Consider the following 286686-nt stretch of genomic DNA (forward strand, 5'->3'; position numbering starts at 1 on the left):
CATTATCAAGCATGAAACTATTAAATTACCCAAAAATAACCTAAAAACCTTTGAAAAGAAATAAATTTACAAAAAATACAAAGAAAACTAAAAAATTTAAAAAATATATCCATTTTTTTTATCTTCCAAAAAATGTGTTAATATTTAATGCATCAACAATGCATATGTGCTATACGCTCTCAATCAACCATACTATCATTAAGCTCTCCTATGTAAGAACTTCCTATCTTGTTCTGATGTGCAACATCTAGTCCCACCAAGTTGGTTTAAGATACAATCGATCATGTCATTGAACCGCAAAAGCCAAACATGTTGGAGAATTATTATTATTATTGTATGTATAAAACAAATAGTCACATTAAGAAAGCAACATAAATGGAGCTTAGAATATCACCATGAATTGCCTGGGACTTTATTATTGTTTGCCAATATAATATGGGTACCCACCCATTCCCATGGGTGTTGTTGGTGGGATTCCTTGTGGATCCTTTTTTGCAGCAATTGGTGCATATGGAATTGGTGGTTGGGTTGGGTATGGTGCAGGTGCTGCAACAGGACTAGAGTATGCAGGTGCTGGATATGATGCTACAGTTTGAGGATAAGTGTAGCCAGCAGGGGCAGCAGTGGGATATGCTTTCCCAGACTGTGGATAGCCGGGTGCCATAGGCAGGGCAAGAGGAACCACAGCTGTTGCAGGTAACTGTGTTTGTACAGGTTTGCCCTTGTGGGTATCAGCAAGCTTCACAATGATAGTTCTCCCCTGCAAAGAAACGCAAACTATCAAAGCAAATTTTCTACAGATCTTAAAGACAGCAATAGTCATATTAAAATCATTTTATTATATAATCCAAATTGTATGAATTATAATAATTTTGGGAGGATCACTCCCCACTATATCAACCTCCATGCGTAAACATCCTCTTTACGTTCTATCACTTTTATCATGGTGGTTAATGGATTTAGATGCAACACTTGATGTTCTAGCGGCATCTTTGGCTAATATGCCATCTTTAACCAGCAGACTTGGTCAACAAAAAGAAAAAAAATGATTTTTCAAGCCAAGGCACCATGAGTATTGGAATTGTCCACTTACCCCAAGGATCTTTTGTGGATCATCTATGGCCTTCTTTGCAGCCTCCACTGTCTTGTATGTAACAAAACCAAACCCACTGCACGTGAAAGGAAAATGATAGCAATTCTTGAAATGTACCAAGTACGTCCAAAAATAAATGAATTAATATAACTACAAAGATACATCCACAAAGATAGGGAGGGTATGCACCGTGATTCATTTGTATCTTTGTCATATGCAACCGAGCCTTCCTCAATCTCACCATGCCTTCCAAAATAATTCAGAAGCATCTCACTTGTGATATTTGGTGCTAGGCCCCCAATGTAAAGCTTCCTTTGAGCTAGATCAGGTGTGGTACTCGCCCCACTTAACCCCTCACAAGCTAGATTACAAACAGCCATACGACCCTGAATTCAAACCATTCAAGAAAATAAAAAATTAATGACAAAAAATGTAAATAAACAGTACTGTGTGTATCAAAGGACAGAATGCATTTGAAGCAAGTATACATTAATACATCATCCAGTTCCTTCATTTTATGGTACGTGAATAATCCAGAGTTTCACGTGTGCATGACACTAAATATGCTTTACATTCAATATAGACAATATTAACACAGAGAGAGAGAGACTCTTGATATCGATACGACAACAACAACAACAACAAATTAAGCCTTATATCCCATAACTTTGTTGATGTTGATAATAATGATATTTGATATAGGATCATCTGGATTATCTTACAACCATGTTACCATGGGAAAGTATGTAATGTAGCAACCCAGGAAATATAATCAAAATTGCATGATAATGATCAATAAAGATCTCAATGTCAACATAAGATTACAGAATTCAATTCCAAATGCATGCTGCGTAAACTATGTTCTTCATTGATGCCAGTGCTTTTTAACTATTACTGCGGATGTTCCACCTCTCAAGTCATGTTCTGTTATTGATCCAGAATGCCTTTTTTGTCCTTCTCTTTTCCCTCTCTCAATATTTAGCTACACATTGGACTAATATATAACTCCGGATGCCAAAACCATCATGGCAACACATATCTTTCTGACTCCACAGATTAGAAATAGGGATGTTTACTAAACTATACGTTCTGATAGTAGCCAAACTGAGGCTATTTTATGCACATGCATTTAGGTGAATTGAAATTCCACATCACATTCGTCATCACTTATAATACATGTCCTAGCAGTAGTCTTTGATCAGATTCATGATAATAGAAAAGTCAGATCAAATTGATTCTATTAATGGGTGATTCCTGGTGTCCATCCTGTTTATTGAATGAATGATTGTATGGAGAAAAAGAGAGAGAGAGAGAGAGAAGTAGCAAATCCCAAAAGGATAAAAGGATTGAGATGGCATGTACATCTCATCCTACGAAATTACAAAGATAAAGAAAAAGAAAAAAAGATAAGATGAGATGCATGTCTTTATGAAGAAGAGACTAGCATGCAAAAGACTGAAAAGTAGCTATCGCTTACATCAATAAGTTTGCTGGGTGCTCTAAGTGCACTATCTGCTGACTCCATGTGTTTGTAAGTAATGAAACCATAGCCACGAGATTTTCCTGTGGCTTTGTCATAGATGACAGCCCCTTCTTCTATTTCTCCATGCATTCGAAAGGCCTAGACCAAAAACATAGGCTCAATCCTTTCAGTTAAAATGCCTCTGAGTACAGGTCTTCCAAAAGTTCATAATAATAATAATATAATTAGAAAAATTAACCCAGAACTCTATATCATGTGGGACAATGACCACAATTTCACAGTAAACACAAACAGCAATCGGCAATGCACTCACAGCACACAAGGTTTCTGAAGTGGTATTCCAGGCTAAGCCACGAACAAAAAGCTTTCGGTGTACAGGATCTGAACTGGCAATACTTTTAATTTCTTCAGCAACTGAAGGATATTGGGACCCTCTTTATGTGTCAACATGCAAATAAACACACAATCACAGAGTCAATCACACAGCATACAATATCAAGCAATGGTCATATAGCACCCATTCATTTAACACAAGCATCACACACTCACACACAAGATGAATTACATAGACAGAGGAGATTCTAAGCCACAATGCCTTTAATTCTTTAAATACCACCACTATTGTTTCATAGTTTAAAACTATTATTTCAGGATGTTATTCACAGCTTTAAACATTTAACCATCTTGTTGGTGTATATTTGTTGGCATTAAAGCTAGATGACTACAATGTAACAAAATTAGAAAACTTTTCTTGACATGATTAGTGAAGTAAACAAAACACTCCTGCCCCCCCTTAATTATTTTATTCTTTTATGAAAGCAAAATCACACTTCAATTGTGACATATCCATTAAACAATTCCTCTTTAAGATTTTAGAGCTTTACACAATCAACATCATTTCACTCATTGAATAAAGAACCCACTATTAATCTACTATTTTCTACAGCATTCACAGCAGGGTTGGCACAGTTTGTTAGATATATATATAGTAGGTTTCACTTTCTTTTTTATCCTCTCTAGAACTTCCAACATTAAGGATTAGTCACTAAAAATTTGGTCTAAAATCTACTCGGATTCAAGATGTAAACGAATATATATCAAGACCCTTCTCCAACAAAAATCATGACATTAAGTTCTTTGTAAGAAGGTCATCTTTTCTTACTAAGAGGCAAAAGCATCTACAATAGGAGCCAAACCAAGGAAAAAAGAATAACAAAACAAGGCTCTTGATTTCAAAAACCAATACAGAAACATGCTAGAATTAAAGTTTTGCTTGGTAGGAAGGACGGAAAGGGGTGAGGATGGAAAGCTTGTTAATCCAATGATTAAAATTCATAACCACTTTCCTACTTTGCAGCTTGACCATTGGATTAACAAGTTTTCCATCATCCTTCCTATCAAGCAAAGCCTAAGAGACAAACTAAGTATGGAAAAATGGTCAATTTATGGCTACGAAAATGCATAAAGCAGAAGTCAAAAGCATACTCACAAATTATTCTTTATAAATAGACAAAAGCCTGTGCTTCTGCAAATTTTGCTTAAAAAAATAAGCATTTTATTCATTCATGGATTGACCAAAACCAAAATTGAACTTTTCAAAAGTTCTACAAGGTCAAGCTCATTATAGCAGAAATTAAAATCACTACAATCTGACACTCTTCATTCGTAAAAGTCAAGAGGTTCAAGCTGAACAACAAAAATTTTGAATTTACAGGAAATAACTTCCTGAAACATTCGAAAATGCTTTTAAAAAAAATAACATCAAGGTTTCTTTCACCATATTTGAAATAATTATATAACTAATTATTGCATATTATTACAATATTCCATATCCAATTATTCTTAAAAAAAAAAAAAAACAACAATCTACTAACACTCCCCACCAAAATCCAGAAATGGCCAACAGACAGCTATGTAGTATTTGTTTTTTTCTATATTTCAAGTAAAAGAAAAAAAATCAAAATTTCATTCTGCAGCTGTTTTAGCTTCACTTGGGGACTCTGGTAAAAAAAAATACACTTAAACAACCATTAAATTACAACCAAATGTACCAAAACCAAAACCTTGAACTGACCAAACCAACTCTCGAGAAACCCATCAAAAAATTACCCTTTAAAAGAACACAAAAGTGAAGAAAACCCAGAAATCTTCATTCATTAATATTCAAATACTTGGGTTTTTGGTAAGAAAACAAAAGAAATTGAGGTATTAAAAAAAAAGTGAACATACAGTCTAGAGAGAAGATCGACGAGTTGGGATTTAGCAAGAGGGTCAAGCAAGGATCGTAGCTCTTCTTGAGTGGAGAACTCTCTATTGTTTCCCATCTCTTCCATCTTTCTCTTCTTCAAATCCTCCATTTTATTTTGCTTTCCTTGTCGGCCTTCTTTCCCTCTGCAAATATGGGTTCTTTCGTTTACGACTGTACGACGTTTTTCGCGATAGATATCGGTTTTATTTTGGTTTGGGTAATATTAACACATGAAACCCTGTAGTTTGAATTTTGTTAGAATATCCACCTTCCATAATTTGATTATTTCAATTAAAGGCTCTGTTTTTTAGCAAAAAATTATTTTTAAAAAATATTTATATTTTCGAAATTGAAAGAGATTTTTATTATTTAGATAAGTTAAAAAAAATGTTTTTCGTTGTTTAGTTATTTTATGAAAATTTTTTTTCAAATAATATTAATATAATTATTAAAATATATTAAAATTATTTATTATTAAAATTATTAATATTAAAATAATTATATTTTAATAATAATATTTAATATTAAAATATTATGTTAATATAAAAATACTTAAAATAAAACAATTTATTATTTTTATATTATTTATTAATATATTATTTATTAATATAAATATATTATAATATTAATTAATTAATATAATAATATTTATTAATATAATAATTATAAATAAAATTATACTCAAAAGTATCGATAAATAGTTTTACTTATAAGCAATTTTTTTTGAAAAATATCTTCTTTTTCTCAAATTCATAAGATAATTTTTTAAAAAATAATTTTATTTTTTATTGATCAATAAGTTATTTTTCATTAATTAGTTTATTTTCTGTCAAATAAATATTTGAAAATACAAATTTCATTTTTCAAAAGCCATTTTTCATGGAGCCAAGTTTTGCTTAGAAATGTAAATGGGTTGAGCCAATGCTTTTTTTTTACCTCGTGCATAAACCTTGCAGGAAAAATAATCAAATTAGGCTCAACTTGATTGAGCTCCGTTAAACCAACTTGAGTAAAAAAGTGCCACCATTGTTATATTGATTTAGTTCAGCTCCCTTACTTTTCAATACAATTATCATTATGATTTTTACTTACTGAACTCAATTATGAGTTATTGATTCTACATATGTGAAGGATGATAATGAAAAGAGAAAAGTAACGAGTTTCTTTAGATTGATCATAATTTTTTTTTATCTATTTATCAAATGTAAAAAAACTAGCAAATGAGCACAAATAGTCTCCAACTTTCTCACATACAGGGTATTGAATTTTATTGCAAGCAAACTATCAAAAAGAAGGAAAAGAAAAATAAAGGAGGATTCTATGGCCCAGTCTATGGCAATTAAAACATTTCATGGTTGTTTATAAGAGCTTGATGTGCATTAATAGTTCAACACACATTCACATGTCCAAGCTCTTAAGGGCACGACTCATGATTGAAACTCATTTATATTTCTATGGTTTAGTAACGGTCATCTGTTTGACAGTCTTGTTCTTGGGCTTTTTTGACGAGCCATGAACGCTTGTTTTTTTGTAAATGGCCATTTTATGACTTGAATTTTCAGGCTCTAACTTATCTTGGATGGGAAGTGAACATTTTCTGAATTTTCTGCAATTGAGGCTTCAATGTCTTCGAGGCTAAATGATGGATCAAAGGTTGTGATGTCGAAATCTTGGTTTTTTAGAAGACTTTCTTTTGTTTTTGTTTGCTGATCAATCATCATCTTAAGTTGCCTTCCTTGTTCTTCAATTTGCAACTGCAAATTTCGCTGAATCTGAGCAGGAAAATAAAAGATATGTCAACCATGTAAAACAAGTTCAAGTTTAAGGTTCAGAAACAGGATGCCACGAAAATTTTTTACTTATCAATTAAGCTGGTTTAGTGATCAGAAGCTCTCTGCCACAGTTCTGCCTGGGTATGAGTTAGTTCATTCAGGGCAAGACACAAATCATGGCAAGATATACCATGAAAATGGGATAGAATCATACCTCTAATTGTTCGTGAAGACGCCTCTGGAAATCTAACTGAAGTTGCAATGCTTCTGTGAGGTGCAAACCACTGCCAGACAGATTGGAAATTGCGATTATATTGAGGTGTAAAAGATGTAGCATTGAAATAGGAAAACTTGGTGGAAAAGCAAAACAATTTTGATGGTAAATTTCAGGAAAAAAAAAAAAAAGAGAGAATGTATTTGGATAGAATAAGGGGGGAGTGAAGTAAGAAGTTTACGTTTTGACATCGATCTGAGTTACATCAGTTGTACGAATTATTTTCTCTAATTTTCCTGCAACAAGTAAAGTTATTGATGAGCTTCTGGTAATCTCATACAGTTAACCAAAGCAAAAATAGCTTGCCTATGAACATTCTATGGCTCCCTACAGAAATAATCAAACAAAGAACAGTCAAAATTTCCTTGTGAAAACAGTAAAATGATTTGTTCTTAAACACAAGGTTGCCATGTCCTGAAAACTCACATTCAATGAAATATATACCAACAATTCAGGTCAACATGCATCCATGGCAGGCAGCATTAAACAGATAATTGGAATTATCAGAGTAAGTATATATGATCAGATTCGGAAAAGTTGCTTACAATAAAACAGATGAAAGCCAAGCAATATTTCTATTGCAGAGATTGTATAATAAATGTGTCATATGAATGGCCTTTCAAAGGGAGAGGCAAAGGCACAAAGGGTCAGAGTTATAGTTCTGCAGCTAAGGACAGGAAGGACTGTCCCTTGTTGTCTAGGAAAGAGGCAGATAAAATACAGAAGAGAAAAGAAAAGCAGTCGTAGGAGCAAGGTATACCTTCAGCAGAGTCTGGCATGTGTTTTGCAAAACGATATTTCTGTAAGACAGAAATCAGAATGGAACAAAATTCAGATATTAGCATTTTGCCAGCATAATATAAATCATTAATCAACAGCCAAAGTACTCAAAATTGCATTTATACCTGCAAATGGCTTTTCACATGAAAGATGGTCAATCCTTCAGTGTCCATCAGTTTCAGAATTGCCTTTGGAGTTGCCTCTGTTAGATCCAAGTACAATAAAAATAACTAAAATGATTGCAGAATGAATTTCTCAAGATTTGACAAAGTTAACATCATATTGTTCCTTACTCTCAGCACCACCAAGGCATTTAACACACTCCACAAACTTCTCATGAAGATCCTGTGTCCACCTTATTCGAGTTTTACTAGCTACCACTGCCCCGGTTGAAACAGAGTTACCAGAAGAAACAGAAAAGCCCCCGGAAGAATAGTTTGAAGACTGCTTCTCTTGCTGAAAGAAGCTTAGTTGTTCCAGTGGAGAACTATAAGAATTACAATAAGCCTGAAAGGATACAGCCGGTCACAGTCAAGACAACTTCTTCCATGAAGAAAAAAAAGAACAAGAAAGTTAATTGCAGAACTCAAAAATGAAAATAAAACTTACTCTTTGATCCTGATTTCCTCGGAAAGGAACCGAAAAGTGATTCCCAACAGTAGCAGCATTGTTTCCAAGCAAGTTACATTGATCATGTGAGGGAACCTGGCTTCCCTGTAAATTGGTGCATGGAATTTTGTAGGACTTTTCCGAGGACTTCTGGTATTGATTGCTGCAAATTTGGGATTTCACCAGTGGCTGAAATGTATTTCTCAATTCATAGTTGGGTTCATCTTGAACAACTGATTCAATGGAAAAGTTCTCCCCTGAATCATGAAATGAATGAAACTGAGAATTGCAGTTATTGTTGTACTGGGAGCAGGAAGAAGAACTACCCTTTTGGGACCCGTATAGGGGAAACCCCATGCATATTTCAGTTGCATAACAAGCAGATGATGGAGACTGAATACCACTCATAATTGTATTGGATAATTTAGCAGCTCCAGGATTTTGCTGCAGTGACCCTCCCTCCATAGCAGGTGCCTGAATCCTGATTCCCCTGTTCCAAGGCTGTTGAAAACCAACATGATTAACATATTCAAAATTGCAGTCCCTAATGAATCCAAGGTTCTGTTCTACATATTCCTGGCAATCAATCTTCTGAGTGTTCATTTACAAATGAACTAATCTAACAATCCTAACAAAAACAGCTATCAGATGCAAAATTCTGAATTTGCCGTTTAATTTTCTTGGCTAGAATCAGAAAGTGTATCTAATTTCATTCAATTATGAATCACTCAAAAGATTAAAGGCCACGCAGTATACGCGCAAAAATCAAAGAAAAGGAGATGCAGATAAGATGGAGACCCATAGCAGTGTTGAATTCAGATTTATGGTAGCAAAATTCTCATATATATTCCTCAAGGCGTGAGGTTTAAGATATGAATATAACTATACATTAAATTAGTATGACATATGCAAAGTCTTTAATTATTCCTAAAATGGATTTAAATGAACATTGATCTTGACACGACCAAAGCCCACAACTGTTAAATATTTTAAATAGTAAATGGGATCCAACCAAAAATTAATAGACAATAGATGAATTAACCTTGTTATGTTTATGTGTTCATGTTGCCTCTAACTCGACGTTGGATTTTTACTTTCTCACCACTTTAATACCATTCCCACATGCAAAGATAACATACGTACCGCGTGATATGAATTTTATGTGTAAGCATAATAGTCTTACACTACAGCATGAATTTTATATGATAAATATAAATGTAATACACCTATCATGAATAGCAGGTGTAATTTTAGATAAATATCTGACTTAAAACTAATTAACAATAAACAAAATGAAATTAAAAAAAAAAATGACCCTTATTATATATATTTTTATTTATTTATATGCTCAGAATAGACAATACGTTTCAATCACCAAAAGAACAAATGGGATAAAAGCCAAGAAAACAGGTCTTAAAAGATCAAAGTGAACATGAAAAGGATTATGGGGTTTTAACTGAGGCATCTCATCTAGGCCTAATAATTCAAAAATAAGATACTGGCATAAATCCAAAATTAGCAGACCTGTAATTATTCCTGCTATGGATACGATGAAAACCTTTTAGCCACCAACAAATATTGTACAAAATAAAATAGTATTTCTTCACCCTTCAAAGAGCATTATTCTTCTTCTTCCTTCCCACAACAATGCATGCAAAGTGGGGTATCTGAAATTACCAGAAAAAGTTCATAGAGTACTGTTATACCAACACCTAAATGCACAATGGATTCGCAACTGTAAGATTCGAAAAAGACATGTTCAAAATACCATGTCCACATAAGATAAACTGATTTTCACAAAATCATACTTTGGATGATACGGAAGCGATTAATATATATATATATATATCGATTAAGATTTAATTTCAAATGTTAAAAGGGAGAAATCTTAGCCGAATTATAAAAATGGAAGATTAACCCAAACCTTATATGGTGTTGTACTAGATATATACATTCTCCACTATGTTAGAACACTGTTCTATCTGATTACATGCCATATTGTCTTTAATTTTAGAATCATTCTCAACATTTCGTGTACAAGAATATTTTCTCATTTTGACTTTCTATATCTTGATTATATAACTCAAGGATTTAAAACAAGTTGACAATATCTTGTCACAACCGCAAGTAGGATTTTGAGGTCTTAAATTCAAGTTGAGTTTTTTTTTTTTTTTCAATTTTATGATGGATTTTCTCTAACGATGTATAATTTATTTGGTTCATTACACTATTAAATTTAATCTATAATTTGTCATATATATTAAAGACTATTTACTTGAAATTATAAAATTTACTTGTAATACTATATTGATGTGAGAGAGTATATTTTTAAGATCATTTAAAGAAGCAATTCAATTCAAATTAAGCTTGGAAATACTGTGATGATATTATAAAAAAAAAGTTATTCGTAATCTCATAAAGGAAAAAAAGAAATCTAAAAAGAAAAGAAAAGAAAAGACACAACAACTAATCCCTCATCAAGTTTTAAGAAATTAAAAATAAAATTATTCATCTGAACAACTAAATGAATACAAGAAAAAGGCAAGCAGCTGGCATTTTCAATAGAGTGCATATATATCCAAGGCATGAAGGCACTACGAACGATGATAAAACCATAATTTTTGCATGGGAAGTTCCGTACAACTCTTCTGCCAATATTCCAGATTAGAATGGAATTATTAACAATCATATTAATTAATTTTAAAATTTTGTTTTTGATTATTCTTGTATTTTCTTCTATGTCGTTATCAGGTTACGTGCTAAAAATCCGATGCTAGCTGATGGCAAAAACCTGAATTCCTCTGTTATTTGTAAGTTTCTTGATGATGACAAAAGAATAATAATATGTACACTTGACATGACAATCTAGCAAGAGAGTGCACAAGTTTTGTCATGTTCCAAGAACATTTCTTCTTCTTTCCTTTTTTTTTTTTTTCCCCACGCCACAAATGACCAAAATTTGATCTTTAAGAAAAAAATTTCAGGAATCAAGCTTTGTTTTTTTTAACTTTAAATAAAATTTTCATAAGGATTAAAACTAGAGATTCCAATTTAAAATTATTAAGCAAATTTAAGATGAAAATAATAAAATTTATGAATTGAAAGATCATGATTCTTTTCCGTTACATGATCTAAAATTATTTGTACAAAAAAATAAATTTTCCTACGTATTTGTAATTTTAAATGGGATGTAAAAGGGCTATAAGAAAAAAAGAAGAAAAAAAAAAGAAAAATCAAAATGGAAATTCCATGGTGATAATTAGAATTCAACTTTGTTGTACATTGCTTGATGGAAACAGGGATTAATGCAAACAGAACATAAGCAATGCCATTTGAGAGTTAAGAACATGTTCCATGTCTTAATCATATGGAAATTCAAACGCATTTAACAGCTTCAACACTTTTTGAGGATCTTTGCGGACGTTGTTACATATGCTCAGATAAAAATATTATTGTTCTCTCAATACTAAAAATTTGTTACATATGCTCAATTTGCCTGACATTTCTCTTCGTTTCAAAATTCAAAGGCTGTTCACTACAGATCCCCAGTATCATATTCGTATTCAATTCTTCTGTTTGTGTGTGTGTGTGAGTTTTTTTTTAAAAGGAGTCCTCAATCCTATAAATGTTGATGGATTCACACTATAAATCTTTTATTTAAACAATTGCTTTGAAAGCCTGGTATTTTTTTAGCTGTTAATAAATACTCATTTGTGAAATTGAAAAGCGCAATGTTTGGTCTAAATTAAGCTATATTAAAGTAAAGGTTAATCCGATTTTAATAACAAATCACGTGAAATATTTAAAACAACGTTATTTCTTATCGCAAATAAAATATAATAAAACCATTAGATCCAATGGCATGAAGGATGGGATCGATGCACTCAAACCATTCATATCATATAATCAAATTAAATGAAAAAATTTTCTAAGAGTTATTAATTATTAGGTAATAAACAGATAAGCATTATATATAAAAACTAAAAAAAAACCAAAACGGCATTGTTTCTTTTCGCTTTATCTTAGCTGTACATCAGCTACGAAAATTGGCCCTCAAAGCTTTGGAGGGACGTCATACCGATTTAGCGCCCCCATCAGTCGACTGCCATTTCTTCTCCTCATTTCCTTAATTTACAAATGGCTTTGCCTATGATCTTCCCTAGTATTCTTCTCGAATTTTGGCCGAAAGGTTCGTTGTCCAAAATTTCCATTCATCATTTGATTGTAGCCGTTTTATTTATTATTTTACATACGATGTTAGTTACATGTTAAGAGATAACCCTTTTTTTTTTTTTTTCTCATAAATCATGTATTTTCTATCTAAAATTAAAATTCAAGACAATAGATAAATTAAAAATTAAAAACTATCATTGAAATTAATAATAAATTGAGTTAATAATAATTAACAAGGATAGTATCATAATAGTATCCAAATATTTAAATTACGACTTGAATTTTGAAAAAAAATAATATGGTACTTGAATTTTTTTGGGTTCATAGGAGGGCATGAAAATCACTATTACGTGTGAAAGGGGAAGACGTGGTTTGGTTCAGACCCAAACCCGCATGTCTTTTTAAATGTCACTAGATCAATAAATAGAAGATAGTACGATATTATTTTGCAACCTTTAAAAAATTTCATCATTGGAACTAGGAAGATTCAAAATTTGATTTTAAGAATGCAATCAAAAATTAAATATGATGCACATGATTAAAATTTTCAATTTATTTAATCATTTTTAAAAATCATGATTTCGTAATTATTTTTATCTCATTCTTAAAAATCTTCTATTATTTTGACATGATTTTATTAATCAAATTCACTGAGAAAATTTAAAGAATTAATCTTTCAACTTTTTTCAAAAATAATTTACAAACTTATTTCTAAAATTTATTTTCAAATAATTTACAAAAGATTTTTTATTTTTTTACAACTTTTTTCCAAGAAGCATTCACCTTCTTTTTTTTTTTTTTAATCTAAAGCATAAGCCTAACAAAGACAACAATCAATTAAATACTAGAGCAAGCTTTCTTTGGCTAACTTTCGATTTACACAAGGGATAGAACTATACGGAATGAACTTGAAGCAATTAAGCTTTGATTTAAATACTAATGTTGATATATTTTAGAGCCTTCAGAAGCGATTATTTCATGATAAAATACTATTAACATCAATGTAGCCAGCAACAAATATAAAAGTTTAAAATAATCCTATTCTGAGTAGAAAATTCTTTCAGTCCACTTGTCTGATATTTCAAATTGAGAATATAAGCACAATAAATGCCGTATTTATGGTTGCTTTAAGATTTCAATGTTCAGAAAGTGATATAAGCTAATTCAAATATAATATATGCTTACTGTCAGAATCTGAGTTGCCAGCTGCTCCCTTGCCAAAGGATTGTGCAAAAGAACTACCAAGCATGCAACGCAAACCGCTCTTGAATTTCTATGTAGGATGGAAGAGATTTACTTTCACGTAGTAGACAACAAAAGCAAACTAATAAGATATCACATGGATAAGCACAAATTTCCTCAGGATATGGAATGCTGCTACCATGAGCTTTACAGTCACCATACATATTATTGTTATAAGAAGCTCTTTCTCTGCATACCTATATCTGAGTGGCAGCATACACGAAAACAAGTCATTAAAAATCATTATATTTAGTGCACTATAACGTAAAATTAAAAGGTGTGCACAAAACAATAAAATCGAGGAAACAGGATAATTGAAGGTGGCGATAAAGCAAAAACAACAAAAAAGCCATAATATTTCCTTTCCAGTCAGAAACAAAATGAAAACAACATTCAACCATAATTTCTCCAGAAATCCATAATTTAAAGACAATTGGAAAACCAAAAGAACTACAGATGTGTCAATTCATAGATATAGTAAGTAGAAGAAACGTTGTACTCCACGACACAAAATATAAAAATTATGATGTTAAAAAAAAAGGGAACCAAATAGCAAGTAGAAGAAACAGAACTTGTCGTGTTCAAGTAACAAACACCATTAGCAAAAGGAGGCCTGCATTGTGTAATCATACCTTCAGTTGCATAGAAACATCAGACAGGGAAGAGTATTATTGATAATATAAATGTGAGCTCTTGAAAAAGACAACATGAAATACCCATCAAGAAAAAATGCTGCGAATAAAGCAGATACAAGAAAATGGTTGAACAGAAAAAGGAAAGAAAAACAGGAGAGGTGGAGTGGCAACAAAGAAGTGAAAGAAAGGACGCAACAAATAATCATCCATTCCTCTTCATCTTAGTCATTGGGGAAAATCTAAAACAAGGAGAACAATAAATAAGTGCATAGCAACATTTCCTTTGTTTGCAAGTAATAAAGATTCTTAACAAGCACTAACTGATGATAAGCATGATCAAGAAAAGATAAATACAGAATAATAACTCCTAAAGTCATCCTATGTCCATACAAAAGGATCTTGAAGAAACTTGTTGGTGTAAAGGAAATTCAATAACCAGTGATATTCCCTGCTACAATCAAATCAACAACTGAGCAAACAAACAACAAATGCAACATTATACAATGTAGGCTATCATACAATGTTAAGCTATCCAATCTAAAAGTAATCGACCACCACCCCAAATTAAACCAATTTCAGATAATACCACTTAACACCTTTAAAATTTTCTCCTTTTTTTAAAATAATATAAGAGATTTCATTCTTTAATAAAAGCATTTTGAATAACAGCTGAAAGGAAGAAGGGTGAGCAACATCCAGAAAAAGGTCTAACAATGGTAGAAAAACATTGACTAATCCTCGTTACATTAAACAGATTTCATTATCTTTGAACGTGCCTCTTGGGCACTTACAAGTCTCTGTTTCGCTAGCATCAATGTTCATCACCGAGCAAGAATAATGAAAGCTAAAAATGTAGTTAAAAATTTTCTAAAGACATTCCATTGATTGTGCCAGACATAACAATTGCTTGTAGGAAAAAACTGACTTATGACTTCATAATCTATTTAACAAACATAAATTTTGAAGTTCTTCCACCATATCTCAGAAGAATTATGATGTTACACTAGAAAGCATTGAAATTTTTTGCACGAGAAAGCACTAAGTAAAGATAAATTGCAATGAGAAAATATGAATGCAAGTAAATACAAGTAAAACAGAAGTGTGATAAGGGCTTTACCTCAAAATAAAGAAAGAAGGGCCTGTTTCTGAAAGTAAGGAAGCATTTAGGAGATTATAGAGAATATAAGTTTTATACATGATTAAAAGAAAAAAGTAAAAGACATTATTATAGTCCATGTTAATCTCCTTGTTTAAAAATATATGAGGTCTGTTTGCTTGTATTCTGCTAGTGAATGTGTGCAAAATATACATGTCTAATAGCAACTACAAAGTACTACACTATCTAACACAAATATACATCATACGTACAGACTAAAACAATATAATTTGTAGTTTGAGAAGCATTGAGGACTGAATTTTAATCTTACAACTCCAATATAGTTGGGACAAGTCTTGATAAAGCTGCCTTTAATTGTGTGCAGGTGATAAGACCAACCATCTTACATAATGCTTCAAGAAGATATTCAAACCTGGTTCAAATAAGAATCTAGTCAACATTGAGCAACAAATTCAATTTAGAACCTAAAAACAGGGTACAACATAATAGGATATTGAGATATCATTAACTAACAAAATTAAAAGTAATTTATCAGAGAAAGGCATATTTTTCATACACAGGCATTTATCTTCTTCTTTTCCTTTTTCTTAAACAAATAACTTGATTTAGTACCAAACCCTAAAATCTCGAGAAGCAATCCATACTCTCAATAAAAGTACAAAAGCAGAATTGAGAAATGACATGTAATAAATACAACATTTATTTTTAGGCATTACATTATCAGAATATGATAAAAGGCATCAGCAAAAAGGCCACAACAAAATGCGTATCATGGTATCTCACATGACATCACAATCAATAGGGAGATCTGAAGGGAAATCAAGATTATATTGCCAGAGAGCTTGACACCAGCACTTCCAAGCTAGGAGGGTAAAAGGAGCATATCATCATGGGTTTGCCAACTGTCAACAGAAGAAATACATAACGAATGTGAAACATATGTCTACAACAAAATCATTTAAGGAAAAAAATGGGGTGAAGAAATGCATTGACCTTTACATGCCTGAGCCCTAAACCCAAAAACAAACACCATTTAAAATCCCATGCATTGAGCTATAGATGCCTCTATAACCTTTTCATGTATGTTAGACCAGAAAAACTGCTTAAAACACACAGTGCTTACAAGTTACAAGTCACATAAACTGGAGGTCCGATTGTGCAAAAGAACTGAGATACAAGTGCTAACTGTCAGAATCTGAGTTGCAAGCTGCTACCTGGCCATAGGATTGTGCAAAAGAACTACCAAACAGCTCCTGAATTTCTATGTACCATAACTGTAGGCTATAAAACTATATGACAACATACCTCAGAGAGAGCCTTTCAGATGCCTAAATTTTACTCATCTAGCAAGGACTTCACAGCATCCACTAGCAAAGGCCTCTTATTGTGCCAACCTTCTAAAGACCTTAACGGAAATGCAAGTCATGTAAGATGAATGATAAACAGAATTACAAAATTAAAGAAGGAAATAAACCTAGCAAAAGATGCTTCAAAACACAGAATGCACCAAAAGTTTAAGGCCCTTCCTTTAATCTACATTTCTGGTAACGAAAAGAAATAGAAAAAGAAAAGGCACGTCAAACCATATCTATGACCACTATTCAGAAAACAAAACTAGATCTTTTTACTTATCTAACAATAAAATATAAACAGTAAACTCATCATCGATGCCGTATCAATAAGAAATGGCACTTTCCTGATGATTCAAACATTCTAGACCAAAAATGAAGCACGTTGCCTTGTAATGTGTATACTCATATTCAGAAGAAAAGAAAATAAATCTTTAGGGTATACAGAGCCAACCGTCAACAAGCAAAACTGTACTTCATTGTATGTCTGCAACATAATATAAAAATTATGCTGTCCAAAAAGAAAAGGAACCTAATATCAAGTAGATGAAACAGAACCTGTCATGTTCAAGTAATAAACATCATTAGCAAAAGATGGCCTTGCAGTGTGTAATCATACCTTCAGTCCCACAAAAAGATATGAATGCTCTTTGCTTTCATTATTCATGCAGGTGACGAGGAGGAGTGTTGATAGTATAACTGTGACCTCCTGCAAAAGACAACATGAAATATCCATCAAGAAAAGAAAACGCTGCTTATAAAGTACGTACAAAAGATTAGATGAACAGAAAAAAAAGAAAGGAACAGGATAATATAAGTAGAGTAAATGGGACTGTTAAAAAAAACACCAAAGCTAAAGGTAACAAGAAAATTAAATGCATTCAGGCTTGAAAACTGAAGGCAGGAAGCTGGATTCCTTGGTTAATTTTAAGTTTTTTTAACGAAAACATTAAAATTTAACGAAATAATGGTGTTCAAATGGATTAGCTCCTTTCATTTTTACTGGCTAAAGTTAAAGGATTCATGAATTTGGGCCAACGTCAGTGTTATCATTGGACGTTAAATTTAATCTGGGCCCAAGTACTATGATAGTTGTCTTCTATTTGTACATGTGGCTTTATAGGCCCATTACTGAAGCAGGCTTGTGTGGTAACCCAGGCAATCCAAACAGGATCGGTTTCTTGAAGCCCTTATAACCTTGAAAGAGAAAAGAAAAAATAAAAGGGGAATAAGGTATTGTCTTTGTTTTGGGTATTTTTCCTAAAAAATTCTGGTTAAATTCCCGTCATTTCAACTTTCAACATGTATAATTAAACCTAAGCGGTTGTATGCACCGGTAGACTAACTATTAGATGTGAGATCATTGTGATTCCTTTGAAAAGGGTTAAGAAATAATTAAGCTTAAAAAAAAAAAAGAAACAATCTATTATTTTTGAAAATATTGAGCCCATTAATTTAATTTGTGTATGCATTTGCGTGTATACCTGAGCATATACATGCGTAAGCGGGTGTGTATGCACATGTACATATATTATTGCTCTATTAAATGTTATTTAAGTGTTCATCTTTCTGTTACTGGTCACATTCTCCGGTTGCTTAATCAAGTAACTTTGCTATTAGTATGGCATGCAAATATTTTGAGTGGCTGCATGCACTCAAAAATGATCATTGATGTGCAAGCATGATCGTTTCTAATTGACCTACATTCATATGAACGAAAACCAACCAAATTCATAGATGAAAACGCTGGGATTTGTAGAGTTATTGAAACTTCCCATGTGCAAAAGATTGTTAAAATTGATGTCATGGAAAGCTGTCAATGATTAAGGTTTTTTTCTTCATCAGTATCTCTTCCATACGCATTAAAAGAATGAAATTGCTTATGTATGAAACTTGTGGCCATGAAAACAGCTTCATACTTCTGAATTCCACCTTATATTGCATGAAAAAGGTTGATTTGAAGGATCTAAAACACCTCAGCAGAAGAAAAGAGGTGTAATCCTGTTTTATTAGTAAATACAATGTTTTGCAACCAGTCACTCTGTTCACTTTTGCATTGGACGCCATTGTTTTTTCTCTAGTTTTTCTCTAGCCAAAATTAGAAAGTTGCCAATCAATGAGACTATATAGCTTTTTCAAGTTAATTTGAAAAGAGAAGACCGAAAGATGTAGGTGCAGCTAATCGATCAATCTGGGTTTCTCTAAGGATTTAATATATGTTATGCAGCTCAATGGACATGATAACTTGAGAAGTGTCATCATGTTGCTTGCATGTTTTTATCGTAGATGTTGGAATAAAACCTTGCATTAAACAAAGAATATAGAAAAGTAGAAGATATTGCCATGATCTTTCGGGGGCCATGATTGGGTATAATGCAGGAAACATTACCCATAAATTCAAACCATGAGAAAAGGTAAGTCACAATCATAATCACTAAGGACTATTATCAGAAATTCATGGCAATACACAAAGTTGAGTACTAGGTACCATCATGCAGATTGCAGAAGCTGAAAGTTAAAGTAGTACAGGGTACTGTTTTGTGGCTGGTTTTCCTCCTTTTTTTTTTTTTTAACGAATAAGTCAATTAATTATCCAAAAAATAGATAAAGAATCCTTAAAAATTACATGGGATGACAAAAACTGAAAATTTGAAAAAGTCTACATTTCCTTCCAAAATATTCATGGCTTCAGTCACAACAGACACCTAGTCTTGATACAAGTTCAATCGGGCCACCAGGATTATAGCCTAATTTGAATTTCATGGAGGGGGGTTGGTGAACATTTCTTATTTTTTTACAAGATTATAAGCATTAAAAATTAAAAATCAAATTATTTTTATGACTATGACCTTAACCAATTAGGTGTGGTGTTACTTACTTGCATCTGCCTTCCAATTTAGCCATTTTTATACAAGAATGATGTAGATCTTTCTATTAAAATAACTGATAGATTCTGGCCTAGAGGGTCTTAATTATATTTGAGGTGCCATAGGAAGTCATTGTTTTTTTTTGTTTTTTCTGTTGGCCAGGAAAAGTCATTGGTTGATGTAGGTCATAATTATTTATTACAACAGGAATAACTATGAAATTTCTCCCAACTACCACAGAAAAACCAAAGCAAAAACAGAAACTCAAAACAGGACAGGGCTCGGGAAGTTGAAATGTTGAATTACATGTGATTTTCTCTGATTGTGACAAGTGATTCCGAAGGAATTTATATATATTAAAGGAAAGGTGATGTATTCCAATCTTCCAATGTCACTGAATGTATCTTTATGTAACAGCTTAAAGTTGGCCTGGGGGTGTTTTTCTCCCCTGTTACCTTTCCCTTTGCTTTATTTCACTGTGTTTCTGTAGATTCTCTTACCACCTTCTAATGTCAGGAGAAAAACACTACAATCTTACCTAGTACTACTTCACAATTCATTGGCAGAGACGTTGGTTTAACAGCCATGTGATAATAGGACAAATAATACTTATTTTTTTAATTTTATCTATAGATGTTTTGTTTTGTTAGGAAGCCTGTAGCGATTTAATCTCCAAATATTTGTTGTTTTTGATATGCAAATCCTCATCACTACCTATATTATGCTCTACTTGAACATGTGCACAAATGTTTAATGTGAAAGGTAGCTGCAATGTTCCAATGGATGCCCTTCGCATTGCATCTCAGTTAGTTATTTATGGATTAGATTCCCCAAAAGAAATAATTGAAGTCCAGATTAATGGCCAGTGAGATCCTCCTGTTTTGTATGTTGTTGCTCCTGCAACAAACAGAAACAACATTAAATCATTTACAGGAGGGAAGGGGGTGCTTAGTTTTTACTTGCATATATTAAGCTTTTACAAGCTAGGTTAATCAAGAGGTTCAACACAACATCAAATGACAAAAACACATGGCACGTGCCATTGGATCCTGACTTTACTGAAAGATCAAGCTGACGAATTAGTAAAATATACAAGGCAGTAGCTGTTGTATCATATTTATAATTCAGGGACAAGATAGATTTCCCTGCGCTGAAAAGGAGTAGTCAATGATGAGATTTCCAGATCCTTGATTCCTTGAACATTTATCATTGTGATTTGTAGGTTGGTGATAAATTATCTACAAATTGGAAAGTAATTTAATGCCTACTGCTTGGATGCCTTTCAAAGAAATTATAGAAAACATGGTTGTCCATTTCATCACTAGCAAAGTAAACTTCCCAGTCTCATTCGGATACAATTTCAAGGGTATAAGTTACTTCCTCTCCTTTAGTGCAAATCACAAGGAAGGTGAATACCATTGGTGGTTAGGCACAGACTACTTCAAAAAGTCTATGGAAACTGTTTCAATCTGGGTCTGTCTGGAAAATGACCTTCGTTTTCTATGATAATTATTGGTCAATCTGCTCTTTTTTCCACAATAAGTCTGCAAAACTCCATTTCAGTATTGGTTTTCTTTTCCTTTTCAAAATTTTGGTGGATAGACTCGAGATTTGATTTCTCACTTGATTACTAGTATCATCATCAAAGTTTTTGTTTAGTTCAGGCTTGTCAGAAGCCCTATCATCTTCAAGAATAGCCAATCCAATTTTAGCCCAAAGTCTACGACAACTCCCTCGTATTAGACAATATATTGGTTTCCAATATCTACAACAGTAAGAGCAGACTTTCCAAGCAAAATTGAGATTTATTTCGGCTTGAAGTAATGAAAGTCATAAGCAAAGTTGCGAGGAAATTATGCATTGCTAACACAATAGAAAAAGACTAATTATATATTCTTATACTACTTTCAACGCTTAGTTTAGCTGAAGCATAGTGGAATTTTCAATGCTTTTCTTTTCTTATCTTTTCATTTTGGCCAAATAAGTGATTCCAAATTATGTCAACACACAAAGATTTCTTAAAGAAATGACATTAGCATCACAATAAAAACCTGAAAATATTGAAAGAGATAAGCAGACTTAATAGCCGAAGATCTGAGATAGTAAAGGTTTGATTGCAAACTAATGAATTCCAGTTCCAAATACTGATAAAAGGCCAGATTATATTATTCATCGGAGTGGTAATTTTAGCACATATTTAGCCCCAATAGCCGTTCTCGAGTTGCATTTTTTCTGTTTTTAAAGATTTACGAGTGTTAACCTACCATAGACATCATACCCAATTGACTTTTCTACTCTGCGTTTAATGCCAAAATGGCCCCAGTTACACTTTTTAATAGTGAAAAAAGTGCCAAATTTTGAAAAAATGTAAGCGGGTCTCGAGGGAGAAAAGCCTTGAGATTTGCTTGCTACCAAAATCCAAAAATTTCCCTGCATGGCCTAGGACTCCAAGCCTTATGAAGCAAATGAAAGAAAATTACTCAGCTGATTAATGTTGAGCATCAGAGAAACATGCAGTTGGGCCATTCAATTAACTTCATCTTAAAATTGCAGATAGTTTTATAGTGGATGGTAATTATGATCTTACTAAGATAATACAGTCTAATAATTAAAAGGGTATTCTGTTTTATTATTATTATTATTTTGAAGGGGTTGTTTTCTATGGTTCTATGCAAGAAAGCATAGTTTTGAACAGAGTGAACTTCTATCAGTTTGGTAATTTATTTAAGAAAGAGTGATTCATCACTTATCAGTCACATTGATTGCAGCAACCGAGCAAGGTATAACTTTTTTTTTATGTTCATGTCCTTATCAAGTTCTAAATCCATAGAAAAGGCAAAAGGCAAGAGCACTCCTAAATCTGCAAAGTAGATGGCAATGCTTTGAATAAATCAAAAGTCAAGTGGCAAATTAGTAATCGAGACCCTTTATAAAATCCATGTGAACGTGGCTCAGGATTCCCATATACCAAAAAAGATTAAAAATGGTTGGCCCCTGTTACCCGAAAACCTTGCTCCCTTTTCATGCCTTCTCACCGAAATCATCATCTTCTACCTTAAGCTCCAAGAAGATCAAAACTCTAATTCACAGCCTCATCTATGCTCAGGTTTGTCGTCTCATTCGAGCATTTTCCAAAGCAAAATCCATGGTCATTCAAATTTATAAAGAAAACAAGCCTATACAATATTTCATTTCCAACTCAAAGACCACAAAAAAGAACCACAAGCACAAGAAGCTATTATTTGGTTCGTTTAGGCTACACTATAATTGGTGCTCTTCTCATGTTACACCAGTTCCAGCTCCAGTTCTAGAAGGGTGTACTGCAACTCATTTATGCTACTATGATTCAACCTGGAATTCAGTTATTTCAACTGAGCAGTGTGATCAGGACACGGTGGAGTCTGAGCTTTCAGGTTACCTTGAATGGCTAGAAGAAATGAAAGTTAAAGGCAATTCTACTGCTGAGACAGATATCAATGAGATTGATAGGCTAGCAGAAATATTTATAGCCAATTGTCATGAAAAGTTTAGGTTGGAGAAGCAGGAGTCTGACAGGAGATTTCAGGAAATGATGGCTAGAAGTGTATGAAGGTTTTCTTAATTATTAGCTTTTTTTTTTTCCTTCCAAGCTTTTGTATGTGACATACATTGGTGGGGGTAAGGAGTGTGTAGTCATTGAGAGACTGGAGGGGTTTTTATCCTTGTAACTTTTCATCTCTTATTATCTCTTTGGAGAATTGTACATGATAGATTGTGGGGTATTTTGCGCAATTCTTCTCTTAAATTTGTGATGGTTTGGTTTCCAATTGCAAGGCCATATATAATTGGTGAGAGAACTGGATCAACCTCAAAAGTCCTTTAATTGAACTTTTGGGACTTCCTTATTTTCTTTCTCTTAAGTGTATCAAAAACATCTTTAGGGGAAGAAAATCAATGAGTTTTTCCAGAATTGTATGCTCTCCCCTTTCTTTAGAGACGTGTGATAGTTGAATGTTCTATGCTGTCAGGCTCAGGTAGGAGAAATATACCAACGTAGCTAGGTTTCAGGGCCAAAAAGTCCAACTAATAGATATTTTTATTATATGTGATGGAAAGTTCTGTGTAGATGCACATCCACTTTAATTGATATATCACGTTAATTTGGGATCAGTAACTTAATCATTTTTTAAAGTCATCAACTTGTTACACTTCTACCAATGTAATTAAGCCAACTTTCAATCCAAAATATTTGTTTGGCTGATTTGTGCAAGAAATCTGAACACCTGCAAGCAAACGATTAACCAGAATCCAGTCAGGTCATCCAATTCTCCAATTATTAAGTTCACCATTTTGTCCTGGAAAGTACTAGATTCAAGTTTTCCTAGTCATGAAAACTAGGTTTTCTAAGTGCTCTATCTCGTGCTGATTGCATAGATCAGTAGTACATATCACTTTCTTGACTCATAATACTTAAGCATCGTCATCATCTCGGTATTTTTGCTAATCATTTTGTTGGTCGATAAAAGAAGTCTCTACACAGAGCAAAGGAGACAAAGTCAATCCTCAACTTACCTTATTTCCTAGATGAATGTGATTCATTTGATGTTTAAATGAGGTTGTCATAGAAAATTATCATATTGTTAAAGTTGTAAATGTAACGTCCCCAATTCCACATTAGGAGGATGTGTAGATAAAAAATGATATATATGTAGAGACTTAACCCAAACTTGTGAGGTGCCTTTTGTGGGATAAAACCGTGAGACCTTTGGATCAAAGCGGACAATACCTTGCAGGTTGGGTGTGGGTCTCTACAAATGGTATCAGAGCTAACCCTAAACCGTTCGATCCATGCCAAGCACCTCGAGGGAGGTAGGCAGGGTGGCCAGCCTCCGTGACGAAGGCGTCACGAGGTTAGGTGCAGGAGAATGTCACGGATCTAAAGGAGAGTCCTGAATCCCACATCGAACATAATAGGAGGGTCACTGGGGTATAAAAGGGTTCACACCATCTCCGCCTTGTGAGGCGCCTTTTATAGGACAAAACCGTGAGGCCAGGGAGGGCCAGAGCGGACAATACCTCACAGGGGTGTGAACCGTGACAGGTAGGCTGATCCGGAACGTCGGAAGGGTGAATGCCCGGGTCCCGGAGTCGCACGGGTTCGGAGCTTAAGTCTTGACCTGTGACTATTGGTATCAGAGCGATCACCAGTCCGCAGTCGTGGGAGTCACTGAGTGTTACACGGTGGAGCCGTGGGAGTCACTGAGTGTTACACGATGATCTGGTGTGATCTTGGTCCTGTGGATGGACTCGGCTTGATAAGGACGTCAAGCATTAAAGGTGGGGAGATTGTAACGCCCCCAATCCCACATCAGGAGGATGTGTGAATAAGGAATGATATATATGTAGAGACTTAATCCCAGATCAGTCTGACCGTCACGGTTCACACCCTTGTGAGGTATTGTCCGCTCTGACCCCTTGGCCTCACGGTTTTGTCCCACAAAAGGCGTCTCACAAGTTTGGGATTAAGTCTCTACATATATATCATTCCTTATCCACACATCCTCCTGATGTGGGATTGAGGGCATTACAGTAAACAAAGAATCGAAAGAAACCTTTCCATGTGTCGGGCCTTAAGCAATAATCACAACAACATAGAAGCAATATATCGCAATAAACCTATAGCAATAAACAATAATCAATAATAAAAAACGTAGAAAAAATAAAACACATTAAGTTTTACGTGAAAAATCCTTCGGTCTAGAGGAAAAAATCACAGACCACTAAAAAAATCTCAACTATCAAATAATGAATATACAAAATTCTTCTCTAGCTAAAACTAGAGCTAATCAACAATTAGAGAGACAATTGGAGAAATCTCACTAAATAGGTGACTCAACAAATACACAATGGATTTGTTCTTAGAGAGTTTCAAACCCGATCTTCACCTTTCAGAATGTAGAACTCTGAATCATAAATCTGCTGATAAAGTTTCAGCTCAATCGGACTACGGATCGACTTCCGTTCAACCAACTCTCCATTATCTTTTTTCTCTCTATTTTTCTAACTTTTCTTCTTTCTTTTCTTGGTTTTGCGACACCACCTTAAAACAACCCCATCTATTTTTATTAAGTAGCTAGAGCTCTATGTAAAAAGAAAGATCAAGGCCTATGGCTTTTGATTGGTCCAAAACTAATTACATGGGGTTGGACCCCATTTTTCTAACAATCTCCCTTTTTAGCCCCATTAAGAGGAGATTCATCACCATAGCAGTTTCATTTGAAGCTTATCTTAGCCAAGAAACTTATTCCAACCAAGTTACTATAGAGCTTAAGCTTTTTTTTTAGAAGTATCTTAGTTAACATATATGCTATGCTACATTCTTATTAGTCTGGACTTTCTTCAACAGCATCTGTTATTCCTCAATTACTGAACGTAACCAATGATATCTAATATCAATGTGCTTTGTTCTAGCATGGTACATGATATTCTTACTCAAATCTAAAGCATTCTGGCTATCACAAAATATCATATATCAATGCACTTTATTTTAGCATGATACATGACATTCTTACTCAAATCTAAAGCACTCTGGCTATCACAAAATATCATATACTCTTTTTGATTCAACCTCAATTCAAGAAGAAAACGTTTCATCTAAAACATTTCTTTATCTGCTTCGATTGCTGCAATATACTTAGCCTCTGTAGTTGACAAAGCAACACACTTTTGTAACTTAAACTGTCAAGACATAACTCTTTCTGCAAAAGTGAACAAATACCCTAAAGTAGATTTTCTACCATTAAGATCACCATCATACAGCACTAGTAAACCTTTCTAAACTGGTTCTGAAACTTCATAACTGAAGTACATTTTTTAGGTGCCTCTCAAATATCTAAAAATCTATTTTATTACTTCTCAATGAACCTTTTTCGGATTAGAAAGAAATTTGTTCACTACACCAATTGCATGAGCAATGTCAGATCGTGTACAAACCATAAGATACATTAAAAAATTGATTGCAAAAGAATAAGTAATGTTAGACATAATTAGTTGCTTTTCCTTAGACACCAGACAAGAATTCTTACTCAGATGAAAATGGTTGACAAGTGGATTGCTAATTGATTTAGTATGTTGCACGTTGAATATACTAAGCACCCGTTCAACATACTTTTTCTATGACAACCATAACTTTTTAACTTTCTTATCTTAGATAATGCCCATACCGAGAATCTGTTTTGCTGGACTTAAATTTTTCATGTCAAAGGACTTAGAAAATTGTTCTTTCAACTTACAAACTATACTAGCATTTTGTCTCACAATTAACATATCATCATATAATAAAAGAATAATAAAGTTACTATCATGAAATTTTTTGACATATACACAAGAATTTGTTGCTATTCTTTTATAACTATGACTCACCATAAAAGAATCAAACTTCTTGTACAACTATTGCAGAGCTTATTTCAAGTCATATAAGCTTTTCTTCAATTTGTAAACTAAGTGCTCTTTTTCTTTTACTTCAAAACCCTCAGACTGATTCATATAAATGTCTTTCTGCAAGTCATCATGCAAGAATACAGTTTTAACATCAAGTTACTTAAGCTTAAGATTCAAACTACCTGTTAATCTTAGTACCACTTAAACGGAACTCATCTTCACAATTGAAGAGAAGATCTCATCAAAATCAATGCTTGATTTTTAAGAAAAATCTTTCACCTCTAATTGAGCTTTGTACCTCACTAGCTTGTCACCATCTTTTTTCAACTTGAACTGTAGACATCGATTTTGTCCGGGTCTACTGTTTTATTTTTAATAATAATATTTTTAATAAAGAAATTATTATTAATAAACAAAACAAAAAAAAACAAAAAAAGTAAACAATTAAAAAAGACAAATAAGACAGAAGTCAAAGGGTTGATACGGCGTCGAATTGGTCCAACCAACCCCCGACCAAACTACCTGACCAGCCACCCTCCAGCCACCCTACAGCCACCAACTAACCACCCTACAGTCAATCAAATCCCACCCAATTGAAACTCTATAAAATCAACACATAAACTCAAAGGAAAAGAAAAAAGAAAAATTTTTTTATGAGGGTTCTGGAACGAAAAAAATTTTCAGCTAGAGTTTTGATTCTGAAATGAAAAAATTCGATCTACCCACAAACCCAAACACCTAAACAAAAACAAAACCAACCAAAAAAAAAAAAATAAAACCGCACAAAAAAAAATCAACACAGTCCTTCCCGTAGGGAGGAACCCAGCGCCGAGCTTCCTGCACGAAAAAAAAAAGGTCAGCTTAAAAAAAAAAAATTTACCGAAACTTCACTAGCAAATCTAAGAATTTTGAGACTCATTTTGGTGAAAAGGAAGTCAGATCTGAGCTCAGGGGGCGAGAAGAGTTTGTACGAGAATTTTAAGATTTTTCGACCACCGGATACGACGATCGGTGATGGGCGAATGGCGGCGACGGCACCGGCGAACGGCGGCGGCCGACCGACGAGCGGCTGAGGAAGAAAGCAAAAAAAAGAGAGAAGGTTTTTTTTTTTTCTGAAATGAAAAACTGACCAAAAAAAAATTTGAACCTTTTATATAAACTGCCAAAATCAAAACGACGTCATTTCATTAGAGGCCCAAAACGACGTCGTTTTAAGCTTGAGGATCCGCGCGTCAACCCGCGACCCGACCCAGGGTTCGCGCACCTGACCCGCGACCCACTTCTTTCATCAGTTCTGATCGGTCTGACTAGATCGAACTGAACCGTCGGACCAAACCAACCAGATCGAACCGAACCGGTACTGAACCAACCAGATCGAGCTGAACCATCGGACCGAACCATCGAACCAAATCGGGTGTTGATCGGACCGTTGATAGGTCCGGTTCAAGTAAAAAAAAAATTTTTTTTGAATTTTTCTTATTTTTTATATATTATTTTATTAATATTATGTATGTTAAAATATTTATATTTGTTAGATTAAATGATGAAATTATGATTAAATTTTTTTTATGTAATTATGTTAATAAACTTTAAAAACAATAATATAAAAATAAATCTAATAATAATACTAAACTAATAAAAATAAGAGAAAAGGAAATTTTTATCCGATGATGAGATTCAAAGGTATTTCGAGTAGTGATGCCTACGAAATCTCTAAGTGAGAAAATTTTTTAAGTACTACCAGCGTATTGGAGTATTTATAAAAAATTTTCAATACAGTAAATATTTTTTTTTTAAATAATAAATAAAAATTGATTAATAAATTAAAAATATAAGTAATAAAAATAGGAAGAAAAGAAATTTAATCCAATGATGGGATTCTAAAAGTATTCCGAATAGAGATGCTTTAAGAAATCTCTAGGTGAGAAGATTTTTTAAAATATTACCAGCGTATTGAAATATTTATAGAAAATCTTCAATATGATTAAAATTTTTTTTTCTTCAAAATTTCAATTAAAATTAAAAATTAATAAAACAATTAATAAAATTTTCAAAAAAAGAATAAAATGTGTGCATCAACATGTTATTATTTGCATTGCATACATGACATAATTTTTTACGAAAAGTAAATTTAGACCTCCCAAAGATGAGATTCTAAAAGTATTCCGAGTAGAGATGCTTTAAGAAATCTCTAGGTGAGAAAGAGTTCTTTTAATGTTACCAATGTACTGGAACATTTTAAGAATTATTTTAATAAAAAGTTTTAATTTATTTTTCTTGAGAATAAATTTTTTTTAACATGACATTTTCTTACGAAAAATAAATTCGAACCTCCAAAGATGAGATTCTAAAAGTATTTCGAGTAGAGATACTTTAAGAAATCTCTATGTGAGAGAGAGTTCTTTTAATGTTACCAACGTACTGAAACATTTTAAGAATTATTTCAATAAAAAAGTTTTGATTTATTTTTCTCGAGAATAATTTAAAAAAAAATAAATAAAAAAAATCAAGAAAATTATTTTTTGAATACTGAAAATAAGGCTGTTTTTATCAAAATCAAAGGATAACACGTTGTTAATTGGTACCGTTTTTAACGGGCGCTGTGGGGGTGCTAATCCTTCCCCACACGTAACCGACTCCCGAACTCAGACTGTTTCGTAGACCGTAAAATTATCTTTTTAATAAATTTTAATTAATTTTAAGATTTCATTAAAAGGATATGTTTTAATAGGTGGCCAATCGCACCTAGCCAAAAAAGATTGATGGCGACTCCGTTATTTTTTATTTCGTTTCCAAATTCGTCGGACGGACGTAAAATCGTTACGACATGAACACCTATTTATTTTTCAACGACCTCTTTCTTTTTAAAAATTTAACAAGATCATAAGTATCATTTTTTTGTAATGACTTTATCTCTTTTTTTATTGCTTTTAATTAATATTTTTTATCTGAAGTAGTCTGCACATTTTGAAAGCTTTTTAACTCTCTCTCACTAGTAACTAAAATAAAATATGAACTTGGATACCTAGTAGATGACTAGTGCTCTCTAGTAGATCTCTTAAGCTAAGACTTTACATCACCTGATATCAAAGGTAGCTCCCTCTACTCAACACTCTTAGGTAGAGAGGATTGCTCCCTTTGTTCAAAACTAATTACATCTGGCTCATCACTAACTATGGCTGACTCATTTATATCTCAAAGTTCTGTTTCTTGCTTATTTTCACCATTTGTGGCTCTTTCCTATGAAATCTTTGTCGATATTGAAACATTACACTCAACAGTAATATGTGTAGTCTTCTCATTTTTTTCAAGGTCTGCTATAGTTTTTTTTTTATGAAAGATTATATCTCTGCTTCTGACTGTCTTTCTCTCCACTGGATTTCATACTTTGTAACCAAATTCCTCATTACCATATCCTACAAATACATATTGTGTGACTTTACTGTTAAGCTTTGACCTCTACTCTTTCGACACATGCATGAATGCTTTACACCCAAAAACTTTTAAGTGAAAGTATAAAGCATCTTTTCTTATCCACACTCTTTCTGGATTGTCAAAGCCTAAAAAAATTGATGGTGATCTATTAAGTAAATAACAAGCTGTGTTGATTACTTCATCGTAGAATAGCTTTGGTAATTTTGTCATCCTCAACATGCATCTGATTTTTTTCATAATAGTGCGATTCATCTTTTTAGTTACACCATTATGCTACAATGTTTCAGGTTCTGTCATCTCATACCTTATCTCATGTTTTGAATAGTACCATTCAAAGTCTTTGAATGTGTATTCGTCATCATTATCAATTCAAATACACTTTAAAGGTAACCTTGTTATTCTTTCCACCATGGCATGAAATTTTAAAAATACTGTAATACCTAACTTTTATTTTTCAACATATACACCCAAGTATTACATAAAGCATCATTAATAAAAATAACAAAATACCTATTATCATCTAATAACTCAATCTCAATGAGACCACATACATTAGAATAAATTAATTTTAATCTATTTTCTTTTCTCTAAGAACTCTTATGAAAAAAAACTCTACGATCTTATCAAACAAACAATAATTACATGAATCGAGAGACATACCTTTAGTCAAGAGAATGAGAGACTGTCTTACCAAAACCTGTAAACCCTTATCGCTTATGTGTGTCAACCTTTTGTGTCACAAGTTTACTAAAGCATCATCCTCAACGGTATTTACCTGGTTGCCATTCAATTGCAATCATGTCTTATATATTATGCAGCATAGTTTTTTCTTTGCAACTATCATAGATCTTTTGAGAAGCTTTCACTGTCCATTATTTTGTTAACTCTCATATCCCTTTTTATCAAAGACATTAATAGCAAGCAAGTTCATTCTAATATCTGAAATGTATCTGACATCCCTCAAAGTTAACATGTAGCCTATACTAGTTTGTACAATAATATCATCAATCCTAACAATCTGTGACATACTTTTGTTTCTTATCTTGGTGCAACCAAAGTTTATTCCTTTATAAGTTGTAAACAACTTTATTTTATGAACAAAACGATATGTCGCTCTTGTGTCAACTATCCACTTAATATCAGGATCACCAACATGATCACAATCACCACATGTACAAATCAAAGTAATTGAATCACTATCTGAATTCACTACTGTAATATTATCATTATCCGAACTCTTGCCTTTCTCATCTTTTTACTCTTACTTTAAGATTTTACAGTGTTGTTTTATATTTCTAGACTTGGATCTATATTTAAACCTACTATGACCTTTTGAGTTCTGACTTCTGTCGATATTTCTACCTTTATTTTCTATGACCAGAGTTTGATTCTCAAGGTCTACATCTTTTCGTCTTACTTCTTTATTAAGCTTACTATCATTTACAATCTCCAATATTACCTTATAATAAGGAGTTGAATTAAGAATAGTCACAACTAGAGTATTCTAGCTATCTGACAATGAACCTAAAAAAATAATGCCTTTATTTCATTATCCATCTTAAGCTCTATAGTAGTCATCCGATTAAATATATCTTGAAAATCACTCAAGTGCTCTGTAATAGATCATTTATCCTTATACTGTAAAGTTACAAACTTTTTAACAAGCATAACTTTATTCATATCTATTTTTCTTTCATATAATGCTGTCAATTTTTCTCAAATAATGTGAGCATCTGCCTTCTGTGCTATATGATGAAACACGTTAATATCAACTCATTTTTTGATTGTAGTCAGTATCGTTTTGCCTAACTTCTTCTAGTTTTTATTTTTCATATCTGCTAGTTTAGTCAATCACCCAATATTAGTTTATACAAATCTTTGCAGTATAAATGATCTTTCATCATAGGTTTCTAAATTGAATAATTTGATGATGTTAATTTTATCATAGAACCTGTATCATCATCTATGATCTCAAATAGAATTTATTTCTGTCTTGGGTTACTTCTGTATCATTGTCTCAAAATAACTCTCGCTTTGATACCACTTGTTGGGCTTAAAGCAATAATCATAACAATACAGAAGCAATATATCACAATAAACCCATAATAATAGACAACAATCAATAATTAAAAATGTAAAAAAAATAAAGCACACCAAGATTTATATGAAAAACCTCCAGTATAGAAGAAAAAATTATGAACCACTAGAAAAATTTTCACTATCAAATAATGGATATATAAAGTTCTTCTCTAGCTAAAACTAGAGCTAATCAACAACTAGATAGACAATTGAAGAAATTTCACCAAATAAGTGACTGAACAAATACATCCTGAATTTGTTCTTAGGTAGTTTCAAATCTAATCTTCACCGTTTAGAATATAGAACTCTGAATCATAAACATGATGACAAAGTTTCAGCTTAATCGGATCACGAATCGACTTCTGTTCAACCAACTCTTTCTTTTCTTTTCTCTCTTTCTTTTAACTTTTCTTCTTTCATTTTTTGATTTTGTGACACCACCTTAAAATAACCCCATATTTTTTTATTAAGTAATTAGGGCTCTATGTAAAAAAAGACTAATGCTCATGACCTTTGATTGATCCAAAACCAATTACATGGAGTTTGACCCCATTTTTTTAACATCATGCTTAGCTCGAATAGACATACCTACAAAAGATCAAATTACACTGTACCCACTTGACAAGCATTTCAAATGGTACTAATTTTTCCCGATTCTGAAGTTTTATAAAAGGCCTTCTAAATTTCATATGAAGTTTTGAAGTTTGGAAAACATCGATTTTTTAAATATAAGAAAGTGAAAGCGATTGAGAAAGCCCTTTCCCCCAAAGAATAACTCACCATTGTAGCTCCCTTAATCTTTCAAGCGTATATATGCTAGATAATGTTCCTTGTTGTAAATACTTTACACTTAATTTTTACAAAGTCATAGCAATTCCTGGATCTTGCCTCTTCAAAACAATAATATGAAGCCCCCCGAAAGAAAGGAGAGGTAATGGAAAACATTTTGTTGAACCTCCTCCAATTCAGAAAAAAGGAGTGAAGATCTTGATGAATCTCACATGATCTAAGGCACATGTACATGGCCATGGCATGAAGCTGCCATAAGGTACCAATTGACATAATCAAAGACACAACAACCTCTGTACCTTCAATCAAAGTCATCTCAGAAATTCTTTATGAAAACTTGCTCCTAATTAGTAGTATACTCTATGTATGTTCCAAGATATTAATCAAAGCTGCAAGCTAACAAAATCTAGATGACTGAAATCTAAATGAAACTAAATAATTAATCAATCAGATAAAAGTTCCACTAACCTGAAAGTTTGGTGGTGAGACTGGAAGGTTTAAGTACATCCGTGGTTTAAGAAGGTGACTCTAAATTTACTAGTAGATTTGTACATCTACAGGTTAATCCCCGTTTGTCTTAGCCAAATTTGTCTACATTATTTGAAACTCTTTTCTTTGAAAACTTGCATACATTGGAGACCGAGCCCCATCGAGCAGTATGTAACTATGTATGTTGGCCTTGTTATTTAGTATTTAGATTGGATTCTCACTGGAGAGTAGAAGCAGATAAGCCAAGAGTAGCTCAAGAATAGCCAAGCATGCTTTTGTACAGAATTCTTCTCAAGACTGTAAAATGACGGAGGCAAGGCATCAATCAATGATAGGTTCTTTTATCTCCTGGTGTGTTTTTTTTTATTCCAAAACTCCCTTTATTGCTTTTACATGTAAAATAAAAAGAGAGAAAAACGGGAGGGAAAGACCTTTATCAGAGTCAATTGGTTCCTTTGGTCACGTTGTTTCGTATGACTTTTACATAGAAAAGTGGATGCTTAGTACTTCTTGGGATTTTATTCTTTGACAGAGAAATTCTAGCTATCTCTACATGTCATTAACTCAAAAAGTTATGTCCTTGATTTTGTGATTTTAAATTTTCAAAATGGAATGACAAAGTTACAAAATCAAGGAATGAATTCTCTTTTCATTCTTTTCCAACTATAATGTAATTTTTTTTCATTGTCACCCCCAGTTCAACTATCCACACATGTGGATAGATAAAATTGCCTACAATTTTTATCACCTATTGAGCAATATTATTGATTGAAAAAGTGTTGAAGGCTTCAAAAGTAACACCCGAATTATTTGATCTTTAAAATTTTCGAATTCGAATTCAAATATAAGAAAGGAATTGAAAAATGTTAAGAAGATAGAACTGAAATTTGACAGCCTTTATAGCTTCAACATTTGCTGCTCCCAAAATAAAACTGCAGGAAGCTTTGGAAAAGGGTAGTTGAGAAATGGGGCAAATTTCACCTTTGAATTTTTGTTTGGGCATTTAAAAACCCAACGCAGTAATACTTTTGTAGAATTTCAATATGGCTAATATGTCCCCCTCTCACAGAAACAGTGGCTGCCAGACTTTTGGTTTTAAAATTCTTTTTCCTCGAGTAGTCAAGAATTTAGTAGAATGGTTTACCTGTTGTCCTGAATCAGTGAGCTTTTCGCTTTTTTCTTTTTATCTCATATTCGAAATGGATTACAAAAACTTATTAAGATTTCATTTGTTCAAATCTTCAACTAAAAAATAAATAATAGAAAACTGTAAAGTAAAAAAAAAAAAAAAAGCTTTTATCATTGATCGTGAAAAAAATGTTCTTAATCTTATAGAGATTTTAAATTTCAGTGATAGTAAATGATATATTTTTTTATCAATAATTATATTTATTTTGGAATTCAAGGTAATTTATAAACTTCTTTAGAAGGTCAAAATCATCTCATTTACTTAAATAAGTCCAATTTTATTATTAAGCATGAATAATTCAAAAAAAAGTTGGTAAGATTTCAATTAAAGGTGTTCAATTTATGAGCACTTGAACTTGGTTGGGCTTCTGGAAAAAAAAAAAGCCTTCGTTGATCCGTAGCTCGAGACAGTAATTACTACAATCAGCCTTTTATTCAGATCCCTGTTGGGCTTCGGCCATTCTTTCAGAAAAAAGGAAGCCTCAGTTGGCCCATTTTCTATAATCTTTTTCTTATTTCTTTTTTATTGGATTTACATTTTATTTATAATCTTCCTTCTATTCTTCTACTTATTGTTAAGCTTTTTATATTTGACTACTAAAATTAATAATTCGGATCCACATTTCCATCAGCAATTCTCAAAGAGAGTGTTTCAACTTTTCTGATTTTTCTTTTTTTTTTTTTTTTTACCTTTTGAGTTGTAAAGACTATTTTATTATATCTAAAATTAAGAACATTCATAATTCGGTTTTTATTAAATTAATTAATTGAATCAATTTAATTTGATTAATTGATTGATTATTAAATTAATTTTGATCGATTATCGAAAATGATCTTAAAAACATTTTAGTTTTCAATTAATTCAGTTCGAAAATCGAATTAATCGAAATTTTAATCAAAATATAATAAAACCTATATATATAATTAAAAATATATAAAATTATTCATTTTATTTCAAGATATTAAAGGTTTTAATTTAATATTTTGATATTTAAATATTTTTGTTGGATGATTTTATTTAATTTATTTTTAATATAAGAAATTAAGAATTTAAAATATAATTAGTTTAAAATATTTTCTTATTTTGTTAATTGAAAAAATTAACCGATTGATCAAATTAATTTCAATCGATTAATTTTTAAAATTAAAAAAATTACTTCGATTAATAAAAATGTAATAATATAATTTTAAATAATTCAATTCAAAATATACCAAATCAATTTAATAAACACATAGCAGAGAAGCTGACAACCCAAAGTGCGTTTCTTGATTTTACATCTAATTCTTTGGTTCGGGGGCTTATATTCTCATGAACAGACAGAAAGTCATGGTTCAATCTTGAATGAGCCCCGTCTAGGTACACTCATCATCAGTCTCCTAAAATCATGACCAAAGATCCAAAGGCTTGAATTAATTAAAATTAAGGAGCATGAGGTCTGATGTGTTTGGTAGTCCCTGCACAGGGAAGAAAGAAATACTACTACTTATCTCGATCACTTTTTTCTTCCTCCTTGAAGGGAAACACATCATTCATGAAGAATTATTGGAGCAATTATCTTTACTTCACCCATTCCAATTTTATTGGGTCTCTTGGCTCCAAAATTTTTGATTCAATGTAAAGTTTTTCATGGCTGATACACAAGGAAGTACCGGCTTAAAAATTTAGAAACCTTCTTAAAGGAAACAATATAAAAATAGTAAATATTCTTTATATTAATATATATATATATATCATCATCTTAATTTCATTTGGTATGAAACGTGGAATTTAACAACTTCCACAATTTCTATAACAAAGCCATTGATGTAACGACCAAAACTCTTGACTGACATATTACTGCATGCTTCACTATTGTTAATAGAACTAGTGTAGTATACATGCATATGCCTTTCACGTGAGGATTGATGTTTGTGGTTTTTTTTCATTGCTTAGAGTGGTGGTGGAAGCTTGTTTCCTGTATTGCTACTAATATTATTTGTAGTACTACTAATTATGACAATCACATAATTAATGATAAAATAAACCCTAAAACTATTATGAAATTCTCACTTAAGTTTTTATTTATTTGTTTTGTGTCAATCAGGCCCTTTAACTTATTATGATTGGTGTCAAATGAACCCAATTTGGATGAAAATTAAAAAAAAAGAAAAAAGAAAGAGAATTTAAATGCTATTTATATTGATTTACAGCCACAAGTCTACAACTGATTTATGATGATCAGAAATCTATGGTTAAGAGAAAATAAATGGCAGTGCTACAATATGAAAGTCCATTAATTTTCAAAATTTATTCTGTAGCAATTCGGTTAAAAAAAATGTATATCGATTAACATATAAATATTTCAAATCAACCTTATAACTTTGAAATCAAAACCATTGTTAAGACTAGTAATCGCAGAAAAGAACAAAATTTACCATTCAAAGAGAGAATTAAAATATTCTATATCCTTCAACAAAAAGTAGTAATCCAACAAACAATAACCAAATTGAAAAGTAGATATGATCACCGCCATGAACAAGAAAAGTAATTTGAGACAACAAAAAAAAAAAAAGATAGTATTTACGAGATTAAGAGAGTAACTTTCAATTGGATACCATATATTTTTTTGTAGTTTTCATCTTTTTAAAGAATAAGAAAAAAAAATTATTTTAACTATTTTTTAATTACTTTAACCATTTTTTGGCCAACAAATAACTAAAATTTCATTTTCTTAAAGAAAAAGAAAAAAAAAATTCTGGAGTATTCACATAATCACAATCATAAACCACAACTATATTTTTTTTTAAGAAATTAAAGTATGCAAGTGGTCCACATTCAAGTATTAGAGCCCCAAAGGCCAAAACCACAATGAGTAAATGTCCAATCAATGACTACAAGTTACATGTATTAGAGCTCCAAAGGCCCAAAAGACCCAAAAGGCCTAAATCATAAACTTGTCTTACAGATTTAAGCCTATAAAAAGCACAGACAACAGCCCGATACAAAGATTTTGGACCAAAACTTGTCGGAACTGGACAGGAACTGAAAAAAAAAAGAAAAAAGAAAAAAGAAAAAGCCAACCTTAAAAGAAACAAAATAAATAAATAATTAGACACGACGGTAACTGAAGTTTCAAGTCCAAAGTCCCTCCCTTCTCTCCCTCTCTTAACAGATCTTTGTCTCTTTTCTCCCTATAAAACCAATCAAATCTCTTTCAAAAGAAGAGACAAAAAGGCTTTCAACTTTCTCTTTAGATCTCTCTACTTTAAGTTGGCTTTGCATTGCATTGAAGCGCATCGTCAGCAGCTTCTTCCTTGAATCTCTCTCTCGGGCCAACTTCTCGTTAGGGTTTTTTGGTGGTGTTTTTCTTCAACGAAGAGAAGACCTTTTCTCACTTTTTTTCTTGGTATGGACTATGAAGTTTGCGATAGTAGTGGTATGTCGTATTTATTAGTGTCATATTATTGCATTGAACAATGTCGGTGTTTCTGGGTTTCTTTTTTGTCGAGCTTTTTTATCTTGTTCGGGGTTGTGGGCTTTGTTTGTATTTGGAAATTGGATAATGGGTGCATTGATTTTTGGGGGTTTTGTTGGGGGGACATGAGAATTGAGGTTTAGGGTTTAATCGGGGTCAATGAATTTTTGATGATTCGATTCGGGCAATGATGTTGTATGGTTTTCTTTGACTTTTGCTTTCTAGTTATTGATTTGTTTCCAACTTTTAGGGGCAATTTGCGTTTTATTCTTTGAGTTCTAATTGGGATTCAAATGTAGAGAAATCCATGGTCAAAAGTTGAAAAAAGTTTTTTTATTCAATTATTTGTTCATAATTTGCTAGATTTTGGTTACTTGATACTTGAAAAATAAACAAATACCTATTCTTGTTAGAATCCTGGCAATAAACTATGTTATTTTCTTATAATTGTTTCAAAAGATTTTCCTCTGTGAATTATTAGTGTTTAATTGTTCACTTGACTTCACAATGTTGAGCTTTGATTCGGGTTTCCTACCAGACTAGCATCAGTCAACACAGTATGTTCGCATTTCTTTTCTAATTTAATCTTACTGTTTCTTTTCCCTTTACCTTTTTACTTTGTGACGGGGAAACCCAGTGAAATCGGGTTTGTTTAACTTTCTTTTACCCCTAATAAGTTTGTTACTTATCAAAGAGATTAACAGTAATAAACCTTTCAAACAAGAGCATCAGAAGACTGGTTATTGTCCTTGGGTGCTCTATGCAGCATGGTCATGCATGTTTTTATCTGAAATAACTACAGGTACTGATGATGATCTACCTCCATCACATCCAACTAGAGTTTCAATAGGGGGTAATTTTGCTAGTAATGGAAGATCTATCGTAGGTTCTGCCTCATATTCCAAGATGCATTTTGACATGGAGGCCCAAATACATCTACTTGAGCAAGAAGCTTACTGTTCTGTCCTGCGCGCTTTTAAAGCTCAATCCGATGCCATTACCTGGGTACTTACTTTGTTGTATTTGCACATATTGGTTTTAACAAGCATTCCTATTTATTTCATGCTGATTGGGTTTGCATTCTCCGTCATATGCTGTGTCTTCAGGAAAAAGAAGGCTTGATAACAGAACTTAGGAAAGAACTGAGAGTGTCAGATGATGAGCATAGAGAGCTTCTGACCAAGGTTAATGCTGATGAGATTATCAGAAAGATAAGGTTTGAATGCTTCATGAATTAGTCTGACTTTCAGGGGCCAGTAATTGATTCAATGGGCTTTTTATATCTTATTCTGTTTAATGGGTTTTATGTGGGCAACGCTAGCAGGGACTGGAGACAAGCTGGTGGGAACCAGTCTGCAAGACTTAGTGCATCTCATCCTGTTCACAGTCTTTTACCTAGTCCAACTGTGTCAGCATCCCGCAAGAAACAGAAGACATCTCAGTTGGTAACTTCTCTTACCATTGCTGGTGCAACCACAGGTTTTAGAACTTCTCATATTTGTAGTTCTATACGTTAAGCTTTCTTCTTTGGATGCTAGCTAGCAAGCTGCTTTAGAAACATGGACCAAATTCTTGAAGCAACGATCTTATTCATGATAGAAATGCAAAAGAGTACATTGACCTCCATTTGGCATGCTTTGTTTTACTCACTTTTTCCCTAACAGGGTCAGTCATTGCCTGGCTTATCCTCAGCAAAGGCTATGCAATATCCTTCTGCAGTTTCTGCTGGAAATAGGCAATTCAATAACCGTGGCTCAGTTGCTGGCCTTCCTGCAAATGAACCTGCTGAAGGAGCAACTTTTGATCCTATAATTGGAAGGAAAGTGTGGACGAGATGGCCTGAAGACAACAACTTCTATGAGGCTGTAATCACTGATTACAATCCCTCTGAGGTATGTTCAAGGCATACAAAGACATTTTCTGTCTCTCACTCTAAGACTTGTCTTAGCCAGAGTTTTTAGGTGATGATGAAAGTTTTAAAAATAAGTAACATTGACAGCGTATGCATGAAATCTAAGGCTTAGTCATAGTTGCACATTCTGGACCTGTTTATGCTGTCACTTGACTTGTGAATCAAATGGTTTATATTATGCATTTTTATTTCCCAATGCTGCAACTCTTTTATTTGTCTCTGTTTTGCTAATCTATCTACAATCTGTCAATAATTTGGGCTGTGACAAAATATCAACTTTTTTTAATTCACATTATCTTAGGATTTTTTTTATTAGATATTAAAGGCTCCATAATCGTATTCTGATTATTCTAAAGGATCGTACTTTATGCCTCAAAGTTTACGTGCCTGCCAACAGTTGTAAAACTCCTTTTGGAACTATTTTAATAATTTTGTGGATTGCTAAGTGATCATCAGCATATTTTATTTTTTTCCACAGGGGCGACATGCTCTGGTTTATGATATAAATACAGCAAATGAGACCTGGGAATGGGTTGACCTCAAAGAGGTAAGTGGATATGATTTATTAGCATGAAGTGAATCATTTGTGTCTGCTAGTCATTACTTTGTGCAGCAACAATGTTAGAATTTTTGACAAATATAATTTTAATATAACTATTATTTGCATAATTATTTTAACTACTTGCTGGAAAAAGAAAAACTTTATTATAGGTTTTTATGTGTCCACTTTCTCTTCTCGCATACAATTAGAATTTGGTGGTTAGCTAGGATTTGGCTGAGGCTGAGCTGAGGTTTGTTGGTTTTGGCAGTCTGTCTGATGCCAGGTACATAAATTGGTTGGACACAACAGGTTGAAAACAGGATGCAGTATGAGTGGTACGATGATAACTTGATAGAGTTTTATAGGGAGTAACCATGATTACTGAAAACTTCATATCAAGGAGTATAATAAATCAATTTATACTCTTTACACCAGATCTGAATCCAAAACTTGCTTTAGTCTCTATGTTCTCAGTTACCTAAATCATGTTGCAAAGGTGATGAACTTATCTATTAGGAGGTTCTGAGTGGACTCCTTAATACCAAATATATTTTTCCAGTCTTTGTCCCAGACAATGGAGATTTATTATTATTTTTCACTCTGAAGTCAACTGAAGCTAAAGTGGACTCAGAAGCGCATTTGATCTTGAATCAAACGGGGAAATTGGGAGGGAGAGAAAAGTGAAGAATTGTTGTTAGAACGGCTGGGTGTAGAGTAGGAGCATGTTGGTATATATATTTGTTTGCTTTCTTACATTAAAAGAGCTGATTTTGATTATGTAAGCCTGCCAAGTGTTTTGCTGCTTTATCAAATTGGAATACTTCTTACCGGTGAATAGTTTTCTCTATACATTTTATTGAAAACAATACTGATCTCCTAATTATTTCAGATATCTCCAGACGATATCAGATGGGATGGTGAGGATCCAGGCATATCTTATCGAGGAGGCCATGGTTTCCATGGAGCTAAGAAATCCTTCAGTCGTGGTGGTCCTGCTCCAGGTCCTGGAAGGGGCCGAGGTTCAATGAAGGGCCAGTCTAGAAAAGAATTTTTGCCATCACAGAATGGTAATGCAAAGAAAGTTTCTGATGATATTGAGTTGCTTAACACAGATACTCTGGTAAAGGAGGTATTTATGGAGAACCAGCTCAACTGATATCATTACATGTCTAATTGAGATAATTCACATTATAAATCAGCTAATTTTATTTTGATCCCTTAAACAGGTGGAGAGGGTTTTTGATACAAGTCATCCTGATCCTCTCGAGCTTGAGAAGGCAAAGAAGAAGCTGAAGGTAAGCTTATTAGTGATTCATACAGCCTAAAATATATCTTTCTTTTCATTGCTTAATACTACAAGCTTAACCACTAAATGTGATACAGGAGCATGAACAAGCGCTCATTGATGCTATTGCGAGGCTTGCTGATGCATCTGATGGTGAAAGTGGTAATCAATATATGTATACATAGTGATCTTTTGCATTCTTCTGTATACCGCAGATTGCCCTGTATTGACACATTTTCTTATTACTGAAAAACATTTTCGTTTATTCCATTTGATTTGGGAAAAAGCTAGCTGCATTTTCTTTGTTCAACATGCACATATTGGTATTTTGCTTTTAATAATCTAGAGTATTGTTGTCTATTGATCGGGGTAGAAAAAAATCCATTTCACTCTAATCCTCTCTTGCATTTTTTTTGGCAATATGTAAGTGACACGGGATTATTAGGGAGATGAATTACTTCTATAAGAGTATGTACCACAAATGTAATATAATGGAGAATGTAAGGCTGGACATGCACAACTTGGTGTTGATTCAGAGTGCATAAACTGTATGATGGCCTCCACATAAATACAACAAGTTTTACATTCTAAATAATGCAATTTCCACTATGGTGCACATAAAGCACTTTGTCTGAATTATGTACACGCTAGAGACTAAATCTTTTTTTCTCTTTTTTAACTTTCAGATGGAGAAAAACCAGTCTCTCATCAGCAACCAATGGACCAGCTGTGAGTATGTTGCAAGCAATGATATTGTGGACACCATCAGAGTACCAACTCAAAGGCTAGGTTGTAGTAAGTCCAAAAGATTCAGAAGTTTGCATCAAATGGTGGTAGGATGTGAATTGCAATAGATGACTTTGATTTTTCTGTTCATTTTTTTTTTAGATTTTTGCATCTGGTCCTCGAACAGAGAAGTTGCCAAAATCTTGTAAGAGAATCAGTGCCCTAACTTAATCCATTTGGAAAATAGCTCCTTGATCATCTGGATGAAAGGGCGTAGGTGTTAGAGAACTTGGAGTGGAATGGAAAATTATTCAATATTGTTTTCAATGTAAAAATTTTGATTTGGGGCTAAAATGGCTGCAGTCTGTCGTGCATCACTTGGGAAAATCATACATTAACAGAAACCAAGACTTCAACGATCTTTTTCCAACATATGCTATTCCTGCAAGCCACAGTACAATAAGATACTTGATATAAAAATCTGGAATGCATCAGCATCATGATAGTTTTGTCTGCGCAACAAATTATTGTGACATTTCATGAGAGTGAATGATTCAAGCTAAAGGCCAATTAAATCATCATGACTACATGCATGACAAATAATCGGTACGAGTTTTGGGTTTGAAGGGGTAGAGATGAGAGGACAACCGTCCTATGGTTCCAGACTGGTTAATAAAGTTAGGTCGGTGGTGGGAGAATTGGCCTGGCAACAGCTAGCAGACGGCACGAGTTCCCATTACCAAATGTAGGACTTCAATATTTGCCTCTCCTTTAGGTGTCGATTTGGTAGTTGAGTCAATCAATTTGTCGGTTTTTAACATGGCCGATAGGCAAAATTCAGCTTGTTCACATTAGATGGAAGTTTCTACCCATCTAAATCATCAAGGGACTTTAATGGCTTTAACAGTATCTCTAAAAGAGAGGATACAGCGTCTACCAGACTCACAAAAGCTAGAATTTCATACAAAAAGGTCCTAGTTAAATTGCCATGAATAAACAGAAGAAGATGGGGGAGATTCCTAGTCTTTCAGAGCATTCTAAAGAAGGACGACTCTTGCAAGGAAGACAGCCTCAGAACTAAACCAAGAAGGTAAACTACAATGGCGGAAAACTGGCAATTCACAACTCCTATTAATAAGACACCTGCTCAAATTCTAACAGCTTGACTATTTCCTATGGTGGTATTCAAGAGGACCTCCCTGGCGAACTATTGGTTCAACTGATTTGAGGGAATCCTGCGAAATAAGAAAACATGCTCTGCCTGCAAATGATGATAGCACCAAAAAGCTTGAACTAACTCATTGCTTACATACCTCCGCAATCTGCCACTGATCTTCCTACACAAGAAAAATAATCTGCCAATCATGGAGAGATAATCACCCATCTAACATGTAGGAATTGTATAAATTGTTCCATGAATTCTGTGAGGTCCTTCAGAAGAGATCTGGCCGTGATGAAAGAAAAGTAGGAAATAGCAACAGATAAGAGATGAGGATATTGAGCTGGTCAAATTTTCTGAAATAGCCAAATTAAGTTTTAGCTCAACTGCAAAAACAGAACATTGACTTCCACTATATGATTCTCTTATCAAAAACGAAATCATCAGACATTGATGGGAATCACAGGATCAGTCATATGGTAATCCTGTGACTCCAGTTAGCAAGGAAAAGAGAAGAGAGTCAAGAAACTGATAACTAGACACATATATTTAGCATCACTCCAAATAAACAATTCCAGAAACTCTAATCAGGCAGACCCATCAATGATCACCAATAAAACACGCACACACAAACACACAAAGTATCACAAACAGAAGAACTGCATAAATAATTCCAGAAACGTAGCAGTTCAGGCTAAGCACATAAATCCCATGATCACCAATCAAAATCAAGCAAAAGAACTTTTATAAACACAAAGATCCCAACCATGAACCACCATAATAAAAACTTGACCAATGCAACCGTACCTGCTAGGGGAATCCACCAAAAGAATCATATTAGAGGATTGAGGAAACCATTTAGATATAGCAACAACAAAACAAAAAATAATCTTTAAGATCTGTCCATGTCCTCACATGTCAAAATTTGATTGTTTTACCATCTACAAAAGAGAATTATTCCACTGGATTTTAAGATTGTTGGCAGGTTCAATTGAAAATCTATTTGTCATGAAATGGGAGTTAGGGAGAGATAGAGGAAATGAAGGGTATTGGAGGAAAAATGTAGCAGAAATTGAGGTTGTTATGTTAGGAGAAGAAAGGGATGAATTATGGGAGAATTGGTGAATGTCCAAATGATTATTTTTGAGGAAAAAGAAAAATGATAGTTTTAAGGAGAAATGATGTTTGCCAAATCATTTGAGTGTTTCTAAAGTTTTGGATTTCCCCAAAACCATTTTGACAAGCAAAACTTGCTGCCATTCATTCACTTTTCTCTTTAATACAAGGAATTCACACAACATTTTTACCATCCACAAATTTTATGTCAAAATTCTCTGAAGACAGTATTATTACATGCAAATTATCCATCCAGACTCCAAACCCTTTTTAGTTTTTAGCATTAATTTTACTCTGAGCAAAAATTAAAACCTTTTTATGCTCATCCTGCCTGCCCTCTGGGCTTGGCCCACAACAAGAATAGCATTCAGGCTCATTGGATAGTCATCACAGTGATTGGGCAATCCTAGAGCCTAGACATGGAGCCATTTCACCATTTGCAGCAACTTCAGCTCTATAGGATGATGAAAATGTCTCGTTTGTTGCAACAACTGCTGTGATTTCCATTGCCAACACAGAAAAATTTCAAAAGAAAGGAAAATGGAGCTGAGGAGAGAGCTTGAGGAGTTTGTACATTATGCAAATCTATTACCATAGATAAAGGTAGGGTTTTTAAAGGTCTTTAATTGGTTGACAAGCGTCAGCAAGTTCTCGCCTGAGATCCTCAACACCTCTCTTCAATAATCCATTCTTAGCTTGCAAAGCTTCAAGCTAACGTTTCACTGTGTAAAATTCTTAAAGGCATTTTCGCTCCCAACACTGCCCTTTTCTCTCCACGAAATTTCAATTAAGTGTTCATGTTTTTCACTCAAAACCCTAACTTGAAATTTAAAAAAAGAGATCTTTTCGGCCTGGCATTGATGATCAAGGCGAAGGGGGTTTTGAGTTTATAGAATTTTTTTTTTTTTAAAAAAAAAAAAACCTCAAACCCCTCCATTTCATTTCAGGAAACAAATAATGTTGAAATGAAAATTCAACTGTTCATCTACAGATGTAATTACCCTTCCATTGAAAGGGGAAACGATAAACATGTTTGCCTTCTTTCACAATGTGGTAATTGTAAATGGATTTGGAAAAAAAAGATCTACTTTTGCTAAATAAAAATTTTCATGAACATTTCCTCGTCTTAAAACACCAGCTTCAGTTATCTTTGGGAATGTCAAGGTTCACAAATATTGGACTGTCAACTCCCACTCCCATTGCATTTAGACCATTGTCAACATAGACAACAGCTCCTGTGATAGCTGATGACAACGGGGACGCCAGAAAGGCAGCAGCATTTCCCACCTCCTCTGTCCAGTTATAATTCAGACTTCATAAATACAAAGATAAATAGATAGCAAGGCATAACGTTTAAGCAACATATATTTGTCCTCCAATCATTATCTATTAACCGGAAAATTATAGTATAAAACAATTCAGTTTTAAGTTTCTGATATAATTAAATTCACTTTCTTGTTTAAGAGAAAGTTTGATTGGCAGTTCTTCATATTTATTGCTAAGTTGTAGTTTGTGACTCACCTGCTGATAGTTCTTTCTGTAGGGGTGCATTAGCCAGTGAGTAATCGATCATCATATCAATAAATCCAATTGCTTTTGCAGCTCTACTCCTCAATGGGCCTGATACATTTTTTGGCACAACAATGTGAGGGAATTGACATACACAGAGCATTAAGTGTGTTTAACAATGACGCAGCTCAATGTATCTCTACATAGACCAAATCAACGAAACATTGGCATGTAATTGAAATTGCATGTACTTAAATGGACATTCTAAAAGTATCTTCAGGCTTTCATTAAGTGATGCACTTACTGACTTTCAGATTAATGAAATTCTATGGAATATAAGCATGCTTTTCTAACATTATTCCTCCTAATGGTATACTAAAGCTTTCATTAAGTGATGCACTTACTGACTTTCAGATTAATGAAATTCTATGGAATAAAAGCATGTTTTTCTAACATTATTCCTCCTAATGGTATACTAGAGGTGCAAAAGCAAAATAAAATCCAAACTAGACAATTGAAAGCTCAATTAAATTACCATCTATACAAACAGAATGTGAACTTTTACTTGCTTGTGCAATCCAAAGGCAAGATATTTTCAAGAAAGCCTCACGCCAGCACCAGACTCTTCAAATAGAAATATGCAGACAATGGGTTTTTGATTCATGATTACCTAAAAATGCAGTTTTATCCTCCAAAATTCACAGTGGATACATTTACTCCTTATTTTGCCAAAATTTGCAATTATCTTACACATAGGATTCTTTTCAAATTTCCTCCCGTGCAAGTGCTTTTGCACAACAACAGGGGAAATATTTGGAAATAATTATTTCTGGCATAAGCCCAAAGGGTTTTTTTTTCTATTAAGAAAGTATTTATCCTTTTTCAGTGTGTGTGTTTGGGGGGGAGGGGGGTTACAAACCTGCAGATATTGTGTTGACTCTGACTTTGTGCTTTCTACCAGCTTCAAAAGCCAGCACCTGTATCAAGCAAACACTAAGTTACCAATAGTTGGACAAAACTGAAGGAGATGCTAAAATATAGCAAGCAGGTGAGACAGAAACAGAAAGCAAGCCCAGACAATACGCAAAAAGAAGAAAGAAAAACCCACACGTGTATCACTCTCCAAGGCAGCCTTCGCTGAACTCATGCCTCCACCATATCTGCCCATAGAATGACATGATAAAATGTAACAAAATATTTATAAGAAAGATGCCTTAAATAGAAAAATATAAATGGCAACATACCCAGGGATTATTCTTTCAGAAGCAATGTATGTCAGAGAAATTGAAGCACCTCCTGCAGCATCAATAGACAAGCTTAAATTCAAGCAACAATTGCATGTTCAATTCCATGGATTGTTAAGAAGGAAAATAGGGTGAGATTCAATGAGAAACATGCCTGGATTCATTATTGGAAGAAAATGCTTGAGTAGAGAAACAAAGGAGTAACTTGAAGCAGATATAGCAGCAAGATATCCTTTTCTCGATGTCTCTAAAAGTGGTTTGCTTACCTGCCAATATATGTTAAAAACAGATAAGTACCTTGACAATATTTGAGAAAAACAGCACTGGTGTATGAAAGTGACGAACACCACACCTCTGGTCCATTTGCAAGTGAGTGAACAAGAATGTCAATGCTGCCAAAATCCTTTTTCACAGATTCAACAAGCTCCTGTGAGACATTAACACAATATGGTCAGCTATGATACCATTCCTTAAATAGATTGAGTGTGATTATGGCCAAGTAGGACACTCTGCTTTGTGAAAACCAAATGATTTTGAGACCTAATTAACAGGTGAAGCGATGGATCTGTAGTAATTCATGATCCATCCATAAATTTAATTTAACTAAACAAACTCAAAATTCCAACTTTTTGGGGCAAATATAGCATGACATGAGGAAAAGGAAAAGCTGCACAAATCTGAACATTGTGATTTACACTGCTCTATGTCTAACTATTTAGGAAAGAAAAATGCAGTTCATTAAATCATGCAAAAGGTATTTTTGCTCCTTGGTTTGATATCAAAATATATATACCTAAATCAAGAGAAGATTTTATCTGCCCTACGAGATGCAAAGGCAACTTAAAAAGTTACATATTATGAGGTTTGAGTTTGACTGAACACTGTTTTACCTGAACTGTCCAATTTGAAGACCCTGAATAGCGTTTATTTGTTTTCACCTGCAAGAACCAAAAATTAGGATACCACAAATTAATATTTGACTTCTTCTTTAAACTATGTGAAGAAAAAGCTTACATCTTCAGGAACATCCTCAGGACAGTCATAAACAGCATCCATGGGATAAACTTTGGTGATCTCCATTAATGACCCATCTGGCAATCTGTAAAAGTAAAATTCCAATTAGCATAGGGTAAGGGAGAGTTCAACAAATACCAAAATCTATACAATCAATCGGGAAGGCCATTTTGTTCTTACATGCGTGATTCATCAAATTTCCCACGCCTTAGACTGCTCTCAAATATGTTGAGTGCCTGCACAAAGAAATGCATGCAATTGTGAGAAAAAATGAAATAATACACAACTTTGACATTAAATGAGAATCTCTGTTTCTAAATGACCAATACATTAGATCAAGATACATACAGGCACCCATGTTCCAACAAGAATTTCAGCTCCAGCAGCAGCAAGGGATTTTGCTATTGCCCAACCATATCCATTGTCATCAGCAACACCAGCTATAAATGCTCTTTTACCTGCGAACAGATGCCTCATGTTAGATGTTCAAGTGGTTATGTTCGTAACTCACAGACAAGTTTCATGCCTTAAGAGATTTTGAGTCAGGACACGACACGTTGAGGTAAAAATAATTTTCAGGTTCAATAAGCATGAGCATATGGTGAAATGCTACTCATAATCATGTAGTCTATCTGTGTTCAATGTTGATTCATCTAGGAACAATACAAGTGGGCTTTTGAATTAATGCTTAGAAGATGGTGGTGAAACATGCTTGGTACTAGAATAAGTATACCAGATTGTCATACTTTTTCTGTGAATAGAAAGACACGTAAAGAGTGAATGGAGTGAAGAGAAACTATCATTGATGGGAAAGGTAAAATCTATGAAGAAGATGAAAAACATTAAATCAAGCTTTAGAAAAGAAGGGCGGGGGGAGATAAGGATAGGTAACCTCTCAAATCAATAGGCAGTCCCGACAAAGGCTTGTTGTCATTTGCCTCAGACATTGCTCTTGTAACAAACTTTTCAAATTTCACAGGTCCCGAAGTGATGCTAAGCTGGAAAGGCTGCCTTGATGAGATGTGAGAGAAGCTTGCAAGCCTTGTCCAAGATGCCTCTTTATGCCCAGTGCCGATGAACACCACCCTTGAGAGAAGCATTTTAGGATAAGAAGAAGAAATACAAGGCTTAATAGTTGCCATGTATGACCCAGGAGATGCAGCCATTCCCATCTTGTTTTAGTTGAATCACCCGAAATCAAACAATTCTGCAAGACCGAGAAGGACAGTTATATAATCAAATGAAACAGATAACAATATGGTTCATAGAAAGACAAAGCTTTTAAGCAGCATCATTAGCTAGGAAGTTTACTTAATAGAAAAAAAACAACTACATTACCTCTTCAAAAGTTTGGGCATGCAAAAATACCATAAGTTAAAAACTTTTCTTAATCAATAGTGGGTCTCAAACACCCAATTCGAATTAGTTTGCACAATGTATAAATCAACACAACATATCATTACTTTCTAAAAAGGCTCAGTTTTCCTTTCCCATATTGTGGTTTCTACTTCTAGGAATAGTGTGACCATTGTCTGCTGCAATGGTCTGACATGTAACACATCATTAATTATTTTCATCAGATTTCTCAGCAATCAAATAAGAAAAGAAAATTTCTAACATTAGTTTCTCTAGATGGTCAAGCAATATGTAGATAAAACAGAAGATCAAGTTCAAACTTCCAAACCAGACACAAGAAAAAATGAAACCCATTATTAAAGTTTCAATAGTAAACCACATTTCACAGTGATTATAGAAGAAGAAATAATGAGACCCAAGAAAACTGAAGATCAGTATAACATTGAAAGATCCGTGAACTCACCCAAGTGAAGAAGAAGAAGGGTTGAGATGGAGAGAAATTTTGGGTTTTGCTTTAAATGTTAAAAGCGTACAAACTTGTTCTGTTATATAAATGTGGTTTGTGTGTTGTGTTGTTTTGTTTGATTTTCGATGAAATCGAAGTGGTTTGATGGAGTTTTGGTTTCGAACAGTTGGGAGGAGAAGGGCAGCTTTGGCGTTGTCGTCTGTCGAGGAGTGTTTTGAGCGTGGGCTCCCACGGTTGACCCTGGGACCTGGGTGGTCTTGGCTGGCTTGCAATTTTGGGCGCTTGGTTCACCGGCCTGAAACATGAGTCACTTGGGTTAATGTAATTATGGACCCATTTTAAACCCATTGAGTTCCTAATTATAGCCCAAAGGAACCTAAAATGGCTAGATTCTTTCTGACGTCAAACAAAATCCAGCCCTTTCCATTATGGATCACGTGACAGAAGCGTGACTACAGGGCCCCGATTATTCGGTCAAAAAGTCGGCCAACTCGCGGAATCCAACCCTAGCAATTAACTACATTTAAACCCTAATAACAAAATCCGCCAAATTGTTATTATACGCTTTTAAAAAAAATTAAACAAATCTATAAATATAAATAGTCGCTCTTAAATATCTTCATCGTATCAACCTTTTTTCCCACTCTCTTAGGTCCTCGGCTCTTGCTTGTAGTTTCCTTTTCCTCCCCAAAACCCTTCCAAAGCTAGGTTTAGGGTTTTTCTCTCTAAGGTTTTAATCTTTCTCTTTCTAGGGTTTTTAGGTTGACTGAAATACATAATATCATTTGGTTTTCCGTTTAATCGGAAAATTGATTTATTTGTTCGTTTTATTTCTCTTTGGATCTGGATCTGTGATTTTCTTATCGTTAAAAGAAATTTTTTGAATGGATACTCGTAAAAGAGGAAGGAATGAAGCTGGCTTCAACTTTAATGGCGGCATCAAGAAATCTAAGCCAGGTTTGCCCCCTTTCTTTTCTACAAAAAAAAAAGTACTTGTTTTTTTGTTCTCGTTAATATTTACAAGCATGGATATAAATACGGATTGTTTATTTAATTATTAGTAATGAAATTTCATTATTAGGTCATATGAAGAATTAATAACGTGGAATTTATGGGGGGTTAATTTGGTTAAAAAGTATAGAAAAACAATTGTAACTGAGAAAAAGTAATTAATTAATGTTTTGCAACAGAATTGGAATCTTTATCAACTGGTGTAGGAAGCAAATCGAAGCCATGCACCAAGTTTTTCAGGTTAAAATTCTTTAACCCACATAAATAAATATTAGTAGTATTTATAATTTAAATTATTCTTAATTATCTTTTTATCTGTTCTGTCTAATGCTTATAATGTGAAAATATTTTAAATTTAGAATTTCTTAATGGTTAAAAATGCACGATTTTGCTAATGAAATGTGGGTATTGAGTTATTACAGGTACGTTACTGTTGTTTGATCATAATCAAGTTAAAGAATAACAGAGATTGGCATCATTTCTAACAATTTTGCTGGAGTTAGTTGGTGATAAAGGCAAATTATATCAAAGATCTCTCATTTGTTATTAACTTATGAACTGTACCTAAGAATGAATTAAATGGTTATTGAATCTTAAAATATTCAGAATTGGTACGGTTATTGAATCCATTGGTAAGTTACTCACTTTATAAGTTAAGTGAAAGTGTCACGGAATTCAGGTACGCGCATGTGAAAATTATGTGATTGGAACACTTTTTTTTATTATTTCTGTGTACCCTGTTATTGAAATATAGCGAAGCATGGCATTATCTTTAATTGGTCATTATTGATACCAATAGCTTTTCAACTTTGTTATTAATTTATTATTTTTTATTTGGATTAAGATTTTATGGTTTGATTTGTTGTTTGTGCACATAAATACGTAATAGATAACCTGTAGCCAATATAGGAGGAAGCTTTGGTCTTATTACTTGGCCTTTTAAGTATCCACCTTGAAATAAAAAAGACATGTTCCATTGTTTCTGGTGTAATGCCACTAAACTCTAATAAACATGACAGGAAACTTTTTTACACAGGTTCTGTGCACCCGTCTGCTTTTAAGTTTAGATATTTTCTGTGTGCTCACTTTAGCTAGGTTTCTGGTCTATTGGAATATCTGGGTTTTCTGCTGGTTTGAATCCAAAGTTACAACGTCTAATGCAAGTGAAGCTTGTATATTTTATCTACATTTGATAGATCTATACTTAGCTGCTGATCTCATGGATTCTTCTAAGCATTATCTGACCCTATTTCGTGCTTTTATTGCAGCACTGCTGGTTGTCCATTTGGTGAGAGCTGCCACTTCTTGCACTATGTTCCAGGAGGTTACAATGCAGTGGCGCAGATAATGAACCTTGCACCAGCTGTTCCTGCAGCTTCTAGAAGCATGGCAGCATCTGCTGCCATCCCTAATGGATCTGCCCCTGCAGTCAAAACTCGCTTGTGCAACAAATTTAGTAGTGCTGAAGGTTGCAAGTATGGTGACAAGTGTCATTTTGCACATGGAGACTGGGAACTTGGCAAGCCTATTGCTCCATCTCATGATGATCCCCGTACCATGGCACCTATTCCTGGTCGTATGGGCAGCCGGATGGAGCCCCCACCCCCATCAGGTCCTGCTGCTAGCTTTGGTGCCTCAGCCACTGCAAAAATTAGTGTGGATGCTTCCCTTGCTGGGGCCATAATTGGCAAGGGTGGTGTGCACTCCAAGCAGATATGTCGTCGAACAGGAGCAAAACTTTCTATTCGGGAGCATGAGTCTGATCCCACCCTTAGGAATATTGAGCTTGAAGGATCATTTGAGCAAATTAAACAAGCCAGTGCAATGGTTAGAGAGCTTATCAGCAGCCTTGGTCCTGTCCCAGGTCCTGCAAAACCGCCTGGTGTCACTGGTGGTCAAGGGCATTCCGGAAGCAACTACAAGACAAAGTTGTGTGACAATTTTGCAAAGGGAAGTTGCACTTTTGGAGAAAGATGTCACTTTGCACATGGTGCAGCTGAGTTGCGAAAGACAGTAGTGTGAGGGCTACTAGTTCTGTCCAAGTAGTTGATAGCATGAGATATTATGCAGTCTTGTATGAGTGAGAGCCTTTTTTAACATGCTAGATGTGCAATACTATCTAGTGGAAGTGATACGAGTAAGGGTTTCTTGACCTTCTTTAGTCTCGGTACTTTTTTATTTGTAACTTCCAGATTTAGTATCTGCAATTTTCCCTGTCTCTGAGTTTCCTTTAATCTTTAATGTGATTTTGTAAACTTAGGGCAGATAATAATTTTTTTTTCTTTTGGTTGGTAGGGAAGATAATCATGTTGTTAGGCTTAAACATTGCAAACGTTGGAGTATTTTATGTCTTTTATCTCTTCCTAGACATGATTACATCTATATTTTGATAGTTTGAGAATATATTGGTTTGTTGTGTATCTAGAACTTAGTAATTGACCCTGGAAGAAGCAAATTAAAGAGCGAACATCATGCTTACAGTCATCACTCCCGGGATGGGTTGTTGGCCAAGATTTTTATTTTCATAACGGATTCCATCGTCTTCTATTGGTGCTATTACTGGACATAAATAAAGTAAAATCTAACTCAATTTCAATGGCGGGCAATAATTTATGTTTTATATCACGGTACGTCAAAGCTGTTGGCATGCACGTTTATATAGGCTCGCAATCAAAATTTCAATATTGTAAGTTCATCAAATTCGCCACTTGATGCTACACGACACAAGGGAGTAGTCGAACTTTCCTGTAACACTTCTGAATTGATATTTATCAATCTGGGCCTCTTTAGAGGCCTTCTGGGTTTAGTTTAGGGCTTAATATATGTGCTGGTTTCGTTACGGTCTCAGCATTTCTTTTCACATGCTTGTTGAGTTTTACCTTATAGTTACTTATTAAGATACTATCATTTTTTAAATTATTTTCAGATTAAATGAAGCTTTGACAATTAATATGGTGTTTTCCTTGTTGAACGATTTTGCAGAATAATATTAAAATAGACGGGATCATTATAAGATATGGAAATAATTTCTTATCATCTCCTTTTTAAAGATAATATGTGCAGAAGATTTTTTTTTATATATATAAAATAGACCGTAATTTTAAAATATGAAAAAATTTATCAACGTTAAGATTTAAATTCTAAACCTAGTAGATGTTAACTTTTAAAAACTATTACATAAACTAAGCTATGGATCCTATGTGCAGAAGGTTTAACCCCCAAATCTTTAATTGTTTCTATTTAGACTCGACATAAATTTTTTTTAATGAAGATTTAACATGTTTAATAATTGGTCTTCAAACACCTCAATGATTTATCATTTCGTTAATCATATATTATGGTTATAATTACTTTTCCTTTCATAATATATATGATTCATGTAGTAGCACTATCATATACTAATAATAAAAGAAACTTTTGCTTTTCCCAATTTTTTTTCCTTTCTGTCAAACGGAGCGTATTAGTAATAATATAACTCATCTGCCACCTTTCTTTTTCCAATTTTCAATTAGTCTGCATTTGAATGAATGAAACCAATGTAAACCTACACAGCACAAACTCTTGCAATTATTTTATGTGAGAGTAGTTAATCCTTGACTCTTCGATATTTAAATTAAGGTCCTTCCACCCATGAATTTGCTAGCTATACATACCGATATGTAAAAATTTGTTTAAAATATAACAATGTACTTCCTACATTTGGTAATTATACACAAAAATTAATAAGAAAACTGTGAAATAGATATGATATATATTTACTCGTATAGTTTTTTACTAAAAGATATTTCGTGGAAAAATAAGTAATAATATTCTAGATGAATTAATTGCATTTTTTTTATATTTAAATTTTAAGGAAATATACAAATTAACACTTGAAAAATAAAATGTACAATTTGCTCGTTGAACTTTCAAATAATATATTATTTTAATTTAAAATTTAATATTATTAATTTAACTTGCTTATACGATATCTAATCAGCATAATTTTATTATAAAAAAAATATTAAAAAATATTTTGTAAAAATATTCATATAGATATCACATGACAAAAAAATAATTAATCATAAATATTTTTTATGATTCATATAAAAAGAATATATTTATTTTATATTAAAAAATATTGATAATATGTGTGATGCATATATAATTTGATAATATTTATCAAATGCTGTATATATAAATTAATATGATTAAATGAATTAAAATTTAAATTAGTATGATACATAATTTAAAAGTTTAGGATATAAATTGTATATTATTTAAAAATTTATGATGTAAATTATATATTTTATTATATATTTTCATAAAATTCAAGTATAAAATATGTAATTAAATCATTCTAGAAGTTCATGAACATCTCGAGCAAAATACAAAGTGTGAACATGATTCGATTATCCGAAAATAAAAAAATTAGTATGAACACATATTTAATCCAGAACGACTTATCTTGTGGAGTAGGTAGTGTGTAAACAGTTCTACGCCAGTATAATCAAATAATTACATGTAATTAATTAAGAAATTAAAAAAAAATCCGGATTAAGCTTTGACAAAAATCCGGATTGTATTATAAAAACAAATAAAAATTAAGAACTATAAGTTGTAGATTTAAACATCTTAATGCTAAACTCAAACCAGTCCATATGATGTTGAATTTGAGGTTATTGTTTGAATACAAACTATAACTTTATTAAAAAAGTTTTGAATGGTTTGTGTAAATAATAATAATAATAACAATAATAATAATAATAATAATAATAATAATAATAATACAGTTAAAGTCGACGTGAAATATTGTTCACTACATCAATCAATCCGAGTCTTTGCTAAAAGTAAAATTTCTATTGAACTTATTACGAGAAAATCATGTCATATCAAGCAGAAAATTTTTTTTTCTTTTCTAGAAAAGGGTTGTGGAAATTAGGTTGCAATGTCTGCTTGTAATTAGATTTGGTGCACTATTAATTAATTTATATGTATACATCAAAATCAAATTAATCATGTCATTATATAGTTGGTCCAAAAATCTAACATCAGAGCACGTTGGTGAAACTGAAAGGAAAGTAGAATCCAGCTCAGCAAAGTGAGCGAGCCAGCCAAGAAGGAAGATATAAGGAAGGAAAGACCGGGAACCATGTCAACCAGTGGGCCCTCACTCACACGGTTTTTGTTGTTTTTGGTTTTGGGTACAATTCATTTTTTATTAAAAAAAGAAAGAAAAGATATTTGGGTACACGTGGCAATCAGAGGCCGATGCGTAATTTACTTACGGTAAATAGGGGTGGGCCGGCCTAGCCGGCACGAGACTCGTGTCCACTGCTGCAGCTCCTCCCCTTTTGGTGACGCAAACCACTCTGGCCCTCAAATCTCATCGAATCTCCCTCTTCACGTGCACATCCAACGGCCATTTTTACTCTCTCTCGCTCTATCTTTATTATTTTCTCTTTGGAAAAATAATGTGGTCTCTTCTTTAATATACTATCTCCAAATTTTTGGAACCGAAAAGGGTACAAGATTTTTTACAAATCTTCTCCGCCGGCTATCATGCGCTCCACGCTTCCATCATCTTGCGATTATAGGACCTAAACCCAATGCTAGCTAGCTAGCTAGCTAGTTAATTAGGGTTTTAAGAAAATTAACTTGGGGTATTGCTGTAGTCATGGAGAATATATATGTATATAATTGGTGGGGTTGGAAAGCTTCGTGAGTGTGAGAGTGACAGGGAAAATGAATATTGAAACCGGCTATGGTTTTTTCTCATTAGCTAGCTAGAAGATGAAAATGAACTTAGAGACAAATGAAAGCATTGTTCAAGTGAATTATAATATATATATAGAGCAAAGTGAGATATATACGGTAAATGTCCGTACGAGAGCGTCCAAGTTTTGGCGAGTACACCGACTGAAATAAGATTCATACATAAATTAATTTTCTTTTCTATACGGCTTTGCCTGTTAGTCCTTTGAAGAGGTAAACAGGATGCAACAAAAACATCATTTTTACTCACTCACATTCAGTTAAATATGTATGACATTTTGAGAATTTTTTGTCAATCTTATCAATATTTAACGAGAAATTTAGTTTTTATTTAAACGAGAATTAATATGAGTATTATTTTATAAGTATGGAGACGAATATGATTTTAGATTTTTATTTTATATCTATATCCTATGCTTTATATATATTTAATAAATAATTTTTTATTAAATAATATAAATTATTATTTTAATTAATTAGAATTAATATACTTATATTTTAAATATATATTAATATATATATTTAAAAAATTTATATAAATGTGCAAGATAAAAATTAGAAACAAACTAAACAAATAATTTAAAAAAAAAAAGCTACAAGAAAAAGAATTATTAGTACGTATTAAATATTCACAAAATAAAAATGAGAATAGATTTAAAATATTTATTAAATACTGTGTATAAAAATAAATATAATATAAAATTTTGATGATGAAAAATGATTAACCCATCACATACCTTATTCATTGACATCTTTATTTTTGCTTGAGTCTGATCAGCTTCAAGTCTTTGTGACATTTTTGCACACTTTTGTTTTCATATTTTCAATTTACCCTTGTCTAATATATAGCCCTAAGCCAACTAATGTTTTATGTTTTTTTTTTTTAATTAAGATGGGATTATATATATTAATTCCAATTTAAATTTAGGATTCTTAATTATAAAATATTTAGATGTCTAAATAGCTAATGCTATATATCTCTGTAACCTTTCAATTAAAATCCCATTTTTTGTACATAATTGTAAAATCCCTATAAGCAATTTGAAATATAAGATTTAGGGCTTTTTATTTCTTTGGCACTCAAATTACATATGAAAATCCACTTGACAATTAACGAGTAACGATTTTATAATAACCCAAAAAGAGAATTGGAGAAAGACATGGATCTTGAAATTCGATAATATTTTTTTTTAAACATTGCCAAAGTTTTTAGTCAACTTATACAGTTGGAAGCAATTATGTACCCAATTAATGATTGATATTGCTGCAAGTAATTTTACTAAATGATTGTTATTAATTGCTAATTATGTGCCCAAACTACCAACCATACCTAAATCATTTTGAGCATTCTTATGAATTTTTTGTAACTTTGACCTTTTTTTTTTCAATTACTTGTTAATGGGTGAATATTTTTCTCCTAAATTTCGAATTCCACTAGTTTTGTTTGGTCAATTTCGAGTTCCGCTAGCTTAAAGTTTAATTAATCTGTTAAAAATATCAAGAACAATTGAATTAATTGAAGTAGTTGTGATCAAAATTGAAGAATCAAAAAGATCGTGGAGGGGAAATACGAAATTAAAAAATGTTGGGAGGCACAAAAAGATTATAAAAGAAAAAAAACGCATTTCAAAATGGATTAATAAAAAGTTATACATAATCATTGAAACGCGGATACATACGGCTGTCGTTTATGCAAAGCCATGACATGTCCTATTCCAAACAATATAAGCCGATTATTCGTTTATAAAGCAGTAACCTTGTGGAATCATGTTAATAGAACGTTGGTTTTTTATGAGATTATTAAAAAATAAAAATATAAAGATTATAACGTTTTTAATTTTACGTTAAAAAAATATATAAATAAAAAATAATATATATGTAAAAATTTAATTTTAAATTTGTAAAACATCTTTCAAAAAATAAAACTATAAAAATTTTGAATTAAAATAAATAATACTTTATATATTAATATATTAAATACAAATCTTCATGTATATATATATATATATATATGTATATATATTCACATATCTCATTTTTACTATCACTTGAATTAAACTCAGGAACAAAAAATTAGTTAGACATAGTTTTTCTAATCATCGTTCCATCAATCAAATCTACTTGATATTTGAAAAGTTTTCAACTATCTAAATGAATCATACTTAGTTGTTTACAATTTGACGTCGCCAATTTTAAGGAAAAAAAAAATTCCCGTTGAATATTCTACTTTGAGTTATGAATATTATTTTCAACCGGTGGAGGAAAGTGGAAACCAACCTTTCTTGTATGTGTGGTAAATCAAGCCAATTCACATATAAATGTTTAAAAAATAGAGAGGATAGTTTGGTCATTGCAATAAGATAAAAGAAGCAATATGTTAAAAAATTATGCATATTTTGACACTAATAAAACATATAATAAATTAATCCAATTTTGAGAATTGGGGGACCATCTGTATTACTTTATTGAATCTATTCCAGTTTGTCAGACTAGGATTCATCCAGTCCTTAGTCCCAACAGACAGCTTTGTATTTTTTTTTTCTCCATTAAACAAAATCTTTCCTATCACCATCGCTTCCTATATAAGCCTTCCTCCTTTCATTTCTCTAAACAAATACACCAACTCCCCCACCTCTTTCTCTCTCTTTTTTTTTTTGCTTTCTGTCAAACATTTTTCATGGAGAATTCCATGATCAGGAATCAAACCAGAATGCCTCCTTCAACGCCATCGGCAGCACTATCCATTCACAAGGATTCAAAAACAATATCAAAGCCAAAGCCAAAGATCCGCATAATTCATATATTTGCACCAGAAATCATCAAAACTGACGTAGCGAACTTCAGAGAACTGGTGCAAAGACTCACAGGGAAAGCAGCTCAAGAAAAGGGTTTCAAAAAGAAAGCTAGAATTGCTAGAAGAGATCATGTTCAAGAGCATAGGACCACCAGTTTTTGTGACAAGCCTGTGGCAGCAGCTATGGCAAAGAAAATGGAGCTGAGAACGGGGTTCCTTGCAGGCTTGGAAACAAGAGAAAGGGTTAAGGAAGAAGAAGGTTTGTGGAATCATTTTGGTGAGAATTCAGGTGGTTTCTTAAGTGGTTTTGGAGATTTGGATGGATTTATTCAAGAGCTTGGTGAATTTCCATTGCTCCCTTTGGATGCTTCTCACATGCATGGATTTGAAGAAGCTCAACTTGCATAATTGATTCTTTACTTTGGGTTTTTATTTTTCTTCCTTCCTTTAATTTTATAGAATTAATTGAATATTTGATCATTGAAGATGATGTTTTTGGGTGGGGATTTTAGATATAGTTTTAACTAAATTTTATGCATCTGTTTGTCTCTCTTTAATCTTATTATTATCTTCTCTCTGTAAATATAAAAGATTAACCTAATTTCATGTGACTTTGAGATTTCTACTTTTGCAAACAAATTTGTTCTTTCTTAAATTTTCTTTAATTATGCCCCATTTGGATGCAACAGAAACCATAGCTTCAATTCTATAATTGTTTTAGCCCTTTCTTTTCTATCTTCAATGGCTTAATTTTTGTCTTATCTAAAATGGGTGTTTTCTTCTTACTTTGGGAAGAATATATAGCAGTTTGGCAGACCAAACAAGAATGTGCAAAACTATGTATCATGTTATTTGATTTGATTAATATGTTACTTTTCTTGCAAGGCTCTGATGTCTATTTTATTTATAATAATGACTAGACCCTTCAAATAGTCCACTAATATGATGTTAGCAAGCATGTTGGTGAATACCTCATAAGCATCACACAATTGAGAAATCCTATCTTTTGAATTTTTTTTTTAATTTTAATTTTAACCTAATATGGAAACTTATATAACGGTTGATGGATGTAGCCTCACCCATGTTTAACCATTTGAATACTATATAGTAAAGCTAGGTTTTTAAATTATTAACCAATGTAAAACTTGGATACTTTTAATTTCTTGATTTCCCTCAAATTTGATGTATAAATTCCCTTTTTTATTCTATATTATAAGTTGATTTTTCCTCCAATGTTTACCTTTTCGAAATTGAAATTAAAATGAAGTGCAAATAAAATCTCTTTGATAGTAAATGAAATTATTATATAATTTTTTACTATAATTAATTTTTAAATTCGGGCTAACCTGACTCAAATCAATTCTTTAATCAAATTATTTGTGCAATTAGTTAAAGGAAATTTGAGTTGACTTGTTGAATTTATGAAAAAATTGATAACCCGTTGGGTTTGTTAATGACCCAATTCAATTAAAATTTTACTTTTTGAAATAATTTTAAAATCAAACCTACCTTAATTTTTGCATATTTATTAATAATTCTTTCACCATTTTCATTAAAACAATTATTTTTCATGAAAAAAGGTTTAAAATAAAAAAATAAAAATATTATAAAAAAAAACTTTGCAAAATTTGTTTTTATCTAAAATCTCAAATGATAATGAATATTTATAATTTTTATATTATAAGTTTTAATTTATACAATTATGTAAAATATTTATATAATTTAGAATTTTATTTATAATATATTAAAATATTTTTTTAATTTCAATAAATCAACAATTGAATAATTGACCCAAAATCTAAAGTTTTAAATGAGTTATTATCCGATCCGATTGTGATGATATTTATTTTTACATAAAATTATGTATGAATAGATAAAATGCTCAAGATCCAACAATTAGACATGATGCATTATACGCTATGGAAATGAGAGATTTGAAATAACCATCAACAAATTAGTAAAATTCTATCACTTACTATAATGGATGAACTCCCCGGCTAAAAAAAAAAAAGAAAGACAAAATTCCATGAATTTTTTCTTTTAGTAAGGTCACAAGAATCAAAGAGTCGGAACTGTTTAGTAAGAAGGCTCCATAAGAAGGCAGATCTTTTTTTTTTTTTTTTTTCAGATTGATTATCCAAGAATATGGGTAAATTTAATTATGTGATCAACAAATAGAGAATGGTTGTTTTCCTAGGAGGATATCACGTACATTTGTTACATTATAATTAATTAATTATATTTTATAATTATGTATGATTAATCAAAATATTATATGAAATTTACGCTTATAATCAAATCAACTATAATTCTTAAAAATGACATGAAAGTTTCTTGAGATAGAAATCACCTAGGAAAATAGAAACAATATTGAAGTCCTAGTCTTTTCCATTTCTAACATTTAACCCTAAACCTATAACTAATTACTAACCTAATTGCCATTATCCAGAAATCCTAACTTGTTAACTAAAATCCTCGGATTTCCCTAATCAAATCTCACCTATAATAAACCCAGTTCAAATTAATCTCAAAATCTACACAATTTTCCCTACCAACTCTAAAAACTTTTTTTTTTTTTTTTCATTACCAAACTCAAGGATTCTTTCCACTTTCATATGCTAGTTCAAGAGGCTGACAGCATGGGCTTTTTTTTTTTTTTTTTTTCCTTATGAAGGATACTTTGTGATAATTATATATATATATATATATATATATATATTCAAAGGGAGAAAGTAAGAAAAAAAAATCATTTGCAACATAGAATTAGTCTTTCAACCAATCTCCTTCTAAGTATTGCACCAATATTATGAGTATAATTGATTGAGTTCGAGTCAATATAGTATTAAGTTTGAACTCGAACTTGATTTCAAATTTGAGGCTTGAAATTTGGCTCAAACTCGATTAAGTTTTATTTTTTTAGTTTGAGGTCAACTTGAGATAGAAATCAAGTTATTTAAACTCACTCGATTAGATTCAATTAACATGTAAAAATAAATTTGATTCTTATTTGATAAAAACTCAATTATTTGTACTTGAACTCAAATTCGAATTTGAGATATTTTATCAATTAAAATAATTAAAATATATTAAAATATAAAAACTCGATTAGGCTCACGAGTTACTTGAATCAGATATAAGAATTTTCAAACTTGACTCGTTCGATAAGTTGAACTATTCAAACTCGAGTTAATAATAATCAAGCCGAATTTAAATTTTATTCGAATCGAATTCGAATAGCTTACAAGTACTAATATATTATTTTTACTTTAAAACTAACATAGGGAGTATTACTTTATACAATTGCAAATTTATTTCAAGAGCAATAAAAAAAACTCCAAAAAAAAAGGACCTAAACAGTAAATTTTATTTAAAAAAAATGAAAAGTAAGTAGAGATAGAAAGAAATACTTTGACGGTTCCATCTGGGGACACAATTGCTAGGAAATCATCTTCTAGAGTAAAACATGTAAGGAGAGGTTTCACATTTTGCTTTCCCATTTTGCTTTCCCATTCTTAGATTTAAACCAAAGCTTTGTTTTTCCTTGTCTAGTCATGAAGTTGTAGAAGCTTCTTTTATAATAATTCAACTAACGACACTCTTTCCGTAATTAACCTCGCCAACTAATGTTACTTCCACCGTTAACCTTCAAATCATAATTAAACCTAAATTTGAATTGTCTGAAAATTGCAGTCAAGGGACTGTTTTAATATATTGTCATAGATATGTTGAAATTTCAGTTCTAATCATGTTTATGTGAGCTCTTGGAGCCAAAGGTTAGCATTACTTGACTTTGGGCACCTTATATATATTTAAGTCAACATTTTTGGTAAACTTTATTATCAAATTGCAATATTAATTTTCTTTGGACGGTACATAGAACCGACTAATTTGCCTAATAGAAAATTGGAAAACTAAGCATCTGGATGAAAATTGAGGTCTTAACCACTAGCTTCTTGTCTGAAACTATATATGGAATAACATAGTTGTTTTTTTTTTTTTTTATCCATTTTCTTCAATTTATTTCAAACAAATAGCCATTGGATTGTTGATAAAAGATATGTACATACTAAATCTTTGTGTTGACATCAATAAGGTTAGGATATTTAGCTTTAAAAGGACAAGAAAGATTAGGGCATTTTGATGACATTTCGAAATCATGAAATTAGGGTTTTTAATCTTTCCATTGATGTTCATGCTGACGTAGATGAATGGTGTCGTGATGACAATGAGATTTTTTTATTTTAATTTAAATTGATTGTTAGAATATTAAAATGATACCATATGTGTGATCATGTACTAATTTGTCTTTAAGCCTCTTGTTTTGGATCTTAATAAAATAAATAAATATGTCAATTTTACTCATATTTAATGGAGAAACTGATTTTACTCGTATTTAATGGATATTATATTGTGGGCGTAAAGATGAAAATGTATATAATTTTAAATTTTTATTAGACATAGAAATGAGGATGAGTAATATAATATCCATAATGTACCCTACATATATATATTTATATATTTAATAAATAAAATTTTTATTAAATAATTTAAATTATTATTTTAAATGAATTAAAATTAATATATTTTTATTAAAAATATATTAATATATATTTATAAAAATTATCTAAACATACAAGTTAAAAATAAAAAAGGTTTTAAAAAATAAACTTTTATTTTTATTTTTTTTAAATAATAGATATAAGGATTATTTATACGCATTAAATATTAATAAAATAAAAATAAATTTAAAATATTTATTAAATATAAATAAAAAATAAATATAATTTAAAAATTTAAAAATAAAAAATGCTAAACTTTACCCATACTTTATCCATCCACATCGACAAAAGAAAAAACCTCACCTTGTATGCCCAAGTGTACCACTTGTCATGTTTATATATAAATAAAATAGCCACATAGATGAAGATGAGAACCACCGCTCAAACAGAGTTCTCTTTTTCCACGCAATGATCAAGCCAATGGATTTCCAAGAATTGAAGCAGCTGTCTACAAACATCATTTTCAATTGAGGTTTAAATTGCTAAATGCTAGTCTTTGAGGTTAAGGGTCAATTGATGCATGATTAGATGATTTTCATATATATATATATATATATAAATAGATAAAAAGATTTCTATTTTTTTAAGGAAACTAAAAGGAGGGCCAAATTTATTTATTTAAAGTTAATTTAAACAATGAAAGTAAATTTTATAAATATAAAAAGGCTGCTCGATGAAAATGTGCGCCGCCATATCTTTTTGTTAAATATTTTTATTTTATTAATACCAAATATCCCACTAACTGGGGACACATTTTCCCCAAAGACCTAGCAATCCCCTTCTCTGCTTTTCCATGATGATTATTCGTTTCAATAATTTTAGATACAATGTAGTAAAACAATAAGCGAGTTTAAATTTTATATAATTAATAATATTAATGTATTAATTTTGTTACATTTAATAATTTATAATGAATATATCATATAAAAGATTTTGACACATTGCATTCAATCAATCTATATAACACGATCATGATCAGCTAAAATAAACCTAGGACAGCCAATCTCATCCCCACGACAAAACAACATATAGAAAGCATAAGGCAACCAGGAAGAATTGCAGCCATAAAGTAATAAAAGTGTGTTTCCAACTATATGTGACGACGGGAGACTTGACCCAACATGACAGCACAGCAACAACTCTTATTATTACAACAATTAGTTAAGCAAGCAAGCTTTTGGTTTTTGTCAAACATGTTCACACTTTTCAACAACCTCTACAACTTTATACATTGCTATTTAAATTCAACCCAAAAGTCTTGTTGATTATTTCTAGAATCTAAGTGGGAAAATTATTCGTGATAAAAATCCAGTGTGAATTGGATGGGATCGTCAAATTACGCCCACATTACTTGAAACTGGAAATATATTGACTCTGAAAACCCAAACCCCGAAAACCTTGAACCTATGGAAGCAAAGCCAAGGAGCATGAAAATCTCTAACAAGAGAACACTATCCGACAAGCATATTGTATCAAAACCATCATGGAGTTTCATGAAAGTCTCCCTAATTGTTTGCATGATCTGAGTTTTATTGTATATCATTATAATATTGATTGAACAATTAAATATTCATTTTGTTAGTTTTGATTTCAATTAGATTTATTATTCGTTAGGTAAAAAGAACTCCAAGTAAATTAATTTGTCTTTATTACCAGAAATTACTACTATATATGTTTGGATAAAAAAAATTTTCTTTGAAACTTTAGTAATTAACATTAAAATCAAATTTATGACTTGACTGTCGTAACTGAATTTGATTACCGGCATACATGTCTAGCTCTGATGGTCGGGGTTAGCTTCCGCCATGGTAGATGAGAGTGCATCCAACCTAGTAAGAACTTCAGGTATTCCAGCAGTATCCCTACTTATCTGCATCAAGCAACAGAAGAATTCAAACTCGATACTGGATTTCACTCAGTTACCTCTGAAAGTGGTGATGACTTACGCTATAACTATTGCTTTCTAGGGCCTAAAACATTTCAAGATCCCTAAATCATTTATATGAGTTAGGAAAATCATCCGCAAACTTAGGCACTTGCTACTTATGTTAAATTGTCACATACGCATTCTGTATTACAGATTTGATATCAAGGAAAGCAGAAATAATCAATGGTTTTCATTGTTATTGTTAATTCTGCAATCTTATCCAACAATGAAACTAGGTTTTTGCTTTCTTTTTGCATCTTGCCTTTTCAGATTCATGTTTTACTGCTATTTTAAATCTTGTGTTTTAACATTGAGTAGTAGCTAATCTTGTAACATCAATTCATCATATACAAAAGCTATTAACAGCAGAGTCCTCATTGTCTAGACCATAAATCTATGGCAGACTTTTAATCTTAAGAATTGCTTCTACTCTACAAAAAGAAACCAAATACAAAGGTTCTTGGGGCAAACTTAACCTTCTCAGTCTAGCACTTTAAGCTCGGACAACAAGAATGGGAGTTTTGCAAACTAATGTTAAGTTATGACGTTGTAATATGATCAGCATACCTATCCCAATGTCCGAAAGATTGAGAGACCTTTTGCTAAGGCATGAACAAAAACAGTGACCACAAAGATATTAAGTGGAGTAATATAGTTCATATGAACTTTACCAAAACAAGCCAAGATCAGTTGGGAAAGTGAACGAAGATGATGAAGAAAAAGTCATAATAAGAGGTGGCAACTGACAAAACTAAGATACAAAAGGTGAATCACATGGCTAATCTAAAGTAGGGATATGCTACACTTGGGTTACAACAAACCCATTTTCTTATTAAGTAGCTCCACGTTGGTTCCTGAAAGCAAAAGAAATCAACTAATTACATCCATGTGGTGAACTCATTATATCTTATGTTATTGTCAACTTTAACAATGAATAATATAGAAAACAACCAGAAGGCCAAAAAGTGTAAAGATAATTCCAAAATAAAAAGAAACAAAGACTAAAACATACAGATATAAACTTACAAGTATCTCTTCATCAAGATAAGAAATCATGAACAGTCTCTGGAATGTCCCACCTTCAATCGCAAATAAACTTCAGCTCAGATTCATCACATATCAAACAGAAAAGCTATATGATTTACCCTTAATCATGAAATTTATTGCTCCCATCTCTGTGCTATTTTACCCTTGACACCTTAATCATCCAGGATGGAGCAACTGGCAAAATTGCTGCCAAAGTCAAGAGGGATGACAAAATTGGAACAGCATCCTTTTATGGAACTGATTCTCTAACATCATCAATTAAGGCAATGATTTCATTGCAAATGCATTGGTTCTTCTCTTTGCTCATAAGTAACAATTTTATTAATTAGTAGATATTGCCTGTTTGTTGAAGTATACACAGAAGCAGGAGGCTTTGCTCCGGAGGAGGGGGGGGGGGGGTGAGCTAACAAAATCCTTTATTTGGCTTTGGAAATTGCAAAATTAGAAAACTAGTGTGCCTCAAGGGAAAAAGCATTTAAACAATCAGCTTGCGAAATTTGTATTACATTAATTTTAAAACAGAAACCTGAAACAAACATGTCACCAAAGTGGAAAGAAAACATATGAAAAACAAATTGAGATCCAGAAAAAAATTTTGTTGAAATCTCAACCTCTGTTGTGTTTGCCCACCTTTTGATGTTCTCACACAACTAACTTCGCTACAAGTAAACTCCAAGAATTTATTCCATATAAAAAATGGATGGACATGTCCGAGACAACATCTTTTCCTAGCCAAAAGTTCAACGGCTGGAGTGGGCAATATCCAAAGGATTGTAAAATAAGGGGTGGTAACTCTATATTATCCAAGGGATTTCTTTAAAAGAAAAGAAAAGAAAAGAAAAGAGATGATAACTCATGACAGAAGGTTATTACATGACCAGTAGCCATCACAATTACCTGGTAACTTTTTCCACTACATGAAACGAATTAACCAATTAAATTCACTATTTCTTTTTTTTAAATTCCAAAATAAAACCATTTAAGCATGTATGCATCATCAGCATATCTGTCCTTATGCTGCTGCAGAAACAGAGCCAAACTATCTTCCTGATAACCTTGTTAGAGTTTTAAAAAAAGGCGGGCTTATACATCCATAACCGTCCTCTAGTAAGAAGTGCACTGGTAATATTGAGATGCAGTACAGTATTTTTAAATTCTCATGCTCTTTGCTCTCAAAAGAAAGAAACCTATTTCATATAGAAATGTCTAAAAAGATTTCCATATAATCAACAGCTCTCTTCGCCAAAAAAATGCATCATAACAATAACAACTCTAGTTCGCACCTTCAAAGCCTATTTACACACATTAAGTTTCTATCTACAATTTAAATATTAAGAGCTGAGCCATAAGAAAATGGCAAAAAAGAATGGACATTTCCAATATTTTTCAGAGACTACAGAGCACGTCTATGGTGCTATTACTGAGAATGTCATCTCATAGGTGACAAAGGTGACGTTAATAACTAGCATCCGTGAAGACCTATAGCCAGGGGCTACAATATCCACTCAGAAGAACATAAGCAAGCATACGGTTTCTCACAATGTCGGCCTTGATTAGATTTCAACTACGTTTTTTTGTTGATTAGATTTCAACTAGGTTTTTTTGTTGTTATTTCAGCTTGGTCTTGTGCAATTATGTACATTAACGGTCTAGGTTGCTCTAAGCTATATCATCTTAAGAGAAAATTGGAAACATTGAAATGCTTACTCAAAGGAACTCTCAGTCCACCGGCCACTGCATCCCTAAGAGGAACTGGAAGTTGCTGGACATTAGTAAGAGCCTGACTATATGGACCTTTTAACTGTTTTGGTATTGTTTCTTCAACAACAGTTGGTGATTCGAACATCCCCTCAACATATTTTTCCTTCATCCGTAGTGGTCCCTCCACAGACACCCCGGAGTAAAGATTACATTTGTTTTCTATCTGCATTGCACCAGATGTAACCTTAAATCACTTGAAAATTCTGTAATAAGAAGAGCTTTTCCTAGCACTCGGATAAAATAAAATTAGCAAAGTAGAAAAAGTTGGCTATTCTAATTAACTCTAATCCTTGAGAAAGTTGTTTAATCAAAGCTAGCATAGCTCTCAATCAAAATTCAAACAGCAGTTTAAAAACCAAAGACTCAAATGCTAAATGAGTAATAACACTTGTTCCACTTTTCAGTTAGAGAATTGTAAAGTCATAAGCAATACAAGCCTATGACAGAATACATAATGAGAAACTAGCAGAAGGAATACTTCCATTGGGCAGCCATCGCATAGGCTCATATAATGTACGGGGAAGTGTCCAAGCTTACCCTGCTTTCCACATCTTTGAATCATGATCTACAAATCTTAATGGATCAATCTTACCAAGCACCAATGTTGGGATGCTCACAAAACACAAAGAAATAGAGGCAATGATTATAAAATCCTTGCCAGTTATTTAAATTTGATGGTACCGGGAATAAAAGAGAAAAACTTTTAAAGAGGTGTCATCTGTATACATCGTTATTCTAATATTGTTTAATTAGTGGCCACAATACTAATACTAACGGTGCCAAATCTCACACAAATAAAAGCCCACGCTGCCTTTCTAAACAGCAACTTTCGACCATAAACAATGAAGCTGAGTGGAAACCAATTTTACTAGTCGACAAGCTCAAGCAAAACCGGTTAATACAAGTACTTTTAAGTGGCAGGAAAATAGTGCTGTCTCAAATTATTTCATCTCATTCCCCAATAATGGCATTAATGAAGGTTTAAGATGTTCATCCATCCAGTTAAAACTAGGGACAATGTCCTTCAGTTGGTTAATATGACTATTTAATTAGCAACAGTATCCAGGATACAGGATGGTTTCTCCACGTGGATTTAATATATCATTTTTGAAGCAAATGGTGGTCAACACCACTTCCATTGCACAACAAATTAGCAAAACTTTTTCCTGTTTTGCTTAATACTCAAGATCTATCAAGAACTAGGAGCACATAGTAGATGTCGTACATAAAACAACAAGAACTGAGACCACAAAGTAATGTGGTTGGCTAAAAAGTTTTTTTACTGGAATTAATTTAAAGTAATTTGATTTAATTCACATCTGACTTATACACGCAAGCAATAATACCGTGCTATGTGTGATTAAATAAAGGAAGATGATAGCTGAACATCACTATAAAGTTGATGGCAAGCACTTCATATAGAAGACCATGCTGATGCTCTATGACAAGCAACATTCTTCGTGCAGGTGAGCATATAAAGTTGCTAAGGAAATATTTACCGAGTTAAGCAGTTTCAAATATGCTGTAACCTTTGCATATCCATCCTCAAGAAGCAAATCCACTTTTGACAATTTTGACAATATTGAATGGAATCTCCTGCAAAATACAAAGGGTCACCAAGAAGATCAGCTGCCAGTTATTCAGAAAAATTGGAGATCATCAGCAATCAAAGAACACTCACTCAAATATGATTCTAGCAGCAAAAAGTCCTGGGCTTCCAGATCCAAACCATTCAAAGTACATTGACCTTCCAGAAAGGGAGACCTGGAAAGCTATATATACAAATAAAACTCTGATGCAAAAGATGAATATGCAAAAATTTGTTCTTTGACTAAGCACCTATGTTGTTGGCCTTAGTGTTGGATTGAGCCTCTCAAGACCAATTTGTGGAAAAACTAAGAATAAAACTGAATGTATATTGAAAAACTACTCATTAAGAATTATACAAGAACCTTAAGTTTATATACAACTAACTAAGGGTTAAACTAGGAAACTAAGTCTTCCTAAAAACTGATCTTATAATTGAGAGATTGTTTATCCTAATTTTTTGTCCTTAATTCTAGGGATACAAATACTTAATTCTAGAGATACAAATATAAATATACAGATTACAAAATTACAACCAGCTGAAAATAAGTGTTTTCCCACACTCTTCCTCAAGCTGGTGGATAGGTGTTTTCCATTCTCAGCTTGAAAATAATTTCTTGAAATGTTGCACTGTTGAGACCTTTAGTCAACACATTTGCAAGTTGACCCTTGGTTGATACATAAGGTGTGCAAATTAACTCACTGTCTAGTTTTTTCTTTATGAAATACCGGTCTACTTCAATGTGTTTTGTTCTGTCATGTTGCACATGATTGCTTGCAATACTTATTGTAGACTTGTTATCATAGTAGAGTCTCATTGGTCCATCCCACTTGATCTTTAAGTTTTCTAGGATAATCTTTAACCATAGTAGTTCACAAATTCCTTAAGCCATTATTCTGAACTCTGCTTCAACACTTAATCTTGCCATCACATTCTGTTTTTTACTCCTCCAAGTCACAAAATTACCACCTAAGAAAGTGTAATATCCTGAAGTGGATCTTTTATCAGTTACTGAACCTGCATAATCAGCATATGTATATGCTTCTAGAACTAGCCCCGAATTTTTTTTGAAAAAGATATCTCTCTCAAGATTGGTCTTCAAATAATGCAATATACGGTAGACAGCTTGTAGATGCACTTCTTTAGGACTATGTATAAATTGACTTACCACATTCACAGCATATGCTATATCAAGTCTAGTATGTGAAAGATAAATGAGTCTTCCAACTAATCTTTGGTACATTTCTCTATCTATAGCAGCATCTTCATTAACTTCTTCAATTTTATGATTAGAATCTATACAGATATTTACAGGTTTACATGCGAGCTTCTTAGTTTCCTTCAGAAGTTCTATCACATATTTCTGTTGTGAGATGAAAATATCATACCGTGAGTGAGCTACTTCAATTCGTAGGAAGTACTTCAATCTCCCTAGCTTTTTTATCTCAAATTTTTTAACCAAATACTATTTTAGATATTTTTTCTGTTTTTCATCATCTCCAGTTACAATTATATCATCAACATACACTAATAGAACTGTGACTCTCCCTGAATCAAAGTGCTTGTAAATAATGTGTGATCTCCTTGACTTTGTTTATATCCCATTGCTAACATCACTTTGGCAAATCCCTCGAACCAAGCCTTAGGAGACTGTTTAAAGCCATATAAAACTTTTTTCAGCTTGCATACTTTGTTTGCTTCTAGATGACCTCCAAATCCTTGTGGAACCTTCATATATATTTCTTCTTCCAAATCATCATGTAGAAAAGTAGTCTTTACATTAAATTGTTAAAGCTGTCAATTATAATTTACAGCTAATGATAACAAAATTCTAACTGTATTCTTCTTGACAATTGGAGCAAAAGTTTCCTGATAATCCACTCCATAGGTTTGAGTATAGCCCTTAGCCACTAACCTGACTTTATACCTTTCAATAGTACCATCCGCTTTGTATTTTACAGTGAAAATCCATTTACACCCCATTAGATTTTTTTAAGCAATTTTATTAGTTCTCATGTCTTATTTTTCTCTAAGGCCTTCATTTCTATTTTCATGGCTTGCCTCAATTTCTCACCGGATAAGACCTCGAATAATGTAGTTGGAGGTTCACAAGAAAATTTTTGTAGGATGGTGATAATTTTTCAAATAACACAAAATTAGAGATTGGGTATAGTGGATGCTTAGTACATTTTCTGATTTTTTTTTAATGGTAATAGGTAGATCATAATCACTAGTTATAGTTTTAAGAGATTCATGCTCATTTTGAGAAACAGAGTTAAAAATTATAGTTACCTCATTTTCAGAGTTAAGATCAGGTTCTTGGACTAGTACTGGTTCAGGTCTGAAACTTTTCTTCTTGAGTACACCTGTAATTCCTTTATAGAATCAAGAATAATATTATTCTTTGTCACATCTTCTGTATTTGGAATGGGTTCAAACTCAAATTCAATGTTTGACTTGGGCTCAGCAGAAACAGGTTTCGACTAAGAAGAATTAATGGGTGAAAATGTTGAAAAAAAGAATAAATCAAGTAAAAAGAAGTCTTTATCCTTATCTTTCATGAATGAAATCTCCCATTGAAGATAAGATTGAGTAAAAAATGATTTATTTTTTAAAAAAGTGACATCTATAGACATATAAATTTTTTTGGTGGGAGGATAATAGCACTTATACCCTTTTTGAGTTGATGAATACCCTACAAAGATATATTTAATCACTCTTGAATCCAACTTTCCTCTATTATGACTGTAAACATGAGTAAATAATGTACAATAAATATCTTAGGTGTAAGATTGTTTATGGTATTAAGGTTGGGATAGAATTGTGAGAGTAGTTCCATAGGAGTTTTAAATCCTAAAATCCTTGAAGGTAACCTATTTATTATGTGTGTGACAGTGTGAATAAGTTTTTCCTAGTAAGATTTAGGTACATTTGCTTGAAAAAAAAAGGGTCGAGTTGTGGCTAGTAAATGGTTATTATTTCTCTCTGTCACTCTATTCTGCTGTGGAGTATTAACATAAGATGACTCATGGATAATCCATTCCTTTTGAAAATAGGTGGATAGACTCTAGTTGAAATAGTCTCTTATATTATCAAACCTAAATCTCTTGATTCTCACTTCAAATTAATTTTGGATCATGTTTTGAAAGCTTAAAAATATACTATTCACATTTGCTTTGGATTTAAGTAAAAAAACCCAAGAGACTCTGATACAATCATCTATGAATGAAACAAACCATCTTACACCAAAAATATTAAGAATTGTAGAGGGACCCCAAACGTCATTATGAATCAAGTAAAATGGAGTAGAACTTCTTTTGTTACTAATTGGAAAAGACACATGTCTATGCTTTGCAAGTTCACAAATATCACAATAAAAATTTTCAACACTTAACCCTTTGAACAAAGAAGAAACCATGTTTCTCAAAGTTTCAAAATAAGGATGTCCAAGACAAAAATGGTAAAGCCATATTTTATCTTTATTGAAAGATTTTTTAGAAAGAAATGACAAAGGTAAACTATTTTTTATATTACTTTTGTTATTTGATGTCTCAATATAGTATAGTCCATCATTCTCCTTAGCAAGTCCAATCCTTTTTCTCGAACTTCAGTCTTAAAATTCACAAAAAAAGGATAAAAAGTTACTTTGCAATTCATATCTCTGGTAAATTTTTATATAGATGTCATATTAGTAAATAATCCAAGAACATGAAGAACATTTTTAGAACAAACAAGGGATTAACTTGAACATCTCATAATCTCTCCACTGTAGTAAGTGAACCATTTGCAACAATAATTTTTTATTAGTAGGACACAAGAAATATGTACTAAACTTCTATGAGAAATATGTCGTATGGTCTGTGGCTCTTAAGTTATTGAACCAAGAACTCGTAATAGGCTTAACCGAGACATTTAATCCATGAAAACCAGAAGCTTTACTTGAACTAGAGATCTTACCCAAGGAACATACCATAATAGGCTTTTCAAGGGTTTTTAATAGGTTTCTTTACTTTTCAATCTCTTCTCTATCGAACTCTCCTTGTTTCTGAGACATTTGTAGTACTCCGATAATTTTTTTAGTTGACATTTTCTCAAATTGGGTGGTAGTGATAACTTTTTTTGAACTGAAATAAGTTTTAAGATATGTCATAACGTCTAGATTTAGGTATCTATCGCTAGACATTGACTTGATGAATCTCCACCAATCTTTTTTGTTTAAGTGCGATTGGCCACATAAAAAATTTATCCTTTCAAGGAACACTTAAGTTTAAGGGTCCTTAAAAGAATAGGTTCAGGTCTATTAACTAGAACAAAGTTTGAGAGTTCGGTTACGAGTTAAAAAGGTTATAGCACCCTCACAACGCCCATCAAAAGATGGTACCAGCTTAATTTCATGTTATCCGATAAGCTTTAAAAAAATTTACTAATTAATTAATTATTAAAAATTATTCTTAATTGACTCTAATACTTTTGACAGAAAATTAAGAAAGCTTCATCACATCAAGAGTATGCAAAAAAACTATTGTTCTACTTGCAAAGGCTTCATCGTCGAAATATCTAACGTTAAAAAAATTTTCAAAAAAAGAAAGTAAAAAATAAAATAAAATAAAATAAAAGGAATAATGATTTGACTTTTGATATAAATCCTTTTCTTTTTGTTTTATAAAAAAAAACTCATTGCTTTTTATATAAGAAAAATTGATACTTTCAACTTTTCCTAAAAAATGTTTTTCTTGATAATTTTTATTTTTTAAGCAAAATTAGTACTTCCAACTTTTTTCTTTAAAAATATATTTTTTTAATTATTATGTTCAAAGGAAATTGATACATTCAACTTTCCTTCAAAAAATATTTTTTTTCAAATTGTCATTTTAAAGAGGTCATTGAAAATTAAATGATGTTTAATTAAATAAATAACTCGTTTTAATTTAGTCATTAAATCAATAAAGGAAAAAATAATCAATAAATAAACAATAAAACTAAATGAAAAAGAAAAAAAAAACATTTGGCGCGGTTCAGCTCAACGACTGAAATGGCTCGACTTGAGACACAAATATCGGCTCAGAGGTGTGGCTTGGCAACTCGATTTACTGCTCGGCTCTACTGAAGCCTAAGTAAAGACACTGGTTACTAGTTCGGGTCGCGCTACGGGTCGAGTAGCCTGCTTGAAAACGAATGGATCCTCTGAGATTAGTACGACCAAAATGACATCATTTTCAATGGGTATATAAAGCTAATCCTCAGCCTTTTCAGCAGAATTCTTCTTTTTCATCTCTCTCTTCTTTTTTTTTCTCTTCCCTCTCTCTAGAAACATGATGAACTCCGGTTGAATCTCCGTCAGATTTTAAAAAATGTCATCGAAATTTGGGTTAGTTCATCGAAGATTCACTGAAAAATTCAATTGGTTTTAGAATCTTAGTCGAATTCTAAGAAACTTATCAAAAAATTCAATCAATGTTAAAAAATTAGTCAAAAAATTCAATCGGCATCGAAAAATTTTGTCATAATCTAAAAATTTTTTGAAAAATTTCCAGAAATTTTTTTTCTTTAACAAAACTCCAAAATTTTTCTTCTCTCTACTTGTTGTGTTTCTGATCTATTTGTTCTCTTTTTTACTTCTGATTTTTTTTATTTGTGCTTCTGATTTATCTATTCTTTTTTTCCTCCCCTTTTCTGTGTTTTTTTTTTTGTTTTGTGTGTTAGGTGATTTATAAGACCAGATCAGAAGAGCTTCTGATAAGATAGAAGTCCTCGTTCGACTGAGTTTTCATATTATCAAAAACTTCAAGATTTATCCCACTTTAAATTGAAACCCACAGGAACTCTACAATCACCGGCCACAGATATTTTTTTTATTTTTTATTTTTTTATTATTAAAATATATTAAAAACTAATGATAAATCCAATAAAAAAAGATAAATCAATTTAAAAAAATCAAAAATAGATAAAAAAACCAAAAAAATCATAAAATAAAATAAAAATAAAAAAGGCTAATTGGGCCTACTAACTGAATCCTATTGAGTCAAGCTTCATTAATCCAGGCTTAGACTCAGATCCTATTGAGCCAGACCCAAATAGGCTTGGGCTCAGATCGATTAGAGTGTCTATAGCTGCTCTGTGAAATGAAAATTATGCAAAGACGTAGACACTCAAGCAAGACTTAACTCGACACTTCTTTTTTTTTTTAAACAAAGCTTTTCTAAATAGAGGCTCAACGACTTTCGAAAATAAACAAAGCTCTTCTAAATAGATGCACAATGACTTTACAAAAAATAAATGCTCCTTTAAATAGATACACAACAACTTTGAAAAATAAAAGCTCCTCTACTCTGAAAAATAAAACTTTTTAACAATCATGTCCAGATGAGTCATAGATCAGACCTGATAAAATTTGTAATGAAAACTCAAAGATTCATATCTAAGCTTAAAAGTCAAAAGTTCAGATTCATAAGAACCTTTCAATTTCACAAAAAATCATTGAAATTTGATTCTCAAAACTTCAGTTTCACAAGAATTCAAACTTGCAAGATTTTAGGTACACAAGAATTCAAATTTGCAAGATTCGCATTTACAAATTGCAAAACTTGCATCTAACATTTCTCATTCAAATTTTGAAGATTCACATCCAAAAGTTTAGAGCTTCTTATTTGAGTTCAAAGGTTCACATTCAAGAAATCTTAGAGTTTCACATCTAAGTTTAAAGGTTCTTATTTAAAAATTTAAAGATTCGCATCCAAAAGTTGAGTTCAAAGCTTTTCGCTTGAATTTTAGAGAATCACATCCAAAAACTTTTCATTTTAGTTCAAAGATTCCAATCTGACAAACTTTAGGATTTTACATCTCAAAGATTCTCATTTAAAAATATCTTAAAGTTTCTCATTTAAAACTCAAAGATTCTTATTTGAAAATATCTTAAAGATTCTCATTTAAGACTCAAAGATTCTCACTTGGAAACGTCTTAAAGATTTTCATTTAAGACTCAAAGATTTTCATTTGAAAATGTCTTAAAAATTCTCATTTAAGACTCAAAGATTCTCATTTGAAAACGTTTTAAAGATTCTCATTTAAAAACATCTTAAAGATTCTCATTTAAGACTCAAAGATTCTCATTTGAAAATTTATGACTTCATCAAAATATTCAAAGTTTCTTTTTTAAATGGGCTTCAAACTTTTACCAAAGTCAAAATTTTGGTATGTACTGAATGACATGATCAATGTGCAAATGCTTTCTTAATGATGCAAATGCAACAATCTAGATTCTCACAATGCCCTATTTTAAGTCATAATTCAAATGCTTGCTAGTGATGCATGTTTAAATAAAGTTTTAATCCATCAAGTTATGTACATGTATTGTTCAAACAACAATGCTAACATAATGCATGGAATGTGGATGTTAATAATGTCATGAAATCTTAAATAATTGTGGTAATATGGTTCTCAAAACTTCACCATTTAATATTTTCCCATTTTAGCTTCTCAGCACTTTAAAACGAGTTTCGTCAACTGATCCTTATCATTTTTATCACTTGATCATCATTCACAAGTTTCTCAGCATTACCAATTTCAAAACAAGTTTTTATCTTTCATTATTGGCTCACCACTCACAAGCTTATTAGACTAGCCATTTTATCGACTGATCCATATTTTTTTCATCACTTAACTCATAGGCTCATCAGCACTAGCCACCCCAGAATGAATTTCATCCACTGATTATCATCATTTGATTACAATTCATGTCGATCAATCCATCAACATATTCATTTCTTAATGTCATCATCTTTTCAGATTTTTACCTTCACTTCATTTTGTTGAGCAATCCATCATTATATTTATCATTTAGCCATCCTATGTGGCATCTTTCAAGTTACTGCCATCTCTTTTTTTTGCCCCTTATCATCCTTGATTTTTTTAAAGGAATGCAAGCCTTTTTTATGCATATTGTCATTCATTCATCATCATTTCAAATCATGACGAATACAATGCAATCATACATTTCTTTGATTCATTCTAGGGATGTGAAAAAAGATTACAAGGTACATTGAAAAAAAAAGTAATTAATGAGGAATGAGTTTGGTACAAAATAATTAGGGAAAGAAACAAATTAGATGTATATCATTGGGATGAATGGTATATCCAAACAATGAATATTCAGACAATTCTAAACATTAATCCAGGATTTTTTTTTAAAAACTCATTCCATTAACTTTTCAAAATCACATTGAGCTCATTAAACTTTGCCTCTAGCTCTGAGGGATCTTCAAATGTTCTTGATCTTTCATACATGTAAACCGTCTATCCAATGCTCAACTCAGAGATTTTCTATCTAAATCGCCTTTTTAATTTTTCAGTTTGAGTATTTTTTTCTCTTTTCATCTCTTTTTTCATTTTCATTTTTTTCTCTTATTTTTTTTATTTTTTCATTTTTCTCTTATTTTTTTCATTCATTTTTGCTTTTTTATCTTTTTCATCCATTGTTGATATCTCTCACACATTAAACTCTAGAGCAATATAGCGTGATTCCATTATTTTATCATGAGCATGCCTTCATCCAACATATGATCATTCAATTCAAGCATTCACACTTGATCCAAATAGACTTTTTATGGTTGTAATGTAGGTCATGGTGAAGGATCATAAAAAATGGATAAAATAGGCTCAAAACATGTGTTTAAAAGTTTCAGAACCAAAGGATCATTTATTATTTGATGCAACTTGGCATTTTATCCCATTCCACATTATTTCACTATTTTTCTTTTTTCATTGATCTCATTCTTCACAAAAAATATTTTCCTTATTTTACCCCAAATCATGTGTGGTATTCATTTCTTTTTTTTCGTTTTGTTTTTATAAAAATTTCTTTTCTTTTCTATCTTTGAGACTTTTTATGATTCTTTTTTTTGTCTCTTTTTTTTTAAATGTCCTATAGTATAGAGGATGATCCTTAGTCAGGGTTATTTAGAAAAAAATCATAATAGGTTCAAAGAGGTAGCAATGAATGATTTTTCTAATGGTAAAAGAAATATGGCCATTTTTCATTTCAAATGTGAATGCTTTCTTTAAAAATTATCTGTTGAACAAAAACAAGCTCATAAATCTTTATAAAAGATTGCATCATCAAGATATATCCATCTCATATCTGTCAATAACTTTCTTTTGCTCAAATAATCTCCTCAGATTAATATGAATGAGTTTTCAAAATTAAATCCTAAAATTATTGTTAGCATCATTATCTAAACACTCATCGTTTGGAGTTCAAAAATAAGAATAAAAAATTATGAAAGGTGACAAAGAATGGAACAGTGATTGAATGAAAAAGAAAATGTAATGAAATGCATTATCATTGCCTTTTATTAAAATGATAACAAATGAAATCACATTGCATAAAAGAAATCCTAATATTACTTTAAAAGAAATCCTAAAATGACACGTATCTTCCAACCAACTTTGACATCCTTCTCTAAAATCATGCCCCTATGCAATCAAGTGAATGATTTTTATTAACATCTTGCCCCTCTAATTCATCGAAACTCACTAAGCCTTTCTAGATCAAACTTTGCATTTGATGTTTAAAAATAGGGTAAGTTTCAATAGAATGACCCACATTCTTATTATGATAATCACACGTCGCATTAGCATCATATAACTTTGGATAAGGTAGCTTCAATGGTTCTAGCATAACTGGAGATACCAAATTATTTTTGATCAATTCTGAGAATAACTCAGTGTAAGTCATGAGGATGGGGTCAATATGTGCCCTTTATTGATTATCCCAAAATCTCTTTAAACCACTTGCTTGGTTGTTAAGTATTGAAGTTGATGCAGTGATATGACTAGAATCATATACAGGTATTTGAAAGGTTGATTGGTAAGTTGGTGAGTAAGTCGGTTATAGCTATAGTTGATATGGGTAAGGTGAGATATTGTTCCTGGCAAGATATAATAGGGGATAACCTTATGGTAAATAAGGTTGATATATTTTGAATTATCTATCAAGGCTCACGACTTGAGCTTCAGTCTCTTTTTTTTTACACCTTTTTGGTTTTCCCTTCTTTCAACATACCATTTTTAATGGCATTCTTAATTATTTCACCTGAGATCACCATGTCAGCGAAATTCTTTGTGGTATTCCCTATTATCTTTTTACAATAGAAAATTTTCATAGTGCTGATAAATAATATTGTGATCTCTTTCTCAATTAATGGAGGCTACCCTTAAGAGGCTATATCCCTCCATTTCTGGGCATATTCATTAAATGATTCAGTCACTTTCTTTTTCATATTCTGTAAAGACAGGCGATCAAGGGTCAAGTCTATAATGTGTCGATACTAACTAATGAAGGCATGGGCCATATCACTTCAAGAATGAATACGAATCCTGTCTAATTGGATATACCATCTAACAATAGAGCCTGTGAGGTTATTTTAGAATGCATGCTTTAATAGCTTCTCATTATTAGCATGGGTAGTCATTTATTGACAATACATGGTAATATGGGTCTTCAAACATTTTATACCATCGTATTTCTCAAAATTTGATATTTTAAACTTTGAAATAATAACAACATCCGAGATCAAACAGAGCCCAGTAGCATCCACTGAACCATAAGAACCAATGCCTTCTACGGCTCATAACCTCTCATTTAACAAGTTCATCTTCTGTTCAGCTTTTGAGGCTTTTAAAGTCTCTTTTTCTTTGGGCCTCAGCTTCTTTTTTTCTTCTGGATCATCCAAATTAGGGACTAGTATTGGTTCTACTATCTTTTCAATAAAGATAAGATTTATATAACTCTGATACTGCCTCAAATTTAAAGTTGATGACATTTCAGGGTATGTGTACCTTACAGGATAGATAAACTACTATGGTGGTGGACATTATGTGGTTGGGCTTGATGTGGCCCAAAATTAAGAGGGTACAGTAGGTTATCCTCCTCTTATGAGGGATGGTCTTGTTGGCTGGTATTTTCCTCTACATTCTTTCCCTTATTTAACTTGTTCAAAGCCTCTAAAATTCTATTTAACTTTTCTTCTAGCTTCTCTTGAGCTTTCTCTATCCTCTTGAGATGATTAAAATTTTTTTATTCTATTTGTCTGGTTTGAGCTCTTGTATTGTATTGATGAGTAAGGTTACTTGGTGGAGTTATCATTGAACCTTTAGCACCATAATTATGGTTAGAAATATCATGTTATGATTTATGTATGATATGTTGATGCACGAATAAAATGTACATTTTTATGGATGAAATTTAATATGAAAATAATGCAGATGCAAAATGTTACATATGACAATAAAAATGATGCATGACAAGATAATGTAAATGCATAAAGTCAAACAATCAAAATGATTAGATCAACACAACTTATTCTTTCTTGTATCCTAATTTTGAGGTATATCTATCATTGGGTAGGAATGGCTCTATCTTAGGGTTAAGAACTTCTAAAGTTCACTATATGTGGTTCAAGGCTAAAATTTAAAGGTTTTCAAATTACTTTTTACATCATTGTCCATCACATACTAGTAAGGTACCCCAATCCTCACTTATTACATGTTACAAGCGAAAAAGATTCAATTTGAATGGGAGTATTTCGCTAGCCACTACGGAGGTATTAAAACCTCACAAAAGTATAGTTACTTTACTCTTTCCTAGAGGGATGGAGTTCGGGTATAGAACTCATGTCATGCATATACATATGAATGACATAATTATCAAACAAATAAACAAAATGAATGCATACAAATCTTTTAAAAAAAAATAATTTTATTAGGTTTTGGATAACACAAATTTATTTGCTGGCTTTACTCTCGACTGTCTCAAGTGGAGTCGTCAAACTGTCATAATGTCTAAATCTGAAGATCATTGCTAGACATTGACTTGAGGAATTACCACCAGTCTTTTTTGTTTAGGTGTGATTGACCACCTAAAGAATCTATCCTTTCAAGGAACACCTAAGCTTAAGGGTTCCTAAAAGAATAGGTTCAGGTCTATTAACCAGAATAAGGTTTGAGAGTTTTGTTACGAGTGATAAAGGTTATAGCACTCTCATAATACCCACCGAAAGATGGTACCAGCTCAATTTCGTGTTATCTGATAAGCCTTAAAAAAATTTACTAAGTAATTAATTAATTATTAAAAATTATTTTTAATTGACTCCAATACTTTTAGTAAAAAATTAAAAAAGTTTTTTCACCTCAAGAGTATGCAAGAAAACTATTGTTTTACTTACAAAGATTCCATCATCGGATTATTTGACGTTAAAAAAATTTTCAAGAAAAGAAAGAAAAAAATAAAATAAAATAAAATAAAGAATAATGATTCGACTTTTGATATAAATCTTTTTCTTTTTATTTTATAAAAAAAAAACTCATTGTTTTTATACAAAAAAAATTGATACTTTCAATTTTTCATAAAAAATGTTTTTCTTGATAATTTTTATTTTTTAAGAAAAATTGATACTTTCAATTTTTTCTTTAAATATATATATTTTAATTTTAATATTAAAAAAAATTGATACATTCAACTTTCCTTCAAAAAATATTTTTTTCAAATTGTCATTTTAAAGAGATCATTGAAAATTAAAGGATGTTTAATTAAATAAATAACTTCTTTTAATTTACTCATTAAATAAATAAGGAAACAAAATAATCAATAAATAAATAATAAAACTAAATGAAAAAAAAAAAACCTTTGGCGCGGCTCGGTTTGTGACTCAATTCGGCTGAAGCCTAGGCAAGGACGCGAGTTACTGGTTCGAGTCACTCTATGGGTCAGGTCGCCTGCCTGAAAACGCGCAGATCTTCTGGGATTAGTAAAGCTAAAATGACGTCATTTTCAATGAGTATATAAGGTTAATCCTTAGCCTTTTCAGTAGAATTCTTCTTTCCCATCTCTCTCTTCCCTTTATTTTCTCTCTTCTTTCTCTAAAAATTGGATGAACTCTTGTTGAATCTCTATCGGATTCTAGAAAATGTCGTCAAAATTTGGGTTAGTTCACTGAAGGTTCGTCGAAATCAATCGGTGCTAGAATCTAAGACGAATTTTAGGAAATCTATTGGAAAATTTAACTGGCACCAAAAAACTGGTTGAAAAATTCAATCGACGTTGAAAATTTTTGTTGAAATTTAGAAATTTTCTAGAAAATTTTAAAATTTTTTTTTCTCTTTAACAAAACTCCAAAATTTTTCTTCTCTCTTCTTGTTGTATTTTTGATCTATCTGTTCTCTTTTTTGCTTCTAATTTTCTCTTTATATGTGCTTCTGATCTATCTGTTCTTTTTTTTCTTCTCTTTTTTTGTGTTTTTTTTTGTTCTGTGTGTTTGGTGATTTATAGGACTAGATCATAAAAGTTTCTAATCAGATATAAATCCTCATTCGACTGGGTTTTCATAGTATCAAAAACTTCAAGATTTATCCCATTTCAAATTAAAACCCACAAAACTCTACAACCACCGACCAAAGATATTTATTTATTTATTTTATTATTAAATATGTTAAAAACTAATGATAAATCCAATAAAAAAAGATAAATCAACTAAAAAAAATCAAAGATAGATAAAAAACCAAAAAAATCATAAAATAAAATAAAATAAAAATAAAAAAGGTCAATTGGGCCTACAAACTAGATCCTGTTGAGTCAAGCTTTATTAATCTGGGCTTAGGCCTAGACCCTATCGAACCAGACCCAAATGGGCTTGGGCTCGGACCAATTAAGGTGTCTACAAGATATAATCAGAAATGACTTTTAGCAATGAAGGTTAAAAGTTGGGATAAAATTGTGAGAGTAGTTCCATAGGAGTTTTAAATCTTAAAACCCTTGAAGGTAATCTATTTATAATATGTGTAATAGTGAGACCAGCTTCCTCTAGTAGGATCTGAGTATGTTTGCTTGAAAAAGTAAAGCTCGGGTTATGGCTAGTAAATGACTATTTTTCTTTCTTGCTACTCTATTTTGCTGTGAAGTATTAATACAAGATAACTCATGAATAATCTCTTCCTTTTAAAAATAGGTAGATAAACTTTAGTTGAAATAGTCTCTTGCATTATCAAATTGAAATCTCTTGATTTTCACTCCAAATTGATTATGAATCATATTTTGGAAACTTAAAACATACTATTCACATCTGATTTGAATTTAAGTAAAAATATCTAAGAGACTTTGGTGCAATCATCTATGAAAGAAGCAAACCACCTTGCACCCAAAATATTAAGAATTATAGAGGAACACCATATGTCACTATGAATCAAGTAAAAAAGATTAGAACTTCTTTTATTGCTAACTGAAAAAGATACACGTCTATGCTTTGCAAGTTCACAAACATCACAATGGAAATTTTTGACATTTAATCCTTTGAACAAATAAAGAAACATGTTTTTCAAAGTTCCAAAAAAATGATATTCAAAACGAAAATGATAAAGCTAGATTTTATCTTTATTGAGAGATTTTTCATAAAGAAATGACAAAGGTAAACTATTCTTGATATTACTTGTGTTGTTTGATGTCTCAAGATAGTATAGTCCATCCTTCTCCTTATCAAGTCCAATCCTCTTTCTCGAACTCTGATCTTAAAATTCACAATAAGAGAGATAAAAAGTTATTTTACAATTCATGTCTCTGGTAAGTTTTTGTATAGATATCAGATTAGTAGATAATTCAGGGACATGAAGAACATTTTTAAGAACAAACAAGGGATTAATTTGAACATCTCATAATCTTAACACTATAGTAAGTGAACCATTTGTAACAACAATTTTTTTATTACTAGGACACAAGGTATATGTACTAAACTTCTGTGAAGAATGTATTATATGGTCCGTGGCTCCTAAATCAATAACCCAAAAACTCGTAATAGGCTTAACCGAGACATTTAATCCATGAAAACTAAAAGCTTTACCTAAACTAGAGACCTTACCCAATGAACATACCCTAGTAGGCTTTTTAAGGGTTTTCAATAGGCTTTTCAACTTTTCAATCTCTTCTCTGTCCAACTCTTCTTGTTTTCGAGACATCTGTAGTATTCCAGTAATTTTTTCAATTGATACTTCCTCAAATTGAGTGGTAGTAATATCTTTTTTTAAATTGAAACAAGTTTTAAGATATAACTAGAAATAACTCTTAGCAATAAACGCTAAAGAAGGAAAAAATAAAATGGCTATGAAGGCTTTAATAAGGTTCGGCAATAAAGGCCTAAAATAGAAGTCAATAATGAAGGCTGAAAATTTTGCTTCCCAAGAAGAGCCTAAAGCTTTGATATCATGTGAAAAAACTAAGAATAAAACTGAATGTATATTAAAAAATTACTTATTAAGAATTATACAAGAACCTTAGGTTTATTTACAACTAACTAGGAGTTAAACTAGGAAACTAAATCTTCCTAAAAACTAATCCTATAATTGAGGGATTATATATTCTAATTTTTTTGTCATTAATTTTAAGGATACAAATACTTAATTTTAGAGATACATATATAAATATACAGATTATAAGATTACAATCAACTGTAAATAAGTGTTTTCCCACATAATTATCCTCTTATTCACATCAATTTGTTGCATATCTGTTGTCTTTCCTGTGGCCAAAGCCTCAAAATCCCCAGCATCCTTAAATTGAAAGAACATTTAACAAAGTAAAGATGAAATAGCCAAGCTTGAAGGTGAACAAAAATACATGTATATAATTCATGGAACACTCACCAAATCAATGAATAAATTACATTAGTCAATCTTTAAGTGAAATAGTTGGCCAAAAAAATCTTTAAGAGACATGAATTCATTACATATATCTAGCTTCATATGCTGAATTTTTTTTCTCAAGCTAGTACTACTGGCTTCAAGTTTGAATAGACAATGAAACTATGTTTGATTGAGAACAGGACAAAACTTATTATTGTTTTGCATTCTAAGTGAATGATAACTGATAGATATGCAGACAGAACATTGTGAAATTAAAGAAACAGATAGGATAGAATTAATTACACATAATACTCCATGACATTTCATATGCGTGTTAATTTCATCTTTTCATTGTTCAGACTTTAGAAAATTGATAGAAATAGTCACATAAGTAACAAGTAGTGTACTGTCGCAATTATGGGAAGTGAAAAATAGGTGAATTGCTATTGCACCCATGATCCATGACCTTTTTAAGCAATTGTATTGTCATCAATTTACCATAATTAATTGTGACCTTTCATAAGTGGTTTGACGTTATCCATCACTTGGTTGTTGGAAAAAGGATGGAACTTTTCATATAAATGCCCAAATAAGTATTTATGTGGCAGCCATATAAGCACCATATTAGCCACATTATTTTATCTTTCATTTTTCATTTGCTTCTTCCTTTCTTTTTCTTTCTCTTTTCTTGCATTTCTTCTCCCTTTCCCTGCACTTTCACAAATATAAACCCCTGTACTTCTCATTATCCACCATATCAGTCACTGACATCAACCAGTTGACTCCAACACTTCACTGCTGGCACTAGTGCAGGCCCAAATTTACTTTGTTTTCCCTTTGTTTATTTTTCAACCAATCCATTATTCTCGTTTCTCTTACCAGACTCAAAATCATTTCAACAAATTTCAAGAAATACCTTCCCAAACTAAAAATTTAATTGTCTTATAAACTCATACCACCATACCATGAGTTCATGCCCGGTAGGTTTTTGTATTTATGGGAAATTGTGCAAAAGATCCAGATTGTTAAAAAAATAATATGGAAATATCATGGATGACAGGCATGATTTACCTTTTTTTTTCCTAACTCAAACTTGCCACTTGTTGCTTAAGGGACCATTTCTGTCAAAACCTTAGTGCCTATTTGAAGAAATGATGGCATTGATACACTTCCAATAAAGCCCCAAGGTATTACAATTCAATTTTGAAATTGAAATGTCACATATGAAAATGAAACTAAATTAAAAAGGTCTGGGAAGATCAGTTCCAATTTTCACCATATATAATAACTTCAAAACTATCCTGCTGATTCATGTTCTCCCTTCTAGTAACTACTATAGTCATTTAACTAAAGTGCTAAACCAAATAATTACCCTAATCACATGAAAAGCCAAGATTAACATTTTTACAGATCCTGAAAATAGAAAAGATGAAAACTTTTACCAACTATTTGGTATAAAGATAATAACAATTCGAGTCGAATTGAATTGAATTTAATTTTTTCAAATATCGCATAATATTAAAAAATTTTACAATTCGATCTAAATCCAAATTTGAACTTTCATTCGTTCGGTTCGTTCGAATTGAACCGCACTAAATTTTATTAATTCTGTTTGGTTTATCAGTTTTTAAATTTTTTAATTTGTATGTATTATTTTAATATAAAATTTTAATATATTTAAGTAAATTTTGATATAAAATTATTATTTTTATTTTGTAAAAATTTAAAATATATATTAAAAAAATAATTCGATTCAATTTAATTTTTTTTTATTTTTCATCTCCCCATTTGAAATTCAATTTAAATATAATATATATATTTAATATCTAAATTTAATTTAAATAATAATAAAAAAATCCAAACCAAATGTGACACTACAATTTCAAATCGATTTTCGATTTTCTTGATTTATTTTCTCACCCTAGTTTAGCACATAGCAAAGGTAATTCCCCAGGCAGAATCTAAGCACCTAAACCGAAACAGCCTTGACTTATTCCAAAAAATTGCCAAGTATGGTAATGGGGCAATTACTTGTAATTTGTTTCTTCCAATTAAAATTTAGCCTGAAAATGAACTCAAAATTTTTAAATCGCTTCTTTTTTCTTTGGGCAATTTCTATAACTGCAACATTATTAAAAATTAATTAAATTAGAGAAAATGTCCAATAATAAGGCGAAACTAACAGCAAGAAGCAGAGGTTTCTTAGCAGAAAGTCGTTCCATCTCTTTAGCATAGATGGCCGGAGCTCCTCCCTGCACTGCTTGCTGAACCATTGCACTACAGGCCACTCCACGATGGTTTCTCCGGTTGCCGGAGTACCTCCGGTAACACTCCGGCTATATAACTAAAGAAACTCCCGTCGAAGACGACGAAGACAGGGGAAGAGAAGCTCGAGCTAATTGCCGAAATTGCAGGAAACGATTCTGCAGAGAAGCCATTGAAGAAATGGAATTATCTATTTATTTGGTGAAGTGAAGAGTGAATTTTGGTCTCCGTCGTAAAAGAGAGATTTATTACGACAAATATTTGGTGCCTCTGATGACGGTTGGGGAAACCCAGCTTTTTTTTTTTTTTCTTTGCTTCAAAATAAAATTTAAAAAAAAAAGGAAAAAATTTTACAGAAGTGAACCAAAAAAAAAAGTATATATTTTTAAATTTCTCAAAATTATATTTTCTTTTTTATTTAAACACTTTACACTTTTACTCATTTTATATTCATATTCATTGTTAAAACTGTTTTTTTTTTTATTAAATAGGAAAGTGAAAAATTAAAAAAGATGGAAAATGGAGATGCGGGGTATCGAACCCCGTACCTCTCGCATGCAAAGCGAGCGCTCTACCGTTTGAGCTACATCCCCCTCTGTGGGGTATGTGTTTATATTTAGTAATATTCAATAACTGAAAATGACTTTGAGTTCTATAATAGCTCTTCGCTGAAGAGAGAAGCAAAGAAATTTCAGTCTCCTCCATCTCTATTTTTCCCGCCATGGAAGTCGACTCGCAAAAACAGCTGCAGAGAAAACAATCTACTTACCTCTCTTTAGTAAGTTATTTTCCTTTCTTCTACCCATCACTACCTTTTTAGCTCTTTTTTTTGTCTGTAATATCCTAAAATCTCCTAACATTTGGAAGAAAGTTAATCCCTATTCTTTGGGTTGTAGGATGAGAATTTCGGGATTCAGAAGGAAGTCTACAGAGGCCAACAGTACAGTCAAATTTACTTTGCTCGTCTCCACATGATGAGAACTTTGCTTTATTCCCTTGTTCCCAACTGGAAATCCCATCTCCCCGGTAACCTATCTTTTTTTTTTTTGTTTAATTAAACTTTTTGAATTTTATCAATTTTGGGGTCAAATTTGGGTTTTTTTTTTGGGGGGGGGGGGGGTTTAATTAGTTATAGTCACTCTACTTTATGGGTTTTGGGTTTTGAAATAGGCAGCAGCTTTGGCGAGGTCATCAGTTGAAAGTATTTGTCCAATAGTTTTTATTCTTCGTTTGAGTCATTTTGGATGCTTTGTTGCCTGCTATGGTCGTTAAGGAAATTTGGTAGTTTGCAGTATCTTAGTGTTTTGGGCTTTTGACAGTTAATATAAGAAAACTTTTTGGCTTTGGCTTTTAATTGGCTTTGAGCTTGCTTTGTGATTATTCGGAATATTTTAGAGGTTTTGAGTGATTAGCATGGAAGGTTATATTTGAATTACTTGCATTGTGGCTAAGGGTTACTATTGATACTCATACTCATTTGGGGGGTAGTTTGATAAGAGTATTTCTACTTTTTATGGGTGGATTTCTCATTCAAAAGCTTTTTCAAGGTGACTGCTTGTATTTTGAGAAAATTGGGTTTTCGTAATGCTCTAGGTTTTATTTGCTTATATTTTTCTGGCGTTTTGTTATTAATATCATTTTTGTGTGTATTTGGAATTTTGTTGCCTCCATGGATTCTTTTCACGGAGAATTTTGAAGTACCAAGAACAAGCCAGTTCTCACAATGTTTGTGGATAAAAGATAATGCCATTTTAAATAAATTAGTACTTTTCAGGTTTTAATTTTCAAGGAGTAATTTGAAAGTAATTTCTTTTCTCTTTTGACAGTTTGTACAGTTTTAGGGCTAGAAGAAGGCAAAGAATGCATCATTGTTGGGACCCTTTACAAGCACATGAAACTCAAACCTTGCATTCTTGATGAATACTCTAAGGAGGTATTGTGGTTGTAAATGGTTCTATTTCATTTTGTATGTTGAACTTTAGATGGGAAATTCAATGTTATTTGACTTAAAAAATTCTTTGTATAATTTACAGAGATCTGCTACCCCTCTTGTAAAACCTCATAATTTTATTCATCAAGATGATTATTTGGTTTTGGAAGATGAAAGTGGAAGAGTTAAACTTGGTGGCACCATGCTTTCACCCTCAGTTTATGTAACAGGTCTGTGTTACAATTTATTGACTATATTTTAGAATTTTCTATTTGCATTGACTTGCTTTTGTAAATCCACTGGAAATGAGTGCCTTCGTTGCAAGTGATTGCTTCTAAGTCTTATTTCTAAATTGCCTTTTAAGGCAGTATCAAACTATTAATTGCACTCAAATGCTTCTAAGCCTTGTTTACACGTTACCCTTTAAGGTGGTATCAACCTGTTAATTGCACTCATATGCTCTGGTATCAAACTACGAATTGTTCTTCAGCTTCAATATTTTTATCATAGTATCATGTTTAGAGCTAGAATTATTTGGCTTATCCCATCCTTTGGCCTCTTAAATGCATTCAGTTTTACTCACGTTTTTGCACATTCGTTTTCTTCTGCTTCTTTTAAAATAAAGCTTCTAGCATCTAGAAAATTTCATGTGATTGAGTGATTTCCAACAACCTAGTGTTTATGCATTATGAAGGTCTCATTAGTGGAATTTATGGGTTCAAACAGTATTCTTTTGAAGTATCTTGATTTTGCACTTATATAATACATTTGATAGGTGTTGTTGTTGCGTTGCATGGAAAGGAAACCACAGCGGGAGACTTCTTTGTTGAAGATATTCTGGAAGCTGGGTTACCACCTCAGATTGAGCGGCCGCTCAAATCAAGTATGATCTGAATCCTCCAACCTCCGAAATTTTAAGTTCTTAGCATTTCAAGTTGCATCAGAACTCTGTAAAGGAGCCACTTGTCTGTAGGCTCTAGTCATTACTTATCTTAGATTGGCTGGGTAAAGTGTTTGTCCCTGTTTAAATTAATACTACTGCATGTCTAATTTGCTAAGAAAGTTACAGATGGTTTTTTGAACTGATTTTTGCTTTGTTCGTGCTAAAATAGAGAAAGTTTTAGAACAAGTTGTCAGTTCACCTGTATAAAATAAAAGGTGTAGTCACTTTGACTGTGAGGAAAAGGAGTGACACAATGATCATGAAAATGATTCATCCATAAAAGCTGCAAATATTCTGCTGATTCATGATGTGATTTTCAGTCATCAAATGTCGACAAGCAGGGCTTTCTTTCTCTCTCAACTCTGTATCTGTCTTTGCCATAATCTTTCAGGACATGAGATGTTTTATGTATGTCAAAGCAATCCCAACAAATTCTTCCTTGTTTTGTCTCATATTCACTGCTATGGCTTTTTGTTTACATTTTGAAAGGATTACAAGGAATCATGCCTGCTAGTTGTCTATTGTTTGGTTGCTCCATTTATACATCAGGATAATGGGTTTGAATATTGAGAATGGTAGGAAGAAAATTATCTTGATCATATATTGTTGGACCTTTTCTTAACTTGGATATTTGGATTTAATTTGGCTAATGAACTCAAGGCCGTGTCATTTTATCTCAATAGAATAGGCTGTGTCTTAAAATCTGGCCTTTCTCTGTCCTTAAACAGTGCCTCAAATTCCTCATATTTTGACTGTGGCCAGGAGAAGACAAGTATGTTGTTTTTGTCTCTGGGCTTAGTATTGGGAGCAGCTCTTCTAATCCCCTTCAATTTCAGCTTCTTGTTGACCACATAACAGGGCATCTGGGAGATGAGGAGGTTCTTGCCGATTCTATTATATTCTTTTTTTAAGCCATTTTACTGCATACCTTGTGAATTGTTACAATTTGCTTACTTTAATTTTTGATTGAATAGGAGCAAGGCCTTGCAGCAGAGATAGTTTATCTTGTAATCGCTGGGAACTCTGTTGATATTTCTCACAGACTTCTTAATGGACAGGTAAAAAATTTCCTTATTTTTCTTTAGTCTATTAGTATGGTAAGTCTGTCAACACTATCCTTTTCTGTTATAAATTTTGATCCTTTTTGTTACTTTTTTTTTTTTTCTAAAAATATCATTGGCTTCTTTTCAGGATCTCTCTTCTGATTTATCTGACAGTAATAATAGTCTTATTGTGGATTGTGGATATAGTACTGATCTCCTTTCAAAATTCTCTAATTAAACAATAACCATAATCTGTATCTGTCCTCTCTCCAACCCCAACAAAAAATAATAATGAACTTTGTGTTTAACTAATATTTCAAGGCAAAGGTTTTGACAATAAAATATCACCACTCAATGATTTTATAAACTCCTGAAGGAATCTTATGCTGATAGTTGGATGATAATTTCCTGGGCAGAATTTAACTTCAAAGGACCAGTCAAGGTTGTCTGAGCCAATTAAAGAGCTGGATATTTTGTTGACTCAGGTTTTTTCCTTTCACCATTGTTATGGTCAGCAACTTGAGGTTAGCTTCTTTTAGTTTCCATGCTATTCTTTTTGCTTATTTATTTTTACCTATATTCAGATTGCTGCAAGTTTGCCATTGGATATAATGCCTGGATCTAGTGACCCTGCAAACTTTTCCTTACCTCAGCAGGTTTGCTTTATATGTTGAGAGTATGTTAAATTACAACTTACCTTGTATCCTTTCTAATATCCCACTTCTTTCAGCCTTTGAACAGGTGCCTTTTTCCAGGGTCAGCAACCTATAACACTTTTAGGTCCTGCACAAATCCTCATTGTTTTGAGCTTGATAGCATCAGGTAATACATGGATATGACCAAATTTAAATATTCAGCCTAATTAGATATATGCTGATTGCCGACATTTTGCTCCTTTATTTTCAAGATTTCTTGGAACATCAGGTCAGAATATAGATGATCTCACTAAGTATTCAGAGGCAGAGGATAAACTTGACTTTTTGGAAAGGACATTAAAATGGAGGCATCTGGCACCAACAGCACCTAATACTCTTGGTAAAACTTTAATATGTTATATTTTCAGTCTTAAACTAGTGCAATTTTCATCTTTATGCCTTTTAGTTTGTTAGCTTGGAAATTTTGAGAGGTTGAGCAGATCAGTGAATCATATAGTCTTCAAAAATAAGATGAAGGACTTAATTTATTGAAGAATGTCCCTGATATTATAATTGTAAAATATTGATCCTGAATAATAATATGACATTAACATGTTTCAGATCTTGAGTTTAAAATTAATTAAATAACTATTTTATTTTGCTAAATTAACTTAAATGTAACTGTTTAAAAAACTTTTTTTTTTGTAGTAATTCATTCTGCTTGTCACCCTTAATATATTTTCTGGTTCTGTTACTGCCCCACAGGCTGCTAGCCTGTATTGTTGCGACATATTCACTCAAGAAATCAAGAAACTGATAGATTTATGTCCTCCTTGTGAGCTTTTGTCAATTGTTTAATGCTTTTGTTATCTGACAGGATGTTATCCTTTCACTGATCGGGATCCCTTCCTAATTGATAGCTGTCCTCATGTTTACTTTGTTGGTAAACAGGAAAAATATGAAACTCGCTTGTTAAAAGGTGATTACACCTAAACTTGCACTTATCAATTGAAAGTTACCTTTCAAGAAAAGGCAAAAACAAAAGCAGCATCCTTATTTCATAACCTTTCCAATGAAACACAACTTACTGTTAACTGATGCAGGATTGGAAGGGCAATTGGTAAGACTTATTTGCATTCCTAGATTCTGCGAAACTGGAGTTGCTGTTGTGGTAAGCATTTGTCTCCTTCCAAGATGTTGAAACTAGGAATAAAGTTACCATATTAATTTGCAGATATGCATGCCTGTGTTATGCATTGCCCAGGAAATGAAGATTAACATGTTTGTATTACTTTCTTTATCAATGATGAGTAAATGGAAATAATACAATTTCGTAAATTTTTTCTCATAAACTTTATCAGTTGCGCCCAGAGAAGTAAAAGTTAATACTATAGTTTTTGCAGGTTTAAGGACACAAGCTTTTGTCTTTATTTCTTTCAATTACATGATACTAAGCTTTCTCTGGTAACATGCACCATCCATGCTAATTTTTGTTTTTCTATTTGCAGCTCAACATGAGAAATCTTGAATGTCACACTATAACTTTTGGGACCCAATTCAGCTCATAGCATGGTATGGAGTTATATGACCAATTAGCATTATGTATCTGCTGAACTTTACTAATGAACTATTTATGATCGATTACAATTTGTATGGCCAAAAAGAAGGGAAAAAAAAAGGATCTGTGCAACCTGCGTCGAACAAAGAAAACAATGGTTGTTTTTCTCTCTGTTAATTAAATTACACGAGTGATGAGTAAAACAGAATATGATGGTTTATGTAGGATCTGCCTCCATGTCTCTTCTCGTTGAACATAGATTTTCTTAGAAAGGACATACGGATAGCATAACTCCATTATTAACAAAGAAAGATGTGATATAATGGAGGGTATGTACGGATATGAATGTAAAAGTGGAGAGAAAAGCCATTGATGAAAACAATGGAAAGGAAAAACCTCAAATATAGCGGAGGAAGGAGGTTTGAAGTTTGATCTTCAAGCATTTACTGGGTTTTGTTTGTCCACGAGAATGCTCTACCAGTCTCGTCTGCCTCGCCAATAGTATGAAAATAATTGCGTTTTGACCATGCACTGATAGTTGGGCCGTAAAATGCTAAAATCTGTTCTTAACCATAAATCTGTATTTATCTTGTATAATCTTAGTGATTTTATAAAATGAAATTTTTAATTAAGTGAGAATAATGTGTTGGATAAAAGAAAATTTTGAAACAATAAAATCTTGTTCAGTCCTAATAAAATCTTCACTTGAATCTCCATCAATCCCTTTACTTTCAATCAGATCCCATGCTTTCTGAGCCACCAACAATGTTTTGTCAGGTAAACATGGAGGAGAGCACACTTTACGCACAGACCCCCGACCGAAGTGGAAATTTTAGTTCTATGTGATAATAATCTTTACGTACATTTTAGTCTTTATCAAAAAATCACTATTGTTGTGCTACAAAATCATTCACCCATATATTCATTGTTCAAATAATTCACTTACCCCAACGGTCCATTTCCATTTCCAACATAATATTTTGCCCACACCCCCACCACTTATTTCCCTTCGTGGCAGACATTTCTCTCCCTCTTTCTGCTCTAAACCAAAATCCTTCTTTTTTTAAACAATGGAAGCTGCTGCTAAGTGCTAATGCTAATCCTAGTAATATTCGAGTTCAACATGTGACTAAAAAATCATCTGATGAACTGCTGAGGATGTTTGCTGAACTGGAAGACGATGGTGATAAGGGTTCAACCAAAAGGGAGTTAAGGGTGGTGATTAAACGTTGGAAAAACAATGGTGGCTGAGCGAGCATGAGAAGGGAATCAGGCGGTTATAGTCAGTGTGAGAGTCCTTCAGGCAATGGAAGCAGCAACGTAGTGGAGAGGAAATGGCTTCTTCCTCCTGCGGCGGCCCACATTGCTTAGGCACTTGGGATTGGGAGGTCGCCAGCTAAGAGCTGAGGAAATCAGGAACATCTCCCTCTTTGGCACCATTGAAAAGGAGGTAAGTGTCAAAACACTCGAGTAGTTTGAGCACTCTTATTTCGTGGATTTTCATTTTTTTTTAATAAAAATAAATCTCAAATTGTAGAGGTAATACATAGATGATTAAATGAACAGTTGAAAATTTTAATTATAATATAATAATAATACTTTAATATTGACTATAAGTGATAACCTAATAGCTGCTCTTTGAAGCTATACAATTGGACATATAAGAGGGACTTGAAAATGACCCAAACCAAAATCTTTCATCTCAATTGTTGCAAGTTGATATAAACTATTTTCTTGTGCTAATCAAATTGAAATTATTGACTTCACCACTACAATCATTTTTAAAATACTTAGATCCATATAGTATAATGTAATGAATTAAAGTGACTAATTCCAGTTTTTAATTGTATAAGATAAGAAGAATGTGGTTCATAATTTATCCTTGTTTTAAAAACAACCTAATTAGTATAGGTACCAAACATTTTCAACATCTTCTTATTGGTTTTTTTTTTCCGTTTTTTGGATTGGTATTTCTGTCTTCTTTTATTCTTTATTTATATTGATTCTGTCATATGTCACTAGGCAGGACAAAAAAAAAAGACAAATTATTATTATTATTTTTTATGCAGACATGGCGTAAAACTATTGAAGGAGCTGAAAAAATTTTCATGGAGAAACACTATAACACGTATAGGCGTTTGATTAATAATGTTGTCTGATTAGAGGTCAGAGCTGCCTAGCAAAAGGGAATTTAATTCAGGCCATGCAACACTGGGAGAACAATTTGTATCAATTTGTATATTGGCATCAAAGCATACGTAGTAGTTTTAACCATTCATTTTTTTTTTTTTTTTGTTATCAACAAAATAATTATTCTATGGAAGTCTTAAGTATTTTTTGGTGTGAAAGATATAAATATTTACTTATAGATTTAAAGAACGTTTTAAAAAAAAAAATTCTATGCATTAATCACCGAATTAAATGTTCAAATTTAATATTTTTTTGTGCATTTTACAAAAAATAAAAGAGTGACATGTAAAATGCAGCGTTGGATAAAACTTTATGTGAGTGGCTGTAGGTAAATGGAGTTCAACAGTCAACATTGAACCAGAGAAGAAAAAGATGACCAGTCCATTTCTTTCCTGAACTGGTTTTCATGACTCTGAACTAAACAGACAAATACACATTGCTGCACCTTCAGAATAAAAAAAGAAAATCATATAAGCTCCAAAATTTTCAGGATGTGAAATCAGGTTACTGCTAAAGTTCCAAGCCATCACATCAATGGAGAAAAACACACAGCACTAATATTTACCCACACAAAGATTTTGGAAGTTCCATTAATTGTGGACACTTTAAACACACCCCACGCTCTCCCCGATTCACTTGTCGATTTCATATTGACAAAAGCTACAGAAATCAGCATCCTCTGATTGAATGTCTATAATTTATTGCAAACTGTTTAATTGATTGGTGGCCTTTTAGATTAAGATTGAGATGATTTTATAGGTAAGCTAAAACACATTGACAAGCTTGTGATACAAAAGAAAAGCCTCGGTTTCACATGCCACAATGTCACGTGATTTTGGGTCTTTTTTAGTTTTGGAAAATAACATAACTCTACCACCACCGTCACAACGACATCCTATTTCCTTTCCCCCAATATTTATAAAAACAAGTAGTAACTGTTGACCCACCTAATCCTTCACACCTGTTTTCCTTCAATCTGTTTTCCCCTACTAAAATTATGTTTTCTTTGGTTTGTGTTCAATTTAGATTTTGTAATTTATGTCATCGAATCATATAAAATATTTTATTTATATCATATTTTATATAAAAATAATATATTTTAATTTATATTGATATAAAAATATAAAATATAATTTTTTTATTTTATTAAATTTATTTATAATTTTTTTAAAATTTTAAATAATATTTTTTTTATCTTTTATTTATTTTATTTTCATATTATATTATCATATCATATTTCAAATTATCATATCTAATTTAATTTTTAAAACTCGTTTGCATTATTTTGTGCCAATAGTAAGAACTTTCATAAACCTCGTATGTTAATGAGAAAATTGGGATTTTATTTGCAATAAAAAAAGAATAGAAGGAAATTATCTCAAACAAATGTACGTATATTAGTTCATTGACTCTCAAAAATAAATTGTTTATGTTTTAAGTACGTGTAAGTATCACGAATTTAAGGAAGAGTTATGAATCTCACATTGGATATAAAAGTAAAGTCACTGAGGTATAAAAGAGTTCACACCATTTTTTTCTTGTGAGTCACTTTTTGTATGATAAAATCGTGAAGTCATAGAGGTCAAAACGGACAATATCTTATAAAAGTATGAATCATTGTAGGTAGGTTGATCCGGGACATCGAAAGAGTAGATGCTTGGGTTCTGAAGTTGCATGGGTCTGAAACTTAAGTCTCGACCTCTGATAAGTGATATCAGAGCTAACCCTAAACTGTTCAATCCACCCCAAGCGTCTCGAGGAAAATAGACAAGGTGGTCAACCTCCGTAATGAAAGCGTTATAAGATTGGATGGGAAAAAATATTACGGACTTAAAAGAAGTAGGCACGGTGACCAGCCTTTGTGATGAAGGCGTCACGAGGTTGGGTGGAGGAGAATGTTACGGACTTAAAGATGAGGTTGGATGATGGAGAATATCACGGACTTAAAGAAGAGTCTTGAATCCCACATCGAACGTAAAATGAAGGTTATTGGGATATAAAAAGGTTCATACCATTTTTTTTTTGTGATATGTCTTTTAATATCAAAAAGACAAAAAGCAGACAATACCTCATAAAGTTATGAATCGTGATAGATAGGTTGATCCGAAACATCAAAATACTTCACAAGATTATGAACCGTAACAAATAAGTTGATCTGAAACATCAAAAAAATAAATGCTCAAATCTTAAAATCACACGAATCTAAAATTTTAATCTCGATCCGTGACACAGGTTCATCTCTTTGACGAATTTCTTAACATTTGTACAATATAATTGTTTTTATGCACAGTATTAAAACTCAATTTTTAGATTTTACAATTTTTGAAAGACATTAAATTTATTGGTTCTATAAATTACAACTTAAAAAACTCATTGATAAATCACACCTCAAGTCCATATCAACATGATATAAACACTAGCACAAAAAAATTTAAGTCCACTTTTATTAGAATTCGATGATAATTGATGAAATAAATAATTTAAAAATTTAATGTAAAATTTAAATTTTAAAAATCAAACACAAAAACAAAATATTATCCAAAAATTTCTATCTAACATCTATAAAAGCTCCCAAAAGAGAAATGATAGAAAAAAGATTTAAACATGAGTTGTTCTTCTTCTTCTGTTTAGCTGAGGTGTGCAATTTAATTTGTTTCTACAAAAGGAAAATGCACATACTCTGGGTTTGGATGTTGTAACTTATGTTGCATTAGATTCAAAATTTGGTAATTTTTTATATTAATTTTGAACATTCAAGCATCATGTTCATGTAAATAAATATAAAAGTAACGAAGTATTCAAGAAAAAAATTTTGATTTACCGTTAAAATATTAAAACTTTAATTTAATTTGTATCAGATTCAACGTTCGATAACATTTAAAAAAAAAAAAAAAAGAAACAAAGGAAATAAAGAGGTCCCAGATCTGGGGTCATCGTCTGATGGCTTCATCGTAAGAACAGAAAAGAAATGAAAAGGGCAAACTTTCTGTTTTAGAAAAAGAAAGAAAAAACAACGAAAAGTATTGCTATTTGCTCATAGGTGTTGTCAACTTTTCTTTCCCTCTGCAAGCAAAGCTCTCTTCCTTTTTACAATACAAGAAAAAAAAAGGAAAAATGTCCATTTTTTTTCTCTACTATTCTCTCTAAAATACACCCACTTTCTCTTTGTCTCCCTGATCCATCAAATTCTTCATCTTTTCTTTCTTGTATTTTTACATTTCTTCTTCTTCTTCTTCAAATTGTCCTCACTTTCCAAGAAACCCAAACCAGAATTCACTTACTTTGATTAAAAAAACTTGTGGGTTCTCAGAAATTTTCACTATCCAAACCTTAAAAACCCATCTTTTATTATAATTGTTATTTTATTTTCAACCCATTTTTTGCTTTCAAAGTGAAAAGTTCAAAAAAGGGTATTGTTTTTAAGGGAAATGAGGGATGTTTTCATGGTTGGCAAGGATAGCTCTCGCCTGTTGGAGACCAGTGAGTCGATATGCCCGTATGAACAAGGATAATAATAATAGTAATAATGATGAACTTGAAGAAGATTCTTCTTCCTTACGTGATTCACTTCTTTGGTGTAAAGACCTTGAAAAACACGCTTATGGTGATTTCTCCTTTGCTGTTGTTCAAGCCAATGAGATTATTGAAGATCATAGTCAAGTTGAAACTGGAAAAGATGCTACTTTTGTTGGTGTCTATGATGGACATGGTGGCCCTGATGCTTCTCGCTTTATCTCTGATCATCTCTTTCAAAATTTGATTAGTAAGTTCTCTTCTTTTTTTTTTATTATTATGAATGCTTTCTGTTTTGGTGGATTGTTGGTTGAGATGTTTAGGAATTTCTTCCATGTGGATTTTTTTGCTTTTCTTTCTGTTGGTTTTGTTAGTTTGTGCTAATCATGTGTTTCTTGGATGAATTTTCGGGTAATGAGTTGAGTTCTTGGGAGTTTTTTTATCCTTGGTGTTTTGTCTTCGTTGTAATTTTTCTGTACATATGGCGGTAATGTTATCAATTTTGTGACTCTGATGCGATGGATGTTTGTGGTTTGTCTTTTTTTTAACTTTCTTCAGTCTTAATTTTTGGCAATCTTCTGCTAATATAAACAACTTGTATGTATTTTTGACTTTTTGAGCCATCTTAGAAGCATTATTTGCTTAGATTTTTCTGGATTCTTATGTGTCTGTTGGAAACATATTTGTCTATTTATTTACTTATTTATTTATTTCCTTTTTCATATTTGTTTGAATGACATTATTGTTGATATCCGCACTAGTTTTCATATTGGAGTAGGCTGTGCCTGTGATAGATGTTGGTTTGGAGCAACCTTATGTGAATTTTTATTTGTCTGTTTGTCTATTTTCTTGGACCTTACTGATAAAATGATGTGATGTCACACTGAGTTGGATTTTATTTGGAATTCTAACTATGGTAAATGAAAATTTTGTTTTTTAATATAAAACTATTATGGTTTAAATATAATGTCAAGTTGTCAACAAACAAAGTATCTTACAGTTGACTTTGGAATCTCAACATTTGCTTAAAAAAGTAAGATCATCAAAAATTGAGAACATTTGGAGCTTTAGTTCCACATTAATATGGTTAAAGATATGTACGAAGGAGTTGTAATGAATGTGAGAACATTTAAGGGTTTGACTGATAGCTTTTCTATTATCTCAAGATTGCATCAACGCTCAACAGTAAGTCTTTTTCTTTTTGCATTAGTTATGGATGAGTTCACTGGACATATTCAAGATAAGGTAACATGGTGTATGTTATTTGTCGATGATATAGTCTTACTTGCTGAAACTAATGATGATCTTAACGCAAAATTAGAATTATAGAGACATACGCTAGAGTTTTCAAAGCTTTAAATTGAGTAGATATAAAAGTGAATATATGGAATGTAAGTTTAATAGTCATAGGGAAGCAGGTGCTAATGTGATTAAGTTGTTGGGTAAGGTAGTACCAAAGAGTGGTCATTTTCGATATTTGGGATCAATTATTCAAAGTGATGTTGAAATAGAAAGGGATGTAAATCATAGGATTCAAGTAGGATGAGTGAGAGGGTGAAGTGCATCGGGTATGTTATGTGATTGCAACATACTTTTAAAGTTAAAGTGGAAGTTGTATAAAACAACTCTAAGGCCTGCATTGTTATATAAGACTGAGCGTTGGCCCGTTAAGAAACAACGAGAAGAAAATGAACGTAGTTGAGATGAGAATGCTTAGATGGATGAGTGGTAAGACTAGAAAAGACAAAATCAGAAATGAAGAGATTTGAGGAAAATTAAGGGTAGTCTAAATTGAGAAAAAGATGAGATAGGACCATTTGAGATGGTTTTGACATGTGAAACGTAGGCCTATTTGTGCACCAGTTAGGAGAAATGAGCTTCTAGATTTGGAAGAGACCAAACCTTATAGAGACAGACTATGAAAGACGTGGATGCAAGTAATAAGAAATGATATAAGGGTTAAGGAGGTAGATGAAAAAGTTGTTTTCTATAGAAATGAGTGGCGCAAGAAGATTCAAAACTACCATCTAACATGATTCTTTTTTTTTTGGCCTTTCATATAGCCGACCTTAGAGTTATGGGATATAAAGCTTTATTTGTTGTTATAGTTGTTATTTTAAAATGCATCTTACATATCATTCAACAGGACTCGCTCAAGCAAATGGAACCATTTCTGAAGATATTCTTAGAAGTGCTTTCTCCGCAACTGAAGATGGGTTTCTTACTCTTGTACGTAGGACATGTGGAATAAAACCCTTAATTGCAGCCATTGGATCTTGTTGTCTGGTTGGAGTTATATGGAGGGGGACATTATACGTTGCTAATTTGGGCGATTCTCGAGCTGTAATTGGCTATTTAGGTAGATCAAATAAGATAGTTGCTGAGCAGTTGACTAGAGATCACAATGCAAGTATGGAGGAGGTCAGACAGGAACTCAGGTCACTGCATCCGGATGATTCTCATATTGTTGTTATGAAGCATGGAGTATGGCGTATTAAAGGCATCATTCAGGTATGAGCCCTTCATTGTCATCTGCTTTCCATGTCTTACGCTATGATGCATGTGTGTTGTTATTTATGGGGACCAGCAACAGGACAAAAAAAGAATGGCTTACTTTTTTAATTGAATCTCGATACAAAAGCAATAATTGAGCATAATTTGCTTGCATATGTTTTTAAGATTGTTTGGAATAGTTACACCCCTGAATAAATCAATTCAAGCTAGTCTTGTTTAGTTTAGTTTACTGGTCTATGATTATCAGGGGATTGGATGAATGTTTTGGTCCTATGGCTATGGAATCATCAAATATCAGATTATTAGTTGAAATGTTGATGTTTGGCTTAGGTTGCAGGGGAAACCATTCCCCCCCCCCCCCCCCTTTTTTTTTTTTTTTTTAATTTCCTTTCATTGGTTATGAAATCCTGTCATCAGACTTCATTACTTGGATTACAGTCTATGTTATTCAGTCAATTTCTCTCTCTCTCTCTCTCTCTCACTTAAATGGATTCAGGGGCTTATTGATGCCATATGCACATTACTCATAGGTCTTTGTAGCATGGGTTCCCATGGTTTAGCCTTTCTGTTTATTCATAACAAAGTTGTAGCCCTGTCAAGGAGTTCATAATAAAGGTTTTAAAGCAAAATTGGAATGTCAAGGAGTTGATTATGTGGTTTGCAGAAACCATCTCAAAATCTAGTACTTCTTGTTGTGCAATATCGATTGCATCCCTAGGAAATTTCTTTTGCTGATGGTTACTGAAGTTTTAAGCTATATCTAGTTATCTGTTCCTCTAGAAAAGTGTCCTCTCAAGGTACACCGTTTGGCATTTTCCTGCTCCAGATCTCTTGATGATGGCAGCCTGCTTTTGTTTGAGATGCTAGCAGTTATATAATTGATGGCCATAACCATCTTTGTAAATCAAAGGTGTAATAGGGTCCATTTAGGAAATACTCCAACTTTTCTTGATCAACTCATTGCTTTTACTGATATGGTACAATAAGCATATTCAGCAGCTTTGCATCAGAGTTGGTTCTTAATATTAAAGTATATCTTCAAAACTCAGAGGTCAATATGATGTTGATTTGCTTGCGAAACATTTTAGTGGAATCCACTTGTGTTTTGACTTGTCTATCTTTTTTGATGTTTGCCTATGAACTGGTATCAGGTATCTAGATCTATTGGAGATGCATACTTGAAGCGACCAGAGTTTTCTGTTGATCCTTCTTTCCCACGATTTCACCTCTCTGAACCCATTTGTCGACCTGTGCTAACAGCAGAACCATCCTTGTGCTCCAGAGTTTTACGGCCTAATGATAAGTTTCTCATTTTTGCATCCGATGGACTCTGGGAACATTTGACAAATCAGCAGGCTGTCGAGATTGTGTACAACTATCCACGAGCAGTAAGTGCTATTTTTAGTGTAACTTCTTTTTATCATTCAACTTTGATTCTCTTATTGAACACACACTCCTCCAATGTTAGGGAATTGCAAGAAGGCTTATTAAAGCAGCTTTAAATGAGGCAGCTAGGAAAAGGGAGATGAGATATGATGATCTTAAGAAGGTTGATAAAGGGATTAGGCGGTTTTTCCATGATGATATCACAGTTGTTGTCGTCTTCATCGACCATGAGTCGCTGGCTACAAAGATATCTGTTCCAGGGCTGTCTGTACGAGGGTTTGTTGACACCATTGGACCCTCAAACTTCAACATTTTTTAAGGATTGATGTAAATCAGCAAATGCATGGTGTCTATCGTCTGAATTAATTAATAGCTTGTCCCTTGAAATAATCAGTGGGGTTGTGGTGAAGTTAAGCAAGTTTCTGTATGAATTTTATTCTCTTTTTTTTTTTTCCAACATGTAGTTGTTTCTGAATTACAGATGTTGAGATTTTAATTTAAATCTTGAGATGAGATTAGGCTATTTTTAAACTTCCAAGGCAGTTTCTATACAATTCCAAACACGTCAAGACCATCAAGAACTTCTTAGTTGGCAATGGCATACAAGAAATAAAAAATTTAAGATAATATTGATTATATAGAAAACATTATAGAAAAAGAGTACAAGAATTGGTCTTGTATTACATTAAATAAAGGCTTGTGAAATAATAATGAAAATAATTCCTGATTCAATCCAAAACCAAATCAGTAACAAAACACAACTCCTCTACAATCAAATAGTAGTGTAAAAGAAAAAAAAAATTGAATCGCTCCTTGTTTATCTTCTGGACATCAACAGTGGAAAACATAGGAAACCAAAAAAAAGGAACGGAGGAAACAAAAAAAAAAAAAGATAAGATAGCAACCACTTGATTTATAAGCCTTGCCGTGATACAAAATATGTACCGTATATCTCTTCATCCCAACCCTTGCCTTGCGTGCGTAACTAGAAGCATTTCCTGTGGACAATTGATGGCCCAGACTCGTCATACTCTGCCTTTGCAATCCACATCTGCAAAGAAAATGTCCACATTCAAATTTATTTTTTCTTTAATATATAAAAATCTGGATTTTTTCGAGTACTATCAAAAGAAAATGCCAGGAATGAACATTGTCTAAACTATTCTCCATCAGCCATCAGTTCAAAACATGACGGTTTATTGCTATCCAGAGCAAGCAGTTCTATCATATATTATGTAGTAAACACAATAAATTGTAAGTAGATAGTCATTTTACCATATGGTTTGTAACAAAGAATGACCAAAGTTGTTTATAAGTATATGTATTAAACTAAACTGTTATGAGAAATTAAAGAGTAGTAAAGTGATACCGAAGCATGTTTATGTAAAACACAAGATTCTAAAGAACCATAAAGGTATCAACCAAGATGGAATTTGTTTTTCAAAGATAAAAAGAGACAATACCTGCTGGAAGGTGCTGAGGGATGCCAAAATGGAGCCTCCAATCCAAACACTATACTTCCTCTCGGGTGGTGCAACCACTTTAATCTTCATGCTGCTTGGAGCTAATGCTGTGATTTCTTTGCTCATCCTGTCAGCAATTCCGGGGAACATAGTGGAGCCACCACTGAGGACAATATTTCCGTAGAGATCCTTCCTAATATCAACATCACACTTCATGATAGAGTTGTATGTGGTTTCATGAATGCCAGCAGCTTCCATCCCAATCATGGATGGCTGGAAGAGGACTTCTGGACAGCGGAATCGTTCAGCTCCAATGGTAATAACCTGTCCATCTGGTAGCTCATAGCTTTTCTCCACAGCAGGGCTGGTTTTTGCTGTCTCCAGCTCTTGTTCATAGTCAAGAGCGATGTAAGCTAGTTTCTCCTTCACGTCCCTCACAATTTCCCGCTCAGCAGTAGTTGTGAAAGAATAACCACGCTCCGTTAAAATTTTCATGAGGGCATCTGTGAGATCACGACCAGCTAGGTCGAGACGCAAGATGGCATGTGGGAGAGCATAGCCTTCATAGATAGGAACTGTGTGGCTTACACCATCCCCAGAGTCCAAAACAATACCTAAACAATAACCGTGCAGATTAGGGCAAGAGTGACCATGAAACATGCTTGTTCAGAAAAACAATCACTTCTAAAACAAGTCAAAAAAATATACTTAGTGGTTAGACCATGGTTAATTCTTTAACATTAGGAATAAAGGAATGCTAGAGATAATTTATTGTGTTCATGGAAACGGGAATTTCAAGACACCTGACATTCATGTAAGCAAGCTATTACAAGAGCTATATGCATATATGAAATGTCAAGTGATATGTTTATATAGGCTTCCATGGATCTTGATTTACCATGCTTGATCATGACTGATGAAGTCAACAAACTTGTGTTTCTAACAAGATCTAGGCAAGAAGATTACCAATTTCAAACATTACCTAAATTTTCTATTAACCATTTTCGGATATAAATCTTGACCTATGATCAGATGGATATAATTTCCCATGCATAAAGTTGAAAATCAAGAAGCAAATGGTGGAAGTGCTTACCTGTTGTACGACCACTGGCATACAAGGAAAGAACAGCCTGGATAGCAACATACATAGCAGGGGTGTTGAATGTCTCGAACATAATTTGAGTCATTTTCTCACGATTGGCCTTGGGGTTAAGAGGTGCTTCTGTGAGGAGAACTGGATGTTCCTCAGGGGCAACTCGAAGCTCATTGTAGAAGGTATGATGCCAGATTTTCTCCATGTCATCCCAATTGCTAACAATACCATGCTCAATTGGGTACTTCAATGTCAAAATACCTCTTTTCGATTGAGCTTCATCTCCCACATAAGCATCTTTTTGGCCCATACCCACCATCACACCTGTGTGACGTGGGCGACCGACAATGCTAGGGAACACAGCTCTTGGAGCATCATCTCCAGCAAATCCAGCCTGAAAAGTTTGACATCAATCAGCATCTAAAACACCGGTCAAGCAAACTAATATGATACTATCACCATATTTGCAATAAAAGGAAGTGGAGATCGGATGAATGTTTACCTTGACCATTCCAGTCCCATTGTCACAAACAAGAGGCTGAATATCCTCGTTTTCTGCCATTTTCTATCGCCTGTCTCACACAAATAGGAGACCAACATCAATAACCATATATAATATAAAATGATCCCATATCAGAATTTTATACATCCCATCACTACAAGCTACTTGTAAGATGCGGCACAATTAATCCGCTGAGACTATACAATTTAAAACGCGTAGCCGAAAATGACATCATATTTAATCAAAAACAAGGAATAACACTAGCATTATTCCTCCATCGTCAACTGAAAAAAAACTCCAATTGAGGAATCCAACATGCAAATGTTCAATCCAACTGTTGATCTAACTCCTCAAACCAATAGACTTGTTTTTTCTTTTTCAAAAATCAGAAAATATGAGGATGAAAATTCACATTCTGTAACATGATAATGCAGCAAAATCATCAATAACTAAACGCAAAATTGGGTAAAAATTCGGAAGTTTACATTAAAAGGAGCCTGAAGTTGAAGATCTAAGAATCGAAATCCAATCTAATTAGTACCAAAAATTGATAGAATAAAATCAGATGAAACAAACAAAAAATTAAATTCAAAAATAAAGAAAAAAAGAAGTACCTTTTCTCTCTCTCTCTCTTGCTGTTTTAACGGACTGTTGAGCTATGCGGGATTATGCAGTTAAGGTGCCCGCCCTCTTTGTTTTAAGAAAGGAAGGTGGTGCAAATGAAACTCCGCTTCAAATGTAAATTCACCTCAAATTCGATTTCGTCAAATCTTGGCCGTCCGTTTACCCTGTCCCATCTAACGACCCCATTTCTCGTCACGTTCATGGTGGAAACAGCTGGCTCCCTTTCGGTTTACCAATCTGTGTGGACGGATCTACCTCTCTCTTTAAATAGATTGCCCTTTTTGTAGTACTAAGAGAAAAATATTAAACTCAACTAGGACTTAGATGTCAACTGGGAATTCCTTTAGGGGCAAATTAGTCCTTCAAAGGGCCTACTAAATAAAGAAAAATTTCTAAATTAAATTCCTTTTTGATCACTTTATTGTCTGATTAATTATACACAGGAACATGAAAAAGAAAAAAAGAAAAAGCAGGCAATCTGCCAACTCAGCATTCAGTTCCCAACCGTTCAGAGTTGATGTCCCAACTCTGCCTTTGTCCGTCATTCACCTGCGGTCACTTCCACCTACACTTGTCTGATCCTCCTCTATTCTCTCGACTATAAAGCGGGTTAACGTTGACCGTCAAAAATGTTATTGAACGGAAGATTTGGAGTTTGAATATATGCAGCATATTCAACGAAAACGTGCGATACATTACCGTCAAATAGAAACGCACAACGTGGTCGCGAATCTCGGACACCGGGGTTTAGAAGTTTGACCAAGTCAAAATTTCTTTTCTAAAAGGATTGGAAATTTGATTTATAGAAAATATAATTATACATTTAAAAAAAAAAAGAGCTTATTGGATTTTTTTCGTTCACCCTTTAAGATGTCTTTGTATTCAAATTTTAACTATTAATTTTTAATATTCTCATAAAAAATTTTCAATATAATAATTTGTATGTGATTCTTTAGTTATAAAGATATTTTTTCTCCAATTAATTCTCATATTTTGTTGTTTAATTGATCGAAATATATAGGTAGAAATAATTTTTTTTATTTTTAAAAAGTTATTTTGTTTATTTGAACAATAAAAAATTTGAATTATACACGTTAAATGAAAAATCATATATCAATAAAAGGAATAAAATATTTTAGCGCATGATAAAACTCAAGTTTAAACCTCTTTCATAAAAATAGAGTTAAAATACTAATATTTATTTCGTTGATATTTTTAATTTTAATTAATATAAGAGAAATTATTTAATAGTGACAATAAAGTTTTTTAATTTTAAAAATAAAGTTAAGATGATAACATATATTTTATTTTTTTGAAATTAAATTTTTATTATTTAAATATATATTAAAAAATATATATTATTATCTTAATCTTATTTATAAAATTAAAAAATTTTACTAACAATATATTTTATAATTTCTCTTAATGTAATTACCTCAGTTCTTTCGTGCCGTAATTGTTGTAGTTGGAAACGGACCAAAACACATTTCTACTATAATCATGCTTCTTCCCATGGAAAAAACGTAATTATTGGATCAAATTAGAGTTTCCTTTGGCATACGTTTATATGATAAAATTTTATACGGAGGTATTGTGGGTGAAATTCATAAAATTTTTTACTAAACGCAAATCAATAAAAATTAAAATTAAAAATTAAAACAAAAATTTAATAAATTTTAATAAAAATTTAATAATATGTCAAAAAAATATTTATAATTTAAATTTAATAAATATTTATTTAACGGTAAAAAATTTATCAAAAAAATATCAAATTTTATTAATTTTTTTCCAAATTTATATATTTAATTAATGTAATAAATTTTTTTATTAAATTTTTATTAAATTATTTTTAATAAAAAACTTCAGCCACGTCTTTTTCACGTTTATTCATGTAAACCGTTTCTTACTTTTAGTTTATCGGCAGCTAACACCTCATGATTGGCCCCACACAATTGCAAAGAGAAACCTTCTTCTGTTATTTTATTACCAGGTGGGGTGCTGCATGTCGTTATAGGTTAAATTTTTATTGTTTTGTTATTTTTATTCATTATTTTAATTTCTTTTTGTAATTTAAAAAAAAAGGAAAAAGTTAAAAAAATAAATGGAGATGAATGTGAATGCCTAAATTGGCTTCTCATTCTTGCAAAATATAAATTATAATTTTTTTAAATTTTTTTGTGTGCAACTCACTTATTATCAAATTTTAAATTAAAAATAATAAATACATATATAAATATAAAATTAAATAAATAATAAATATATATATTATAGAATGGCTTAGGATAAAAGACTAAATATACTTTTGATTTATCCCCAATTTTTATTAATTTTTTTAGTCAAATTGATTCAATATCAATTTTTTACAAAATGCTCGTATTGACTTATCGACTTAGGAGAGGTAAAAGCTTATCAAATACTAATTATTTGGTCATTTATATTAATAGTCTCATTTTATTATAAAATTGATCTAATGAATAAATAAAAATAAATTAAAAATTAAAAATTAAATAAACAAACTATGATACTACATGAGCACCTCTATTAATATTATGAAATTGGTCTAATTAAAAAAATAATAAATAAAAAAATAAAAACCAAAAAAGGAGATAAAAGCCAGCTATTGCATCGAATCAAATTGAATCATATCATATAAATTGTTTTGCTTATTTATCAGCTCTTTTTATTACAAATTTTATGTAATTAAAAAATAAAACAACGCAATGGAACAAAAATCAAATTATGGTGTTGCGTTGACGCCTCAATCATAATTTTGTACATAAATTTATCTAAATAAAAAATATATAAATATAAAAAAAAGAGTAAAAGGTTTTTTAAAAAATAAATATAAGATATCACGCCAATATATTGAAGGAGGCTTAAACAACAATAATTAATAATAACAATAAACTAAGTTTTATATGTTATAACTTAATGGTCCACTATCAAATACTAATAAAATTGAGTAAACTTTATATAATGGATGGATGACTTAATTATGTATAAATATAATATTTTATTAAATTAAGATATTAAATAATAATTTCATTAATATAGTATGTATAATAAAAATAAGTAATTATCAAATTAAAAAGAGAAAAATAACAAAACAAAGAAAATAATATAAAATTTTAATAATTAAATCATATAGGTCCCGTTTTAAAAATTAAAATATCAAATAAAACAAGAAAATATAAATAATGAAAAAATAAAATCACTTGACACATGACATACTTTTGATATCAAGTGAGTCATTAAAAGATAAAATCTAAATAATTATTTATTAATAAATAAAAAATAAACAAGTGGCATACCTCGGTATTAAGTGGGATAACACACACAAATTTAAAAATATTTAAAATATTAGTACATTTTGTGTTTAAAATTTATGTAATTAAAAAACAAAAGAAAAAAACCAAGATTAGGGTGCTATATGGACAAATTGATTAGTTTTTTTTTTTTTTCACAAATTTATTTAAATTAAAAATAAAAAAAGTTGGCAAAAAAGAAATAAGAAGAAAAAACCAAAAAAAAAAAGAGAAAAAAAATAAGATGTCACATTGACACCTTTAATGAAAGTGAAACAAAATTCAATATAAATAAAATTTATATATTTGGTAGATGAATGCATAAATTATATATTAAATATTTATTAATTAATATTTTATCCCTAAAAAGGGAAGAAAAAAAAAACTTGGTGTAAAATGGATCCCACTTTTCAAACATATTTTTTTTAAAAAAAATTGTTGAATATAAAAAATTTAATAAATAGAAAAAATTAAAAAAAGTATTACATGATACCTTTTAATCATATACTATTCATCCGTAGGAAAAGCCTAATATGAAGTTTCAGAAGTGAAATTCATAAAGTTTCAATACAAATTAAAATAAAAAATCAAAATTAATAAATTAAAAATTTTCATCACATAAATCAAGTATGCAAATTTTTTTAAAAAAATTATATATTTATTAAATAGGTATTTTTAGTAAAAAAATTAATAGAATTTTTATCATCGAATAAGTATCGATCAAAGTTGAATTATAAATAATATTTTTAATAAATTTTTTTTACATATTATTAATTTTTACATTAAATTTTATCAATTTATCGATTTAAATTTTTTATTAAAGTTTTATTTACTCATTTCTAAGATGAAACTTTACAACTTTACCTATAAAATTTAATATAAGTTTTATCCTTCATATGCAACCACAATTTATTCTTTAGACATTTTATTGAGGTCACTAGTCACTTTATCTTCTCAATTCCCCAAAAATTATCCAGCTAAGTAATGGAGGAAGGGAAGCTTTCCTTGTTCTAATTAATATTGAAGTCATGAGCTACAATTTATTTGCTTTTCATTCAATTTAGTTATCTGTCAATTGCATTTGGTTGGTTAAGTTTGGTAGGAGCTTATAAATATATACTTGATGTTGGTAGGAGCTTACAAATATATATATATATATATATTTGATGTTATAAAAATTTTAATTTGAATTTAAAAATTTAACATTTGTATATTCTGCAAATAGATTATACTACTGATAAGTTGATTAAAGGTTTTAAACCCATGAACTTTACTCGAATTTTAGTTTGTTATTACAGATTTTATTTATTACATATGTCTTAACTCTCAGTTATTACCTCTAAGGTAAAAGCATATTTGAAAATGATCATAATTGTTTGCTTTAGATATCAAATCCATATACCCTTATATATAAAAAACAAAGTCTCTTAAGTCATTTTATTAAGACGTGTTTTTTTTTTCTTTCTATAATGCTGTGTCGTTTAAGTTAGGGAGGGGGTTTCTGTTGGTTGGAGACAATTTGGTTGGGGGAAAGTTTCGACTGTTTAGAGTGTATGGTAGAAGTTTTTTTCTGCTTCTTACATGTGTTTCTTTTTCTTCTTACAGGTATCTATGGTGTTATTTTTTGTTTAACAATTGTCTTTGACTGCAATAGGTTTGTTTAAAGTTAAGTTTTGAAGTTGTTACATTTGGTTTGGCTATTGATTTTTGTTTTTTATCTTTCCATCTTTTTTTTTTTCTCTCATTTTTTTTGCTAAAATTTGTTCTTTGTTTTGTTGATTTTGATGTTATATATTTTTATGTTGATCGAGATTTAGGTTTTGTGATTCTTGAGGTTGTATGTTGTTCTTAATGTGTTTTTTTTTTTTTAGTTATTTATCTTTGCATGCTCTGATCTTGGTTGAAACTTGGATTATTTTTTTATTTTTGGGTTTTCATTGTTATTTTAGATTTTTACTGTTTTTGAGTAAAATATGTATTTTGGATAAAATGTAAAGCTTGAATTGTTTGTATTTATAATCAGAAGATCATGGTAGTATATGAATAATGTTAATATTTGGATATCTCTGTTTTGCTTGTCATGATATCAAATAAAAAAAAAATTGCTTTTACAAAAAGAGGTCAAAAGAAATTCCTTCCCTTGATATCATAAAAAATGCTGTCACTATCTTCTCCATTATTTGTTATCTATGCAGTTATTATAACACAAAAAGTGACAAAGACTCTACTACTATCTTTCCTATTGTTTGCTATTTTTATAACATAAAAAGTAATTACAACCAAGACATTTGAAGTCGAATAAACCCAAACATCCACAGCCCATAAAATAGTCTTAAACATCATTGGCTCAAAAACAAAAACAGATGTTAAATTAATAAACAGTTTGGGATTGTTTTCATTTTCTTATTAGATAATCTATTTTGGTTTTGTCTGCAAGATTAGTGGATTGCCATAATATTTCATATATGTGAGACTAACAAGTTTTAAAAAATAATCATGTTTAATGTAAATAGTATAGATGGTTAGTGAATAATGATTGCAAAATAAATTTTCAAGTTTAAGGAGGAAAACAATGCCTACAATGCCAGGTTTCGACTTCATTTTCAATGCATAAAAACTTACAATTTTGTCAATGGATTTGTTTATAGTTTGAAGGTTTTGATCTAGATATATGATTGTATGTGTATTCATTTGTTAATAGTTTTGGTGGTTTAATATGAGAATTTGTCACTTTCATGATTAAGATTTAAGATGTATGTTGATCTTGATTAAGACAAACCATGTTACTTTAATCATATAAAATATTTGTATTACTACTTACTGTTATTTTTTTTTCTTCCACATCTCATTATTGTTACTATGTGAATTTATAGTATTGAATTTCTTTTAAAGGTTATTTAAAATCTGATGAGTTATTACGAAGATCGTTAATATCTCAATCATTAGATTGTAGGTGTAGTGGATTTTTTTAATATTATGAACAATATATATAAACTATTTTATATGAATAATTTTTTATTAAAATTAACAGTTTATTTACTATACATTTTTTTAACATATATTACTATTGAATTATGTTGTTCATTAATCATTCAATTTATTTATTTTTTGTTTGGTTAATGGCTATTGATAAGAATTTTTATTTTTTTGTAGGTTCTATTATAATTGAGAGGTTGTTTTCATGTGAGGTGAATTTTAGGATTTGGTTTTGTTATTTGTAATGTTGTTTGTTATGCTTAATAACAGAAGATGTGCATTTATAATTAGGTTACATGTAGCGTTAAATTTCTTTTTAGAGTTATTTAAAATTTGATGAGATATTATAGAGATTGTTTATATCTTTATTAGATTATAGGTTTATTGGATTCTTTTTATATTATAAATGGTATATATAGACTAATTTGTATAAATAACTTTTGGTTAAAATTAAAAGGTTACTTAATATTCATTTTTTTTATATTAATTTTTGTTAAATTATGTTGTTCATTGATCATTTTATTTATTTTCTGTGTTTAGTCAATGGCTGTTGATAGAGTTTTCTATTTTTTTGCAGGATATGGGCAACGCTGCAGTTAATTCATCATCACCCAACTTGGACTTTGCAAGCCATCATCAAGTTGAGCTCGACAGTTCTAAAACAATCAGTCAGTTCCCACCATGTGATATATCATTCAGCGACTACACCCCCTGCCAAGATAAAGTGAGGGGAAGGAAATTTGATCATAACATGATGAAATATAGAGAGCGGCATTGTCCCACGAAGGAAGAACTCTTCCTCTGTCGTATACTTGCTCCTCCAAAATATAAGACCCCTTCTAAATGGCTTCAGAGCCGAGATAATGCCTGGTATGACAACATCCCTCATAGAGAACTTAGCATTGAGAAGGCCATTCAGAATTGGATTCACGTGGAGGGTGATCGTTTCGGATTCCCTGGGGGAGGCACCATGTTCCCTCAGGGAGCTGATGCATATAGCGATGACATTGGCAAGCTCATTCCCCTTGCTGATGGAACCATCAAAACAACAGTTGATACCGACTGTGGGGTAAGTAATGAACATTATCTTCAATTTATTTGCTCGTATCTTTTCGCATCTTTTAGGATTTGTTGCTATCTAATTGGCTTATAAACTTTTTGAAGTCATGAATTCTTTGTCTCCTGTGCCATTACAAAGACCGTATCAACTTTTGGTCTATGATAATAACTGGTATTCCTATGGTCTACTAATTGCCTTCGATAATTCTTTTCTTCTTTTCTCTGGTGTTAGGTTGCAAGTTTCGGTGCTTACCTCTTAAAGAGGAATGTCTTGACAATATCTTTTGCTCCAAGAGATACATATGAAGCATAGGTCCAGTTTGCGCTGGAACATGGAGTTCCTGCAATGATTGGAATCATGGGTTCAAAGAGGCTTCCTTACCCAGCAAGGGCTTTTGACTTGGCTCATTGTTCTCGTTGTTTGATCCCTTGGCAAAACCATGGTAAGGCATCTTTACCATTTCACTCCATTTAAATTACAATTATTATATTTTGTATTCCAAGTTACAACACTCAATTTAACTGTACAAAATATGAAGAAGATGGCTACTCTAATAGTCCTACTTTTCATTGCTCGATGATCAATGCAAACATCAATGGTCATCCTATCTTGATAAACAATTATACAAATATTATAACAATATTACATAACGAAGCATATATTCAAAATATCTATTAACAAATTTTCATTACATTTTTTCTACAGCATATTCTTAAGAGTTTTCACAAACATCTATAAGACAAAAATTATTTTATCACTTTGTTAATTCTTCATATAAATAAATCTTGGACCATTCAATATAATAGCAAAAACAAATCATTCTTAGGAGGATGTAAAAAATTCATTACTGATAATCACTTGAAAATTAATGACTACTGCTTATTTACTATGATAGCACATAATACTTTTTGAATAATTATCTATCTTAATTATGAATAAATTATTTAATTATACATTTTCTCTTAAATTGATTACCTTTATATTTGCTATAACAATAAACATTAGTATTCAATTTTATATTAAATTTCAGTTACTAAATTTAGAATAAATTATTTCAGACAAATAAAATATAAAAAATTAACTTAACACATTAAGGGAAGCCAAGTTCGCTCACTAGTTAATATTAACAAGTATCATTTTTGGGATAATTTTTGAATGGATGGTCTAAAATCTTGGCATCAAGATTAATTCATTTATTTATATTATGTTCAAATAAATATATAATTAATATAATTATTATTGTGTCAATGGCTTCCGATCTAAAATTTTATTTTCAAGCTAGATATGATCCAATTGAATAATTCTACTCAAAAATATAAATGTTTACAAGTTAAATCGAATCAAATTTAGATCGAACTCATATTTGATATTAATAATTTATATATTTATTTATGTTCGATTGAATTTTATATTTTTGACATCAAAATTTTTTAAAATTTAATCTAAATTAAAAAAATAAATTTTAAACATATCTATTAAATTTAATTTATATAATAAAAAATTAAAATATAAAAATAAAAATTTATATATACACACTTATATAATTATAATATTTTAATTATATATTTTATTTTAATTATGCTCAAATTTTAATTATTTTATTCAAGCTCAAAATTTAAATGAATCTAAAAATTATATATAAATTTATTTAATAAATTTTAAATTTTTATTCAAATTCTTAAAAATATTAAACGAACCTTTAAATTTGTATGGATAACTTAATCCTTAAATTAATATAGTCATGAACATCATGAGCAGTAACAATTACAAAGAAGAATGCCATTAGCGCTGTAAAAGTAAAAAGAGTGTAGTAAAATAGAAAATTTATCAACCACTTTGAATCCCGAAAAAAGCGGAGTCTCCGACTCACCTGGTGGTGCCGTTGCTCTAAAGTTGTCTTGTCTCCAGGCGGCGAGTTTCGAACCTCACCCTTAAAAAAATCTCTACGAAAACGTATGACTGTTTTGTTTTTCTTTTGTTAGGTCGAAATAGATGAATAGGGCAATAAAAGCAGCCGTTTTGAACCCGCAAAGCAACTATCTTTTCCAAAGGGCTTCCTTCTTCCATTCCACTCCCGTCCTTGAATACAAAAGACGAAAGCATTGGCAATTTGTAAGCTTTCTTTTTTTTTTTTTTTTGGTTGATTGAAACAGATTTTTGTACTTTTGAACATGTTTCCTTCCATGGGTTTTGTTTGCTTTGTGAAAATTTGCTGTATTTTTATGATTTATGGTGTCTTAGATTAGATAATTTGGAAAAAATAATGTTTATCAAAAAAAATTTTGAAGCTGTTTCTCTCCTCATTTTGGAGCCTTTTTGCTATCTGGGGTTGCATATAATATGTAAATGAAGACATTGGAGTCTTGGTGCACTTTTTTTTTTTTTTTGTATCTATGATTTTTTTAGTGATTGAATATATTAGAAATTGGAATGGTAAAGAATGTTAATATTATGAAAAATACAGGCAGCCTGTGAATTTGATTCCATATTTAATTGATTAGTTTTTAATTTGAGATTATTAAGTTCAAAATGCTTAATTTTCATTTAGTGCAAATGGCAAGTTCTGAATTTGGGTTGAATTTCGAATGGTTAGATGTCTCGGTACTCATTGATGACATTTATTTGACTTTAATTGCTAGATTTTTTGTTTATGTTTTTTTTTTTCTAGAAAGTATTTAGTATGCCAATTTCTTATGTTTATAATGCTCTCTTGATTAAATGTATGAATATGTATCTAGAAAGTGAAAACTAGCAGTCATAGGTTTTTTATCTGCAGTGGAAAAACAGTTGTAATTCAAGATCTATTAGGAGAATGAGTTGAGGTTTTAAGAAAAACTTCTTTTGCCTAAGATATGATACTGGATGAAGCTATTGAAAGAAGCTAGGTATAATGGGATTGTTGTTGGTTGCTTTCTGCCAATTCTTGTACTCCGTTAGGAGTATTTATTTTCTTTTGGTTAATTATTCCACCCACCTAGGCAGAAAATTCATGTGAAATTCGTTTTTGTTAGTTTTTATACTTATCATCTAACTTGCAATACTTTAAAATTTCTTTTATTCTTTGCAAATTTTGAATGATAATTCATGTAGTTCTTGTAATTTTTTTGTTTGCAGGTTAAGAGACCCAGAAGGCTTCATGCAGAGCAAGAATTATTGCGCAATATCGGTGCTTACGCAGACTACATATTTGAGGTTTCTGTTCATGTTGATTACTTGTTTATCTAGTTTAGGGTGAAATTCAAATAAAACCTGTACGCTTATGGTAAAGCATACATAATCTTGTGGGTTCAAAAGTTGCATTATGGAGAATTTGTATTGAGTGGCCTGTATCATGATCTTAGTAGCCCTATGATAGTCAGTCACGTGCCATTCCATTCCTGAGGGGACCTATCCTACATTTTGGGATTCCCATGCACATATATGGGTGCAGATCCTGCAGGACCTGCCAATCACATATAATGCACGGGATCAACACACGCTGTGGTGACCTTCACCTGACTCCTATATTTCTCTTAGAACTGTGTCAAAGTTATCCATTCACACATTTGAATTGGAACTACTACTTAATGTAGTCAAGACCTATATCTATGAACTTAATAGTTGGTCAAAATCTGGTAATTTAAGATGATGATATTGCTACTTTCCGAATGATGAGCATTTTGGATAGCTTTGAATGAGGATGCTATGTTACTGAAAAGGGAAATAAAGTCTGGCATGTTGAATCAAATTTTAGTTGATTTTTTTTTATGGAATCAATCAAAGTTGGTTTTGTCCTTTTTCAACTAAAAATCAGCATAAGAATTCTTGTTAAGCTTTGTAGGAAAGGTTGAAGGTCAGATTTTTTAAAATTGTCATAAGATGTTTAATTCTAAATGCAAAAGCTGGAAAAAATGATTTTTAATGCTCTAGGTTGTGCTAGTAATACATATTGCCAAAAATTTTCTTCAAACATTAGAAATATTTGTACATTTAACTTTTTAGTATATTATTGCTTTTATTATATCTTTGATTGAAAGGATTTCAACTGTGCTTTGGTCATTCTGTTTTCAGAACTGGAAAGATGAGTTTCATGACGATGATGCAACATCAAATGGAGGCCCCTCATGGTTCAAAAAGCAGAACAGTAGGGGATCCAGAAGAGATTGGCCTGGCTATAGAGGATTTCAGTACAGGGGTAGAAGTAAGGATGTGAAGTACCTGGGTTTATGATATGTTAATCTTTTAAAACTTGTCATTTTCACACCTCTAAATTTATTACACAAATATGAAATCATGCCCATCTAAAGGGGCCTTTAGATTGAATTTTGTTCATATTTTTCCAGGGAGTGGCCTTTTGAAACCTTAGTTCTTGGGCTGCATTACTTTAATAATGGTCATTCAGTGTTGGATGTGACGCTCATTGCTCCATTCTGAGCATCTCATAAACCTTCAATAACTGCACAACAATTTATGCCCTTATTCTGAAAGTTTTTTGAAATTTCATTAGGGGGTTATAGCATATTGCATGTTCTAGCATGTTATTCTCCTGGATTAAGGGCCAAAACTTCTCGTTTTAAACACTTGATCAGGACCTTTTGAGTTTTGTGAAGACAGTGATGATAACATTGAGAACATGTTTAGGTCTGCATTTCGTGGAAGCCAGTTCTTTTATTGGTCCTTCATTAATGAGGAGAATCCTCAATGGAGGAGCTCATCCAGATACTCAAATAACTATGAGAAATCTTGGAACTGGAGATATAGATTTGATGAGGATTCTGATTCTGACTCGTCAACCAAATCAGATACTTCAGAGAGTTCAGACCAAGATATGGTTGCAGACAGGCAGGCCCTTGGCCTAAGTGCATCTGGTTCTCTAACACTTGAAGACGTTAAAAATGCGTGAGTTCTTTGTTGTGTTTCTCAAATACTCTTTTATTTTTTTGTTATTTCTTTTTGGGTGCATACAGTAACCTTGTAAATTGTTTCTGTTGTTAAAAGCACCATGGCTGCTTTTAAAGGATATTTCTTTATGTTGACTAATTGATTTCATTCTCTAATTTTTAGATATAGGGCCTGTGCACTGAAATGGCATCCAGATCATCATCATGGCTCTTCGAAGGTATCAACATACCCCATTCATCAGGGTACTTTATTGTTCTGCTTAGAATACTGGACTGATTTGATTGTTTTGCGGAAGATTCAGGATTGTCCTTTTATAAGGAAAAAACTGTTATAATATTTGATATCTAAATTCTAAAATAATGACTGTTAATTTAACCAAACTTGTGCCGGTTTTTATGGCTACATTTTAAATACCAGACTGGTAGATAATTGCTTGTTGACTTCAAACACTTATGTTCTTTTTGATTGTTCTATTATCATTGTTATTTAACTTAGTTTAATGAACTATTCAATGAATGCATATTGAGCAGGCTGTTGCAGAGGAGAAATTCAAGCATTGTAACTCAGCGTATCAGTCTTTATGTGATAAGTTGGCTGTGAACTGAGGATTCTTTGAAGCATGTGCTCTAGATTTCTTCAAGCTACCACATTTCGTCGGAGGTCAGGAAATCTGTCATGTTTAACAGTGACTTTTGTAGTTTATATTGAGATAATGGTGCTGTGGTGCGAGTTATGTGAATATAGTTCCATTCCCCCCCATGCGTACTGTGGCATAAACACACCAGCTGTGATTCAAGATTTAAATGCACCATAAGAAAGAGCCTTTGTTTCTCATCTGGGTTGCTTGCCAGAGTTGACAGGGAGAATGAATAACTGATGACCCTTTCCTAGTCTCGCAGCTGAGATTGTTATTAGAATTAGTTCAACTTTTCTCAAGGTGGGATTATTGTGAAATTAATGGAAGGATCTTTTGCCTGCTCATTCATGTATGATCTGTGCTTGGTGAAAAACATGTATAATGGAACATATATTAAAATTGGAAGAAGGAAAATATGTGCTGGAAATGGTGATAATTATGGAACTTTTGTCTCTATTGTTTGGTTTACAAAGAAAACAACAACAGTGAACTAAAAGATACGAGTTCAATTTCTTTTCTTTTTTCAAATTTTATTACTGATAGCTGTAAGATTCCAATTTCATTCTACTCAATTCGAATTATATTTTGGAGTTTGTGAATTTGGATTTTGAGGTTTATTTAAACCTGTTCTAATAGCCAAAGTTGACTTTTGATGGGTAATTAGATAACTAATTCAGTGATTTACTTTTATGTAGTTTTATTCTGTATATGTGATTGTTGTTACAAATTTAATTTAAAAAAATTAAGTTTTTTTTTGGGGGGCTCAAATGCTTGAATGGTGAATTTGGCTTAAGCAACTTTATAGGGAACATTGATTATGGGTTTGCATTAATTAATTGTCTTGAGAATTATCATTTTGGAAAATGCAGATTATAATAATGTGATCAACCTTCATAGAAATTTATGATATAAATTGGATGATTCCTTTTATAAGGCAATCATCTTTTGTTTTGGTTTGGTTTTACAGTGACTTCAGAGCTTGGTGGAGTTGTAGGCCTAGAGTTTGGTTTTCAACATAAATAAAGAAATTACGTTAGCTGTTCGTTTGTCTCAACCCTTAGGCAGTTATTGTCAGGTTCAATGAAATATGGTTCATATTGACTACTAATAAAATGGATTTTATTTTGCTTTCAAAGTTTATATATATATAGACTTGAGTCAAAGAATTTATTAGATAGATGATGTATGTATGTTGCAAATATTCCATTTTGTTTCCCTGCAAACTTTCATAGTTGTTTGACAATCAATTTTATCATATATTTAGACAGTACAATCTCCATATCATGATTGACAATGGACGTGTGATGCGGATACTTAAGGTTTGTTTAGTAAAAAGGATAAAAAAATTTTTAAATTAAAAATTTATTAATCATCAAATTAATAAATTTTTTATTTTCACTTTTTTCGACTCATCTTACTAAGAAGCAAAGCTTTAATGAAACTGTAGAGTCAATAGCAACAAATACCAACTTAACTAGATGCTACTCTTGCCCTGTTCCATTTGTTGTTAAGCGTCCACAGTCCACACATACGACACACCAAAGTGAAATGACAAGCAGAAGCACTGAAATTTCAGCAGCAATGGACAATACATGAGATTTATTGAAGCAACTTATCCAAAATGCCTGTCTGTTATAGACAATCTTCATGATTAACAAGGTTTTTGTAATACCCGAAAAAAAAAAAAAAGAGATTATTTCTTTAATAAAGAATGAGAAGTGCAGATGACTTATTGATAAATAACCTAAATTTTTTTATTAATAGAGTTAACTTTTCAGTTTTCAGTCGACGATTAGTCGTAATAAAAACAGAAACTTATTTCTCATATGTTTCTTATACAGAATAGATCATTTGAAGGATTCCATGTGAAGGGAAGAACAAATCTACAAGGAGAAATTATCTGTTAGAGGTGAGTAAATAATTTTTTTTAATTTTTGGAGTATTGATGGTTAAGTCTTAAAGTGTAAATTATAATCGAGAAAGCCTAAAATTTTAGGGTTTCCATTATCCCTCTTTAGGCAGATGATTTAGACTTTAATTAGAGTCAAGTTAAGTGTTGAGAAAGTTGGTAATGTGAATTTATTGCTGAAACATAAATTTGATGGGAATAGAAAGGAAAATCTTTGTTTTGTATAAATCCTGATATAAATCATATGTTTGTAGTGATGAATTAAGATTATATTCTGTATTAAAGGGTTAAATACTACTATGATTACTATATATGGTTGGAAAGCATGTTGAATCTAATTTTTTAATGAAACAAACAGGAGTCGAATTCGAGTTCTCTATGAAGAGTTATCCAATTTTTACCTAAGGAGGTACAGGCTGCCTAGTAACAGCAGTAAGGGGGAATTACGAAATTTCCCTAAATTTTTATACAAGGATTTACAGTTTAAGCCATATATGTTTGGAAAGCTTATCGAGTCTACTTTCCAATGAAATAAGCGAAATTGAATTTGGAGTTACCTATGAATAAATACGTAATTTTTATGAAAAGGTACATAGGCTGTCTGGCAGCAGCATATGACGTGGATTACAAAAATTGTTATAATTAATCCACAAAGAATCACGAGATGAGCCATATATGGTTAGAAAGCTTGTCAAGTCTAATTTCTAACACATTAATAAGATTTTAATTCCGAATTGGATATCTTGAGTTATGATCGTTTTAGTGAAAGTAGCGCTGAAAGCCAGAATTAATTACTCGAGTTATTACTTGTTTAACTTAATTGTTTTGGTATAAGTGGCCTCAAATGGGTTGATTAATTATTGTTATGTTGGAATTATCTTGAATAGGCCACTAAATTTTGAGGGAGAAAAATTAGGTGGTGGAATCAGAAGAAGGTAAGTAGAATCTCACATACTTTGTTTGTTTTCGAAACTATGTATATATATGTTTTTAAATGAAAGAATGTTTTATTTCATTATTTTCAGTGTATGAAAATATGATCAAGCATATGATTATTTTGTGTTTCTCTATATAAATGATGGATCATGCTTATGAATGAAATGAGAAAATGATTTATGTTTAAAGAATGATTTTATGATAGCTACGTTTTTATATCCCTGGGAAGTGGGATCATCGACACCAGAACTAGTTCTACGACCCTAGCTAACGGGTAATAGTAGTTAGTAAAGACATGATCATACAACCCTGGCTAACGGGTAATAGTAGTTAGCGTAAACCTTGGCTAACAGGTTATAATAGTTAGCAATGATCATGAGAATGAAATTATCGATACGGCCAATGTCACAGGTTATAGCAGTGACCGTAGCTAACGATTTGAATGATGATGATGATTTACGATGATTTTTAATGATTGATCCATGATTTGGTTTGACTACGATATTTGAATGATAGCATATTTTGACATTGATTTATGAATTTATGAAGTGACATATTTTGACATTATGATTTGACAAATGTTTTGAATGATCTATATGACATGTATGAAAATGATGTTTGATCTGGTAAGGTGTGTAAGCCTTTACTTACTGAGCTGTGGTTTGCTTATTCCTTATTTTCTTTTCTTTTACAGATGTTATGAATGATAAGTATGATTAGCTTGAGAAAAGCTAGAAGAACCGAGCATTGGAGAACTACTTAGAAATATAGGATTTTATGAAGTATTGTTTATTTTAGTTGTAATACTCTACTTTGAACCTTTGGAGACTTGTTATCTAGCTATGTTACTTAATGAGAACATTTTATATTTGAGAGTTGTTTAATGGTTATGGATTAGGCTTCGTATTGCTTTGGGGTTTTACTTCAAGGTAATATGGCAGTGTTATGCCTCGATTCGAGGCGTGACAAAATTGATATCAGAGCCAGGTTTAAGATCCAGGAAAGGAAAGAATTGAGTTATAGATAGTGTAGAACTTAAGTATTCTTAGCATTTACACTGATAAGATTCGATTATTTTATTTTGATCACTTACGAATTTTTTTTCTTTGTTGGTATTAAATTAGGTAAGAATGAGTGGTAGAAATGAGACATTAGCAGACCTTGTGGGTCGAAGGAAAAGAACTGACAGGAGAAGGGATGAATCTGAAACCATCAATGTTTAAGATGAGCAAATTGATATTGAAAATGCTCTTAATGCTCCGGTGACGCGGGATGATTTAGTTGGAGTGTGTCAGGTGGTGTCTAATTTGATACAACAATAGCAGCAAACATAAGAGAATATGCAACAACGCGAGACAACTTATGAACGATTTCGAAAGGTTAACCCACCTCAGTTTGAAGGCGGCCCTAATCCTTTGGTTATAGAAGCTTGGGTTAAAGAGTTAGAAAAACTCTTTAAGGCAATGCGTATCTCTGAAGATTTGAAATTGAGCTTGGCTGTCATTCAACTAAGAGAAAATGCTGAGTACTGGTGGGATACCATAAATCCCACATTTGAAGATTCAGATGAGCCTCTGACTTGGAAAAAGTTTAAAGAGATTTTCTTTGACCAATATTTTCCAGAATCAGTGAAAGTAAAGAAGGAGAATGAGTTTCTGCAATTACAGCAAAAGCATGATATGTCTATGCTGAAGTATGCCAACAAGTTTAATGAGCTGGGACGTTTTTGTACTCACATCATTGACTCAGATAAGAATAAGGCAATACGATTCGAGCATGGGTTGAAGCCAAGTATTCGATCTCGTTTATCTTCTCACATAATTGATAGTTATAAAGATGTGTTATAGCGAGCACTGAAGATTGAGTCAGACATGAAAAGATTTGAGCAAGAGAGGGGTGATAAGAAATGCTCGAGGTTTGAGGGAGATTAGAGTAATCATCAAAAGAATGTCAGAGGAAACATAAGTAAGAAGTGGGAGACGAAATCTGGTATTAAGCTCGAGAAATGTGATTTTTGTAAGCGATTTCATTCTGGACCATGTTTTAGAAAAGCAAGAATTTACTTTAAATGTGGAAAATATGGACATATTGCTCAAAATTGCCTAAACAAGAAGAATAATGCTGTTAAAGCTAAACCGATGGAATAACCACAAAAGGAAAATGCTCGAGTTTTCACTTTAACCCGCCAAGATGCTAATGCAAATGATAATGTGGTGACAGGTATTGTTCTTATTAATCGTGTCCATGCTAATGTTCTATTTGATTCTGAGGCCTCTCATAGTTTTATTTCTGTCAAATTTTCTACATCTTTGAGTATTGAACCTGAAAAGTTGAATGAGCCTTTATATGTTGCTACTCCTGTGGGAAAAATTATGTGTGTTGATACTATTTATAAGAATTATGTTGTACACATAGGGAGTTGTGAACTATTAACAGATTTGGTACAGTTAAAGATGCTAGAGTTTGATGTGATTTTAGGGATGAATTGGTTATCTATACATCATGCAGTTATTGATTGTTACAGAAAAAGAATAGTGTTTCAGTGTTCAAGATAATTAGAACTTGTATATGAAGGTCATCATTTAAGCCTTTCGTGTCAGATTATGTCAATTTCAAGTGCCATGCAATCTCTAAAGAAAGGGTGTCCAGGCTACCTCGCCTATGTGAAAGACACTCAAATGAATGTAGGCTCATGATTAAAAGATATTTCGATTGTTAAAGATTTTTTTGATGTTTTTCCTGAGGATTTACTTGGCTTACCTCCTTATCGAGAAATTGAATTTAAAATCGATCTTATCCCTTGAACTGGACCAATATCTAAGCCTTCTTATCGCATGGCTCCATCTGAGTTACGTGAATTAAAGGTGCAACTCCAAGAACTATTAGAGAAAAAGTTTATTCGTCTTAGTTTGTCACCTTGGGGAGCTCTTGTATTGTTTGTTAAAAAGAAAGATGGGAGTCTGCGCTTATGCATTGATTATAGGGAGTTAAATAAAGTGACTGTGAAGAACAAATATCCTCTTCCTCGAATTGATGACTTGTTTGATCAATTACAAGAAGCAAAGGTCTTTTCAAAGATTGATTTACGGTCTGGATATCATCAGTTAAAGATTAAGGCAGGTGATGTATCCAAGACTGCTTTTCGAACTAGGTATGGCCATTATGAATTTTTGGTTATGCCTTTTGGATTAACAAATGCACCTACTGCCTTCATGGACTTGATGAATAGAATTTTTAAACAGTATCTGGATCAATTTGTTGTTGTTTTTATTGATGACATTTTGGTTTATTCTAAGAGTGATGAGGAACATGAGAAGCATTTGAGGATTGTATTACAGATCTTGCGGGATAAACAACTCTTCGTAAAGTTTAGCAAATGTGAATTTTGGTTGACAAGTATTAGTTTTCTTGGTCATGTTATTTTTTAAGATGGGATTTCAGTTGATCCGAAAAAGATTGAGGCAGTGGTGAATTGGCCTCGCCCGATAAATGTGACAGAAGTAAGAAGTTTTATAGGCTTGGCAGGTTATTATAGAAGATTTGTTGAGGGGTTTTCTCAAATTGCTGTGCCATTGACTCATTTAACTCAAAAACAAGCAAAATTTGAATGGACTAAGGAATGTGAACAGAGTTTTCAAGAGCTAAAGCAACGATTGGTGTCAGCACCTATCCTTACCTTACCTTCTGATATTGGTAGTTTTACAATTTATAGTGATGCTTCCAAGAAGGGGTTAGGTTGTGTGTTAATGCAGAATGATAAGGTAATTGCTTATGCTTCTAGGCAATTAAAAACCTACGAGCAGAATTATTCGACTCATGACTTAGAGTTAGCTGCCATTGTGTTTGCTTTGAAAATATGGAGACATTATTTGTATGGGGAGCCTTGTGCAATTTATACAGACTATAAGAGTTTAAAGTATCTGTTTACGCAGAAAGAGTTGAACATGAGACAGAGAAGATGATTGGAATTAATCAAAGATTATGATTTGACCATCAATTATCATCCGGGCAAAGTTAATGTAGTTATTGATGCTCTTAGTAGAAAGTCCATTGGAAGTATGGCTGCTTTGCTTACTTTGCAACCAAAATTATTGGAGGAACTTGATACGCAGCAAATCGAGGTGATTATACAGGAAAAAGGTGTTGTTATGGCTAGTTTGGTGGTTTAACCAACTTTGATCGAAAAGATAAAATTTGCATAAAAAGAAGATAGTGAGTTAGACAGAATTAAAACAGAAGTGCAGAATGGTTTACGGTCAGAGTTTAATCTTCACGATGATGGCACATTACGTTTTAAAAATAGATTATGTGTACCAAATGATCTTGATCTAAAATGAGAGATCTTGAAAGAAGCACATGGGTCTCGATTCACTATACATCCTGGAGGCACTAAGATGTATAAAGATTTGAAAGGAAGTTTTTGGTGGAATAATATGAAACGTGACATAGCTCAGTTTGTGTCCCAATGTCTAGTGTGTCAGCAAGTTAAGGCTGAACACCAAAGACCATCAAGGTTGTTACAACTTTTGAAGATACCGGAATGGAAGTGGGAGCACATCTCTATGGATTTCGTGATGGGGTTGCCTAGGTCATCTAAAGGGAATAATGCAGTGTGGGTAATTGTTGATAGACTCACTAAATCAGCTCATTTTTACCTATCAAGTCGACTACTCCACTTGATAAACTAGCACAATTGTACACGGGTGAAATTATCCAATTGCATGGAGTTCCAGTGAGTATTGTGTCAGATAGAGATTCTAGATTTGTTTCTAAGTTTTGGGTAAGCTTACAGCGAGCTATGGAGATAAATTTGAAATTAAGTACAGCCTTTCACCCTCAGACAAATGGGCAAACAGAGAGAATAAATCAAATTTTAGAAGATATGCTTCGAGCATGTGTGATTGATCTAAAAGGTAGTTGGGATGATTACTTACCTTTAGCGGAGTTTGCTTATAATAATAGTTATCAATCTAGTATTGGGATGGCTCCTTTTGAGGCCTTGTATGGTAGAAAGTGTAGATCCCTTTTATGTTAGGATGATGTTGGGGAAAGAAAACTCCTAGGGCCAGAAATGGTGCAACTGACTGTAAAAAAGATCAAGGTGATTAAGGAGAGACTTAAAGCAGCTCAAGATCGTCAGAAGAGTTGGGTAGATAAAAAGAGAATGGAGTTAGAATTTTAACAAGGGGTTTTTATTTTTTTAAAGGTGTCACCCACAAAAGGTGTTATGCGATTTGGGAAGCGAGGAAAGCTAAGCCCACGTTATATAGGTCCATTTGAAATTCTTGATAAGGTGGGAGAAGTTGCATATAGGATAACCTTGCCACCTCAGCTATCTGACGTGCACAATGTTTTTCATGTGTCCATGTTGAGAAAGTATGTCTCTAACCCAAGCCATGTGATAGAGTATGAACCTTTAGAAGTTCAAGAAGATTTAACATACTTGGAATATTTTATTCGAATAATTGATCAAAAAGAGCAAGTCTTAAGGCATAGAACTATTCCCTTTATAAAAGTCCAATGGAGCAATCATACACCAAGAGAAGCAACTTGGGAAATGAAAGATGATATGAAGAAACGACATCTTCAGTTATTCGAAAATGAAGGTAAATCAAGTTTCGAGGATGAAACTTTTTATAAGTTGGGGAGATTGTAATACCCGAAAAAAAAAGAGATTATTTTAAGTATTTTTATAAGTGGGGGACTCTTTAATAAAGAATGAGAAGTACAGAGGACTTATTGATAAATAACCTAAATTTTTTTATTAATAGAGTTAACTTTTTAGTTTTCAGTCGACGATTAGTCGTAATAAAAACAGAAACTTATTTCTCATATGTTTCTTATACAGAATAGATCAATTGAAGGATTCCATGTGAAGGGAAGAACAAATCTACAAGGAGAAATTATCTGTTAGAGGTGAGTAAATAATCTTTTTCAATTTTTGGAGTATTGATGGTTAAGTCTTAAGGTGTAAATTATAATCGAGAAACCCTAAAATTTTAGGGTTTCCATTATCCCTCTTTGGGCAGATGATTTAGACTTTAATTAGAGTCAAGTTAAGTGTTGAGAAAGTTGGTAATATGAATTTATTGCTGAAACAGAAATTTGATGGGAATAGAAAGGAAAATCTTTGTTTCGTATAAATCCTTATATGAATCATATGTTTGTAGTGATGAATTAAGGTTATATTCTGTATTAAAGGGTTAAATACTATTATGATTACTATATATGGTTGGAAAGCATGTTGAATCTAATTTTTTAATGAAACAAACGGGAGTCGAATTCGAGTTCTCTATGAAGAGTTATCCAATTTTTACCTAAGGAGGTGCAGGCTGCATAGTAACAGCAGTAAGGGGAAATTTCGAAATTTCCCTAAATTTTTATACAAGGATTTACAGTTTAAGCCATATATGTTTGGAAAGCTTATCGAGTCTACTTTCCAATGAAATAAGTGAAATTGAATTTGGAGTTACCTATGAATAAATACGTAATTTTTATGAAAAGGTACACAGGCTGTCTGGTAGCAGCATATGACGTGGATTACAAAAATTGTTATAATTAATCCACAAAGAATCACGAGATGAGCCATATATGGTTAGAAAGCTTGTCAAGTCTAGTTTCTAACACATTAATAAGATTTTAATTCCGAATTGGATATCTTGAGTTATGGTTGTTTTAGTGAAAGTAGCGCTGACTGCCAGAATTAAATACTCGAGTTATTACTTGTTTAACTTAATTGTTTTGGTATAAGTGGCCTCAAATGAGTTGATTAATTATTATTATGTTGGAATTATCTTGAATAGGCCACTAAATTTTGAGGGAGAAAAATGAGGTGGTGGAATCAGAAGAAGGTAAGTAGAATCTCACACACTTTGCTTGTTTTCGAAACTATGTATATATATATGTTTCTAAATGAAAGAATGTTTTATTTCATTATTTTCAGTGTATGAAAATATGATCAAGCATATGATTATTTTGTATTTCTCTATATAAATGATGGATCATGCTTATGAATGAAATGAGAAAATGATTTATGTTTAAAGAATAATTTTATGATAGCTACGTTTTTATATCCCTGGAAAGTGGGATCATCGACACCAGAACTAGTTCTACGACCTTGGCTAATGGGTAATAGTAGTTAGCAAAGACATGATCATACAACCCTGGCTAACGGGTAATAGTAGTTAGCGTAAACCTTGGCTAACGGGTTATAATAGTTAGCAATGATCATGAGAATGAAATTATCGATACGGTCAATGTCACGGGTTATAGCAGTGACCGTAGCTAACGATTTGAATGATAATGATGATTTACGATGATTTTTAATGATTGATTCATGATTTGGTTTGACTACGATATTTGAATGATAACATATTTTGACATTGATTTATGAATTTATGAAGTGACATATTTTGACATTATGATTTGACAAATATTTTGAATGATCTATATGACATGTATGAAAATGATGTTTGATCCGGTAAGATGTGTGAGCCTTTACTTACTGAGCTGTGGTTTACTCATTCTTTATTTTCTTTTTTTTTACAGATGTTATGAATGATAAATATGATTAACTTGAGAAAAGCTAGAAAAATCGAGCATTGAAGAACTACTTAAAAATATAAGATTTTATGAAGTATTATTTATTTTGGTTGTAATACACTACTTTGAATCTTTTGAGACTTGTTATCTAGTTATGTTACTTAATGAAAATATTTTATATTTGAGAGTTGTTTAATGATTATAAATTAAACTTCGTATTGCTTTAAAATTTTACTTTAAGATAATATGATCGTATTATACCTCGATTCGGAACATCACAGTTTTCATCCCAAAAGCAGCTCTAGAACGATAACAAGCCAACATTTTGTCCGCAGTGGCTATGCCCAGCAGTCAATCAAGCCTGCATATCCATTATCGCATGCAGCACACGGATAGATTCACGGGCTTTGGCAGTGATGTCCTCAACCTAATCATTCTAAACACAGCCATATATATTGCTGCAAGTCTAGCTTGACACCAATCAGTAACTCAAATGCTCCTTTCTAAATCCTAAATATAGAAACCACTGCAAATGGAATTACCTCAAAATGTAAAAACAACGTAGGAGAAGAAACATAAACTAATGATACATTAAACCAAAAAAATATCAAATAAAAAAGCAAAACTTTTTATCACTTTCTGCACGTCATGAGCCTTTCATTGAATCAACAAAACCACTGCTGAGAAGTCTCTCTACGTACTTCCCAAGAATATCCACCTCCAAATTCACCTTTTGCCCAACTTCCTTCAAAGGAATCACCACTTTTTGTTGAGTATAAGCTACTAACATAAAATTAAAAGAAAGTTCCTCTTCAAACACATCCACCACAGTCAAACTAGTTCCATCCACGGCCATAAACCCTTTCGGCACCACATACTTCAACAAACTCTTATCAACCTTAACTTTAATCCACAGTGAATCCCCTTCCACCTCTTTCCCCACTATCTCCCCTGTCCCATCCACGTGTCCCTGCACGAAATGACCCCCCATCCGCCCTGTGGGCTGGATAGCCCGCTCCAAATTCACCAATGACCCGGGTTCCAACTCACTCAATGAAGTTTTCCTTAGGGTTTCAGGAGCCAACCCGACCGTGAATTCTCCCAAACGGGTATCAAAATCTGTGACCGTTAGGCAAGTTCCATTAACGGCAATGCTGTCACCAAGGTGGATATCTTCTGTAACGGTTTTCGCGTGTATTTTGAGATCGAATCCGCCGTGATCGGCCATACCCAGTTGCTTGATTTCACCCATTTCTTCGACGATGCCGGTGAAGAGAGAGCGGATAGTGGGTCTTCGAAAATATTGAATTTTGGATCTAAGTTTGGATGGTTGAGTGAAAAGAGAAAGAGAAGAGGGTTTCGAAATGGGGTTGAGTTTGAGGTAGGTTTTCAATGATGGATTAGTTTTGAGAAGATTCAAGGTTATAGGGTTATTCGTAAGAGAGGCTTTGGTGATTATGGAGACCGAATTCAGTGATGTAGAAAGCGCCATCTTTTTTCCTTGTTTAATTCTGCTCTGTTTGTTTCTGGGGAAAAAAGAAAAAAGCAAAGAGCAAGTTCACTTTCTCCAAATATGAAAGTGGTCAAAACCCTCAACAACCCCAGTTGCAGACGATTTTAGAATTAAAAATATTATTTTTTCTAAATTTTTTATTTTTATGTTGACCTGATAATGGACCGTCATTGTACCGTATTTTAACTCTGATGGTCCATCATTTGATCATCCGACCAACTGTAAAACTTCCTATGGTCGCAAAATTAATATCTGGCACCCACCTAAACTCACCTTAGCTACTCTAGGCATCGTTGTACCCTATTTTAACTCCCTCCTTTGTTGACTTCGACCGGCGCTCCCCTGTCTTCTTTTGAACAAATCAAACAGAGACTTTCCCTTTCTCTTTTATTCAATCACAAAGAAATTCATTACCCAAAATTTTCATATCCTTTCAAAATCTCAATTTCCCAATTTACAGGAAAAATTGTCTTTAAATCGCACCAAAATTCCTTTTTTTTTTTTACTTATTTCCATTTTTCAATCATGAAAATTTCGCTTTTATATATTTGGTTCAAATCCAATGGCGTCTAATTTGTTCCCATTTAAAGATTGATCGTCAATTAATTAGGGTTTTTGAAGAAAAGAATAAATTGTTTTTATTTTTATTTTTTTTAAATATGGAGAAAAACAAATCTTTCAAATACTACTCTCAAGAGCCCGATTCACCTCATCCATGGAACACCGATTTCGGATTCGCCAACGCAAGCGATCGGCGTTACGCATTTTCGAGGCAACCGTCGTTTCACCAACCGCAGAGAGATCCCATAACACCGATGACTCCGAACTTTTCCAACGATTGCATGAAGCCTTTTCTATCGAGGAATGTTTCAAGCATCGATATACCCCCAGGGTTTTATTCTTATGACCAAGTAAAGGAAGGATCCTTCGAAGCCAAAGGATCCGCAGCGGAGGATAAATTCTCGGTTTTGGAATCGGTTTTGCGGGTTTTTCGGGTTTTGAGAACCGGTAACCGGCAAATGAAGAGGTTGCTGATTATGATTTCGCTTAATGTGGCGTATTCTACTGCTGAGTTGGTGATTGGGCTCTTTACTGGCCGTATTGGTGAGATTCTAATCTGTTTTAGGCTTGTTTTTTGGATTTATATGCATGAATTTGCTTTTCTTTTTTATTATAGTGATTGTAGTTTTAGCAGTTGGTAATTAAATTAGGATATATGTTTGTAAAAGATTGGGGTGAGACTCTTTTCTGGATGTATGTGTTTGAAAAAATTTTGTTAAATAAATTTGGACATACAAAAGCTAGCCTATAAAAATTTTGGTAAATAATATTAGTTGCTTGCAGATTAACTGCTTTTATCATTCTCAGCTATGATTGTTGTTTGTAGTTCTGATATTTCGCAATTGAACTAGGTTTCTACTTGTAAGAGTTGGTACACTTTTTTTTTTTTAAAGTTAAATTTTGTGGCTGATTGTATGCTTAAATGCTCGTCTTTGCAGTGGTATTATGGACAGTATGTTTTTCTTTTTGACTATGAAAGTTGTTCTTTTGACAATTTTGTAACCCTATTTATCAGTGTTCAATCGTTCTTTATGCTTTTGAACAATTTTATTGAGCTTTGAGCTTTGAATTTTGATTTCTTTTTTAATTCTTTTCATGAAAGGGAATGCATCACTTTAAAATATCACCCTGGGTTGAATGAAATTCCTTGTTGATTTTGGTTTGCATCAAGTTTTTTGGTTTCCTGGTTTATAGTTAAAATTTTCTCTGTTCCTTATTTGTTGTTATGCTTGTCTTTTCAGGTTTGGTATCCGATGCATTTCATTTGACGTTTGGCTGTGGTCTCTTGACGTTTTCATTGTTTGCGATGGCTGCTTCTCGAAGAAAGCCTGATCATATTTATACTTATGGGTGAGATTATACAATTTCAATTATGTCTATGAGATAAAGATGGTGCAATTTATTGTTATTGCTTGGAGTTGTCAAATTGGGTGTTTCTTTTTCCAGTCGGTATTTATTTTTCTGGATAGTATTTTAACTTTAATTATTTGCCAACATATGTCTTACATGAAATTATGCCTCTTATTGAGTTTATTTATTTGATTTTTTTCTCTTGACAATCTTAACTTATATGCACCCACAGATTCATTTGCTGTTTTACAGTTGTGTTACCTTTTTTTTTTTTGTTTCCTTTTCTCCTATGTTATTTTGTGGCAAAGGCATTGTATACTTGGTAGTCATTATCTCTCCTCTAAAAAGGAGGTCTCAATTGCACATCCTCCCTTCCCCAAATCAATTATGGAATGACCAAGAGAGTTTTTTTCTTTTTCAAGTTATCTTGTGGACACTAGATGTATGGTTGTACATCATTGAGCTCTAAAAGTTTTAAGTTTTCCCATTATCAGGTACCAAAGACTTGAAGTATTGTCTGCTTTCACCAATGCTGTAAGTATTTGTATTTGCAACATTCTTTCTGTCAAAATGTCGTGTTCCAGTTGTAGCCTCTCAATTTGTACCATGTTCATGTTATGATTTCATTTTAGTGATGTTTGAATTACAATGAACTTAGGACAGGATAAAAAATATTGTCCCTTAAAATGTCAGCTGCTGAACGTTCCTGGGGTTTGGTTTTGTTAGGAGTCACTTGGTATTAGTCATGTTAGAAGCAACTTCTGAATTCTGATGGATTTCTGTGGCAGTTGAATTTATAAGTTTAAAATGCTGATGGGACTAGATTTTTGTTGCCTTTAGTTTAGATAATCCATATAAAGCGAGATATAATGTACTGTATTTTACTAAAAGCTTCAACATTTAAGATGTCTGCAATTACAAAATAAGCTCATTGCTGAATGCTCAAGAAGTAAGCTTAGCAGATGAATGATTTTCATGTGAATCATATTGGATATATATAATATGAAAATATATAGAAAATTTGTTATTTATTTGTGATCGAAAATAATACTATTTTCTGCATTTATTCATTTCAAAGAAAAGTGAAATAGGTCGAATTATTGCAAAGCAATGCAAATTTGTTACCGTAGTACAACATTTTCTTTAAATTAATGCTGTTAATATTGTCTCATGCACTCAATAAATATCAATAACTTTAATATAAAAAAAGTGAAAAATAAAGAAGAATGAATCATGTAAAATTAAGAGTCAATGTGTAAAATTAGAAAACTATCTTAAAACGATAACTCACAATCAAATTGTATATGAAATGATAAATTTAATAAAAATATGTGAAATTTATAAATTGATATATACATATAACTATATATTTATATATATATATATATTTATGTTATAGTTCTATTTCTTTTTTCCTCCCTTCGGCTTCAAATGTGTTTTATGGTTGTATTGAACTTAATTATTTTGATGATTTTAGAATATTTTGGGAAACAAGTAATGATATATCAGTGTAATAATTCTCTATTAGAAAGTGATATATGAGCATTATAACTCTCTATTAGGAAGTGTATAGACTCTCCTTAATCTGGGGGTTCAGTTCTGTGAGTATTTGATGCTGACTGTTTATAGAGTAAAATGGTAAGCAAATAGAAAATCCTTGAAAGAATTTGTAAGGGATGCCAATTATATCTTAAAAAGTAATTGTTGGCTTGCTTTGTTTTGTTTATCTTCTATCAAGGGAATGTAGATCTCATATGAACTTGTGTTGTGTGTTCTCTTATGCTTTGAGTGTACTCCTAGTCCTTTGAAATATTTCAGCTATTATGTTTTGTTGCTTTTTTTTTTTAATTACATAAAATAGGTTAACATCTTGATATTCTTGATTTTGCTGTTTGTTTAGACAGCTGTTTCTATTATTCATGTCATTCTCCTTAGCTGTGGAAGCACTTCATGCTTTCATCCAAGATGAATCGGAGCACAAGTAAGTCAGTCATCTTGTTTTTGATTGGCAGCACAGTAGTCAATATTAATTAGTTGTCAGTTATTTAATCTTTTTTATTAGTACATGATAAAACATAATTTAACATATTTACTAATTTTTTGCTTCTTCTAGGCATTATTTGATTGTTTCGGCAGTGACAAACCTATTGGTGAATCTTATTGGCGTTTGGTTCTTTAGAAATTATGCTCGAATCTTTTTTGGTAAGTGAGATGCTGTGGTTCTTGATATTTGGGATGTTATATTTCAACTTAAAATGAGAATGCTTATGAGGTTCAATGATGGAGCCAGGGGGTCAATACCCTTATAGTTTTCTTTGGAAAGACTGATTGAATAATATCTAATTGCTTTTAAAATATATTTAAGTGATAATTTTAGAAAAACTGCCCTCTGCGAGGCTAGTGCTTGTACTCTTTTAAGTACGGGGTTCAAGGAGGGCTCTTTGTTTTGGAGTTGATGAATGTTTTGACTGTTGACTTTCAGCTGGCGATAAATGGTTTGCTCTATTTGAAATTAATTCATGAACATCATATTAAGAAAGTATTTTGGCAGTTTGTGATGATAGCTGCTGCTTCTAACTGCCTATTTTTGTACTATCTTTTTCATTCACTTACTTATTTTCGTAGCTAATGTTGTGGGCCTTCATACTGTGATCATTGATGTTTGATATGTCTAGATCTTTTAGGTTCCCTTGATGATTTTTTTTTTCATGCTAGGATTTTATTATTGGTGTGTTTACTTACATGTTGTCAGTGGTGTGCCATCTGATGCAGAAATATTATGTTTGAAGCATGGCAGTCTTTTTTATTATGACAACCTAAAGCTTACCAAGTTATAGATGCCATAATTTTGGACATAAGCTTGAGATTTGTGCTATTCTTACATGCATATTTTTCTTGCAGTATACAGGAAACCTGAAGATATGAATTTTCATTCAGTTTGTTTGCACGTTCTTGCAGATTCCATTCGCAGGTGTGACATGTGTTCTCTCTCTCTATCTATGCATGACTGTTCCTTTCTTTCATTGTTTCCGTCTGTCTTAAGCTGCTGTACATTTGTTTTTTCTCAGTGCAGGTTTGATTTTGGCATCCTGGTTTCTGTCTCTTGGGTAATTTCTCACTTCAGTTTTAAACCAAGGCTTTGTTTGGTAGGCAGGATGGAAAGAACTGAGGATGGAAAACTTATTAATCCAATGGTTAAAATTTATAACCACTTTCCAGCTTTGTAGCTTAACCATTAGATTAAGAGGATTTCCGTCCTCACCCCTTTCCATCCTTCCTACCAAACAAGCCAAATGTCAACAGTCCAGCTCCTTCCCCCAAAAACTTGTCCTGTTCCTCTATTTTCCCCCTTGTTCTTTCTCCATTTTGTCTTGTAATTTTTGTTCCCCCCTTCTTGTAGGGTTAACAATGCTGAAGTTTTGTGTTTGGGATTAGTTTCTGGTGCAGTCTTCATGCTTGTCATGCCACTATTTAAAGCAACTGGTGGTGTCTTGCTTCAGATGGCGCCACCTAATATTCCATCTTCTGCTTTGAGCAAATGCTGGCGGCAGGTGTTTACCTTTGCCTTTGATATTGTAATGCAAAATTTTGTCAAATTTATGCATTTTCTTTTGTGAATTATAATTTTTTTTCTATCCTGTTTAGGTTACTTCTCATGAAGATGTTATAGAAGTTTCTCAAGCTCGGTTTTGGGAACTAGTTCCTGGTCATGTTGTTGGATCCCTTTCACTTCAGGTATTTTACTGTCATATTCATCTCACCTGTGATTCTTAAGGCAGCAAATAGTTACCCTTGTAGGTGTTTTAAAATGTTTTTATCCATTGCTGCTTGCTTAATGTTGCATTTTTGTTGACATTTGAGCAGGTGAAGAAAGAGATGGATGATCGCCCAATACTAGAGTATGTGCATAGTTTGTACCATGAATTGGGAATACATGATTTGACAGTGCAATCTGATCATGTTTGAACCTCAGGCCTTTTTCTTTTTCCCTATTTTCATTGGATTTACGAGATTGTTATGGGGGAAAAGAACCTAATATTGGAGTCACTTTGTCATCCCAAATGGATAGGCTACGAGTAGCGGAAATTTTGAGTCTGCTTCTTGGGTTTAAATTGCCCATTTAGAGAATAACATTTTATAGTAGTTTGTATTATTTCTAAATTTCATGGGGTTTCATCTGCTGGATTTTTTTTTTTTTCATCCTCATATATGGAATTTTATATTAGGTAATTTACAACAATCCTTCAATCATAGTTCATTGAAGTTTACTTGTTTTTGCTTGTTTTGGATCTTCCCCTGTTTACATGCTTGCAAATTGCAATGTGTTTTATCATATATATATGTATATATGTATACATATATACATATATACATATATATATATATATGTGTGTGTGTGTGTGTATTTACAACAATCCTTCAATCATAGTTCATTGAAGTTTACTTGTTTTTGCTTGTTTTGGATCTTCCCCTGTTTACATGCTTGCAAATTGCAATGTGTTTTATCATATATATATATATATGTATATATGTATACATATATACATATATACATATATATATATATGTGTGTGTGTGTGTGTGTGTGTGTGTGTGGCATATGCAAAGCGTTATACCTCTACGGACTTGGCGTCCTCTGTCCAGAAGCATAGATGTAAGACTTGGTGCAGTCGTCCGTTGGAGGGTTCTATTCACAAATTATTATTACACCCTTTAATTTTTTGAAGTAAAATTATTTAATTATTTTTAATTATAACACTTTTTGAAAATGTATTTTTAAAAATGTTGAGAGTTAAATTTTATGAAAACCTATAAAAAAGGGAATTTGGTTAAATTTTTTTTTATAAATTAGTGTAAAAAAATTATTAAAAAAATATATAAATTTTAAAATTAATAAAAAAATTTTACTTTTACTAATTTTATTTTAGAGAAAAAAAAATTCTTATGAGGTTTTAATTAAATATTTAATCTTTTGATGATATGAAGAGTAATGATAAAATTATCATGTCTATTCAACATATAAACTCTACATATAAGAGTTAAAAGTTCTTTAAAATTATACAATTAATATTATTGAATATTATATAATTTCGTTAAAATATAATATGTTAATTGAAGAAATTTATTAAAATAAGTAGATGGAAAAATTTTTCTAAAAAGTTTGGTTTAATTAGAGTTATTAAAAAATTTTAATAATCAATAAAAAATATTTTTTAAAAAAATAAAATTTAAATTTATAAAAAATTATATTTATTATTTTATTTTTAATTTAATTAGAGTCTCATAAATTTTTTTTAAAGAACAAAATAGTAAAAGTAATTTTTTATTAATTTTAAAATTTATGAATTTTTTATTATATTAATTTGAAAAAAAATTTAAAACAATATTTGTTCGTAATTTTTCATAAAATTTGACTCTTAACACATTTAAAAATACATTTTCAAAAAATTATAAAATTTATCTTAAATGAATACCTAAAAACTTATGAAAATGATATTTAAATAATTTTATTTATATAAAAAAAGTAGAGTATAAAGACTAAAACTTGGAGCGCATTTAGAACCCCTCCGTTCATAATTTCCAAAGTTTCAACGTCCAATCCAATCCACCATCTAAAATAACGAAAAAATACAGGGAGTATAAAAGTAAACCTTTCATATAGAATTTAAAAATTTTCAAATATGCAGCAAAGAGTAGTAACTTTTTTCTCCAATCCGTAACCAGTCGTGGAGAATTGACGTCATGACCACCTCAAACCATAGAAATACACAGATGATGGTTTCTCAGAAGCTTCAAGCACAGTAACACAAGACGCAAAACATTAGACTCTGAAAAGTAGTTGCTGAAGAAATCCCTTGTGCGCACGGGTTTTTTTGTCTCTTCATTATATGTTTGAATTGACCCTTAATCAAAATCTTTTATTTATTTATAAAAACAGCGGAATCAACGGAAATTTCATTGATAAAAAGACATTTTGCCAACTTAGGCAGGCAAAAAACAAATATGACCAGCATTAAACAAACATAGAATATTCCGTACAAAATTGAGCTTCCTCCAAATAGCTTTAGATTCAAGCATTCCGTACAATAATTGACTTTGTGCTAGTGCTATATATGCATAGACCATCAGAAAGTGAAAAAATGGAGAAGATATTGTTTCTATCTGTATGTTAGGTGGCATGTGGATTGTGTAACTGAAAAGAATGGCCGACTGAATTTTAAAATTCAAATTAAAATTTTAAGGAAAGTAGCAAGAATGTTACAAGACAAAGATATTCCAAGGATAAATCAATATTCCTAGCTAGGATAGAAGAATAATAAAATTCAACAATGTTTACATTGGACAAACAAAGCAAGTAGTTGGTGAATTACATTAATTACATGTATGCATGTTAATGTTTGACTTTGAAGGAGATCTACACAAATTCATTAATGATACTGAAGTTATAAATATATATATATATATATATAACTAAAACTTCTTTGTAATTTCTAATCTATTATGTAGGTTACGGTTGGGAGAAATTTGGCTTCTTTTCAAACTTGGAATTCGGAAGAGTTTACATAGTGACAAAAAGAGAAAAAAAAAATGTCATTATTTTCAATACCAAAAATGTCAAAGGCTGGAGTGGACATCATATTTTGAGCAGAAAAGAGCAAGAAGTTACCATCTGCAGAAAAAAGGATCATAAATTTATGTCAACCTAAGTAATAAAATGACAATAGAATTTTATAATTTATCTCAACTTGTAAATTATGGTTTATCAGAATTTATAAATTTTGTTATGCAAGTACTTCAGTTTTCCTTCTTTTGATTGTGTTTTTCATTGGAGCTTGCTCTAAGGAATGGCTAATCCATTGTTTATGTCATCAGTTTTCCTTGTAGAAAAGGGTTTTTTTTTTTTCTTCAAGTTAGTTGTTGACCCACGTGACCTGTCCTCTGTGAAACTATCAAATTATGGTATCCAGAAAATGAAGTGAGAGTTAAAAAAAGAAAAGACAATAGGTAGTACAATTTGATATTTCGCAAATGAAAAACTACAAATGTAGCATTTTCAAAGGAGGAATAGTAAGGGGGAAAATAAGTAACAAAATGGCAATAAATAGGTCAAATAGTCTGAATAGAATGGAAACATTGTTTTTGAATTACTCCATGATGAACCTTGAATTAATTAAAGAGTGGGCCAATGAAAGAGTTCTCAAAATAAAAACAAAATCCGACAATGACTGACTGCTTAGGATAAGAATGTCTAGCACCGCTTAAGACTGCCATCAAGGTTTTCTTTTATTTATTTATTTAAATAACACGGTTTGCCGTCCTTTTCGGTACAACTCCGATTCACGGGGTTGAGATTTCCACACTTTTCAACACATTATATGCTCCTAATTAATAATAAATCTCTTCCAACTTTGAAAATAATTTAAATCTTTTCTTAAATCATAATTGCATCTTTTTAATAGGGGAGTAATTGCTTGAAACAACGAATTTTGTTCTTGAAATATTTTTGGAGCTACTTCCCTCCATGTAAAAGTGGTAAATAAACTAGTCCCTGTAAGATAACAGAAAAGATTTGTCCCTCCATTGATTTAACAGCTTCATGGATGTCATGACATCTCTAGTTTATTGAAGCAATAGTGTTTCCGCTTCCAGAATTCTAGTATTAATGCAGCCAAAGAAACCTTTTGAAGGTGGATCAGTGCATTTATATATATTATTAGTGAAGTTCATATTCTGGCGGGCGGTTTTCTGGTTTTTGTTTCATTTTGATCCACTTTATTGTCTATCTTTGCTAATCATTTGCTGCTTATTGGCCTGCGTTTGTCTCTTCAGGACTTAATGCTTTTGTTTGGTAGTTAGTGTTTGGTCAGCCATATGTGTTTGGTAATTGGTAATTAGTGTTTGGTCAGCCATATGCTGCAGTTATAGACATTTTCAAAGTTGTTATATACTGATAACACTGTGTAGAAAATAAATATAATCATTAACACTGCTAACACAATATTCAATACTTGATCAGACGTCACAGAGCGTCTGACGAATAACAAATGATAAAGATAGTAGAGATATTGGCACAATTACAGTATGTACAAGCACACAATCTGCTACATACTAACAGACAGAGAAAAAAGCACAATGAATCAATGATGGAATGATTATCATTGTTTAACTTCCTGGGCAGATTGCGGTTGGCTTATGATTTTACCGACCAGTTAACTCGGTAAATGAAGTGATTTGGCCTCCTGTAAGAGAGTAATCCGTTTGACAGAAAGAAGGAGGCATAGCTGGCCACACAAATGAAGGCCTTTCTTGGGGTACCTCTGGTGGATCTGCTTCCCCTGAAAGAACCTGCAAAACAGTTCTCATAGAAGGCCTGTAGTGTGGGTTTGGATGGCAACAGGCTAATCCCAGAATGAGCACACACTCCACTTCTTTTTCAATAAAGTTCCCATCCATCCTGGAATCTGCAGTGTCAGTGATCTTTCCCTTCCTATAGTAATCCCATAGCCAATTAACAATGCTATTGTTGTAATTGTTCTTCTCACACTGGTTTCCAGGCTTTCTCCCACAAACAACTTCCAGGACAAGAATGCCAAAGGAATAAACATCCGTTTCAACTGTGGCCCTGCTAATAAGAAAGGTCTCTGGAGCCATGTAACCAGGGGTGCCAGCGATCTCTATTGTCGAGTGGTGTGTCTTCTCTTTTTCTTGAATGGTTCTAGCCAACCCAAAATCTCCTAGCCTGGCGTTGAACTCTGAATCCAACATTATGTTGCTGGATTTTATGTCGCGGTGAAGCACTCTCTTCTGACAACCATTGTGGAGATACTCTAGTGCTTGTGCCACTCCTTGTATTATGGTTAGCCTTTGCTCCCAGTTCAGTGTTAATTCCTCCATGCTTGCCTTGTCATCGCAAAAGATGTACTTATCCAGGCTTCCATTTGGCATGTACTCGTACACAAGAAGGAGCTCGCGCCTTTCATAGCACCATCCAATTAACTTGACAAGATTTTTGTGATTAAGGTTGCCAATTGTTGTTACTTCTGCTATGAATCCCTGCTTGCGTTGATGTGACTTCTGGGACACTCTTTTAACAGCCACCTCCTTGTTTCTCCAGGATCCCTTGTAGACTGTTCCAAATCCACCTTTCCCAAGCTTGTACTTTGAGCTAAAGTGGCCAGTTGCTTTTTTAAGTTCTTTCAATCGGAACTTGCGAGGAGCCAAATTGGAACGTGTAATCTCATCTTCTATGTTCCCTTGTGCACCCTCCAAATCCTCCTCTATAGTTAACCTCCTCCAGAACAAGTAAATGGCTACCCCGATTAACAGAGTCAGAGTCGCTACGGAAACTGCGATCCATACCCACAACAAATTTGAATCTCCTTCAATATCTGTACCAGAAAATGCCCACGATTTGACACAGTTTAGCTCTGTGTCATTGCTTGTTGAAGCAGAGAATCCAACAAAAACCTTGCGCGGAAGATAGGTAGAGAGATCAAGAGGATGAGAAAGCACAAGAGTCTTGTTGTCCCCCACAAAAACTGTCAAGTCTTTGCCATCATATTGAATATGTACCCTTAAATCCGAACCTCCTGAAATATTAACACCGTGGCTGGTTAAAGACACTTGCGTGATTGAGTTGATGCTGTTTATATTTAAGCCAATATGATTGTTATCCAAGTCGTCAGCGTAGCTCTTCCTTGTGTCAAATTCCACAGCCACCACCCTGGCTTGAGAAGAACCATTTGAATTTGCATTTACAATACCAAGCCACTTTCCTGCGCTGTTCTCTGGAAGACTAGAATTCTCGGTTATTATAAAGGCCAGGCCTTCACCGCCACGAGATGTTTGATTGAGGATATTGAGGACGAAAGTTGTATTAAAGGAAGCAATGTTGCCATTGCCTTTCTGCAGCCTAAATGGTTTCTTATACAAGGCTCGTCCTGAAAAATTTTCCATAGAACCTCCATTAATATCCGGGGTAACTTGGATGGCTCCACGGACTATGTAAGAATCCCTGCTCAAGATAAGCTGCCTGTCATCTTCTTTCTCGAATGTTGAAAAATTAAATTCCAGGCAGCTTACCTGAATAAGAGCCTGATTCAGGAACACTGCTAGGATTAAAAAGTAGGCCAGTGAAGAAGAGCACATCCTGCTAGTGAAATTAACACTGGAATAGCCTCAGCGGTTAGGTTTCTGGTTATATGATGAATAAAATTGAATTGGAGGTGATGATAAGTTTCAAATTCAAAGGTGGCTGTGATTTTATAAAGGAAAAAAAATGTAAAACAAGTTTGGTCAACCAATGAATTGTACTTTATATGCAACTTCCATGTAATTTCTTGGACGTCTTGTCCTATTGTATTTAACATCTTTCAACTCTTAAGAATATTGGCACTTTCAAGAATAGTTGGAGTGTGAAACTTTCCCCAAAATTTCTCTAAATTATGAGAAAATTTTTATATTTAAAGAAGTAAACAACTATTGATTTTCTTAAATGAATAATTATATATTTATAATTAAATGTAATTAAGCAGTAATTTTTTAAGTTTCTTTCTTTCTGTAATTTTTTTGAAATATTCTCTCATCATGATTCATGTATTTCATATTTTTTCTACCATGTGTGTATAAATAGAGATTCTTTATTAGAATTTATCAAGAATTCAACTGTATTTTATGTTCTTTAGGGCTGGAACGCATTGTATTTTATTTAGTACTAATCAACATAGGGTTTTCTTTTTCTTTTTTTCTTTTTATGACAACATCAAACATGGTGTCTTATATATATATATATATATATATATATATATATATATTTAAAACATGATGATGATGAATTGAAGTTACCATTGAATCTTATCTTCTATATATTACTAGTTTATTGATGTACTGAACAAGAAAGAAGGAAACAATATTATTTTATTTCCACCCTTTTTCTTCTTGTCCTTTTCGCTTCCTATCAATCAGAGCGTTGGAAAAGCTGTCTTTGGTATTAGATCATCAAAGCTTAAATCAAATTTAAATGCTTAGTACAAAGAATAAATTGATTGTCTTCAAATGTTGAATATTCAAAGCTTATTTAAAAGCAAAAGAGAATAAAGGAATTAAAGCTGATGCATGGAGTTTAATTAGATCGGATTAACTGTTATATGAGTTGTATGTGTCATCCTTCTTAATACTTTGTTCAGATATATCAAAAAATGTCATGATAATATGTTAAAACTATTAAAATTATATATATATTATATATGTCAAATGGGAAATTAAAGATAAACATTTCTTTTTAAAAATCAAACCAAATTTAATGTATTTAAGTTTAGTGTACGTGTTATAGCATAGGGTTGACAATCCAACTTAAAATTGATAGATTTCGATTCGATTTGATCTTATAAAATTTTTTTTTTTAAATCAAGTTTCTAATCAGATCAAGTATTATTAAAAAAATATCGATGTCGGGTTGAGTTCGAATTTTAGATAAATTCGATTCAATTCGATATTATATAAAAAATTATTTTTTAATTTTATATATTTATATTTAAAAAAAATAATATTTTATTAATTTCGAATGAGATCAGATACTGTTTATATAATATCGTATTCAAATTTAAATATGATTCGAATATAAAAAATAAAAAAATTTTAAATCAAATACAAATTTTATAATTATAAAATCAAATAAAATTTAAAACGAATAAAAATCCATCTCAATCTCACCCATTATCAAACTTTAATATATATATATTTCAAATAATTAAATTTGAATTTTTTATTTTGAATATGAAAAATAAAATAATAATAACCTTAACGCGGAGAGTAGGGCTAATAATCAACGAAGGCTGCTACAATGACATCATCTCATATTGTATTATTATTATTATTATTATTATTCATAATGTGACCTCATTTTATACTTGCTTGGTACGATTTTAACAATAGGTTTAGGAATTGTACTTTAATTTGTTGACTCTGCAAAATTGACCTAATAAAAAATTATTAACATACTAATTTCGTTGGGGTGGACGTAGGAAATTAATTAAGTTTGGTAAAAGCCGGCACCCCATAAGAGGGGTGGTGAACCGTTGAAGCCAAAAGCCTCAAAGATGTTGATATTTCATGATCATGTTCTTCCCCAAGGTTTTCTTTCTTCATTTTAAGTGTGAATTATTTCTATTTAGTTAATTAGTAATAATCCAACGAAGGGGACTTGTTGAACAGGAAAAATCTTCCTGCAAAATTAGTAACCAAGTATTTTCCATTTGGTGTGGTAAAAGTTTGGATATGCTCATCATTTTTAATGAACACAGGTTAACAGGTCCATAGATCGGATTATTCGTTTGATTTAAACTAGATGTTGGACAAAATTTTTTTGAGTTTAAATTTAATACGGTGTAAAATATTAAATTATTAATAAATAATTTAAGTTTAAATTAAAAATATATTTAAAATAATAAATACTCATATTTTAATAATTTTTAAAAATTTTGAATTTTTTAAAATTAATAAATAACACTTGATCTAACTCATGAACACCTTAATTAATGGAATTTCCCTTAAAATTGTTTGTTGAATTTTTTTTTTTGAGATATAATTTACTTCATACAAAAATTTAAATTTAAAAGAAAAAGACTTTTTAAGTATAAGATAAATTAGAGAAAATAAACTAAAAAAATATCTAAAAGACGAAGGTTAATAACTAAAATTAATTGATAAATTCATAAAAATAAAACTCTCTGCATCCGTGTCAGCTGCACCATTTGACTTGTCCGAGGAAAACATTAAGTCAGCTTCATAGGTAGAAAAAAATTATCTTAAAAAAAAATTAAGAGAGATTGTCTTGTGCTGATGAATCATTTTTGAAAGGATTTATGTAAAAAAAATCATGAGTTATATCAATTTTTTATTTGTGTGAGATGTAAGATTTTGACGTGTAAAACTTGAACTTGATTTTGATTTTAAAAATTAAGAAAATAGTTGTTAATTTATTTTTAAATTTATTTAACTAAAAAATATATTATTTATATAAAATCTTTTAAATTCGTAATCGTTAAAAATAAATTTTAGTGCCGCGTTAACTAATCAAAAGTCAGTCAGCTTTGGATATGATATTTTTTCAACCGTGTCGATAATAGATTAGATGGTGTAGGCCAATAGGGTTCCTCAATTTCCGCCGAGAACAAGTCTAGTCTAGCTATCTTATCTCATCATAATCATCTCTATTCAAAAATCAACTTTTCTAGTAATATTTAGTTGGTCTATTAAGATAATTATGTTAATTAATAGGGTTAACAAATACAAAATGACCATCAATTTGGTCTTACAGTTAACAACCACCATTTTTATTGTTTATTTCAACTTGATTAGTAATTTTTTTTCTAATATGTAAGGAATCAATGATTAAAATTTCTTCATATCATCGATGGAAGGAACAGTGTTTGGAATTTTAAAAGATTCAAAACAAAACTAAGAACGTTTTGCATATATATATATATATAATTAGGTTAGATTTGGACTTTAATTGGATTTTAGAACAGAAAAAAAAACACGTGTTTCACGTTCCTCTTTAATTGTGGAACCCTGTTCACGCATCGGGTCTCCATCGAAAAGAAAATGAGAATCTTTCATTTAATTAAGACGACTATTGCTTTTAATATTTTATCGATATAGATCGATTGCGACTTGTTTGACTATATTAGTTATAACGCTCTTTCGTTTTATAAGTATTATTTTAATTTGGTTTTTTTAATTTAGTATTTATTATTTAAATATTTCCAATATTCTATATATTTGACAAATTTTTCATTAATTTCTTCTAGAAAGTAGTTTCCTTTTCAAGATTAATGAATTATAAATTTAAACTAAAAGGCATTATTATAAATTTAAAAATATATATTTCTTATTCTACTTGAATTAAAATTTTTTAATTTTTTAAATTAGAGTAAATTTATCATTATACTTCTAATTTTCAAGCAAATTTAATAAAAATATAACAGTAGAAAAATATTAAAAAATAATTTAAAAAACGACATGATATGAAAAAATAACAATGAAGCTAAAATTCGAAATTCTTTTTATTCTATTTTTTTCTTCTTTGATTATGGCATTTTTTTTATTTAATACAATACCATATCATATTTTTTTAAGTTGACATTTCTTGCAGTTTGACCTTTTTTCCATTGCTATGTCATTTTTAAAATTCTTTTTTTCTGAATTATAAAACATATACCCTAAAAAATATTTTTTAACTGTTCCATTTTTACTAAATTTGATCCAAAATTAGAAGTCCTAAATTTTACTCTAAAATTATAAATATGATAATAAAATTACACCAATTAAAAAGTTAATAATAAATTTAAACTACTTTATCTCAAAATTTATGAAAAGAGACCCTGGCTGGCATAACTCCTTGCAGGAGCTGTCTCTTTTGTTTTTTTGGGGTGCTGCAGCTACTAAATCTATGGCTACAATTGTGAGCCTAGAGGCTGAGTTCCTCTTCAGCCTTTAGGGCTTTAAAGTGTCTTTTGGGGCCTGAGGCCCTCGTTTTCTTTCCTTTTTTTTTCTTTTTATGTCCAATTTTCTTTGAAGTTTGCAACAGTGAAGAATAGTAAACAAATTAATTATAGGTTCCATCAAAAACCAACTTAATTATATTTATAGGTTAAATGAAAGATGAAAACAGTGACTATGCTTCCAAGACACTCAAAACAAGTCAAATTTGGCCAACATTAACCATTGCTAGCCACTGTTTAATAAGATTATCCATCATGAATCATGATATGGCACTTCTTACACTAATAGAGACAGCTAACTGCAAAGAAAGGTGAGTGCCTACACCATTGGTGCAAAATTGCCTCACTTGTGTCTCATAATCCTAAACATCTTGATTGAGCAAGATACTACACTCAAACAGCGAAATGCATAGATAACATCTTTATCTCATGTTACCTTCCCGCAAGACGTCAATCATATTGTATATTCGCTTGTCTGCCTTTGACTTAACCTGCAAGTGAACAACATCCATAATCAAACAGTAATAATAAGAGTATAAAACTATGGCAATGTTGCTATTAAGGCTCCCCTAGTCCCATCAAGACATTTGCAATCAGCATAACGAACTCTACAGAATACCAATTTTTCATTAGCTGGAACCCGTAAAGGAAAACTCTCCATACCCTTGAGCAGTATTTGCAATATAATCCCAACTTTTATTGGCTAAGAATGTGGCAGTTATCCCCCAAAGGCTATCTCATTATAAACAGTAAAAACATTCTGTTAAGCACTAGAATAGACTCAAACGGCAAGGGAAATATAAATAAAAGCACCTTCTTAGCCAGGAAAAGTACAGCATCAACAGTACCCTCAGCATATATCGATCTGCCACAAACATTATGCTGAAACTCAAATGACACTCTGCAGAAGTATTTGCAAAACGAGATCAACAAAAAATCATTAGATGTTTGCAAGTTTACCAAGATGTAGGTTATAGTTGAGAATGTCAGTCATTACGTTTGATCAGGTGATGTTAGATGATATAAATGAAAAGCATGACCATACAAATGCTCTTCTGGAACTCCTACCATCTCAATCTGCTGCTTGGGATCCCGGATCATTCGTATCTGAAAAAAGAAAAAGGAAACAAGAAAAAGCCTTAGGAATTTATGATGACAATTAAAAAGTGTGGCAGATGTATCATTATATGTCACTCTTACGAGCAATATCCGCCAACCTTCTCCTATTGCCCCTCTCTGCTTCTAACCAAATGAAAGAAAGGAACTTGGTCTCTCTGTCAGTCAATATTAAGAATATGTGAGAACAACGCACCTGATCCATGTCAAATGACACCCCCAATTTCTGAAAGCAAGAAATTACAGCCTTAGCAGTCCCAGAGGTGTCCAATTTGCTTGCTTGATGGGACTCCATCACCTAATGAAGATTAATGAAGATAAACAATGTAAAACCAATAGGGCTAATGATGCTATTGCTGACAAAAAAACTTATTACAAGCCAATATGCAAGAAAAAGGAAAGAAGACCAAAGAAAATTGGAAGCATATCACCTGCAATTCTTTTTACTACAACACTACAATTGACCAATCGCAATAAAAATTTTTGTAGGGGTTCACCACTTATAAGTCTAGAATCCACATCAAAATTTGATGGACCCAACATAATTCTAAATTGTGATTGGTTAATTGTACTACAGTCATTGTAGGTGAAATGGTCCCAAGAAAATTACTAACAGATTACGAGCCCAAGATAAGATTTTAAACTCCCTATTCTATGTACACACTAATGGATGTGAAATTCATATGCAACTATAAACTCCAAAAGTTACCAGATATGTTTTCATTGCTGCTTACAATGGTTCTTCAAAATATATCAAATATGATACTGCTTCAAATAGTTTCATTTTACAGCCTCAATTGTTTATAAATTATTATGCCATTGGTTATACCTTATCGACCTTGTTTAAAATATTGTTCTTTCAGGCAATTATAACACTCTCAGAACATTCTTTCAAAGCAACCTTACATAAAAAGTACCTGCAGAGAATATCCAGAGAAGGCCCCCGGAAATTGCTCAGCCATGACCTCCATGGCTGCAAGAAAGGCAACAACCTAATAAAAATGTCAGTATTAAGCAACAAAAAAAATCTATATTTCCAACTGTTAAAAGAAGAAATTCAACTAATTACGGGTTAGATGACCTGTTTCCCCATTTGTGGCGAGATCACAGCATAAACCTTGGACTCTTCAACAGTCTTATAGAGTTGATCCCTGTCTCCACCAGTGGTTCCCATCACAAAAGGCACTCCAACTTTGCAATATAGCTCAGCATTATCTATATTTTTCAAACACCCCCAACCCCCGAAAAATTTTAAAAAGTTAATAAATAGAGAGATCAAATCATAATGTTGAACTTGAATAGTTTGCATAAATTTATTTAACGAGGAATCATAACTTTTTTTAATGACGTAATTTAGAAAAAAGCAATCCAGTCATAGTGATTGATTATCACCACAGTATGGCTTCAGCTTCTAGAGGCATCATTCCTTGGACTATCAAAAATTTCTCACTCAAGTTTAGTTTGCTTTCTTTGTTCATTAAATATGAAATACGATAAAGGTTTATATGCATGGTCCTGAATAGGTTACCATTAACTGTGGCAGGCACAGTGAAGTCTACTACAACCAGGTTTGGATACTCCTGAAAGACGGAAGCAAGGATGCTTTCTCTTTCAGAAGGCCCATGACCCAGAATCTCTTTCCCACACATTTCAACAGTCAGCCCAGACTCCTTCTCTGCACCAAAAGAAACAGGAACAATATGAAGTCCAGCAGAATTTGCAGCTTTGATAATAGCCTTTCCCATTTTGCCAGTACAACCATTTACCTGTGACAGGCATAGGAACACCAAAAAAATGGATTGAAAGTTAAGCCATATTATCTGGTTACCTATCTTCCCATAAAAGGAATGTTCACAACTATTTACAAGAGTAACAAGGTAAAATTCAGAAAAGCGACCAAGCTGAGGAAGAAACATATAGAAACAAGAAATGATAATTGTCATTGACAAAAAGGTTGACAGCATATGTAGGATCAAACTGAGACTTAAACTGATATTAGTTATACACAGTTACACACTTACAGTTGAACCATAATACTCACCTTTAAGAACACAGCTAACAGATTAAACACCAATTAATATGATATCCTAGGAATGTTTGGTCACATTCTACTCGTAAGAAGACTCCTAATCACCAGAATCCAAAGAATAGCTAAAAAATTAACAAGAAAAAAGGGTAATAAACTTGATGTCGTTCCCAGTCCCTTCCCCTTAGCAAATGGTCATATTAAAATCGCTCAGCAAAGGGTGATTGAAGTAGATATGATCTTGCAAAATGTTACATGGACTCTTCACTTTGCACTAGCGTAACAAAATTTAACACTTCTTAAACACTTTGAATTCATACGAGTCTGATGCTTAGATCCTCAAAATTGATATTTACAAATTGTCAAAAAAAAAATTCCGGTGTCGGACAGCATAAAACAGTACAGGCGACAAAGATGTTGTACGGTTAAAGTTTGTTGATTAAATGCACACAAGATCAAAATGTCTACACAGAAGAAGACCCTCCTTTGCCCTTGATAAATTTATTTCCCAGAAAAAGAAAAATTCATGAATCAATTCTAGTGACAATTTACTCTAACTAAACTCCGGATTATGATTAAAAAAAAAAATAGCAACATATACCTCACAGAATCAATCCAACTCGAGCATTTACGGAAAAAATAAAAACTATTTCTTTTTAACATAAAAAAGAAAAATGGGTACCATGATTGGGATGGCGATGTCTGGTGAATTAGATTTCTGGTCATGTTCAACGGCTCCGGTTGACATAGATGAGGAAAATGCGACTGGGACCAAACGAAAAGCTGCTCTCTTTGGAAGAATACATTGTCTTGTCTTGCCTCTACACAAGAACGGTAGCTTCTCAGACCGAAATACATTGGAAGAGGCTTTAAGAAGGGAAGCCATTTTTGAACTATAAAAAAATTAAGGAAAAGTAGAAAATGAAGCTTATTTGATTACATAAGATGTTAAAGTTTCTTAACTCAGCAGAAGCAAGACGGGAGGAAGGGTTTAGGGTTTATGATGAACCAGAAATTAAAACTTTAATTAGTAAGGTTGGGTTACCCAGTGTCAGAAAATAAAATTAATTTATATACTTTTAATATTTACAAAAAAGTAATAAATAAATAAATGACCCTCTTAATCACATATAGAATGAATGAAATTAAAAAAAAAAAAAAAAAAAAAAACTATTGAATAAAAGATAATATATTTTATAACCCTTTCTAGTGTGAGATACATAAATTTCTTTTCTTTGTTTATAATTACTTATTTTTTCTATTTAATTATTTTTTAATATATATTAAGAATAATAAATCTATCCCAAAACTCGTAAAAAATGAGAAAAGCCTTCAAAATTACTAGTAGAAGTCATAACATTTGTAAGGGTCAATACAAAAGGTAAGAATTCCCCACGTAACCCATCAGATGTTGAGTTTTGATTAAGCATAAAAAAATTGGTTTGATAATCTAAATGCTTACCTTTGTCTATTTTAACATGAAATTTATGTATTTGTGTTGTATATAAAAACTGTCCTGTTCATAAAAGAAAAACACTCAAGAGGACTAAAACTTTTGCTATGAAATGATGAGCTGCCACTGGGTTCCATTGTTGTGGTAAGTTGACCTCCGGTGAAGGAAATGACTGGAGCCATGGCTGGCCAAATGAAAGCGGGCTTCTCAGTAGGCACAGCTGGTGCAGCTACTTAACCTGTAAGAACCTGCAAAGCAGTTCTCGTAGAGGGCCTCTCATTCGGGTTTGGATGGCAACAGGCCAGCCCCTATGTATACACTGTGCTTCATCCTCATCGAAATCCTTGTTTATTCGAAGATCTATGGCATCAGTTAGTAGTTGTTTTGCTCATTTTGATGTCCTGGTTTTCTCCACAGACAACTTCCAGTATTATGCATAGATATCAGTTTCAACAGTTGCCTTACCGGTATGGAAACTCTCTGGAGCCATATACCCTGGTATTCCTGCAATCCACAAAAACGTCCTCCGGAAGATTTTTAGAAAGATGAAGCTCCACAGTGAAAATAAGATTTCTCAAGTTCTGTTCACTTGGTCTAGTTAACGAGACAAAAACAGTCATTTTATCAGATTTTCCATCATACAGGATGCTGGCTGTGATATCTTCACTACGTGAAAGATTAACATAATGGCCTGCTAATGGTTCTTGCTTGAAGGAATAGAATTTTTCACATCTACTCCAGAACGGTTATCATCTACATCCTCTGAATCACTCTTTCTGGTATCCAATTCCCGAGCCATTGACCTGCACCGTTGGTTGCGACCATTAATATGAAGGCTGACAACTTGATGCCTCTAAGCTTGTCCCATAGTTTAAGTGGTTCCTTATACAGTATCCTTCCCGATGCATCCATGATAACATAACTCACTTGAATGAGGAATTAAGACTAACAAAATCTTTGCTGGATGATGGATACGTGAAATTCAAGAATTGAACCTGTATAAGGTTCTGCTACAATCACTATTACTTGCACTAGCAGCTTAGCAGCTGGGAAGAAATGCATAAATTTGGGGTGAGAGAACAGGTCACGAATTGGCAATAGATTTTTGAACTGTTGCTTGTAGTACAATCTGAACATTGAAATATCTGCAGTCATGGAAAGAAAAGATTTATTTTAATAAATATTCAGATTAAACATAAACAATTAAAAATAAGGACAAGTGGAGTATTTGTAATTCCTTGTATCTTGGTCAAAACTTCTGTGTATACAAGGTCCGCTTCAGATGCAGTGGTGCACATTGAAGAAATCCAGGTCAACATCACATAATAAATTATAAAAAATTAAAAAGAAAAAAGCTCGCTTCTACTGTTTTATTGCTATTCCAGCAGCCAAGACTGACTGGAATGTTGTTTTTTGGTTCACAAATCACAATTTTTCCACTCCTTTTCTCCTATCAAATACCAGTCAAATCCCAACTCATGATTGAAGGATAGGCGATTAAGGCCAAAGGCCATGTAAATAGCGCTAGTCAATAACTATGTGTAAGAAAAAAGTCATGCTTCGTTTTACCTTTTTGAATATAACTTATGAGTTGTGTCTGATCTTATTTATTTAATGAATCTTTGCTGCATCATTCAACATGTCATAAATTTCTTTTCACTTTTATTTCATAGTGCCTACTGACTATGACAAGATAGTTTGATACTCTCAGCTGGATGACCTTAAGGAAATCAAAAGAAAAAAAATAAAAACAATACACTATAAATATAATGTTAGTATCAAATTTTTGAAATGTAATGGTAGACACCCTAATCGATTCGGATTTAAGTCCATTTGGACCTGGTTTAATAAGGTTCAGGCCTAAACCTAGATTAATGAAGTTTGACTCAATAAGATTTTGTTAATAGACCCAATTAACTTTTTATTTTATTTTATGATTTTATGATTTTTTATCTATCTTTGATTTTTTTTAGTTGATTTATTTTTTCTTTTATTGGATTTATCATTAGTTTTTAACATATTTAATAAAATAAATAAAAAATATCTTTGGCCGGTGATTGTAGAGTTCCTATGGGTTTTAATTTGAAGTGGGATAAATCTTGAAGCTTTTGATAATATGAAAACCCAATCGAATGAGGATTTTTATCTGATTAGAAACTCTTATGATCTGATCTTATAAATCACCAAACACACGAGACAAAAAGATCACAGAGAATAAAAAAAGACACATTGAGAGAAAATTAGAAGAAAAAAAGAGAACAGATAAATCAGAAACACAAGAAGCAAAAGGAAAAAAAATTTTGAAGTTTTGTTAAAAGAAGAAAAAAAATTTTGAAATTTTTTTGAAAAATTTTCAGATTTCAATGAAATTTTTCGACGAGTTTTTTAGCATAAGTTGAATTTTTCGATAGGTTTCTCAGCATTCGACCCAGACTTTAATGTCAGTTGAATATTTCGACGACATTCCGATGAACCAACTCAGATTTCGATAACATTTTTCAGAATCCGACGGAGATTCAATCGGAATTCATCATATTCTAGAGAGAGAAAGAGAGAAAAGAAAAGGAAGAGAAAGAAGAGGAATGAGAGATCTGAAATAGAGGGCTAAAACTTGAGCTTTTATAACCTCCTCAAAACGATATCGTTTTGACGTTTAAAAGAGTCTAAGATTCGAATGTTTCCACCAGGGCGACCTGAACCGTAGCACGACCCATTTCAACCCGTTCCACAAACCTTGCTGTTAAGTCGAGTCAAGTCGAACCAAGCCAATTTTTCGTCGAGTTGCACCTTTTAGTCATTTTTCATGTCTGGAGTCGACTCGCACTAACTCTTGAGCAGAGCCGTTTCGATTTTTTTGGTATTTTTTATTTTATTTATGTATTTGTTTATTTTTAAGATTATTTTTGCATGAATAAATTTAAAAAAGAATCGAAAAAAATATAAAATAAAATTTTTAAAAAGCATTTTTGAAAAAAAGTTGAAAGTATCGATTTTTTTTTAAAATAAAATTTTCAAAAAAATATATTTTGAGAAAAAATTGAAAGTATCAATTTTTCTTGAAAATAAAATTTTTAAAAAATATTTTGAGAAAAAGTTGAAAGTATCAATTTTTCTCGAAAATAAAATTTCTAAAAAATATTTTTGAAAAAAGTTGAAAGTATCAATTTTCTTTAAAAATAAAAAACTTCAAAATGCTTTAAGGAAAAGTTAAAAGTATCAATTTTTCTTATATAAAAGCATGAGTTTTTTTATAAAACAAACAAAAAAAAAAGATCTATATCAATCATCACTTCTTACTCATTTTTCCTTTTTTTTTTCAAAAACTTTTTTAATATTAAATAATCCGACGATAGAGCTTCTGCAAGTGAAACATTATTTTTCTTGTATATTCTTGAGGTGAAAAAAAATTTTTAATTTCCTGTCAAAAGTATTGGAGTCAATTAAGGATAATTTTTAATAATTAAATACTTAGTAAAATTTTTAAGGCTTAATGAATAACACGAAATTGAGTCGGTACCATCTTTCGATGGGCGTTGTGAGGATGCTGTAACCTTTCTCACTTGTAATCGAACTCCTTAACCATGTTCTGGTTAATAGACCCAAACATATTCTTTTAAGGACTCTTAGTCAAGCTTAGGTGTTCTTTGAAAAGATAAATTTTTTAGGTGGTCAATTATACCTAAATAAAAAAGATTGATAGCAACTCTTCAAATCAATGTTAGTGATAGATCCCTGGATCTATATGTTATAACAATTTAACAACTCCGCTGGAAACAAGTCAAGAGTCAGGCCAGTAAATAAATTTGTGTTATCCAAAAGTCTAATAAAATTGATTTTTTTTGTAAAGATTTTTATGCATTCATTTTGTTTATTTGTTTGATAATTATGTCATTCATATGTATGTGCATGACATGAGTTCTATATCCGAACTCTGTCCCTCTAGGAGAGAATAAAGTACATATACTTTCGTGAGATTTTAATACCTCCATAGTGGCTAGCGAAATACTCCCACTCAAATTGAATATTTTTCTCTTACAACCTGTAATTGGGAGGATTTAGGTGTCTTACTAGTTTGTGACGAACAATGATGTAATGAGTAATTTGAGAACCTTTAGACTTTAGCTTTGAACCACATATAGTGAACCTTAAAAACACCTAACCCTAAGATTGAGCCTTTCTTACCCAATGATAGATATACCATGAAACTAGGACACAAAAAAGAATAAGTTGTGTTGATCTAACCGTTTTAATTGTTTGACTTTGTGCATTTGCATTATCATGTCATGTATAATTTTTATTGTCATATGTAACATTATGCATCTACATCATTTTCATATTAGATTTCATCCATGAAAATATACATTTCATTCGTGCATCAACATATCATACATAAAGCACAGCATGTATTTTTAATCATAATTATGGTACTAAAGGTTCAAGAATAGCTCCATCAAGCAATCTCATCCACCAATACAATACAAGAACTCGAGCCAGACAAATGGAACAAAAAAATTTTAATCATCTCGAGAGGATGGAAAAAGCTCAATAAAAGTTAGAAGAAGAGTTAGTAAGATTTTGGAGGCCTTGAACAAGTTAAATAAAGGAAATAGTGTATAGGAGAATACCAGCCAACAAGACCATCCTTCACAAGAGGAGGATGACCCACTATACCCTTTTAGTTTTGGGCCACATCAAGCCTAACTCGCACAAGATCCACCACCACAGCAGTTTATCTATTCTATAGGGTACACATACCCTGAAATGCCATCAACTTCAAATCTGGGATAGTATCAGAGTTATGTAAATCCTATCTTTACTGAAAAGGTAATAAAATCAATATTAGTCCATAATTTAGATGATCCAGAATAAAAAGAGAAGCTGAAGTCAAAAGAGAAAAAGACTTTAAAAACCTCAAAAGTTGAACAAAAGATGAACTTGTTAGATGAGAGGTTACGAGTCGTAGAAGGCATTGGTTCTTATGGTTCAGTGGATGCTGCTGGGCTCTGTTTGGTCCCAGATATTGTTATTCCTCCAAAGTTCAAAGTTTCAAATTTTCAAAATTTGAGAAATACGATGGTACAAAATGTCCGAAGACCTATATTACCATGTATTGTTGAAAAATGATTGCCCATACTAATAATGAGAAGCTATTAATGCATGTGTTCTAAGACAACCTCACGGGGCTCTGTTGCTAGATGGTATGTTCAATTAGACATGACTCACATTCGTTCTTGAAATGATATGGCCCATGCCTTCATTAATCAATACCGATATATTATAAACTTGACCCCTGATCGACTTTTTTTGTAGAATATGAAGAAAAAAATAATTGAATCATTTAAGGAATATGCCCAGAGATGAAGGGACATGACCTTTCAAATGTAGCCTCTATTAACTAAGAAAAAGACCACGATATTGTTTGTCAGCATTCTAAAATCTCCCTATTATAAAAAGATGATGAGAAATACCACAAAAAATTTCGTTGACATGGTGATCTCAGGTAAAATCATTAAGAATGCCATTAAAAATGGCAAGTTGAAAGAAGGGGAAACCAAAAAGGTACAAAAAAAAAAAAAGAGACTGAAGCTCAAGTCGTGAGTCTTGATAGACAATTTAAAGGGATATCAACCCTATCTACCATAAGGTTATGCCCCATACTATCCTTCACTTTACCTTTACCAACCATATCCATAACTAGCTTACTTACCAACTTACTAATCAACCTTTCAAATACCTGCATATGATTCTAGTCATATCACTATAACAGTTTCAAAGCTTAACAACCAAGCGAGTGGTTCAAAAAGATCTTGGGATAATCAAGAAAGGGCACATATTGACCACATCCCCATGACTTATACTGAGTTATTCCCAGAACTGATCAAGAACAATTTGGTATCTCCAGTTATGCTAGAACCATTGAAGCCATCTTATCCAAAGTGGTATGATACTAATGCAACATGCGATTATCATAATAGGAATGTGAGTAATTCTATTGAAACTTGCCTTACTTTTATACATAAAGTGCAAAATTTGATCCAGAAAAGCTTAGTGAGTTTCGATGAATCAGTGAGACAAGATGTCAATAAAAGTCCTTCATCTGATTGCACAAGGGCATGATTTTAGAAAAGGATGTAAAAGCAGATTGGAAGCTACGTGTCATTTTAGAATTTCTTTTAAAGTAATGTTAGGATTTCTTTTATGCAATAGGATTTCATTTGTTATCATTTTAATAAAAGGCAAGGATAATGCATTTCATTACATTTTCTCTTTCATTAAATTATTGTTCCATTCTTTGTCACCTTTCATAACTTTTCATTTCCATTTTTGAACTCCAAACAATGAATGTTTAGATAATGATGCTAACAATAATTCTAATATTTAATTTTAAGAACTCATTCACATTTATTTGAGGTGATTATTTGAAAAAAAGTTACTGACAGATATGAGATGGATATATCTTGAAGATGTAATCTTTTATGAAGATCCATGAGCTTATTTTTGTTCAATAAATGATCTTCAAAGAAAGCATTCACATTTGAGATGAAAAATGACCATATTTCTTTTACCATTCGAAAAATCAATTCATTGTTACCGCTTTGAACCTATTATGATTTTTTTTTTAAAGAACCTTGATCAAAGATCACCTTTTACATTTAGGGTATTTTTTTGAAAAAAAGAAGGCAAAAAAAAAAATCGTAAAAGGTATCAAAGATAGAAAGAAAAGCAAAACAAAGAAAAAAGATAAAAAAAAATGAATGTCACACATGATTTAGGGCAAAATAAGGAGAATCTTTTTGTGAAGAATGAGATCGATGAAAAAAATAGTGAAATAATGTAGAATGGGGCAAAATGCCAAGTTGCATCAAATAATAAATGATCATTTGGTTCTGAAACCTTTAAACACATGTTTTGAGCCTATTTTACCTTTTTTTTTATGATCCCTTACCATGACCTACATTACAACCTTGAAAAGTCTATTTGGATAAAATGTGAATGCTCGAATTGAATGATCATATGTTGGGTGAAGGCATGCTTATGATAGAATAATGGAATCACGCTATATTGCTCTAAAAATTAATGTGTGAAAGATATCAACAATAGATGAAAAAAGATGAAAAAGTGAAAGAGAAAAAAAATGGATGAAAAAAAAAAGAGAAAAATAAAAAAATAAGGAAAAAAAAACTTAAATTGAAAACCCAAAAGGACGATTTAGGTAGACAAATCTCTGAGCTGAAAATTAGATGAAAAATTTAAATATATGAAAGATCAAGCCATCTAAAGATCCTAAAAAATTAGGTAAAATTTGATGAGCTCAAAATGATTTCGACAATCAATGGAATGAGTTTACAAAAAAAAAATCTTGAATTAATGTTCAAAATTTTCTAAACATTCATTTGTCCTAATGACATACATCCAACTTGTTTCTTTTCCCCATTTGCTTTTGTACCAAAACTCACTCTTCATTGATTGCTTTTCTTTTAATGCACCTTGTGCTATTTTATTCTCACATCGCTAGAATGAATTGAGGAAATGTATGATTGCATTATGTTTGTTAAGAATTGAAATGATAATAAATGAATGAATATGTGCTTAAAAGGTTCTTGCATTCCTTTGAAAAAAAATCTAAGATGATAAAGGAAAAATAAAAAGATCGTACAAATCTAAAAAAGATGATTTAAAATAACACATGGTGTGATCAAATGATGAATATGATGATGAATTGATTAAAAAAATGAAAAAAAGGTAAATTTTAAAAAAATGGTATGTCCAAGTGATGAATATGAGGATGAATTGATCGACACAATCTATGAGTTGTGATGAAAAAATATGGGGCAATGGATGAAACTAGTGCTGAAAAGCCCATGAACAATAATCAAGTGATGAAGGATGAAATTTGTACTAAAAAGCTTATAAGCGATGATCATATGATAGAAGAAAAAATTTATTCTGAGATAGCTAGTGCTACAAAGCTCAAAATGATAGAGTCTTGAGAGCCATATTACCATAGTTATTCAGGATTTCATGACATTATTGACGTTCGCATTACATGCATCGTGTAAGCATCATTGAATTTCATTGTACATACACATAATTTGATGAATTAAAACTTTGTTTGGACATGCATTACATTATGAGAATCTAGGTTGTTGCATTTGCATCTTTGATCATGATATTCATTACATGTAAAATTTTGAATCTTTTGAAAAAGAAATTGTGAATCTTTTGATAAGAATTTTTGAATTCTCAAATGCGAATCTTTGAATTTCACATAAAAATCTTTGAATTTTGAGTCTTAAATGAAAATCTTTAAGACATTTTCAAATGAAAATTTTTTAGTTTTGAATGAGAATCTTTAAGATGTTTCCAAATGAGAATCTTTAAGACGTTTCTAAATGAAAATCTTTGAGTCTTAAATAAGAATCTTTAAGATATTTTTAAATGAAAATCTTTGAGTTTCAAATGAGAATCTTTAAGTCTTAAATAAGAATCTTTAAGACATTTTTAAATGAAAATCTTTGAGATGTAAAACCCTAAAGTTTGTCTAATTGAAATTTTTGAACTAAAATGAAAAGTTTTTGGATGTGAATCTCCAAAATTAAAGCGAAAAGCTTTGAACTCAACTTTTGGATGCGAATCTCTAAATTTTTTAGTAAGAACCTTTGCACTTAGATGTGAAATTCTAAGATTTCTTGAATATGAACTTTTGAACTCGAACAAGATGCTTTAACCTTTTAGATATGAATCTCTAAAATTTGAATGAGAAATGTTTATACGAGTCTTGCAATTTGCAAATGCAAATCTTGTAAATCTGAATTCTTGCGTACCTAAAATCTTGCAAGTTTGAATTCTTGTGAAACTGAAGTTTTGATAATCAAATTTCAGTGAATTCTTGTGAAGTTGAAAGGTTCTTGTGAATTTGAACCTTTGACTTTCAAATTCAAATTGTGAATCGTTAAGTTTTCATTACAAATTTTATCATGTCTGATCTATGACTCCTCTAGACATGATTGTCAATGAGCCTTTTATTTTTTTCAAAGTTGTGATGCTTTTATTTAGAGGAGCTTTTATTTTTTAAAGTCGTTAAAACTCTGTTTAAACAAGCTTTGTTTTAAAAAAAAAAAAATAAAAGAAGTGTTGTGTTAAATCTTACTTGGGTGTCTACGTCTTTACACAATTCATGTTTCACAAAAAATGTGCAAAGAAGACCAGCTATAGACATCCTAATCGGTCCGGGCCCAAGCCCATTTAGGCTTAGTTTAATAGGATCTAGGCCTAAGCTCAGATTAATAAAGCTTGACTCAATAAGATCCAATTAGTAGGCCCAATTGACCTTTTTATTTTTATTTTTATTTTATTTTATTTTATTATTTTATTATTTTTTATCTATCTTTGATTTTTTTTAGTTGATTTATCTTTTTTTATTGGATTTATCATTAGTTTTTAATAAATTTAATAATAAAATAAATAAATAAATAAATAAATATCTTTGACCAATGGTTGTAGAGTTCCTATAGATTTTAATTTGAAGTGGAATAAATCTTGAAGTTTTCGATAATATGAAAACCCAGTCGAATAAGGACTTCTATCTGATCAGAAACTCTTTTGATCTGATCTTATAAATCACCAAACACACGAGGTAAAAAGATCACAGAGAACAAAAAAAGACATTGAGAGAAAATCAAAAGCAAAAAAAAAAACAGATAGATCAGAAACACAGCAAGCAAAAAGAAAAAAAAATTTGAATTTTGTTAAAGAGAAGACATTTTTTTGGAAATTTTCTAAAAAATTTTCAAATTTCGACAAAATTTTTCAACGCTAGTTGAATTTTTTGGTAGGTTTCCCAAAATCCGACCCACATTCTAAGACTGGTTGAATTTTTCGACGATATTTTGGTGAACCAACCCAGATTGCGATAATATTTTTTAGAATCTAACGAAGATTCAATCGAAATTCATCATGTTCTAGAAAGAGAGGGAGAGAAAAAAAAAGAACGAGAGAGAAGAGGAATGAGAGATCTGAAGTAGAGGGCTAAAACTTGAGCTTTTATAACCTCCTCAAAACGACGTCATTTTGACATTTAAAAGAATCCAAGATCCGCGTGTTTTCACTTGAAGCGACCCGACCCGTAGCGCGACCTGCTTCAACCTATTCCACAGACCTTGCTACTAAGCCAAGCCGAGCCAAGCTAATTTTTCACCGAGCCGCACCTTTGAGTTGTTTTTCGTGTCTAGAACCGAGCCGCGCTAACTCTTAAGCCGAGTCATTTTTTTTTTTTAGGTATTTTTTATTTTATTTATGTGTTTATTTTTAAGAGTTTTTTTGCATAAATAAATTTAAAAAAGAATAAAATATATATAAAATAAAAATTTTAAAAAGCATTTTTGAAGAAAAATTGAAAATATCAATTTTTCTTGAAAATAAAAAAACCCTCAAAATGTTTTAAGAAAAAGTTAAAAGTATCAATTTTTTTTGTATAAAAACATGAATTTTTTTATAAAACAAACAAAAAAATATCTATATCAATAATCACTTCTTACTCATTCTGTCTTTTTTTTTGTAAAAATTTTTTTAATGTTAAATAATCCGACAATAAAGCCTCTGCAAATGAAAATAATTTTTTTGTATACTCTTAAGGCGAGAGAATTTTCTTAATTTTTTGCCAAAAATATTGAAGTCAATTAAGAATAATTTTTAATAATTAAATATTTAATAAAATTTTTAAGGCTTAATAGATAACACGAAATTAAGTTAATACCATCTTTCAATGGACGTTGTGAGGATGCTGTAATCTTTCTCACTCGTAACCGAACTCCCGAATCCTGTTTTGGTTAATAGACCTGAGCCTATTCTTTTAGGAATCCTTAGTCAAGTTTAAGTGTTCTTTGAAAAGATAAATTCTTTAGGTGGCCAATCATACCTAAATAAAAAAGATTGGTGACGACTCCTCAAATCAATGTCAACGATAGATCCCCGGATTTATATGTTATGACAACAACTTAAACTGTTCATGTACCAAGAAATAGAGACACAATCTAAAACAAATTTAATGTTTAATGTTTAACAGCTAGTAGGAGTCATGTTATGAATTTTCATAACAATGCCGGCAAGAGGATAATAAATTCACAACTTTGATGTTTACCTGTTGTTTTGATAGTTCAGAGCATTGCGTTGACCTTCTTAATTTTAATTAGTGCTAGAGGAACTCTCTTTGGCCTGCATAACAAGTTTTAGTTAACGCAATATATATATATATATATATATATATGTGTGTGTGTGTGTGTGTGTGTGTGTGTAAGAATACATGCTCAATACTAACTGATCTCAAATGAGTGAATGCAATTTTGAATCCTGCATGCCTGAACAAAGTTGAATTTCCCTAAGATAAATTTGGTCCAATAGAACAAGTACAAGCAAAAGGAACAGAAGATATTATACCTAAAGAAGAACAGAATGGGTAGCATAATACGAGATATGACATTGGCAAATATTCAACAAGAAAATAATCTTACTGTATCATTAGCTTGACAATTCTAGCACTCTGGACGCTAGCTATAATTTCTTTTCTATTTGAATTCAGATACAAACATCAGTATGAAGTTAAAAGGAGATTTTGGGATATTCTAGTCAAAAGATTACCTTTTTTTCTGCCGGCCTGTGATACTGCCAGATATGAACTGAATCAAGATTATACATACTAGACAAAAATTACAACCTTGCTATCAACAAAGTGCTACTTGTGGCCAAGACCGGCACAATCCTTTGTAATCAACAAACTGTTAGCTAGGCCACCTTGGTGGTTAAGTACCCACAGCTTCAAAATTGAGCAAAGGGGCAATAAACACGTTAAGGAAGAGGTGAACTTCCCAATACATTGCAAAAAGTTTCTTGTGTTTTTCCACAACAATCTTGATCAGGCAGTACCTTTCCCTCAATGCACACTCTTAGACAAGCTGAGAAAGAAGAAAAAAATTGTATAGGAGGCACAAGAAAATAGAGAACTAACATAAAAAGAAGATGAAAGCACTTCAGGAGGAGCATATGTATCACCATTTCAGCCATCACCATCCAATGGTACGTACTGATTTAATTTTGGCAGGCAACATTACCTGTTCTGGGTGCAAGCTCAATATATTGCCAGCTAAAGGCTATTACCAGTGCAAAACTTGCCCTTTCTACCTTCACAAAGTGTGCTACAATATGCCTATGAAAACTCGACATCCTGGCCATCCTGACCACTTTTTAACCCTCCATGTTATGCCTTCATCAGGCAAGAAAACCTTCAAGTGTGAGGCTTGTGGACATCAAGTCAATGGATTCTACTACAACTGTGCAGAATGTTCCATTTACTACCATATCTTATGCTCAGCAGTGCCACTTTCTGTAGCAATCACTTCCCACCTTCACACACTCAAACTAGAATTTTCACCTCCTAATGACTTGCAATGTGACATATGCAAAGAATCAGCCAGCTATAATGGGTGGCTTTATAGGTGCCAAATCTGTGAGTTTGATACACATCTTGCCTGTGCCATTTCCAATCAAAGAGAACAGTCTTTTCAGCATCCAACTGCACCACTGCCACACCCTTTGACAAGACAGAGTACGTATTCTTCAGCATCCCTAATGGAAACTAAACAAAGAGAAGATTACGTTAATGAAGGCACAGAACTAATGCAATTAGTATCCCAGAGTGTCACTAGGAATATCAGAGATAACAGAACATATGAAAATTTTCTTAAAACAGTGGTTGGATGGGATGAGAGATTGCATAGCCCTAAAAGGAGACTTGCAACAAGAAATGGCCAGGATGAATACTTTGGATCGAGTCACAATCCAGATAGTGTTGGCACTTCTCCAAATCCAGAAGTAGAAGCACAAGAGACAGACCAATCAAGTCTACTTTCAGTTGACCTGAGTACAGCTCCAAGTTACCAGCTCAGTGGTAGATGTTTTTCAATAGATTTGGCAGAATCTTATTCAAGTTTGGATCATACAAATCAGGCAAGAAAGGAGCCTACACTTTCTGATGCAAGTGCTCTGCAGAAAGTTAAAGAAACAGTAAATGGTAGGAATAACATTCTACTTGAGAGAATTGCGAGCAAATTTGAACCAACCAACCAAGAAACTATTTATGCTAAGAAGGAAAGTTTTGATTTTCGTAACTCAGATAGTAGGATGAATGAGGCATTCTTAACCAGAAACAGCACTCAATCAAGGGAGCAGAGGAATAAGAAGAAAATGTCAAATGAATCCAGGAGTGAGTCTGGAGACAGAGATCAGAGTAGTAAATCTGAGAAAGTAAGTACAACCGTGCAAGTAACCAAAGAACATACTCTAGCATGATTATCTTTGTCTCATAGAAAATAGTTTTAGCAACTTCACACGTTTTTCCTCCTCCTGACATTATTTTAGTCCAGTTGTTAATTATTTCCCTCTGTATTTTAAACGGATTAAGTTTTAGCAGAACCACCGGAGTGAACAGAATTTGATAATATAATTTTGTCAAATCTAGTTAAAAATCATTCATCTCTTAGAGGGTAAAGATTAATGCATCATTATGTTGTTCCATCTTGGCAGGGAAGATCAGGATGTTCATGTTGGTGGAAGCTCTTCTAATGTTGATTTCTCCAAAAAAATAAATAAGATAAGTACTACAGTTTTCAGTGATGGAAGAAGTTGAAAAGCAGAAGATCGCAAATAGAGTGCAAGGTTGTTATTTTTCAATCCAGGGTAGAAAGAAATTTATTGAGGATGCTTTTTCCTTTTCTTATTTCCCCTTTTTAACACATATTGTTGTAAATTTTCAAGATGCTACCTATTCAAAGTTCTTGGCTAGCTTAATATCAAGTCCCTTCATTCGGAGGTTAGAGTTCGATTATCATTTCTTGTATACTTCGGAAGCATAGTAATTATGAACAAATGGAAGGTATATGTATTATGAGTTTTACCTCAATTCCATTGTGTATTGGGGTCACAGATTAAGACATTCCTAATTGTCATTCTCATCATTAAGAAGATTGAAGTGTCCTGACCGTAGAGTATTGAATGAAACTGAAAACTCGTAACATTTAATTGCCATTTAGGAACTGCTTTCTGTTATTATTAAGTGTAGAATTTTTTTCATATTTTTGCTGCCTAAAATAATCCTCATTGGCTATTAATCAGTCTTTGAGATTCAATTTTATAATTAATCCTATACAATTATGAAATCTTAGCCATGAATGAAGGTGAAGTATACATATGTATTTATATATGGTCTCCACATCATTTTCACAAGAACTGTACATTATTATGTAGATAGGTGGAATTAAATAATTATAGAATTTTAAGGAAACTATTATAGATGATGGGAACCCATTCTACAAGATGAGTTCTAAAAGTCAATCTCTTTGTTACCTATTAGACTTTTATGTATTTAATATTATAAATTCAAATTTTTTATAATATTGGAAAATACTTGTTATTGTCAAAATGTAAAAAAAAAAAAAAATCAATTTGAAATATAAAAAAAAAAAAAGCAAACAGTATTAGGTATTAAAAATGAAAAAAAAAATTATGGGACATCTAGAAAAAAAAAAGACAAAGAAAATGAGATGGAATGAGTAATTTATCATTCTTATTTGATATTTGTAGTGTCCAACTTGTAATGACATATACTTGGAATCACAGGGCTTAGAGCTCTAGAGTTAGACACGACCTTACCTTCTGTCAATGATATTAGCTATCTTTGACTTGAGATGAATAGAGATAATTAGCAGAACAATGCAAAACTACGAATAGATGGCAAAGAGTTAATTCAAGAGACAGGTTTCTTGTGAAAGAGATAACTAGGAACGTACCAGTTGCTTTCTTCCCCAAATGCTCAGATACTGTGAAGTGTGAACACCAGTGCTTAGCTGTCGCCTATCTAAAGTAATTTTTTATGTATATCAGATTCTCTATCGTATTCCGTTTTCAATCCAAACAAAATAAACAGTGATAATGTCAAGCTCAACTGTTGCAGGATGACTTGGCCTATAGTGGAGATTTGAGATTTTTTTAACCAGCTAACCTTGCAATCAGGGTTTGTCATAAAGCGACATCTTGTGGAAATTTGTCATAAATCGACATCTTGCGGAAAATAGCACCCTGAAGATAAATTGTTCACATACAATCTTATGAATAACTTAGTAGTTATCTAAATATTGCTTCTGAATTCTCCAGCAGATACATCATCATTTAATGGAGACAACAGGAGAGATGGGCAGGCCAGATATGGATCCAGTTATTCAACATTTCAGTCACCCACATCCCTTAAAACTGCTAAATTTTCAACCGCAAACCACCAATACATTTATATGTGCAGGTTGCAAATTAGAGGCCTCAGGATGGTTCTACTTTTGCAGTACTTGCAGCTACTGCCTTCATAAAACTTGCTCCCGTATGCCTCGAAACATACAGCATCAAGTTGACCGGAAACACACCCTTGTTCTCCTTTCATCCCCTGTTTATGCCACAGGTTCCTTCAAGTGCAATGCCTGTGGGAAACTTGGCACAGGCTTTTGCTACCATTGTAAAGACTGTCAGCTTGATATACACACTCTTTGCATCTATAAGCCTTCATCAGTCAATACTAGCACCCACCATCACACCCTGGAACTTTGTTTCAGCCCTCCATATAGTAATAAGAAATTTCAGTGTGACATCTGCAAGCAATTTGGTTCAAACCACTGGCTGTACAGATGTGGCTCCTGCAAATATGATGTTCACATGAACTGTGCCATGTCCAACCAATTTCAGCCTGCCACAGAGGTCCAGCAAACAAAGCAACACATTCTGTGCCCTACTGATAGGGCCAATACTCAATTCCAATCTGTAAGAGCAATCCAAACCCAACAAACACATCAGGAGCAACTGCTGTGCCAGGCCAATGGACCGCACATTCAACTTCAACCTGTCAGAGGGGTACAACAGAGACAACAGAATCAACTACTTTGCCACAACATTATAGCCAGTACCCATCCTCAACCAGTCACAGGGATCCAACAAACACAGGAGCAAAAACCAAATCACAGCAATAGTGTCAATATTCAAATTCAACCTATCAGAGCAATTCAAGTCCAAGAAACACATCAGGAGCAACTTCTATGCCACACTGATCGAGCCAACACTTATGCTTATCATGTCACGGGCATCAAACAAATACAGCAACAGCCCCAACTGCTCGAGTCTCAAAGTTTCCCTCCCCAATTTTCCAAATTCAGGACTGACCTTCCAAATTCAGGTTCAACATTTCACCATTTTTCTCAACCAGTCATACCTATACCACATCAACAAATCTGTGCTCCATATGTTCAAACTCTAAATCCAATACCCGAAACTGGTTCATCAAATTGGAATCAACCTTACAGAGTGAATGGTTATAAAGCAAGTATGCCAACCTTAGCTGTTCACCAGCAAGTTCCACAACCTATTCATCAAACGATTGGTTATACAGCAAGTATGCCAAACTTTGCAGTAGTTCCTCTATATGTTCAGCCTCCTAACATGACAAAGCAGGGCAACAATCTCATGGGCCATGTGTTTCAAGAGTTAGTTGATGGTTTCATTCAACAAGCAGGAGGTACTATATTTGGAAGTGCAACCTCTGGCGACCTCCCATTTGATCTAGATATTGGTAATTCCTGATTGCTGAGCCAAGGATTTGGATGATAGAAATCATACAAGGCATATTACAACTATCCACTGCCTTTTCTTTCTCTCTTTTTATTTTATTTTCTTTTTTCTAGCACTATATTCAGCTTTTGTTTGCATGAAATTCATTTGTTAGATGAGACATTATGTTAGCAGTTTCTCTAGACTAGAGTGTTGATTATCTTTCATTATGACTTGTTTCAATAACTTGGCAATCTCATCACTGCCATCATCATCTTTATTATTACTGTATGTTGCTGCAAATCTTATTCTGTTTCTAGTATCTTCTCAAAAATAGAGTATCTCTAATCATAACTTTGATCGTCATCATCTTTTTCTATATTGGCCAAAAAAAATCATGACCTTTTTCCATTTGATTCAGCGCTTTTGCACTCACTATCTCATGCTATGGGGATCATTCTTCCTTAAATATATAAAACTATCTTATAGAAATCAGACTACTGTTCCTAAGTTCCTTGTCAACATTTTAACAAATCAATATAATTGACTTTGTAGATCACTTAAAACTCCCCACAGTTCGACTGAAAACATAGATAGAATGTCAACCTTCAGCTACAAAATCTCATCATGATGGAACATATTCTGATATATGTGACCGCATGTGTGCTTTACAACTAAGAACGGAATGAATTTGATGACAAGCATAAGAAAGGTCATAAGACTATATGTAATCAGATGAATAGATCAAAAGCAATTGAAAAGAGGGAAAAAAGTTAAAAGAAAGAATGGATCTTATAAAAGTGGCAGAAGACAAAAATTATGCAGCTCAAAACTTGAGATCAATCAACTTGCTTTAAGGTTGGATGTGATGGAAACTTCTCTTGTGCCATTGAGACTCATAAAAAGACAACTGCACTTTGTTTCTGTTGATTTTTCCTGAATGAAAATTATATAGTATATGTACAAGGTAAAATAATTATGATAAAGGAAGCTATGATTGCCCCTCGAGTTCTTCCTCAAAAGATTGAAATGCCTCATTCACCATAAAATTAAGAATTAAAACCAGACAAATTTCTGAAAATCTCACCTGGGATCTACCAGCAAACTCACATCTTCTTCCCTCTTTAACTATGATGCTGCGGCAACAATTGCTACTTTTTATGGCAGCAATGACAACAGATTTTCTTCCATGATTAAAACCAAGATTTTTTACATTCACTGTAAAGATAAATTAGATATTTTAAGATAATTTTTAAAAAAAAATTATGTCAAGTGTCAAACATAAGAAACCAAAATTCAGTGCAAAATGAAAGATTCATCAATGAACAAACCCATATACAAGCAAAAAAGAGCAAATTCCCATTTATGAGAAAGGCATGCAAACTGAACATTAAGGTATACATCTTAATCACATAATTGCACACCTCAAAAAAGATTGCACTCAAAAAAAGAAGTAATGAAATTATAATTTAAAAAAGAAGAAAAAAAGAACATCAGCCAAGAGGAAAAAAACATGACAACCTAAAGGAAAAAAAATGAAGGCCTATCTCTTAGTTCTTTTTATGCAAATCTTTTAGAGCTAACAGCTTTATCCAATGGTGCCTGCAGCATGTACAGCGGAGGCAGCAAGTTGAATCTGAACAGAAGATATTTTAATGAACAAAAAAAATAAAAGGAGAAATGATAAAAAGAATGGAAGAAACACAAATGAAAAGGAATCAGAGAAGAAACATTTAAAATATTTATAGAGCCACGTTGATACATAAAGCAACAATCAATAATTACAAATAAAAAAATGTGCAAGGAACAAATGAGCAGTTATGCAAACATTACATATGATGCTCATCAAATGGACCTACTTTTCCTATGTTAAAAGAATCTCAGTTGTTTCTAACACTGGAATATGCAGTAAGAGCTAGCAGATTCATTCCAAGTGAAACTTTGATGTAGGCAGGATTGAACATGGGTCCCTTTGCATTCCAAGTGAAACTTTAGCAGATTCATTGGATCCTTCAAGACATTTTTTCCAATGATGCTCAAGTGAAGTATTTGTTCTTTTATCTGTTTGGAGAAAAGACAGATTACTAAAATGATTTTTCCCCAAGCAGCAAAGGATCAAAGATTGCCCACTTTCATGGCATAAATTAGCTTGTAGACAACAATTGTAACATGAGGTAGGAAAACCAAGCACAAACTATTATATACTACTGGGAAAAACTGCAAACTTCCCTACCTTTTATTCTGAAACCTCTTTTGTTTCTTTGCCACTATTATAACGATATCTCCAAATTCCCAGAGTCTTATAATCCCACACAATCCCAGATATCTCATCTTGAGGCAAACTTAGGCCTTCACGTTTTATAGCTCTATGCAAGTTGCAGAAGAATTTTGGGTCTTGTAGTCTAATATACTCATGCAAAAGCTGCTCATGGTCTGGTACCCAATTCCTAGAAAATGGAGTGTAATCACAAGATGGAATCAGAGACATGTGTGAGAACTGAACACGTTCAATTGCATCAACAAGTCCCATCCTTAAAAGGTCAGAGTATTCGGGTGCAGAATTGTTGCTGCTCTCCCTCAATGGACGACTAAGATCACGTGAAGCTATCTTATACACCTTGGCTCGAGATTTTAGCCTATACCTTGCAGCATACAGTTTAGCTAATGAACTACGAATCACATAAGCACAAAAGCCAACAACTTTCTTTCGATTGTCAGCATATCTGTACCAATCAGCCATGGTCTCAAGAAACTTATTCATCTGTGAATTTGTATGAGCTTGACTCGAGTAGAGCATTGGGGTACAAGGCAGAGGCTCGGGATCCTTGTCACCCTTGACAAACTGAAGCTGCCTGAACTTACGAACACATTGCTGTAAGCTAGCTGTAACCGAAAGCAAAGTCCCTACACCCTTTTGGCTCACAATATTGCCTCCACTAGCAGTGTAACGAAGGGTAGGGTGTATCACTCTCCTACAAATTATATGGTCCAAGAATTGAATTCCTCTACTAATATGTTCTATCTCCACTTTAGAATTATCCAACCGTATCCCAAATTCACTCTCACAAAACTCAATTATTTCCTTTCTAATTTGCACTGCATCCTCTCTGGGTCCTCGAATGCCAATCAAAAAATGGCCTCCATATCTTATGTAATCCATTTTCCTAGTTTTCTCTCTACCACTAGACGGAACAAACTCAGGCCAAGAAGGGTTATGACATCCATCATTAATTGTATCTTTCCATATGGAATCATGCTTAGATGGCCTAAAGAACTTAATTATCTTCTCTTCCATCACTTGGTCCAATTCATTAAGACACACATTAGCAAGTAAAGGACTTAAAATTCCACAATAACCATAAGAAGGTACCTTAGCAGCTTCCTCAGGAGAAAAATCAAAGAAAGTCCTCAACCAATAGGGGTCGGGTTTTGGCTCGTTCTCATTCAAAATCTTCTTCTTAGTAGCCGTTCTCTTTTTCTTTCTCTTGCTCTTCAAATCTCCACCTCCACCACCATCATCATCACTCTTTAATCTCTTCTTAACACGCACGTTAAGCCCGGATTTAATCAAATTCAAAACTTTCTTATCTTTTACAACCTTTTCGACAGAACCCAAGATTACATCTACATCCACATTATCAAATAACGCACTCAGGTCACCTTTTAAAAACCACAGATACCCAGCAAAGTTACTCCGAATAGTCCGGATAACGGTATGGGCACTCCTTCCAGGCCTAAAGGCATGAGATTTGCTAGAAAATCGGCGTTCAAAAATCGGTTCCAAGACCATCAAGAGAACCTCTTGAACAACCCGGTCTTGGAAACAGGCGTCAGGGGATTCAAGCATAGCTTGAAGTTTCCTCTTTGAGATTAAACTCGTTGACGGCTTGTCGTTTGGGCTACGAATAAGCTGATTGGTCTTGTTGTGCCACTTGAAACGGCGGCCGTGAACGACGGCATTTTGGAGGGATAGAAGGGAATGCAGGGTCTGGGAATGGATGGCATTGCGGGGAGGAAACGTGCCGGTCACGTGAGCGCAGGAGCGTTGGTAAGCTAATACCCAAAGGTCGAATTTCGAGAGGAAGCCAGTGAGGTTTGGGAAAGTGGCGGTGGGTGGTGAAGAGAAGGATTTGACCCAGATTGAAAGGCAGATGTCAATCGGGTCCTGTTTTAAAAGAGAATATGGGTCTGGATCAGATGTCGAGCTGTTAGCTGAGAGAATGGAAAGAGAAGAAGAAAAGCGACGAAAAGGGCTAAGGAATGATAAAGATTTGGTAATGGAAATGGAGGGAAGCTGTTTGATGTTTTTTCTCAGATACATTTTTTGAAGACGTAAGCTTCCTTGATCTCCTTTTTTTTTTCTTTTTTTCTTTTGTTGATCGAAGTCGCCATGGCTTTGGTATTTAATTTATTTTATAAACAAAATTCAAAAGTAAATTAGTAATTCAATTTTCTTTTTTTTTCCTTTTTTTCTTTTTTTTTTAAACAGAGTAACTCAATTTCCAAACGAGGACAAAATAATTAAAATTTTTATATTCGAAATCAAAATTTAATAAATGAAAATAGAACAACGTTATTTTTAATCTTTTTATTAAAAAAAAAAAGTGGGGAAATCCTAAAAATGAATGCAATTGCTTAAGAAAATAAACAGAATAAACTTGCCATGGGCCAAGACACCCACTTAGGCCCAAAATTTGGTATATTTGGGTTGGGCTTTAATATTGCTTAATGTGTAATGTTTGCACTAAACTTTGGCAACAAGGGCCTATTTTTTCACTCACTAATCACTATTTATGAGTACAATGAATTTCAAAAAATTATTTAAATGAAAAATAGCTAAATGCTTTTCTATTCACATAATAAATTACATACATGATAACATGACCATCTAATCACCATTAAGTAAAAAAAAAAAAAAAAAACTACAATACCCAAATGGAATGATGCCCCATTTAATTTTATAATATAAAAAAAAAATGTCAAATGTAATACTTGTATTAAATATTTTCAATATTGTGATATCCCGAACTTTTATTCCCTTTGCCATTATGTTTCAACATCTAACAATAATAAAGAAATTAATGATTTATATTAATGAGCCAAGCACAATTTGTCCAAAAATATCATCACATCTCCTATGATTATGATAGACACTTAACATAATCTTATGTCTCTATGTATATTTATTTTGATATATCATATTTATGTACTAAAAGAGTTTCCACTATGTGACTAGGATATAAAGGGTGAGTGTTGGTGTCAGCTCCGATCTAAAGGTATTTTAGTAAATATAAAAAGAAATAATAGTTAAAAGTAAAGACAATGAGTGTTTTTTTTGTTTATATTTCAACGTGTAAGTCAATAAAAATCAAGTAAAAAAATAAATAAAAAAATAAAAATGAGAGAAAGAGATGAATGGGATAAATTTGACTTTACGGTATTTAAGTTTTCATATTTATAAATAAGTTGAAAAGAACAAAAAAAGAGATAATTGAGACATAATTGAATTGAAGTGACACTGATCATATTTTACTAACCTGATATGTTAAGTTTATACAAATGATTAAATTTTTTTTAATTATCTATTGAAAGCTTTGAAAAATTAAAAAAAAAATCACTATATTTTTTAACCATTATATACTTATAGTGAGTGAGATCAAATATGCAATCCCATCATTGTTCTACTTATTAATTTTATCCATTATTTTCAAACACACATTCATATATATTACATTTCCCCATGGATGATTAGCTAAAGTGGTAAAAAAAAAATTTTCTTTTGTTATTTTAGTTTAAATTATAATGAAAAATTAATGTTTTTATAAATTTATTAAATTTAACATAAATAAATTTATTTTAATCGATTAAAAAAATAGGTACATAATAAAATAAAATAAAAACCTTCGTCATTAAATTAAAAAAAAAAAAGTTATATTACATTTGATAAGACAGCTTTCGTAGCCTCTGGCTCCATCCAATTACCAAATGTTTATCAATCATCCAATCATTGTGAATTCATCGTCATTGTTAACTAAAGTTCGACAAAACTAAAACAAATTGTTTTATGCTTTTTATCACCAGCCTGGCCAGAAAGCTCACTTGCACAAGACTATCAATTTAACTTTATATGTTTTGTTCATTATGGTGGGTGTTAGTTTTGATGAATTAGCTTAGCTCCATAACAAACATGAAACTAATAAACAAATTAGTAAATTAAGATATAATTAGATTTTTTTATAAAAGAGGCTCTCATATATATATATATATATATATATATTGTAACATATTTGATAAATATGTTTTTTAAAGGTGAATATATTAATCAATTGAATTAAAATTTAAATTCAATTAAAATATTAGTTTATTATATTAAATTTTTAATAAAATCAGACATGAAAGATTCATTCCCAAAATCCTTGCATTTTCGGGTATATGTGACTTGCAGCATTAAAGTGTAAATTAGTTTTATTATCTAATTAATTTGTCACTTGACATTAATTTGATAATCTAGTTAGGGTAGGCAACCATACCATGAATTTTGGGGCATGTAGGGCAAAAACAAGTGATAGCCAGGAATTTAAGGTATATATGAAACATGGAAATAGGTGAAAAATTTTCATTGATAATTACCATTCCAGATTTTTATATGATCTGCATGCAGGCTCATTGAGCATATATAATAAATTGTATAACCAGTAGGATATTGTCAAATCATGGCTGGCTTAAAATGGGTTCAGAGTTTCCCAAAGGCTGAAACTAAATTCTAGCGATTTACCTTTTAATATTTTGTAAGAATAACGAGATTAAGGTATTCAAATTTAGAATTTAAACTAATTGATTATATAATTATTTGTAAAATATAATATTTAATAATTTTAAATATTTATTCATTCTGTCTCTTGTTTTTATTTATTTTTTGGAGATATCTTCAAATTATATATATATTGAACATTTAAATTTTTACTTTTTTATATTTTAAAATTATTTTTTATGATTTTTTAATTTTTTTATATTAAAAGTAAAAAAACTTTAATTTTACAAAAAAATTAATTTTAAATATATTAAAATCAAAATAAAAAATTTAAATTCTGTGAAAGCGAATACCATCCAAATAATTTAGGATGATTATATATATATATATATATATATAATTTTGCGGAGATGGCCTTGGCCATGGTGTCAATCCGAACAGGTCTCCATCTTTGAAAAGTCTCATTGTCACATTTAATGGCCAAGGCTGAGCAGGAACAATAATTTGATTCTATTTGAACCACATAAATTAGATAGCTATGGATTTACCGAACATATACCGGTACAGATTATTCTGATAGCTCTTTGCACTATAACCAGGAATGAAATGAAACCATGAAATTTTTTCTAAAACTGAAAAACAATACTGAATAATTTAATGCAAGTAGGATATCAAAATAAAATATTACAATTGGAATATTATTGTAAAATTTATACCTAAAGCACGCACTTCTGGAATATCCACGTAATCAAATAAGATCTAGACTCGAATTACAATGGACAATTGATGGTTTAAAATTTTATGTGAAAAATATGGTTAGCAATGTAAAGTGTACCTAAAATCAACATGATGTACTTGATATTATAAAATAAAATTCATTTGGTTTTAGTTAGGGCTTATGAATTGTGTTATTGGCACGATAAAATTAACATTTGATCGCAGAAAAAAGTTCGAAGATTGGGCGAAACTCAACGTGATTAGAGTTTTTCTATCACAATTTCATGATGTTTGATACAACAATTGAGATCAAATTTAATAATATTGTGATCAAAAGCAGCTCCACTCCCAATATAATATCAAACGAATTTTAAACTCATTTATGATTGTTGGTTGACATTTTCTTCGGTTGGCATTTGCATAAGCTGTTATAATATTAGAATTGATTTTTAAAAGTTATGAATTTGAAAAAGTTTATATATGTAATACTTTTTAATTAAATAAATATAAAGATAAAAATTTCAAAAATAGATTAAAATTTTAAAAAATACCCATAATTTATTATATATATATATGGTTTAATTTTATTTACATTTACATTTAATATGGGTAATTAATGCTATGAAAGAATATATTTGTTGAGCTTTTTGCTTAAGTAAACAAATAATAATATTAATAATAATAATAAGCTTCATCGGTTAATTTTATGTGTGTATCTATTAATTCAAGTCGAAACGTGATGAGATGAGAATGAGATCGATATTTGATTCGTTTGATCAGTTTCTTAAATTTTATTTAAATTTTCCTTTCTATAAGTAATTATAATAAATTACGAAACTTATATATTAACTAAATTATTATCATAATTAATATGATAATTTACTTGACAAAACAATAAAGAGTTTGAATTTTGGCATCCTTTTGTTATGTAAAACTATTATTAATTATTTAAAAGGGTAGGACTAGGACATTAATTAAATAATAAATTTCAAGTCAACTTCTGGATAACTTACTTGATAGAAACAATGCAAGCAGCGTGTTAGCAAATTAAGCCTAGAGAAGATAAGCACTACGTGCCCTCGTCAGCTGAAAAATATTACCACAAATTTTAGGAGGGCCCATAAGCAAGCAGATCAGCCAATTAAACATGGCAATTTCTTATATGGTGTTCAATCTTAGCACTTACTCCAAAAATGATCATTGATCGGCGACAATCTAATTTGACATTGTTATTTTTATTTTATGATAGGCCAATCGTGTTTTCATGTTTTATTTGAATCTAATTGTTTTCTCGAACGATTTTAAAGATACAAACATTCATATTAGCTTATTGCAATCATGATTTTATTTTTAGAATACTTCTATAAAAAATAAATAAAATTCTGATTGGGAATAAGAAAACTCTATCTCTTGTAAGTGAGTTTGAGTTAATATGTATTTGAGGAACGATAAATGAACATGGAGACCAATTAACAACACTAAAAAACTATACGTACGTAGCGGCTTTATGATAAGCAAGCATGGCCTGGCCTCTTATACGGCGGAAAGCAAGAGGGGCCCTCGTTGCTTTATGTAAAATTTTTAGACTTATTTTTATGCTTTGATAATGGTTAATGCTTCTCTTGTGGGTCTATAACCTCATTCTCGGTCGTGTTTTCATCGGAAATTAAGGCGGATTATTTAATACATGAGACATTTATGATCTGATTAGGTGTAGAAGAAAGGTCTGTCAAACGAGATTTTTTTATGACTACATAGGTTCGCAGAAAGTGCATGCAAATCAAATAATTTCAAGAGTATCCCATGACTCTTTTGCTTTTGGGTAGGAAATATATATATATATATATATATAATTTTTTTAATTTCATAGGGTTAATACGGTAATACATTTTTTATTTTTTAATTAATTTTTTATTGAAAATTTATAAGAGGGTTAAAATGTAGCACATTTTATTTTTTAATTAGTTTTTTATTGCAAAATTATCAAATATAATAAAAATTTTTAATTTTACAAGTGAGATTAAAATAATAACATATTTTTTAATATATATTTTAAAAAATAATTTAAAAAATAATATATGTGTTACGATTTTAATTTTACTAATAAAATTAAAAATTTTACTGTCAATATATCAAATAATTTTTTTATTTATTTAAATATACAGTAAAAGACATATGTTAAAAAATTACCTGATAGTTGATAATTCATCATATATATAGAATTTGGAATGAGTACCTATTTCCTGATATCACAACCTAAAACATTTTACATTGTCCAAAAATCATTTCGCGACGACGTATACATTATTGTAAGGTGTTACAAAAAATTATGATGAAAAAAATTATATGTACATTTTTATCAGAAGACGAAATTTTATTACCAAATCAAATCAAATAGACAGGATTTTCCAACTACTGATCGAAGGGAAAATGTTTCGAAATGTTTGGTAGCGTATTTTAAACCATGTAACATCCATGACACCCCTTTCCCCTGTGCCAAAGAAACTCAACATCTGGACAACAGCTCCTGATCTCTTGCATCCTTTGAACCCATCGTCCTTGTGAAAAACAAAATCTAATATCAATTTTTTAACTCATCAATCTAACGTTTTGTGAAAAGAATAACTTGGTTTAAACATGGAAATATCATGTATTTATGTATATGAATATTTTTTTCAACAAGAACCCATCATGATCACCCATATTAAGGATCCGAATATATAAATATCATCCTTCACAAGTAATGAATTTTGCATGAAAATAAATGGTATTTTCATTAAATTTATCTACTCTACCATGGGAGATGTTTGAATGTTGACTGATACTATATCGCGGTTGAAGAAATTCCACGTCTTTGAACTTCAATATACGTGTAATCTTATTTTCAAACATTTAATTTTTTTTTGACGCAAATCAATCACTTTTATTTACACGTGAATCTGATTCACGTCTGCCTATTCACATTGTAACTAACATTTGCTTTGAAAATTAAAAAAAAAAATAAAATTAAAGTACCTAGATCTGACAATCTCAAATACGATATAATGATATGACACAAACATGATACAAAAAAAAATGAAAATAACTAAGGTTTAAAATTTTAACAATAATTATATATGAGTTTAATAAAACTAAAAATATATATTTCAAGCTTTCGTATTGACATAAATTAAGATACATGATTTTCGTATAAAATATGATATGAATATATATATTTTATTATTTTATATAATATGAGTACATGAATCATCATGTTTATCTATACATACATTACCTTCAATTTGATTTTTTTTTTAACAATGAAGGTCGTATTTTGAGAAATAAAATTATAAATATTAAGATTTGAATATCAAAATTTATTGAATGACATTATAATTACATAAATCAATTGAATTATTTTAAAATTTTAGTTATCCTATAATAAATCTCCTTGTTAAAAAAAAAAAAAAGGAACACTGTTTTAACCCATGCAAAAGAGCTTGATGATTATAGAGAAGGCCTCTATTTCTAATTCTTATTGAAAGCCATCTTAATTATAAAAAACATAATAAAATTAAGGACTAAGATTTTAGATAAGCTTCTTAGAAATTACTTAGATATATACGGATAGTATAATAAGCAGATATAGGGAGGAAATCCAGTCAATTCGATAGACATTTCCATTTTGTAAGCAGAAGTCAATAATTCTAATTAAACATACATTGATTCAATTAATTTCTTTCTTTGACAGATTCCCTTTTTTTTTTCTCATCCTTGATCAAGAATTTCCAGTCCTTGAGATGTGCAGCCATGACTACGGCTGGATTTTCCTTAGTCAAAAGATATACAGTAACTGTCAAAGCTTAGGGTCTCCTAGGGGTGGCTCCCCACATATATTATAATAATAATTAATATATTACTTAAAGTATACATTCCGATCTTATAATCCTGTAATCAACTGCAAAAAACTCCAATCTATTTCTTTAATATTAAACCCATCATTCATAAAATAAAGATTAAAAACTCCGTTCATTATATCAAAAGATTAAAAAAGGCAAAGAAGATTAAAAAAAATTAAAAAAAAAGGCAAAGAAGAAAAAAAATGATAAGTAAAAACACTTTATCAAGCATCCGTTCATTAAGAATCTCAAACAGAAATGAAGGCCAGAAACAGTTGCACCAGCTATAATAATATTAATGTAATTAATGTAACCTCAAACCTTTTGTTATTGTTTTTTATACACTCTTTGCTACTTATTATCATCAGCTACTGTGATTGCACTGTCGTTTTGGCCCAGCAAACTGCTTATTGATCGAGCTTTAACCATCCCAAGCTTCACTCTCTTCTTGGTCGTCATCAGTGTTTTCTGATCCTCCTTTTCTTGATCATTCCCAGTTTCACTACTTTGACCAAGCAATTCTTGTTTTGTTTGCTTTGCTTGTTGAGGTGGGGAAGAGTAATTGGATATTGGTTGATCATGATCATCATTATTAAGCTGCTCCTCCTTCTTTGCTGCATTATTACTACTGGCTAAAGATCGGTTTCGAACACTGGTCATGCTTCTCAGCCTACCTTTACCCAAATGATGCTCACAGAGAGAGTAACCAACGAGGGTTTGTTGGCAACATCTCCATCCCCTTCCATTAACTCGACTGCACCGTGACCCTTCCATGAGTGCACCAGCTCGACCTCTCTTTTTTGCACTACTAGGATGATTATTATCAGCAGCACTGCTAGCACTGTCTTTGATCATCTCTTTCTCTTTTTGTTCATTATCGTTTTGCTGCTGCACAAATTCCATGTTCATCATAGTCTTCATCTTGTTGCTGTTGATCATCACCTTCTTATAATTATCTTTCTCCATTATCGTATCATCATCGTTCCCTCTTCTTTCGAAGCTCCCTCTTCTCTTCTTCAATGGAAATGCTTTCTCTCCCTCACCCCAGCTCCCAACAGCTTTATTTAATGCAATCAAAACAACAATAAAAAAAGTGCAACACCTTCAATGCCATATAAAACACTAAAGATTTTCATTTTTCCTTTTCTATGCAAACAATTTCTTACCTTGATGGGAAGAACTCGATTGTGAAAGAGACCCAGTTCCTAATTCTGCACCCAAAACACTTTTCTTCCTAGAAAACCAAGGAAACCCAGAAGATCCACAACCAAAAACATAAATTTTTACAGCCAGATGAAACAAATAGAGCAAGATGCAAATAATATTGGTCGAGACGGCGACCAGCATCACATGCTAACATGCACCGCATGGACATATATTAGTTAACCAAAATTGAAGAAAAAAACAAAGGAAAAATAAGAGACTTACAATTAAGATTAGATTAGTTTAGAATATATTAGATGGGAAGGTATGGTGGCTAGCCAAAGCTGATATAAAAACAACTAACACAGTATTTCCACTTACAGTATTATTTTTATTTTATATTTAGACCCCCTTTTTTCTATTTTTCACCTTTTTACTACAAGATTTCATGAAATAACAGAAAGAACATTGGTTTTCAATTTTTACTTTTTAGCCTTTTCCTTTCTTACCTGGTATAATTACTCTTCTCCCCTTCTCTTCCTCTTTCCTTCTCTCCTGATCCTCCTTGCTTCAAAACCTACAAAAAGTAAAAAATACAAAGATCCCACTCAGCTGTTTTGTGTTTTTTTACCTAATGCAACTTTCACGGGTGCAAATTAATCAAAGTAAAAAGAATTTCAAACAAGATGCTTCTTTTTATTGCATTGAACACTGCTGCACTCTTATTAACAACCTTAAAACTATGGTAAAAATGACAAAAGAGTTGTATTCCTTTTTCGTTGGGATTACTCACTGAACTAACCAAGTAATCTTCTTTCGTCTTCAGCTCTTGTCCATGATGTGTTGTTGTTGTACCAGGGAAAGCTGATGAATCACGGCCTTGGGTCGGTAGTTGTTGTCCGATCGGGTGATTGAGATGATCAGAGGGGTGGGGATCAAAGCAAGGAGTGGGTAGAGGAGGCTGCTGCTGTAACGGGCGTTGCACCACCGGAGACCGGTTAAAGTTGGGATCTGATGAAAGAGGCACTGGTGAAATAGAAGAGAAAGGTAGCGAAACCTGTCTTTTCCTGATCCTCATCGATGCAAGATATGATATTTTTTCCTTTCACTTCCTCTTCAATATAAAAAAAAAAAAAAGCTGAAGAAAACCAAACAAAAAACAAAGAAAACCCAAAGAAAGAAATGATGTTTCAAAAGAAAAGTGGGTAAGATTTTGCTGTGAGACAAATAAAAGAGCAAAGAAAGTGCAAAACCCAAACACTACTGCAACAACAACACCGAGACCAAGAAATTTAGTATTTATTTTCTTAATAACAAACAAATAATAAAAAAAATAATAATTGTAATAAAATATCAAGTATTTTTTTGTCTCTCTAACTTTTATTCGTTGCAATACAGAAAGAAGAGAGGGGAATGCACGTGAGGGGCACGTGTACTGGGGAGGTTACCGGATGAGAAGGTAGGCGGTGGAGGAATCAGTAGAAGGTGATGTGGACAGGGTACGGAGGATGCCAGGGTGGAATTGGGTTGAGAATACAAAATGATGGGAGTGGGTAGTTTTATCGTTTATACTTTATAGATGAGATTGGTGGGTCCCTCTCCTTCTCCTCTCTAACACCAACGACTCAGATGATGACCCTTTTTAATTTTAAGTTTTAACTCAACTTTTATAGTCTTTTTTTCCTTCAAATTTTGATAATTCCCTTTTTTTTATTAATTTTAATTCTCATTTTATAATTTTTTCTTTATTTTCCTTAATCTAAGATAGATATAGGTTGGTGTTCAACACTTCAACTTGTAGTTATTTTAAAATTAGCCCTTCTTTTCTTAAGTTTAGAAAAATTATTTCATACATTTTAGATCTTATCAACAGTATATATTAGAAGATTACAATATTTTTAGAATATAAAAAGAAAAAATTAATATAATTATAAAAAATATGCATGATATTTAAAAAAACGGTTTATAAAAATTTAAATTTTAAAATTTATTCACATAAACTATTATTATTATTGCTATTATTGTATACAATTTTAATTAAATTTTATAATTAGTATAGTTGGGTGTTTATCATAAATTAATTTAATTATGTAACTAACAAAATTAAGATAGATATTTGACCAAACAAACATGTAACAAAAGTATATATTTAAAAAAGAAAAGTACTTATAACTCACTTAGGAACTCGGTGAACTTCACCATTAATGTATAATTGGATGATATCCTTAAACTTTTTATACATTGACTATTGCAAAGTGGGTTGAGAAATAAAATTATAACTAAAAAATTAAATCTAGTATTCTTTTCATTAATTTATTTTCTTGTTTTATCTGTCCAAATTGGTCACATTCTCTATCTTTTAAGGTAAATAACCTATTAAGCCATTAGATTTAAAGGCCTATGATGAGTTTTATTCACTAGAAACAAACAAGTTTTTTTTTAAAAGATAGAGTATTGTGGCTATAATAATTTTAAATCCTTTATTGAAATAAATTATACTAAGGATATAAACTAATTGTCCAAAAAGATAAAGATAACACGAAACTTAAGAGTTAAGGTCTATTTGGAACCATTCATAATTGAGGGACTTATTTGACATCTTGATGAAAATTTAGCAACTTCCTACATTTTCAATTTACCCCTTTTTTAGTTCAATTTTCTTATTCCAATTTCTCTAAACCCAAACTTCTTGTAATATTATGCAACGTATATAAAATACAATTCAACCCTATAAACTTCATGTACTTTAGAATAAATTGAGTAATGACTCGTTGTTTTCGGCTTTTAATAGGATAGCTATGTGTTTTTTGGAAGATTCTGGGCAAAGAATACGACGTTTAAAAACAAGAATTGTCCTATAAAATAATAAGAATTAAGAGAAATTATTAAATATATTGACAGTTGGGTTTTTAAATTCCACAAGCAATATTCAAAAGATAACACATACATTTTATGATATATTTAAAAAAAAATTATTTGATACATCGTTAGTAAATTTTTTTTAACTTCATAAATGAGGTTTAATATGATGATACATATCCCACTTTTTTTTTTATTAAATTTTTATTTTTAAATATAGCTAAAGGGATATATATATATGCTCGTGAAGTTAAAAAAGTACATTAATAGAATATTTGATAATTTTTTATTAAAAAAATAAAAAAAATAAATTAAAAATAAAAAAATAAAAAAATAAAAAAATTAATTAAAAATATAAATGAAACATGTGTTAATCTCTTAATATCATTTGTAAAATTAATAATTTCTAATAATAATATATCAAATACTAATTGAAGAATTAATCAAAAATAATAGATTATAAATCTATTAATGGGTTGGATTAGATTGGATCGCTAGTTGATGTTTTAAAAAGCTTGCTTAAGACTCGATTCGTTGGGCTTAATGATCCAAAAATTTTTAAATATTAAAATATTAAAATAAAATAAAATAAAACTTATTAATAAAATATAATTTTAAATCGAATTTAAATTTTTAAAACCATCCGTGAACAACTTTAATATGAGAGTATGATCAAAAGGATTTTTTTTTTTTTTTGTGAAATCACATTAATTAAGCAATAGCTAGCTAGTGCTCTTTCTTATTGGGAGTTTGCATTTGATAGCCAGCAATTTAATTTCTGATTTGTTGTAACAAACAATTGATAACATTATAGGATATACAAATCGAACATTATAGCACTCTTACTCCTAACTTTTTTTTTTTGCAATGTTAAAGTGTGAAAAAAACCAGCTATTTAATAATAAAATTACTGTTTAATTTCTTCCATACTATTTATGAATAGTAGGAAAATAATTGAAAATAAAGTGATTAATTTCTAACTTGAGACAAAGTATATAAACGCAAGTTCTAACATATCCATTATTTTTGGGCCAAAAAAAAAATCTCTAGCATATTTCGTATTTCCTGCATCGGCCCACTTAAAGCCATATATTGCTAAGCCCAACATATCCAATTCATCGCCACCGAGAAGTCAAACCTAGCTAGAATCTTAAGTCTAGGCTTTAACTCTTAACCGTACAACAATTTTTTTTTTAATATAATCATGGATAGTGCTTTTGAATTTTATTTGGATGATAATAACTACAGACAATGCATATTTAAAAATAAAAAATTTATGTATCTTATTTAAATAATTCAAATTACTGTATTTTTCGAACTCTTGATCATATCTCAAGTAAAACACTACTCCATTAGAGTACAAATAAATTTCAATCAAGATGCATGCTTTAGATATCCAAAAATGTGTTTAATTAGTTGCTAATCTATGCTTTTAATTAAGTATGATTAAATTATCGTTTAGAACATGTTTAAAATAATTAAAACATTTAATTTTATATAAAATTTATGCATATGTATTGGTAATGTGTACAAAATTGAATTAACCATTCAAAAGATAATAAATAAATACTTTAAACGAGTAATGAAACAAATGACTTTTAAATAATAATAAAATATTTAATGTGGTATTTATATTTTAAAATTTTTAAATATGATACATAAATTATAAATTTATTAATTAAAATGATATTCATTCTTAACGTGATTAATTTTAAATAATTATACACAAATAATCTCTAAATATCATATTAATTAATAAATTTATAATTTAAATTTATATTAAAATATTTTAAAATTTAAATATTATATTAAATATTTCATCATAACTCATGGCCATTCATAACATTATCCATTTCTTAAATAATCTTAGTAGTATAAGTTTGTTGGCGTTGTTACGAAGGAATTTGGACGTGCCTGTCATACTCGAGGACCCACAAGAACTGGAATTTTTAGGGAAGAATCTTCATCCTAAGAGTAGATTATATTGACAAGTTTAGACTGCCTAACACTGAAATTGTTCAGCTAATTATTAATTTACAGCCTTTTGAAAGTACAGAAAACTGATTCTTTTTTCTTCCCTACGTTATTAATTTGGACTAATTGATGCAGAAGATAAATTTGATTATTTTGTTTTAGAAATTGAAGCCTGATCAAGATTGAATATTGGGTGTCCAGTTTAATTAATTACTGACTATATATATATGTATATATAAAATTTCATATTTGCTGAGAGCTTGGGTTGCGCCAATATTCATGGAAGTACCTGTTTTCTGAACTGGTTTGAAACAAGATTCCAACTAATATAAAGACATAATTAGCATATCAAAGGGATTGGCGGTCCACCATCTTTTTTTTTTTTTCAAGCAATGAACATACATTTTGTTGCCAAATTCAACAAAAATGTCAAGTCAGGGGGTACATCTTTGCTTTTCATTCCAATTGAATGTCGCCTGTTAAATTACTAGCAGATAAACTGCAGCTGATTGATTAGATTGAAATTTGATTACCCTAACAAAGAAAGAAAGAATGTCTTAATTATTTGCACTTGTTCACAGCTTTGGTTCATTTGCAAGAAAATTTTACTCATCAGAACTGTAAACACTACCGTCTCATTTGGTGTATTTATATGATGAGATTATAACCACTTCAGCTTTTGATCTTGTGGATGAAATTGTTTCGGAATTCTAGAAATAGGAAAGAAGCGAAAAACCAGAAAATGGCTTCTCTTGCTCCATTTATGTGATCATGAAACTAATATGAATGAAGCTGTTCCTTTGTAATCTGATATATAGCCTTAATGTGGTCCAGTTTTCTACAAGGAGCCTATGTATCTTGCCCGCATTTACCATACAATCAGATATCTCAGGTCTTATTCATAGCAAAGCTCCAACTGATCACTTCTCATCTTCCAGCAGAGTTAATTAATTAGTCATGTCGGGTATCTCCTAATGTTAGATATAGCAAGCCGTCGTCTTCTCCCCTGGCCTGCCTTGTTTGAGCACCGAATTTTCTCAACTTCTGTTACTCTATCTCTTCCTATGTAGTTGCACCAAGCACTAACTCAGAACTTAATACTCTTTTTATTGAAATTGAAAGAAGCAAAGACAAGCATCAAATCTTGACTAATTAAAATCACCTGCAACACACTAATATTGCAAAACTTTGCAAGGTTGGAAGTTTTGCTCCTTAATTTCTCCTCATTATCTGGTTTACCATATCTTTAAGTCATGCTTTTCTCTTCCTTTCCCTTGAGAATAATTAATTGTTACCCTACCGGTCTGCTTTTACATTTAACCTAGAAGAAGAAAAGACTCATTCTAACCGCCATCGTATCTCCATATGGATAAAAATTTGCAGCTTTTAACTTATTTTTTAAAGCTAATTTTCATTCAGTTTCTATGATATTAATGTCATGAACCCATTTCTCCTCTTTTCTCAGTTTCAAATTAGTCTTTTATCTGCTTCTGATCTTTTGGCTAAAATCATATTCCCACAGCCAAGCTGTTTCCTTTGCTAAGAAATAGATAAAGGAGGGAGCTAGCTAGGCGCACTACTTCATTTGTATTCACATCCAACAAACTGGACCAGGAAAAGAAAAAGGAGGACATAGTTGCACCAAGGGCAAAGATGAATAATGGGTAGCACAGTATATGCAAAAAGAAAAACCAAAAAGAAATATATGGGGACCATCTTTAAGTGCTAATGTGCACCGCCTGAACATGGAGCCAAATTTCCAGTTAAATATGAAGAAGGGGAAATCCAAAAGAATGAATTCATATGCATAAATCTCTCCAATTGTTGCTAGGGTAAATGAAAACAGCTGTAGATTACTTTTTATTACTACTTCTGTTTCTTTTCTTTTTTTAAACACTTATTATTAATTCCTAGTCCTTGAAAAAAAAAAAAAAAAACCAATTAAACATGAGACTTGGTCTACTTAATTATTGCTTTACGCTAACATGCGCCTTTTGCACGCCATTGGAGAGTGCAGTTCTTAGCCTCATAATTCATAATATTAAAGCAACTTTCCTGTCGTTTTCTTTCTTTTCCCCCATCGTTTGGTTGATCAGCCAAGGACTTTGAAGGGAAGATTGAGACCAAAAAACTCATAATGCACCCAAAACTTTAAAGACTACAAAAACTAAAAGCAACATTCCATAGCCATTAATAAAGATCAACCAGCTAGCTGAATAGCAGTCATTTAATTCAGACACAAATAAGTAAAAATACAGAGCTTCACAGTCCCTGGAATGATTTTGTTTTACCTTTGAGAAATTTTATTTATTTATTTATTTATTGCTTTTGTGTTTTTTATTTGTCTATTGCACCAATGCTTTGGTCACGAAGAAACAGAAAGAAACGTAGAAGCGATGGGGTCAGGTTGGAAAAGGTCAAGCACGTGTGGCTGAGCTTGCTCTCATCCAAGGCCAAAGGGATTAACTGGCTACCGACGCTGCCAGTGGACAAGTTTAGACCAATGGCGATTGGTTTGTTTTGTAGTAAAAGAGAAAATTCTCTATCCATAGATATTTGCAGCTAAGCTAACAGTGCGCTCTCCTGGGCCTGCCATTGCCGCCCTCACTTTGTGGGGTGAACTCATTATTGCTTTATTTAATCCAACTAAATTCAATGTAAACCCTTTTTAGTAGCAGCTAACTACTTTTCTATTTGTATTACTTGAATTTTGAGGAAATATTTTCATAAAAAAAAAAAAGAAATTTGAGGAAATAAACTCTCAAAATTTAAAGTTTCAATCTCTCTTCCTCAAATAAATAAAAGATTTTTGGGGATTATATGCTTAGAAAATTGTTTACTCAAAATTTTTTATTTCGCTTTAATGGTGTTAAAAAAAAAGTAAATCAATTTCTTTAATATAGAAAAAAATGAGGGTTTCTAGATTCCTAATAATAATTGTGATTCCATATTTCACCCAACAGGTTACATTTTAATTGTCATTAAATTTGAATAAAAATCAATATGCATTTTGACAAGTGGTTTTGAACATCATAATAATAACCTTTTAAAAGGGCTTTGAAAATTTACACTCGTCTCCCAGTGGCTTCTCATAGCTGCAAAAATAAGTTAAAGGTTACTTTATTTATCCCATTATTATTAATGTTGATGATTGCATTAATAGGTTTCAAGTTTCAACCTGGTCACTACACCTTTAATTAAAAAGGGCTTTGAAAAATGTGATTATCACTTAAATAGCTTATGTATAGCGGAAAAAATTTACATAAAATTTTATTGGTAGAACTCGTAAAATTTTTTATTAAAAATAAATAAATTAAAATTAAAATTAAAAATTAAAATATTTTATTATATAAATTAAATGTACAAAATTTAAAAAAATTTTGATATATGTATTAAATAGATATTTTTAATAAAAATATTAATATAATTTTTATTGTTAAATAAATATCGATTAAATTTGAATTATAAATAATAATTTTAATTTTTTTTACATAATTTTAATTTTTACATTAAATTTTATTAATTTATCTATTCAAATTTTTTATTTATTTATTTTTTATAAAAAACTTCACGATTTTACTTATGAAACTTCGTTTAAGTTTTACGATGACAGTGAAACCACTCAGTGATGTTTATTGAGGAAGGTGTGCTATAATAGCAGAATACGCATGTTGCTCAATTCATTGAAAGAGTTGCAATTTCAGCCTTTTTCATAGACATTTTAATTTATTATGGGGAAAAGGAGCAGTTGAGATCAAACCTGCAGATATGAATCTATTTGTGATCCAGTTTTCTAATGCTGAGTCCAAGGATTGGGTGCTTGAACATGGTCCTTGGCATATACAAAATAAGATTATCATTGTTAGGAAATGGGAACCTGGAATGAAGTCTTGGAAATTTAACATGTCTAAACTACCTGTTTGGTTTCATTTTAGGAATGTTCCATTAAAGCTATAAACTAAGAAAGGGCTGAGTTAGATTGCTAGTGCTCTAGGAACACCTCTGTATATGGGCAAGATACTGCTAATCAATTGCTTTTGGCCTATGCCAAGATTCGTCTTGAAATTGAGACAGATATTCCAAGATTCATTGATGTGGAGCTGCGAGATGGATCTATGGTGTCTATCTCAACAGAAGTGGCTTGCCATCCTCAAAAATGCTTGCATTGCTACATCTTTGGCCGTACTGATAAAGCTTGTCCTAACAAGCCTGTTTTGGCAGCAACTAAGGTCTGGGTACCTAAAAAGAGGGAGGATAAGGTCTCAGACCTTGAACCATGCAGAATTAATGATAGACTTGCTTCTTGGGGTTTATCTGTTGAGGAGGAATGCAGAATTCTGCCAACAGGAATACGAAACCAAAGACCATCTTTTCTCTATGGAAGAAGGCCCTTCAACTTTGTAATGCCCATAAAAGAGTGGCTAGAGCAGGCTGTTAGTGAAGCTTATGGGGAGAGCCTTAATCTCTATCATTCTTTGCACTGCTTAGAATGCTTAGACTGAAGTTCAATTGTTGGATCACATCAAGAAAGCTGTTTGTTTGAGATTCCATGGGTTTAAAAACATTGCTGCTGACTCTGTAAATTTATATCTTAGTAGTGCGGGGGACTCAATTCTGCTATTTTTTGTTAGTATGTTAGCATATTTTGTAAAGACTGTTGTTCTGTTGCAGTTCTACTGCTTCATTGGGTAATAAAAAATTTCCCTTACTATCAAAATATATATGTGTGTGTGTGTGTGAAGTTCAGATGTATAAGTCAATAGCTCACTCAATATTAAAATGTTTCAAAATAATGATATGAATTATCAAAAAACGAGGACCATCTATACCAACCAGGAGGAAGCTTCAATATTCAAATTAAAAACATACCATTTTTGTATTATCAATTCATTCACTGTGATTTGCAATCTTTGGATTTGAATTATTCTCTTAATGAGAACGCGTACATGCAACTTCAGAAAATCCACACACCAGAGCAATTGCAGTTGTTAATTACACCATTAATTTACTATTTGTAAATTTGTACTCATGGCTAGGTGGATACAAATCAGAGACATTGTATATTCTTTCATTAATCAAGATTTAGTGCCAAAAGCTGGAACATTTATCATATTTTATCCCTGCCTTGCCTGCCATGAGATGCATCTAATCTCATGTTCTTCAAAAATTAGTATATTCCCACTACTTTGGTGTGTATTAAATCAGCTGATTGGCTGAATTTGTGGTCAAGCAAGCCCTTCTATTCAAAGTTTGCTGTAAAGTGCCAACTACTCTTACCAAACATAGACTTGGGTCCTTTGCAAGTGGCTGTTGAAATGCTGATTGCAATTTTTGAGGCATGGCACGAACCTTTCTGGGAATTATTATATATACAACAATCATATTACCCTTTTTCTGCCACTTTCTACAATGGTGGCTCGAGGAAGCACAGAAACATACGCTCAAAATAAACTATTCGGTACGGCCTATTAAAATTTTCCGATATGGGTTGGTATTGACTCAGAGCAGCTAGATATAAGAAGAAGCAGCCCATTAAAACTTGAATTCCAACAATGAAGAAGAAAACTGCATGAAACTGGAATATGCATATGAGAACATTTTGAGGAAGAGTTATGGTTTCTGATGGTGATTTTTTAAGTATTTCATCCATTCTCTCGTCATAATATAGCTACTTATAGATTGATTGATTGATAGTTGATACTAATATGGCTATATTCCACTACTAAAGAATCACGTAACTGAAAATTACATGCATTTCGTGCTATGTAATGATCTCCTCTGTTTATCAGGCCGGTTGCCATCTCACTTGGTTCCAGGCTTCCGGCACGTCTCCTTTCAGGTCCTTCAATGCGCAAATGGCACGTAAGGCCTTCCAGGATGTAGAAATAAGATCGTTCAACATTTTACATATGGCAAGCAACAATTTCCTTCTAGCTTTCATCAAATCTTGGTTAAAACAAAATATTACAGTCATTTTCATAATCCTATTTTTTTGTCTAATATTTGATTTCTAATTTCCTTACACTTTAAGGCAGAAAGAAAAAAAGAGTCACATATTGTTTTATATAATAATTCAAAGGATAAACATTATGAAGAGCAGAAGCCTCTCCACCACCCCCCTCGGGATTGCGGAAAAACAAGGGAAAAGCTACTAAGAAATTTCATTGCGTCAAAGGAATCAGATGTCATGTCAACAATTTGGTCTAGTGGTTTCACAATCCTGACAAAACTTGCCAAGATCACTTGCTTTACATCTTTGATTCTGAGACAATAAACTTTAATTTGTTAGGCTGAAAAGTAAAATGTTTACGTTTTACCATTGCTGTTGCATCATGTTGAAGTCAAGTTTCTGGGTTTCTTAGCCATTCGAGGTGACAAAAAGTTCAATTTGTGTGAAAATTTGCCAAATTCATGCCGTGATTAGTGGATTCAATCGAGCACTAGGCTAATATACCTGGTTCTCCGACATGCATGGTTCATTGATTTTTATCAGAGAAAGCCTTTAATGTTGATTAATTGTAGTACCAACCATTATTGACTTTTAGAGCTTTTGTTTAACATTTCTCAGCCAATTTTTACTTGAGACTTAATCAAAGAAAATTCAGTTAAACAGAGGCAAATATGCATATTTTCTACAAGTTTTGTCGGTGAAGAAATATACTTTTTATTTATTTATTTGCTTCCATTTGGCATTTGATAGGATTTGAATCCATAAAGTTTGTAGTGTTAATTAGAAACTCCAAACCCTTTAATTGTGTGTGTGCATACACGCGAAAGTGAAAGGGAAAGAGAGAAATGGGCCAAATAAGAAAAAGAAATCAATGACCAAATCAACTTTGAAATTACTATAAAGATAGAGAGAAAAAAAAAAAGGAAAAAAACTTATATAGTAAGCTATATGGATGAAGTAGAGATTGACGCGTGAAAGTTTTCTATATATAATGGCTAGATGGAAGTCATCATGCATTCACAGACTAAGAAACCACAATGTTCTCTTCAATTGCCTACTCTTCCTTTTTCTTGTCAACTATCTTTCTGACATCATTGATTTTTCAATCAAAAGCTCAATTGAATGCTACATTTTATGATACCACATGCCCCAATGCGTCTAGCATCGTTCGCAGTGTTATTCAGCAGGCTTTGCAGTCTGATATTCGGATTGGTGCCAGCCTTATTCGTTTGCATTTCCATGATTGCTTTGTCAATGTAAATTCAAGCTCCCAAGTCTATGATTTGTATATCAATTGTCTCAAGTACTGAAAGTTTTATTTTTATTTGATTCCTTTATGTTGATTTTATCGCAGGGATGTGATGGTTCAATCTTGTTAGACAACAGCGCCAACATACAGAGCGAGAAAGATGCTGCTCCAAATACCAACTCGACCCGAGGCTTTAACGTTGTCGATAACATCAAAACTGCTCTTGAAAACTCTTGTCCTGGCATTGTCTCTTGTGCAGACATTCTGGCCCTTGCTGCTGAAGCTTCTGTTTCTTCGGTAATCCAAAAACTTGAATTCTTGTCATTAACTCTTTCTTCAATTATGGAAACTGGATAAATTAATAAAACCTAGAAAATTTTCAAACCATTAAATGGATATCGAGATTCTAGCTAGCTCACATATTATACGGCCTTGTGCTTGAAGCAAGGAGGTCCATCATGGACCGCACTACTGGGGAGAAGAGACAGTTTGACAGCAAACCAAGCTGGAGCTAATTCGTCCATTCCCTCTCCGTTTGAAAGCTTAAGCAACATCACTGCCAAGTTCTCTGCCGTCGGGCTAAACACCAATGATCTCGTCGCATTATCTGGTAATTATTCATGTCTTCTAATAATAGCTAAAAGAGCATGCATAGAATTCGACATCAACTGTATGTTATTTACAGGCGCAGATATTAACATTTACATTCTCACTAGACTCTTGAGTGACTGAAACACAATCTGATTGTTAATTTTTCCATCTGTAATTATGTAGGTGCACACACTTTTGGACGTGCTCAGTGCAGATTATTCAGTAACAGGCTATACAATTTCAGTGGAACAGGCAATCCTGACCCAACACTCAATTCATCATACTTGACTACCCTCCAACAAATCTGTCCCCAGTCTGGAAGCGGATTCAATGTTGCCAATCTTGATCCCACCACTCCTGATACATTTGACAATAACTATTTTAGCAACCTTCAAAACAATCAGGGCCTTCTCCAATCAGACCAAGAGTTGTTTTCAACAAGTGGGGCTCCCACAATCTCCATTGTCAACACCTTCAGCAGTAACCAAACAGCATTCTTTCAAAGCTTTGCTCAGTCAATGATAAATATGGGGAATATCAGCCCATTAACAGGAAGCAATGGAGAGATCAGATCAGATTGTAAGAAGGTTAATGGAAGTTAGTTAATCGACCTCTGAAATCTATATAGACACAAGATTAATTAATAGGAGTTGCTACCTAGTTAAATAGCAAGCAAGGTCAAGAGTATTTTATTAAGAAAAAAGCAAATGGATTTATTTTATTAAGAATCAAAGCTGAAATCACAAAATAATGGAAGCCTATCATGTTTGTATTATGTGAAGTTTGATCTAGGAGTGGAATATCTGTGACCAGGGTGTGCCTGTAAAAGATAAATTGTTGAAAAAACTTTTAATGAAATTATTATTGTAACAAGGACCAGGCACCTGCCACAACTTGATTCTTATATATCCATCTTTCTATGTTTTGACTGCACCACTTGCTGAGAAAGTAGGGAAAACATCTAAATCCATTCTCAAATTATCAATTAGTCTCATCCAAGACTTGTCAAATTTTTCATCAAAATGCGGCCAAGGCCTCATCTGCTCTGCAGCCGCTCGTTCAAATCAGATCAATCCTGTAAGAAAAATGAAAAAAAAAAAAAAAAGAAAAGATGAAACATGAATTGACTCACCATGTGAGAAATGAAACATGGAATAAAAACATTACTACATATAGAAAATATATATCCCAGAACATTTCAAGTTGAAGTAGAACTAAGGTATGTTTGTTTTCACTAATGAGGTCTTGTCTTAACAGTCAAGAAAATATCTTGAAATCTAAGTTCCAAATTTAAAGTAGGTTTCTCATCATACGGAGTGTTAATTCAATTTATATTAAATTTATTCAATTATATATGTTGATGTGTTAATTGATAATTATATTATAATTTTTTTTTGATACAGTAACTTGATATAAAAAAGTTACTATGTTTGTGTCAAATGGAAATGGAATTCAATTTAATTTCATAAGAATTCTACATTAAAATTCATTTGCAAATATAATACATTATATGTGCAATAAAAATTATTTTTAGATTATAAATAGGGCTAAATTAAAATCCCAATAGAGAAATCATTTCCTTGCCTCACAAATATAATTTTAGATTCATTCTTTTTAGGAAAAAGAGTTAAAAAAAAAAAAAAACTTCCAACAAAAATTTGATAATCATTCAAGTATTTGATATTTTATTTCAATAAATTAAATCTTAAAATTTCTATTTCATATCAATTAAACCCTTATACATTTATTTTTATCAAATTAAATCCTTAAATATCTATTTTTATTTTGATTAAATAAAAATTAGTATTGACAATTAACTAATTTTTATTTAATAAGAATTTAATTGATAAAAATAAATATTTAAAAACTTATTTGATTGTAATAAAAATTATAAAAGTTTGAATAATTATTAAATTTTTTTTTCTTTGGCCTCCTTTTTAACATGAGAGAGCATTATCAGTACCAAATCTCACCATTTAGCACCAAAGAAATTTTTAGATTTTTAATAATAATAAACTTTTTTCACTAAAATATATATATATATATATGTCTTGTTGAAGAGATTAAAATTATAAATGCAATTTTTTTTATCATGCTCATTAAATTCCAACAAAAGACAAAATGTTAGTCTAAGTATTTTAAAAGCACAAATGAGATAAACAAACCTTATTCCATGCATAAATTGAGAAGAAAAATCTTAGTCCATGCGCTGCTGTAATGTCTGTTGGAATTATATAGAATACAGCATTTGGCAGCTTATAATCTTTCATTATTCCTCCTTTAATTGTGCCACGTCATCATCATATATCTGCTCTAGTCATCATTGCCGATGATTCAAACCCAATCATAGATTACAAAAATATGCATAACTACACAGAATCCTCCCTCCATCTTCTTCTCTTTCTCTCTCCTTCCTTGAATTCTCTCGAAATTTCCCTCATAAATTTTTTTTTTCGTTTTCTTTTTAATTTTTTCCCTATCTTCTCTCTAAGCAACATGAAAGATCGCTGACCAAAGAAGATAACAATTCATGGCGAGTCAAGTCGAACCCAACTCAACCCAGAAACAGCTCCCATCATCCAACTCAGCGACTCAGAGCACTTAAAAAGCTCCGAGTTTCGTGGTCAAGATCGTCAGCTGTTATAGCCGGGTTCTTCTTTTTCTTCTATAAGTCTCATTTTTAGTATAAATTTTCGATGTTTATTTGTTTGTCTTTAAAGTCACCTTCTTGATGACATAAAGCTTGGTTTCTTTGGGTTAGGGAGGTTGAAAATTGAGGCTTTAGATCTGGGTTTCTTGATATTTTTGATGAAATTAGTGTTTTACTTGTTGGGTTTGATGAATTTGTGATAAACGAATTTTTATTGGTTTTTAGGGTAAAATTGAGGATTTTTTATGATTTGGGTTTGTTTAGTTTTGTGTCTGTGATATTGGTTTCTTTAATGTTAGGGTAAATTTAAGGTTGTTATATCTGGGTAGCTTCAACTTGTGAAAATTGTTAGGAGGGTTTAAAAGAAGGGTTTTTCGAAGCATTTGTCATGGGTGAGGAAGCACCTGATACAATGAACCTGGATTTGAATCTGGGTCCTGCTCCTGAGACAGGGTCAGGATCAGTGTCGAATGAAGGTGCAAATTGGGATGATTTGGTTGATAACCCGTCTGGTAGGATTAGAGAAGCTGTTAGGCGTACGAGGGGGAGATGGCGGCAGGATCAAAATCCTGCTGCAACTCAGAACCTCTCTGTGGAATTGGATCAATTTATGGGGAATTCAGGCAATGTGAGTGCGTTGCAGGCAGGTGAGGGCAGTGTTGCTGCAGAGGAAAGAACGAGTGATGTGCCCAAAGCATGTGAAAATACCAATGGATTTTTAGAAAATGAGGTTTCAGAGAAAAAGGTTGATCTTGAGAAGGGTGTTAGCAATGACGGGAGTTTTTTTGATTGTAACATATGCCTGGATTTGGCTCGGGAACCTGTTGTAACTTGTTGTGGTCACTTGTTTTGTTGGTCTTGCCTCTACCGATGGTTACATGTGCATTCAGATGCAAAGGAATGTCCTGTCTGCAAAGGAGAGGTGACAGATAAAACTCTGACCCCAATTTATGGTCGGGGGAACATTACCAATGTGCCAGAAGAGGACTTGGGTATTAAGATCCCTCCTCGGCCTACTGCACGGCGGGTGGACAGTTGGAGGCAAACTATTCAAAGGACCGCTTTAAATCTCCCAGAGGAGATGATTCGCCGCCTCGGAAGCAGATTTGATTTGACCCACGACCTAACTCCATCACGGGAAGCCAATGGTGGCCGGGAAACTACGGAAAGAACTAATTCCATTCTTGACAGGATTTTGACATCTCGCGGATTGCGTGTAGAGCAAAATGCAATTGTGTCCCTCGGTGATGTTGACTTGACGCCTAGCAGCACAACTGGTATCGATGTTATGTCGTCCCGGATTCATTCTTTGTTCCATCAAAGAGAATCACATTTGCGAAGATCTGCAAGATTTACTTCTCCGTCATCTGCCTTGAGTTCAGCAGAAAGGTTAGTTGAGGCATATATCCGAAGCAACCCGGCAGAAAGAAATCAGGAGCAGCCACCAGCAGTTGATGATAGAGATTCTTTCTCAAGCATTGCTGCTATAATAAACTCGGAGAGTCAAATGGACACTGCTGCTGAAATAGACTCAGTGGTATCACTTTCAGCTTCATCTTCTGGAAGAAGAAATGATGCTTCAAGGGTTTCAGATGTTGACAGTGGCGACTCTCGTGCGCATAGAAGGAGACGACAGAACTAGGGGCTAGAAAGAATTTTACCATTATCTCGTGACCTGGAACTGGTCGACAATTGTTTTACTGCATTCCATTTAATTGCTTTTAGTTTACAAAGAATTGAGCTTCCATATTTATGGGTGATCATAAAGCTTTCAAATATGTCATCCTCCACATTATGTGAATCGAATTGTAATCACCCTTTCATAAGGGTCCGTCCTTCATGCTCTATGGCAAAACAAAATTGTACGGAGCTAGTTGACCCATCTTTTCTCGCTGTACATAGGCATGCAAGCTTCATATATATGATTATCTTTGCTTTCATATGTCTTCTCTTTCTTCATTTTTTTCTGTAAAGGAAATCTGCTAAAGCTATTACTCTTCCTCTCCTCCAAAATTTAATTTCTCATATGTATTTCACGTGACTACGCATTTTGTCATATCAACCAAAGATGTTGGTTGTCAATTTGTTTTAAGTTCATCCATTTTTAACATCTATATAAGATGCTCCACCTGTCCCAATTACCAATTTGGAATTCTTCCTTATGTACCCCCAAAATCCTGCAACAATCATATTAATCTGGAAATTTCTTCGGATAACCCACCACTCCTCCCAAATCCTAACCCAGCAAAAACTTGCATAATTACATTTTTCTTTCTTTGTCAAAAATATTCTTCAGATTTTCCTTAGATATTTTTAGTCATTCCACCAATTTTATTTTAAAATAAGATATTTTTTGACATGATTATTAGATAATTTAAAAATAAGATTTACCAATTCGTGAATAAATCAATTAATTCATAAATAAGATGTTACAATCAAACAAAAATAACAAGACTAATAATATTTTCCTTTTTTTTTTTTTATTAATGGGAAGCATGGGTCACTTCATTAAATAATGGATATCTGCATTTATTATTGGGATTTGGGTCAAATGCTTGGGTGTTTTTTCATTATTCTTGTTCTTGCTACAAAAACTAATAAAAATATGAAGATATTGGGCTTTCAAGTGATTAGGCTGAAGGGAGTTTGGGCCTGTTTAACATGTCCAGCTTATCAGAAAATGGGGGAAACGAGGTAGACATATGAATCAAGCAGCCCATTCCTCGTAATGCGCCCACATTTTTCACTTTCTGGTTTCCATAGCCAACTTTACATTTTTTACATCTTTTCCTATCCTATTTTACTCCTCAGCAAAATATACCTACAAAAATTAAAGTAGAATACAAATCTGTAGCGGCATTTTTTTGGACAAAAAAGATTGTGGTCTAGTAATAAAAAAATTACAGTCGCTAAAATTTAAATTTTAAATTTATTAAATACCCTTAATAATGATTAAATAAATAATTAATTAATTAAATTTTAAATTTTTTATTAAAATACTTTCTTCTAAAGTCAAGGATAATAATTTGCCTTTAACGATATGTTGGATATTAATCAAAGACAATTACCAACTAAAATCTTTATTTTGACTCTACCTGGCATTAATTCTTAATTAATGATGTCACCCATCTGAATTTATTGCAAGTGGTCGGTATATATAATTTCATATTCCCAATTTGATAACAAAAAAAAAAAAAAAAAGTGGTAAAATGTAGAGTGAATTTAGGTAAAACCCTAAATTATTTATAGCCATAGTTGTATTTTTTATAAAAATTAATGAAAATCTAGATTAAAAGAGAAAATTGATGAGACCATAATAAACATTACACACCAGAGTCTTAATGTTTAAAAATTTAATGATTAAAGTAAACTTTATTAGTAATTTTTAGATAAAAAGTATCAGAATTGATCAAAATTGAATATTCTATAAAATATTTTAATTCTGTTATTTTTATTTAAAAATTTATAAAATTAAAGTATAGTAATAAAATTGAATATTGAACTATAACATAAAAAGAAATTTAATGGTAATTTCAAATTACAAAAAGGGTAAGAAGAGAAACAAGACATGTTTAGTGGTCTCGAAATTTCAAGGAAGATTACGGGCATGACTGGTTGAATATGATAACAACAGTGGAAAAAAGTATTAAAAGTTCGAAAAATATGGGTATGAAATTAATGATTGGTTGATACAAATAGAATGATTGATGGCATCCATCCATGTTTCAACGGTCAACATTTCTCATCATCAGTTTTAAAACAAGTTGTAATTATCAAAAGAACGGGTCAAACACAAGCAAAACTTAAAAAATACTCTTCACTATATTCAAAAAAAAAACCAAGAAAAATAGTTATTAGTTTAAGACAATATTAAACTTTTAATTAGGAAGGCGTGAGTTTCGAAGGATGGAACAATTAACTTTTTAGGAGATCGATTTTCAAACTTAGGGGAAAGTGGAAAAATTCACACATGGATCTGATTAGCCTATAAAACATTAAATTATTATTAAGTCTATGATAAAAGATACTCCTGTTTAAGGATTTGATTATTTGTCTATATATGAAGATTCATTCAAATTTTAAAAAAATTTAAATAAAAAATTAAAATTAATTGAATTAATTTGGATAGAATTTTTAAATTCATTTAAATTTAAGACAAAATGTTGAATAAAAAAAATAAAGTCTGAGATAATTTGATACAACCCAAATAAAATATATATAATTAAAATATTATAATTATATTAATTTATATATACATGGATTTTTATTGTTACACACTTTTAAAAAAATTAATATTTTTTTATATAAATTAAGTTTAATTGATAAATTTAAAATTTATTTTTTTTATTTTGATTCGATTTAAAAAAATTTTTGAAATTTAAAATATTAAACAAATCAAATTAAAATAAATATAAATTATTAATACTAGATATGAGTTTGGTCGGTCTAGATGTTCACGATTATCATCACTTTCTCACTAAAATGCTTTATTTTTAGGGTCTTTTGTCCCCTACTTTTTCAGCATCAAGCAGCATCCAAGGAAGAGAAATGGGACATGAGAAATGATCGACGACGATGATGATGACGATTATGGTTTGTGATGATTATGATAATGAAAGAAAGCATGGCAAAATGCTTGATGATTATGTCTATAGGAAGAGAACATGCAATATCCTTCCATTCCAGGGGTTGCTTGCGTGCCCAGTTACCTCTATCTTTTCTTTAATTTGCTTTCAACATCTGCCTAAAATCATAAAATAAATAAACCAATTATTTGTCCAACTAAATTGCTTTTCGGGCATAGGCTTAGGTGAGTCTGCAATCATGTAAAATGATAGTATGAAACCATGGCTTTATTATACTCTATTTATAATTATTCTAATTACAAGAAATACTAATAAAATAATTTTTTGCTGAAATTCCTAAATAAATATATATATATATATATATATATATTATTCCTGAAATTTCACAGAAGAATGCCTATGTTGTATTCTTAATTTTTATTTTTATTTTATTTTTATTTTGTTATACACGATAGAATTGTATTATAAATTAATTAATTAATATAAAACTCAATCAAATTTATATATAATAAGACTATAACATAAAACTTAAAAGATTTTCATTTTTTTTTATTATTTCGTATAATTGCGACAAGGCATAATTAGATTAAATTACATTAATTATATGTCATCTAATTGAAAATAAGATTAAGCAGCATAAAAACCATTTAGAGTTTTAAGTTCAATACATTTTTTAGAGAATAAATATGGTTTGAATTTAAAATTTTATTCAAATTATATGATGTTCTGCCTTTAATCATTTGACTTTATCTTAAAAGTGGGTGATCTTACTTATGTGTTAGTGGGGCTTACAATGTTTCAAAAATCTAAATTAAGTAGGGTTATAATGTTACACAACTAATCAGCTCATTAGTCCAAAGATAATAATATAGAGTGCCAAACATGATTTTTGTGATGAGCTTATTGTTATTCAATTGAGCAACAAAACAATGAGCATGAAATCATTATGCTATTTTTTTTTATGTATCTAATTTGTAATGGTGTTGCACTTACTCCATAATTATTCCTCATTATTTCAAGATTTTATTTGATTATGCATCCTGATTAGTGATTATCATCACCACTATATTATTGATTCTCTTTTATCATCCAATGACCAACACTTTTGAATAGCAAAATGACAGAAATCCCTTTTTTTTCCCTTTCAAATCTTCAACTTTTTCCCATTAGGTTATTATTATTATTATTATTTATCTTCCTAGCTAGATTTATGCTACAGCCACACAAGTTTTGGCTATGTTATAAACGGCTCACATTTGTGTATTTGATTCAAGTTATTAATATATGTATTCCTTGTTCGAAAGAGCAAAATTTATTTATTTTTAAATAAAAATGTATTGGTTTGATCTTATTTCTGCTTAAAAATAAAAATAGTTATTTTGAAATATATAGAAATTGTTTAAAAAGTATTCATATAATTATTTATCATTAATGCATATCAAATATTTTTTTATTATAATACAATTAATAGTACTTTCAAGTTTTGTTTGCACTTGATATATTTTTTTATGTGATCTTAAGGAAATTTTTTCTATCAAATTGATTTTTAATATTTTATTTTAAAAGTGATTCTCATAAAAATCAAATATCGATTAATAAAAAAAATGTATTACTTAATCTTTGAAAATAACTTTACTTGTGTAGGTGCATTATATATTATCTATATTTATTTTTTACACCATAAAAGAAGAAACAGTTGAATCAAATAGTAGCTGCTGTTGAAAGCTTTTATGATCCATCCAAATCCATATTGAAAAGCTGCACTTAGACCAACTTTTGAGATCAAAGTTATCATCCGTTGAAAAATAAAAATAACAAAGCTAACCGGGTTTTCTTGTTTAAAATTTTCTGTCTAAAGTAACCAAACTGAATGTTCATTTTCCTCCGTCAATAAATATTATAATAAAATTACTTTTTAATGTTGATAATTTTTCTAAGAGAGGGAATATTTATTAAAAAAAAAAAGAGCAAAATGACCTACGAGAACGGGATAGATAAAAAGGATTGAGATTTCATTTGAGGCAGAAACAAGCAAACCCCACAGCACATTCAGAGAGAAGATGATCATTGCAAAAATTGACACCCCTTCTTGGCCTTTGCGCACATACATCAAGCTGATATCAATAGCCTCATTTTCTCTCATCAACTTCTATTAGTGGGTCAACTACTCCTGCTGCTGCCGCCATCTCTAGGCCCCTCTTTTTAGGGTTCATCCCTCATCAGGTCATATGCCAGGTCCTTCAAAATTCAAAATCCCCATTACTAGAACTAGAATCTCTTGCCAAGTCAAATAAATATATCAAAAGTTCCGTTTCCAAATCCAAGCACTTATTTTCTTGGTCATAGCAAACATATGTTTAAAAGAAAAAAACTTGTTTTAGAAATCCGTTTCCTTGAGGCAAATGTGAGCAACAAAGCTAATTGCACGCCAAGAATGATCTTTGGAATGGGGTTGTTCAAAAGGAAGTTACAGTTACTTGAATCATGAAAGTGTTAACAGAAAGTAATGTGTAGCAATCAATGCTTGACTTCAAAACCCCTAAATTGTGCATCCGAAAAAAGGTGGTAGTAAAATAAAAATAAAGCATAGCTCATTATATCTGCTCTATCATAACCTAGCTAGGTGATAGATAGATTCTTGGAGCCATTAATGACTAAGGGCAACAGTCCAAGCATATGAAGGAGAAATAATGGATTTTCAAATTTTATGGTTTTATTATGACAACAACATAAATTAAATAAATTAGTAGTTCTTATATTACATTAATTAATATATAATTATACTTACACTGCTTTGAAATGTAAGAAATAGTTATTGAATTTTTTTCAATTTTTTTCTTTTATTCTAAATTATGAAAAATTGAATTTAATTCTTTCAATAAAAAATACATACATATTCAGTGCAATATTACAATACATGTATAAACATATATATATATATGCATACATCAGACTATTATTCTTCGTAAAAAAGAAAATTCGACATATATATAGTTATAAATATAAAAAAAAATTTTATATTGTCTGAACTCATATTTTATTACACATTCACATATATATTACTCTTAGTCCTGAATTAGGGTTATGCTATTTTTCACAATAAAAATTGTATATACACATAATATCAATAATAATTTTGGTACGATTGCATTGATTGCATTATTCAATTCCATATATTACATGCATATTATTAATGCATGCAAAAACATTATACATTTTCCCAACAGTTCCTTTTCTAAAATGGCGGTAGATGGTACTTTAATTGTTGACAATATAATTTAGTGAACGACCCGGTTCAGTTGACTGGTTAGATGGTACTTTTATTATTGACAATAATTTTAATATTAAATATGTATTAAATGCACTAAACATATAATGAAAACATGTCGTTTGTTCAACGGTAAAGTAATTAATGGGAGTGTAAAAGGTCAAATTTTCAAATCTTAATATTTATTTTTTCAAGATATAATTTTAAAATAAATAATCAAAATCGATTCAATTTCAATCTAATTTGATTGGATAATTGATAATTTTTTTTATTGAACAAACTATCATCCGGTCCAAATAGGTATACCAAATCGAAAAGGTCATTGCTTCCTGGTTGAATCTATCCGACCTACCAATCCGATCTGGTTATTAATAATAATGCTTTTTAAGTCTTATAATGTGTGAATTTAATCCAACTCAATTTTGTTGGTTTTATTTAGTTGATTTATTTATTGAATTTTACTGTTAATATATATTATATTTATTGAAATTATTTAATTGTGTTTATAATTTTTACTTGTAATGTAACTTTTTGAAAAAAAAAATTATAGTACCGTAAAACTAATAAAATTAACACAATTTTCATCAATAAAATTAATAAATCTATCACAAATTTTATATAAATTATTATAAATGAATATGCAAAAATTCTAAATCCCTTATTAAATGCACAATAAGAGAGAAACTACCTGAATGAAGAGGTTTGTTGTGGATATAAATAAAATAATATAATAAATACATTAGAAAAATGCAGTGTAGATTTTGTTGAAGCTCCAAATGTCTTGCTATAAATGGAAAAAAATTTAAGAGAGAAGTTGAATAAGGGCAGGAAGGTATAATTGACATGGTCAAATGACTTTAAGAATGGAACTAATGGTGGTGGGGTTGCTCATTCAATCTTGTTGGTTGTAGTCCAAATTTTTCATCTGAAATGAAAGGACTAAACAAAGTAAAACTTAATTTTGGCTCCAATTAGGGTTTAAAGGTGTTTCAACATATTTATAGTGGAGGGAACAAAATAATTTATGATGAATTTATTGATATTATAATATATTTCAATAAAATTTTAAAATTTAACTCGATTAATCATGAAATTAAATTTAAAAAATGACATAAAATAAATTCAAAATTTAATTTTAATACTTATAATTTTTTTTTATTCATCGTCATATTATAAGCAATCTTTTAATTTATCTTAAAATTATGATTTTATGTATATAAAAATATTTTTTAATAAAAAAATAAAGATTAAAAAAGGATTTCTTTACATATTTTTTTTGGTAAGAAAAAATTTGAGATAAATAAATTGTTCAATCTTTAAAATTAAAGTAAAATGTGTCATACCTGATAACTAATGACCCAAATAATTAATTACCAACAGAACTCGAACCAAAAATATCTTCATCAAAGAGGACGAACCTTAACCAATTGAACTAACATTATATCTATTAAAATTATATGAAAGCAACATTACATGCCATCGATTTCAAAGGTAGTGCCATCATGGTCGGATGCAATGACACAATCACACCATATTTTAAATTAAATAAGTAAAATTTCAAACTTAAATTAAATCTTCCTCTTTTGAATTCAAATTTAATTTATAAAAAGGGCATACTTAGTTACTTAAATAATTTCTCAATTTATAATATTAATTATACGTGCATAAACTTTTCAATCTTGTATTTTATGAAATCTAAAGAAAATATATAAAAGCGATTAGAAATTGTTTAAATTTAGCAGTAATTGGTTTAAAGGAAAGTTTATGTAATTACAAATAACTCCATTTTCATGCTTCACTTTCTCCAATGTAAAATTTAGAAATTACAACTAGATAAACAACAGAATGATTTTAAAATATTTTTTCACTTTCTTTAACATAAATGTCAGTCAGACTCAATTATGGGTTTGATTCAATTCGAATATATTATTATATTAATAAATAAAAATTAAAATATTTTTAATATTTAATAATAAACATCATATATATGTATATATAAATGATTGATGGAACTTGAACATAAGCTTAGGATTTTTAGGGTGTTTATAAGACCCAATCCAATCCGGCTTAGCTCATAGATACCTCTAAAAAAACTTATAACAAGTGAATATGGTCACCTTATTTTGTACTAAAAAGCCAAACATGGATCAAATTTAAGATGAAATATCTAGCTATTTCGAATTCACTCTAAAGTTACAATTAACCATGATAAAGAGTTCGAAAATATAATATAATAAATAGTTTGATTATTTTAAAATTTTGTATTTATGTATACTATCATTATTTTTACCTTTTTTTTAGTTTTTAAATTAAGAAATATAATAATTTAATTCAATCAAATATAATATATATATATATATATTATATTCTTCTTTGGACAAACAAAGCACAAACTGAAGAAGAAGATAAAATTAATAAAGAAAAAAAAGGACAAAACCTGCTGTAGCTGGGGGGTGGAGTAGGGTGGGGAAAAGGAGGAAAAAAATAGACGAGACACGCCATTTCAATCACCTCACAATTATTTATCTGATTTTTTTTTTTTTGGAGGGGGGGGGGGTCCCTATAGTAATAGAGAGATGGAGAGAGAGGATGAAGGGGACCCTAACCCATGCATATAGCTCAATAATAATACTACTGAATGAACGAAGGAGAGAAAAGAATAAAGGAAAAAGAAAAATAAGAAAAGAAAGTCCCCTATTATTATTAGGATCCTGCCTACAAATGATTGTTGATGTAGCCATTGTCGCCTTAAGACACTGCATCGTGTCCCCATCTCACAGCTTCGATCCATCCCCATCCCCTTGACCCTTCCTTCCCGGTTAGTTCCCACCCTTTTTAAGTCTTTACTTACCCTATATTTCTCTTTTTTCTTCTTTCCCTCACGTCATTTCTGCTACTCTGACGAAACCTCACCATCATTTTCACCCCCACTCCCATCTCACGTGACTCTTACAATTAATCCGACCTGTTGTACGTACTGTAAGACATGTACAGTTCGTAAAATTCCATTGGTAAGAGACTAAGAGTAAAGGTTACCTACTCTTTTTTTTTAATAATTCCGACTATATTACACGTCAAAAGGAAAAAAATAATTGGGGGAGGGGAGGGGGGTTCAGGCTCGGGGTCTCAGGCCAACCAAGCAAATCAGAATCTGTGCCTCAGTGGCTGTCTGTCAAATAAAGGACGCAAAATTTTTAACCAGCAATTGGTTTTGTTGCAGTGTTTATCTTCTTCTGCATTGTTTCTTTATTGTTTCAAACATATCCCAATAAATAATATTATTTTTCTCTCTCTCTCTCTTTTTTTAATTTGTTTATTGAGGGCTATGAAAATAGAATTATGGAAAGCTATTTGGGTTTCTTTTGGTTAAATTCTTTTTTATATATATTTTTAATTTTTAATATATTTTTAAATCTTCTTATTCTATTAATTATTTGATTGAAAAAAATATTATACACTAAAATTTTTTCAAATTCATAATTTATAAGTGTTGACTCTAATGATATATTAATTGATCCAAAAAATAATCGATTTTTATATCATATTTTTTAATTAAATATTTTTTTGCAAAAAAAATTTATGTTTGATTGATATTTGCAATTAACTAATTTATTGTTGAGCTAAACTTCAACCTAAGTGATTGATCAAGTCCCCTTTTTTTTTTATATAAATTAAGTTCGAATAGCATAATCTTTGATTTCTTTAAAATTTGTAAATCTAATCAAACTTTTCATTTTTTATTATATATAGTTTATTGGTGAAATGCAAACAAAAAGTAAGTTAATTTTTTTTTTTTTTAATTTCAGCATATCATAAAAAGAAATTCCAAACAAATAACATCATCTCAAAACTCCAATAGTACTTTTTATAACAAAATGACACATACTATACTACAAAATCAAAATCTTTTTAGATCCTTGCTTTGCCTAGTGAAAAGTTGAATACATTGGTGCATAAAGATAAGGAAGTTGAAGTTTTATTTAGAAATTATTGAAGAATTAAAGGGAAGATCCAAATTACCTGAAATTTCCATTGCTTAATTACATTCTTAATTAGACGCAGAAGACGTAACCCAAATTATTAGTGGTCATTTAAAAAAAAAAGTAGGAGAAGCCCACCCTTGGATTTTGTTGATCGCTTGATGCCTTTTTTTTTAGGTAGATTGATAATTTAAAATAAGATATAATAAAATAATATAAAAATAATACGTATAAAAATAATATAATTTAAAATTTTAATAAAAATTATATATAAATTTAATAAAATTTAAAAATATATATTTATATCGATATAAATTATAATAAATTATTTTATTTAAAAAATAATTTAAATATATAAATTATTAATATTTTATAAAATAAAATATATAAATGATCAAATTTACATATCCTTTTTAATATTCAAAGGACTTTGGAATTACGTAGGAAAAAGAAAGTATGGTTGTCACGTCGTTGTACAATCTGTGTGAAATGAATGATTCTTAGATTTTCCAAAACTGGGGCCCGTTCACTGTAATTATTTTGCATATGTAAAACAGTAGATGATGGTACATTCATATTTCATTGTTCCTATTCTGTAACGTAAATGAGCTGGTTGCGCGATTTCAGCCTCATTTATTTCTTAACTAACATGAACAATTGGGAAAAAGAATTCACGTTGCCCGTGAAGAATAAATGTTAAAAGAATTTGAAAAAAAATAAAATTGTCTAAATAATTCGATTGAGACGCATAAATTTTTTTTTTTTGAGTATTTGTCATTGCTTTTCTCTTAATTTCTTGTAAAATTAAAATTTTATTTTACACTTAAATTATGAATTTTTTTTAATTTTACTAGTAGATTATTGTATGCTCACTTACTAATTAAATAATTTATTATTTTTTAAATCTATTTTAAAATTTTAAAATAATTTTTAACTTTACTATTTTATTTGGTTAAATCTATATACTTTTATTGTTCACAAATACATTTTTATTCTTTCAATTGTATCTAAATATGTTTTTATTTCAAACAAAAAATTAATTTATGTTAAGGGTTTATTTAGATATAAATTAAAAAATAAAAATTTATATGGATACAAATTAAATTTTAAAAATTTATTTGAATGTAATAAAAATAAATTTTTTTATTTAAATAAAATAATAAATTTTAGTGATTTTTTATTATTTTAACTATTCTTTAAGTCTAATTGTAATAATTTGATTGATGATGTATTGAGTAATAATCATTTGATTTAAGCAATATTGCTCAATATTAAAAGCCTCAAGCAACTCACAGTGATTAGTGCATTTAGTAAGAGAGAAGCTTCTTTCCTTATCAATTTGGATTTGATTTTTGTAAAGAGCATTTTGACTGAGAAAAATAATTATGCTTAAATTAAAAGATACTCTTGAACTAAAAGAAATTAAAGTGTCAAGCAAATGAGCAATGATCAATTTCTAAGTTTCCCAAATATCTCATATATATAAATATATATAGTCCTCAAGCCTTTAGCTTAGTGGCTAAGGCGTTTGAAGGGACATCAAGGGTCTGATTTCAAGTTAAAACTTTCTTCTTCTCTCTTACTTGTATTAGGGCTTTGTCCTTATGATATAACAAAAAGAAAAAACATGCTTTATATATATATATATATATAATTTTCTTATTGGATGCAATGGACAACTTAACCAAAGACAGGATTCAATGTTCTATTTATTTATTTTGGTCAAATATTTGGGAGATTTTTCTTACCGTATAATAATACATGTAATGATAATGTCCTAAAGAGAGAAATGCTGTAAGAGATATATAGTACAAGATATCTTTCTAAAATAGCTAATTTTGAGAATTATTAGCATTGGCACTGCTATTATTGAGCAAAATAGCTAAGAACCCTAGAGCCAATTCACCCTTGCTTCTTTTCTGTACTTCTGTGACATTTGCTTCAGCTAACTTTGAGAATTAATACAAGTGAGAGGATGATAGAAACAATGAAAGAATGTTGTTCAAGTTGTGAGCCTTCCTATGGAAAGAGAGGGAGATGATGACCGAGTGATCATATGATTTATGTTGAATATAAATTGTAGTTCAAAATCAACTAAAATTTTGATGTTTTTCAACCTAACTGTGGCTTTTATTTGATTGGACATATACGAATTTTCCATCATGGATTATACATTTAGTAAATGGGTAATTTTAAGTATGCTATCTTCCAAATTCTATATCACATTATTACTAATATTTTCGAATTTATTGTTTCAAATTATTTTCTTATATTATATATCATAAATAAATAAATAAATAATACAGAACTTTGTCATAATTATAATTGCATAAAATTAAAATTATAAACTTTTATTTTGTTATAATTATACTCATTAAATTTTAAAATTAAATGAACAATATCAAAATGATAGAATTTTTAAAATAGTATTTTCTTAAATATATATTATTTAATTCATTTAAATGGATCTAAGTAAGTATTTTTATAAATTAAATTATCTAATTAAAAATTTTAAAAATTACATATTTTATATAATTATATTTTAATTATAATAAAATAAAAATTTTAATTTTAATTTCATGTAATAAAATATTAATAATTTGTTTGTAATTTAAAATAAAAATTGAGAAGTTATTTGAATATTACATCTATTAATTATTATTATAGAAAACCAGCATTAGCATGCTAAACTTTTTATCAATTATAAAATAGAAAATTAATATAATTAAATGGGTGAAATCCACACATTATCTTTATGTTCAATTACATTTTATTATATTCTTAATAACCTATATATATATATAATACAGCAAGTGTTCACATTTTGTTTATTTTCAATGACAAATGGATTCGATTGGTGAGACCGTTTGCCTCAAACTTGTTTGAAAGGGGATAATATGTGCAATAAATATAAATATTTTATTGATTAGTATTTTGATTTCTCCCGGGTCTTTCTCCTTTAATTTACCCATCCAATAATTCACTCATCTCTATCTCTCTCCAACTTATTATCATTAAAGCCTGCATGACTTCAATTATTGCTATGATCCCAAAAGCATGATATATCTGACCTCCTCATATCCTCTATATGTGTATTTTAATTACATCCAACCCACCCCACACTCACGCTCAGCTCTTCCATCCCCTTCAAAATTTCACCCCAATTGTGGGGTGGTTTTTTTTTTTTTGCTCAAAAGACATAAAAGAACATTGCCCTTTAATTTTATTTTGTTATTATACAAATTTATATACACCGTACTAACTTTCTTTGGAATAGTAAAAGATGGTCTTTTTTGTCTGCTTGGATTGAACATAGAAAAAGTAGTTTTGGTCAAAATCTCAGTCTAATCTCCAAACTGACTAAGAAATTGCTTTTTGTTTTTGATTTTCTTCCCAATGTTTTTCTCTGTTCACACATCAGGCATAGCTCAAAAGGAGGTGTATTTGGATCATTTCAGCCAATTCGTTAATGCCACCTAGGATGAAACTGCTGTAGGTGCACTGTTTTGGTTGGTGAGTCAGCATTGCCAGGCTTCCAGCCCCATTCCTCGAGGAGTCACACTTCGTTCAAGTACGTCATTGGAAGAAATGTTTAATCGACTACTCGGAAACTGCAAATATTGGATTAAATCGGCTATCATTTGCAAACAAACAAAACAACAAGCAGTGGCCATGCTGCTAATTATGTATGGTAAATAACATATTTTAATCATTCTTTCCTCGTATCATCAAACATTAACAAAAATTTAGTCAAAAAAAAATAAAGTTTGACAAAGGGGTTAAAAACAGGTTAGGTCTAAAGGGCGGGAGGACATTTGATGATCCCTGCCGTCGGATGAAAAATCATTTTCTCGTGTTGGGATGATGATGATTTCTGGCCCTTGTTTGGTGAGAACACAATAATTCACTAACATTTTGAAGTTATAGTCACATTAATTAACAAAATCTTCCCATCAAGTGTTTAATAATGGATTGTGCTGTGGAAAGTGGTGCTGCCATGGGTAGATAGATCCATTCCTAATTGAAAAAACAAGAAATAAAAGCTTGTTGTTGCCTTGTGCCCGGTGAAAGAAACAGATTTACTTGAAGCCTTTTTCTCGTCGGTCATCAGCATCCCCCCTCTCCACTTTTCATTTTATTTCTTTAAAAGGTCAAACTTATTCAAATTCTGTTTGTTAATACTGTAACCAAAGATTTTGCTCTAACCCCTCTCCTTTATTACTGAGAAAAACAAAAAACCTCTGTTTCTCATTCTCTTTATCCCTTTCTCAGTCTCTCTCTCTCTCTCTCTCTCTCTCTCTCTCGTGTATGAACCGGTGTATATTTATATAGATTCACGTGTGTTTGTCAACCTGGATTTGTCGGTCAATCTTTAAGCGCACAAGGCAACGGAAATAAAAAGGAGTGTCACAGAGGAAGGGGGTGGTGGGTTGTGTGTCTACATTAAAAGAAGATTGAATATGGTTTCTTTTTTAACTCTCTTTTCAGGGTGTATCTGATCTCTTCATCAAATCAAAAAAAAAAAAAAAAAAAAAAACAAGATATTCAAAGCCATCTTTGCTTGAGTGGTTTTTGTTTTTTGGGGTTCTCTTTGCAGGAAAAGGTTAATGGAGTTAGCTTTGAGCTTGGGTGATCCCTCAAAGCCTTTTTCGTTTCTTGACAAAACCCCAAAGTTATCAAACAAGGATCTAGGGTTTTGCATGGGGCTTGGAAATGGCTTCATATCACAAGAGAAAGGGGATGCTTTTGAAGGTGAAAGTAGAGGAGAAGCTGCTAAAGATGCAGATGACAAAAGGGTTTCTTCAGATCCACCTCTTCAGCTTGATCTACTTCCTTTCTCTCCTGTTCCTCGTGCCCAACCTTCTTCTCAGCTTAGCTTTCTTTGTCTCACTGATAATCGTAAGCATTTTTTACCCCTTTTCTCCGAGCTTCATGTCTTTTTTTTTTGTTTATCTTTTTTTTATAAGAAATGGAAGAAAAAAATTTGAAGTTTGCATTTCATGTTTTTAAGAATATATTACTAATATTTATTAATTTTGTTTCCAGCCTAGTCAAAAAGAAAAAAAAAACCTTCCATTTTTCCTAATGAAGAAAATTAAAAAACTTTCCTTTATTTTCTTTTTTTTAGTTCTCTCTGCAACCAAAAATGATATTTTATGGGATATTTAGATCTGGGTATTTTTGGATTTTGATTATTTATATGTATATTTTTAACATCTGACTTGAAGAAAATACTAACTTTTGCATCGACACATTGGTGATAGAAACGGGTTCATCAGAAGCACCGGGCAGAGGGCTAGACGTGAACCGGTTACCGCTGGTGGCAGCGGCCGATGAAGCGGAAGAAGGGGCGGCGCTGTCATCTCCCAACAGCGCCGTGTCTTCTTTTCAGATGGATTTTGGGCTTAGACACGGAAACAACGGAGGCAAGAGAGAAGTGGAAGTTGAAGCTGAAAGAGCTAGTTCAAGAGTCAGTGATGATGATGAGAACGGTTCAACTCGGAAGAAACTCAGGCTCTCTAAAGAACAATCTGCTTTTCTTGAAGAAAGTTTCAAAGAACACAACACTCTCAATCCTGTAAGTCAAAATAAAATGAAAAATTTTCATTATTTTTGTTGTTTTAGGGTTCTGCTTCAAAATTCTTTGTTATTTTAAATGTTGGTTCAGAAGCAAAAACTTGCCTTGGCCAAGCACTTAAATCTTCGTCCTCGCCAAGTCGAAGTATGGTTTCAGAATAGAAGAGCAAGGTATATATTTTTTATTTCCTGGTTGTTTTTGATAAATGCCAATACGAATAATATCCATAACATTTTTTGTGCTTATCTTTTAAATTTTTGATTGAATAAAATTAGGACAAAATTGAAGCAGACGGAGGTAGATTGTGAGTATTTAAAGAGATGCTGCGAGACACTGACAGAAGAAAATAGGAGGTTACAGAAAGAACTGCAAGAATTAAGAGCCTTGAAAACTTCTCAACCATTTTATATGCAGCTACCTGCCACTACCCTCACCATGTGTCCTTCATGTGAGCGTGTGGCCACCACTTCCACCACCGCTGCTGCTGCCACTACCAACGTCCCTACGGCCAGCGCCACCGTTGGCAGCAATTCGGATGCCAAAACTGGGGTCTTGCCACTGACCAAGACTAGAGGGTACCCTTTTTCTCTGCAAACACGTGACCCTGCCCCAAGCCCACCAGCCTAGTTCATGAAATCATTGGATGTGACCAGTCAAAAGATTTGACCACCTTTTTTTTCAATTTTTGTAAATATTTTTGGCTTGGAGGAATTTCTTTTATTTCCTTTCTTGAATTTTTTAATTTGTCTCTAGCAGTTTTCTTGTTGCTGAGAAGAAAGAAAAAAAAAAAAAAAGTTGTTTTGAATGGGCCGGAAATGGAAGAAATTTTGATAGAAAGCTGCCTGTTTTGTCTGACGAGGAAAAAAAATAATTAATTAATTAATATAGTTATTCGTAATGTAATCTAAAGGCTTGTGTATTGAATTTGAATATAATTCTAGAGATTTATTTATTACTATACCATTCATTAAGGTCTTGGTTATTATCTTATTAATTCTATCCTCCCCTTTCCTGGTTTCAAACTCATAACGTGTCCAAATGAGACGTTTTATTATTTTAATTAGTTGTTTTAGTGAAATTATTTTTTAATTAGGTAGAAAATCACGTAATATAATAAAAATAAGGGTTTTTTGAGAATATTTAGTAGGCCCATGCAATCTCTTTTAATATATCAACGTTAATTATTTGCAAGGCGGCACAATGTAATGTTTATCCTACCTGTATTACGTGGCTTAAAGATTTAATTAATAATTAGAGCTAAGGGATGAGGAGAAATTGATGAAATTATCTATTAAAAATGATTAAATAAAAATTAAAATTAATAAATTAAAAGATTTTTTTATATAGATGTATAAAATTTTAAAAAATTTAATAACTTTTTATTAAAATAGATGTTTTAAACAAATATATAAATAAAAATGGTGATAAAATTTTTATCTTTGAATAAATATCTATTAAATTTGAATTATAAACAATAATTTTTATAATTTTTTTACATATTATTTTTTTACATTAAACTCTATCAATTTATTGGTTTAGATTTTTTATTAAAGTTTTTATTAAATCATTTTGAAAGAAAACTTTACAAACTTTACCTAAAAAATTTTTATATAAGTTTTATCTTTAGAGCCTAACATCATTGATGAAATAATTAACAAGTACGGTGCTTAAGCTACCTAATAATTAGTGTTATAATATTTGTTATTAATTATCATAATTATTTGCAAAAATGGAATACATATATTATTTATAATATATAAAAAGATGAATTTTAAATTTACAAATATGTATAAATAATTAGAAAAATATATATTTATGTGTTTTATTATACAAATTACAGTAATTCTAAAATTTAAATCCCTTCTTCGGAATCTAGTAAGTTATCAAATGCAACTTAGAAAAATGTTCAAACTTTCCACGTGATGGCAGATGATGGCTGTAGACAAGTTGGTGCTGAGAATTGACAACCAAAGAAGAGAGATGCAGGGTCGCATTAAAAAAAAAAAAACGAAAACATTTTGTGTTTCAAGTTCAACCCCTGATTATGACACGGGCAGAACAACAAATCTGCCATGACAGACAGGCTGCTACCTTAATTGTAAGAGTTAACAGGTACAGGAATGGTTAACAAATCTGCCATTAATAAGATCGCCAAAACCTTAAACTGTAATGATCTCAAACCGAATCCATGTTGTGAACTTGTCTTGGCAAAGTGGTCTATGTTTTGATAGCGAGAGAATTAGATCATAGACACATGTTCTTAAGGCCAAAGTGTGAAATCAATGAGAAATCCTTGCAGTTTGATTTTGCATGGTTAAATAGAAACTGGGAGAGAAAGATTGGAGCCCGATTCATTTTAATTTTTAGGGTTCTGACCGAACTCAAATCAATGAGAAACTCGCCATTTAGGCCACCTGTTGAACATAGTGGACCAAGGAGCCTAAAGTTGGGCCATCTCCCATCTACACTGATGAGCCCGTTACGTGATGGCGCAAAAACGGGTTAAAATTTTCCCATCGCTGACGGGCAAGAGCCCTTCGACCAAATGATATTGTTTTTTTTTTTTTTGGTAAGAAACAAAAAAAAAAAAGCATATGATATTGTTTTGATGACTACTAAAAGGATGTATCACATATCCTGTACTAAGGTTTGGATTTTATGTCACATGGTATTAAAAAATAAACATTTAAAATTTGGTATCGAAATTTGTGACATAACATTTTAGAGCCCTATACATTAAAATGGATGATTATAAAGCAATCAATATTTATTGATTCGAATGATTAAAAAACTTAGTTTTATTTAAGTAAAATTTTGATTTTAAGTATTGTGAACCCAAAAAAATAGACTTAAGAGGGTTTGACTCTCTTACGAGATTTGATTCATTTTGATTTCGAATTAATTAGGGTTTAAAATAATTACATGACACTAAAATGTTTTAGATAAAAAAACATGATTGGTAATTTGCCAAAGTTACAACTACATTAAAAATACACATTCTGATTTTCAATACTTAAAACATCCCATGTGAGAAAGTGAGAAAAAGATCAGACTATTAAACCTAATCTATTTTAATTTTAACATGTAGTTTATAAAAAGCCTCAAATGGTCGGTCCCTTTTGCAAAGTTAGAACGAACCTTCATGTTGTCCAAATGATGACGAGGACCCAAACTTTCTACAAGAGGTAATTGACACAAAAAAGAATTTAACTATAGTTTATCTTAAACAATTTCTCTTAGCACCAATTAACCGAACCTTAAATACATAAATTAATACTATTAAATTAAAATTTTAATTTAATTAATTAATACAATCACTTTTAAAAAATAACATTCAACAAATCAGTTAATCAAATCTCAACAATTGACCCTTTCTCTTATCTTGAAACAATGACCAATCAATCCCGTGTTTGAAAAGATTTTGGAGAGAGATAATAATAGTAAGACTAAATCTTGAACTATTGTGTCTAGTTAAATTGATTTACTATGATCAGATTTTAGAAACAGATTACTAAAAAGAGGGAATAGATGAGAGAAAAACATGTAAGGTTATATATTGAAAGAGAACCAACCACTGTATATATTTTTTTATTTTTAAATTAAAGAAACTACTAAATTATAAGGAATATTAACAACCCTCAAAGTAGATTTGAGGCTAGAAAAATCATTGGTTGGTAAGGGAAGCACACAGTTTCCGTATCCAAAACTCACCAACCAAAACAATTCTCGCTGTTGTCTATTATATAAACAGAGAAAAATTATTACAGCAGAGATTGATTTCTCCAAGAATTGTCGGCTCGATTTTACTATCATCTAACTCCCATAATTTATAAGTAGGGAGAAAAAATAGAAAACACTCCATTTGATCTTATCGTTTTTTTATTATTATTTTTGTTTCTACAGTTTCAAAATGAAAGAAAAATTTGTACAGCCTATGTATGATTCGACTCAAACAAATCTAAGTTTGTATGATTTATTTTACCTAGCTCTCCTTTGATGTTGCCGCATCTTGTTTTCTTTTACAAGGAGCTCAGCATACAGAAGCTCATTCCACGAATCTGGAACACCAGGAAGGCACCAATGGCTGCAGTCCTGGTATTTTAGAGGTGCGATTTTTTCCTCCTCCGACATATGTTGCATCCGGTAGATTGACGGGTGACCATCCTTTCGGAAATCAGTAAATCTGGTAATATTTAGGTAAGTGACATGCGTTTTCATCCTCTTCAGCACCGATTCTAAGATCAACATCTTTGGTGGATATGGCGTTAGAAATGCCTCATTCCTGATTGGCTCAGTTTCACTATCACATGCTCCTCCTGAATTCCACTGCCCGCCACTGGAGAAAGATTCAAGCACCAATTAAACATCTAGAAATACTATATTATAGTTTAACCAATACACAATTCCAAAACAATAATAAGGAAAAACACGGTTAGAAATACATGCAGTGCAGACTGCAGAATTCCAAAACAATTATGCGGGAAGAAATAATTTCACTCATCGAAAACAACATCAAGTTTATTTCCCTTTACCTGAAATGGGAAGCAGAATAACCCCTGAAGAACACCATAGTCTTCATAGGATTTACATTGGCATCAATCCATCTAGCCCATGTTGTCAAAGCTTTCCGGAAGGCCTCGAGAACATTCAATTCATAGTAAACATGACTACCTTCTTGGTAATAATCTTTCCTGTAGTGTTCCATAGTTGAACACAAAAATAATCATTAAAACCAATAGACTACAGTAACAACCATAAAATGTAAAAAGTAAGATGGAAATATAATCAACCAACCCTTTGGAAGTTTTCTCATGAGTCCACCAATGCCCTGTGTTGAAGATGAGGATATCTGCAGATTTATATTGATCAGAAGATCTTCCAACAAGATCAAGCCTAAGTGTCTCCTTTGTTCCATTTTTGTCTGGCATTTCCCATTCTCGGACCAAGAATGGAGATACGAAGAACTCTATAGTGCAGTTATAATCCTATTCATCATCATCATCATCCAAGGCCGCCCCAAAAAAGGAAATCAAATAGTAAGTTTCATCAAGTTTTAAGTAATTATCCTACAATATGTAACAAAATGAACAATTTTAATCAATACTAACAATAACCTTACTTTGAATATGAAAGAGTAGGAAGCTTCCCCTCGAAAATAGTGTCTTCCATGGGCTTCAAAAACATTTTCTGGATTTTTTGCAGCACCTCTCAGGATGCAAACTAGAGATTCCCACATATTCCTATTTAAGGAGTCGCCAACAAAAACAAGCCGCTTCCCCCTCAATAACTTCAACGTGTGACCACCATTCAATCTTTATAGAAGAAATGAATTAATCTTAGGTTAATAAAAAATAAAACAAAATCCATTTGCAGGTAATTTTTAAATAAAATCTGAGGATAGAACCAAACTAAATCAATTGCACCAAAGTAAAATGTATGAATGAAAATACAATCAACAGTGCGGATTACGGATAAAATTAAATAAATTCCCTATATGACTAATTCAAAGATCAACTTGAATCCAAAATTGCTAAATTTGTTTGAATTTCCATTAAAGAAATCAAATATGCTCAAAATATAACTTTGGTTGATAAATCAGTAAAAAAGAATATGAACAAAACCTCAAAATTTTAAATAAAATTTTTTTTCTACCTTGGCAAAGTGCAGCCTTTAGGCTTCCATTTCAATTTCTGATAATCTTTATCAGGCCTTCCATTGGTAATACAACTAAACTGCTCATCAATAAACAAACAAGACCCCGGTTTATAAAGCGGATAGGAATTATCCTTCACCCATCCTCCTTCATACAAATCGCAATTCATCAAAGACTCAACCAAATTCTCGATCCCCTGATTAGCTGACAGCCCTGAACCACTTCTATTGCCCTGGTTTTTCCCGTTCCCCTGGTTCTTCGCCAGGGAAGCTGTGTGGTTTGATACCACTCTTTTTTGCGGTACACTTTTCTCTCCGCTCCCGGAACTTACCTTGTTGGAAGAATCAGATTTAGCTGGAGAATTTGTGCTCTGATTAGCTACCACGGGAGATTTTTCAGGGACAATTGTAGTCTGATTAGCCATCAAAACTTGAGCTTTATCAGAATTCTCTTTCTTTTCACCCTGGTTGCTTGTAATAGGCGAATTTTTATTCACACTGGGAGAAACTGTGGTCTGATTTGCATGCAAAGCCGAACTTTGGGTGTTGATTATACTTGTGTTGGAAGACTGGAAAGTTGAGTTTCTTGAACTGGGAAGTCGTTTATTTCTGTTGAAAGATTGGGTTTTGTTGGTGCTTTTTTCAGAAAGTAGCCCTTCCTTTGGGTTGGATAATTGAGGTGCAGGGTTATTAGATCTGGTATTATTAGAAGAAGAAGAAGAAGCAGAGGAAGTAAAGTTAAGGCCTTCTTGTTTTTGTATTGGAGAAGAAGTGTTGGAAAAGAAGTAATCGAAGAGGGAAGAGAATTGAGATCTATAAGGGTCAGCAGTGGTGGAACTTGCTGAAAATATGTTGGTAACCCACGGAGAAGAGTTTGAAGAAGGGCTAAATGCTAAAAAAACAGTGAAACCAACAAAGGCAAACATGAAGAAAGTCACTGCTCTTCTTGTTTTGATGATTGAAGACAGATTCTTAAAGTCTGTAGTGACAGCTGTTCCTCCATTGATAGGCATGTACTTTGCGATATCCGCCATTGAAGACAAAGCCTAATCCTTCGAGTCTCTACTCTGGAAACTCCGAAACGGAAGTATATCAGATGGGAAGGTGAAGAGAAAATGGTGTTTGTGTGGCAGCTTAATGAGCCTCAAGTGAATGTTACTTCAGACTGCACAGAAAAAAGAAAGATGCGAGTGCTGAGAGGACTCTTATGACCTGTGAGAAACAGAAGAGAGCTTAATAAAACGGGAAAATAAGCAAAATAAATGGTTGAAGAGTTAGGGATCGGTTTCCATATAACTAGTAATGGACGCCCAACTCTCGGTCTGTTATATTGATTTTTAATATTTTATTAAAAATTTTATATTTGATATATTATTAATATATAAATTTTATATATTATTAATAAATCATATGATATTATTTATTAATAAATAAATATTAATTTTTAAAATAAATATATAAAAATTAATATTTTTAAAAAATTAATTATTAATAAAATAATACATCTAATTTATTTTATTAGTAAAATAATAAAATACATATATTAATAATTTATTAAATATAAATTTTTTTAAATTAATATTTGATTAAATTAAAAATTAAAATAATATGTATAATTAATATGACATAATAATTTAATATAAAATTAACATTGTTTATTGCATTGGCTGTACTTGACCAAAATCTGGCTCGATAAAAGGTAATTATAAATATATTTTTAATAAATCACACAGTATTGTTTGTTTGAAATGAGAAACAAGAAGTGAGCGATCTTTATTTTACAAAAAAAATCTCCCTGACTAAAGTTCGTTTACACAATTTAATGCCCAAACTCTAAATTTTTTTACTTTATTAATTTCAAAATCTCCAGTAATTGATTAATCTGCTATTCCCATACGATAGCAAAGAGTTACAAATCTCACAACAAATATTTTAAATAAATTAAAAATTAAAAAAATTCATTAACAAAATCATTCTAAATCGAATTCTGTAATACAAAATCATCTCAAAAAAACAAAAAATAAAATTCATATTTAATTACCAAATAAACAAATTAAAAATTTTCGCAAAAATACACAAAAAAATGAAAACCAAAACAAAAAAAAAAAAGAAGCAAAATACATACCAATTCTGAGAGTTTTGCGCCATCATTGTTCTCTCCGAAATCATATAAAACAGGATCAAAAGAAACATACCTATCAACAAAAACATGTTAAAAAAGAAAGAAAAAACAAACACAAAAAAAAAAAAATACACCTGTTAACAAAAAACAGTTTAAAAAAACAAAAAAAATATAAACCAATTGTCATCAGCAAGATCCTTAAAAGATTTTTTTTTTTATATATATATATGGTCATATTTGATAATAGATTTTCAGTTGTCAAATATATTTTATTTATTCGTCGATTTTAATTTTATCGTTGTAACGTCTAAAGCAATTTACTGTTATTATTGTTTTAAAATTTATCGTTGTATTTTTTTTTACAAATATATAAATGCATTGACACATATTTATTTAATATATTAATTTTTTTAGTTACTGTTCAATAGATAAGTGGCATTCCTATGCAAATTGTGGGATTAGAAAATTTCTATTACCAACTATATTTATTTATAAGATGAATTTTCTTTTTATTATTGGATAAGGAAACTATTGACTCGGCAAAAAGGAGTGGCAGACTGGCAGTAGTGGTAATATCGATCGAAATCCCCGACGGTGTGAGTAGTGGTGGCTGTGACGCATTTTCGTTGAAGGAGGGTCAATCTGACGGACAAAAAGGTAGAGGAGAGATCCAATAGAAATTATTAAAGTTTTGGAATCACCGCCTAGCTGTGGCAAATGGCAACAACACTTGCACTGTCGTTTTGGGTTTTAAGGATTTGAGTTTTTGGTAAGCTGGTTTCGTCGTCCTCTTCCCACCACCAAAGCTTATTAATACTTTAATTTATTTGATCAAAGCTCAAAACAGCAACTGAGCAACAATCATTTCATGAAATTGAGTTTTTTTCTTTATAATAATTGGTTATTAATTTTAAAATTATTTAAAAGTTATTTTTTATTTTATTTAATGCGTTGTGATTAATAAATTAATTGACAACATTTACGCACTTTTTAAGATTAGTTAAAATACTAATCATATTATTTATATTAAACACAAAAATTGATAATTTCAATATTTTGAAAAAATATACTTTCTTACAATGGTAATTTTAAAAATTCTCTTAAGACACTCTTAACAAAATCCTTGCAATTATAAATTATAATTTTTTATGTAAATAAAAAAATACTAAAAGGTGCCCAAATTTTTTAATTTAAATGATATTTAAGATAAAAAAAAATTTAATTAATATCAATAAATAATTAATTTAATAAATTAAAATTATTTTTTTAATAAAAAAATTTTTAAATTTAAATTTTATTAATAATTATTTATTAAAATTATTTTAAATATACAATGTATAACCATGCGCCTTTATCTGTATATGAAATACTAAGGGAATGAATGGCACGCTTTGAAGAAGCCGTACATTCCCAGCGTGGACTTGGGTCGAATCCTTGGTCGTACGCGTCAACTCCTAAAAGCCATGTATTGCTCTCAATGTCTGTCGGTGCTGCCTGGGTTTAATTAACATTTATTAATTCCAATTAACAATTAATAACTCTTTTTTTAAGCTTAATTATATCTCTGCTTCTTTCGGGGGGCATGTTTGTAACTTTGTTCCTGCCTTTGTATATGACACGTGATACCATCCGGCCCTCTTAAAACTAATAGATTCAATTTGTTCACATGATTGTAATAATTTATTAATTTAGTTTTAATATTTTTTATAAATTAATTTAGTTATTAAAAAATTAATTAAAAAATTTTATATAATACGAAAAAGTAACATTTTATTTTTTAAAAATAAATTATTTATCATTTATTCATGAATCAAAGATGCATCAACTGTTACATTTATTTATAAAAATTCAAAACATTTTTTAACCTAATACATTCTTTCACTATACTATAATGAACCAATGGGAGAAAGACTTAAAGTAGCATTCTATTTTGAACCACCAATGGGAGAAAGACTTAAAGTAGCATTCTATTTTGAACCTCAATTACTGAAAATCTTAGGCTAAAAAATCCATGAAATTTGACCCTTACCAAGAAGAAATATGAATCAAATTATTAATGCCCCATCTATCTATCATTCAAAAAATGGAGGAAAATGACGATAAGAAAGGATAACAGCCAACTACTTTTCTCCACCGACCGGACACCTTGACTTGCATTTTTGGATATTACAACCAGATAAACAGCACACTTTGATTTACCAGATCTAGTCTCTATAGCTAGGTTCAAATCCCGTTTTGGGTCCCTCTTGGGATGTTCTTTCTAAACATGTTTTTAACTTTTTTTCACATGATTCTTTTTGTCACAAGTTCTATGAATTCAAACTTTAGAATAAATGTTTTGACAAGATCAGAGATATTGGAAAAATTCAGGACTGTATAATATAATGAAAGATGAAGATGAAATTTGTCATTCCATGATATTTGATATACATGGAGCTGTGTCTTTAGTCTTGATGCAGCCAAGCCAACTAGGAGTGGACTACAAGCATCCAAGTAATTAGTGAAAGAACTATGATTAACCTTTTTTTTTTTTTAATACTGAATTAACTTGTAGCATAAGCCACCAAAGGAATAGATTCACTCGATCTTGGCCATGCCACCTGGCCCTCACCGACCATTGCTTTGTCGAAGAAAGGAAATGTTGGTGGACTTTTTAATCATGGTTTCACAGCTCAATATAAGTTGTGTAACTTTACAGAACAAAAAGCAACTAGAACTATTACTAATATACAAAGTGGAAGATCCCCCAAGACCCAAACCTAGAGAAATGGAGAAAAAGGCAAAATTCTACATCCATGGATCTGATGCTACTACCGTAGAAACCCACCTCTAAAGAAACTTAGCCTTCCAAAAACATGGAATGACATGATCATCTGGATCCGAATTTTTTAACTTTTTTTTTTTTAAAGAGTATATGGCCCTTACAGCATGATCTAACAGTATCACTATTTTTTGGAGTAAGTACCTAGAAATAAAAAAATTCATAAGCAAAGGATTAAAGTTCCTTGACTTCTTGAGTGATTAGAAGCACCGTAGATCCCTGATCTATGAACTAAAGAGCTAAAGTTCCAACAGCAATTTATTGAAAAAAAAAAAAAAAAAGGAAGAAGCTAGGGTCGCTTACCTAGTTATCTTTTCAGGATGGTGTATATTAGGAAAACAATTACTGCACGACATGATCTATATAGATACATGCCATTGATCATACGAAACATGAAACAGGAGTTTTCATTCTGCTTTTGCTTTTTCTAAATTATGACAAACAACCTTACTCAATATTGGAGATGAAAAACAACTATATCCAAGATCGATTGCACCCTTGATAGATTGAAGAGCGACTTAATTATCAATTGTTATCAATGGCCCCCTTTTCAGATTGACCTAAAACTAAATGAAGATTAATTTCTCATAAATTAAGACATCAAACAGAGGAGATTTTAATGTCTGATTGAACATTCATTTATTTGGGGGTGCCTTTGCATGCAGATCATGATAACACTTTAGCAGTAGAACAAATGAAGAAGATGACATGAACTTTTTACATTTGGTAAGGAGAAAATACTTTTTCTTTTCTCTAGAAGATTTTCAAGGCTTGGAAAAGAGGAACCATGCAAAAGAAACCAATCTATAAAGTGATTGGATCATGTTTCCCGGCATAAGCGCTTTGACATTTTCAATTAAAATAAAATTAAATGGAATGTCTTTGCCCCGGATGAACTCATGTTATGTCCAGCCTAGAGATACCTTTATTACAAACTTGGCCAAATTTTACAGGAAAAAGATTTCATCATGTGAGCTCTAAAACAATTTCCGACCCTGTGCTAATGCAGAATTATATAACGCAAAGAGAGTGCAAAGGATAATTCTTAAGAAGGCTGAAGGGTGAGGACAAGGAAAATGATAAAACAATCCCGATACAGGGCAGAAATTGAAGTTTCAACAGCCAAATGAACTTAATCAATGTCCAACCCTAAAACACATAGGACTTTGACCAGCTTTTTACTCATCAAACAAATGAAATGATGCAAACATGCTAACAATGACACTAGTAGTACGAATTGATGCTTTAATCTGTCTTTACTAATGATATCATCTTGGTATGAACACTATAAGAATGCTTCGCTAATATATATAGTCGATCACCCCATCAAAGCATCTAGATGAGGTTCATTCAACGGCCCACGCAATTGTTAGCACTAAAAAACATATTACTCCCTGTATGTGAAGCTATCTTTTACTCATTACTTACAAGCCTTTAACAAATATACATCCAAAGAAACAATCTCCATTACAATATACTACCCATTAAGGATCAAGATATTTTAAGACAAACAACAATCCAAACCGTTCTCCTCTTCAAAGCTCATAATTGCTTTGTTGTACCCGTACCTAAGCATGCTCTATATTACATGGCGTACTATGTTTCTTCACACTCTTCCAAGTGCCAACATAATTTGCATAATAAGAAAGTGGTTCAGTTTGAAAAATTAAACATATTAACCATAACAGAAATTTCATTAAAAGCACAACGAATGCCATATAACAAACTCCTATATAATCATGGCCGCTACAACAGCAGAAACAAGGTCATGCTTATAATTGTATTCTCAAACTAATCAACCAAAGAGAATACCTAACTACATACTCACCACCCCACGGTCCATGCTCCAGATATTAAAATGAATACCAATCCAAATCCTTCCAAAAGAAATGGGTTATCCAAAAACTACATTAACTGGACTAGTAATTAGCTTGAAAACATATCTCGCAAATAAGAAAAAGGAGCTGAGTAATCAAATTCAAACTACATCAACCTGATCACATACTATCCAGAGAAAATAGTACCAACTAAGTGCCAGAGTTATACACCAAGGATAAAGGTCCTCAAGGGGACACAATGCACACTGCCAGAAACAAAGTTATTGTAAAACAACATTTTCGTCATTGTCAAGGTCATAAGTTTAAAGGGCCGAAAGAAACAAGTTTGATAAGATTCAACAATTTGAAAAGATTAAAAAAAAAAGACTATTTTATTATTTAGAAATAAGATAAATCATATTCCAAAACCAAAAACTGCCCGTATCTTATTGAAAATGAGATCCCTCCATCCTCTCTCAGTGGTCTCCATCACAGTCGCATTCCCATATCTGCATCACAAATCAACATAAACCCAAAATAAATAAGCCAATTCAATCAGCAACAGCTTAGCCATATTACAAAATAAAACAACCCAGAACCAATAAAAACCAACCTGTCCTCTTCAGGAACATCTGTATGCGTGAGTTTGATTATAGTAACCCCAGGCTCAGGCTCATCAAGAACAAGTCTTACCTGCAATCAGAACCCATTTGAAAAAAATCATCATTTGAACGACACTCTAATCCCAAAATCTTAGTAACAGTCAATATAGAAAACCAAAAAACTTACTGTAGACTCAACCCCATCAGGCCAACTCCCGAATCTCCATCTCTGAACAATCAACTTCCCTTCTTGTAACTCCAGATTACTCCCAGTTACTGACCCATCGAAAATACTAAACTGCCCACCAACTTCTTTACTTATCCTAGCATTACTCTGAGTAAACCCTTTCCATCTATTCTCATCCATCAAAATCTCATACATATCTTTAGCTCTACAGCTAAACTTCTCCGACAAGGTAATTGTCTTAAACCCTTTTTTCCCTTCCTTTTTCACATCCTTCTTCGCTTCCTTCTCCACTCCAATTTTCTCTTTAGACACCAAAGCTGCATTACTAGTATTACTACTATTTTTGGGGGACAATTTCTTGGCTTCTAGTTCATCTTTAGCGGGGCCACCTTTGGCCATAGCTCTAACATAATCCCTCACTTTCTCCAAAACCAAAGGCTTACCTTTGGCCAGCATCGCTTCCTTCAACGTTTTCCCGATGGGTCCTTCATCTTCAACCGTCACCTTAACTTCCGGATCCTCGTCAGCGTTCTCATCTGAAATATACGGAATCTCAACGTTACCGTCAACTTTCAACAGGGTATTTCCTTCTCCATCTGTGGCTTTGCCTTCCCAGGACAAACTTAAACTGATTTCATATCCGGGAATAATTTTACCCTTCCGGACATTAACGTAGGCTTCGCCGTCGACCTTTTCGACCTTCTTGGTCTTGATGTGGAGATTGCCTTCACCATCAACGATGGTGAGATTGGAAAGGGATATGTTGAAGAAGGTTTTAGACCACGGGAGACAATCGGTTTCTGCCCAGTGCCAGTTGTGGACGTTGGCACCATCGGTTCTTTCTTCCACGATCCAACGCTTGTCGCCTTCGCCGTACTTTGCCATCGAGAGAAGAAGAAAAAAAGGGTTTGCTTAAATTGAGAGAGAGGGTTGGCTTCTGTGTCTGGGGGTCTTTGAATATTGAAAGGAAAGTTTTAAAAAAGCAAAGAGAAAAGGGAAGGGTTTCTCTGGAGGGTTCCGGGTCAAAGGAAGCGTCTAGAATGTGGTCGTCCGGTGGAATTGGGGCGAAGAAAAATAGTTAACTAATTTTTTTAAAAAATTTTAAAAGATTAGGATTTTGGAAGGATCTAGAAGACTAGAGCTCTTCGGTTTCTGGGGTTCTCTTCATTGAGTGAACTTTGGGTTAGGGCAGGCACTTACCTCTTTTTCCATTTTTTTTTTTTTTGGGTTTCAAAATTATTTTTATAAAAAATTAGAATTTTACTTCTTATTTGATTTCTTATTAGTATTATATGTTAACAAGGGAAAACCTTTATAAGCATCTGTAAGTGAAAATAAATTGAATTCATTCATAAAATATATTAAAACTTCTGTTCATGTAGAGCATGTCTTTGTCTTTAGGGATCAAACATCTTTGCAGTTGCTATGAGTAAAAAAGAGCATGCATATGCATTTGCCAATGAAAAAGGATTGATTTTGGATTGGTAGCAGTGAGTTTATGTCTGATATTTTCATTCCATTAGAGGATCGTATGAGAGCTGGTCTACATATATAGGCTTCTGGAACCGGAACGGTGTCCTCTTATTTATACTAACTCATACATACCCCATGGAAGATGTCAATCCATGGGATCATGGGTTTCTGCTTGCCTGCCTATGTGATAAGTTCCTTTCGCTGCAATATGCATCCTATCTTACAAGGATAAGTTCCTTTCTGTGTTGACAAAATATTGATTTTACTTGGCATTCAAACAACAAGATCCAGGATATAACATATTCCAAGTCTTATCTGATCACATAAATGTAGTCGCTGATGCCATTTTGGAATGCAATAAAAGTTATTCCCCTCGTGTCCCCAATGCACTAAAGTTACACAATGCTGCTTAAACTGGTCTTCTGGGATCGTCATCTTGTGCATTTATACACAGAACTTATCCATGCCTCTAGCACATGCGTACTACGATAAATAAAATTGTAGCTTGTAGGAAAATTTCATGGAGAAATCCTAGCTTGGATCCATTTGCACCCAATTCCAGAGTACTAAATGAACTCAGAGAAGAATCGGGTGAATATATCTACAGTATGCAACACTAGCACTATTGTAGACTAAACCCAACAAAGTATAAAACAAAACAGCTTATTTCACAAATTTTCGCATGCCAAATCTAAACCTTATTTTCAAAGTTCGATGACTATTCATAAGTATTTTTTGCTTTCAAGTATGATGTATTCCTCAGTTCTATCTTGCAAGCAGTAAGTTCTACACATGATAGAGGTCATCCTCCTTCAAGCTTCCAATAGAATCGCGAGAACATTAGAAGGTAAAAAGAACAAAGAACACAATGAGATTTACTTCATTCCCAAACAAAAGGGCATTTTCTACGCATAATGCCCAATCTCTGAGCAAAGGATGTATGGTGGATCTAATATCAGTTCACACAAAGTACTCCAGATCATGATATGATTAAGGTAAGAGGGGGCCAGACATTGGATCCATGAAAGTTTCAATAAAAAAACTGGAGGAACATCCACTTCAAACTTTTCACTGTAACATTCTCAATAGATTGGAGAAAGATGACAATCAAGCATGCAGTATTCCAATCTACGCATGACAGAACCTACAGGTTATTAGAGCTAAGAAGTTCAATCAGACAGTAAAGGCTCTACTTTTTTTGCATATAAAATCATTTAATTCAATCAAGAATTCAATCACTCGCAATTTACTTCTAGTAAACAAAAATTCAAATATGTTACCAGTTATTGTCGCTAATTATCACATAAAAATAAAAAATTGCAAATGCCCATTAACTAAATCATGATTCTCATTAGAGAAACTGTACCTAAAATTAAAAAAAAAAAATTTCACATACCCGGTTCCTTAAAATCCCCTCCAAAGATCAACCAAAATTGAATCAACTAGTCATGGGAACAACCCAGCATCAGCAGCTCCTCGTGGCGGCGAATACCCCAAAAACTTCTGCAAATTAGTCCCGACACTAATCGAACACAACAAATACAGAAACACCATCGAACAATTCGTCGAATGCTCCCCTTGTAGCCCTCTATGACTCATCTTCATAACAATTCCCTTCGAAGAGCGAATTCAAGAACCCGAAAGCGACGATCAAAACAAGGGCCACGACAGCCCAGATTAGAACTTGAATAAAGAAAGGTCACAGCTGGATTCGACACGGTCGATTTTCTTGGTTTTGGATTTTTTGTTGGATAACTTGTTTGGGTTTTGGTCGGTTTTCATGGTTTCGAGTTTCTTGGCTGCTTTATCAATTGAGGATTTAAGGGATGTGTAAGAGTTGGTTCGGTAGATTAAGAGCCAGGAATATGGGTGTTGCCATTTTGAAAAGAAAGTGAGGGAAATGAAAATGTCTTGTCGGGAAAATTCGTTGGGAAGAAAATTGAAAATGTCCGATCCAAGGTTCGTTGGTAGTCATGAAATATTCGAAACTTGATAAGTTGCCGTTATGGGCTGAAAGTCGGGCTTTGACCGTTCTGCTTTTGTTTTTCATTTGAATTTATGATTTGGCCCATTTGAAATTGGGCTGGTTAGCCTAGTTTGGATAATGAAATTTCCCATCAATTTTGTCCTTTTTTTTTTCACAACCTGATTTTCGGTAAATAAATTGAAAAAATAATTATCCCATAAGAGCATGTTTTAAAAAATTAATAATAAATAAAGAGTATGTGATAATAATTGTTGCTTTGTAGTCCATGATTCTATTTTTTGTCTTAGCTGGAATTACAGAAAAATATGACGAAGTCAAATGCTGGCAATGAGAATTGATATATGTGCCGGAAAAATGGTCACCACTGGATGTTGTATTTCTCTATTTTCTGCCTGCTTTGCCGTTCAATCTTGACCAGATTTTCGTGGCGCTGGCAAAACGTTGTTCACCAGGTAATCCTGTTGGATATTTGGTAAACTTTAAGTAAATATTTTTTGTTCATTTCGCTTCACATTTGATTTCTGGCAAGAAATACTTGTAGAGTTAAAATTTTTTGACTCTTGATTTCAGTGATTAAGACTCAATCTCTGATCTCAAATACAAAAAAGAAAACATTTTCACCATTACAATATCTTAATTAGATGCTCACCAGAAAAAGGGGAGGGAAAAAAAAGGCTTAGATAAGGGGGTATAAGTTATAACCGTATAAGCCATGTTTCGTCGGTTGCCTTGCCTCCTGTACAATATGAGATTCTGTCTGAGTGTTACTTGTAAAGGTGCAAGACCGGTGATTAGCCAGCCCCAAGTGAGGGAAGTGCTAGAGCAGCAACAAAAAAACAGTTCCCTGACGTTATAATGGCAAACTTGACCATTGCTTTGAGATGACTGAATTTGTAGATGAGCCTGGATTTTATCTAGCCGTTTTGAAGTTTACTAAGTCAAACAGTTAAATTTTTGGATTTGTACTTAACTCTGTGCTTGAATTGTTGAAGCAAAGTTTTGGGATTATCCAAATTTTGTTCACAAATGAAGTGGTAAAATTTTAGTACCAGTTACTTTTGTTTCTTTAGCCATACGAGTTTCCATTTTGATTGTCTCCAGAATCTACTGTACTGTACCAAGTACCAACCAAGCAATTCTGCAGTTTTGCATCTATAGTCCAGGTTAAGCAATGTCTAGAAATATGTCCTAAGCTCGCCTGTAATTTTGGAAAAGGCTTAATTGCGAATCATCCGAAAAGAATTTTTCATCTATGTTCTACCAATACTCAACTAGATTCTGATTGCCAAGGCTATTGTTTATTACACTTTTCTTCTAAGATGCTCCAATGGGTCGTCAACAAATCAAATTCAAAGTCAATTGGGAGTTGGGACTTGCAAAAAAGCATCAAATATGGCGTGCAAATCCAATTGCTTGTTGCTCAAGAAATCAATGTAAAGAAAGGATTAAAGGATGCTAATATTGATCTGAAGCAAACCATGTTTAAGATGGATCAGAATCTGGAGCAATCAAGATATGAAAACAAAATCTCATACCAACAAAACTTCATTAATAATAATAAAAAAAAAAACTGACTTCATACAGAAAATTCTACGACTTTATACGGCACTCTCCCAATTTTTTCTTTCTCTACTTCAAATAAAACAATGGTAAAAAATCCTATTAACTCTAAACAGATTTCATTGTAATCCTTTTATCTTGATTTAAGTAATTTGAAATTTTTATTGATCCAATTAAATAATTAATCATGACATTGTTCTAAATTACAGTACCAAAAAAAAAAAACCATTGCTTTAAATTGTTCCTTTGATAAGCTGAAAATAATTGAAAGTGCTAGGTGCCCATGATAAACTAAATAAAAAATAACTTTTCAAATAAATAAACTCTCTCATCAATTAATTTTATAAAGATAAAGTATAAGTAACTGAATATATTATTTTAAGTCTTAATTTATGCATATCATATATCTGTTTAATGTGGTAACATTGAATTTCGAAAAATAATTAATTTATGCATATCATATATCTGTTTAATGTGGTAACATTGAATCTCGAGAAATAATACCATATCAAGCAAAAGTAAACCCTTATAGGGAGTATATTTGATCATAAAATTGACTTCATTATGTAAAAAGATTACAAAACATTAAGAAAGGGTTACAACTACACAAGCCTCACTACTGCTTTTTAGGTCAGATATATATTATGCTTGAGACTCTGGTCCTGCTGGTTTTGCATGTAGAAGAGGCTGAAGAGCTTTGACAACAATTGTCATGTTTGGCCGGAAGTCTGCCTCGTACTGGACACAAAGTGCCGCTACTGCTGCTAGCTGAGATATCCAAATAAATAGTACAAAAAATTAGCTGCAACCTGAAAAAAACAAGTCATAGAAAAATAATGTAGCAGAAGAGACAACTACCTTGGCAATTGCCTTCGGTGGGTAGTCATTGTTTAGCTTGGGATCCACACATTGCTTGACCTTGTCTTCACTCAATCTTGGAGTTGCCTGCATCATTGAATATGTGTTAGAGACCCGTCTAAATGGCCCCAAATACAAATAGGAAAAGAAACACACCCATGTAACAAGACTCTGTTGTCCTTTGGGCATTGTATGGTCTACTGGTTTTCTCCCAGTCAGGAGCTCAAGAAGAACAACTCCAAAACTGTATACATCACTTTTCTGTGTTATCTGCCCTGTCATAGCATACCTACACAGAAAGAAATTTAAAATGAGTCATGGGAAGACAACAAGACAGCGGAAAACTGTAATGTATTAGGAAAAAATATGTTCAAGTCTCTTAACAGAAAGAATGTTGAAGCAAAAACTTTCATTACTTTGTGGTAATATTGTAGTCAAAGATGGTCTATGCATGAATGCATAAGGTATGGCACGATGGGGGGGCTAGCGTAGGTAATTATAGAAAATCTGTTCATTTAAAATGCTAAATTATAAGACTTACTCTGGGGCATGGTACCCAAAGGTACCCAAGACTCTAGTGGAATGCAGTCGAGCTGCGGTGTCGGAAGATTGATTTGTCAAGTTGAAATCGGCAATTTTGGCCAAGAAGTCATCAAAAAGAAGGACATTGCTTGATCTGACATCACGATGAACTATCGAAGGCTGAACTTTCTCATGTAAATATTCAAGACCTTTTGCAGCACCAAAGGCAATTTTTGCTCTTTGGTTCCAAGTGAGAACCGGACCTGGTTCAGCTCCTTGTACACCTTTCCTCCCTGATAAAAAAATAATAATGAAAATGAATAAATATTTCAAACTGTATACAAAAGAAAAGCTCAAAGATGAATGATGAAACTGAGCATACCATGTAATACATCATGTAAAGAACCCATTGTCGCATGCTGATATACCAAGATTCTGTTATTTGCCTCCAAACAATACCCCATCAACTCCACAAAATGTTCATGTTTAAGTCTTGAAACTACTGATAACTGCAAAATCATTGTAACAATAACATGGGATCAAACTTAAATTTAGACAGATCACTTTAATAGGGGAAAGAAAAGGGTTCCTAACTCTCACCTGTGCTCCAAAGTCAGAATCTGGTTCTGGTGAAGAACCAGTATCCAGCTTCTTTATTGCTGCAGGCTGACCATCACTTAACTTTCCATAGAAAACTCGGCCATAAGAACCTTCTCCAATCAAAGCCTTTGTACCAAAGTTGCCAGTCATCCTATTTAACTCATCTAATGGAATAGCTGGAATTTCAATAGGTAGAACTTTTTGAGGAGCTCCACTTTTAACCACATTGGAAGTCCTTGGCTCTCCTCTTCCACTGCCTGTTTAAAAACATAAGAAAACATTTCATTTTTAGGATTTGAAAATCAATGTCCTGACTCTTGAGGCCTAAGAAGAAGGAAAAACTCAATTACCAGCACCACCGAATTGAATTCCTTCTCTAGGTGGGGCTGTATACTGGTTTGTAGGTGGACCGTCGGGTTCCTCCTCCACACCTCCACAGCAGAACATAGCTCAGGATGTTAAAATGTCAATTTTTCATGCAGGAAAATGACTCTTATCAATTCAATGCAAAATCAATTTTTTTCCTGCATGGGAAATAAAAATGAAAGAATATTATATTATCATTCAAGGAACAATTCAAGCTTAGCCTCGCGGTTATCATATATCCTTTGGAGACTAAGGTTATTTAGGCCCCTTGGAATTTTCCTAAAACGTAGTAAAAACAATTAAGACTTTAAAAGCAACTTTGGGTTTTTCTTTAGAACGATTGATCTTGAAAGCATCAATGTGATTAGAATACATTTCAGCAACATATAAACACAAGCAATGATCATTACCAATTGTCAATGATTATATGATTCATTTCATTGCAAAACCAAACCAAATGAACCAATATCTCAAATGAAAAAAAAAAAAAAAGAAAAGAAAGAAAAAAAGAGGGACAGCATTAAAGCAGTAGAGACATACCTGAAACCCAGTGATCTGATCAACCCAAAGAAGGGAAAAAAATGCAATGAAAGGCTGGATTGACAGATAGAGGGAAGATTGATAACAGAGAAAACAACAGAAACAAAATCTTTATAGGAAACAGGAAAGTGAAAGAATTCTTGCTAGGTTGTTTCAACTTCTTTTTCTTTTTCTTCTTTTTTTCGGTTTATTCCCCCTTGCTCTGTAATGGCTCTGTATTGGAACAGACATACATGTTTCCCCTGTGTTGCGAGAAACTCGGGTCTCTCATAGTTTAACCGTTAATCTTAAAACTAACCTACTTCTACGTGCATTCACGTTTGCACATGGCTAAACTGAATCTATATTTTCTATTTTCTATTAATGTATTTTTTTTCTTTTTTATGATTATCTAATGGTCTAAGATTTGCAATTTTGCATGATCAATGATCAAAATGGTGAAGTGGGTTTGATATATAAGCCTGGCTGGGTCGAATCCTCCCTTCGTCCAAATTGTACATATCAGTAAACATCGCGACGGGCGTGATCTTCCTTTTTGTTGGATATATCAGTTTAATCTGGACTGTCCATGTTTCCTATTAATTGGCAACGACAGGGATGAAGCACATTGCAAAATTTCAATATTTCCATGTCAACGGTCCGAGGTTTCTTGGTTGGAATATGACTTGTTAATGATTAAGAAAGGGGAATTGTTCTTGCATTTTAATGATTAACAAATGGTTTTAGAATATTAAATAAGTGGGTTTGATATTCAAAACTGGATGGGAACATATGAACTTTATAATATTATAATTCGTCTGATGTTTTGTAATATTAAATAAGTGGCTTCAAGTCCTAAGCATCACATCAATTACCAGATTATTCGTGTCTGTCTGGAAGACAAGCACACCATCTCCAGTGTTCCAGAGTTAGGCAGAGTTTTAAGACATTTGACGTGTTAGTCCTACTGATAATCTTGAAAGTCAGTTTTACTTTACATGCAAATTTCCTGTGCACTCTTCTCAGCATCGATGAAAGCTAGTATCATCAACTAGCTATTGCACTCTGATTATTAAAAATGTAGAAAAAGGTCTTTTCAGGACGATAATCTTGAGTTTGGACAAAAAAGTAGAAAACAATAGGCAAAAAACAGGATGGATGAGCAAAATAGAATTTGATAATAATGATTAAGTGGTTTAATACATGAAGCCAACGGCAATTGCAACCAAGAGATGGCACAAGCCTTGAAGGATTCAAAAGGAACGTTTCATACATACGACTGCAATAAACTTTGAGCAACCAAGTTGACTTAATATAAATCATCATTTCCTACACTAAACATTCAGTAGATGGGGCGAGGTCAGCAGATGGATTGGACTGTAAACGACGTAACCCAGTCACAATACAACATGTAAATACAAAAGAAAGCCCCGTTTAGCAAAACGAAAGCTTCATTGGTTTGCCAATGAGACTCAGAATTTTTGAAACTGTACAAAATCACCTCAATTCTCCATGGTTTCCTATCTCATTCTTCTTTCCATATACGGCCAGTTACCCTCAACTTCAGCTCTTGCCTATTGCCACCGGAAAAGTATAGAGCTAGATTCCTTTGGATAATAAGTCCATCCTGACTGTCATGAACTTTCTTATGACTGTCTCGGATGCTCCTTGGAATCCCCTGCCATATTAGCTTACGACCATTTGCACCGACTTCCAAACTGTATCTGAACTTTTTTGCTTCATTTTCATCACCCATAAAACGTAAAAAGGCCATATACACAGGTGCCATCCCAAGCTGGAAGGCCTCAAAATGCAAGCAGAACTGTCTTCTAAAACAATTGAGCACCTGGACAGGATGTTAGAATTCATTATCATAGCAAGACAAGATTTGATTTGACCAGAACAACAGTAGATAAAAACATTACAATAGATTGCATATGAAGTTAAAAGTAAGTCGAGGATATATTGTTTAAAAAGCAGCAGTAATTGTTATGAAATAATTTTCGATAACTTGTCAAAGGAATCCTTTCAGAAGCATAAGATTTGCACTTTAAAACCAGCACTTAGCATAACTTTAACAGTCTGAACAGAAACCACATAATCTCCTTGGTAATTGTAAGAACTCAAGTGACTTAAATGGTTTTCAATTTCTTTTGACAACTAGAAAATAAAGAACTGTGAGCAAGACTTTACAACCATAATGTTTATCACAATTCACAAATAACTATTATCGGACAAGCATGGTAACACTTGATTGTCATGTACTGTAGCATAAACGAACTTACAGTAAGCATCCATGTGGCATTTTCAACTTCATGTGGATTTGATTTCACATATCGATGGTTGAAGGTACATCCATCATGCATGTCAACCTTATGATCGTCCTTGAGATGTGCAACAAGAGTTGGGATGTCACCTGTGACGGAGCACTCAGACCCCGCATAAGGGCAATTGTAGGGACGAAACCGACAGTGTGGCTCATGCTTAAGCTTGCTGTAATAGGGGAAGATATCATGGCAACCTTGGTATTTACAAGGGAGTTCCAAGGATTCTGCAACTTTCTCCAAAGCTAAACACCTTATATTACCAAGATCATAGCGGCATGTCGGGCAACAGTTGTGCACTCTAATCTTGCAGTTTGAACACAAAGTGTGTCCATTTGGGCACTGCAATAGAAGATTGAATGCAACATATAAAAATTTTAGTAACTGAGTAATTTTTACAAATTTGAATATAGAAAGAGGTTAAGAACAAAATTTCTAAGTCAAAATCCCCATAGAAACTAATTAGTAAAGGAAGCAGTTACATAAACACTTAAAACCAAAGGGGCCTATGTCTTGAAAAAAACTTCTAAAACCCTTTCAAATCACTTTCCAAGCACAATGATTAATTAAAATTTTAAATTAACCTGGTCAATTGGTGAACAAACCTGGTGAATTGGTGGGTACATCAAATTCGTGCATATAGGACACTCAAGGAGCTCATAAACACCATTGTTTGAATGAATTCCATGTTTTCTAACGAAACTAACAGCAGTTTTCATCGTTGTAGTATTACTCTCGGATTTTGTTGTAGCAATGTTGTAATCCGCAACAGAGGGATGAGATTCAACAACTTCTTTGCAAACACTGCCTCCAGGAGCCATTGCTACTCCAAATCTGGAATATCTCTAGTCAACTACTTTAATTTTTTTGTGTTGATCTATTTTTGAGAGGCCTCACTCTCTATTTCCCTGAAATAGAGGATAAAAATTAGATGTCATCAGAAAGAAAGATACTTTAAATGAGTGGCACAAGAAGATTCAAAACTAAGGCCGAACACGATTCCTTTTTTAAGCCTTCCATACAGCCAACTCCAGAGTTATGGAATACAAGGCTTAGTTTATTGTTGTTGTAGAAAGAAAGATACTTTAAGCAAAACATGCTAAAAGCAAATTACACAACCATATGCAGTTGCACATCCAGAAGAAAATAAGGCAAGCAGAGCATAATATGTGAACTATTTGATGGAAACAAAAAAGACTTACTAAAAAGACTTGTTCTCATCCACAACATTAAATTTTGGCAGGTTAGGGGAACTATGGCAACCTATAGTAGCTTTTTGGTAACTAGCTCTAACAAGATTTAAACCAGATTCTCATTTAAGTGGTTAAACTTCATGAAGAGTCTCAATTTGCTAACGCTACAAATCATATTGCAATAAAAGCCAAATGAGTATCAGGTAGCATTTTCAAATGTACTTGGCCTTTTTAAAGAAAAATCTAGCTACAGCACACTAAAGATACAACATTATTGAGTTCCAAGAGGGCAACAAATATCCATGGCAATGATTGTATATTAAAGTTCCACTTAGAACATCTCAATTTTCATGTAAGAAGCCTTCTTCCTTCTTATTTCTTGTTCATCAAATTTCCAAAAAGATGGATACAAAGTTTAAAAAACAAACTTTTGCCAAACACTTTGTGATCAGTGAAAATAATACATAAACAGCAAGAATTTATGAAACAGTACTGAGTACTTTACAAAGCAACATTCTAATAACGAATAATGGTTTTCAATCTTTCTAAGAGAAGATACACAATTCCAATATCGGGAAGTATGTTCTATAAAAATAAGAAACTGTTTCCATGTTGGACATATTCACCAAGCTGAAAAACAAGGAGAAAGCAAAAGCATATTAAAAAGTGGTCATTCTTCCACCAATCAAAGAATTCAGATTGCCACGCACAACAAGAACAGACACGTTTTCTTGTCTAATTCCTTCCACTAACACACTTATAACAAAATTTGCTACATCTTTAACGAAGCAAAGGGGAGGATCACAATCAAATAGAACCAGGGTTTACTGAAAACTACCTTTCCTAATAACATGATCATCTAAGAAAGCAAGCAAAATTCCCAGATTTTTAATGAGAATACTATCAATTTCAATCAAATATAAAGCTGAATAATGCAGAAAATAACTATCTTTATCGTTGATGCAAAATAACTATCAAAGAGCAACCAAAATATGAGACAAGAACAGCAAATCAAATAAAACTTCCTCCCAAATTACAGGCAAATCCACCATTTTTCAATTGGATTTTACACAACCAAAAAATTTTAAATCTTCAATTTTGTATAGCTTCTAATAAAGCAACCAGAAAATGAGACAGGGAAAAGTATAAAGAAACAACTCCCTCCCCGCACCCAATGTCCCCAACAAAGTTTCATCTTTTTCGAAGCAATGTCAAACTAAGCTTTTCCAAAAAACCAACTTTCCCATTTGTATTCATGAAACATAAACAACAAACAAAAAAAAAAGCACCAATCAAGTTTCAAACATTACCAATCAAAAGAAAAAAGAAAACCAAAAAGACTAAACCCAAAGAGAAAAAAAAAATCAAATAGTTGAGATTTCCAAGTTTAGTGTCTTTACACATCACTAAAATCCACAAATAAAATCTGGGTTGTGCTCAAACCAATAAAATAACAATAATAAGACAAAGTGCCAAAGGAGCAGCGAAGCTTACTGGTTTTAAACCCAGCACATGGAAAAATGAAGGAATAAAACGGAGACTTGTTTTGCATCAAATGGTTATGGTGACCATGTTCTTTTCTGCAAATGCAAACGCAAATGAGAGTCTTTTTTATATATATTTGATAATTTTGGGTTTTTTTTTTTTTTTTTTTTTTTTTGGTTTTTAGAAGTAAAACATTATGGTCTGTGTCTGTCGTTTATAGCACTGATTTTTTGTTGTCTGCCCGTGGACCAATCACCAATGCTTCGCACACGCAACTTTCGAAAATTCGATTTTTTTACTAATATATATATATTTTTTATTTTTTACAGTCCCATTAATGAAATTGAGAAAATCTTTTTTTTTTTCTTTTCTATTTTTACCTATATACTTTTTGGAAGTTTACAAGATCAAATAATTAAAATATAGTATCTCAAACTATAATTAGCTGAAATTATCCCATTAATTAATTATGTAGATTTTGCATAAAAAATTTCATTAAAATTTTTTATTTAAAATTATCAAAATTTAAATATTAATCATTAAGATTAAAAAAATTAGTACTCTAGCAACAAATTATATAATTATTGACAAATTTCATTAAATTACAATTTGTATAAAATGTTGACTCTATTAATAAAGTTTTTATATTTAATGACAAAATTAAATATGTTTTCACTTTCTTATTCATTTATTTTTAACTTTTATGATTGAAAATCTAAAAATTCTTAATAATAATTATAATTATTGGAGTGTCCCTTTTGATAACAATGTTCTAAGTATTATAATGCAATGATGAATTCATATCCCAAGCATGAAATCACTATACTCTCAACTTTGAACAAAAGAGCATTGATGTGAAACTTATGATCATATAACTTTCTTTTCTCTTGTAAAAAGGGCATTGGATGACATTGTATTTTTCTTTTTATCAACCCCATTTCAATGACTAAACTTCAAATTAAAGTTTTAATTTTTTTAAGAAAAATAAAGTGGGATTAGTCACAAACTCTCCAATTAATATGGTGGTTTTTAACCATCTTTGATCTTCACAGTTGTTTGAGCTTTTAGTTATGCACATAAAAAGATTTTTGGTGCATTTGTTTGAACAAATTGGGGCACCTGGCCATCGTGGTCCTTTTGATTTACCACAAATTAGGACCACTTTTTTTTTTTTTATTTGGAACCCCCAAATTTTGACCATTTTATCTCTTCAGCAATACATAACATTAAAAAAAGTGGGCAAGTAGTTCCAAAAATGGTAGTTGAAAAAAAATAACTATAAATTAGATGCTTAAAAAATTATTGGAAATATCAATTAAACATTGAAGTTATCATTGTATAAGTTTATAATTTTAGTGCTTATCAAAATTTAATAAAATTTTTGATTACCCAATTCTTCAATTATTTTTTATGGAATCCTATCCAATTCCTTATCTGGTATTGGTGTCATGTACTTTTCGCTGCATACGAGATTTTATTTTCTTTGCGATTAGTACATTATTTATATATATAATTAATGTAAGCACAATGACAAAATTTTAATTGTTTTAGATTTGAAATTCAAGCAACTTGGCTGTATTAAATTAGGTGATGAAGATGCCAACAAAATTGTGTATTATTTTCTAGCTACTATAAGATTCCAAGTTTTTTTTCAGTCATCAATTGAATTGTTGTTGTTGTTCTCCTGTTTTAGATTTCAACTTTTGCACTCTTATCTTTTAGGAGAAATTTTTTTGAGGATACTATAATGATTATAACTTGAATTCGGATCTTAATTACTTCTTATTGTATAATTTAAAATTATATTCCTTCATACACAAATTATTTGAGTGTTATTGATTTTTATGGAATTAAAATTTTTTTATTTTAATATTTAATATTAAATTTTAAATTTTTTATAAAATTAAAATTTCATAATTTTTAATATCAAAAGTACAAAAAATCATAAAAATTAATTTTAAAATATAAAATATTTAAATGTAAAAAAGTCAATTTTAAAATATTAAAAAAAACCAATAAACAAAAAAATAAAATGGAAGAAGTCTGTAAAAAAGAATATATATATATATATATATAATTAGCTTACTTATCTTATTTGTCCTCAATGCGAAAACAGCTCTTGCAACTTTTGTTGGATAAGAAACTTGTCAAGAATGTGGGGTCCAACCCTATTCTCATGTGATTTTACAAATTAAAGGTCATGGACTTTGTGTATTAAGCTATCTTAAGAAAGTCTTATGTAATAAAAGAAAATGGGCGATTTTGGCTTGCGTGTGTGGCGTAAAAAGCTAAGAGAAAAATAAATTAAAAAAAAAACTAAAAAAGATAAAAAAAAAAAAAAGAATTGATTGAACGAAAGTTAATTTGTAGTTTAATTAAGTTAAAATTTTATCAGTAAATTTATAATTTAGTGTTCGATATTTTAAAAAGTGGAGATCAGATTTAAAGTTTTTTAAGAATAAATTTAAGATGTATTTATTAAGTTATCTATTTGGTGAGGTTTTTTTAATAATCTCTTTAGTTGTTGATTAGTTTTAGTTTTAACTAAATTAAAACTTTGTATATCTATTATTTGATAGTGAAGATTTTTCTTGTGGTCCATGATTTTTTATCTCTACACTGAAAGATTTTTCATATAAATTTTGGTGTATTTTATTTTATTTTTTTGCATTTTGGATTATTGATTGTTATCTATTGTTATAAGTTTATTGTGATATATTATTTTTATGTTATTGTGTTTATTGCTTTAAGTCCAACAAGTGCTATTAGAGCGAATGTTATTTTGAGACATCGATACAAAAGTAACCTAAGATAGAAGTAAATTTTGTTTGAGATTATGGAGGTTAATATAAGTTTCATGATAAAATGACACTATCAAATTATTCAATTTGGAATCCTATGATAAAAGATCGTTTATACTATAAAAATTTATATGAACTAGTATTTGGTGATTTGACTAAACCAGTATATGTGAAAAATGAAAACCAAAAGAAGCTAGGTAGAGAGACGCTGGCTACAATAAAAAAATAGATTGATATCAGTATGTTCTATCATGTAATACATGATACCGATTCTTACACTATTTGAAAAAAATTGACAGTATTGTATGGGAGAAAAATAATTATAAATAAAGTTATACTTGTTAAAAAGCTTGCAACTTTATAGTATATGGATGAACGATCGAATACAAAGCACTTGAGTAATTTTCAATATATATTTAATTAGATGATTACTATGGAGCTTAAGATGAATGATGAAATAAAAGTGTTATTTCTTTTGTGTTTATTGCCAAACAGCTAGAATACTTTAGTTATAATTATTCTTAATTCAACTTCTGATTATAAGATGATATTGGAGATAATAAAAGACAGTATGCTTAATGAATAAGCAAAGCAAAAAGATTTAGACTCTAAGAATTGAGCTATTGTCATAGAGAACAAGGATAGAAACATCGACAGAAGTTAGAACTCAAAGGTCGTAATAAGTCTAAATATAAATCTAAGTCCAGAGATAAAATGAAATATTTCCATTGTGCTAAATCAAGTTATATAAAGCGATACTGCAAAATCTTAAAGCAAGAAAAAAAGATAAAAAAAGTAAGAGTTCAAATGATAGCAATGTTACAATAGTGAATTCAGATAGTAATTCAGTTATTTTAATTTGTACACATGGTGATTGTAATTATGTTGGTGATCTCGACATTGAGTGTATAGTTGACATATGAACGACATATCATTGTGTTTCTAAGAGAGAGTTGTTTACACTTATAAAGTAAGAGATTTTGATTACATCAAGATGAGAAACAAGAGTGTGTTATAAATTGTTGGAATCGATGATATTATTGCACAAACTAATATGAGTTGTATGTTGACTTTGTGGGATGTCAAACACATTTCAGATATGAAAATGAACTTGATTGCTATTAATATCCTTAATAAGAAAAAATATGAAAGTCAGTAAAGGAATAGACAGTAGAAACTTCTCAAAGGATATATGGCAGTTGTAAGAAAAAAATTATGCTGTACAATGTACAAGGCATGAATGCACTTGAACAACAATCAGATAAATGCCGTTGAGAATGATGCTTCAGTAAATATATGGCACAAAAAGGTGGAACACATTAGTGAAAAGAGGTTACAAGTTTTGATAAGGCATTCTCTTATTTTCTTGACCAAACGTATGGCTCTCGATTCATATGATCATTGTTTGCATGATAAGTATCATAAAGTTTCTTTTCGTAAGAGCTTTCAAATCAAAGAAAACATATTGAAATTAATTCATTCTAATATATATGGTTCTATTAAGGTTGAGTCATTGGGTGATAGTAGGTATTTTGTTACTTTAATTGATGATGTTTCATGTAAGACTTGGATGTATATGTTGAAAAACAAAAGCTATATATTATAGTATTTTCAAAAATTTCATGCCATAGTGAAAAATATAACAAGGTTACCCTTGAAGTGTTTTCGACTGATAATGGTGAAGAATACACATCCAAAAACTTTGAAGAATATTGTTCAAAGTATAAGATTAGGTATGAAATAACAGAACTTGAAACACCATAGCATAATGGTGTAGTTGAAATGATGAATCACACCATTGTGAAAAAAGTCAGATGTATGTTAAGGATGGTAAAATTATCAAAGTTATTATGGGATGAAGTAATCAACATGGCTTGTTATTTGCTTAATAGATCACCATCAATTATTTTGAGCTTTGACATTTAAAAAAAAGTGTAGACAAAGAAAGATGCTTCATACTCTTATTTGAAAGTTTTCAGGTGTAAAGTATTCATGGATATACCGAAAGAATAAAGGCAAAAGCTTGACAATAAAGCCATAAAGTGTGTGTTTATAGGATATGATAATGAGAAATTTGGCTATAGGTACGGGATCTAGTGAAGAAAAAAATAATAAAAAATAGAGATGTGATCTTTCATAAAAAAAAATACCTTGAGAAAAATGAGAAGACTAAACAGATTACTATTAAGTGTAATATTTCAATACCGACAAAGGTTCATCGAAAAGAGCCACAAATGGTCAAAATGAGCAAGAGATAGAACTTAAAGATATAAATGAGCCAGTCATAATTAGTTATAAACTATATGCAATCAAAATTGAGTAAAGAGAGTAATCCTCTCTATTGAAAGTGTTGAGTATGGTGAGTAGTCCTCTCTACCAAAGAATATTGAGTAGGAGGAGCTTCTTTCAGTATCAAGTAACGTATAATCTCAGCCTAAAAGATCTACCAGAGAGTATCAACCATCCACCAGGTATCCAAGTTCAGATTTTATTTTAGTTATCAGTGAATGAGAGTCAGAAAGCTTTCAAGATGTATAAACTATTTCTAATAGATAACACTAGTAAAAAGCAATAAAATGAAAGATGTAGTCATTATAGAAAAATGATAAACATGATCTTGTTAAACTTTTGAAAGAGAAAAGGCCATTGAAGAATAAATGGATGTTCAAGCTGAAAAAAAATGATAGTGAGGTACAAAGCTTGAATGGTGGTGAAAGATTTTTCTTAGAAATTGACATCGATTTTGATGAAATATTCTCTCCAGTTGTGAAAATGAGTTTCATTCGAGTGGTACTAGAATTAGTAGCTAGTTTGAATTTTGAGCTCAAGTAACTTGATGTTAAGATTGTATTATTGCATGGTGACTTGTAAGAGGATATTTATATGGATCAACCTGAGGGTTTTAAAGTGAAAGGGAAAGAACACTTAGTTAGTAAGCTAAAAAATAACTTGTATAACTTGAAACAAGCTTCGCAATAGTAGTATAAAAAGTTTGATTCTTTTATGGTAAGCGATAACTATAAAAAAATGATAACGGATCCTTATATGTATGTTAAAAATTTCTCTGATGATAACTTTATTATTCTTTTATTATATGTTGATAATATGTTTATTATGGGATAAGATGTCGGTATAATTTATATGTTGAAAGAACAATTGTCTAAGTCTTTTGATATGAGTGCTTAGTAGATTCAATATGCAAGGTGTTAAATTAGTTAGTAGTTCACTTTTGTCAACCATTTTTATTTGAGTAAGAAATCTTATCTGGTGACTAAGGAAAAGCAACTAGCTATGTCTAGTATTCCTTATTCTTTTGCAATCGATTCTATTATGTATCTTATGGCTTATACACGACTTGTCATTGCTCATGCAGTTAATGTAATGAGCATATTTTTTTCTAATTTGAGAAAGGTTCATTAGGAAGTAGCGAAATAAATTTTTAAATATTTAAGGGGCACTTTAAAAATGTATTTGAATTATTAAATTTGACAATAAGTTCTAGAAGGATTTATTGTTGCTAACTTGGCAGGTGATCTTGATGGTAGAAAATCTACTTTAAGATATTTATTCACTTTTGCAGGAGAAGTTGTGTTTTGGTAGTCTATATTACAGAAGTATATTGCCTTGTTAATTACAGAGGCTGTGTATATTGCAGCAATCGAAGCAGATAAAGAAAATGTTTTGCATAAAACTTTTTTTTTTTAATTAAGGTTGAATAAAAAAAAGTATGTGGTATTTTGTAATAGCCATAGTACTTTAGATTTGAGTAAGAATTTCATGTACCATATTGGAATCATGTACATTGATGTTAGATATCACTAGTTGCATTTGATGATTGAGGAACAATAGATGCAGTTGAAGAAAATCTATACTAATGAGGATGCAGCGGATATGTTGACTAAGACACTTTCTAAAAAAATCTTTGAGCTTTATAATAACTTAGCCAAAATGGGTTTCTTAGCAAGGTAAGTTCCAAATAAGATTGCTATGGTAATGAATTTCCTCCAAATGAGGCTGGAGGGGAAGATTGTCGAGAATGTGAGGTTTAGCCCAATTCTTATATGTTTTTTTACAAATTAAAGACCATGGGCCTTGTGTTTTAGGCTACCATAAGAGAGCCTTACGTAATAAAAGAGAAATGGCTGTTTTGGCGTGAGTATGTGGCGTTGAAAATTGAAAAGAAAAGAAAGAAAAGAAAAGCTAAAAAAGATGTGAGAAAAGAGAGAAAGGAGAATTAATTGAAAGAAAGTCGATTTGTGCTCTGATTGAGTTGAAATTTTGTTAGCAGGTTATTGATTCAATATTATACATTTTGAATGGTGGAGATTATGTTTGAAACTCTTTAAAAATAAATTTAGGTTATATTTGTTGAGTCACCTATTTGATGAGATTTCTCCAACTGTCTCTCTAGTTATTGATTAACTCTAGTTTTAGCTAGATGAGAATTTATATAGGAAATATTTTTTTGGTAGTTCATAATCTTTTTTCCTCTATATTAGAAAGTTTTTCACGTAAATCTTGATGCGTTTTTTTTTTATATATTTTAAATTATTGATTATTATCTATTGTTGTGAATTTATTACAATATATTATTTTATGTTACTGTATTTGTCACTTAGACCCAACAAAATTTTAATCTTAATATTTTTTAATGAGGGTAATTAATTGAACGGTGACAAGACAAGCATGAAAAGGATGAGAGTTGATGACAATAACCATTTAAGATGAATAAAGAGTTTCAAACAATATAATCCTTCTCTTTTAATTTTAAAGGAAAATTAAGTGAAGAATGAGATAAAATTCAAAAGCTTACCCACATTTTATATTCTCATTAAAGTTTAGCGTAAGCATTTTATTTTGTCCAAAATTTTTTTAATTTTTAAAGTAATTTTGATTAAATCATATTCAATTATTAATTCAATTACTTTGTTGTATTTAATTTAAATTAGTACTGATTTGAATTCAAAATTATTCTGAAACTTTCACGTTATCATAAGGATACAAGATGTTTTCAGCCATGGTTCCCAAGCTACAATCAAATGATCAATGTCTCACTTTGAAATTTCAGATTGGCAGTAATTAATTATCTGATGGCACTTTTGTTTGCCAAAACTTCTCAACTTTTTTTTTTACCTAGTCTTGTTGCAACGATTATGTTAAGACATTTCAAATAGGATTCATATACTATTTCAAAAATCTTAACAAATCATTTGAGTATTCAAAAGTTTAAATCTTAAATTTTTAAGAGAATATAATCAATATAACCTCAAATAAAGAAATGTATTTGGTAAGACAGTTTCTTTGGTATATAAGAATTTTTTCAGAATTATCTCTTTCTCGTCCCATAAATTTTATTCAGTTTATTTCAATATTTGAATTCGATATCTCCCTTCTCTTATTTTTATTTTATTTATGTCAAGATTTAAATTTAATATTTTCAAAATGAAATATGAAGTTTTAATAATAATTGGTTGCCTTTTCTATAACAAATGAATTTTTTGTAATTATTTTATACAACCATTCACAAGCTTAACTTTTTTTCAATAAAAAAAAAGTGTAGATTACCGTGATTATTTTTTGGTTAAGAGCTTAAAGTGTTACACATTAATGATTTAATTCAAGTTACTTCATAACAATTGGAGTGAAATTTAATTAGAATAGTTCGAGAGTAGATGAATTCAAAGTTCATCAAAATTTTATTTTGAAAAAAAAAATTACCAATTTAAAATATAAATAAATAAAAAATTATTTTATCAACATCAATAGAAAATGTTCCAATGAGATTGTTGTAATTCTCATTAGAGTATATTTAATAGATTAATAATTTTATATAATAGACAATGACATGTGATGATATTTTAACATAGCTAGCAAATTTTAAAAAATTATTAAATCCATATCTCATTATTAAAATGAGGTGTGATATTTTAACAATGAGAAATGGATTGCCTCCGATTAGGACACAAGCCTGCTTCAATAATGGGTAGAAGATAAAAGTTATGGCTATTTGATTTTATCTTCATGAGAAATGGGCTCAACTTAAATTTAATGTCCAATAAAAACAGGGCCAAATTTATGAAGCCTTTAGCTTTAGCCAATAAGCTAACACGTTTCCTTCGTTCAATTTTAAAATCTATAGGCTCAGAAATTCTGTTTATTTCTTTCTTTCATCTTGTAATTCTGTTTTTTAGTTATCTTACATGACTTGCCTCGTCTGAAACTTGACACAATAAGAGGCATTTGCTAGTGGATGCTGTGAAGTCCTTGCTAGATGAGCAAAGTTTAGGCATCCAAAAGACTCTCTCTGAGTTATGTTGTTAAATAGTTTTATGGCCTACAGTTAATAATGCTTTTAATCAAATATATGCTCTTAATCTTACCGGTTTTTTCATCTTGGTACTTCCATGATAGTTTGTTGTGGTTATGGCTTCACATTGTTACTTGGTCAGGCCATCTGCATGGTTGTTTGTTGAAGATCTTGTACGCCATTGTGCTTTATCAGAACAAATTAGAATTTATCTTGAAAGAACCCAGGTTAGTTTTGGCTCCAGCTGAATTCACTGAAACTAATGAGATGTTTTATTCACAAAATAGGATTTACCATCCGTAACTGTTTTTCTCAGGCTAAGATAGGTTAAATTTTTCCAACAGAATTAAGAGCAATATGTGTAAATGGTGTATTAACTTCTTCCTTCTTCAACCATTATTGAGGGTTCTTACATTGACAAAGTTATAAGCAAAAAGTTCTCTAATTAATATCTAGTTTTTATGCAGACATTCATTGACCTTTTCTTTTGAAGATGATCATTCCTCGGGTTTCTGGTGGTGCAGTTGCCATTGTAAGCTGCATCTTAAATTATATTAAGTCCTCAGACATTTTTTTTTTTTTGCAGTGCACGCTTTTATGTTGTTTTTGCTTTACTTCCACCTTCTATTTTCCTTTTCCCTCTACTTTATTGCTTTATGCAGGTTATGCACACATTTTAGTTAGTTTTACATTATAGTGCACAGACTTTACTGAATTTTAATAGCTGGTTTTTGTGTATGCTGCTACTAAGGTATAGGCATGCAGATACATTGCAGAATTATGCAGACATAGATCTTCTTATAACAATAATATGCTTGGTGACTGTAAAGCTCATGGTGACATTCCAAATCCTTAGGTAATTTGCACTTATCCATATGATGTCTTATAAGTTTTCTTTTGTTCTCTACTATATGAAAGTAAATTTCTTCCATCCTACATATAAATTCAGAAGCTGTTTGCATGCTTGGTTTACAAATTTTCCATATCTTTGTATTGATGTATGATTCATGGCTGTTCTAACTGGCAACATGATGCTTCTTCAGAAAGTCAATGATAGGTTTTATGTTTGTGGAAAGATTGAGTGGATGTACAAGCAAAGCAAAAATTGCTATTCCGACCAACAGCCTTGGTTGATATAATTGGCTAATTGTGTCTCTTACAATTTTATTAGATTTGAAAAAAAAATCAGTTGTAATTTCGAATTTTTTTTCTTTTTTTAGCTAAATTATGCTATTGAAAGAGTTATATATATATATATATATATTTGGTGCAGTTAAATTTAAAACTCTATTTTAGAGATTTTGAATTTAAATATTGTATAAACTTCATATACATCCCACGTGATTTGTGACTTTTCTTCTAACATTTTTTGTGATTTTTTTTTTCATTTATAATCTTGTGGTTCAAAAGAAATAACGGTTTTAAAAATAAAGGTGAGGATAGTTTTATAATTTCATTATTTTTTTTATTTTTAATTCCCTTTTTTTTAGCAACGGAAATGAATCACAAAATTATAAGTAAAAGAAATTTCCCATAAGGGTGTTGATGAAAAGTTGCAAATCACAAAGGTACGTCAAGTTTTTCTTTAAATATTTGGGTAGACAGAAAATTTTTACCATCTTGAATTTGTTTTTAATAATTTGGTTGAGTTTTTTTTTTTGTCCAAATACAGTAATTTAAAAACTTATTTCCCAAACATAGTGTTAAACTTATTTCTCAAATCAAAGGAGTTTTTTCCCACACAGAACATTTAAAATTTTTATTCAGAGATATATAGTTTTAAACTTATTTTACTCTAAACCAAGTAAATCTCATGTCAGCACTTCATTCATCTTCTCTTTCTTCCTTTATTTCAATACTGCAGAAAATCAAATATTTGGCTTAAGAAACTATTCCTTAATATTCTTCAAGCACTCGAATTGTGATAAAAATAGATAATATATGTAAAGGAAAAAATGAATTTATGCTAGAAACATAGAAGAAATTATCGAGTACTCGAATTTGACAAAAGAGTTTAATGTCATTTGGTCTTTTCTGTTTACAAGTTCGAACTCATTTATGATTGTCTTAAAAAATTCTAAAGGATCTAATCTTTCATTTTTTAAAATTTTCATTAAAAATCGAGTTCTTTGATGTCAGCTACAATTAATAGCATTTTTAACTTTCATTAAGCTATAGCCGATTCAAGTTTTTCCTTATGTGAGCTTGAGTTTGAGTATGTATGTTAAACAAATGGACATAAGAGTTATCAAATTGCTATTAATTACCTTCAAAGTGTCAGCCGGTAAGTTGAAGCTCTTGACTAGTCACTTGCTCTTTGTGAAATTGCTCCCAAGCCCATATAGGAAAAACAAGCACGTTCACAAAGACTGTCGCAAAACCTCCAATGGCAATAAAGTACAGGCTATCCATGACAGTTCTAATTGGGTTCCTCATTCGATATCCAGAGACTATTATCAGGAACCAAATTATGATATTCGTAAGGAACAAATGATATGGCCATAGTTTCATAAATCATGAAATATTTGTTCAACATATTCCTGTAATTAGTATGTGGATTTTTACTTTTTTTTTTCTTAAATTATTATTTCATATAATTATTTTAAACTTATAGAAGATATATCGATAAAGAAAATGCTAATTCCAATTTCTATTGGTGGCTCAGCAACCTGACCAGTACGTAGAGCTATACGAACAACTAGGATTCTTGCAAGCTAGCTTCCAAGTAGGCAAACATCCAAGTATGGACAACGTACAGACAGTTTTGTAGTTAAACATAAAATTTTTTTTTTCTCTTTGTATTTCTGAAGATGAAAAAACTCAGTTTTTGATTGAAAATGAAAATGACTATACGATAATGGTATTGATTGAATAAGGTTGCTTTTATCATCCTTGAGAAAACAAAGAGAGGAAGGAAAGAAAATGACGAATTTTCAAGTTCTAAGATTCAAAATTTTGGCTTACATTTAAATCAAATATTTTTTACCAAAAAATCTATGTAGTATTTGTTAGGAAAATGGGATCCAGTCCCATGTAAGTGATTTTGGACCAAGTAAAAGCCATAGGCTTTGATATTTTATTTTACACAAAGCCCTAGCTATTTAATAAAAAAGAGGTGGGGTTGTTTTATGTGTGTGTCGAAAATCAAGCAGAGAAAGAAAAAAAATCAAGAAAAGCAGAGAGAGAAAAAAGAGAAGGGAGAGTTAGTTGAACGGAAGTCAATCCGTGGTCCGATTGAGTTAGAACCTTGTCAGGAGGTTTATGATTCAGAGTTCTACATTCTAAACGGTGAAGATCGGGTTTGAAGCTCTCTAGGAACAAATCTAGGGTGTATTTGTTGAGTCACTTATTTGGTAAGATTTCTCCAATTGTTTCTCTAGTTATTGATTAGCTCTAGTTTTAGTTAGAGAAGAACTTTGTATAACTATTATTTGATAGTGAAGATTTTTCTGATGACCCGTGGTTTTTTCCCTCTACACTGGAGGGTTTTCCATGTAAATCTTGGAGTACTTTATTTTTTTTGCGTATTTGATTATTGATTGTTGTCTATTGCTTCTGTATTGTTGTGATTATTTTTTCAGGCACAACAAGTGGTATCAGAGCGAGGGTTATTTTGAGACATCGATACAGAAGCAACCTAGGATAAAAGTAAATTTTGTTTGAGATCATGAAGGGTGATACAGGTTCCATGATAAAATTGACAGTATCGAATTATTCAATTTAAAAGCCTATGATGGAGGATCATCTATACTGCAACGATTTGTATGAGCTAGTATTGGGTGATTCGACTAAACCAGTAGATATGAAAGATGAAAGCTGGAAGAAGCTAGGTAAAAAGACGCTGGCTACAATAAAAAAATGGGTTGATATCAGCGTGTTTCATCATGTAGCGCAGGAGTCAGATGCTCACATTGTTTGAAAAAAATTAACAGTATTGTATGAGAGAAAAACAGGTATGAATAAAGTTATGCTTGTTAAAAAGATTACAACTTTACAGTACAGGGATGGACGATCTGTTACAGAGCACTTGAGTGATTTTCAAGATATATTTAATCGGATGACTACTATAGAGCTTAAGATGGATGATGAAATGAAGGCGTTATTTCCTTTGGGTTCATTGCCGACAGCTGAAATACTTTAGTTGTGACTGTTCTTAATTCAGCTTCTGATTATAAGGTGACATTGGAGATGATAAATGACAGTATGCTTAATAAAAAAGCAATGCGAAAAGATGTAAACCCTGAGAATCAAGCTCTAGTCACAGAGAACAGGGGTAGAAACATCGACAAAGGTCAGGACTCAAAAGGTCGTGATAAGTCTAAACATAGATCCAAGTCTAGAGGTAAAGTGAAGTGTTTCCATTGCGATAAGGCAGGTCATATAAAACGAAACTGTAGAATCTTAAAGCAAGAGCGAAAAGATGAGAAATGCAAGAGTTCAGATGATGACAATGTTACAGCAGTGAATTCAGATAGTGATTCAGTTACTTTGATTTGTACACATGGTGATTGTAATCATGTTAGTGATCCCGGCATTGAGTGGATAGTTGACACAGGAGCGGCATATCATTGTGTTCCTAAGAGAGAGTTGTTTATAACTTACAAAGCAAGAGACTTTGGTTGTACCAAGATGGGAAACAAGAGTGTGTCGCAGATTGTTAGGATTGGTGATATTGTTGTACAAACTAGTACAGGCTGCATGTTAACTTTGAAGGATGTCAGACACATTCCAGATATGAGAATGAACTTGCTTGCTATTAATATCTTTGATAAGGAGGGATATGAAAGTCGACAAAAGAATGGACAATGAAAGCTTCTCAAAGGATCTATGATAGTTACAAGAGGAAAACTATGCTGCACAATGTATAAGACATGGATGCAATTGAATGGTAACCAGGTAAATACCATTGAAAATGATGCTTCAGCAAACTTATGGCACAGGAGGCTGGCACACATGAGTGAAAAAAGGGTTACAGGTTTTGGCAAGACGGTCTCTCATTCCTTTGACCAAAGGTATGTCTCTCGATTCATGTGATTATTGTTTGTTTGGTAAGCATCATAGAGTTTCTTTTCGTAAAAGTTTTCAGAGAAAAAAAATAGATTGGAATTAATTTATTCTGACGTATGTGGTCCCATTGAGGTTGAGTCATTAGGTGATAGCAGATATTTTGTTACTTTTATTGATGATGCTTCACGTAAGACTTGGGTGTATATGTTGAAATACAAAAGTCAGGTACTGCAGTATTTTCAAAAATTTTATGCCATGGTTGAGAGGATGACAGGGTTACCCCTAAAGTGTATTCGAACTGATAATGGTAGGGAATACACATCTAAAGATTTTAAAGAGTATTGCTCAAAGCATGAGATCAGGCATGAGAAGACAGAACTTGGAACACCGCAGCATAATGGTATAGTTGAAAGAATGAATCGCACAATTGTGGAAAAAGTCAGATGTATGTTGAGGATGGCAAAATTATCAAAGCCATTCTGGGGTGAAGCAGTCAACACAACTTGTTATTTACTTAACAGGTCACCATCAGTTTCTTTGGGCTTTGACATTTCAGAAAGAGTGTGGACAGGGAAAGATACTTCATACTCTCACTTGAAAGTTTTTGGGTGTAAGCATTCATGCATGTGCCGAAAGAACAGAGATCAAAGCTTGACAGTAAAGCTACACAGTGTGTGTTTGTAAGATATGATGATGAGAAATTTGGTTACAGGGTATGGGATCTAATAAAGAGAAAGACAGTCAGAAGTAAGGATGTGATCTTTCATGAAAAAAAAACTATAGCAGACTTTGAGAAAAATGAGAAGACTACACAGGTTACTGTTGAGTGTGATGTTTTAACACCGACAGAAATTCCACAGAAAAGAGCCACAGATAGTGAAAATGAGCAAGAAACAGAACTTGAGGATATGAATGAGCCAGTCACAGTTGGTAATGAGCCAGATACTATTAGTTTTAAGTAGGGAGAGCAATCCTTTCTACCTGAGAGTGTTGAGTAGGGAGAGCTACCTTCGACATCAAGTAGTGTAGAGTTTCAGCCCAGGAGATCTACTAGAGAGCGCAGGCCATCTACCAAGTATCCAAGTTCAGATTTTATTTTAGTTACCAGTGAAGGAGAGCTAGAAAGCTTTCAAGATGTGTAAGCTACTCCGGATAGAGACTACTGGTTAAAAGTAATGAAAAAAGAGATAGAGTCATTGCGAAAGAATGGTACTTATGATCTTGTTAAACTTTTCAGGAAAAAGCTTGAACTTTGTAGTAACTTGGCCGGAATGAGTTCCCTGGCCAAGGTAAGTTCCAAATGAAACTGCTCTGGTGATGAATCTTCTCCTAATGGGGCTAGAGGGGGAGATTGTTAAGAAAATGGGGTCTAGTCCCATATAAGTGGTTTTGGACCAAGTAAAGGCCATGGGCCTTGATCTTTTATTTTACACAGAGCCCTAGCTACTTAATAAAAAAGAGGTAGGGTTGTTTTATGTGTGTGTCGAAAATCAAGCAGAGAAAGAAAAAAAGCCAGGAAAAGTAGAGAAAGAAAAAAAAGAAGGGAAAGTTGATTGAACGAAAGTCGATCCGTGATCCGATTAAGTTAGAACCTTGTCAGGAGGTTTATGATTCAGAGTTCTACATTCTGAACCGTGAAGATTGGGTTTGAAGCTTTCTAGGAACAAATCCAGAGTGTATTTGTTGAGTCACTTATTTGGTGAGATTTCTCCAATTATTTCTCTAGTTGTTGATTAGCTCTAGTTTTAGCTAGAGAAGAACTTTGTATAACTATTATTTGATAGTGAATATTTTTCTGGTGGCCCGTAATTTTTTTCCTTTACACTGGAGGGTTTTCCACGTAAATCTTAGTGTGTTTTATTTTTTCTGCGTATTTGATTATTGATTATTGTCTATTGTTTCTGTATTGTTGTGATTATTGCTTCAGGCGCAACAGTATTTTTTGGTCACGTGAAGAATATATATAAAGAGGCAATTTCTTGGTCAAAATATTTGGTTTTCTGTAGTGTTGAGCTAAAGAGAAAAGGAGATCATGTTGATATGATATTTATTTGATTTAGAATACCTTATTAAAGGAAATAAATTTAAAACTACTCTTTTTTAAAAAAAATAAAGATTTTAAATAACTCTTGTGTGGAAAAAAAACCCAAGTCATAGTGTTTTTGACCATGTCATCACCTATAATCACTTTTCATTGATTTTTGCAGAAAAAAAAAAAAAAACTCTTGCAGATCTGTTTTTGTTAAAAAAAAAAAAATTCTGGCTGCTTCATTTGTTATTAGCACAAAATAATTTAAAGAAACCATAATCGATTTAGGCAAGTCTGAAAATAAGTGATGATAAAAAGTTTTGTTAATTTAAAAATTAAATTACAAAATAAAATAATAATTATGAATTTTACCTTGGTATATGCACCGAAATTTCTTTGATGTGCTTACTGAGAAAATTGTGATTAGATAGAAAATCAGGCCAGTGATTGTTGCTTGTTTTAAATATGTATCTGATTTGTGGATAATTTTTACATTATTGAAGATTTTACTTGATGGGAATGAAAAATCAATTAGCTGTGCATATATCAACTCATTGTCTTGATTCGGTTTAAAAATGATTTAGGCTATTCAATTTCTTTTAAATTAATCCAAATGGTTATTTAAGTTGTTCAGTGTTACTAGCAAAGGAAGCAATCTGACTTTTTTTTTTTTTTTTTAATAAAGAAATCAATAAGAGAGATTGTTAAAAGAGAATAGGGATATTGTTTTTTTAAAATTTTTTAAATAATTAATAAAAATTTGTTGTAATGGATGACATGGACATAATATATTTTGAGAAATAAGTTTTTGAATTATTATATTTAAATAAAAAACTTTAATTTGGTTATAAGTGTTCTTAACTTTTATTTAAATTTAATCTCATTTTTTGAAAAATATTTTTTACATAAATTTAATATATTCAAATTTTTATTTCCGAAATGCATTCAAAATTCTAGAATTTAATATCATATGTACCAAAAAAAACTTAAATTCTGCTATATATATATCAGTTTTATTTAGAAAGAAAAAAAAAATACTACTAAAAAAATGAAAAATGACGTAGTTAGCTCTCCAAAACAAGCTTAAACCGCACGTGTATTATATGTGGACCTCCTCGGTGCCCCATTAGTTCATAAATATCGACGGTTACATTACACAAAAAATTATAGAAAAAAAAAGGCATTTTCCTAAATAAGCTGCCTGCCACTCCCAGACAACACATAATTTATTGCATAGTTTTGGAATTTTCTAAGGGCGTTTTAATTATAAAAATCCAACATTTCTTGAATTTCAAGTCAACTTTTTTCTCCCTTCCTTGTCATTTTGTTTATATCTCCATATTTTCTATTTTTTAATATCCAAAAAATGTTATTTGTTATTTATTATTTATTATTTTATCAAAATTTATGTAACATCCTCTTTAGAAGTCTAAATTTTATGGAGCATAATTTTCTTAAATTTTATAAAAATCAAATGACAATTTTAATTTAATTAATTTATACAATCAAAAATCAAAATTTAACACTATTTTTTTATAAAATTTTTTTATAAAAATTAAATAAAGACAAAAGAAAATGAAATTGAGTGTCAAACACTCGAAATTGAGGCTGTTTAAGTTTAAATGTTTAACACTTGGTTTTGGTAAAAGAAGTAAACGTATTAAATATGGAAAATTTAAATTATTTAATCTCATAATTTTAAAATGTTTTTTTAACTAAATTTTATCATCAATTAATACTCTTCGTATTAGTTTCGTTTATCGCAAACGATTTTCTCTTATCACAGAATATAATTTTCTCTCTACTATTGTACGGATGAGTTAATTAATTTTAAAGTTGAAACCTTGAAAAAAAAAAAAAAAAAGAAAGAAAGAACTTCGTTTACTGAGGATTTACCTAAAAGTCACAAATGAACTTATAAATAAAATATTAATATTATGAAAGTATATTAGAGGATATTACTTCATAGATAGATAACAGAGATGTTTTCAAAGTATCCAAATTAATAACAAGGTTTATCATTTGCTCATATCTTATGAGTCTATTATCAATCTATTATTATATTATAATTTTGAGCCTACAGATTAGAAATCAATCCTTGATAAGGAGATACATATGTTACGGATCGACACTTAAGCTTTGAATTTGTGTAACTCTGGGATTCGGTTATTTACTCATCTGACATCCCAGATCAGTTTACTTGTCACGGTTCATACTCTTGTGAGGTATTATCCGTTCTATCTTCTTGACCTCATGGTTTTGTCATACAAAAGTTACCTCACAAAAAAGAGATTGTGTGAATCTTTTTATATCCAGTAACCTTGATTCACACTTTTGTGAGGTATTATCTGTTTCTGACCCTTCTGACCCACGATTTTGTCCTACAAAAAGTGCCTCATAATGATAAGATAGTGTAAACCATTTTATATCTTAGTAACCCTCTTTTTATGTTCGATGTGAGATTCATGACTCTTTTTTAGGTTCGTGACATTTTCTCCCACCCAACCTCGTGACGTCCTCGTAACGGAGGCTGGCCACCTTGCCTACCTCCTTTGAGACGCTTGGCTTAGATAGAACGGTTTAGGGTTGGTTCTGATACCACTTGTCACAGGTCGAGACTTAAGCTCCGAACCAACGCGGTTCCGAGACTCGGACATCCACTCATCCGACGTCCCAAATCAGCTTACCTGCCACGGTTCACACCTTTATGAGGTATTATCCGCTCTGGTTTCTTGACCTCACGATTTTGTCTTACAAAAAGTACCTCATAAGGAAGAGATGGTGTGAACCATTTTATATCTCAATGACCTTCTTTTTATATTCGATATGAGATTCAGCACTTCTCCTTAAATCCGTGACACATACACTTATATCATTCATAGGGAGATGCAATAAATTATGTATTGTATAGGTGTGAGAGACAGCTTCCTTAGGAAATTACCCTTTGTTTTTTATTATTATTTTTGTTTGTGCATAGGAATAAATTAATTAAGGCAATTATTTTTTTAGATCATTTGATATATTATTAAAATTAACATTTAAGATTATAAATTTAAAAAAATTTATGTGCATAATATGTTTTTAATCATATATATAATAAAATAAAAATGATTTAAAAGTATATTAAAAATTAAAAAAATTAATTAATATCACCTTCAAACGAACCTTTACTTTGAATAATATATAATAAATGGAGAGAGTAGAGAGAGATAACCCTACCTTTTCATGTTGATTAAGTTGAAAAATATATAATATTTTATATTAAATATTTTATAATAAAAAAGCTTATCTTTTACTTTGGATTAACAAACGGTTAAAGGAATAAATTTGCGTGGAATTCTTTAGATAAAATTTATGAATTTAAAAAAAATGATTTAATAAAAAAATTTAAATTAATAAATTGATAAAATTTAATGTAAACATCAATAATACGTAAAAAAATTATTAAAAAATTATTTATAATTTAAATTTAATTAATATTTATTTAATGATAAAAATTTTATCAATATTTTTACTAAAAATATCTATTTAAAAATATATATCAAAATTTATTAAAATTTTACATACTTAATTTACATAACAAGATATTTCAATTTATTAATTTTAATTTTAATTTAATTATTTTTAATAAAAAGCTTCACAAATTTTATCCAAAAAAAACTTCGCCTTAAGTTTATTCCTTATTAAAGAGACTTTTGCTAGGCTCAGCTTGGTTGTCATCCTCACGTGTCTGTTTCCTTTGCATGTCAACTTGAAGCAACTTGTATATATAAGTAGCGTTTCCCCTACTTATTTTTAACAGCAGCTACCATAATTCTCTTCTCAATTAATCTGACTTTCTTCTTTGTTTATCCTCTCGCTTTCTAAATGTCTACCATAGCTAACTCTGCAGAAAGCCCCGATTCAGTCACTCAACCAAATTCTAGCTTAACAATCCCACCACCGTTGAGCCAAACCCCTGAAATTACTCATCCATTCGAATGCTACCGTTGCTCAAAAAGGTTCTCTTCCACCCATGCCTTGGGAGGTCACCAGAATGCGCACAAGAAGGAAAGGAATGAGGAGCAGAGGCTCTATAACGAGCTACGCCTCGCAAGGACGAGGCAGTCTCCGGTAACTATTCCATCGCCTACGTCTGTTTCGGTTGTCCAACCTGATGGTGGTGCCAAAAGTTTTGGTGATCATTTGGGACAACCAGCAGCAGTAGGACTGACTAACTCAGTGCCTAGCCATGGTTCTATATTGGCGCAGCCCCTGGCTACTGGCTTTATCGATGGTTGTCCAAAAGAGATATTTGCCATGCCTGCTGGGTTCGAATACGGTCCAACTAGGACTGAAGTCAAGGGTGGAGAGTTCCCATATAAGGCTTATCATCAAGAAAACCAAAATTATCATCCGTATAAGAAGCCTGTCAATCCGAAACCAATGCCTTGGAAGCTGTATCTGCATGAAGAAAGGGATTTTTGGGCAAAAGCTGAGGAAGACAGCGCCCGTTCCAAGGAGTACTACTCAGCTTCAACTACAACTGATGCTGCTCCTTATGCTGAAGCCTTAATCAATGAAGGTAGGGAAGATGCTAATCCAAACACTTCAAAGGAGGAGGAGCTGGACTTGACTTTGAGGCTCTAAAGGAAAGATGGAAAATATTTGGAAGGAAAAGCACAGATGTTAAAGGGCATCATAAATAAGAATCTGCTAAATATGCAAAAAATAAAAAGAATCATGTGATGGTAGTCCTCATGGATATTTTCAAATTTTCTTTCTTGATGTTCTCTTAATTTTTTGTTGTTGTTTTAAGGTATAGACTAAGCTTCTGTCCATGGTTATTATGATGCATGCTTTCTTCTATAATTAAGTTTCAAATATATGTGTAATTCTCAATTACCATTAAGAACAAAAAGCTGGTTTAGCTGTATTAATAGTTAATGTTTTTTCCTTTTTCTGGTGGTTTGAAGAGCGTTATGCAGAATTAAAGTTATTAGGATTCGAGCAAATATGTCAAGCACAGGTAAGATCCGCTTCTAGAGGGAAAAACCAATAATCAAACAGCTGATGAGAAAGTTCAGCTTAGAAACGCCCACAACAACTCTGCAATCTCAATATTTTAATATTACAGCCGGGTCTTGATCATTGGCGAAAGTGCTTTCCATGAAAAAACAAATCAAATTTCTATGCATTGGATGATTTGTCTATTTAAAATTTCTCCCAAACAACACATGAATATGGCTGTAACAATACTCTTTAAAGCGGATAGTTAATTACCCAAATTTGTTTTTTATTGAAGTATTGAACTACTACTCATTGGACTGATGCAAGTAATGAGATACCGAGAATGGAGTTATTTGGAATTAGGATGAGTCTGCAGACATGGTTAATGCATGCTTATACATGGTGCTGCCTTGCCTCAAAAGCCTAAAATTTTGCCTCTAATCTCCAACTGAAAGTAGTGAAAAAAAATATAGTACGTATAGTACATATTAGTTTCTCTTTCTTTCGAGGGTGATCTGCTCTATCACTTTCCTTTCTATATATTCCCTTCCTCATTTCAAATTCTTTTTTTTTTTTTTCTTTTTCCACAACAATGTTTTCAGAAAGAACAAAAAATGAACCAGTTGGCTAATGCAATAATAAAAACATAACGCTTAGGAGTTAGGAGGGTGTGAACAACAAATCCAATTAATTAAACAACAGAGAATGGCAAAAATACAGATATATAAGAACTGTTATATAATGTCCTTATTAATTGATCTAAATTGATTGACTATAAAGAAAATTGAGCACTGAAATTCTGTGACATTTAACATTCGACTTTAATACTATAAATGTATTTTTTCTTCGGGTCCAGCACTCTCCTCTATATATGCTTTGCTTTGTAGCCTTTTCTCATTCACTCTACATATTTCATTTCCTTTTTTCTTCGTAGTCAATCAAAGTCTTAGCTGAGGCCTTAGTTAGGGGCTTTGTAGATCAGCATGGTGCAATCAGGAGAATCAGACTTCAAGGGAAAAGCTGTTGCTTCATCAGAGCCAAAGCCTGAGTTCAAGTGCCCAAGATGTTCCGAAATTTATCATTTTGCACCTGCCTTATGCGGCCACCAGAACGCCTTCCGTCTTGTGAAAGAACCCATGAACATGTCACCGTTTCTAGCAGCAGTTCTGAATAACCCTCTTCCCCCTGATGATAAGCCTGTGCTAATCTCCTCGGTTCCTAAAACTGGAGCCAATCCTACATGGATCAAGGAGCCTGTTTCTAAGAAGCCTAATGCTGGAAATGAATCTCCTCGTTATCATCCTTATAGGAGACTAGACAAGGAGCCTATCGAGGACAATCCCTCCGAAGAAATTAATAGCTACAGTAATCCTCAAAAGAACCCAGAAAGTGAGGATTTTCTGAGCCAGCTTCTCGAAAAGGATCCTCAATATCATCCTTATGAAATGGTATTGCCAGAGTACAGTGACGAGTACTCTCCTCCTCAGCGTCTCACTATGGATCTGCTCGGTGAATGGGTGCCTATAAGTGGTTTTGGAGATTATGGTCAGCTCGGAACATCCTCAGGGCAAACCCTATCTGATCCTATCTTAAGGAATTATACCATGGAAAGGGAAGTTGATCTTCAGATTGGTTCAACGACAAGCACTGGGCATTTGGACTTAGAGTTGAAGCTAGGGTTTTAAGGTGGTCAGGCTTTTGAAGGAAGTTTAGATTAAATCTGTGGTTTATAAGTGTCAATGGATGTAATTTTGGGTCTGCTCGAATTCCCTTTTAAGTCAGATAAATGGTGTCTGCTTAGCCCGAAAACTTAACCCTTTTGTTTTTAGACGGAAGATAAGTCTAGGGTTTTACTTTTAATTGTTGTTCCTTTGCGCAGTTCTTTGGCTGCACTGCAGTAGTAGTAATACCATATCAAATGAAATGAATCAAAAATGTTTTCTCTATCTCTAATCATAAAAAGGTTCTTTTTTCCCCAGATATCTTGATTATCTTCTTGATCTCCTCCTCAAAATTGTTCCAAGAATCAATGACAGTGTGGAGTAGTTAGCATCTAAGATTTCTTCTTCTCAAGCATGTGATATATTCAATTTTTTTTTTAATTCATGGAGGTGTTCCGGCTTAATTTAATTTAAAAGCAAGAACTGGTCAAGATATTTTGGACTCCTTGTAAATTACTATATTTCCTAATTGTCTATGTATATATATATTCGCATTGTACATTTGCATATTTCACTTTTCATTAGGAGCTATCTTTCCTTAAAGTTCTCTTTTAGAAAAGGATAAACATAAAACCTTGCAGAGTGCTGCTGATTTGCTACATATTTCCTCATGTAACTTTTTCACGTTATTATAATTAAACTGCTAAAATTTAATAATAATAATAATAATAATCATAAACTCAAAATTCTCATCATTATATATATTTACATCAAATACTACAATTTCTAATGGCGGTTGAACGTAAAAATAGGATAATTGCATGATTTCTTATAATAAATAATCATAGATTCATTCATTAATATATAATAAAACACGTGTAAACCGTTAAATTCGTTATAACTTATGGTTATCATAAAATGTGTAAATTCATTTAATAATATATAATAAAACACGTGTAGATCGTTAAATTCGTTATAGCTATGATTAATATAAAATATATACAGTTAAATTTGTTATAATTTATGATTATCATAAAATATATATCGTTAAATTCGTTATAACCGTTAAATTAATTTAATAATATATAATAAAACACGTGTAAGTAAATAAACTCGTTACAACTTATAGTAACATAAATATGTATATTGATAAATCCAAAAAAAATGACAAATTAATTCAATAATATAATGAGACACATATGAGTTCATAAGCTCCTTACAACTTACAATAACATAAACATGGATATTGACAAATACAAAAAAAGGCAAATTAATTCAATAATATAATGAAACACGTGTAAATCAATAAATTTATTACAACTTACAAGAATCATAAATATGTATATTGGCATATGAATTCAATAATATATAAAATAAAATACGTGTAAATCGAAAAACTCATTACAACTTACAATAATTAGAAATATATATTGATAAATATAAAAAACAATAAATTAATTCAATAATATATAATAAAACAGGTGTAAATCAATAAACTTGTTACAACTAACAATCATAAATATATATTAACAAATCTAACTGCTGAAAAGGAAGAATCCCTGTTTGAACATATTGATCCCTATATATCTTGTAAAATTTTTTTGATAAATTTAAAGAAATGCACGATTTACTACAAATTAAGTCAACTCAAATTAAGATGATCAAAGCTTTTCTTATATGTAAAAATAAGGCAATTTACAGATAAGCATATAATTGAAAGCGCATAAGTTGGTGATAATAAAAATATATATATTTTTATGATAATTTGTTACAACATGGTGAATTCATTGATAATTAAAAGCAATGGAATACTATTCTTGTGTAGATATAATACATATCAAAAGTCACAAGAAATTGCAAAAAAAAAAAAAATTCACAAGAATCAGTTAATTAAATCCCTTAGTCAAGCCAACGAATATTGGTTTAATGGCAAAAAAAAAAAAGTTTTAAAATTTTAAAGTTTTAGGTTCAAGTCTTATTATGCGTGGATTTGATTGTTTAATTAAATTATAATTTATTAATTAATTATATGAATTTAATACTTGATTATGGGTGTAACTTTAAAAAAATATCTCTTAACCCAAATTCGAGAAAAAAAGCATATATATGTATAAAAACATTGGCCTTTATAATTATATTTACAAACATGGCCTTCATGAAACAGGTAATTTACCCATTTGTTTCTCACACTTTTTTCCCCTTTGGCCAATAATAAATATACATTAAAAACCATTCTTGGAAATGGGCTGGAGGAGGCTTTTTTTCCATGTATAGTATAGAATTTATGAGATATTTGGAGTCTGATAAGGTAATATTAAATAGAAACTCCAAAGGGTATTGCCGTATATAGCTTAAATTTGAAAGCTTCCTTTTTCAGTCGGTCCAATGGGAACCAGACATTGTAAAAATCACTTCTTCCAAAATTCCTTCCATATTTTGCTTCACAAAGAGAAGTGCTTATTTAACTCAATTAATGCATCCTTTGCCAGTTTTTATATGATTATTGCCATTAAAATCCAGAAACAAACTTGGAAATCTGTTAGCTTGTGGCCCTAATTACCATATATATCTATTGTTCTTATCAATGTGGTAAGGCTATAATGTTATATTTTATGTTCCTTTGAAGAGGATAAAAGTTAAATGTATAATATAAATTTTTTCGACCGAACTAGAAGATTAAGCAAATGTATGCGTTAATTTTGGATGAATGTGGCTGTTATTTAAGATAAAAACGGTCTTTAATATGCTTATATATGAAATAGTAGTTCATTTATATGTAGAGTTAAAACTAAATAATTATCGACTGTTCTTGTTCACCTGTTTTTTCAAATTTGATGGGTGTTGCCCAGATTCTTCATACCTTCGCTTGACACATTGTCCTTGGCAACTCCACCCATTATAGATCACTTTAATTTGCTCTCTCTAAATATATATTCATGATTAATTTCATGGAATCTGTCTAAACTATATAAATATATATATATATATATATATATAACAAGAGTATTCATTTACAACATGCAGCACCTAGTATATCTTGATAAAACCCTAAACCTAGCTAATCTTAACCTACTGAACTAATACCTTTCTACAAAATAACATTTCTTACTTTTCTAACCCCAAAAATTTTACTAAATTGATCTATCAATAGCCTCTCCTGGTTTGATTTCAAAAGCCAACTCTCTCCCTTCATCTCTCGAGTCAACATTTAATTTATTTGTATGGGAAATATATCCATCAACAAGCAAGCCAAGGCCAAGTCTTCTGAGAGCTCAATCGCTCCATCGAAGCCTACCTAGGGTAAGCCTAGAGGCACTGGTGAAATCCATGTTGTCTTGTCCTTACGTTAGTGCTCCAAGGATTCCCATCCATCAAAATGCATTAAACTTTTTTTTTCAAATAATGGTATTTAATTTGTTTTAAATAAAAATAACATAATACATTCATCTCAAAGTTAATATATAATTTTGAATTAAGAATAAGTTTAAATTACTTAACACGTATTTGAATTAAAATATAACTTAATTAAAAAATTTTGGGTAAAAAAAATAAAAAATTACATTTATTTAAAATTATTTTAGTAAACAACATCTCCAAGAGTTAAATGTATTTTTTTACCAAATTTCAAGTGAAATAAACGGATCTTTTTAAACTAAAGGAGAGTGAATGTATTTTTTTTTATTAAACCTTAGTAAGTAAGTGTATTTTACCCCATTAATCAATATCTAAAGTAATATAGTTTATCAAGAAATTCAAATTAAAAAGTAAACAATGAGAAATTGATTGATATATATTACATGTGACACATAAATTTAATATTTTCTAGGGTTTCTTAGTAGATTTTTAAACCTATTGCTAGTCAACAACCCTAAGGGTGAAAAGAAGAAGAAAAGAAGAGCTACTCCAAGTCCATTGTACAAACATTTGCACCCATATTTTCCCCCAACAGACATGTCTTTTATCTCTTTCATTAAAAATAAATAAAAAAAGAGGGCAATTGAAATAAAAATGTGTATAGCGAAACGGATGGGGGCAGAGATCCCAGAAAGAATTAAACCCTCCTTCCTGCAAAAATGAGATGGAAATTTAACGGTTTAAAAACAAAACTGGGCGTTGAGAGCTTCATTACTTTTAATACTAATAATAATACACAGGTGAAGCTTTTCATATGCAATGGCCCAATCGACAAAAAGAAAGAAAGGGGAAAAGAAAAGAAAAGAACCCAGTTGATACAGCAAATTAAAAAAAAAAAAACTCATGGAATTGCGATGTTTACTTTGCTTTTCCCAATTGGCAGAAACGAAAATAAGACAAAATTTTTTGCTAAAAATAATGATTGTAATGTAATTTTATTATTTTCAATCTTGGTAATATTATTAAAATTTTTAAAGTTGTTTTAATGTAAAAATCAAAATTCAAAAAAATAACTCATATTTTGTTTAACATCAAAATCATTTGGACGCTTGATCACTCATAGTTCTAACTCTAGGTTCTTTCTATTCTTTTTTTTTTCCTTTTCGTCATGATTTTATGGCTTTTTGGGGCTATTATTAAAGCTTAAATTGATATCTTCTTTCGATTTTAAAATTAATTTCAATCCTATTAAACTAATATGGAAAGTGGAATTTGGTGGTGCACCAAGGAAATGTAACCATCAAAATATGTTTTTTTTTTTTTTCAACTAGAAAAAAAAATTCTATTGATTTTTAAAGTGGCAATGCTCCTCAATTAATTGTGTTTTAATATCGCATATATTTTTGCTAATTTATTAATTCTTTTAGAAAATAAACAAGAGAAAAAATAAAGTTGATGGTTAGTTGCATTGTGGCAATTAAGTTTTGATGGCAATGAAAGGCTGCCACATTCAAGTGATTTTTTGGTGATTTTCTCATTTATAAGAATTAAATTTCAACATGTATTTGGAGAAGTCAATATAGTCCCCAGTTAAGTTCAAAAAATAAATTGCATACAAAATTATATTTATTAATTATAGATTATTTTAAACTCCCCCAATCTATATCAATATGAAATGAACTCCAAAAAACAATTATCACCATGAGAATTAACCACAAAGAAAGTTGATGATTTATAAGAACAAGTCAAGACCAAGCAATACCTAAGCTCTGGGGAAAAAAAAAGCAATGGAAGTATCTGTCCAAGCAAGCTCCTCCATGTTCATGTGTGAATGCTTAATTATTTTACTTGAAAAAGGATATTCCAGAGGATGCACAAATCAACTGAAGGGGAAAGGGGGGAGTATCATAAAAGACTTACCTGAAACAACTGATTGTCATTTTCCAGTTCTGTAGGAACTCTATGGAATTTTCCCTGTCCTGTCTCTCAAAAGTTCAAGATACAAAAGGGATCTGGTGAGACTTGAGAATTAGAAATGTATGGGCATGAAAAAGTAATAAAAAATGATCAGCAAATTAACTAGCACATAGCATGGCTATAATTATGACCGGCAAGAGTTCATCTCATTGAGGATGTTGTAGTATGTAAAGAAATCTGAAGTGCTTTGAAAGCCAGGAATAAAATCTGAAAAGAATCTCAAAACTGCAGCCAGATGTTGTGAGTCATCGGAGGTAAATGCTGCTTCAAGAAATAATGAAGGCCGAATGGTAGTGACCTGAATAATTTAAAAACTATCTGTTACAAATGATTCAAACTTGATCAAACTTAGCTAAAAGCTGAACACGATCATCCAGCATTTGGTGAAATGCCATCAAATACCTATCTCTTGCCAGAAATTTCAAACAAGTAAAGAAATAGGAAACAACCTAATTTTCAGAAATGTATAATTATGCTTGGATAATCTGAAAACAAAAACCAATGAAGATAAAGCAAATCTAACAACATTTTGCTGAAATGATATAAGGTTGTTTGTCCATTTCATGAAGCCCACAGATCTCTGAAAACTTTAATAACCGTGTCTGGATGAGGAAATATTGTGCATCCAGTTCCTGATTCATAAACTGGCATTTTACATAAATAATAACACACTAATTTATTTTCGAATGCAATTATCTAATAAAGGATTACCTTATGCTTCCCTGCATAACATAAAGCTTCAAGATAATATCCATCTTGCACAAGTAGCAACACATAATCATGATGTAAAGCGAGCTGTCTTAGCATATCTGACCCCAGCTTCCTAATTTGAAAATTTTGACGACCCAACTCTAGCGGCTGTACAGCAACTTGTTTTGACGGCTCAATAATCTGTAACAGAAGAATTTAAACTCTTAATTAAAAACAAAGTTGAAACATCAGTCCAGCCAAAAACATATGGATTAACTTTTCATTCTTTTGCAAGGAACAATTGTTGTGAAGGTAAAAGAGACTTGAAAACCTTGTTTATGATGAACAAACCAAGTTTTGCATATCGCTCGCTGCGTGCTAATAGTTGAATGGTTAACACATATAGATTTGGAAGCACTTTGACCTTTTCCAAGTTGGCACTGCACAGAGGAAACGAATAACATTTTATGGATTAAAGTACAAACCAAACTCACCCCTCCATTCCCAAAAGAGAAGTACCATAACCATGCATTCTATTTCTATCAGTTACTATTTGCTCTTTCAGTTGACCAATAAGCAAGGTGGTTTAGCTTGGTTGGTATATTTGCTATATCACGCAGTTTATTTTTCTTCTATCTGCTCCTGACACAATTATACCAAAATATATTTTTTTCTTTTCCTTTTTTTTTTGTTTCCAAAACATCATTATAACTTATCTAAAATTGGAATGTTACTATGTTTTGTCAGAGTTTATTTGATAAATATATTATTTACTTCTAAAGACTTGGATAAGGCCGCATAAATTTTGCTGCTCCTCGGTTGAAGGGCAGGCCAAGGACGTCGTCGCAATAACCAAGAAATGATTTATATGAGTAACTTATGTTTATTTTTACAAAATAAATGGCTAAGAAAACATGATTAAGCAGTAAGTTTATCCACAAAAGGGAGCCTTGTGTGTTTATCCAGAATATGGCTATAGTAGTTCTTTATAAGATTCAAACCCATTTTAAGAATCCTTTAGAATTGTTATGCAACATGGTCCTAAACCACTTCAAATTATTAGCATACCTTTGAAAAAACTCAAGAATGATGGCAACCAGATAAGAAGGCTCCCCAACCATCTCTTCCTCAATAGGAGCAAAGACAAATTTGTACATCTCATCAGGTGAAATTGCAGGTGAAGTGAGTTGAGATTCCTGCTGCTCAGAAACACTAGCATTTAATGGATTATTACTAGGACCTGGAAGTTGAAACAGAAAAGATGATGGCTGAGCTTCAGTGGTACAACTTTCAGCACCTATATCCACTTTGCCAGCAACAAATTGAGCATCATTTGGGCTGATTTTCAGTGGTTCAGAGCAGGAATTATCCTCAGTTTCTGAAAACAAATAAGTTGAACGCCTACTGACAGATACACTTTTGACTCTCGAATAAGATTCGTGCTAGATGGATTTTCCACGTCCATCTGTTCTGCTCCTGATTACATCTATGCCTTGCCCGGGGCCACTCACATTTGGCACACTTGAGGGAGTCCTATCATTCTTTGTTCCCTTGAAATAACTGCCAGTTTTAAGAGAGTGGGAAGATAAGGTGACTAATACATCCATTGCCTTGGCAACCGTGGTGACAGGTCTGTGTTCTAGAATCACTGCTTGTGTAATTGCCAAACATAGTTGTTTAACCTGAAATAGCTGGAAAAATATATACTTAACACTGGTTAATGATTATATTGCCTTTCATTGTGGAAGGAGACAGAGAGTTAGCAGAGAATTGACCTTATTGGCCTCCAACTTTCGTCTTTGCAAGAATTCCAATACTGATGGAAGTTCTGAGCTACTAGTGGAAATTGCCCCCAAGGAGAAAAAGGGGGCAGTCATTACAAGTATTAGCCATTAAAAATAATAAAGCATGACCAACAAGACTTGCCTCCAAGTCTAAGTGGATCTTCCATAAAACCTTATTAGCAACATCACAAATAAGGTCAGGAACCAAAAAGATCCAGCCATCTCCATAAATAATTGCTTCATGATCATTTGTATTAGAAGCCTCTGAACTTTCACTTTCTTTGCTGCTAGGTCAAAATGTAGAAATATTGGACCTTGGAAAACCCCTCAACAGTACAGGCAGTGGAGCAGATATGGGAGCTCCAGAATCAGCAAATATGTCATAGAGTATAACAACCTTTGCATCTACTTGGTGCACAAGTAGCACATTATCAACCACACTCACGGCAACCTTGCTTGAATAAATCGGTAATGAACCCTGCAAATGGAATGAAGATGGTTAGGATTCCAACACAAAACCAACTGAATAAAGCCTTCACCTGAAATGAACTAGAGGGAGTTTTGAGTAACACATAACCTGTTGGATAATACCATCGCGGTAAAACTGATACAAATGCAGTACCATTGCAACTCTATCAACCTGCAAGCAGTATATTCTCCCATAGCTGTCAAAGTATAAAAAGCAGATATTAATATATAAATAATTTAGCAAACAATTTTGTGTACTAGAAAAAAAAAGATAAAAGAAACATACACAGTGACAATATAGACATCTTCAGAAGCAAGGAAAGGCTTACTGTTAGCTTCAGATTTAGCCATTACCATCTCAAACTTCGGTAATCGAATAATCCCAGCAGATGAAAGCTGAACATACAAGATAGCAACTTGTCATATTAATGAAATTGAGGACAAAAAGGATCACAATCTATCTGCACTGTCCATTAAAGGCTAAAGGAACCACAATAACAGGAACCTTTTCAGAAGGGAGTCATCATTCACTTTAATGCTAAATATTCATTTCCACTTCAGTAGATGAAAATTTTCAGTTTTCAGACCAATTTCTCGCATTTACCTCCAAGACTGATTTCTAAGTTTATTTTCTTTCATAAAGCAAACATAGCCCAGCCAAAGTAGAGACTAAATCTAAGAGGATTTCTAGAAAATTGAGCAAACAGCGAAGTTCGTAGTCATACCTGAAATCCATTGAATGTCTTGCACCACATTCCTGAAGCAAGAAGAACCAATCTGCTCTCATGCATGTAGACATACCAACCAACATTCAATTTCCTTGTCTCCACCAAGTTAAGTGACTTTGCGGCATAATCATAGGCAAACAAGTCCAATCCACTGAGATTAAATTCCATTTCAGTGAATTGAGCACATTAAATCTTTGGTGTTAACATACACGAAAATGAAAAATAGAAATAAGTCTATATAACATAACTCAAAACGGTGGATGATTATTACTCAATAACAAGGATAACAATGATTGAAAATCTTTTGAGGTTGACTTGTTGATGTTGGATGTACAATCCATTTAAGTTGCTAAATTAAATTTAAAAGTATAAAATATAAGGAAGATTGTTGATTCTGGCCTTGGGAACTGCAGCTTAATCTGGATCCATGCTAGAGCAGTATCTCCCCAAAAATAAGTTACATACTTTCTCTTTTATGGAGGAACTGATATAGAATGTCTAAAAGCGAATACTTCCCAAAATGATAATGGTTTTCCCCTCTCTTTTCATATTTATTACTTCTATCTTTGGTCATACAGCAAAGACAGCAAAGTTCCATGCATCAATAGCAAAAGAAAACGCACAATGCCATGACAGAGACAAAAGTTCTAAAACTTCTTCAACTAGTTGTATGGCCTGAAAAAGTCTAACCATTACAACAATAAGAATTAAGGTAGGATAAACTGATGTGTACTAGGTGATAATAATGTCTTTTTGATGCATGCTAAATATTAGGTAACTCCAAATTCCCCACTCGAGCTTAGTTAGAGTGTAAAGGGTGGGGTGGGATTTGGATAGAGATACTAAAGTTTAAGCTGTAGTGTTCCATTTGTAGAAAAAGGAAAAAAGCAATTAGCAAATCAGTAGGCTAATCAAAAATTCTTGTAAATATTATAAGCATGAAAATTTTATATGTTAGGCATCCAAATGAAAGTGAAGTACGCATTCAGCTGCAGAATAACATTGCTATTATATGAAATTCTATTCCTTGACAAAAATATCATATCCCGATTGAAGGTAAGTTCTTACATAAAATATCAAGGTTTAAGATATTCTGAACAACAAAATCATTATCCGATATACAAAAAGAAAAAAAAAAAAGGCAGGAAGCTTCCCCCTACCTGGTCTTTACAACTACAATATCACATGACGGATCTGTCCAGAAAAATCCAAGTATACTCTCTGACTCGGCCTTGCACCTATGAGTGAAAGTTTCCCCTGTTTCTCTATGCCAAAATTGCATCAAAATGTTGGAACGCTGGACTGCTATAAGCTTTTCATTGAGAGAAAATGGGATGGAGCATATAGGCCCTTTGCGTATTGAATCAGTGATAGGGGCAGCAAGAGGAGAAAATGAAGCTTTTTCCAGGAAAAGACCTGTGTAGAAAGGCAAATGAACAAGTGTAAAATATGGAACTGCTAAGATTAAAAAAAAAAAAAATTCAAGCACACTACTTTAACTTCAGAATATAAAACCTGATCAGACGTAGGACAGATGAGCAACTTATTTCCATCATCATAATAGAAACCTCTTGATCCAGGAATGTTACAACGTAGTAGGGTATATTGTATGAAAACATGTGACAAAGCACCAGATCGTAAACCACCAACACCGGCTTGCAAACTTGATGCTTTCCCGGCCATTTTCCGAAGGTCAAAATGAGTTTTTTAACCACAAAACTCAAATTGCTGGAGAATAATAACACTACTAAAGCACAGAAGAAAGTATGAGTACAATAGCAAGAATGTACCAGAGCTTAAAGACTAGAATCAAAGAACAAAAGGAAAAGTTCATTGGATTTACCTTATACAAATTTCTAACAACTTCCTACAAGGCTCCAAATATTAAGCCTTTCCCCGGAGCTGTAAATAAAAAAACTAGAGAATGTCAGTGTTAGCGCAGTTTTTTCAAGAAGAAAAAGGCTAAAATATTTGCAACCCAATTATGCAATACAATATATTTCTTTCTTTTAATGGTTAACAATATGCTCCTAAGCAATCCCAGAATATGGATACCGTATTCTGCATGCAAGTCTTTAGTGCAAGAAATTCTTTAAAACACATATCGCTTTCAACTTCCCGAACTTTAGCTGCAACACAGGCCCCACATTCTTTAGCCTGCAAAGACAACATTTTAGTTGAAACAGTAAGCCAAGTGCAAGCAGAATTTAAAAGCAGGTTAAAGGAAATATCTTTCTGCAATCACATTTTTGTTTATTTTCAACCTCAATTACTCATACACAAACTTATTATATAATTCTAATTAAAAAAAAAAAAAAAGTCCAAAAATTAAATGGAATATTACAAACCTGTGCCGTACAATTAACTAAAACGCGCCTAAGTGGAGAGCTTGTGTTCTTTTCTTTCATATCCACGGCTCTGCAAAAGAAAAAATATATATCATAATTTTCTAAACTTGAAAGATTGATAGGGGGCGAATTGTACATGAATTGATGAAATTAGGGTTTTTAAAATTAAATTGATAAAAAAAGGTTGAAAAGGAAAATCAAATCCAAGAGACTGGTTAGCATAATTGGATAAACTAATTAGCAAAATCTAAGAGATGTTATAATATATAAATTTGTAAATCTATAATTAAATTTTTAAAGAGCTCTTAAGTGTCTCTAAAAAAATATGCTCTAATCTACTAGATTCAAAAATTCAATTACATATAGAAAATGTTATAGTATCTTCACATGTTCATACAAAGAATAATATCATTTTATTTTAAATTATTCTAAGATTTTGATTCTAATGATTTTAACTTTTAATGTTGAATATTGAAAATAATTTTTAAGTTTCTCTATTAATCTCGTAGATTTTTTAAGAATTATGTCCTCGCCTTAAGAATTTTTAAAAATCTCATTTATTTTTTTAAAGAGGTTTCATTATTGACAAAAATTTTAATCATTTTTTATTTTGGTTTCTTTTTATTAAAAATATATATAATTATTTCACTATTTGGATCAAATTAAAAATATTTTTTTTTGGAAATTTATTAGATAATCAACTATTTACGATTACTAATAATTTTATCATCATAATTTATTTTTTATTTTTATTTTTAAATTTTTCATCGTTTGGGTCAATTTAACATTTTTTTTATTTCTAAATTTTTCACTATTTTGATCTATTTATAAATTTTTTTTTGTTTTTTATTTTTGGAAATTAAATAATATGACAATTATTTTTTTGAAGTTTCATTTAAATTCCTCCACCATTTGAGATAAATTTAAAAAAATTTCTCACTTAGAGATTTTTTAAAAATTTACCATTTAAAATTTTTAAGATTCTCATTTTTGGATAATTATTAAATATTTTCAACCAAAATTTTATTAAATTTTTTTATCATTATTATTATTATTATTATTATTATTATTATTATTATTATATTTTTAATTAAAAATAATTATTAATTATTATTTTTAAAATTTTATCTAAATTATTTCACTATTTTGGATAAATTTAGAAAAAATTTCTCACTTAAAAATTTTATAGAAATTTACTATTTGAAAATTTTAAAAATTTTATCATTGGATAATTATTATTTATTCTTAAATATTTTATTTTATTTTTTTCTCAAAATTTAATCATACAAAAATACTTAAAATATAAATAAAATAATTTTTTTTTTAAAATATCAAAATAGGAAAATGGCTCGACTTAGTTGCAAGCAGGGGAAGCGGTTGGAATGGCATGACTCATGGCTCGACTTGGCTGAAGCTAAGGACAGGACGCGGGTCAAAAATAGGTCGAGCACTATAAGTTGGGTCACCCACTAAAAAACTTGCGGATCCTGGGTTTCTTAAACACCCAAAACGACATCGTTTAACAATAATATAAAAGATCGAATTTTTTTTTTTTTTTACAAATTCCTCTTTCCCTTTCTTTTGCTATTTTCTTTTCTTTCCCTCTCTCTCTACCACTCTAAGAACTCTAGTTGAATCTTTATCAAATTCTAAAAATTTATATCGAAATCTGGGTTGATTCACCGAAAAATCACTGAAAAATTTAATCTTCGTCGAAATCTTCCACTAGATTCTGAAAAACTTGCCAAAAAATTCAAACGACATCGAAAAATTCATCGAAAACTGAAAAAATTCATTTAAATTTGAAAAATTTTCAAAAAATTTTCCCAAAAAAAAATCAAAATTCTTCTATATTTTTGTTGATCTTTTTGCTTTTTTCGTATATTTTTTCTATCTTTTTGTGTGTATTTTCCCTTTTTACTTTTTTGATCTGTGTGTTTTCTGTCTCTAATTAGTGTGTATTTATAGGGAATAATCAGAAGAGTTTCTAATCAACCAAGTCTCCCCTTGACCAGATTTTTGTATTATCATATAAAATTTATCCTATAAAAATTAAAACCAATTACAATTCTGTCAATACTCATTCACAGTAAAATTTGCATTATTTTTTTTTATTATTTATTATCACTGTTACCTTATTATTATCTTAACATCTAATTTGATAATACAAAAAAATCAAAGATAAATCAAACAAAAAAATCAAAGATAAACAAAAAAAAACAAATAAATGAATAATCAACCAAAATAATAATAAATAATAATAATCAATAAATCATAAAATAATGAATGATTGGGCTTATAGATTGGACTCTATTGAGCCAAACCCAATGGGTTTGAGCCTCGACCAATTAAGGTGTCTACAAAAGAGAAAAGAAAAAATCTTAGGACAATTCAACATTTTTACTTTTTACAATTCAAGGAACAAAATTCTACTAATCTCGTTTTCTTTTTCCTTTAATTTTTTTTTTAAGGAATTGGTTTTTAATTGTTGAAGCAGGTTGATTTGTTCAACTACACCTAATGATCCTTTTTTGAGAAATAGGGGAGATAAAACGACTTGTTGAAAGGGGAACCACATCGCCTAAGAAAGTTTTTAGTCTCGCATATGCATATATATATATATATATATATATATATATACACACACATACACACACTGCAGGAAAAGAGTTTTTTATTTTTTTATAAAAATATTATGATCTAGAGTATTGATAATGAATTTATCAAATTCGATATGTATTAACTTGTTAAACTTTGAAAAGGATTGTTATAAATTATAAATAACTCAAAATTTTTAAATAAATTTAAAAATTATAAAAAAAATCTTATACTTGATTTCAAGTAAAAGAGTTTTTAATCAATGAATACGTATACTTCAAAAATCCATGTTTTGATAAACTTGAAACTTAGTTAAAAGCATTTGCCGTATATATACATATGATAATTGAATCTATAACAATTAATAACAAGTTAATCCAAATAAAACTAAATCATATAATAAATTAGTGATGTTCTCATTTCTCACCTATAATCACATAGCAAAAAGTTATTGAACCAACAACATTCATCATTCCTAATGCCACCATTTCTTTGTTTGGATCTAATTGATAGTCTTTCATTAAAGCAAAAGTTCTCACATTGATTTTAACTTCCTATTAAATTAACCTATCCAAGAAGAAAAAAATGGAAACATGAAAGGTTTAGATAGATGCAATATCATAATTAAATTTCTTGGTCAGTCAGGATGGATAGAAAACAAACAAAATAGTTTACTGGCAATCTTATCATACCAGCCATGACACCAATCCTCAAACTTTGAAGAAGATATTCTCTACTAAAATAAATTTGATTCATGTATGAAAGCATGATTCCTTTCTCAATGTTTTTCATTTGTACAGATAAAAATACATAACAATGTCACTATCATTACTTAATACCAAAACTATTACAATTTTTGCCACTACTATGAGCTATTAAATTATAAAATTGCACCAAAAATTATTAAAAGTAAAAAAAAAAATTACAATTTGAATTTCTTTCTTTTTTGAACGTGTTATATAAATAAATAAGGTGCAAAGAACAACATATATCAGTGGAGCTATTGCAATAACCTAAAAAAAATTTGTTGTTCTTTTTCCTTATTTCTTAAAGTCTATAAAAGTTAGCAAATAGTCGTATGCTTTTTCTAATCCATAAACAAAAATAAGACCTGAAGACCCTTACAATGTACTTAAAAAATATAAGAAAGGATAAAAAGCTAACTCCAATTATAACAGTCAACCAATTCCAGTGCAAAGTAATATTATATAAATTTAGTAACTAAAATGTAGTGGGTAATGACATTGATACTGGTTGGAAATTCTTTAGAACATAGGTTAGGACTCTTTTTCAAAATAAGAGAATCAATATGCTTTTTTTCTTTTTTGAAAAAGTTAAAATGGAAGGCTAATTACTCTAAGGGCATTGCCCTATACATAATGCATTACAAAAATAATATATGGTTTCTTTTGTAAATGTTTTTATGCCAAAAAAGCTTTAAGCTGTTGGATGGCAATTGTAACAGTAGCTCTAGCCATAAAACATTTAGTGAATTAAGAAGCCTAGCCTATTCTTTGTTTTCAAAAATCAGTTTAGTGAATTATGGAAGTAATAAAGGAACCGTAGAAATATGAGTAGAACAAAGTTAACAAAACAAATATTATGGCAAGGTATTGTCAGACTTCCATAAGTAATATACACAATTACCTAAGAAATCCAAGAGATACATAAGTGATTTCAGGAAAATAAAATAAAAAAAGGCTAAATCAATAGTTAGGCATTCTTAAAAATAATTAGATAACAATCACATCTTTAAAAATAAACAGATGATAATCATAGAGTCAAAAATAGCTCAACAATTGTACAATTATACTAGGGTTGAATGCAAAAACAAAAAATCAAAAGTTAGTAAGTAGCAAAAGAAAGATTCAAAATTTACATAAAACATTAATAAAAAAAACATCTTATCATGAAAGTAAAAAGTAGTAGAGAAAAATTTTAATGTAAAACAAAAAGGGTACCTTTAGTTGGCATTGCTTGAGAAATATCTTGTAAACATCCAATGAAATCTCTACTAAGAACCTCTAAACTTCTCTGAATATCAACAAACTTACAAAAAAAAAAATTAAACAAAATTATCAAGTAAATTATGTTTAAAACTAAATAACAAATTCTGATAGTATATTAAATATTTGCATTCTTTTAAATATTTTGAATAAAACCCTCAAATACCCTCCTAAAACATTATAAATCTATAGAATTTGATTTTGTAACGGGAATTTCATAAACTTACGAATTTAAAATTGAAAACCTAGTTATGGAGTCCACTAAAAAAACTACCAAAGAAAAAGAGAGAACGAATGGGTACTTGGCTTCTTCGTTGAACTGCAAACTGGAAGGCAAATGACGATGGTAATTTGTGACTCAATATCTTCTATTACCTTGCTTTAGCAACTTGATGTAGCCACCAATTGTTCGATAGACAACTTTCATTCACGGCTTAACGTTTTCTTTCTTTAATCTTCCTCGATTTTTTTTATCTCTTTGTGACCCACCACCAATGAAGGCTGAATTGATGATAAAGGTCAAATTAGACTCTTCCTCCTTTCTTTCCATGCTCTTTTCTCTTTCGTTCTTTTTTCTTCTCTTTTCATGATTTTTGGATTTTTTTTTATTTGTTCTTTTTCATTTGGCTTTTTTTTTTTTTGGAATCTTTTGTAACCTTTTATAATTTTTTTTGTTTTACGATGAAAATCCAATAATATCATTAATAAAATGAAAATTTTTTTTGTCTTAAAATAGATAGCTGTTGCATGGAAATGAGTTGGAGACAACTTTATAAGGTAGTTTAGATAAAAGATTAAAATGCTTAAATATCACCTCATTGAAATTCAGTGATAATTAATCATAGTTTTAATTTTATTTATAATCAATTCCTTACTTTATTAGAATTAAAAAAAATCGTTAAATAACAACTTTATTCTTAATTGATTGATATAATTTTGATTAATATAATATGAAGTATAAAAATATAATTATAAAAATAATTTTTAAATTTTATTTTCAAGTTCAGTAGGGTGAGATTTTATGGAGTATTGATAATCAACTCAAATTGGGCTCAAATATTCAATAATTAATTTTAAAGTTTGCGTTTTATTTTTTAATTTTTTAATTACAAATAAAGTTAAAAAATTTACACATATCTCAAAATTTTAATTAGTTTTTTATTTTTAATATATCTTAAATAATATGGATTACCTTACTAACCTCGCTTATAAAATCTTAAAAACTCTCTTAGATAAAATAATTACTATTAATTTTAATCAAATTGTATTCTATGTTGGTCTGCTTCATATATATTTGAAACGGTATGTTTTGACGAGAGGTTTCAAGGAAGAATTTAATTTGTAAAGACATTTTTAAAGTTTTAAAATAAAATTATTTTATTTGATAAAATAAAAATTAGAATTGAAAAAAATTTTAAATTTTGAATAAAGAATTTTGAAAAGCTTTCTCTTTTTAAATTCCACCTCTTCGGGTGAAATTACTCGATACCTTTTTAGGCAACTTTGGTTTTTTTTTCAATTTTATCTTAAAAAAACTCATCCTAAAATTCATTTTTTTATTTTTTCATATAGCTAGTAATACCTACACATTTTAATAAATCTACTAACACCCATATTCTATATATATATTTTTTAGCATTTTTTAATTTTTCTATCTCTAATATCATTAATCTATTATAATTATGTTTTTATCTAGTCAAATTCAAATATTTAAAATTCTTTTTTAAAAAATAATTATCCAAATAATATATATGTAATTTATGTTATTTTACATTGATGAATTCCAAAATGCTAGCATTCCAAAATTTTTCAAAATTTCGAATTTATCTCATAGAACAAGTATTTTAAAATTACAGTAATAAATTACTTAAAAAAAAAGAAAAGAATGAAGTTTCCAATTGTTGGCATAGGTGAAAATTTTTGGAAAAACCCAGCGAATGACATCTGAAATAATAGCGTACATATAGAAGAACATGACGTACCAATAGAAAGGGCCTATTCCTCCTATGTTATGGTGGCGATATCTCAAACATATTTCTTGGTCAACAAAATCTTCTTATCTCTGCTGCTACTCAAGTTGGGAAAGCTAGACTACAAGCTACATTACAAAACAAACACCAATCCTTATTATGAATGATAGAAATTGTTGCAACATGGCAAAATTAAGGTTTCCTTTTCATCCAATTAAAAAAGAACTCCTTGAGAAACAACTGAGCAAAGAAAAACAGGCTGGCAATGAATTGATCAACGCTTGACCCATTGAAAGCTCTTCCTTGCTTTTGCCTTCCCTGGTTTCTTCCTTTCCACCACACGTGGATCCCTTGTCAAGAAACCAGCTGCCAGGACACAGGAGCATTTTAGTAATGCGATCATAAGCTTCAAATATAACAACCAAGATCAAGAATAAAAAGAACTTGCCAACCCCCCTAAAAATGGACTAGTGGATTATAATTGTATAAATATAAACATAAACATAGATATAATCATGCACAATCATAAAAGAGGTAATACCAGCTCTGAGTGGAGGACGTAGCTCTGGCTCAAAGTTTTGCAATGCCCTACTGATTCCCAACCGAATTGCTCCCACTTGACCTGTCACAGAGCAGATAATCAGCTTTACTTATAAGGAAGAAAACTAAAGTCCATAATGCAAACATATGCAAACATTGTACATATTAAAACAATTACATTTCGAGTAAGGTAAAGGGCATTAGAGTGTTAAATATACAATTAAGCTAAGGTAATTAAGGTGTATATTAGATGAATTTTCCTAAAGACTATCGCATAAAAGGACCACTATCATCGAAACCAAATTCTGTCAGCTTCAGATGATATCTTAGGGCAAGCAGTGGTACAGTGACATAAGATTCAACAGCCAATGGACTCCATAACCTTTCAAATGTACTACGAAGACTGAACAAACTGTCCAAACCTCATCAGCTCAATAATACAAGTAAGTTAAATTATAGTGTATGACAACTGAGAAGGGTACTTTTTTTACAAATTTCAACTGGAAGGGAAAGGTACTCTTAGAGTGGTCAAATATGTAAGAAGGTAGGGCAAGCATTCTTGAAAAAAAAAATGAGGAACATTGAAGCTTGTTTATTAGCCAAACCTCACTAAGCCTATACTTGCAAAGAATAATCAACTTACTTTCAGCAAGTTAACACTTCTCACGCTACATGTTATTGTTATCTATACAAATTGAGAGGATAACCTGATAAAGCACCTAATTTTTTTGCATATCACATTTCCTCGTGGCTGGTCCCAACAAGTTAAAAAGCTTGAATATATATCACTACTACAGAAGCCTTCAACATACCTAGCAAATATGTTGATAACAAAATTCAATCACTTGTAATGATTCTATGCCCAACATGTTGAATGCCTGATCAGTGTGGAATATTAAAGACTGCTCTATTACCATAGGCCAAACCTTTTCCATTATTGTTGATAAAGTAGGCTACATCCTTCTCTCTGTCTTCCTTTTTTTTTTTTTCTTTTCTTTTCTTTTCTTACTTTCAATTTCTTCTTTAACAATACCTTACAATATATTTTCTCTTGGGAGGATAAATCCGAGGCAGCAATAGGAAGTAGAAGGCTTTTAGTATTACTAGAATGACTGGATGAGAATTTCAATACCCATGCACAAATTCTTACTTAGACCCCACAAATCACAATAAACAGATTTTAACCGTAGGATTTATGATAAGTGGATGCTGAAGTGAATCTAATGACCAGAGCAATTTTCTCTAATTGTCTCCTTGATATTAACATTATTGATGCATAGAAGTAAAATGGGAGAACAGGTTGAACCCCAAGTGTCAAACAGGATAAGCGTAAGACATTGCTAGTAGAGTTACTGGTTTTAATGTTTAAATGAAAGGACATGTAACTCCTAGGCCATAAGCTTACCAGAAACACCACCACCTTTAACAGTGCAGTTGATATCCCAAAGGCCCAAGGTCTTGGTCTCTGAGAATGGCCGCAGAAGAGTGGCACGGTGATCAAGCATTGGGAAATAGACATCAAATTGTTTGTCATTTATAATAAATTTTCCATCACCAGGTTGAACCCAAACACGGGCTATACTACATTTTCTTCTCCCAGTCCCATAAGCTCTTCCTTTATCATCTACTTGCCTTACTCTTGCTTTGGCAATTTCCTCCAGCTTCTGACGTTCTATTTCAGCTCTTGTGGATTTCCTTGTATTCTTTTGATAACGCATATCTTCTATAACACTTAAAGGTGGCAATCCGTCAACCCCTTCCAAGTCCTTTAGTGCAATCAAACTGTCAAGCATCGCATCTGTGATACCGGATGCTGCAATAAGGTCACCAAATGCACGATTGGGACCTGCAAAATGGTATAATCTTCCTCTTAACTCACAAAAGATAAATTATGGAAAAAAAAAAGGTAGCCATCTCCTTGATACACAAACAAGAACACCAAGACACTAAATCTATAAAATTGTTCCTCCTTTTTTTTTTTTTTTTTCAGTTCTCATCCTACTCTTCATTCTACTAGGCAAAAGCCCAATTGGGCATAGCAATTTGATTCATGTTTCATCGAAATTGCATAATTTGGCTGCAAATGCAGTATTAAATTATTTAAAAATTTTCAACAAGGATGAGTTTGCTCTCAATAAGCAAATTTTACCTATCCCAAATTCCCACTTGTAACTTTTTCTATGTAAGTTTTAATTGCAATTGCAATGCCAAAATAAGCCTAAATACGTTAATTTTTTAATCCTATAAAAACAATACCAATAATAACAACAACAAATTGCTATCAGATTTTAAAAATTAAAACAAAAAGAAAAACTTGCCTTTGAGTACGGCAGTGAGCTGTTTCTCTTCTTCTTCAAGCTTCTCCTGCTCCTCAACCGCTTCACCACTCAGGGCAATACTAGATTCACCTCCCGTTTCACCAAATTCTGGTACACCTTCTTTTAAGGTAAACACGCTATCATCTTCCTCTTCCTCTTCAAAGCTCCATGCTTTATCTTCCTCTCGAACCAACCAATCCTCTTCCCCACTCTTCCTTCCAGTACCACCGTCTTCCTCACCAGGGGCGGTAGGAGACTCGTAAAAGCCGGAGATACCGGGGAGGTTTCCAGACTCATCGGAGAAGACATTACCGATTTTTCCGTCACTTTCTTGGGAAATTTTCCACGGATCGGAAAATGAATGATCTTTGTTATTGTTGTTGTTGTTGTTTTGATTGGTTGAGAGGAAACGGAGGGGAGAAACTAGAGGGGGTTGAGGGAAGGAGGGATATGGCTGGAATTTGGAGGAAAGTAGGGGAAATAGACGCAAATGGGAAGGCTTGGGGAGGAGACGAGAGAGCATTGTGGGATAGGAAAGGGTTTTGGGGAGGGTTGGGACGAAGAAGAAAGGATTTTCATTCGTGGTTTTTGCGCAGGGTTTTAGAAATTGGGGAGAATTTTGAACCGACCCGGTCCAATTCAAATGCCCATGGGCCAACAAAGCCCATAGATGTCTAAAATTGTTAATTTTCAAACACTTTTCTAAATTTATTTTTATCATTAGTATATATTTTTTATATTTTGTAACTACCGTTCTGTATAACTTGTAAAGTACAAAAATAACTGTGTACCCAAAAAAAGTAAAAAAAAAAAAAAAAAACCACCCGATTGGCTGCGGATTAATATTGTGTTTCCAAA

General features: G+C 31.6%; 25 protein-coding genes, 1 long non-coding RNA gene, 1 other non-coding gene and 6 pseudogenes across 54 annotated transcripts; 15 read left to right on the forward strand and 18 right to left on the reverse strand.

Moving 5' to 3' along the window:
• Positions 1-289: 289 nt before the first annotated feature.
• On the reverse strand, positions 290-5031 carry LOC111293876 (UBP1-associated protein 2C-like). Its single transcript, XM_022886915.2, has 6 exons — positions 4806-5031; positions 2890-3010; positions 2571-2714; positions 1283-1479; positions 1094-1169; positions 290-760 (listed from the first exon to the last, which is right to left on the reverse strand). Exons 1-6 carry the CDS (start codon positions 4931-4933, stop codon positions 416-418), a joined length of 1011 nt encoding a protein of 336 aa, XP_022742650.2. The 5' UTR covers positions 4934-5031; the 3' UTR covers positions 290-415.
• Positions 5032-6055: 1024 nt separating this feature from the next.
• LOC111293874 (myb family transcription factor PHL5-like) lies at positions 6056-9054 on the reverse strand. 4 transcript variants are annotated; one of them, XM_022886910.2, is made up of 8 exons: positions 8661-9054; positions 8260-8516; positions 7944-8157; positions 7776-7852; positions 7631-7670; positions 7052-7106; positions 6811-6880; positions 6056-6596 (listed from the first exon to the last, which is right to left on the reverse strand). In XM_022886910.2, exons 1-8 carry the CDS (start codon positions 8860-8862, stop codon positions 6390-6392), a joined length of 1122 nt encoding a protein of 373 aa, XP_022742645.2. In that variant the 5' UTR covers positions 8863-9054; the 3' UTR covers positions 6056-6389. The 4 variants fall into 4 exon arrangements, with proteins under 4 accessions (XP_022742645.2, XP_022742644.2, XP_089599978.1 ...); XM_089743852.1 differs by adding an exon at positions 6684-6729 and having other exon boundaries at positions 6459-6596; positions 8260-9054; XM_022886912.2 differs by adding an exon at positions 6684-6733 and having other exon boundaries at positions 6459-6596; positions 8260-9054.
• A 13539-nt stretch (positions 9055-22593) lies between these two features.
• LOC149515131 (uncharacterized) lies at positions 22594-23413 on the forward strand. The gene has a single exon (XM_089742911.1). The coding sequence runs from the start codon at positions 22626-22628 to the stop codon at positions 23229-23231; it is 606 nt and encodes a 201-aa protein (XP_089599037.1). The 5' UTR covers positions 22594-22625; the 3' UTR covers positions 23232-23413.
• A 14715-nt stretch (positions 23414-38128) lies between these two features.
• Positions 38129-43314, forward strand: LOC111295632 (protein EMSY-LIKE 1-like). 8 transcript variants are annotated; one of them, XM_089743854.1, is made up of 10 exons: positions 38129-38427; positions 39299-39501; positions 39603-39712; positions 39821-39941; positions 40161-40388; positions 40887-40955; positions 41839-42078; positions 42176-42244; positions 42333-42396; positions 42921-43314. In XM_089743854.1, exons 2-10 carry the CDS (start codon positions 39403-39405, stop codon positions 42965-42967), a joined length of 1047 nt encoding a protein of 348 aa, XP_089599980.1. In that variant the 5' UTR covers positions 38129-38427; positions 39299-39402; the 3' UTR covers positions 42968-43314. The 8 variants fall into 8 exon arrangements, with proteins under 8 accessions (XP_089599980.1, XP_022744924.1, XP_022744925.1 ...); XM_022889189.2 differs by having other exon boundaries at positions 38133-38457; positions 39818-39941; XM_022889190.2 differs by having other exon boundaries at positions 38134-38457.
• A 2778-nt stretch (positions 43315-46092) lies between these two features.
• On the reverse strand, positions 46093-51007 carry LOC111295635 (enoyl-[acyl-carrier-protein] reductase [NADH] 1, chloroplastic-like). Of its 4 annotated transcripts, none has more exons than XM_022889199.2 (13): positions 50822-51007; positions 49895-50209; positions 49351-49460; positions 49183-49238; positions 49003-49087; positions 48879-48926; positions 48341-48415; positions 48143-48254; positions 47989-48040; positions 47853-47904; positions 47664-47721; positions 46757-46855; positions 46093-46527 (listed from the first exon to the last, which is right to left on the reverse strand). In XM_022889199.2, the coding sequence occupies exons 2-13, from the start codon at positions 50172-50174 to the stop codon at positions 46376-46378; spliced, it is 1179 nt and encodes a 392-aa protein (XP_022744934.2). In that variant the 5' UTR covers positions 50175-50209; positions 50822-51007; the 3' UTR covers positions 46093-46375. The 4 variants fall into 4 exon arrangements, with proteins under 4 accessions (XP_022744934.2, XP_022744936.2, XP_089599981.1 ...); XM_022889201.2 differs by lacking the exon at positions 50822-51007 and adding an exon at positions 50687-50802; XM_089743855.1 differs by lacking the exon at positions 50822-51007 and adding an exon at positions 50621-50802.
• Positions 51008-51440: 433 nt separating this feature from the next.
• LOC111294553 (zinc finger CCCH domain-containing protein 52-like) lies at positions 51441-54255 on the forward strand. The gene is made up of 3 exons (XM_022887924.2): positions 51441-51781; positions 52015-52075; positions 53104-54255. The coding sequence occupies exons 1-3, from the start codon at positions 51709-51711 to the stop codon at positions 53855-53857; spliced, it is 888 nt and encodes a 295-aa protein (XP_022743659.2). The 5' UTR covers positions 51441-51708; the 3' UTR covers positions 53858-54255.
• Positions 54256-60128: 5873 nt separating this feature from the next.
• Positions 60129-61059, forward strand: LOC111295658 (VQ motif-containing protein 17 pseudogene; annotated as a pseudogene).
• A 5507-nt stretch (positions 61060-66566) lies between these two features.
• Positions 66567-89556, reverse strand: LOC111294413 (putative plastid-lipid-associated protein 13, chloroplastic; annotated as a pseudogene).
• A 157-nt stretch (positions 89557-89713) lies between these two features.
• On the reverse strand, positions 89714-89786 carry TRNAA-UGC (transfer RNA alanine (anticodon UGC)). Its single transcript has one exon. It is a non-coding gene; the product is annotated as a tRNA-Ala (tRNA).
• A 38-nt stretch (positions 89787-89824) lies between these two features.
• On the forward strand, positions 89825-95527 carry LOC111295052 (DNA polymerase delta small subunit-like). Of its 3 annotated transcripts, none has more exons than XM_022888403.2 (14): positions 89825-89971; positions 90090-90219; positions 91020-91126; positions 91227-91353; positions 91899-92006; positions 92829-92944; positions 93041-93124; positions 93526-93594; positions 93694-93765; positions 93840-93931; positions 94017-94144; positions 94622-94723; positions 94848-94915; positions 95253-95527. In XM_022888403.2, exons 1-14 carry the CDS (start codon positions 89915-89917, stop codon positions 95310-95312), a joined length of 1320 nt encoding a protein of 439 aa, XP_022744138.2. In that variant the 5' UTR covers positions 89825-89914; the 3' UTR covers positions 95313-95527. The 3 variants fall into 3 exon arrangements, with proteins under 3 accessions (XP_022744138.2, XP_022744139.2, XP_022744140.2); XM_022888404.2 differs by having other exon boundaries at positions 89846-89971; positions 91029-91126; XM_022888405.2 differs by lacking the exons at positions 91020-91126; positions 91227-91353 and having other exon boundaries at positions 89846-89971.
• A 97-nt stretch (positions 95528-95624) lies between these two features.
• LOC149515132 (uncharacterized) lies at positions 95625-97571 on the forward strand (annotated as a pseudogene). Its single transcript, XR_016327298.1, has 4 exons — positions 95625-95631; positions 96042-96079; positions 96173-96752; positions 97372-97571. The product of XR_016327298.1 is annotated as an uncharacterized LOC149515132 (transcript).
• A 2900-nt stretch (positions 97572-100471) lies between these two features.
• LOC111293934 (putative protein phosphatase 2C 25) lies at positions 100472-105428 on the forward strand. The gene is given in 5 exon segments (XM_022887004.2): positions 100472-101255; positions 103152-103516; positions 104671-104907; positions 104988-105215; positions 105218-105428. Coding segments are annotated over 5 exon segments (1212 nt in total). The 5' UTR covers positions 100472-100927; the 3' UTR covers positions 105272-105428.
• An 87-nt stretch (positions 105429-105515) lies between these two features.
• LOC111293935 (actin-97-like) lies at positions 105516-108780 on the reverse strand. The gene is made up of 5 exons (XM_022887005.2): positions 108578-108780; positions 107964-108033; positions 107462-107855; positions 106369-106982; positions 105516-105956 (listed from the first exon to the last, which is right to left on the reverse strand). Exons 2-5 carry the CDS (start codon positions 108021-108023, stop codon positions 105891-105893), a joined length of 1134 nt encoding a protein of 377 aa, XP_022742740.1. The 5' UTR covers positions 108024-108033; positions 108578-108780; the 3' UTR covers positions 105516-105890.
• Positions 108781-115328: 6548 nt separating this feature from the next.
• LOC149515133 (putative methyltransferase PMT18 pseudogene) lies at positions 115329-116402 on the forward strand (annotated as a pseudogene).
• A 1263-nt stretch (positions 116403-117665) lies between these two features.
• On the forward strand, positions 117666-121960 carry LOC111295618 (uncharacterized). Of its 2 annotated transcripts, none has more exons than XM_089743858.1 (6): positions 117666-118040; positions 119043-119120; positions 119979-120108; positions 120497-120806; positions 120972-121051; positions 121340-121960. In XM_089743858.1, exons 1-6 carry the CDS (start codon positions 117921-117923, stop codon positions 121369-121371), a joined length of 750 nt encoding a protein of 249 aa, XP_089599984.1. In that variant the 5' UTR covers positions 117666-117920; the 3' UTR covers positions 121372-121960. The 2 variants fall into 2 exon arrangements, with proteins under 2 accessions (XP_089599984.1, XP_089599983.1); XM_089743857.1 differs by having other exon boundaries at positions 117674-118040; positions 120972-121026.
• Positions 121961-125631: 3671 nt separating this feature from the next.
• On the forward strand, positions 125632-127010 carry LOC149515134 (uncharacterized). The gene is made up of 5 exons (XM_089742991.1): positions 125632-126051; positions 126139-126206; positions 126289-126361; positions 126448-126779; positions 126866-127010. The coding sequence occupies exons 1-5, from the start codon at positions 125632-125634 to the stop codon at positions 127008-127010; spliced, it is 1038 nt and encodes a 345-aa protein (XP_089599117.1).
• Positions 127011-132348: 5338 nt separating this feature from the next.
• LOC111293843 (riboflavin synthase pseudogene) lies at positions 132349-133448 on the reverse strand (annotated as a pseudogene).
• A 252-nt stretch (positions 133449-133700) lies between these two features.
• Positions 133701-139531, forward strand: LOC111293842 (metal tolerance protein C2-like). The gene is made up of 10 exons (XM_022886833.2): positions 133701-134450; positions 135149-135257; positions 135752-135791; positions 137162-137238; positions 137371-137459; positions 138159-138228; positions 138326-138364; positions 138658-138808; positions 138903-138992; positions 139122-139531. The coding sequence occupies exons 1-10, from the start codon at positions 134006-134008 to the stop codon at positions 139221-139223; spliced, it is 1212 nt and encodes a 403-aa protein (XP_022742568.2). The 5' UTR covers positions 133701-134005; the 3' UTR covers positions 139224-139531.
• Positions 139532-143219: 3688 nt separating this feature from the next.
• LOC111294176 (putative L-type lectin-domain containing receptor kinase S.5) lies at positions 143220-145493 on the reverse strand. Its single transcript, XM_022887380.2, has one exon. The coding sequence runs from the start codon at positions 145404-145406 to the stop codon at positions 143457-143459; it is 1950 nt and encodes a 649-aa protein (XP_022743115.2). The 5' UTR covers positions 145407-145493; the 3' UTR covers positions 143220-143456.
• Positions 145494-149915: 4422 nt separating this feature from the next.
• On the reverse strand, positions 149916-153960 carry LOC111294032 (4-hydroxy-tetrahydrodipicolinate reductase 2, chloroplastic-like). 2 transcript variants are annotated; one of them, XM_089743859.1, is made up of 9 exons: positions 153867-153952; positions 153586-153724; positions 152406-152643; positions 151959-152092; positions 151795-151869; positions 151074-151175; positions 150759-150868; positions 150575-150662; positions 149916-150252 (listed from the first exon to the last, which is right to left on the reverse strand). In XM_089743859.1, exons 2-9 carry the CDS (start codon positions 153649-153651, stop codon positions 150184-150186), a joined length of 882 nt encoding a protein of 293 aa, XP_089599985.1. In that variant the 5' UTR covers positions 153652-153724; positions 153867-153952; the 3' UTR covers positions 149916-150183. The 2 variants fall into 2 exon arrangements, with proteins under 2 accessions (XP_089599985.1, XP_022742900.2); XM_022887165.2 differs by having other exon boundaries at positions 153586-153960.
• A 412-nt stretch (positions 153961-154372) lies between these two features.
• NMAT1 (Intron maturase, type II family protein) lies at positions 154373-175575 on the reverse strand. 6 transcript variants are annotated; one of them, XR_016327720.1, is made up of 5 exons: positions 173225-175575; positions 169197-172209; positions 165994-167394; positions 165497-165570; positions 154373-155501 (listed from the first exon to the last, which is right to left on the reverse strand). XR_016327720.1 is itself a non-coding variant. In XM_022886809.2 (2 exons), exon 1 carries the CDS (start codon positions 175310-175312, stop codon positions 173228-173230), a length of 2085 nt encoding a protein of 694 aa, XP_022742544.2. In that variant the 5' UTR covers positions 175313-175575; the 3' UTR covers positions 172700-173052; positions 173225-173227. The 6 variants fall into 6 exon arrangements, 1 of the variants encoding a protein (XP_022742544.2); XR_016327721.1 differs by lacking the exons at positions 154373-155501; positions 165497-165570 and having other exon boundaries at positions 165770-166987; positions 169197-170806; positions 172079-172209; XR_016327718.1 differs by lacking the exons at positions 154373-155501; positions 165497-165570 and having other exon boundaries at positions 165770-167394; positions 169197-170806; positions 172079-172209.
• A 6952-nt stretch (positions 175576-182527) lies between these two features.
• LOC111294599 (uncharacterized) lies at positions 182528-184793 on the reverse strand. Of its 2 annotated transcripts, none has more exons than XM_022888018.2 (4): positions 184283-184793; positions 183990-184057; positions 183504-183571; positions 182528-183395 (listed from the first exon to the last, which is right to left on the reverse strand). In XM_022888018.2, exons 1-4 carry the CDS (start codon positions 184556-184558, stop codon positions 182689-182691), a joined length of 1119 nt encoding a protein of 372 aa, XP_022743753.2. In that variant the 5' UTR covers positions 184559-184793; the 3' UTR covers positions 182528-182688. The 2 variants fall into 2 exon arrangements, with proteins under 2 accessions (XP_022743753.2, XP_022743752.2); XM_022888017.2 differs by having other exon boundaries at positions 184274-184793.
• Positions 184794-195018: 10225 nt separating this feature from the next.
• Positions 195019-197035, forward strand: LOC111294182 (peroxidase A2-like). The gene is made up of 4 exons (XM_022887387.2): positions 195019-195519; positions 195618-195809; positions 195957-196122; positions 196287-197035. Exons 1-4 carry the CDS (start codon positions 195301-195303, stop codon positions 196703-196705), a joined length of 996 nt encoding a protein of 331 aa, XP_022743122.1. The 5' UTR covers positions 195019-195300; the 3' UTR covers positions 196706-197035.
• Positions 197036-198282: 1247 nt separating this feature from the next.
• On the forward strand, positions 198283-200693 carry LOC111294983 (uncharacterized). The gene has a single exon (XM_022888296.2). It carries the CDS (start codon positions 199142-199144, stop codon positions 200393-200395), a length of 1254 nt encoding a protein of 417 aa, XP_022744031.2. The 5' UTR covers positions 198283-199141; the 3' UTR covers positions 200396-200693.
• Positions 200694-214562: 13869 nt separating this feature from the next.
• Positions 214563-216899, forward strand: LOC111294483 (homeobox-leucine zipper protein HAT14-like). Its single transcript, XM_089743860.1, has 5 exons — positions 214563-215050; positions 215185-215486; positions 215852-216165; positions 216256-216335; positions 216441-216899. The coding sequence occupies exons 2-5, from the start codon at positions 215195-215197 to the stop codon at positions 216790-216792; spliced, it is 1038 nt and encodes a 345-aa protein (XP_089599986.1). The 5' UTR covers positions 214563-215050; positions 215185-215194; the 3' UTR covers positions 216793-216899.
• Positions 216900-219872: 2973 nt separating this feature from the next.
• On the reverse strand, positions 219873-223156 carry LOC111295426 (protein trichome birefringence-like). Its single transcript, XM_022888907.2, has 5 exons — positions 221818-223156; positions 221285-221477; positions 220960-221150; positions 220698-220856; positions 219873-220501 (listed from the first exon to the last, which is right to left on the reverse strand). The coding sequence occupies exons 1-5, from the start codon at positions 222849-222851 to the stop codon at positions 220144-220146; spliced, it is 1935 nt and encodes a 644-aa protein (XP_022744642.2). The 5' UTR covers positions 222852-223156; the 3' UTR covers positions 219873-220143.
• Positions 223157-228711: 5555 nt separating this feature from the next.
• Positions 228712-230683, reverse strand: LOC111293952 (uncharacterized). Its single transcript, XM_022887031.2, has 3 exons — positions 229367-230683; positions 229191-229270; positions 228712-229086 (listed from the first exon to the last, which is right to left on the reverse strand). The coding sequence occupies exons 1-3, from the start codon at positions 230249-230251 to the stop codon at positions 228993-228995; spliced, it is 1059 nt and encodes a 352-aa protein (XP_022742766.1). The 5' UTR covers positions 230252-230683; the 3' UTR covers positions 228712-228992.
• An 803-nt stretch (positions 230684-231486) lies between these two features.
• LOC149515135 (uncharacterized) lies at positions 231487-232969 on the reverse strand. The gene is made up of 2 exons (XR_016327722.1): positions 232236-232969; positions 231487-231983 (listed from the first exon to the last, which is right to left on the reverse strand). It is a non-coding gene; the product is annotated as an uncharacterized LOC149515135 (long non-coding RNA).
• A 1931-nt stretch (positions 232970-234900) lies between these two features.
• LOC111294272 (protein CYTOSOLIC ABA RECEPTOR KINASE 4-like) lies at positions 234901-237844 on the reverse strand. 3 transcript variants are annotated; one of them, XM_022887531.2, is made up of 7 exons: positions 236726-237844; positions 236367-236623; positions 236149-236275; positions 235786-236059; positions 235401-235533; positions 235245-235331; positions 234901-235154 (listed from the first exon to the last, which is right to left on the reverse strand). In XM_022887531.2, exons 1-7 carry the CDS (start codon positions 236811-236813, stop codon positions 235029-235031), a joined length of 1092 nt encoding a protein of 363 aa, XP_022743266.1. In that variant the 5' UTR covers positions 236814-237844; the 3' UTR covers positions 234901-235028. The 3 variants fall into 3 exon arrangements, with proteins under 3 accessions (XP_022743266.1, XP_022743265.1, XP_022743264.1); XM_022887530.2 differs by having other exon boundaries at positions 236723-237844; XM_022887529.2 differs by having other exon boundaries at positions 236717-237844.
• A 580-nt stretch (positions 237845-238424) lies between these two features.
• Positions 238425-242419, reverse strand: LOC111293940 (E3 ubiquitin-protein ligase SINAT2-like). The gene is made up of 4 exons (XM_022887016.2): positions 242263-242419; positions 240181-240483; positions 239537-239917; positions 238425-239097 (listed from the first exon to the last, which is right to left on the reverse strand). The coding sequence occupies exons 2-4, from the start codon at positions 240394-240396 to the stop codon at positions 238777-238779; spliced, it is 918 nt and encodes a 305-aa protein (XP_022742751.2). The 5' UTR covers positions 240397-240483; positions 242263-242419; the 3' UTR covers positions 238425-238776.
• A 19795-nt stretch (positions 242420-262214) lies between these two features.
• Positions 262215-263254, forward strand: LOC149515136 (uncharacterized). The gene has a single exon (XM_089742912.1). The coding sequence runs from the start codon at positions 262265-262267 to the stop codon at positions 263024-263026; it is 762 nt and encodes a 253-aa protein (XP_089599038.1). The 5' UTR covers positions 262215-262264; the 3' UTR covers positions 263027-263254.
• Positions 263255-271931: 8677 nt separating this feature from the next.
• On the reverse strand, positions 271932-275737 carry LOC149515137 (uncharacterized; annotated as a pseudogene). Its single transcript, XR_016327250.1, has 8 exons — positions 275564-275737; positions 275209-275464; positions 274046-274199; positions 273607-273716; positions 273430-273517; positions 272996-273330; positions 272844-272919; positions 271932-272750 (listed from the first exon to the last, which is right to left on the reverse strand). The product of XR_016327250.1 is annotated as an uncharacterized LOC149515137 (transcript).
• A 7149-nt stretch (positions 275738-282886) lies between these two features.
• Positions 282887-286410, reverse strand: LOC111293980 (Ribosomal protein S5 domain 2-like superfamily protein). The gene is made up of 4 exons (XM_022887068.2): positions 285829-286410; positions 284916-285356; positions 283512-283592; positions 282887-283336 (listed from the first exon to the last, which is right to left on the reverse strand). The coding sequence occupies exons 1-4, from the start codon at positions 286349-286351 to the stop codon at positions 283245-283247; spliced, it is 1137 nt and encodes a 378-aa protein (XP_022742803.2). The 5' UTR covers positions 286352-286410; the 3' UTR covers positions 282887-283244.
• Positions 286411-286686: the final 276 nt, after the last annotated feature.

The sequence above is a fragment of the Durio zibethinus genome, chromosome 14 (genome assembly GCF_047325235.1).
Source record: "Durio zibethinus cultivar Kanyao isolate XHJ-2024 chromosome 14, ASM4732523v1, whole genome shotgun sequence".
Taxonomy (NCBI): domain Eukaryota; kingdom Viridiplantae; phylum Streptophyta; class Magnoliopsida; order Malvales; family Malvaceae; genus Durio; species Durio zibethinus.

Bases quoted from the DNA above. Each gene is read 5' to 3' on its own strand.
- LOC111293876 (XM_022886915.2), bottom strand. From the start codon at position 4,933: ATGGAGGATTTGAAGAAGAGAAAGATGGAAGAGATGGGAAACAATAGA. The intron at 2,715-2,889 runs GTGAGTGCATTG...TTTTTGGTCTAG, and splicing joins CTTCAGAAACCTTGTGTGCT to GCCTTTCGAATGCATGGAGA. The intron at 1,480-2,570 runs GTAAGCGATAGC...GTTTGAATTCAG, and splicing joins CACCCAGCAAACTTATTGAT to GGTCGTATGGCTGTTTGTAA.
- LOC111293874 (XM_022886909.2), bottom strand. From the start codon at position 8,862: ATGAACACTCAGAAGATTGATTGCCAGGAATATGTAGAACAGAACCTT. The intron at 8,158-8,259 runs GTAAGTTTTATT...GTATCCTTTCAG, and splicing joins GAGGAAATCAGGATCAAAGA to GCTTATTGTAATTCTTATAG. The intron at 7,107-7,630 runs GTATACCTTGCT...TACTTGTTGCAG, and splicing joins CATGCCAGACTCTGCTGAAG to GAAAATTAGAGAAAATAATT.
- LOC149515131 (XM_089742911.1), top strand. From the start codon at position 22,626: ATGGTTGGCCCCTGTTACCCGAAAACCTTGCTCCCTTTTCATGCCTTC.
- LOC111295632 (XM_022889189.2), top strand. From the start codon at position 38,430: ATGGACTATGAAGTTTGCGATAGTAGTG. The intron at 40,956-41,838 runs GTAAGTGGATAT...TAATTATTTCAG, and splicing joins AATGGGTTGACCTCAAAGAG to ATATCTCCAGACGATATCAG. The intron at 42,245-42,332 runs GTAAGCTTATTA...AATGTGATACAG, and splicing joins AGGCAAAGAAGAAGCTGAAG to GAGCATGAACAAGCGCTCAT.
- LOC111295635 (XM_022889199.2), bottom strand. From the start codon at position 50,174: ATGGGAATGGCTGCATCTCCTGGGTCATACATGGCAACTATTAAGCCT. The intron at 48,416-48,878 runs GTAAAACAGTGT...AATGTCTCACAG, and splicing joins CTTCAAATTGGACAGTTCAG to GAGCTTGTTGAATCTGTGAA. The intron at 48,041-48,142 runs GCATGTTTCTCA...TTGATGCTGCAG, and splicing joins TCTTCCAATAATGAATCCAG to GAGGTGCTTCAATTTCTCTG.
- LOC111294553 (XM_022887924.2), top strand. From the start codon at position 51,709: ATGGATACTCGTAAAAGAGGAAGGAATGAAGCTGGCTTCAACTTTAAT. The intron at 51,782-52,014 runs GTTTGCCCCCTT...GTTTTGCAACAG, and splicing joins CATCAAGAAATCTAAGCCAG to AATTGGAATCTTTATCAACT. The intron at 52,076-53,103 runs GTTAAAATTCTT...CTTTTATTGCAG, and splicing joins CCATGCACCAAGTTTTTCAG to CACTGCTGGTTGTCCATTTG.
- LOC111295052 (XM_022888403.2), top strand. From the start codon at position 89,915: ATGGAAGTCGACTCGCAAAAACAGCTGCAGAGAAAACAATCTACTTAC. The intron at 93,595-93,693 runs GTTTTTTCCTTT...ACCTATATTCAG, and splicing joins TGGATATTTTGTTGACTCAG to ATTGCTGCAAGTTTGCCATT. The intron at 93,766-93,839 runs GTTTGCTTTATA...CACTTCTTTCAG, and splicing joins ACTTTTCCTTACCTCAGCAG to CCTTTGAACAGGTGCCTTTT.
- LOC111293935 (XM_022887005.2), bottom strand. From the start codon at position 108,023: ATGGCAGAAAACGAGGATATTCAGCCTCTTGTTTGTGACAATGGGACT. The intron at 107,856-107,963 runs GTAAACATTCAT...CAAACTTTTCAG, and splicing joins ATGGGACTGGAATGGTCAAG to GCTGGATTTGCTGGAGATGA. The intron at 106,983-107,461 runs GTAAGCACTTCC...GTTATTGTTTAG, and splicing joins TGCCAGTGGTCGTACAACAG to GTATTGTTTTGGACTCTGGG.
- LOC111295618 (XM_089743857.1), top strand. From the start codon at position 117,921: ATGAATAGGGCAATAAAAGCAGCCGTTTTGAACCCGCAAAGCAACTAT. The intron at 118,041-119,042 runs GTAAGCTTTCTT...TTTTGTTTGCAG, and splicing joins GACGAAAGCATTGGCAATTT to GTTAAGAGACCCAGAAGGCT. The intron at 120,109-120,496 runs GTAAGGATGTGA...ACACTTGATCAG, and splicing joins ATTTCAGTACAGGGGTAGAA to GACCTTTTGAGTTTTGTGAA.
- LOC149515134 (XM_089742991.1), top strand. From the start codon at position 125,632: ATGCAACAACGCGAGACAACTTATGAACGATTTCGAAAGGTTAACCCA. The intron at 126,052-126,138 runs GCAATACGATTC...GATGTGTTATAG, and splicing joins TTGACTCAGATAAGAATAAG to CGAGCACTGAAGATTGAGTC. The intron at 126,362-126,447 runs GTGGAAAATATG...TAACCACAAAAG, and splicing joins AGCAAGAATTTACTTTAAAT to GAAAATGCTCGAGTTTTCAC.
- LOC111293842 (XM_022886833.2), top strand. From the start codon at position 134,006: ATGGAGAAAAACAAATCTTTCAAATACTACTCTCAAGAGCCCGATTCA. The intron at 135,792-137,161 runs GTAAGTATTTGT...TTGTTTAGACAG, and splicing joins TGTCTGCTTTCACCAATGCT to CTGTTTCTATTATTCATGTC. The intron at 138,809-138,902 runs GTGTTTACCTTT...TATCCTGTTTAG, and splicing joins TGAGCAAATGCTGGCGGCAG to GTTACTTCTCATGAAGATGT.
- LOC111294176 (XM_022887380.2), bottom strand. From the start codon at position 145,406: ATGTGCTCTTCTTCACTGGCCTACTTTTTAATCCTAGCAGTGTTCCTG.
- LOC111294032 (XM_022887165.2), bottom strand. From the start codon at position 153,789: ATGGCTTCCCTTCTTAAAGCCTCTTCCAATGTATTTCGGTCTGAGAAG. The intron at 151,870-151,958 runs GTCATCTAACCC...CATTTTTATTAG, and splicing joins CGCCACAAATGGGGAAACAG to GTTGTTGCCTTTCTTGCAGC. The intron at 150,869-151,073 runs GTGCGTTGTTCT...TTCTTTTTTCAG, and splicing joins TGTCATTTGACATGGATCAG to ATACGAATGATCCGGGATCC.
- NMAT1 (XM_022886809.2), bottom strand. From the start codon at position 175,312: ATGTATCTGAGAAAAAACATCAAACAGCTTCCCTCCATTTCCATTACC.
- LOC111294599 (XM_022888017.2), bottom strand. From the start codon at position 184,558: ATGAGGATCAGGAAAAGACAGGTTTCGCTACCTTTCTCTTCTATTTCA. The intron at 184,058-184,273 runs GTGAGTAATCCC...TACTTTTTGTAG, and splicing joins AAGATTACTTGGTTAGTTCA to GTTTTGAAGCAAGGAGGATC. The intron at 183,396-183,503 runs GTAAGAAATTGT...CATTAAATAAAG, and splicing joins ATCGAGTTCTTCCCATCAAG to CTGTTGGGAGCTGGGGTGAG.
- LOC111294182 (XM_022887387.2), top strand. From the start codon at position 195,301: ATGTTCTCTTCAATTGCCTACTCTTCCTTTTTCTTGTCAACTATCTTT. The intron at 195,520-195,617 runs GTAAATTCAAGC...ATTTTATCGCAG, and splicing joins TCCATGATTGCTTTGTCAAT to GGATGTGATGGTTCAATCTT. The intron at 196,123-196,286 runs GTAATTATTCAT...GTAATTATGTAG, and splicing joins TGATCTCGTCGCATTATCTG to GTGCACACACTTTTGGACGT.
- LOC111294983 (XM_022888296.2), top strand. From the start codon at position 199,142: ATGGGTGAGGAAGCACCTGATACAATGAACCTGGATTTGAATCTGGGT.
- LOC111294483 (XM_089743860.1), top strand. From the start codon at position 215,195: ATGGAGTTAGCTTTGAGCTTGGGTGATCCCTCAAAGCCTTTTTCGTTT. The intron at 215,487-215,851 runs GTAAGCATTTTT...CATTGGTGATAG, and splicing joins TCTTTGTCTCACTGATAATC to AAACGGGTTCATCAGAAGCA. The intron at 216,336-216,440 runs GTATATATTTTT...GAATAAAATTAG, and splicing joins TTTCAGAATAGAAGAGCAAG to GACAAAATTGAAGCAGACGG.
- LOC111295426 (XM_022888907.2), bottom strand. From the start codon at position 222,851: ATGGCGGATATCGCAAAGTACATGCCTATCAATGGAGGAACAGCTGTC. The intron at 221,478-221,817 runs GTAGAAAAAAAA...TCTTCTATAAAG, and splicing joins AAAGGCTGCACTTTGCCAAG to ATTGAATGGTGGTCACACGT. The intron at 220,502-220,697 runs GTAAAGGGAAAT...ATCTTTCTCCAG, and splicing joins TATTCTGCTTCCCATTTCAG to TGGCGGGCAGTGGAATTCAG.
- LOC111293952 (XM_022887031.2), bottom strand. From the start codon at position 230,251: ATGGCAAAGTACGGCGAAGGCGACAAGCGTTGGATCGTGGAAGAAAGA. The intron at 229,271-229,366 runs GTAAGTTTTTTG...TTCTGATTGCAG, and splicing joins CTGATGGGGTTGAGTCTACA to GTAAGACTTGTTCTTGATGA. The intron at 229,087-229,190 runs GTTGGTTTTTAT...TTTGTGATGCAG, and splicing joins GATGTTCCTGAAGAGGACAG to ATATGGGAATGCGACTGTGA.
- LOC111294272 (XM_022887529.2), bottom strand. From the start codon at position 236,813: ATGTTCTGCTGTGGAGGTGTGGAGGAGGAACCCGACGGTCCACCTACA. The intron at 235,332-235,400 runs GTGTGTTTCTTT...TCAATGATGCAG, and splicing joins AACAGAGTCTTGTTACATGG to GCAACTCCAAGATTGAGTGA. The intron at 235,155-235,244 runs GTAGTTGTCTCT...TGGATATCTCAG, and splicing joins CACCGAAGGCAATTGCCAAG to CTAGCAGCAGTAGCGGCACT.
- LOC111293940 (XM_022887016.2), bottom strand. From the start codon at position 240,396: ATGGCTCCTGGAGGCAGTGTTTGCAAAGAAGTTGTTGAATCTCATCCC. The intron at 239,918-240,180 runs GTTTGTTCACCA...CTTCTATTGCAG, and splicing joins TGTACCCACCAATTCACCAG to TGCCCAAATGGACACACTTT. The intron at 239,098-239,536 runs GTAAGTTCGTTT...CATCCTGTCCAG, and splicing joins ATGCCACATGGATGCTTACT to GTGCTCAATTGTTTTAGAAG.
- LOC149515136 (XM_089742912.1), top strand. From the start codon at position 262,265: ATGTCTACCATAGCTAACTCTGCAGAAAGCCCCGATTCAGTCACTCAA.
- LOC111293980 (XM_022887068.2), bottom strand. From the start codon at position 286,351: ATGCTCTCTCGTCTCCTCCCCAAGCCTTCCCATTTGCGTCTATTTCCC. The intron at 285,357-285,828 runs GCAAGTTTTTCT...ACCATTTTGCAG, and splicing joins GCTCACTGCCGTACTCAAAG to GTCCCAATCGTGCATTTGGT. The intron at 283,337-283,511 runs GTATTACCTCTT...GTGTCCTGGCAG, and splicing joins ACGTCCTCCACTCAGAGCTG to CTGGTTTCTTGACAAGGGAT.